At 40.8% G+C, this 252043-nt stretch overlaps 12 protein-coding genes across 48 annotated transcripts; 7 read left to right on the plus strand and 5 right to left on the minus strand.

Moving 5' to 3' along the window:
- Positions 1–415: 415 nt before the first annotated feature.
- On the plus strand, positions 416–24033 carry entpd1 (ectonucleoside triphosphate diphosphohydrolase 1). Of its 5 annotated transcripts, none has more exons than XM_035997441.1 (11): positions 416–427; positions 3498–3641; positions 11932–12059; positions 12748–12865; positions 14553–14703; positions 16445–16604; positions 16730–16933; positions 17082–17339; positions 19136–19249; positions 19388–19525; positions 23338–24033. In XM_035997441.1, the coding sequence occupies exons 2-11, from the start codon at positions 3626–3628 to the stop codon at positions 23542–23544; spliced, it is 1494 nt and encodes a 497-aa protein (XP_035853334.1). In that variant the 5' UTR covers positions 416–427; positions 3498–3625; the 3' UTR covers positions 23545–24033. The 5 variants fall into 5 exon arrangements, with proteins under 5 accessions (XP_035853334.1, XP_031170850.1, XP_031170852.1 ...); XM_031314992.2 differs by lacking the exon at positions 416–427 and adding an exon at positions 3717–3758 and having other exon boundaries at positions 3522–3641; XM_031314991.2 differs by lacking the exon at positions 416–427 and adding an exon at positions 3808–3832 and having other exon boundaries at positions 3557–3641.
- A 32-nt stretch (positions 24034–24065) lies between these two features.
- On the minus strand, positions 24066–28085 carry LOC116061095 (potassium channel subfamily K member 1-like). Its single transcript, XM_031314994.2, has 3 exons — positions 27573–28085; positions 26156–26560; positions 24066–25541 (listed from the first exon to the last, which is right to left on the minus strand). Exons 1-3 carry the CDS (start codon positions 27922–27924, stop codon positions 25237–25239), a joined length of 1062 nt encoding a protein of 353 aa, XP_031170854.1. The 5' UTR covers positions 27925–28085; the 3' UTR covers positions 24066–25236.
- A 1214-nt stretch (positions 28086–29299) lies between these two features.
- Positions 29300–37856, minus strand: LOC116061093 (thrombospondin-2-like). The gene is made up of 16 exons (XM_031314989.2): positions 37670–37856; positions 37187–37363; positions 36943–37116; positions 36499–36629; positions 36025–36159; positions 35721–35939; positions 35526–35633; positions 35230–35389; positions 33944–34062; positions 33398–33632; positions 32685–32912; positions 32481–32611; positions 32013–32153; positions 31676–31773; positions 30095–30234; positions 29300–29371 (listed from the first exon to the last, which is right to left on the minus strand). Exons 1-16 carry the CDS (start codon positions 37854–37856, stop codon positions 29364–29366), a joined length of 2391 nt encoding a protein of 796 aa, XP_031170849.1. The 3' UTR covers positions 29300–29363.
- A 5259-nt stretch (positions 37857–43115) lies between these two features.
- On the plus strand, positions 43116–79224 carry LOC116061389 (proteasome activator complex subunit 4B-like). Its single transcript, XM_031315569.2, has 47 exons — positions 43116–43470; positions 44076–44216; positions 47538–47654; positions 49073–49117; positions 49704–49853; positions 50575–50638; positions 51110–51184; positions 51437–51559; positions 51661–51753; positions 52005–52183; positions 53979–54065; positions 54144–54330; positions 54710–54799; positions 55477–55541; positions 55770–55920; positions 57885–57983; positions 58357–58426; positions 59409–59476; positions 60106–60309; positions 62024–62181; positions 62498–62593; positions 62685–62740; positions 62839–62895; positions 62998–63053; positions 63145–63243; positions 63338–63400; positions 63519–63614; positions 63910–64041; positions 65047–65256; positions 65345–65481; positions 65650–65703; positions 65944–66073; positions 67573–67654; positions 68052–68205; positions 68639–68705; positions 68794–68919; positions 69181–69333; positions 69479–69583; positions 70417–70508; positions 70762–70893; positions 71107–71309; positions 72242–72327; positions 72513–72641; positions 74929–75084; positions 76128–76266; positions 76515–76648; positions 78887–79224. Exons 1-47 carry the CDS (start codon positions 43277–43279, stop codon positions 79019–79021), a joined length of 5439 nt encoding a protein of 1812 aa, XP_031171429.1. The 5' UTR covers positions 43116–43276; the 3' UTR covers positions 79022–79224.
- Positions 79225–81421: 2197 nt separating this feature from the next.
- Positions 81422–86590, minus strand: chac2 (ChaC, cation transport regulator homolog 2 (E. coli)). Its single transcript, XM_031315690.2, has 3 exons — positions 86259–86590; positions 83719–83754; positions 81422–82152 (listed from the first exon to the last, which is right to left on the minus strand). The coding sequence occupies exons 1-3, from the start codon at positions 86391–86393 to the stop codon at positions 81763–81765; spliced, it is 561 nt and encodes a 186-aa protein (XP_031171550.1). The 5' UTR covers positions 86394–86590; the 3' UTR covers positions 81422–81762.
- A 16905-nt stretch (positions 86591–103495) lies between these two features.
- Positions 103496–163556, plus strand: nrxn1a (neurexin 1a). 27 transcript variants are annotated; one of them, XM_035997502.1, is made up of 27 exons: positions 103496–103761; positions 104923–106362; positions 112197–112214; positions 112994–113023; positions 114030–114041; positions 126299–126600; positions 127779–127802; positions 129766–129927; positions 131873–131944; positions 132272–132496; positions 133193–133340; positions 134090–134220; positions 135497–135749; positions 141694–141897; positions 143115–143141; positions 146135–146257; positions 146681–147092; positions 147472–147662; positions 148416–148589; positions 148887–148913; positions 149852–149971; positions 151321–151502; positions 152276–152447; positions 153418–153507; positions 154616–154923; positions 160009–160087; positions 160822–163556. In XM_035997502.1, exons 2-27 carry the CDS (start codon positions 105630–105632, stop codon positions 161121–161123), a joined length of 4521 nt encoding a protein of 1506 aa, XP_035853395.1. In that variant the 5' UTR covers positions 103496–103761; positions 104923–105629; the 3' UTR covers positions 161124–163556. The 27 variants fall into 27 exon arrangements, with proteins under 27 accessions (XP_035853395.1, XP_035853402.1, XP_035853407.1 ...); XM_035997509.1 differs by having other exon boundaries at positions 146711–147092; XM_035997503.1 differs by having other exon boundaries at positions 103502–103752.
- Positions 163557–168617: 5061 nt separating this feature from the next.
- Positions 168618–180772, plus strand: fshr (follicle stimulating hormone receptor). Its single transcript, XM_031315194.2, has 14 exons — positions 168618–168814; positions 171342–171413; positions 173260–173334; positions 173568–173642; positions 173734–173808; positions 175391–175465; positions 175848–175925; positions 176839–176907; positions 177005–177079; positions 177576–177761; positions 178104–178324; positions 178690–178871; positions 178964–179155; positions 180078–180772. Exons 1-14 carry the CDS (start codon positions 168618–168620, stop codon positions 180582–180584), a joined length of 2079 nt encoding a protein of 692 aa, XP_031171054.1. The 3' UTR covers positions 180585–180772.
- msh2 (mutS homolog 2 (E. coli)) lies at positions 172056–209856 on the minus strand. Of its 2 annotated transcripts, XM_035997515.1 has the most exons (18): positions 209584–209856; positions 209195–209343; positions 208413–208697; positions 206929–207075; positions 205987–206136; positions 205281–205414; positions 203934–204133; positions 202138–202247; positions 201906–202029; positions 200801–200951; positions 200598–200695; positions 200052–200297; positions 198870–199074; positions 198541–198788; positions 198229–198395; positions 197917–198096; positions 181072–181079; positions 172056–172069 (listed from the first exon to the last, which is right to left on the minus strand). In XM_035997515.1, exons 1-16 carry the CDS (start codon positions 209789–209791, stop codon positions 197920–197922), a joined length of 2799 nt encoding a protein of 932 aa, XP_035853408.1. In that variant the 5' UTR covers positions 209792–209856; the 3' UTR covers positions 172056–172069; positions 181072–181079; positions 197917–197919. The 2 variants fall into 2 exon arrangements, with proteins under 2 accessions (XP_035853408.1, XP_031171049.1); XM_031315189.2 differs by lacking the exons at positions 172056–172069; positions 181072–181079 and having other exon boundaries at positions 197834–198096.
- Positions 183508–224481, plus strand: fbxo11b (F-box protein 11b). 6 transcript variants are annotated; one of them, XR_004896358.1, is made up of 23 exons: positions 183508–183844; positions 185084–185247; positions 185444–185525; positions 185746–185890; positions 185978–186107; positions 187611–187694; positions 187866–187998; positions 188155–188261; positions 189142–189253; positions 190418–190524; positions 190640–190777; positions 190859–191076; positions 191319–191499; positions 191643–191765; positions 193002–193087; positions 193257–193333; positions 193417–193560; positions 193750–193860; positions 193968–194075; positions 194171–194279; positions 195862–195960; positions 196136–196342; positions 224464–224481. XR_004896358.1 is itself a non-coding variant. In XM_031315190.2 (22 exons), exons 1-22 carry the CDS (start codon positions 183757–183759, stop codon positions 196263–196265), a joined length of 2676 nt encoding a protein of 891 aa, XP_031171050.2. In that variant the 5' UTR covers positions 183508–183756; the 3' UTR covers positions 196266–197569. The 6 variants fall into 6 exon arrangements, 4 of the variants coding, with proteins under 4 accessions (XP_031171050.2, XP_031171051.2, XP_031171052.2 ...); XR_004107669.2 differs by lacking the exon at positions 224464–224481 and adding an exon at positions 218691–218749; XM_031315190.2 differs by lacking the exon at positions 224464–224481 and having other exon boundaries at positions 196136–197569.
- Positions 222271–226265, plus strand: gch2 (GTP cyclohydrolase 2). The gene is made up of 6 exons (XM_031315464.2): positions 222271–222713; positions 223338–223447; positions 223578–223633; positions 224196–224227; positions 224367–224451; positions 224734–226265. The coding sequence occupies exons 1-6, from the start codon at positions 222428–222430 to the stop codon at positions 224861–224863; spliced, it is 699 nt and encodes a 232-aa protein (XP_031171324.1). The 5' UTR covers positions 222271–222427; the 3' UTR covers positions 224864–226265.
- A 1234-nt stretch (positions 226266–227499) lies between these two features.
- Positions 227500–232519, minus strand: cript (cysteine-rich PDZ-binding protein). Its single transcript, XM_031315465.2, has 5 exons — positions 232305–232519; positions 232015–232080; positions 228639–228693; positions 228342–228445; positions 227500–227989 (listed from the first exon to the last, which is right to left on the minus strand). The coding sequence occupies exons 1-5, from the start codon at positions 232318–232320 to the stop codon at positions 227925–227927; spliced, it is 306 nt and encodes a 101-aa protein (XP_031171325.1). The 5' UTR covers positions 232321–232519; the 3' UTR covers positions 227500–227924.
- A 748-nt stretch (positions 232520–233267) lies between these two features.
- pigf (phosphatidylinositol glycan anchor biosynthesis, class F) lies at positions 233268–237132 on the plus strand. The gene is made up of 5 exons (XM_031315781.2): positions 233268–233662; positions 234471–234562; positions 234871–234987; positions 235116–235224; positions 236775–237132. The coding sequence occupies exons 1-5, from the start codon at positions 233435–233437 to the stop codon at positions 236886–236888; spliced, it is 660 nt and encodes a 219-aa protein (XP_031171641.1). The 5' UTR covers positions 233268–233434; the 3' UTR covers positions 236889–237132.
- Positions 237133–252043: the final 14911 nt, after the last annotated feature.

Raw genomic sequence — 252043 nt, forward strand, 5'->3', positions numbered from 1 at the left:
AATGGAAATAGAGAACTGAACTTTACTGCACCATATTTGGCAAACAAGCTGAAACATAAATCTAGCCTTTTTATTGTCATAAAAACTCAACTAAAACTAGAAAATGCATTTACTGCAGAAAATGCTTGTGAATGCTGAGTAGCTAAATTGCTAAAGCTAAACAGGATTAATAGCTTAAATCCGTAAGAAGACAAAGAAGTGAGAATAGTTGGAAAAGTAGGAATAGTTTTTAATTAATTATGACTTTCATTGAAAGGTTGACTAACACCACTAATGTAAAAAAGATGAGGAATAAAACTTTTTTTAAAAGCTAACGCTTAACTGAATTATTGGCTTCAAAAGTTTAATACAACAGTGCACACCGAACATTGTACGGTTTGAATTTATTTTCTAGTTGAAAGTATGAATAAGTAGAGAAGAGAGAGCTGTGAGAAAATCCCAAATGCATTGCACTGCACTGTTGAAAAAAATGGACGTTGAAATGTAAACCTGCCAGAGTTGAAACCTGAACTGCATTAGGCCTACCTAAATAAGCTAAGAGCTGAAATACATTGCTAGAAAAGCTGGAAGCTAAACTGTAATACTGTCAAAAGTAGAAGTTCAAATTAATTGACTGAAAAGGCTGCAAAAAAGAAATACTCTGTATTATCAGATATATCTATTGCATAGAACAAAAAAAGCATCACCTTAGAGCTGACAGGTGAATATATTGCCTGTAAAGAAGGGGGCTGAACAACATTGCATTGAAAAGGCTGCAAGACAAGATGCATCAATCACAAGTATGTTCAAAAAAGATAGAATAAGATAAGGCATGGAAAATGCAGATGGATTGTGAGTTTATATATGAAGTTTACTGAAATGTACTTTCAATGAAAGTAAGAAGTAACTTTTTTTAATAGCTTAGTATTCTATGCACTAAAAAGGTATGTATAAAGGCTTTAGGCCGCCCACACGTTATTGTAGGCCCAGTTTAATATGCAACTTAATTTTATACAATATATGTAGTAGACGGTCCCTGCTCTGTCTCTCTCTCTCTCTCTCTCTCAGTTAAGGGGTTCTTGGCTTAAAAAACATTGAAGACCCCTGTACTACCTGATCTCTAATACACAGTGGGAATCGATCATCTTTTAGTTTATGAAAATCTACTACCATTTTGATGTTTTTAAATGAAATACAAATAGCTTGATGTGAACCATTTGACCAAGGCCACCAACGTTGACTGATAGCACTTGTGTTGCTGCTACATTTCCAGACAGCTTTGTAATATATGCATTCTATTTAGCTTAAGACATCAACAAAACATCAGTGAAGGGGAAATAGAACATTTCCTGACTATGTGGCTTGTTGACATCCATTATTCGAGTGACTATGTATAAAACTGAATAATGTACAGGGTTCATTTTTAAGAGATTTGCATAGATGAACAAAATACATTAAACATGAAATGTTGAATTAAAACTTTTGTTTATTGATTGTCCCGTTTTAATGATTGCGGACTGAATATGTGGTCCAACAAACATGAGCCTTGCCTGGAGACCCTCTTAGTTTCCTCGTCCTCTTATGTCTGTCTGTCTCTTTCCCTTCTTATCGTGCTAAGGATGTTGCATCAATAAGCGATTTGTAAAATGGGGAAATAAGCTGTGAAAGGCCTCAACATTCACACTTCTTACATATTCTGCTTGCAACAGCTTCAGCAAGTTTTATTTCAGATAACTGGGCCTGGGATGAGCTGTAACATACATAACCTTAGAAGTACTCCCTTTTTTGAGTACCTTTAAAGGCCTTTTACAAACAGCCCCAAGGAATCATGTTGCCATTTTACATAACCCTAGACTTATTGTATGTGTTTTAACATGTGAAATAGTTTTAATGAAACTGCTTGTGCTGCCAACTTGACCAGGACACACTAGAAATAAAAAAAATTAACCAGCAATAAAATGCAACTTGACGTTTTCACACTTATAGGTTAGGGGCTTTTTGAATTGATCTACTTATCCAAGTCTCAGTAAGAAAGTGATAAAGCGTATTTCCGAAAATGTCGAACTATTTCTTTCAGCGACCAGATAGGCCCTTTAGAAACTACTTAAAGCAATTAAATGCACTTGTTACGGACTAAAGGAGCAATTGTGCAGATCAGAAGGACTCTTTGGCTCATCAGAGAGGCATTTAAACTAATCAGATCGGAACATAGAAGAAACTTGGACTAACTAAAGATGTACTTGGACCGAGCAGAGAGACAAATTCTACCAATAGAAGTGTACATGGGGGTACTCAGACCATAAGTAGCAGAGGCAGTAACCCCCCCCCCCCCCCTAGCTGTGCTCACCACTGGATAGATATTTACAATCACTGATGATGATTTTCATATTTAGTGACAGATTGATGGAGCGTTTACAGATTCAAGCTGAACGATAGGAGCCAGTGCCATTTTGAAGGAAATATTTAGCATGTCATTTAGAAAATGATATTAAATATGGTTTACTGTTGTCAAAATAAGTTGTTTTTCTTCCGTCACTGCACAAAATACTAGGAGAGCACCAAGCTAAATAATACCTCTGTCTGCAGTTCCACCATAAAAACAAAGCATTACCCCAATACCACTTGTACTGATTGTGCTATACACATTAGCATGCATACTGATCACACCCATATATCAACGTTTTCTGCTGATGGTGGCACTTGTTTTTTTTTTTGTTTTTTTTAATACTATCAGTGCTGAGGAGTGATGGTTTATAGTTGGTTAAAGTGTAGTCTCCCTGTGATCGTGGCTCAACAACAAACAGAGCTTTGTTTTTCAAGCCTTGGTAAAAAAGTGACACACACACACAGACACACAGACACATACAAAACAGGTAGCAGTGTCAATGCCATGGCCCTGGACTCAAGGTTTCTTTATCATCTTGAACTGAAGGAAAATCTTGCATAATTCCTCTTAGAGTTATCTTTATAGGCTCTGTATTAGAGGTTAAATACTTCAGTAGAGTCATTAAGAGAGACATTTCTTTCAACAGTTAGAATTACATCTATAAAAATGAGTGTGCCGGGTATCAAGGATTTAAGCAGCCTTTTCTACAATATGCCTCCAGCTTGAGTTCCAGCTCCCATCCAGATCTAACACTGCTTTCATGTTTGACCCACTTTTCCAAGACAGAGACAATGGCAAAGAGAAAGAGAGGCAGAAGGAAAATGATGAAAAAGACACCAGTGGAAGCGTGAGAGTTAAGGCAGTATGACAGATTAAGAGGGACATGCAGAAAGTGGGGAAGGGAGAAAACGCAGAAAGACTTGGTGAAAGAGTGACAGTGGCAAAAAGAATGACAAAGGTGTAGAGAGAGAGAGAAAAAAGAAAGAAAACAGAAGCCAAAGCTAAAAGGCATCTGAGAAGGGGAGTGGGCTTAGCAGGAGGGAGGAGGGAAGCTCTGCTTCCAATAAAGAGTGTATGTGAAAGGAGGTGCTGAAAAGCGTGACTGAGACTGAGCAGAGAGCTGTTACGAGAGAGAGGAAGAGAGAGCGAGAGGAAGAGAGAGGTTAGAGAGAAAGAGTGAGAGAGAGGGGGAGACAGAGAGGAGAGAGAGAGGGGGGCAAAGAATAGAAAGAGCATTGTGTTGCTGCTGAGAAAGAACCCATGTCTGCACAAAGAGGTAGGTGTACTGCTATGACTGGCACACATACACACACAAGAGCAGGAAATCCTTATCACCCAGTGTATCCAACAGCAGGATGTACCAGAAGTCGGTAGAGTAAATGTTAAGTATCAGGTGAGTGTGTGTTCTCTTCCAACTGTGTGAATTGCTTTATTGCATGTAGCGGCGGTGGTAGCAGTGTGGGGCAGGTATGTGACTTTTCCTTAGTATGTGCCTGAGTGGACGACACAAGTTTAGGGTCTGTGCCATTTTATTGCTGAGGATAAACAGTGGCACACGTATAGAGGCACTCCCACGATCATGTGAGGTTTATGGTAGTTTATCAGGCAGAGTGCATGTGACCGAGGGTAATTGTACAATGCTATCTGATTAATTGAATGCATTCGATGGGGGTTGGTTAAAGTTTGATGATAACGTGTGATCCAGTTACCATTTGTTACTGAGTTTTCAACTGATATTATTTGCACCTATACCACCATCTCAAAAATGGTCTACAAAAGTCACATTTGTATATGTTTGTTGACTGATACCTAAAGCTTCACAATTAGACACCTGTCTCCTAGATTAAATGTTCAATTCTCTTAAATAACAAAAAAAAAAAAAAACATGCCATGCAGATAGTTTGGATTTAATGTGTTGAGCTTTTTGGTCTCTGCCTCCACCTTTTTACATTGCAGGTGGATGGAATTTCATGTGTGGTACTCACTTTAAACTATATTTAAAAGAAGTAAAAACGTTTATTTTCAACTGAACCCAATATCCTTTGCACCCAAACGTTTGTTTAAGTCCGTGAATTTAAGAATGTTTGGAAAATCCAAAAAATGTTTACAAAAGTCACATTTGCTTATCTTAAGTGGCTGATACATTATCTAAACTGTCAAGATAAAGCACCTGGTTCTCCATGTAGATTAAAAAAGGGTCAGCTCACCCCATTTACAATGCAGGGGAATAACATTTCATTTGTGGTTCTCGCTTAAAACTATATTTAAAAAAGTCAACAACAATATGTCTTTCCAGAAACAATGTCCAGATACTGTGATTTAACATTTACTACTCAATATATTAAAAGTTATTTTCAATGCTATGAGCACCACTCATGAAATTCCGTTAACCGACACTAATTGGTGTGGAAGCAGAAATTTTAGAGAAACCTGGAGATTAGTTTGTTGTTTTCTTTTGTTTTGTTTGTGGTCTTTTATATCATGCCCTTTAGTATTACCGGAGCTCTGCAGTACATACCTACTGTATATGGTTTGTTTTAGGCTATTTAGGTATCGGTGAATTCAAAAATGTTTAAAGACGATCTCAAAAATCAGATTTGGTTACGTTTGGTGAATAATGCCTTATCTCAAGATTCAAAATAACATGCCTGCCTAAGCATGTAGATTAAAGGGTCAGTTTAACCAAATTACAAAGACGATATATGCCAAGTACATATTTATTTAAAGCTATAGTGCGCAACTATTTTATATTAATGGATGTCCGTTACATTCAAACCATTGCCAAATGAGTTGATACAACACTAATTAAGCCTATCAGCTCCACAAAACTCTCTCTGTATTGCTCAGTATGGCTAGGTTTACAAAATGACAAAATGGTGTAGTCCGGTGACTTTCTCGCGCAGAAGCTCGAGTGATGCGTTTTATGTCACTGCTGAGAAAGGACAACAGCAGCGTTGGAGACGAAGAGGACATAAAAATTACAAGATAATTACCTCTTCTGAAGAGTCCATCATGTTTTTTAATCCTCCGTGTTTAAAACTGCGTAGAGGAGGGGTGGGGGTGTGATCACCAAAGGCTTGCGTCATGTTTTCATTACTTAGAATTCCTCATGAGGGCGACAGAAACTACGCACTATAGCTTTAATGTGCTGAGGTTTACCATTTACTCTGGAATTGTGAAGGCCGAGATATCTCAAAACTTTGACAAATTAAACCAAAACTATTTGCATGGCTAGACACCACCAGAGTAAGTGAGAAAATGTGTTTGTTTTTTGTAATTTGGGTGACTTGCTGACTTGTGAATGTATTAAATACAGTCTGCACTTCGTATCCATTAAGTGCTTTCGATTCAAATTATTGCCATGTCTTCTTCCGTATATTGGGAAAAAAATAGATTGTGACTGCAGGTTTAAGCATTATAAGCAACTCAACAGGCATTAAAATGGCCATATTATGAAAAAAAAAAAATCACTTTTTCTGGGATTTGGGGTGTTATTTTGTGTCTCTGGTACTTCCACACACATACAAACTTTGAAAAAAAAAAAACATCCATGCTGTTTTGAGTGAGATACGGGTTTCTGAATGTGTCCTGCCTTCAGTCTCCGGGCGAGCTGTTCAACATCGGCCCGGCTTTCTACGTCACTAGCCGAAACGAGCTGGCTAACCGCAACCGTTAGCATGCTAGCGCTAGCATGCTACCTCGTTCTCAATGGCAAAGCACTGCTACAACACACACGTTCACCATAATCTACAAAAGAACTACTTCCATGTGCGCCCTCATTTAGAAGTCTCCCGGCTAATCCTGCCTTGTAACTGACCAAAGTTGGAGAAACGGCCTCTCTTTTACTGTCTATGGAAACAGCAAGCTAACATGATCCTTTCCTAGCTACTGCGCATGTGCGACTACAAACAAAGATAGTACAGAATAAGAGATGTCTCACACAGAGTGAAAAGACGATCTGCAGCAGTGAGAGAGAGCTGTGCAGTACAACAAAAATGTTGTTTTTTTGAAAATTAAACCATGTAAACCTATTATGGTACAACCTTAAAATACAATTATGAACCTGAAAATTAGCATAATATGGGAGCTTTAAGTACAATTTTGAGGCACTGGTTCTTTAATAAAGTATTTCTGAATTGAAACTTTCAACTCTCCTCCACAACGTTTTAGAGTAGCGTATTTTAGTTTTTGCTCCTCTACGTTATCCTCCGTTATCCAACATCCCATCCTTCCATCTTTGCTTCTGTCTTTTCATTTTTCATTATTTCTTTCCCTTTAAAAACGGTGCTTAAAGTATAAAAATCCTGATATGGAACAAATACTAAAAATGTAATGCTTAAAAGGATTTAAATCACTGGTGTTAGGCGAGTTGTGGTGACTGTGCTTATGTAACATGTATGACCTCTACAATGTTCATGTCCACAAACAGGCTTATGACTTGTTAGGGCCTAACCATTAGAGCAGCACAACAAATGTAAGACCTGCTTCGCAAGGACGTTGTCGTCTTGTCTTCCTGCCATTATGAAACCACAGTTGATGACACAGTCGAATCCCCGACGGTGTCACCATCTGACTCATCGCTGAGTGTCAAGTAAAAACCCTCTCAGTATCTGCGGATCCAAAAACACTCTCCGATCTCTTCCTTTTCCTCTGTTACTTCTGCATTACTTTATCACAGGAGGTTTATGAGCCTGTAGTTCCAGATCAACATGGGCGGAGGCCTGACTGGGCTCCAACAACATTACAGCATAAAGTCCATTGTTGTGTGCTACTTTGTGTGAGGGTGACCCATTACAGGCATTTTCCACTGGGCGCGTCGCTGCAGCGTTCCGGCTGTGTTCCGGTTTTGTTCCGTCCTCCGCCACATGCCATTCCACACCGAGAGCGTCTCAGAAGCGGAGCATCTTGCTGCCCGACCTGCAGATTTAATTGTCTCTACAAGTACTTTACAGAACAATTATGGGTTTATTAGCTAATATCTCCCTTCCACTCCAACAACTCCTGTAATTAAACTTCATGCCTTCTCTTTTCTGGCGTTGTCCTGATAAAAAGGATCTTTGATGTCATATCATGTTTTACCACCTCCAAGATGAATCTCTCGTTGTTCGTGGTGTTGTAGAGGAGACGTACACGATACTGTTTTGGTAAACTGACTGGATAGTCTCGCCGATTCACTTCCTGCCAGGCCGACACACGGCCTGCGTGAAAATAGACCTGGCACGTATCTTTAGCGGAGCGGAGAGCCGCTTCACGCACGCTTCTGGGACGCGCCGTTGCACGGCTAGTAGAATATCAAGCATTGACTTGAATGCCCGCAATTGCTCGCGGGTCCCGCAGCGCCTCCGTAATACAGCAGAGACGCGCCCAGTGGAAAATGCCTGTTAGGCAAGCCTATGAACTGTGTATCTTGGCATTTATGTCTGTGAGGGCCTGTGTTTGTATGAGAACTTATACGTGCTGAACCTTAGAACTCGTTTGAACTCCTTTGAACTTTGGACTTCTTTTTGCTAGGTGACGTCATTTGGTGTGGTCTCATGTCAGTTTAGGGATTAGGGAATAAATGGAGTCAATGGTCATCTTGAGGCAAGAATGTGTGTTGTTGTGCTGTGAATGTTATTTTATGTGCAACATTTGTTGAACATTGTGGGTGCATGATTGGTTCGCCTACAACAACCCTAATTTTTACTGCAGGCAACAGAAGTTAATGTTAAATCTCAAGTCTCCCTACACACTGATTTTTTTTACTTTCTGCTTTCCCACAAGTTAAAAGTTAGTTCAAACGTTTTGTTTTTTTTTGTTTTTTTTAAACTTAGCTTGTTAAAAAAATCTCTTAAAATACTCAAAGAGATACACTGAGTGATAGCAGATGTTTTCCACCTTTATTTCTCCGTGATCTCCTCGTCCCACCACTCAGTCTTTCATCATGTCATAGACTGACCCATCCTAGCCTCACCTTCACACTACATTTGTGTTTGTGGAAGGGTCGGACATGGAAAAACTCTGGTGCAAGATTGCATGCGTGTGCATGCAATACAGTACGTGTGTTGGAAAGTGAGTCTGCACGTGAGTGGCCCACTTTGTCCAAGTCTGTGTTGATGTTCTAAGAGTGTTGATGATGATCTCACGCACATAATTTGCTTCTCAGGTAAGCCCTGGGTTCTGCCTCAACATGTGTTTGTGACTACAGTATGTCTGTATCTGTTTTTCTGCCAACAGCGGCATCATCTAATATAACAGTCTTTGCCTACTTTAATCTGTAAGGACTTTAACTGGAAACTAAATGTTCTAAACACTGTTCAAACTTGACTGTAAATGGATGGAAGGGGGATGTTCAGGCACCTTTACAGCTCGAAAGTAACAACTTTCCTCAAAGACTTTGATGTGCTCTATAATTAAAACTAGGAAGGGGTTTGTAATTGGTGCCAGCTGCCATTAACGGATTTGTTCATTGATGCCAAGGCTGGTTGTTGACTTTACCGGCAGACACTTCACAGCTGTTCTTATACATTACAGAGCTGCTTGACAAACAGCTATAGTAATGACAAAATAAACCAAGGCATGTGAAGATATTGTAAAACAGAAAAACATATGTGGAAATCACATATGGTTTCATTCTTGCTTCATTGCGGCCGCATGCCTTCGCGGAAGGGTTTGTTCAATCCCATTATCCCTCTGAAGCAACAGGCTGGTGTTGCAGCAATCGTCATGCAGTCAGAGTTAATGGTTGGACCTCCACCAAGATTGGCACCATATGAGCTTTTGATGGTTGACACCAATGTGGTCTTTGTCTTGTATTTTGTGTTATTGTTATTAATATTTTAGGATGGTTTAATTGTCATACCAATGACTTTCAAATGTTTTCCTTTAAACTGTTAAAAAAAAAAAAAAAAAAAAAAAAAAAGGTTATGACAACTGAAAGCAATTTTCCTCAATGATTTAGACATAGACTGCATGTATAGATCGCAACGCATCTCCACTGCCTCCCATTGTACAAAAGTGAAGCCAAAACATCCCGGATACAAAGCTCAAGACAAGCTGTCAACCAAAATCCATTTAAAAGTGCATTTAAGTGATGGCATTTGTCTAGATCTATGGCTCTTATCCAAGGTGTCAGACAGTCAGTCCCGTGTGTTTCTAAAGCAATCAGACGTTTCACATGCTTTTGGACATGTCTCGCTCTCTCCTTCGTTCATACTTCTAGTTTTTAACTTGTAATTTATTATCTCTGGTGCTTTATACATTTTATTGTAACATTTTGTTTCATTTAGTTAAAATAATTATTGCAATAAATCAGCACAGAGATCACTGACTGTAATTTCCATTAACTTTTACAAAAAGAAGATTTCAACTGGGTGACAAAATGATGGTCATTTAAAGAATAGAGAGTGAATATGATAACTACTGTAAATGGACTACTGCCAGACTGTATCTGGTTTAGACAGTCCCTGTTCCTGAAGTAAAATAGCTGCAAACTTTGGTTGTTTGCTTAGTGTGTGTGTGTGTGTGTGTGCTTCCTCAATGTGGGAGGTTGAGTCATTTAGCTCTCTCAAAAAGAAATAAAAATGTGAGAGTATTTCTCGTGTTTAAATATGTGTGTTCGTGTATCTGCATGTGTGCAGCAAGAGAGGGAAAAACAGAATGGATCAACAAATTTGCAGTCAACTCATGTTTTGGGTCTGCTGCACACACCCTATTCTTCACACACACAGAGAGAGAGAGAGAGAGAGAGAGAGAGAGAGAGAGAGAGAGAGAGAGAGAGAGAGAGAGAGAGAGAGAGAGAGAGAGAGAGAGAGAGAATAGCAGGGGATTCCAATCCGTCACAGAGATGACATCACAGCCTGCCAGCAATAAAAAGTGGCTAAACAAGGGAGTCCCCATTTTCCCTCCCTCCTACCCACCCCACAGAATGAACAGAGAGAGAGAGTAGTGCTGGGGCAAGTGACTCATTAGTTCACATAAAGAAAGAGTGAGAGAGGGAGAGAGATACCCTTTTAATGGGCTTCACATGCACACACGCACAGACACACACTATAGCTGTCTCCATAGTGACCAGCTTTGCGGCCCCAGCTTGGGGAGGAAATGCCAAACTCAGTGCTTCAGAGCCACTCCGCCAGGAAGATACAAGCACACAGCTCTATTCTAATCCTCTGTCCGGCCACGGCGGAAAAAGCCTCGCTTTATCATATCACTCTGCTACCTCCCCCTGTCCATTCTCTCCTCCCCATATTTTCCTCTCCCTTCCACTGACTCTTTTTCACTTAGCCCTCTCTCTCTCTCGGCCTCTCTCCCTCCCCTCTCAGTTGTACAGTAAGTTCATTGAAGTAGACAGAGGTAAGTACTCTTTTTCGCTGTGTGTTTGCCATTGGCTCACTGCTTTAATGTGCTTCAAGTTTCAGCCTTTGTGTGTTTTCCCACAGTAGACAAAGGTCAGGTTTACTATCACTGCTCCGGGTCCTGATGATACAGAGCAACAGAAAAGATGTGTGTGTGTGTGTGTGTGTGTGTGTGTGTGTGTGTGTGTCTTTCTATGTTCTGATGAAATGTGTATGTGTGTGTGTGTGTGTGTGTGTGTGTGTGTGTGTGTGTGTGTGTGTGTCTTTCTATGTTCTGATGAAATGTGTATTGTACTCTACAGTCGGGTCACTTTCCACATTTGCCAGCTGTCATGCGCACCTGGATAATGTCTGCCAGTTTACTTTCCCTGGTGATAATCAAACAACCGTCTGTGTGTGTCTGTGTGTGTGTGTGTGTGTGTGTGTGTGTGTGTGTGTGTGTGTGTGTGTGTGTGTGTGTGTGTGTGTGTGTGTGTGTGTGTCTCTTTACAATTCAGGCTGGTATCTTGTTCACTCACTCACTTCCATCACAATAGCCTTATGAATACAGACAGCCTGTTACACCCTTTTTTGTCTCTTGATGAACTGTGAATATACTGTAGAAGCGCATACAATCTACACTACTGTGTGTATGTGTGTGTTTAAAATCCTATTTGTAAACAGTGGAAACTCAATGAGTACTTAGGAAGGAATGGCAACTGAACAAAGTATTAGCAGACACAGCGATCAAATATATTCAGGATTAAAAGAATACCTAAAACGGGATGTAGAAATTATTAATTATTGTTGACTAGCAGTGACTCCATTTTTTATTGTATAGCCAAATGTTCTCTTGTTTGTATAAACACTTCAGCTATTTCCACAATAATAAGCTTGAAACCGGTAAGCTAAGTACTTTGGTGGAATTCCCTTTTAAATGTTCTGCAGCTGAATCAACAACCCCCCTAGAATCAAGGAACAGTTTGGCATGAGTTCAGACCAAATCAGTAATCCATCTGTAGTCCTTGGTTACAAAACAACACAGTTAAAAGCTTTTGCAAACCCCCAGACAGACTATCTATCGTACAAACACACACATGCTGCAACATCACTCACATCTGGATGCAAGATTGGCTAACCCTCTATTCCTCTTTCCAATGTTTCCCCATCTTCCCCTTTCTACCCCGGCAACTCTCTCACTTCCCCTTCCTGTCTGTCTGTCTTGTCTGTCTGGGTTTCCGCCCCCGCTCTCAGAGATGAAAGAGAAGAACCCCTGGCACACGCCTGTGACCATCATCATCACTGTGATTGGTGTCATAGCGATTGTTGCCTTGGTGACGGTAGCAGTTTTGCAGAACAGGTCCCTCCCCCAAAAGTACAAGGTACAGTAAAGTAAAATACTGAAATGCTGTAGCCTTGTTGCAATGTATGTCCATGGAGAGACTGACATAAATATTGAGAGGCAAATTTGGGGTGTATGAGAAAATCTGAAAAAAAAAAAAAAAAAAAATCATTTGACCGGTTTGTAAAAGAAGAAGACATAGGGGAGCTGCCACTGTCATGAAATATAATTTCTTGATTGTTGTAGTACGGCAGAGGTTGAGAGAGAAATAAATAAAAACATTGTTAAAAAAAATAAATGCTGTAGCCTGTTCCCTCCACTGCATTACAGTGGGATGTCTGTTCAAAGTCCCCAAGCCAAATATGGTCTCTTCTGTCAATATGACCTCAACCTGTACCACTAGTTCTAGAAATCCCCTACCAAATAAGGGAAGAGAATGTTGATATGAATTTTTCAATCACCACTCCATTGTGTCACAAATGCAGACCCAGTAAAAGACTTCTATTTTTGATTACAGTGCCACGGGCCTTACTACATAGTTTCAGCCCTAAACTAATATTTTTCTATTTGCACCGATAAACGTATTGCTGATAAAGTTTTGCGCGGTTTGTCTTTGGACTATACAATCATCACACTGAATGTTTGAACTTTGCTTTGGGATGGAAGTCATCCACCGTTAACTGTCACTGAGCACTGAACTGGAATTCCTCCTTCTGTCTCCACTCTAGTATGGGATTGTGCTGGACGCCGGCTCCTCCCACACAGCTCTTTACATCTATGAGTGGCCAGCTGAGAAGGATAACAACACTGGAAGAGTTGAACAGACTCATTCCTGCAAAGTCAGAGGTATGTGCTGCACAATGTCGTCACATACACACACTTTGCACACACATTCTAATGATCATGCATTATGTTAAAAGAAGTGCAATAATAAGCTTATATGAACATGCACGTTTATATACTTAACTTAAGAGTGTTTACTGTTATTAAATATGCCAATTATTAGGGGTGTGCAAAAAAATCCATTCACATTCGTATCGCGATTCAAGCTCTACCGATTCAAAATCGATTCATAGAATTACAAAAATCGATTCATATTTTGTTTTTTGTTTTGTTTTTTCATTTTGTAAATGGCATGTATACTATTGTCCTGAAATGAGTTTAGCTCGCTATTCCCATAGATGGCGCTGCGTCGAATTCACACTGAGGCCTGGGCACTTGTTATAATCAAAAGAAGAACGAGTGCAGCGGAGGTAGTTTAGTCAGCGCAAACAATGGCAAACCTCACAGAAAGAATTATTCAACCTGCTCCATCCTCAGTGAAGGCGAGAGTTTGGGCACATTTCGGCGTTTATAACCTCAAGGGGAAGACGGAACTTGATAGGAATCATGCTATATACAGGCTTTGCAACGCGAAAAGTTAAGTATTTTGGAAACACCACAAACTTGAGAACTCACATGGTACGCCATCACCCAGAGATTAACATTAAAGACGTGGACGAACAACAACCTAAAGTACCTAACATGCCAGTCAACCAACACACTCTTTCAATGCTCTAAACTCCCACCGAACTCTGAACGAAAAGCTCTTTTAATTTAACAATTTTATTTTATACTTGAATTAAATGTATTTGAAAGCTGGCCAAAGTTTGGTACTTTGCAGTTGCAAAAGTTTTTATTTTTGTATGAAGACATATAAAGTAATATCAAACTACATTTAATTTCTTAACTTGTTTCTTTTCTTTTAAATTGTATGTTTACAGCAATCACATGGGAAAAGTATACATTTACATACTGTGAATCTTTTTTTTGAATCGAAAATCGATTTTGAATCGAATCTTGAGCATAAAAGTCGATATTGAATCGTGACATTTTCTGAATTGTGCACCCCTACCAATTATGCAGCACTAGAACAAAAAAACTTGGCTTAAAAAAAAGGTATAATATGCAGGATTTTCCTAAAAAAATATGTATAGAATAATAAAAAAGTAAGCCATCTCAATCATCACTTATGAGCCACTAAAAGTGTTTGGTGGTGTCTGTATCTGCAGAGACTCTGTCCCCCGCATGTATTTTCTCTCATTATTTTGCTGTGTGCGGGACATTATGGGCATCAGCAAAGAACCTTTGGGCCCCACGTAGGTGTGTTACCCCCACCCAATACCAGCGTGCAGGATGTGGAGCCCGTTCTCATTTCCAATACCACTGCTTTGTCATGAACCTGTGCATCTCATACTTCATTCACATTAAAATGTGGCTTAAAACTGAATAAAATACATTTTTGAAAGATTCTGGCAGACAAACAATGCTGACTCATGCGCAAATGGGATATGACGCCACTGACAGGCAAACAAGTGTCACCAAGCTTTCTTCTCTATAGCAAATTCCTTGCCAGTTCATGGATTTGTACAGATGACCTTCCATTCCCAAGCAGGCTAGCATCTTTGAACTCAAGGCTCTTATGATGTTTTATGGTCGCTAAATTTAAGCTAAATGACTTCACTCTCATCTTGATATTTTGCTCAACCTGCAGGTCCAGGTATTTCCAGCTACGCGTCCGCTCCATTGAAGGCAGGGGAGTCTCTGAGAGAATGCATGCAGGAGGCCGAGCAGCGGGTGCCCGGAAAAAGACACCACGAGACCCCTCTTTATCTGGGGGCTACTGCTGGAATGAGACTGCTGAAGTACGGCACACGTGTAACCAAATCCCCATAATCAGACATAAAACATGCATCCACAAAAAAAAAAAAAAGAAAAAGAAACACACAGCAAGCCTTTTCATGCTGACACTGGTGCAGTGGCGGTAAAGGTGTGAATCTTCACTGATCTCCCGATTCGATATCTCGATGCATCACGATGCGTCAAATAAATGTTTCTATTAAAGCCATATAGGATATTTAAGTCATAGCTTTTCAAGCTTCAAAAACAAAACATTCTGCAGTGCTCTAATACTAAATAAATTGGATACATAAAACTACAGCACTGAGCACATGGCACTTCCTGAATGTGCAAAACATAACAGAATATGTAAACAGAAATGTTGTTAGGCCTACATTAAATTGTAAACAGAAATAATCAATTATGGCCCGTTCGATTATCGACAGCATTGCAGCATCGTCCATGTCCACGATTCGATGCATCGATTTGATTAATTTCAACATCTCTAAATGGCGAGTTGTGTATTTTACACCTGGGCCTTCAGTACTATCCTTCAGCAACTATTGTTATTAATTATCACTATTGCAGAGACATGAATACATGGTGACTGAAGCCATAACTTTCATGCAGCATGGCAGGATGCTGCATCACATATAACACTAGTCCATGTAATTACTAAAGAAACAAAAACAAACCCACAACAACCGGTCACATTTCCTCATACGACGACCACAAACGCACAAAAAAAAAAAAAACACAAAACAACCCAATTACAAATCAACAGTTTTCCCCACAAATTCCAGTCAAGCTGCTGGGGCTCAACAACACACATGCCACCACGCACACACAAAAGCACAGCAGCCACTGACACTGCTCAAACCATTAACACCAGCAGCAACAATCAGCAAGCAAAATCAAGCAGTAATAGCTTGTAAAATCATTTGACTAAAACGCAGAAAAATCCATTAAACTTACCAAAGCCTTCATTAACTTTACATCTAAAACTCTAAACAAACTTGAACCAACGTTACTGCTACGGTATTGTGATGCTAGCTAGTTTTACTCCAGTTGGCTAACTGGTCGGAAAAGTGCTGACGTAGGTGGCAAGGCCAGCTAGAGGGCTCCGGCCCGTCAAAGAATACGCCCAACAGGGCGAACTCAAAATTTGATTGGCTAAAGAATATGACAATCGACAACATCGTCCCTATTTGCTTGAACAGCAGAGGGATTCACTCGGAATTCTGAAGGCCTCAGAGTAGATTTTTCACCCGGAGACAGCACAGGGGGGAAATATGATTGGATAAAAACTCTAATTTATGAGATGCACTGGAAGAAGCACAACCGAGGGAGAAATTACAGTAATAGGCTCATGGGAATGGACTTTGTAAAATCAATGTGACATTAATAAATAAATATATATACTGTACATATTTTAGAAATTAATTTATATATAATTTTTCCGATTCTGACAATCTCTTGGCCAGCAGAGAAGGCCTTGCTGGCCCTGATGGCCCACCTCTGCACTGGTGTATCCCAAGCCTCTACTCTGTAATTGTGTTTGCGCTGGCAGTCAATTAAAGTGCTACTATCTGTAGCCTTTTCCATATGCCTGTTTTGTGATTTATCTCTACATGAAATTTACAGCCAGAGCGGCAAATATGTTACTGTCAAATTTATTATATACGATACAGTCTATTATTCATGGGTTTGCTATACTGATTTGAATTATGGACGTGAATCAGTCTAATGACTGTGTTGTGTGTGCAGTATGGAGAACAGCGCAGCGTCAGACAATGTATTTCAGGCTGTGGAGGAAGCCCTGCAAAAGTTCCCCTTTTCCTATCAGGGAGCGAGAATACTCAGCGGCCCAGAGGAGGGTGCCTTTGGCTGGGTCACAGTCAACTACTTGGACGACCGCCTCAGACAGGTCTGTATGTGCGTATGTCTGCACATTGCATACGTGCACGTTTGTCCACTTTTAAATGTGCTTTGTGTGCATCAGTCAGGGTGTTCTGCTGTGCACAGACTTCAATGCCTTTTTGTCTGCTACAGGGCTTGGAAACCACAGGGGCCCTTGACCTTGGTGGGGCCTCCACTCAGATTAGCTTTGTATCTGATAATTACAATGGCTCAGAGTCACCCAGCAACTCTGTGACGTTCCGACTCTACGGAAATGACTATAATCTGTACACTCACAGCTTCCTGTGTTACGGGAAAGACCAAGCACTACGAATGACGCTAGCACACCAGTCTCAAGTAAATTTCTTCTTTTTTCTCATTTGATTTAGATCTAATCTGAGATCGTTTGAAATGTAATTATCTTTAACAGAGACAGGATATGCTGAAAAATGCTGACTTTCAATTTAATTAGCCTTTTCTCTGTGTCTCTTGCATCCTCCCCTAGGCAGGTCCAGGAACAGTTTTAGATCCTTGTTTCCACCCTGGCTACACTGAGACAAAGAACTACTCAGTCCTCTATGACAGCCCCTGCGTGTCAGACAGGAAACCCCAAGGAGCTCCTGCAACCTTCAATCACAGAGGGAACGGAAACTTCCTAGAATGCCAGAAAACCATCAAAAGTATCTTCAATTTTACGTACTGCAAATACAACCGATGCTCTTTCAATGGGGTCTTCCAGCCACTTTTGCAAGGGCCATTTGGGGTAATGTAACACAGTTATCAGGTTTTATTTATCAGCATATGGCATGTTTTTTGAAGGGTTACACAATCAATGTAGCTACAAGAGTTACACAACATATGGCTTTATCAAATGTAATAATCACTGAGCACTGAACTGTTCCTGATCTGCCTCAGAATATGAAGTAATTTGCTTATAAAAAGTGTCAGTTCACTCAAATTATGGATAAAATTAATTTTTTTATTGTAGTATCTAGCCATGCAGATATTTTTGGGTTTTATTCAATCTATGTCCGCAAAAATCACGGTTCGGTACGTACCTCGGTTTTAAAGTCACGGTTCGGTTCATTTTCGGTACAGTAAGGGAAACAAATGCAAACATTAAACTGCAGGTTGTTTATTATTATAAACTTTTTTTAACAATTTGTTTACACTTTTTAAAACACTTTTTAATAAAATATAATAAATAAAATATATATAAAATAAAAAAAGAATAAGAAAAATACTGCTGCAAAGTTCTCCACTAAATGAAATACTCTGTCTCAAACCAATATCACATAATAAAATATAATGAAAAATATAAATAAATAACTATGGATTACAGTGCAGCATTACCAATCCCAGCTTGTCAACAACCGAGTATGGTCGTAGATCAGCTGCTATAAAAACACCAATTGCTTTCGTTATTGCGTTGGCCCGATCGGAATTACCAGCAAAGGTCTGTTTAAATGCCAACGGGAGCTGCGTTTGAATTACGGTCGTTTTTTTTCCTTGTAATAGTGATGTTCACACTTGCGTGATGCCTTTTCAAGTGCGTTAACAAGTTTGAAGTGTTGCCAGAAACATACCCGATCATTCCTGAGCAACGTCGGCACACTGCTTTCGTCTTATCGACTAGTCTTTGTCCGTTGACGTATTTCACTGGGAAACCAAAGTGTTCCCAAACAGGAGACCTTAATGATATGGGTGGCTCTTCAAGCTCCGGCTTGTCCGTACTGTCTATGGGCTTGTCTGCATTGGCCATGACGCTAGCTAGCGAGAGGCTGGACTAAAGCGTGCCGTGTAGGTTGTTGTACAGCACGCGGTGTGTGATTTTTATTTTTTTCGCCAAACCACTTCAGCGGAAATCCCGCCCTGCAGTCGATTTCATTGGTTTAGGTTACAGTGACGGCGGGTAAGTTTAGAGATCAGTGTTTGGTGTCTGTACAGTGATTGACATATTGACATGACCAATGAAAACTTTAGAATCAGCTGCAGGGTGGGATTTGTGCTGAATGCGGAGACTTCCGTCACTTAATATGTTTGTGTGGAAACACGAAAATTTACCTATGTTCCGCACACAAAAGACTGCGTTCAGCCGTTCGGTGCACACGTGCACCGTACCGAAAGCCCTGTACCGAAACAGTCCGGTACGAATACACGTACCGTTACACCTCTAGTGAATAGCATTTTCTTTGGCGTGCTTTTTGAACTTTTCCAAAAACAGTAAACAATCCAGACCTCACTGTAAGGACAATTTTCTCCCAAAGAAATATTTCTGATAAAGAACTGTTGCCAGAGAATAATCCAGAGTAACAGGGATACCGTTTCTGAAAAGACACATTGCTGTTGAATATGGCATATATCCTAGCCTCACAGCTCCTTGCAAACCAAAGACAAGTAAACTCTGAGTCAGTGGGGCCAGTAAAAAACCTCATGAGAATAAAGTATTTATAAGCGGATTACATAATTTGCTAAAGATGCCAGGCATGTTAATTGTTTTTTCCTCTCTCTCTGTGTGTGTGTGTGTGTGTGTGTGTGTGTGTGTGTGTGTGTGTGTAGGCATTCTCTGCTTACTACTTTGTAATGAACTTCCTCAATCTGACTGATACATCTATCCCACTTGACGCTGTCAAGGAGAAGCTTAAACACTACTGCGCTACACCTTGGAATCAGGTCGGGCATATTTATGCATCAGTTAGACACAAAATAAATATCCTGCCATATTTTCCTGCTTTCCTGTCTTACATATCCATGTCCTGCACTATGTGTACTGTACATTAATCATATCACTGCATTTGAATTGCTGAACAGATAAGGCAGCAGCACCCGAACATAAAATTAAAGTACCTGGCTGAGTACTGTTTCGCTGGCACGTACATCCTCACCCTGCTGACAGAAGGATACAACTTTACCTCAAAGAGCTACTCCGACATAAAATTCATCGAAAAGGTCGGTAGATCACAGTCCACTCCCTTCCTATCTCACACACCTCAGAGCACGCGTGTGTGTGTGTGTGTGCGTGTGTGTGTGTGTGTGTCCCAGATCCTAAGCCTTGATATTTCTTTGTCCAACCACCTTACTCCTGAGTGACCACTCAGCACTTCATATCCCACTTTAAAACATTGATATTAATAGCATTACTTGTAGCTTACAAGTCTTAATACTTGATTGCTCAATTGAGAAGAACTACAGTCTAAAAAAACCCACAGCAACCTTACTAGACAACGCCAATCAATAACAAGACACCTTACGCATTTCCTCAGTTCAGTCGAGATGCTTGTGTCAAGGAATTGATCGTTACAGTAAATGGTTATAGTTACATTTGGGTAAAAGGTCTCTGCTGTTTTAGGAGGCTCTTTAGAATCCAAACAGCTATACGGATTCTGCTGAGAAAACTGATCCCCCAATACAAATGATGGTTCCCTTCTTAAAGATTATCAGTAGATCCATGCGATTAATTGTCAACTAGTTCTACCTGCAAAGCCACAGCCACCACCTACCAATAACATCTTGATAATAGTGAAATATTCGTAGATGCTCTTTTCAAAAGCCAGACCATTTCTCCTATCTTGAAGCTAACGACCAGGAAACATTAGGCTTAATGATGGTATAAAGAAAATTAAAGCTTTTACATAGTCAACTGTGTTTAAATGTTTTGAGGAAAATATTCTACGGTGGCCGACAGGGGCAAACGCCCTGCAACTTAAGAAAACACACGCAATAGACAAAACACAAGCAAATTAAGAAAACAACTTCATTAATTTAACACATGCGCAGCATTCAGCAAACGCGCTGCAAATACCACAACACAACCTAATAGATAAACGCACTGCAAATAAAAAACGATGCAAAAAGAAAAGCACGCAAACCCCGAAAAAAGAAGCGATGCAAAAAGAAAAACAACTTCATTAATTTGACAACACATGCGCAGCATTCAGCAAACGCGCTGCAAATATCACAACACAACCAAATACATAAACGCACTGCAAATACACACAACACAACCAAATAGATAAATGCGCTGCAAATATGAAACGATGCAAAAAGAAAAGCACACAAACCCCGAAAACAAATGCAACAAAAAAACGCTGCATCCAGATTACACAACGGAAGTTCTCCAGGCCTCTAGAGGGAGCAGCTAGTGGAACAGCTGGATTTTCGACCGTTATTAAATTCATATTATTATTAATAACATAATATTTTATTAATATACAGTCTATGCTCCGTCTCATGCCCTCCCGGCTGGTGCTGTCCCCGAGCTTCGGCTTTTCAAAATAAAAGCTTACAACTTACTTACAACACGTTGGAGTTAGCAAAGCAGTTTTGTGTTTATATGTGTGAGCAGGATTTATTCACTTTGATAAATCCCACGGTAAATTGGCTGGTTTACTAACAGGGAGGGACTAGAAATCCTGTCTGTTTTTTGTATTTCAAGAGCGAATTGCTCCACAATATGAATACAGATTGATCACTTATTTTGTTGGTAACCGTTGTTGTATAATCACAATATTACACTTGAGGAGGCCTACACCTCCCTCTCTCTCTCTCTCTCTCTCTCTCTCTCTCTCTCTCTCTCTCTCTCTCTCTCTCTCTCTCTCTCTCTCTCTCTCTCTCTCTCTCTCTCTCTCTCTCTCTCTCAGCCCAAAACAGGAGTAGTATGGTCAACAAAACAAGACATCACAATGTAGGCTACATGCCAAAGTAGCAACACGCAAATAATTCAAGCTAAATTCAATCTAAAGTAGCAACAGCAGTACGTCCTCCCTGAAACACAACAGAAAAACAGCCCGCTAGCCTACTTACCGTAGACCCGAAGCATAATGGCGAGTGGAGATTTGTAGCCCCTCATCAGTGGTAGCAGACCGCAAACACGCTGAAACTGACGGTTGTTACGAGTCTTGTAACGCAGTGGACTGTTGCAGGTCATATACGTATATAAATATATGGTGGTAGGTCAGCTGCGTTAGAAAACGACGTTGACATGAGTGTAGACAAGCATAGTGGCAGGTGTCTGGTTGTAATGGCCGCGCTGCACACCTGCGTGAATATAATTGGACGTAACTAGTCAGCTGGTAGCTAAGCAGCCTGTGATGGTGATTCTATGGAGGATCACGTGTCAGGTGAATACAGTAGTTGGAAAGCGCGGGCGTCCGGGAAGTTCAGTTGGTAGAGCGCGCGCCCATATAAAGAGGTTTATTCCTCGACGCATTGGCCCAGGGTTTGAATCCGACCTGCGGCAGGGTTCCTGCACGTCTTCCCCTTTCTCTCCCCTTTCATGTTGTCCTGGTGATTAAAGGCAGAAATGCCCCCCAAAATAAAATAAAAAGTTAGAAAGCATAAAAACAGGAATTATTAAAATATGTTACTAATAAAATCTTAATTCATTGATAAATAATTAATAAGGCATTTTAATAATTGAAATATAAATTGTCAAATTCAAATTATTAAACTAATTTACATATTAACATGAATTCATCAATGATTAGGGCAAATTAAAAAGAAAGTTGGAAAGAGTTTTGAAAGAGAGATACATACAACATTTCCCACTGTTCCAAGAACCCAAATCACCAGCAGATCCATTTCACAATATGTCATAGGACATATTGGACTCCTCAGAAGAGATACGTCTCTAAAGTCATTCCTACTCCCTATTGCACGTTCTGTCAACCTGAACAAACTGGCACTTTCCTGCACATGGTCTGGGAGTGTGAACAGGTGCATGAGTTCTGGAATAAAACATCAATAATATCTGATGTGATAGGATGTCGAATTCTTACTGATCCGATTGTTTTGTTACTTAATGACAACTCTAAATTACACCTGCTTGGGAGACAGAAGAAAATTTGGCTAGCCGGCTCAACCGCAACCAAGAAAATGATAGCTCAACGCTGGCTCCCCCCCACTCGCTTTGTATAAAACAGTGGTTGGCGTACTTCCTAGACATAGTTATGCTTGAGCTCTCTACAGCAAGGATTAACAAAGCCAAATCATCGACTATAGATCTATCAGTCCTAATGACCTCAATACCACAAGAATGAGAGGAGAGCAACTAGGCAAGGTGTGATTTTTGTTTTCTTGTATATTGGTTTGTTTTGTTTTCCTCGAGGCCGCAGAGGGTGGGGAGTGGGAGAGGGTTTTGGTTCTTGTTCGACTGTATTTGTTTGTTCAAAAATATAAAAAGAGAGATACATAAGCCATCTAAATTCACTTGTTTTTCATCAGGCAATTAATCAGGCAAATGTTTTGTTTTGTATATGTTATTGTGTTGTAACGTTACTACATTTGTTTTCTGTATTGTTTTGATACTGTGCAGGTCTTTTACACAGCAGATCTTGTGATTTGTCAAAGTAGGAACAGCACAGCCAGCATGCACAATACCAGGACCCTGAAACTGAAGCATCTTAATCTTACATTAAAAAAGAAGTATTATCTGCACTGGTTTCAAGTTATTGTTAGGTTAGGCTTATAGGTTTAGGGTAAGAGTTGGGTTTAAACATGTAGGTTCAGCATTCTGGTTTCAGGTTTCTTTTACCATCTCTCTAAAGAGAAAATTGTCTTGGATTAAAGGAATTGCTGCATAAAATAATGGCAAGCTCTCTTCCATGTCCCCAGCAGACATGTAGTTGTGATAGTTGGGGAATTCTCCATTTAAAATTCCACTTAAGCAAAAGTATCAATATTTATGTAAGCAGAAGTGTGAGACATGTACTGGCATGCCATACATCAGTGATAGTCTTCCCTTTTCCTGTGTTTGTCTCCAGATAAAAGGCAGTGATGCAGGCTGGACGCTGGGCTACATGTTGAATCTGACCAATATGATTCCAGCTGAGGCTCCTGACTCTCCCCCCCTGCCCCACGCCGGCTATGTCTCCATAGTGACCATTATTGTAGTACTGATCTTCATCCTCTTCATCCTCAGCCTGCGCCCTCTCTGGCCTCGCTGCTCCAAACAGCCACAGATCGTATAAACATATACACACAAAGATGCATGTATATGTGACTGTGAGGAAGGGAATGTATGTAAGGGCTTCTGAGTCTGTTGGTGTGGGCTATTCTATCATTTTGTGAATATAATAGTCAACTTTACATTTTGCTGCTTTTGTGGGGAAGTCAAAGTTTCAACATCTGCAGCACATCAACAGCCCTGCAGCTCATGCAGATAAAAGGACATTTCAGAAGGACAAATACTTTCTCTACTCTTTCTAAAGAGGGAATTTGCTTCTTTGGTTAAAGGACAGTTTCTGTGTGTGTGTGTGTGTGTATGTTTGAATTTGAATGTGCGCTTGAATGTGTGTGCCCACATCAGTCTGCATGTATGTGTCTTGACATTTGATGTGAATATGATACTGTATAAATAAAATAACCCAGGTTTATATAAAATGTTTGAATCGCTTGTAATTTGTAAATAAATATTCAATAAAAACAAGTTAAAGGTTACATGATTTATTTACACTTTATCCAGAAAGCTATTTGGATTTTTATTTATTTATTTAAATACCATTATAATGTTCTTCTATTGATTAAAACCCATAATCCTGAAAAATGACAATGAAAACAGGCAGCAAAATAATCTTTGGAAGCCAGGTTATATTTTGATTCTTGTGATTTTTACCCCCCTTTTTTTTGCAGTTTCGCGAGTGTGAATAAAATGGATAATAAAAACACGCTCCCTCACCCTCAGTTGTAACAATGACACATTATTGCACAGTTGTGTTTTTAAGGATCTCCCCTGAGCAGCATGGAAGATACATTCCTGTAACAAAAAAACTCAAGTAAATCTCTTTTGTAAAGAAAATGAAAGTGCTGCCCTCTAGTGGTGAGAAGCCATGCATTGTAGAATGATTACCCAATTGAAATACAGTACATTCAGCTGCCAGTTTATTAGGTACATCTAACTGGAACTAATGCACTCTAATACAATGGTGCTGCATTAAATCCTACCTTCATGAAAGTTACAGTGTTCAGTTTTTGTTGAAACTCTTTTAGAGAGGTGTTGATTCAATGGTATGGTCATTATGGGGATACTGCAGTTTGTGGTGCTGTTGAACTGTATTGCGTTATAATTGACAGGTTTCTATTACTTTGTTATTCAAATAAATTATCTTGTTCTTAGAATCATTTTCACATAATGTGCAGTAGGCCAACTGATAGTATGCCTAATTCCCCTGGTACTGCTATACTACTTCCAAGAAGGCAAATTTCCTATGCAAATACCACCATTGGTTATATAAAGTGCTAAGAGCGGATGTGAAATCCTCTAGAGCAAACTGTTCCACTTTGGAATTACGGCATCAAGACATTGGCAGGAAGTTGAACCATGTAGGGCTTCCCTCTGTTTGGGGGCCCAGCCCTTCCTCTGTGTTACAGATCTCGCTCTTATCTGCAGGGAATGGAGCTACAGGGGAGAACAAGAAAACAATGCCATCCTGATAGTCTGTGGGTGGTTCCTGCTATTACGCCACAAATGTCAGTTGGTGTTGGCAATGGCAGAAAGCCATTTTAAGTGATTAAGTAACCCAGCTTACATGTAGATACTATATACACAAGCTCCTTATATACATACACATTTAGAGGTCAAAGCCAGTATGTCCTGAGCAGTCACAAATGGAGCACAAATGTATAGATCAGTCCCTCAAAGACAATGTTTTCCAGACAATCTGTTATCTCAGTTTGCTGTCAACAGCAGATTCTGATACTGGGGTGTAAGGCATTGACTTCCCATCCTGCTGTAAAGACGCAGCCTGTTCTGACACAGAAGGGATGACTGGTAGGTGATCTGTCACGTGATACGAGGGGTTGCTCTGCTGGTCGCTCATGTGATCCCGCTCGATGATGTTGGTGGTCTCGGAGTCCAGCTCCCGAACCCTTTCTTGGTAGAACCTCTGTCTGAGGCGTCTCATCTGGGGAAGCTCGCAACACGTCTCCAGCACCACCAGGACAAACACCAAGCCCAGCACCAAGTAGACTGGGAGAGCAAACACACACACACACACACAATTAAATACAATGTGACTAATAAGATCAAATCAAGGTTTGGAGTATAAATAAAGGGTGTAGTCGCTAATAGTCACTGCTTTGTTTAACCTTGTCAAACAGAAAAGGAAATGGTAAACGGTGTATAAACATGACGATCCTGTTATGCACATATTGTGAATGTGCAATGAAAAAAACTGTATTCTGATTGCTGTTGTTTAGATCTCAGTTAAGTGATCACATGCAGGTCCTCTGCAGCAGTGGTTCCCAGCGTGGAAGTCTGTTATTTCATAATCTCGTGAAATTTTGGTGATCCCCTGACTTTTCATCTAGCGCCATAATCCAGTCAACATTTCAATCAGTCCATTACTTTGGTTTATGCCCAAATTCCTGCAAAACTAATGACATTCCCATTAGCCTTAGCTGTACTGTGTGTTTGGCTTGGTTAAACAGGTTATAGCTCATGGACTTATTCTAATTGGGACAATGATACACAAATAAGTAATGCTTTGTTTGTTTTTTTGATGAGTTAATGGATTAAGTGTTTTTTGGAGATAAAAGGCTTCCACCTAGCAGCAATGGAAGTATATTCAGCCACCATCTCACCTGTAATAGAAAACCTGTAGAGCTGTGGGTGTGGGTTGTCCTCTTTATTCCTGGCCTCTCCAGGGATATAATCCCCGAGGCCAATGGTCGTCAGAGAGATGAAACAGAAATACAGAGACTCCAGAAAGTTCCAGTCTTTCTCTATGCTGAACAAGATCCATGCAGGGATGATGAGGAAGATCAGGGCCATGATGATGGCTAGGCAGGTAGCATGTATGGCGCCTAACTTCGATTTGGACATGGCCCATCGACGGTGGAAATAGGACACTGGACGTCGAGTCACCAGGACCATAATTCTCTCCACCACAACAGTGAGGAAGAAGAGGGTAACAGGGATGCCAAAGAGGGCATAGAAAATACAGAAGGCCTTCCCTTCATCTGAGAGAGGAACAGTATGGCCATAACCTAAAAAAACACAACCACACATGCAGCACAGCCTTAATTACAAGGGTGTAATTAGAGGTGAGATTCTTCTCCAGGAGCAGCTTAGACCCTGGGAAGCTCTACACACATAACAATAATTAGATAGAAGGAAAGACAGACGAAGGCTCCTTCAACAGCAATATAAGTATCTTCCTTTGAAAGAGACGTTTGATCCTAGACTAAATCTAACTTTATTTATAAATAATTTACTAATTCTGTGAAAAGCTACTACGAGCCACTAATAAGTATAACTTTGATTAATAAATAATGAAAAATAATCTAGCAAGTTTTTGGCCTCCACTAGCACACTGATTCACAAGACAGTCTGAAACATAAACATATTTATTAATGGGTTACCAACATCTAGAACTGCAATATTACCAAATAAAGATAAACCAGCCAGCCAGAGGGATTTTTCACAAAACTGGCAAACCAAAGGTTGTTGTAATGTATGGCTTTTCTGTAACTGATATATAAAATAGGACATTTGGTTTATTAAAGTCACCCTTCACTCAAAAATGTGTTTTGCTTGGCTGTTTGACCTTCACTGTGCAGAATGATATGTGCAGAGTTTGACACTAAAAGCCTGCTTTCACATTCATCTGTTGAAAGGGGAAAGTATCCTTATTTTCTAATATTGCAGTTCTACAGTAGATGTTGGTGACCCCATTAATAAATACGTATGGGTTTCACACTGTCTTGTATACCATCAAGTCGGGAGTTACAACCTCCTTTAAGTACAGGGGGAGAGAAAGGGGGGGGGGAATGCATGTTAGTAGATTCTGGAGAGGGAGTAGCTGTAATTTTAGAGATTTAAAAGAAGCTTATTGAATTAAAAAAAAAAAAAACATACAGGCAAATTATTATTCAAAGCAGAGTATTTTCATATACCTTACAACAAGAAAAGCCTTTATAAAGCTTGAATTTTGAAAAAAAAAAAAAAAGTGCTACCAAATGACAAGAATGACCACAGCTTAGTGTCCCCGGGCCTCACCTGTGGTGGTCAGCACGGTGCTGGTGAAGAACAGGGAGGACACAAAGTCCCAGTTTCGCTCGGTGTCGTTATCCAGCACGGACACTCCATACTTAGTGGCCTCTAGCGCGCGGGCCAGAAGCTCGTTCAGGCGCTCTTGGGACACACAGGGGTTGTTGCTCAGGAAGTCCTGCTGGGCCGCTTTCAGCTCCTGACGGAGCTCCTGCTCGTAGCGCAGCTCGATGGCGGAAAAGATCCCGGCGCCGATCAGGAGGTAAAGGATGTAACCAACAACCAGCAGCGCAAAATTCAGCGCTGACTGGTGTCGCTCCACAAACCGAGCGCACCAGCCGGAGGTACAGCTGCGGACCATTCCTCCACTCACCTTATAGTTAACGGCACTTAGTTTATCAACAAATTACGCTTCAATAACTACACAGAAAGCCTCTTTATTTTGGTTATGACTTCTGTCCTCTATACCCGGTGGATGGACTCGTCTTCCTTGTTCTTCACCTCAGTGGTGACGTCACTCATTCACCGCACCAGGTGTGTTTGGGCGTGCGTCTTTCTACACCGTCCTCTCCAACCGGTTTGACAGGTTCAGTGTTTTGAGTCATTACAATTGATTTCTTCCTTCAGACTAAACATTTGCTCTCTTTGGAGACACCGATTTATTAATGTAAAAACACAGTTACACAAAACAGACAAATAAAAAGGATGTAAGAGACTGAAGAAATAGAGCTGACGAGACAAGATCACTAAAACAAAACAAGAAAATGAATGAATACATTTTTTAAGGGATGTTGGCTACATATTTCCCTGACATATAGCCTCCTTTCTATTTCTTTCATTAATCCAGTGTTATTAATTAAGAAACAATCCATTACATTGCTATACTTTACCTGATGGTGGAAAGTACAGTAACTACTAAAGTACTGCACTAAAAGTTTAGATACTTGGTCGTTACTTGAGTATTTCCATGTTCTTCCACTCATTGCATTACAGAGGGAATTACTGTAGTTTTTCCTCCACTACATTTATCTAAGAGCGGAGGTTACAAGTTAGCCTTTAATATTTTACAAACAAAACACTGGCAGGGGCCTTTCTGTGCTTTATAATGATATATATTGCTGGTATATGATATTTGTTGATACTACTTACTGACTTAAGTTTGAATGCATGGCTTTTAAATGTAATGGAGTATTTTTAAAGGCTATTAATACTACTTAAATAAATTACTTTACCAACCTCAAGTAGGCCTAAACTTTGTCAGGTTTTGTTCCTTTCTCTCCCACTCATTATTTGTAATTATTACTTTCACCACTAAAGGGCGCTGGAGACCACGTTTCCACAATTGTATGCATAATAGCTACAGCCATCATCAGAAAAGAAAAACAATATGAAAAAAAAAAGAAGAAAAAAAGTTACCAGACATTTGCATTGTGTTTCTTTACTTACTCTATCATCAATTTATTCTACATTCTCTCCCTTTCATATCTGGCAATAAATAATTATTTACAACCATTAGCAAAAAGCAAATGAAAGCAACAAGAAATTGCAGTCATTAGAGATGCTGAGTCAGTAATATACAGCGAATTGAGACAGCCTGAAATCAATACCGTCGCATAAAAAGCTGATAGATAGATCATAGTCACTAGTTGATAGTCTTGGCTGGATAAAGCAGCCTAGACTATTAATTAGTGACCTGATGCTCTCCCTCTCTCAGTTGTATTAAGAATTTTTTTTAGCAGGAATTGATGTGGATCTCTGGTGGGAGGTTGAAGATATTCCTTAATATCCCAGCAGAATAGTTCAGTTATCTGAGGAGGAAATAAAGAAGAACACAGGTCACAGATATTACACACACACACACTTTTATGAGAGGAACAGATTTTTAAACGTTGAGGAGGACAGAGGCACAGTGATCAGTAGCAGTGGTGGAAAGTACATTTACTTAAGTACTGTCCTTGAGTATTTTCATTGTATGATCTTTTATACTTCTACTTCACTACAATTCAAAGAGTAATTTTGCACTTTTTACTCCATTACGTTTAGGTATAGTTAGAGATTAATATCTGACATAAGACAGACACAACGAGCTTATAAAATACAACACAGTGTTAAAGATCAAACCAGTGGTTCCCAACCTTTTTGTCTTGTGACCTCTTACAAGAAAGTGTCTATTTATTTCACATTTCAGATATGAGTTATTATCAGTGCTATCGAAAAGAGATTTCCCTTATGAACTTATCAGATGGTTTCATTTAAATAACTGTTCAAAGGCCCAAAGAGGTGAAATTATCCAATATTTCATAAAAAAAGCAAATATTAGAGAAAAGTCTAAAAATTTCATATACATTTGAGAAGTATATTTTGCTGCTAATACAAACTTTTACTTGAGTAGGATATTGATGCAGGACCTTTACTTGTAATGGAGTCCTTTTACATTGTTGTATTGGTACTTTTACTTAAGTAATGGATTGGAGTACTTCTTCCACCACTGATCACTAGTCAGGACACAGGTTTTAATGGAGATATCTTACCTCTGCACTCATATTTGAGGTCTGAGAAGAGGACATGTTCTTGAGAGAAGACAAACAGCCCCAGTCTGCCTCCAGCCAGGGTGTGTTCATACACCGCCCCAGAGTCAGATAAAATCTCCCTGCCCTCGTACACCACCACCCTGCAGCACAACAAAGCAAACCTAATCATACACAGCATTTATCATGTTTTACTACAGATGCAGACCACCTATAACTGTGGGTACCTGAGAGTTAAAAACCCTTTACTAAGTACATTTTGTTATATTTTTCCATGTTTGTATTTTACCATTTATTCCTGAACAAAACTGGGGACATGACGTCAAATAGAGCTATATTTAAAGCAGTTTCAACAGAGCGTCGTAGCAACTATTAAAATACCAATGTGTGTTTGTCCTTCACAATCAAAGGGCAGGAGCCTCTTTTCAGTCTCACATACAATAAGCGTACAGTTCTCTTACAATCAGTCAGTAAACAGAATGCAACACAGCCATTGCTTGTATTTTCTAAGACAGCCTTAGTATTTTTATCATTTGAACAAATGGGCTGTGCACATCACCATTTTGTTCTCTTTCCCCTCAGTTTGTTCAGCTCGAAAACCTCGCTATAGCACTGATGTTGTTCTCTCTATCTGCACAAACAGCACCAACCACAGTAACACTGGTATTTCTATTTTTCTGAAAGTCCATTAGTGTGAAGCACAACTAACTAGAAGTAGATGTGGCAGGTTCACGAGTGTAAGCATATCTGTGGGTGATTTTCTTCTTCAAAAATGTGCCACAGATTGTTGCTCCACTAAAACCTACATTTTTTTAACTTGTACTGACTGAGCCTCAATGTCTGATTTAAAAAGGTCCACACCAGTGCTTTTGGCATGTTTTCTTCCATAAGAGTTGAGACTCTTAAAGGAAAACCTGCTTTTAATTGGTGATCCGAGAGAATCATGTCTGTTTTTACTGTTGTCGAGGTTATACCGCTTCACATACACACACGTAAAAGCAGACTGATTTGAAAAGTCTGCACTGAATTTGTGCAAACCAGTGATGTTAGTTTCACAAAACTTAACACAGACGATGTTCGCAAATCTTAAAACAATACAGACAAATTATGTATTTGTGATGAATGGGCTGAAACACTGGTATGGTCATTTAAAGCCCAAGCCAATAATATCACATGTTTTGAATGTAAACGTTACTGCTAATGCAGAGGGTTTGGAAGTCCACAGATCTTTAAAAAGTTGGGTGATTTCCATGATCATAATTCAGCTGTGGTTTATGACAGCTCAATGTAAAAATATCCAGGCTCCGAAGAAGGCATGCAATGCAGCAAAGCAAGCAAATGCTTAAACTCAGTACATCTACAGGTTTATATCCTGTTTGTGACTATCATTGCCTACAGAAATAGATATAACTACTGTATCACCAGAGCAATGTTTTCCAGATAATAATAAGAAAACACAAGGGAAAAGAGTCACTTCCTCACAAATGATTATTTTCTTATTCTGGGGTTATTCTCATTCAAGAGTCTTGCTTGAATACAGTGATAAAAAATGACACTTTATATGATGACTTGAAGTCTTTGTACCTGATGAACCCAGTCTTGGGTCTGTGGATAAGGTGTATGCGGTAGGCTGTGTAGGCCTTCCAGCCAATTTTATTGGGGTCATGCCACAATGTTTTGACCTAAACACACACACACACACACACACACACACACACACACACACACACAAATGAAAGTTTTTTATTAATATTGACTTTTCTGACTTTTCACTTTTGTCAAGGTGGAGACATTTTCTTTGGGGAATATCTGATCTTTACTGTGCCGGTGGTCTAAGGTTGTTTATTTATCTGTTCGAATAAGAAAGGTAGTCTGATTTATGACAAGCAGAATATAAAGAGACAAAATCACTGATTCATGCCTGGTGTCTGTTGTTTCCAGTGTGCCACAGGGCATTGCGTAGATACTCTCCCGGTCCCGTGGTGGAGTTGACCAGTTTGATCGAGACTCCGGCTGTGGCAAAAGCTTTAAATGGCTTTTTCTCCCAGTAGGCCTGAGACACCTACTCTCATAGAAAGAAGGACAAAAGTGAGTAAAGGTTAAGTAGACGTTGGTACATGGCTGAGAACCGTCACCACTCACAAAAAGTCAGGCCTTTTTATTTTATGCAGTTTTTTTGCTAGCGAGAACTGTCATATACATTTTGTTAGAACATAGAAGATACATAAAGGACATTATGGTTAAGGAGATGTATATGATGTATAAAGTTGGATATAACTTTTGATTCAAACCACAAATTACAGGTTTTAAATGGCAATTTAGGTTAGATTGCTACTACCATTAGTGAAGCCAGAAAGGAGTTCTCATCAAGTCTGTGTTTAAACCTCACCTGTTTCCACATGACAACATAGAAGCGTCGACTGGACTGGTAGGCGAAAACAATGCCTGCGTAGTCGTCATCTCGGTTGGTATTCACATAAAATGTCACGCTGAAGTCCACCGCGCTGAACTTGTCATATCCTGTTTAAAGAAAGTTACATGATTTATGTATACTTTCTGGATTTACTGATTCACTTTTTATAGTTAATCTCACCTAAAGCGATGCCAGGGTCTGAGTTGGCCGTCTGCATCAGCTCCGTGCCTTGGCTGCGGATCACCCAGAGAGGGTCCGACTGCGTGGTGCCTTTAGGGTCCAACAAAACAACTTGAAACTTCCTGAAGTCTGTAGACCCGATATCCTGGTTCAGCGGACATGGATCCAGCGCATCTGGAATACTGTCATTGTCAAAGTCATCAAAGCATGCATCTCCGCTCCCATCACCTGCAAGAGGGAGGAATAAGGAGGGAAAATGCAATGATGTGATTTCCTGGATTCATTTTTGCCAAGAATAAAACATAAAAGAGAGAATAATAAGAGATATTGTGCACATGTATTGAGAAAGTCCTGTATGATTGTGGATAGATTAAAGAATCTTTTATTTATGATTAATCATAGGACCAAGAGCCATAAACAGTTGATGTCCAACATGACCTGGATCACTGGAAACATACTTGACTGATTTTACTGGATGACTGCAAAATCTATTTATCGTAAATTGTCCAAAATATCTTTTACGCTTGACAGCAAATTAATCAACATTTGACACAACCTTTCACATTTGTATTGTGATGTTAGAGATAGTCTCAATTCAACAGATGGATTTTCAGCAGATTAGGTTTAAATCGCTATAGCTGACACCTTTTTTTGTTTGTTTTGAGAAGAACTATGTGCCGCCTAAAAGTTTGAAAAAACATAGCAACACCCACCATCAGAGTCCAGCTGGTCCCTGTTGGGCACTAGTCTGCAGTTGTCCCGGTCGTCAGGGATACCGTCGTTGTCATCATCATGGTCACAGACGTCACCCTTCCCGTCCTTGTCATGGTCGGCCTGGTTGCTATTGGCAATGTAGGGACAGTTGTCAAGAGAGTTTTGGTGGCCGTCCTCATCGATGTCGTCGTTGTTGTCGCACATGTCCCCGACCAGGTCACTGTCAGAGTCAAGCTGCACGCACACACACACACACACACACACACACACACACACAATATGTTTAAATAGTTTTAAATAAAAAGTATCTATGCTTAGTTTTACCTCCACCACTAAAACCCTGCACAGACTTCCAAGATTTCCTTTTCATGTATTCAAAAAAAGTTTGGCATCCTCCTGATTGATTGCCACTAATAAATTGTTAGAACAGCTTTCTTTGATCCCTGTGTTAGATTGTGCAACCCATACCAGATGTTCTGTGAGGCAACGCCGCTGCCACCATCAATATACATGTCTGCTTTTAAGCATTTGTGTTTTTCAGGAACCTGCAGTGGGTTGTGTAGAAGGGGACAGTTGTCACACTGGTCTCCAACACCATCCAGGTCTGTGTCCCTCTGATCAGTGTTGTAGACTAAGGGACAGTTGTCACGATCATTCAAAACCTCTGGAGGAAGAGACACACACACAAACACACAGCAGATGAATTGCATATCATGTGGCTTCTACTCTTTTATTACACGGCAACCGATATAAATCCGGACCATGTTTGGGTAAATGTAATTTGATCCATATGTAAAGAGTAACTCAACACTGAATCCACTTTGAATTGATCCTGCTCCCAGTCTGTAGTGCTCATTACCACAGAATGTATTTTCCTTTTTCCAGAGATTAATGGGTCCTAGTCTAAACCCCAACAAAATCTGTGAAAAATCTTTGACGTACCCCAGGACACTTCGCCCTGAAATACGAAGCAACGTCATGTTCATCCTTCACCAATTTCGGCCACTAAGAAATACGCTATGGGTCGCGTTTGTTTCCCCCTTCTTTGTGTTAAGTTTTAGTTATTGTCTATGTTCCTGTTCCTGTATGTCCTCCCCTGTGTGTGTTTATTGGTTTTAACAGCCAGTATTAATGTCTCATTCTGGGAGGTCTGCTAGTTGAGTTAACATCTCATTTTGTTAGCCTTAATTTTCAGTAGAGTTATGTTTTGTTGACCTCTTTTATTAAGGACACTATAACTTAAAGATGAAGTAGGTAAGACTTATAAAACTAACTTTCTGTCATATTTGCTGAAACTGACCCTATGTTCCAGTAGAACCACATGAAGCAGGTAATTAAAAAAAAAAATCTGTAGTGCGATTTGCAAAAATCCACCGCTCCCTGTTCAGATCCACCAATCAGGGCCAGGGGGGGTGTCTAACTGTGTGTCAATCACTGATCAGGCACACACATTTCATAGCGTCCTCCCCTCCCCCTTCTCCGCGCACGAGCTACAGATAGGTTTCCTCCCCTTCCCCCCTCTTCACACGCGTTCTATCGTGCACAGCTCTCCCTTATGGGGGGAGGGGCTTAGGAGACTGTTTGGGCTTTAGCAGAAAGGGGGGAGGGACTGAGAAGTTGTCGATGTTAAAATTTTTGGGCTAAGTCCTAGATCTTCACAATCCTACCTACAGCACCTTTAATTCAGTTGCCTTCAGTTATTTGTTGAATCTTTTTTGGGAAAATAAACCCAACTTCTGAACTTAACATACATAGGGAGTTCTCTAATAAAACTGAAAAACTAGGATAAGTAACAGCAAGTTCCAGGCCTGGTGTAGTGAGTAGCTCCTACCATCTCCATCAATGTCAATGCTGCAGGCGTCTCCCTCTCCATCGTCATCAGTGTCAGTCTGCAGCGGGTTGCTATCAAACGGACAGTTGTCACAGCGGTCCCCGACCCCGTCTCTGTCAGAGTCAAACTGCCGAGGGTTGTACACCAGCGGGCAGTTGTCCTATACCAAACACACACACACACACACACACACACACACATTAGTTCATACATACACACACAGGGGATGTGAATATTGGCCTGATTTCTGCCATGGTATCCTTAAAGTTAATCTATGTCTGAGGCCACAGTCTCACCCTCTCATCCATGATGTCATCATTGTCGTCATCAGGATCACAGGCATCTCCCTGTCCGTCCTTGTCCAGGTCTTCCTGTCCAGAGTTTGGTAGCATGGGGCAGTTATCCTGCAGCCAATTACAGCTCTGTTTAGTGAAATCCCGTCCAATTAGAACACTGCCAGCCAATCAAGATTACACTTTTTATTATTTTACCTTTTGACAGCGATAGGTTGCATTCTGCTTGCAGGTTAATTTGCTGTTGGGCCAGCCATCCAGATCAGAGTCTTCACCACACAGGAAGCCGTCACCCGCGAACCCGACAGCACACACACACTTGTACAAAACCTCAGACGCCAGGCCCAGGTACTTACACTCAGCATACTTGTGGCAGGTGTGTGTGTTGTCTTTGCAAGGATTGTATGGATCACACACCTAACAACAAAATTTGGTTATGGTTATGATTGAGGTTTAAAGTGAGGAAAGTAGAAAATGTTTATTTAAAGAGGAAAACACATGCCTGCCTGGTTTTCTGGGCCATCTCCAGTCCAAGGCCATACGGCTGGGTGCCTTTATGGCGAGGAGGACAGGGCAGACAGTAGAAGCCAGGGTCTGTGTTTACACACTCTGTGACACACACATTCTCCACTTCACACTGCAGAGATAGAGGGATTAACCATGTTCCGCATATCAAACACAAACAGTAAATATAAAGGTTTGACAGGTGATGTGTACAGGAACACATTTATTTATTTAGAGGTACGCATGATGTCAGATGACGGTGCCTTCAATTACAAGCTGCAGGTTAAACCTATAGCTTCTGCAACCTGCATGAAGTGCAAAGGTGATCATGCAGGACCAGAGAGAAACTTTCAGGATCTGGTCAAGTGTACAACCCTTCTTAAGTGTCACAGTGCATATGGCAGATTTGGTCAAACTAGGCCAGAGAGGTTAGGAGTTTAAATGAGCATGAGCACTGATGTGTGGGTATTACCTCGTTCTCATCTTCACAGTGAGTGCCATTGCCATTTAAACCCAACGGACAACGTCCACACTCCCATGATCCATCGCTATATGATGTGCACACCACTCCAGGAAAACATGGATTTGAAAACAAACATGTATCTGAAAACACAAACGTGCATATAAAGGCAATGAGTCTTTCACACAGAGTCACGAAACAAATAGTCCAAGATCAAGAGTCAATGGACATTTATATTTGAGTAATTTGTCTGATCCGTCTCAGCCTCAATAATTGAATAAAGGCTGTAGGAAATTGTCTTTTAATCCTCTATTGTTTAAAAATATGTTTCATCAAATAAAAAAGGAATAAGGTTTACACATGGATGTGAGGCGTAGCCTACTTATAGGATAATATCTGCTTACACAGTTAAGATAAACCTATAGCTTGAGGTTTGTGGGCAGGGTTCAGGTTTACCTATAGGACATGGTTGTTTGTTACATGATTCATAGTCCACAGCGTCTCCAGCACAAGGCTTCCCACCGTGCTGAGGGGCGGGGTTCAAACACTCCCGCTGGCGACTCTTAAGACCTCCACCACACGACTCTGAGCACAGAGACCATTCCGTCCAGCTTGTCCAGCCTCCAGCAACTACACACAAACACATAATTTACCTGTAAGCCATCTACAGTGCAGTCTGTATGTGCACTAATATACTTACTGGGGCAGAGTGTATTGTTGCAAGATTGTGTCTCCCTGGCGCTGCCCGTGCACCCTCTGCCTCCCTTCTGTGCTGGAGGTTTTTTGCAGAGACGAACCCGTGTGATGTTGCCTTCTCCACATGTGGTTGTACACCCAGACCAAGGAGACCAAAGGCCCCAGTTCCCATTAGGATGCGCTAGACATGAAACAAGCACATAAAGATTGTATAAAGTCATTTTTTTTTGGTACAGTAGCCTGGAACAGTCTCTGAGTAGAATTCAACACAGACCACCACCACAGCTCCACGCTGTGTACACATTTACAGAACTACTAAAACATGTTTCCAATTATGATTACAATCTCTAAAATCCATTTATCTGAAGTTCCATACTTTTCGCTCTTTGGTGGAATGACTCTTTGGTTAATTTGTTCCCTTGGACCGGCCAATCAATCCCAAAAAATTAATTAACGGCCGGATCAGACATGCAGTGTGATGTCCTACCCTTGTGGTCACACTTCATCAGCATGCAGCTGCGGGTTTGGACTGACGGGCCGGCACAGGACGGCATGATGCCATTGCAGGAGCGACCCCTTTGCTGCCCTCCACGTCCACAGGAGACCGAACAGTGCGTCCACTCAGACCACGGGGACCAGCCATCTTCATTATCTTTATATACATACACACACATACACTGTTGGTATACCTTTATCAAATGATGTGATCACAACACACATTCTCAACCCTAAATCATAGTTGCACACAAACCAAACTCACTGAGACAGACAGGACAGCATGTTCCATCGATAAAGGAAGGATGGATGCAGGACACGGGAGGACAAGACACCTGCTGACACACCACCTTTCCATCCTACACAAGGTGAGGAAGATAAGCACACAGCATTTTCAACAATATTGTTAGTCAAACCATGTTAGTTTGTGCTGGGTGTTTTGCTAAATGCAGAGGAATGGCATGCTGCCATGACTCATAATAAGTTTGGCTACTACCCCAATCCATCCTTGACAAAACTAATGATACTGAATAAAGAGAAACAGACTCAGAGAGGAGGATGACGCACGCATGAAATATAGGAGACTAACAAAGGCAGTTTGGAAATAAATGAAACCACATTGGTTACAAGTGAAACTCACAGTAAGTAACTCCCCAACTGGTTAGTACATTTCAAAGGAATTTTGGAAAATATGCGTATTTGCTGTCTTGCTGAGAGTTAGATGAGAAGAGCGATGCCACTCTCCTATCTGAAAGTGGTATCAATCTTCCACATCTACATTAGAATTTTGGTTCCAGGTTTTTACATGTCAAAGTTAAAACTCAAAGTCCAGAGACATTATACATTTAAGTAAATGAAACAAAATAACAAACAGAGACTTGGACTTGAGTCAGACTTAATGAGGACTTGAGACTAATTGGACTTAAAAATTGCTCTTGGCTACATACATAAAAGAATTACTGAAGTGATTGCAGTGTAAAAAGATTTACCTTACCCTAATCTAACTTCAGTGTGCTGTCTATCAATGGCACTTGCATGGTACTCTCCCAGGAAACACCTCACTGCTAATATTTTGGATTACATTATACTTGTTCAACACTAACCTGGCAACCACAGGACGTGCAGCTGTCAACCTCCCAATCCTCCCCCTGCTCGAACACTCGTCCATCCTGCATACACCAGACCTCTCCGTCTCTGTCAAGATCATTGACATCACCGCTGCCACGGCTGCTGCTGTTGCCATTGCTGCTACCGCTGAGGCTGCCGTTGTGGCTGCTGCTGCGGCTGCCGCTGCTGCCATTGCTGCTGCTGTTGCCATTGTTGCTACCGTTAAGGCTACCGCTGCCGCTACCGCTGCCGCTGCCGCTGCTGCCATTGCTACTGCTGCTGCGGCCATTGCTACTGCTGCTGCGGCCATTGCTGCTACCGTTGAGGTTGCCGTTGTCGTTGCCGTTGCCGCTGCCGTTGCCGCTGCCGCTGCTGCCATTGCTGCTGCTGCTGGGGCCATTGCTACTGCTGCTGCCATTGCTGCTGCTGTGGCTGCTGTTTCTGTTGTTGCTGTTGCTGCTACCCCTGCGGTTGCTGCTGCCGCTGCCGCTGCCGCTGCTGCCATTGCTACTGCTGCTGCGGCCATTGCTACTGCTGCTGCGGCCATTGCTGCTACCGTTGCCGTTGCCGCTGCCGTTGCCGCTGCCGCTGCCGCTGCCATTGCTATTGCTGCTGCTGCTGGGGCCATTGCTACTGCTGCTGCCATTGCTGCTGCTGTGGCTGCTGTTTCTGTTGTTGCTGTTGCTGCTACCCCTGCGGTTGCTGCTGCCGTTTCTGTTGCTGCTGCTGCTGCTGCTGCTGTTGCTCAGCTCAGTCAAAGATATTCGCATCTCTTCATTTTCTTTTGACTGAGAATACAAATACATACATGTAGCATTTTCAAAACATTAAAATGATTATCAGAACTACATTTATATATATATATATATAATATTGAATTAGGCTAGAATGGTGGTTGAGTTGATTAGTAGTCAACATTTTAACACTGATGGTATTCTTTTTGCATGTTTTTTCCCCCCCACAAAATTACCAAGACATTTACCACAAACCACAGTGCTTCCTGCCAGTAAAAAGTATGTTGCCGCTTGTTCCATTTGCACTGGAAGAAGATCTACTCTCGGTTGATTTTGTCACACAAATTTCCCATAAAACTCAGCCCCATCAAATACAATTTAAAGAACATTGTATACACTGGTAGATTTAGCCAGTGTTTTTGGTAAATGTCTCCATTTGATTATTCTAATCACTACAAAATGAGTAAAACATAATTTTACAATGGTTTACTGATGGACAATTTCATGTGTTTAAAATGCTTTTTAAAGAAAAGAAAAATAATTTTAGTAGTAATAGTTTCTAAAAAATATATATTTTTCATCTAAAATCCAATTTCTTGCACATGCCAAATCAAAATAACCGTAGCATCAGAGAGTTAAGCACAACAAACAAATGCCACTATGCAGATGATACATGTGCATGTACAATAAGTATCTGTGTGTCTTACTACTCTCTCCAGGTCTTCAAGCAGGTTGCTGGTCACAATACGCAGGCCTTGGATCTCAGTGAGCAAGCCCACCAGATCCTCACATGGATAGCGACAGACTTCTGATGACACATTGTCGACCTTTGCCCCACCCACACCTGTACAGGAGGCACAAGTGTATGTGTGTGTTCTGTGCTACATTTTATACTTGAGGTAATGGAGAAAAAGAAGTGAAGAAACTGTAGTTGTGCATGTATTTGAATCCAGGTAATACTATGTGTGTCAGTGAGCAAATACACGTGTGGTACCTGCACACACAGCTGCTGCATAGAGGAATATCCAAAGCCAGGGGAAACCTCCCAGCGGGCTCATTCCTGTTCACACATAAATTACATATGCAGTCACTGTGAAATATAGCACCTATACTGCTACAATACAAGCAGGACTGCTGCCGAGGAGATATAAGAAGAAGAAGAGGAAGATAAAGAGGGAATTAACCTTGCATACCTGCGTACTCCTTGCTGTTCAGCCTTTCTCCACGATTAGAAATCACGGCTGGTAGGCTCATCCCTGCTGCAGCTCCACAGGGACCGTAATGGAATGTCTGTCTCCTCGTCTTATTCCTTACTTCCTTGTCTCCTTGTTTCCTTTCTTCCTAACGGACCGAGGCTTATCAGCACAGCTTCGTCAGTAATGTGTTGCCCAAAAGAAATAGGGAAGAGGTTGCTGAGCGTGAAATCTGAGTGAACAACATGCAGACAGCTCTGTTTAGTTCTGTAGAAAGTTCTAATGTGGTTAGGTATTTGTTTGAGAGTTTGTGTGCGTGTGTGTGTCTGTGTATGTGTCTGTGTGTGTGTCTGTGTGTGAGGCAGGAGCGGGAGCCATATATTACCCGTCTGTCTGGCGATGAAGCTGCATATCTCCCAGCGAGAAACCCAGCTGGATGGAAGGAACTTGCGTGTGTGTGTGTGTGTGTGTGTGTGTGTGTGTGTGTGTGTGTGTGTGTGTGTTGACGTCCCGATGCAGGTTTCCCAGGCACATCATTTACACTCTTCACTCGCCAAACTGAGACACACACAAAAACACACACACACACACACACACACACACACACACACACACACACACACACACACTTATTGGCTGCCCGAGTTTTTCCAATATTTTAGGAGCGAGAAAACTGGCTTCACCATAATTCTTGGTGAAAATGAGAAGCTTGGTGTGTGTGTGTGTGTGTGTGTGTGTGTGTGTGTGTGTGTATATTTCTTGATGACTGCAAAAGATTGTGAGGTAAAGATGAGCAAGCTGATGGCATTCAAAAACATCTACAGTCCTCACACTGGGACCATCATCTCTTTCTCTTTTTCCTCCATTGCTTTCCTCCCCCCCACTTCTCTCTCTCACTCTCTCTCGTTGGTCTTCTCCCTGCTGAGTCAAAGAGGCATCATCATCCTGAATCATATTTTCCATCTGTAGACTCCACTTGTGGAATAATGAATCTCACAGACGTGTGCACACATGCATGCGCACACATGCAAGTGCCTGTGCCCATTCAAACACCAACTCTATATCCAAATACCTAGAACCATCACGACAAAAAAACAAATAGGAACAGACACCGTGTTTCCTCCTGGAAGTGGTTCAATGCTGGAAACAGTGAAAGCAGGTGCTGTCACTGCTCTGAGAAGCAGAAAAAGCCCAAAGGTATTACGATCTGAGGGATATAAAAAGTTAAAGACTTGGGTGAGATTGCTTGACTAAGTCCAGCGTGAAATTCTTGGATTGATATGCCATGTGGAAGGCACATTCTGTTCTGGGATCTCTCTCAAAGTTTGTGACTCTGTCAGTCTTCAACTGTGTTAATAGAGAGAAACCAGTTTCAAAGAGGGCACCTCGCTCACTGCCTCAGAAAGATGAAAGTGACTGAAGGTTGCAGGGCTATCAAGGGCTGTAGACAGACCTGCAGAAGCCACGAGAAGACCGCTGGTGAGATTGAGGATGGGTTGCAAACGCTTTATGCATTCAGGCAGCTTCAGAAAGGCTGAGGTGGAGTTCCAGCAATTGCCCCATTTCTCATTTCTCTGAAAGTAACCAGACCATAGGGCTTTTCATTAAGCTCTCCACTGTGAGCAGCAACCTTACTGCTATAAGCAGGCCAGACAATATCCTGAATTGCAGCACCACTCTTAAGCATGTGGTGGTCAGAGAATTAAAGGGGCTTAAAGTAAAAGGATTTACATGGAAGGCTGCACAGTAGGCTAACTCAAGAATGGAGGCCTAGAATGGAGAAGCTCGGGGACAAAGGTGCCAAAGGCCAAAAGGGTTGGCATTAAATTGTGAACGGGACTTGTCAGGAATTTATTTATCTTCACATTTATAACTAAATGCTTCTGTGGCATGCAACCAAATCACACAGGCATATTTGCTTGATTATAGCTGCACGATGAAGCAAAAAGTAAACTATTTTCTTTTCCAGAGAGACACAAAGTGTCATTGTGGGTCAGTAGAACAGGAGAGGGCATGAATCCAGTTATCAGATCATTCTATTATTCTGCAGATTAGCTTGCAGCACACACAATCATTTAGTGCCTCTGGGATTTGTAGTCCAGAATCATGCTTTCCAGATTTCCTCCAAGCCCACTTCCCAGAGCCCACACATAAAAGCCTTCGCATATCAAAGTCTTCTCTTATTACCTTCAGTGGTGCTGAAATCAAAGCCTTGCCACACAACCTGTGGGCTAGTCATTTTGTTCGACCTCCTGTCGTGCACGGGCAATGCGACCCTCCCTCCCCTGTGCGTGGGCAGCAGGTGGATACCTGTGAGGTGACGCAGCATAACTATGCAGGTCAGTGTGGAACCGGCCCCCCGCGCCCTCAGGGCTTTACACAGCTCAATTAGCGTGACACACTTGTCTCTGTGATCGCCTGCCTACCGCCTGCTTGATAGACACAGCGGATTATGTCCTCTAACGACACGCTTCTCCTAAGGCACAACATTCATTAGATAGAAGAACAGGTTTTCTTTACCTGTTTACGCATACAACAGAAAGGTGACCTGACTGCCAGTGGGATATGACTGTGGATGGGGATATGGCAGGGTTTATCCCTCAGAAGGAGATCGTGTATAACGGCCTGCTGCCGTACTCCGACCGGTTGGACCGGGAGGCCACGGAGCTGTTGGCGGAAATCAAAGCGAACTTGTCTAGAGCTGTCCTACTCCGAGAGCTGTGGCCCGGGGTCGCTTTCTGGTCCAATAAACTCTTCTCGTAAGTGTTGCAGGTAGCCAGGTTGTCGTCCGGATACAAGCAAACGAATTAGGCTACTCACTTATGATTCATAATAATGGTCTATATAGCAGTTTATTTAGACTCTAAGGCTAAGGTCATTTTGAGGCTATTTTAGTAGAGTCACGTAAATACTTCTCTGAAACAGGTAAAACAAAAACTATACAAGTACTTTTTATAAATGTGCAATAATATCTGTTACATGTCAGTTATTTTTGATTTACATTGTGCAGTGTGTCAGCATTTCCTTACATGTCGCCACAGCAATTATAAACCCAAATGTTCATTATTTTCATTATTAGGTCTTCAAGAGTCTATTCACTTTAGGAAAAGGGGAATAAAGTGCCAAAATATCAGCATCATAGGAGTATTTAAAGAGGATCAGGTCATCATGTAACTTTAAATAACGACTGGACTTTTAATTCACTCAGTCCACTTGGCATCAACTCAGGTTCAATGAGGGTAGTCAAGGTTTCATGTTGGGATATCGTGCCACTAAAGCTGTTAACTAACTGCACTGAGGATATGGGTCAGCTGCAGGAAGCAGGAAGTGATCAGCTGCTTATGCTCCTAACCTCCACCCTCAGGTTTCTGAAGCTGTACGGCCGCAGGTTCAGTAAAGAGGACCACATTCTCTTCATCAAACTGCTCTATGAGTTGGTCACGCTGCCGAACCTGGAGCCTCATATGATGCAGAGCTACGCCAAGCTGCTCATTCAGCTTCTCAAGTGGGTGTGACACAAACACACAGACATACACAAATGCATAAGGGATATCTGAGCTCCTCGCCCTCGGGGGGACGAGGAGAGGAACTCAGACATCTGGATGGAGCTTGGAGTACTGCAACTCCTTGGCATTAATGAAAGAAGCCAGTTGAGGGGGTTCAAACATCTGATCTGGACGCCTCCCTGCGGACCTCGGGGCAAACCCACATCATGAGGGATTACATATCCCATCTGGCCTGGGAATGCCTCGGGATCCCCCAGGAGGAGCTGGAGTTCGTGGCTGGGGAGAAGCATGTTTGGTAGCCTGCTGCTGCCGGATGGATGGATGGATAGATAGATGGATGGGTTATACTATGTAGTACAGCAAAGTAAACATAACTATGACTAATAAGACATGATAAAAACACTGAAAGTCCGTATGACAGACAGCGAGAGTCGGACATCTTTTTATAGCAACGAGAGCGTTTGACCTTCAAAAGCTGCCGCCTCTCTTGCCCCTTGGCATCCTGTAGTGTAATGAGATCAGAGTGGTAAACATCACTGTGCTACAAATGGTATACTGATGTCGAATCCCATGACATGTTCAAGTGGATTTTTTACTTAACACTCTGCCATTTGGACTGCTGCCATTTGGAGCTTTTAACAACCTGCAGACTTGAAAAACAAAAACGTAATTTAGTAAGCATTCAGTGAACAGATACCTCCATGAAGGCTGCACAATCCTCTGAATGTGTTATGTTTTACTAAGAAAAAAGTACAAAATGGTTTTTTTCCTTCCACTTTCTTTGTGTTGGAATTCTAAACTCCGGTAGATATATGAGGACTATGGTTGGCTCCTCAGATCTATGCAGGGTAATTGAGACAGCTAGCTAGACTATCTGTCTAATCTGAGTTTTCTGTTGCATGACTAAAACAACTTTTGAACGTACACATGTTCCACCAAAACAAGTTTCTTCCCGAGGCTATTTTGCAGTGGCTCCGGGTGGAGCTTTGCGTCGCCCATGACGATTGTGATTGGTTTAAGGAAATACCAATAAATCAGAGCACGTTTTTCTCCCATCCCGGAATCGAAATTACGAATCCCACTATGGCCACGCCAACACCCGCCCTATGAAGCAGCTCCATTGGTTGGGGTTAGGCATATAACCTCGAGTGGTTAAGGTTAGGATAGCTGATTGGTCAAGGGATAGGACCTGTACAAATGGGGTTACGTTACCTTGCGTAAGCATGGACGCCTGGCCAATAAATACTATTGAAGGGCGGGTCTTGGCGTGGCCATAGTGGGATTCGTAATATCGCATCCTGGAATGCTGTGTGGAATAGACAGACCCTCCTCCGCAGCGCTGTGGAGGAAGGTCTGGCAATGCGAGACTAGTTTGTGGGGATTGGACACAAACCAAAGGCAGAAGAAGTACTCAGACCCTTTGCTAAAAATAGCAGTACAACAAAAATACTTAATTACAGGTAATCAAAATCCTGCTAAAGTAAAAGTAAAAAAGTATTATCAGCAAAATATACTTAAAAGTACTGTATCAAAAGTAGAAGTAGTCATTCTGCAAAAAGAATGTAGTGTAAGCAGCTCCCAACCTACAGTTCAGTCCTTCTTAAAAGGTCACAAAATAAATCTGTTTGGTCATTAGATGTTTAATGTGGTATAGAAAAAAAGAAAAAAAGTCAAGTTCTTCTGTATTTGTTATGTCCTTTTCTCTAACCTTTTCTTCTTTTTTGAGAAATATTGAATAATATAATTTCTTAAGGCATTGCACTGCATTGTTATTTAAATGAAACTACCTTGGATATTTTGGAAAATTGCTCTTTTTGGTAGAACTATTAACTCATAAACATCTGAAATGTGACATAGGCCCAACTAGATGTCTTTAATAAGGAGCAACAAGCCAAAAAGATTATAATATATATATAATACATATGTTTTTTTATGTACAATCTCAATCTGAAAAGAAATTAGTAACCTTAACTGTCAAATAATTGTAGTGAAGTAAAAAGTACAATATTTCTGACTAAAATATATTTAGTGCAGTAAAAGTTTAAGGTAGCAGAAAATGGAAATACCTTAGCAAAATACAAGTACCTCTAAATAGGACAGTAATGTAAGAGTTCTTTAGTAAATGTACTTAGTTATACACCCACACAAAGTAAGTAAAAATGACAGTAAAGTATGTTGGCCCTAATAGTACATGTACTGTATTACGCTTTAAGCCCTGACCTACATGGTAACTCCCTGCTTTTGTCCCTCAAATCAGATCAGTCACTACTCCAGCGACTGCAGGATATTCTCCAAGATGCTCACATTCATTCCCATATGTCTCCACTTGTTTCCACGGTTTTCACATCCATCACAAAACAGCTTAATGTAGATGTCATTCAACTGAGTGTTTTCCATTAGATGAAAAGAGAAAGATCTGGACTAACCACATATTAAGTGACAGGTCTCGCAGCTGAGAGATGAATTTGATACTCAACATCACGTACCAGGTCTCAATTGGATTCTTCTTTTTTTCACCCCTCTCGCATTTCACTGCAATTTCACAGATTGTCTCTTTGTTCCTTCGCTTTTTAAATCTCCCCAATGCGAGTATGTTCCATAGCTGTTGAGATAAATGAGAGAGGAGACAAGAAGAATGTGTGGCTTTGGAAACTGAGCATATTATTCAGTGCAGGTACTCTCAGGAGGCTTTCTGTAGGGTTTATTCCTATACGTGTTATGATTTTTACAAAGAACTAAGTAATAGAGTACATAGAAAGCAACATGGAAGTTTCTCAGGAGGATTAAACAAAAACTGCTCTGCTTTAAAGCTTATAATAAAGTACTCATCAGTTAGTGTGCAAATAAAAAGCTTAACGGGGTGTTTGAAAAATCAAGAATCAGTAAAAGGTGACTTTGCTGCATCTACTTTCAGATCTTAAACCACTTAATTTCTCTGTATGAAGCCCCTTATAGGAGGGTTAAATTGTATTTTCTACCAGCCGAGTCTACACCTGCAAATTATTAATGTCTGCAGCTGTCAGTCTAGTTATGCTTAATTGAATACAAAGAATCACAGAGCTGTGTTTGCAGACATGTCTGGAAGTTGGCAGTCATGTTGAGTGCAGCCTGTGAGGCAGTGACTCAATTCTCCCACGATTACAGACTCTTTCAGACACCCTGTAGTTTCTCACTTCCATATAACAGTATTACCATCATTTTGTCTTGACGACTGTTTCTTTCTTTCAAAAGGTGTAAATATCAAATAATCTGACTGAAGCCTTGCACAATTGTCATAAACAGACCAGGCAGTAACTAATTGGCTTCTTTTTCTCAAACAGGAAGAAGGAACTGCTGTCAAGGGATGACCTACAGTTGCCGTGGCGACCCCTTTATGATCTGTATGACAGGGTCGTCTACTCCAAAAATGAGCACCTTGGACTCATCTGGTTCCCCAAGTATGACGTTGTACCTTTACATTGACCTGTTGTGAGAAGTTGAAAACACTGTTGTTACTGTACTTCCTATCAATTTACCTGTTTCATATGGTTACTGCCAATATAAACCTTATCGTAAGATTTTTTGGAATGCCACTCACGTATGTATGGTAAAGCTCAAGCTGCCCCCAGCAGGTAGCTAACTTAGCTTAGCATAAAGACTGACATTTAGCCTGGCTCTGTCCAAAGAGTTAAAAAACAAAAATCCACTTTATACAGCTGGTCGTAGCCTCATATTTAATATTTATCTTAAAGACAGCGGTATCAATATTCACATTTAACTCTTGGCAAGAAAGCAACTAGGTCTTTTATTCACATTAGTATACCTCTATTGCAATTCTTGTCCAAACCCAAAAGTTAATCTCTTCCCTGTCACAGGGGTGAGTGTGAGGCAGCAAGGGAAGGACCCAAACACAGACAGTCATGGAAAATTCAATGATTTATTGACACAAGTGAAGATTCTTAAGCTCAAGGGCATGGGTAGTAAATCCAAACAGATGCAACTGATAATCCACAGCTAGCCAGAAAGGATCAGCCAGGCAGAGACAGGTTGCAGGGTTCAGATAAGGATTCCAGGTTGGAGATTCCAGAGGCAGGACCGCACATACTGTAGCATGTTGACAAACTCGCTGACTGGGAAAACGGGCCCGGTATATGTCCTCTTGAGGACTAATGAGGGAAATTGGAAACGGGTGAACATGTGAATGAGAGTAAGGTAAAGGACTGAGGGCATCTGGTGGACAGGTAGTGATAGCAGGTCTGGGGAGATGGAGGCCTGGGGGAAGTGAGCAGGGGCTGGAGAAAGGGACAGAGAGCCAGGCCAGGCAAAACAAACACACAGCTTGACAGTTCTCATGACACTTTTCTAAAGAATTTAGAGAGTGAATATGTCAAATAGTACTCAAATGATTAGTCATTTAATGGATTAGTAGATTGACAGAAAATAAACTCTGATAATCTTGATTTGTTGTGGGCTTTCAACCAAGTCTCTTAACCCCCAACTGTTCCAGTGGAGCAGCTCAGTGGCCAGCTCCATTAAATAAATAATGGTTAAGAATAGTCAATTATCAAGCGAAGAATATAAATTGCTCTAAACTTGTTGTGTTTTGGACTGTTGGTCAGACAAAACAAGCAAATTTAGATGTTACCTTTGCCTTTTATAGACACAATTTTCATATATTTTATTGACTGAAAGATTAGTTGAATAAATAACCAACAGATTGATTAATGATAACAAATAACTGTTAGTTGTAGCCTGAATGTTGAAGTTTTGTTTTTTTTAATTCTTTGTGAGGACATGGGGATCTCATAAGATAGTAAAAGCAGAATTCCTTCATAAAACACACACTCACACACCTCCTCTCTCTGCTTGTTTGCAGCTCAGTGGACCACATTTTGAAGGCTTTGATCAAAAGCTGCAGACTGTAAGTCTCATTCTCTGTGATCATGTAATATGTGCACTGGATAATGCGTTGCTTTGATCGCCAGTTGAGCTGTGTGCTGTAGATCAATGTGTGTATTTGTATCTCCAGTCTGTCTTTGCTTGTCTGCATCTATTTGTGCTCATGTCTGTCCTTGCTGTCCTGTGTGTGTGTGTGTGTGTGTGTGTGTGTGTGTGGGGGGGGGGCTTGTTTAACTATATTTGTGGGGTCCAAAAACCGGGAGTCCAGTATACTTGTGGGGGCCCGACAGCTTTGTGGGGCCAAAATGCTGGACCCCACAAGTTTAAAGGGCTGTTTGAGGGTTAAGACTTGGTTGTAGGATTAGGGATAGAATTAGGTTATGGTTAGGGTGAGGGTAAGGGTTAAGGTTAGGCATTTAGTTGTGATGGTTAAGGTTAGGGTAAGGGGCTGGGGAATGCATTATGTCAATGATGGGTCCCCACAAAGATAGTGCCACAAACCTGTGTGTGTGTGTGTGTGTGTGTGTGTGTGTGTGTGTGTGTGTGTGTGTGTGTGTGTGTGTGTGTGTGTGTGTGTGTGTGTGTGTGTGTGTGTGTGAATTCTCCAGGTATTTCCCCGTGTCATCAACCAAGGAGATGCTGGATGAGTGGCGCCCCCTGTTGTGTGTGTTTGACAATATCATGCAGAAAGCCATCAGCAACATGGAGCTGTTCCTGCCCACTATCATGCCCCCGGAGGAACACAGCCAGAGCTTCCAGTAAGTGGGCCAACTTTAATGGCTCTGTTTAGAAACAGGATTATACGCCAAGTGCAGTTTGTCTTGGCCAGAACTAACACAAAGGGTTCATAAAGTTTCAAAAGCACACTTTGTTTATTTATAGAACAATCTCTGCCAGCAGAAAAAAACGTAGTATATGTTGCATTTTTTGTGTGCCATTTTTGGTCCTGAGATGGAAACTTAACTTGTTGTTACATCTTAATTCTTTTTAAGTATTTTGGTTGGGTCTTGTGACTATGCATGTCACGTATAACCACATTTTAAGGCATTGTAAGCGTTTACACCTTTTCACCTGGGAGTTTCAATAAATAATGTTCTTTTTGCGTTAGTAGTGCGTTCCACTATGCTTGTTTTTGCTAATATTTTGCTGCCTTGGACAAACTTTGCCCCTCTCTCTCCACACCCTTCATGGTGGTGTTCCAGCTTCAATACCTCTTCACAGCGTTCACCACATTCTTCAGTGTATTTGCTCTTTCGCAAGCTATTTGTCTGGATTTATTCTTGGATTCATAAACAGTTTCCGCACAGTTTCCACAATACATCATCTTTAATGGTCTATTTTTCCATTTCTAGTCCAGAATCGACAAGGGACGGTGTGAGTTCATATTTTGGTGAATTGGAGATAGATGACGGGAATTTAGCTTCAGGTGTGTGTGTCCGTGTGTGTTAATAAAATGGTGTTTTTTATGTCCGTTTTCAGGTTGTGGTTTAATGAATTAATGAATCTTTGGATGTCAGTGCAAAATCAGCCAAGCTGGGAAGGGGTGAGACATGCACACACACAGAAATGCATAATATTTATTGTATTTTCTGAGCAATTTTGAAATTATTGACACCTAGTTGAAGTTAGTCTGTATACCACAGCAAAGTTAAATGAAGTTGAAATGATGAAAATCCCACCTCTCAAAACACAAAGTGGTGGATTTTAAAAAACATTTTTAAATGATTGAGCAATGAATCACGTAGCTTTCCAATTTCCTAAATATGGATAGAGTAATTTGGAATGACACATTTCCTTACGGCGATGATTGAAATGTTGAAATGCTGTTGAAGTATTGGCGGTTTCCACTAGGCATGCAGATAAGATTTTCCAAGTGGCCTGGCTGTACATACTTCCCATCTTGAACATCTCTTTTTTTTCAAAGTAGCTATATTTAATTCTTGGAATGACGGCCTTCACTTCTGGGAATGTTCTCTGTACTCACAGTGACTGTTTGTCTAATGTTTTTTTGCAGCACCTAGTGAATCTGTTTGCTCGCCTAGCCAACGACGACATCGGCTATGTGGATTGGACCCCGTATATTCCCACTGTGAGTCATTTTAGTTTAGTTAAGTTTAGTTTATTTGTTTCACAGAACATAAAAACAAATTACACTGAAGAAATACAAAAATACATGTGAGGGTGTGGTAGAAACCTGTAACGGCTTATATAAAAACCACAACCAAAGGACATACACTAATGTAGAAGTACAAAATCAAAAATACTGTACAAATACTGTTAATGTATTTTATTTGGGACTGCTGGGCCTTGTGAGTTGAAACTCTACACTGTCTGTGTGTAGATCTTCACCAGGATCCTGCGCAGTCTGAACCTTCCAGTTGGGGTCAGTCATATGGTGGCACCGCGGTATCTCACCAACTCCTATGATATCGGACACTTGGTGTTGTGGATCACAGCACTTCTGGTACACACTCTGCAGACATTTTCTCTTAAAAATACATTTAAAAAAAACATATATTTAATTGCTGCTTAATTACGGTTATTACCTGATTTGAATCCATGCAGGGAGGACCAGGAAACCCTGCACAGAAGGAGCTGACCTGCCTCTTCAACAGCATTGCCTCCTTCTACCATCCCTCCAATCATGGTCGCTGGCAGGTAAGTCTCTCTCTCACTCACGCACACATGCACACACTCAGTTGGGAGCACATTTTCAGCTGTGTGCTGTCACACTCCTTTGATTTATTACCTGTCATTCAGGATTTAGCCGGCTCTCTTCCCACTAACAACACAATAATGAAATGCACAACTGCCGGAGAAAGGAGCGATATCACATATCTGTTTGTAGCAGACTGTGCAAATGTGTCTCTAGATGATAACGCTAATGTTGAATGTGTGTGCCCCGGCAGGCTCGACTGATGCGGCTGCTTCAGCGTCTCCCGGCGTGTGTTGTCCGCCGTGTGCACCGGGAACGTCACGCAGTCCCGAGCTGGATCACGCTGGTTCCTGAGTGTCAGAGGCTGACTGATGAAGACTTGCAGGAGTTCACCCGCAGCCTCACCGGAGCCACCCTGCAGGCCATGTTCAGGTATTGCACTTTGGTAGATGTTAGCCATAGAAATAACTATAACCTGCCTTTCTGTATGTAAACTTGCATAGTTGCATCTGTGTTTGTCGAAAATTTTGAACACCTAGGAAACCTTTTACTATAAGGATTATAACATATATACATGCATACATCCACACATATAAATACATATATGGTATACACTATACATGTCAATACAAATATCTGTTATAAGCATAAGATAAGATAACCAGTGACCCCAAACTTTGATTTAAGCTCTGTATGTACAGGTACTACAAATAGAATAGTCAGCATAGTACTTTCAGAGTAAGATTTACAAAGTGGTAAGAAGATAAAAAGCTAATAAGAGGACACATGAGGCCTTAAAACAAGAACAAATAACAAATTAAGCAACAAATATTAATTCAACATAGTGGAAAAGTAAAATCACAATAATTGAATCAAACAAAAGAGAGAGATTAAGAGAAACCCAAAAATAAATAGAAGCTAGTCTGTGAAAATAGGTTGTAGATGACATTTAAAAACAAAGACAAGCCGTCCTTGTGCTAAGTGGGAAGGCCGACAGAAAGTATTTCTACTCTTGCAGGAATAGACACTATAGGTGTAATTGTGGAGGGAGGTGTGAGCATGCACAGTCACAGCCGGTGGTCTTGTTAATGCACGTTTACTGACCAAGATTTCTCCAGGCCTCTATCTTTTGAGCCAAACTTTTGCTTCCCAAATAGATTTTGACTGCATATATTTCATTTTTTTATACCTCCGAGTTATTGGTTTTATCTCAACAATAATGTCCTTTTTCCACCAAATATCACAGCTACCAAAATCCTCCCGTTAATTTGGTGATCAGCCGGACTACATTTGGTTGACAACTGAAATCCAGTGGTGGAATGTAATGAAGTACAAATACTTTGTTACTGTACTTAAGTACATTTTCACCTATCTGTACTTTACTTAAGTATAATCAATAGTGCATACTTTTGACTTTTACTATGTTACATTTTGCAGCAATTATGATACTTTCTACTCCACTACATTTCTACAACGTTCCGTTACATTTTCGTTACATTTTCTGATCACTTTTTCCCCCTGCCAAAATGTCTTCCTGACCGTCACGTACGGCACGAGCCGGCCCGAAGTGGGAGTGGGTGAGCAGGTAAGGGATGGCAAGTGACGGCGATCCCCGTAGCTTTCCGTGAGGTAGTGGAGCTGCCGAACCCGCTGGCGGCGCCCTGACTGCTGCTGCTATGGGCGGAGATGAGAGCTCAGCTGCTCTGAGGCTTTACGGATGGTTTCCAGCCTGGTTGTCATTTCCTGAATGTTCATCTCGAAAAGCGACTCCATAAAGAGAGGGTGGTTCATTACATGGAGGACAGACCAGAGTTTAGTTTTTAGTTTATTTTTCAGATATATATATATATATATATATATATATATAGACATTAAGAGATTACATCGTTGCAAGTACTTTTACTTTTAATACTTAAAGTACATTTAAAATCAGGTACTTTTTACTTTCTACTTAAGTAGGGTTGTCATTGTGGTACTTCTACTTTTACTAAAGTAAATATGTCTCTGGTTATTTGTACTTTTACTTAAGTACTAAGATTCAGTACTTCTTCCACCACTGTCCAAATCCTGCTGTGTCTCAGTAGCGATTGCCGCCACTGGCCTCAGCAACAACAAGCCTAATCTGGACAAAGACAAGTCATTTGTGTGTGTGTGTGTGTGTGTGTGTGTGTGTGTTGTTGACGCTGTACTTTATGTTGTTCATCTGCCCCCTTGTGGTGATGTGCAGTAAAACCGGCAGTACGGATGCCGCCTTCGCTCTTCAGAACCTGGCTCTCCTCACACCAGAACTCACCATACCACCTGTGCTTGAGAAGTAAGTGTTTGTGTGAGATATCTGCCATTAACCATGTCAAAAAGAAATATTTACCTCCTTGTATGTTGGGTATAACAGAACGTATGCAGCTATGGAGACCCTGACGGAGCCCCACACCCTCACCGCCACTCTCAGCTGCATGATAGGCATGGCTCGCAGCCTGGTTTCCCCAAACAGCCATTACCCAGAGGGCCGTGGGCACGTGCTCCCACTGCTCATGGGCTCTCTGCCTGGGGTGGACCCTAACGACTTCAGCAAGTGCATGGTGAGTAATGGATGTGTTGATTAGTAATGAAGAAGAATTGTTAGACAAGTAGACAATACAGCTCTTGCTGATTAAACTCCCCTCTCGTGTACCACCGTCTATCCTATTAATTATTCCTGAAAGTGGAATGAATATCTCAGTTTGAAGAACTCGCAATTACCGAGGCTCAGTCCTCAGTTTCTGCTTGGATTGTAAAATGGATTGCTTTTCTTTCTTTGTGTGCTCATTGTCTCTAGACTACATTAATCCATCACGCCAGAATGAATTGATACATTTGAAAAAAGTTATTCCGCTGACATCTGGTAGGTTATTTAACTTGGGCCTTGATCACGTCAGATGATGTAAAATGATCTATTTCCCGTTGTGTGGCTCCATCCAGATAACGTTCCAGTTCATCGCTACCTTCACCACTCTGGTGCCTTTAGTGGATTGCTCGTCTGCTCCTTCTCAACACAGCGATCTCACAGAGGTACACACGCAACTTACATTAACAATAACAACAGTCACAAAAAGAGATTAAATAAACATAATATCTACATAACATGTGGAGCAAAAGTCTTGTAGCGTTTGGCATCAATCATTTAAAAGACCTTTTCCTTTTCTCTTTAAGGAATAGTTTCACATTTTGGGAGAGTTAAAAGATTGACACCACTGTCATGAATATGCAGCTGCTCAGCTTAGCTTAGCACAAAGACTGAAAATAGGGGGAAACAGCTAGCCTGGCTGTGTCCAAAGTTAACAATATCCACCAACAGCACCTCTAAAACTTACTAATTAACATATTTTAACTTACTGAAGTCTAAAAATGACATGTTGTGGTTTTACAGGGGGAGCAGTCACTTCCTGGAGTCTTGTCGTCACTGTGGTTGCCAGGCTAGCTGTATCCCCTTTACGGCGTTATTCTTAGCTAAGTTAACCGTCTCCTGGCTCCTGCTTCATATTTAGCGTACAAACATGAGAGTGGTATCAATATTCTCATCTAATTCTTGGGAAGAGTGCAAATTAGTGTTTTTACCTAAATAATTAACTAAAAACCCCACACCAAACACTAAACAAAATGTCTTTACCATTTGAATAAAAACAGCTCACATACTGCGTCATATTATACGAATGCACTAAACAATCGTTTCTATTTCTCCCTGTCAGATTGAGAAAAACCTGTGTTTTGCTTCAGCTGAGTTTGAAGACTTCATTCTCCAGTTTCTGGACAGGTAGAGACAAATTAACAAGTCAAACTGTCACTTAGTAAAGCCTCGTTGTCAACGTCTTGAGTATAAATGTATCTCTTTCTGTTTGAAATGCACTGTTCTACATTGCTGGCTTTGCTGGCCGCGTATACCAGCCTTTTTGGTTTCAAAAATACAAAAAAAAATGCTGTTGACATTTTCATCGCTGACAAGTGTTTAAGTGTTTGCTTGTGTATGTGTGTGTATCTGCAGGTGTTTTGCTCTGATAGACAGCAGCACCCTGGAACAGACGAGAGACGAGATGGAGACGGATACTCAGACTCAACTGGAGAGCCTGGTGGAGCTGGGCCTGTCCTCCACTGTTAGCACCGTACTAACACAATGCTCGACCGAAATTTACAAGGTTGTACACACACACACACACACACACACACACACACACACACACACACACACACACACACACATACACACACACACACACACACAAAATACTCTCTCTTTTAAATTCATTAATTCACTAATCACAAACTCTGTACTCTGGCGCCAATTAAACATTTCTAATACAGATCGCTAACCTTAAAGGTCCCAAAAACTAATTTCGTAGAGCTTCTCACTATAAGCAACACATAAATACAACAATTTCTGCCAAAGTTGGAACAGTTTGGGTTATTTTACTTGAGAGATTTCTGTATTTGTGTTTTTGTCTGTGCCTTTCTCACCCATTTGGTAAGCGGGCCTCAGTTAGAAAAAGATGATGTCACTTGCACTGTGCACCAATCAGGATTTAGCAATTGTCATCACATTTTGATTGGGATGAAACTTGTTGGGTTATTTTTTTATGTTGCCAATGAAGTCTGATCAAACCAATAATCAATGTTAATAGAATAGAAAAATAATTTAGTTTTGATACCACGTTTCAGGAGTTTTAAAGGTACATATCCACTCATAATACAAATGTAAACAAAAGGATTAGCATTACATTACACTACATTCATTTGGCTGATGCATTTGTCAACACAACTCTTCACAGATCACAATCCTACCTACAGCACCTTTAAAACTAGAAAATAAATAGAGCTAAGCTATTAAGGATTTATGATGCAGTTATCTTGATAAACTATTGTGTTATGTACTGTACGTAGAGAATTAAAACACATTTGAACACATTACAGTTTTTTTTCGATTGCTAAATGACAGTGGGCACAACTGGAGCTACAACTCTAACTACAGTCTGCACAGCAGCAGTTCATGTGGACCAAACTCTAGTTCGTTTTTTAACGAGTTTTCAAAACTCTACAGACTTATCCCATGGCTTTAACCACAACCTGCACAACACTGTGGATTTACAGCACTTTGTTCAAATGCTAACACACTGCTGTCAAAACTGTTAACCACACATTCAAAACAGTACGGATTTCAGCCTGGTGCATTTCAAACACTGCTGATTGCAATGGTTTCCTGCTTTAGACTTGTTAGTGAACACATACTGTATATACAGTAAATAGGGAACGCTCATAATGCCTTTTTTGGAAATAAAGAAACACCAAATAAGAATGAAACAGTTATATATTGTACCGTTTGAGAGAAACAGTGAACAGGTAAAAGAGCAAAGATACCAAAATGTCCAGGTAAGATGTCTGATGTTACATACACAGTTGTGAAAACGTGAAAAACACTACCTTTACTATAGTGAAACTGCGCGCTTACTGTTTTTCATAAAGTAATGGAGGTGTAAGCAATGGGAACACCACAGTCATTTGTATTTAGAGATGATGCAGGTGCATGGCAAGCCAGGACATCCAGTGTTCTTTGTTTTTACGGTCCTTTAGTTTTTAACTTTTTTTCCCCGGTCATTACATAAACTACTACAGGCAAAATAAAACTATATATCTATTGGAGCAAACTGCTGATTTTTATTCCTTTTTGTTTCCTAAAAAAACTGGTATGTTATAAAATAAAAATGTTCATGTGAAAGAATTTCACTCTTTTCTTTAAAGAAACTATTGATTAGTGTGAAGTCACTTAAATTATTCAAACTGTAAAGATGAAAAGTGTTTTCATTTCTGTATTTGTGTTTGACGCTAGTGTTTTTACTCTCAGTGTGTTCTGAATGACGGTGTGTGTTGTCTCTGTGAGGATTGTTCATAGTGTTTGGCTGCACTGAGCCTGTTTTGAGACGTGTGAAGAGTTATGTTGCTTGGAATGAGTTTTGCAGGTGATGTGAACTGTTTAGCTCAGGTGACTGTTGGTAATGCAGACTGTAGTTGGAGTTTTGCACATGTGGTTTCAGTTTAGCAATCGAAAAAAAACTGTAAGTAGGTCATATGCATCATCTGATCTTCCCAAACTTTGCGTTTGTGTTAGATGGCGTTGCAGAAGGTTTTTAACTTTGCCACCGCCAACATCTTTGAGACGTGTGTGTCAGGCAGGATGGTGGCTGACATGTGCAGAGCTGCTGCAAAGGTATGGGATAATCAGCTTTTTATCTATGTTTCTTTGGCTCACATACAGTATTTAAGAATACTGTAGGTTTGTGCATTTCACTCAATAGAACACAGAAGAGAGATTTGTGGACTGCCGTGTCAAATGTTGTTGATGTGTTAAAGGTTTTGATATAGTTGCAGGAAAATACAACCGTATAAGGTCACGTATGATGCAAAATATATTGTTTTAACTCCACGTACATGTTATACTGTAGTTACAGGGTTACTTCATTTTCAGTGGTTATGTTATTTTATTTTGGATACTTTTTGGAGAAATCATTTGTTACCGCTGTCATTTTCTGCATGCTTGTGCTTCTGCTTGGACATCTAAATGTGTGCGTGTCTGTTTGCAGTGTCATCCCGCTGAGTCTCTCCGTCTGTTCGTCCCTCACTGCTGCAGCATCATTTTCCACATTACTGACAGTCAGTACCACACTGTGTGTGTGTGTGTGTGTGTGTGTGTGTGTGTGTTTGTGTGTGTGTGTGTGTGTGTGTGTGTGTGTGTGTGTGTGTGTGTGTAGAACAGTCTAGTGTGTGTGTGTGTGTGTGTGTGTGTGTGTGTAGAACAGTCTAGTGTGTGTGTGTGTGTGTGTGTGTGTGTGTGTGTGTGTGTGTGTTTGTTTAGAGTAGTGTGTTTAGCATGATGACTGTACAAGGCCTCCCAAATCTAATGAGTTCATTCACACTTTTGTTCACTGCTAAACATAACCTGCAGCTTGTACAGTGAAGAGGTTATTAACACATATTCAGATCTCAGAAGAGATTTTATTAGGCACAATGGGAAGTCATTAGAAAATTCAACAACAACAAAATCAAGTGTTTGTTGATCAGTGATAATTATTTGTTAATTAAACATTTTTCTGCCCAGCGAAAGTAGCCTTTTTAAAGCAGTGGGTTGAAATTTAAGAACAGTCACATTTGAGTTAACAATTATAAGTTGACTTCGCCATCAAGAAATATCATTTATGTAGCCAAATATTCTGTTTTTTTTAACAATAAATGTTGTGGAATTATCAAAGATAGATTACCAACACTATGAGCACAGTGTCAATGCTAACATGTGTTTTATAATGTTTATTATGGTCACCATCTTAGTTTAGTGTGTAAGCATGCTAACATTTTCACAAAACACAAAGTTAAGGAGGAAATTACTGTAATGTCTGTACAGAATTTTTATTGCAATCCATGTAATAGTTGTATTTCAGTTTGGACCAAAGTGGTTACTGACCGACAGACTGACATTGCCGCCGCCCATACAGCCATGCAGCTAGCCTGACTAAAACCTGATATGACCCCAAAATTCAGCAAAAGGAGCTCAGTTTGTCAGAGGAGCAATACAGTACATTAGTCATCTTATTTATGTGTGTGTGTGTGTGTGTGTGTGTGTGTGTGTGTGTGTGTGTAGATGAGGAGCTGCAGAGTGAAGACGAGCTGGATAAGGAGCTGTTGTGGAATCTGCAGCTGCTCTCCGAGGTGAGACGAGGATATATCACTTCCCAAGGGCTTCAACACTCTAAAAAATATATAAATCCTGCAAATTTATTTTATCTAGTGTGTGTCTTAAAATCTTATTTAATTTAAAAATGATTGAAATGTCTGCCAGAGAGGTCGGCATATATACTTGAATCCATTACAGATCAATGTGTTTTTAGTTTTTTTTTGTAACGGATCAATTTGTTTCAAGAATATTTTCAAGTCAAGTGTCCTGTCCTCATTGTTACTGAAATGATTTGTCTATTTTAAAAATCTAAACTTCAGAATCAAATATAACACTTAAATGAGTGCAACAGAGAGACATTTTCACTTGTTTAAAAAATATAAGAATATGATTGTGACATTGTATGAGAAGAAATGATGAATAATGACATTTTTTGCAGCGTGCACCCTGCACGGTCATAAATATCAAGGAGCTTTGTCGTTAACCAGAACATATTGATACCCTTTCTGTTTTGTTTTATTACTCCTGGGAGCTTAATGCGAGTGGAAACGAGCCAGATGCTGTAATTTACTAGAGAACCTCAATATTTAAGACACAACTCTCCACTGACATGTCTGAGTTTGTGTGTGTGCATGTACTCCTGTGTGTATGTGTGTTTTTTTAGGTAACCCGTGTGGATGGTGAACAGCTGTTAAAATACCAGGGGGACCTGGAGCGGATCCTGTGTGTGTGTGTGCGTCTGCGCTGCAAACGGGCATACACACTCGCCTGCAGTCTGCTGGAGCACACACTGCGATCGCTGTCCCTCATCTATCCCACAGAGTACCGCAGCACCTCTGGAGGCTTTGATACTGACCTCCCTATACGGGTAAACACACACACACACACACACACACAAAACATCTGCAATGCTATACAGCAAGGAGGAAGACAAAACAATGACCATTATTATTTCATCTTACCAAAATTAAATCCAGTCCCTCGACTCTTAACTGCGTACTTTGGCTTATTTGCTATCCTCCTCGAGTGCAAATTGGCTCTTATCGCAGCTATTACAGTATTTAGTCTGGGACAGGAAACAATGAGTTTTTTTGGGGGAAACACAAAATGCCACAAATACAACCTTAAAACTGCTCTTGCTTGCAGTTTAATTAGATGGGATGCTACAGGTTCGGTAATTGCATTACAATTTCCATCTCCAGGAAGCGAATTAGAAAGCATTTATGAAATTGAAATTAAACAGCTACACCACTGGACCATATACTAATGCAAATACTGCTACTTTATTTTTTTTGTATGATAACTAAACTAATGTAAATAAATAATGTAAATACATTTCTGTTGCTAAAGTGTACAGAGAAGAAAACATAGATAAGGGAAAAGTAAGAAAATGGTGATAACAACAAAATGTGCTTACTCTTTGCACAGACTGTGAACATAAACTGTAAACACGCCTTCATCCATCTCAGACAGTGGTTCCCAACCTGGGGACAGGACCCCAAAAGGGCCACAAGATAAATCTGAGAGGGTCACAGGGTGATTAAAGAAGAAAATCGTGTCTCTTTTTCTTTTTTACTTGTAAAATACTGAATACTTACTTATGGTGTTTCAATACAAGCAGACTGAGAAGTAAACACATTTATCACAGAGACATGTTGATTTAAGAATTGTTATTTCTGTGCGTTGACTTGTGCCATTTTTCTTTCGCTATTTTTTCTTGAATGTAGCAGGTGCGAATGTAAGGAAGGTAGCTAGCTAGCTAGTAGAAAAAATTACACCCTTATTCTTAATCCCACCTACTAATCTCTGATTGGTTGACAAGATCATGATGAATGCTAAAACATAGTGTTAAAGTAGTACAAATAGAGAAAACTCACAAAGTCTGCAAAGTGACGTTGTAATGTCTGTTACACCGTTTGCTAACATTAGCCACCATAAGTTATTGGTTATACCAGACCAAGTGAGAGTATTTCATTGAGAAACGGTGCATTTTTGAACCTTTAATTTTTTCATAACATGAATGTGCTATGTTCTTCTTTGTAAAAGTTGCATAATCACGCTTTAAGACTGCTAAATGCAAGTTCAAAGATGATTTCTCTCATTTCTGCAGCAGGAGAGAAGCTGAACCGCTTGCCCTGCAGTATTTCTGAGAAAAGCTTTTTCAGTAATATTTTGTCATGTGTTTGTACATGAGTGCAGGAGAATTGCATTTCTGATATGATGTCAAGGTGGCGGTAACTACAGCTAGCTTTCAAGTACTGACCTCCTTTTATCTGCAGTTCACGGTCACTGATTGTGAATGTTGTTTTTGTTGTGAATTTTTCATTTTGAGGTTTTTTGCAAGTTGGATTTATCTGCTGCTTGTCTGTCATCTGAAATCAAATCAGTTGGTTGTGGAATATGTTTTTCTTCGTTCCATTATTTAGTGTCCTTACCCTGAAACATGTGTTTCAAATACCAGTAGATGACACAGATCTATGGTTTAAAGGCAGTTGTTCCAGTGGAAACTCTCTTTTCTACAACTTTCTGAGACAACCTCTCTCTCTCTCTCTCTCTCTCTCTCTCTCTCTCTCTGTCTCCAGGACTGGGGCAGAGCTGGAGATGTGGCAGACTTGGGTGTGTGTTGGCACGTGCCTGACCAGGAGGAAGAGAACTTTGTTTTCCAGCTGTTGTCCCGCCTCCTGCACCCTGAGCTGCAGCGAATTAAGGGCCATGTCTCTGGAGATCAGCCAATGAGCAGGTGTGCTGTCGTTTTTCTTAGTTTTTTCATTTTTAGACGTAATCAGGCACACGCACAAACAAAACAAAGAAAAATGTAGTCTTTCATTACTGATAAATGAGATTCATCGGCGTCCAAAAAAAGGAAGCCTAAAGATTAGCATCTGTTTTTAATATCTGTCTTAACGCTGTTGCTGAAGAGCACAGAGAGTTGCAAAAGTTGAACGTTTAGCTGCTCAAAAGTCTTGAAACACCATTATAGACTTGCCAAGTGAAATTACAACAAACACACACAAATACTGCTAAGAATGGACTGTACCGTGTGGTCTGATTCACAGGGAGGAGCTGTTGCAGAGTCTTGCTATTGTGCAGCACTGCCTTCTTGGAGCTGGAAGCCTGCTGCCCCCTCTGGATGGACCACACGTATCTGACCTGTGAGTCCTGCAGCTCCTCACACACATAGAAAAGCCCACATTTTCCTGCAGGCTTGTCACGTTTTGCTCCTTACATTTTGTTTCTCCTCAGCGTGCCCTCCATGGTAAATCTGGGGGAGATCAAGCTGCATATAGGTGTTGACTACGGTAAGAAACCACAAGCAAGCAGCCACACAACACTCATGCGCAAGTAGTCGTTTCAGTTGGTGATAATGCTGCTATACCTGTGTGTCTCCTCCCCCCAGATGATTCACGGGAGAACTACAGAGTGTCCATCTGCCAAACCATGAGACTGCTGCTACGTGAGTGAAGACCTTAACGGCACTACACTCCAGCTCTAAGCCCCTCACTTTGTTTGGAGTGTGAATGTGATGCACAATTAATGTATATCCACTTTTATCCAGATCACATCTTGGAGCACTCTGAGGATGACACAAAGTCACTCTTTGTCATCATTAAGGTGATTTTTCTTTTATTCATGTGTGAAATGTTATTATTCTTTCCAGCGGTAATGGTCTCACAGCACCCTCTTTCTGTCCGTCTGACTACAGATCATCAGTGACCTCATGTTTTTCCGAGGCACTCACAAGAAGGACTTTGACTCACGTTGGAAAAGCTTCACTCTTGTCAAGAAGTCCATGGAAAACAGGGTGAGTTGGCAAAGCGCAACAAGGCTGCTGATTGTTGTCAGTTTCAATAAGTCGCTTGCAGGGTGATTTAAGTATGTCGCCTTTCCTTCTGCAGCTTCATGGGAAAAAGCAGCACATTAGAGCGCTACTCATCGACCGGGTTCTACTCCAGCATGAGGTTAGTTAACAACACACACACTTTGTGCAGGGTCACAGATGGAACCACATGCATATGAAATAAAATGTTGGTGTTTTTTTTTTAATAATATTTGAATGTTGTATTACTGTGTGAATAGATGAGGAAGCTGGTGGTTGATGGCAGTGTATATAAAGTGGTTCATCAGGAGCTGCTATGTGATCTGCTGCTGCTTTCTACCAGCACTTACAGCCAGGTAAAACTGACACGAAAAATTAACAAGAAAAATTCAATCAGAACATCTGGTGGTTCCCATTTTCCTGATGGTATTAACATAAATATCTCTGGTGAAATAGTAATTAATTGAGGATGTATGCATGTACATCTGTGTGGTTGTGTGTGTGTGTGTGTGTGTGTGTGTGTGTGTGTGTGTGTGTGTGTGTGTGTGTGTGTGTGTGTGTGTGTGTGTGTGTGTGTGTGTGCGTGCGTGCGTGCGTGTGTGCATGCGTGCATGCGTGTGTCTGCGTGTGCGTGCATATGCGTCCCTACAGGTACGTAGCAGGGCTCAGCATGTGCTGACGGCCACACTGGGAACCTTTAGCTTCTCCTACAGAGACCTGATTCCCCGAACCCTGCAACTGCTCTCACCACAACACACCACTGGCACACAACAGCAGTTTAAGGTACCACAAACACACACATACACACACACACACACACACACACACACACACATATACAGCACATGGTGACAGACACAGTTGTCAATCTTGCTCATAATGGTCACTGTCCGTGGTGCTGAAACTGTAAGGTAGTCCAAAACTGTGTTTTATGGCTACTGTACATTGGACTCCCTGCACTGGTTATCTTTAACCTGCATTGTTCCCCCTTTCACTCCTTACACTTCTAAACTTAGACCAGTTTGTTGACTATCCGCAGGGCTAGACTGGAGACAGAAGGTGATAGCATAGGCAGATTTACTGTTAGGGCACCAAAACTCTGGAAAAGGTCTTCTATTGGAAATCAAGCGAGCAACATCAGTATCCTCTTTAACACTCTTCTAAAGACTTATTTTCTACATATTGGCTTTTAACTAGTTTGACGCTTATTTAAATTCATTTAATTTTACCTTTCCAAATTGTATATTTTGTTCTTGTAAACTGAATATTTATTGTGTATATTTAATGTGATCTTGTGAATATGTTCATCAACTTATCTGTACTTGTGTCTATAAGGCACTTTGTTTTGAAAATGTGTAATATAAATAAAGGTTCCTCTCATTGATATAAAATATGACATACATGCTAACTCCATAACATATTAATGCAAAAATGCTAACGCTAAAGCTTATAGATCCCAGGCAAAAAGTTAGTATGGAAGGAGCATCATTGTTACAGTATTTCGGGGTTGTTCTTTTTAGCATTTTGTAATTAGATTAACTTGATTTAACAAATGGACATCAAGAACAATGAAGTGTATGTCTGGTTTCTAGGTTTCTATTATTAACATCCTGCTGACATAAATAATAGAAACCAACAGGATGTGTCAAAAAGCCACATTTCTCTGACCCAGACTGTGAGGGATCCAGCATCTAATTCAGCCACAGCTGAATTTGCCTGTGCTGTAGATGATTATACCACCATATACATTATAATCTGTCATGTGTCTTTACCCTTTGTGTGTTTTAGGGTGCTCTGTACTGTCTGCTGGGTCTGCACAGTAGTCTTGGTCTGGCCGGTGCGAGGGACTGGGACTGTGTCGGGGAGGTGTGGCCCGCTCTGGTCCGCTGTGGCCTGTCGCCCTCCATGACCCTGGAGAAGCAGTCCATTTGTGGACTGCTCGATGAGATCACTGACAGGATCCATCGCCAGCATGACACCATAGGGATCTATTTTACTGTGAGCAACATGTTCATTAACAGCCAATTCACTACCCTAATCTGATCCCTTTTTTTAATTGCTCCCCTTTGTTCTCTTCCACTTCTAGGTGTCTGAAACATGTGTGGAGACAGCTACTCATATCACACAGTCTAAAAATCCCATGCCTTTTTTGGAAGCGCCGTCAATAGAGGAGCTGAAAGAGGGGCTTCAACGTCAGCGAATCAGAAACGTGGTTGCTGCGAGGTAGGAAAACTGGAGTTGGTACCTATTGCACTTTCCTTCAGTTTTAATAGCCTCTTAGCTTTTTTTTCTCAAGGTTACAGAAGAGTATTATTATTTTTGCTATTCATGTAATTTGTAGAAGTAGGAGAAGCACTACTGACTAATGCTTCTTCTTTTTCTTTTGTACAGGAAATATGAGAAGCTGGTCAATGATCTCTTGGACTGCCTTGAAGACAGTAACCTGTAGGATTTCTCTCCACCTGTATATGTGTTATATGTACTATATATGCACTTGCTCTATTAATGTTTAGGAATCAAATGTCAGAATACACTACTGTATGTGAGTTATGTTGTATGTCCTGTATTTAAAAGGTAAAGTAACGACAATCAGTAGTTTTTCTAGCAGAGACTAACCGCAACATTTTAGTGAAAGATGACATTGCAATACAGAATTAGTTGCATGCGTGTCTGCTTGTGTTTTAGGCCCTGGAAGTTTGAGCACATGGCAGCAGACTTGTTGTCTCTCCAGCTGAGAGAAGATCATCCACTGCCCCCCGACGCTGTCCTCTACTTCACACAGAGCCTCATACATGACTCCATCAGCATACGCAAGGTGTGTGTGTACCGTACTTCTATCTTAGTTGGTGTGGTTTAATTAAAACATTTAATTGTAAAGTATCTGATGGCAATGTGGAGGCTTTTTCTGTGGTTTATCAACATCACCAAAGCAGAAATCTTTAAATTATGTTCAAACATTGAGATTATGTGATGATTCTGACATTGATTAATGTCTATATGTCTTAAACACAGATGCTGTGTCCTTATTTCATACCACAAGATAACTGTATACAGTATGTAAATATAGTAACATTTTTAGTATTCTCTTTTTGCAGTTTGCAAATCAACATAGTTTACTGTTTTAAACTTTTAAACAGGTGTGCCCTTGAATGTCAGTCAAACTGTGACTTTGGATTGTCACCTCCAATTCAATCAGGAGAGCCATCATTTAAGAGTGAAATACATGTAATGAACATGGTGCGTAATAGGTTGATATGTTTAGAGTCTTTAGCGATTAGACTCCATCGCAATGTTAATTTATAAGGGATACAGAGGCCGTGAATATATAGGAATATCCCCCCTATTGGAGTCTAGACACTGGTGGAGGTGATGAAGGGATAAAGGAAGCCTGAAGATCTGGATGGATGTGTTGTGAAGCGAGGCTTCTGATGGAGGAACCCTGGGTTCTGGGAATGATGAGAACTGGAGGTGAATGGGGTGGAGGAGGGTCGCATTTATTTTGCCTGAAATGACAACTGACAGCAGCAAAGAGTAGACAGATTTAAAGTTTGAATGCAACAACGCGATAGCTCATGGAGATTGTGGCAAATCTGGTTGGTCTAACTGAAAGAGTAAACGCCCACATTCAGCTGATGACAATGCAGCTGATTAGGTTGGGAGAGAGAGAAATGTGAAGCATAGTTAGTCTTCCTGAAATAACTTATGATGAGCTTTATTTAAACTTCACAAAAAGAAAGCCAAATGTCTTTCTAAAGATTTTATTTTTTATTCATTTTCCAAGCTCTTTCTTGAGCCACCACCTCCATTTACATTTTTTACCAGCTGTGAGTAGAGCCTCCATGTTCTTTGTGCATTGCATTGTGGGACAATAGCATCCATCAACAGCTCACTCAACAATCAAGAGTTTTTTTAGTATGCACTTAAATGTTAAAAGTTAAATGTTAAATGTCTTATGGCTTTTTAGGTAACTACATTCTCGAAACCTGCTTAGAATTAGTGCGCTGTAGTGATTTGGGACACAGCTAGCGTTTTATTTGTTTAGTATACAGTAAAAAATAGCAAGTCTCAAAGAGGCCTGTGTAAAAAGTGTGTGTAGCAAAAACACTAAGAACATTACAATTAAAAGTAGCAGCGATATATTAAAAAATAAGCAGCAGTGACTTAGAATAATTGTAAAACTGAGACTGACCAGTGCCTATTCCAGCTCACTATCACTAGCAGGACAAATAGCAGTGCAGACAGCACTTTTCTAACCAGGAGCTGCTGTGTTTGTGTGTGGTTCTACTTCACCACTCTATAATCTTTCTCTCTTAGGTGGCAATCTCAGCAGTGGCCGGCATCCTGAAACAGCTAAAACGACCAAGAAAGAAAGTCGCTGTGAAGCCATCCGATATAAGTGAGTATAAGCACACAAACAACACAATAGCAATCATATACATTATACAACATTGACATAGTTCTTGTAGGAAAATCCAGCACTTTAAGTTGTCAAGGCCTTCTCTCAATCCAGCAATTTCAGCATTAGCAGTCCTTATTTAAATTAAATAGTACATCATGATGTACAGACTAATTGTGAGGCCATTTCCCATTGAGTAAACGAGAAGAACATTATACAAATCTACATTTGCTTTCTAGTAAAAGATAAATTGCCTTTTTTTTCCTATCTAGAAACTGGGCAACTTTCCAAGAGTTGGCAGTCACCACAAACACACACTCCCCTACAAATTAGACTCAAGACATGCTTACTGTATATGTGTGTTTATGACTTTTCTTGTGTTTGCATGTATGTTTAGGTGGTATCGAAGATCCAGAGGGTGTGTGTGTGGGGGATCGTGAAGGGAATCGCTGGCTGCAGTACGACAGCAACAACCTGCCTCTCAGTGAGGAACAGTGGGATTCTCAGCCGTATGTGGAGAAAACACACTGGGGCTACTATTCATGGCCAAGGTAATGAGAATGAGTGTTTAGGTGGTGGATTAAGAACCTGGAAGGCTGATTAACTGCTTGGTTGGATGGAGCTAAATAGCTGATTGACTTATCTGCCTGGTTGATTTGATGCTCGGCTTTGTGGCTAACTTTATGCTTGACTAACTGCTAAATGACCGATCTGGGCGACTGGATAACTAGCAGGAGTGTTGAACTGACTTCCTGTCACAGCCTGGCCCAGATAAGGCTTACTGAACGACTTACTGTCTGGCCTAGATAGAAGAATTGATGTATAGATGGAGGGCATGCTGGCTTGCTGACTAACTGACTTTATAATCATTCATTTATCCTTGCTGCTTATTTGAAGACAGTAGATGTGTCTATCCATATTTTTGTCAGTTTGTTGTTATCTATAAATCACAGCAGCCTCTTCTTTGTCTCCCGCTCCTTTCAGAGAAATGATGATCCATGCAGCTTCTGAAAAGCCAAAAGATGACCTGACGTACGAGGAGATGAGTGAGGTGCTCATACCGTACCACACACAAAATCTCCCACTGATGCCTCAGTATTACTATTATTACATTTGGTGTTTGTTTGTGTGCCACTCAGGGTGAGAAGATCATCTTTGAATATTTCTCGGACCCAGAATTTATTGACCAGCTTATAGAGTTTCTCTCTCTGGAGGATCGGAAAGGAAAAGACAGCTTTAATCCCCGACGCTTCTGTCTCTTCAAGGTGCAATTTAAACTCTCAGCCTCAATCGATCTGCCAAACCTTTTACAAAGAAGTGACACAGCATACCACCGCTGGCCAAGGCTGAATTGAACTCAGCAGAGCCAGAATTTGTGTCATCATCTGCTGTGATTCATTGTTCTCCATCAGACAGCTGACAGTTTACTTGCGTCAAACGAATGACTGTAACCTGTCCTTCTTTGATTTAAAAAAAAAAGATCTTCTCCACATATAACAACCCTCATGCTCACGTTTGATTGACAGGGGCTGTTTTGTAACTATGGAGACATGTTCCTGCCCTTACTATGGCCTCACCTAGAGCAGCTTGCCAGCGACCCCCATGAGAGCTCCCAGCGCTGTGTGTGTGAGATTACTGCAGGACTAATCAGAGGCAGCAAACTCTGGAGTTTCAGCAAGGTACCGGAGACACACACACACACACACAGCAACAAATACACACACTGCATTACTTTTTGATAAGAAAAGTCAATATTAATAAAAAACTTTTGTGTGTGTGTGTGTGTGTGTGTGTGTGTGTGTGTGTGTGTGTGTGTGTGCTCAGGTGGACAGGTTATGGCAGCTTTTGTGCCCTTTGATCAGGACAGCATTAACCAACATCACAGTGGAAAGCTACACAGACTGGGGCACCTGCATCGCTACTGCCTGTGTGAGTAGCTCACATGCATACAAATGCACCATAGAGACCATGCTGTAGTTTAGGGCTTGGGAAACAGAACTGGGGATTTATATGTATGTTTTCAATATATAAGATAACTTTTTTCAATCAATAAAACACACGAAGTGAAAATTGGATTTTTAAAACACAGTTTGCAGCACAAACACACCTGCTTTAGCCTTTTTAGTTTTTTGGTTATTTTTATGTTGCTAGCATTGCTCTATGGATGGCAATGTCGGTCTGTCCACCACTTTGGTCCGGACTGACATATCTCATCAACTACTGAACTGATTGAAATGAAATGTTACCGATATTCATGTTTCCCCCTGACATTTCCTCTAGTGCCACCATGCGGCGGACATTTATAATTTTGAGTGAAATTTCATTGACAACTAACGGATGGACTTCCATAAATGTGTACAGACATTCATGTTCCCTTCAAAATAAAGTTTAATAACTTTCACGTTTCATCTAGCGCCATCATCAGGACAACATTTTAAATTCTCCAGTTTTTTGTTTTATGACCAAATACCTGCAAAACTAATTTCATTCTTACCTCGTCTACCATAACTAGATAATGTTAGCTTGCTTACAAGCTAAACTAAGATGGTAACAATGGTAAAGATTACACCTGCTAAACCTCAGCATGTTACTGTATGTAATACAAAGACCACCTACAATTTTGAACCAGAGACTACTTTCTCTGTTACCATTGGAAGTAAAAGTATAGGAATATGTGCATACAGTACCTCAGTAGATCTGTTGCCCACCTAAAATAATAGTTCCAAAAATAAGCCTATTTTGTATTGCCTGCCATCTAACAGGAGGGCCGGGACCCCAGGAAACTCCACTGGCTGTTTGAGTTGCTGATGGAGAGCCCACTGAGTGGAGAGGGCGGCTCATTCAGGGACGCCAGGTGTGTGTGTGTGTGTGTGTGTGTGTGTGTGTGTGTGTGTGTGCGTGCCTGCGTGCCTGTGTGCCTGCGTGTGCCCATGTGCATGAATAGCTATACACACATAGTATATATTTATGTCATCTACAGTATTTCTGAGGTTTCTAATTTCAGGCTGCAGTAGTAACCTGAGCTGACGTATGCTGAGCTGTCTAGCCGCAATAACACAACAACCCTCCATCCCTCCATCCCCCCCCCTCTCTCTTTGTCTCGTCAGTTTGCTGTATGTGCTTCAGGGAGGTCTGGCCCAGCAGCAGTGGAGAGTTTCTGAACTGCTGCACAGGCTGCTGGCTTACCTGGAGCCCAAACTCACCCAGGTGTATAAGAATGTCAGGGAGCGCATTGGAAGGTACCAAATTAACTTGTTGTTATCTCTTCTGGGTTACATAATTGTCATTTAATAGGTTCATTTAATTAGTTTGTGTGCACTGTTTGGGCTGTTAAATTCTAAGCCTCTATCTAATCTAACCTCCATGTTTCTCTTTAACTGCTTCCATTCTGTATTTGTGACTCTTTTCTTTCTTCTCCTCCCTTACCCTCCTCTATCCTCCTTTCTCTCCAGTGTCCTGACCTATATCTTCATGATAGACGTGGCCCTGCCCCACACCGGGCCAACCTCCTCCCCCCACGTGGCAGAGTTTGTCACTCGGGTCCTAGAGCAGCTCAAGCCCCTCACATCGGAGCTGGAGATCCACAACCATGTCCACGAGGAGAACACCCAGGAGACAGACGAGTGCACCCAGGCTGTCAAACTGCTGAAGACGGGTCAGAATATGGATGCACTGTAAACTGTGTGGTGGATGGACATGGTGTAGACAGTGACTGTGGGAAAATATATATATACTAGGACAACTTGTTCTCTTGATGAAATAGACTGACACGCTGAAGCTAGATGAAACAACCTAAGAGCTGTGATCCCTTATTGATTTCACCTTTTAAATCTACTTTAAAGGGTAGTGAAGTGTAGATTAAGGGGAATTTAAGCCTTTCAAAAAAAAGTTATGGAAAGGAGTCTAACTCAATATTTCGTGGGTGTCTCTAATATTAACATTTTGTACAGGCCACATAGTTAGTAACTTGTACTAAATTGTATTATTGATTTTGTTTTCCTCTCAGTTACAGTCTCCAAAAGCTGTTAGATAAATTAGGTCCACTTTGGTTTTTAGCAATCTTTCTTTTTTATTATATCCCAGTAAAGTGTTAGTTCCCCCATATAATAAAAACATATTTTTATAAAGCAGTAGGTGTCTTTCAAAAAGATATTTAAAAAATAAAACTTCATAGATTTGGAGCAGATATTTCAATTTAGGTCAAGTTTTCTTATTTTTTGTTTCTTAGCACCTACTTCAGTTTTAAATGGTGGTATACTGGTTTACCAATGACTGAATTAAGATCTCATTTCTTGTCTTGCATTTTTGCTCTTTCAGTTTCTGGTACTACCCTGATCTCCATTATACAGATACATATCTGGTTATAAAATTATCCAAATCATTAGATACTAAATCATGATAGATTGTATTTTATTACCAGAACAAAGCAGTAAGGTCACAGCCCCAAGTCTGCTGTTTTTATTATTTGGCAGCAAACCAAAATCTCCTCCCTGTGTGTGTGTGTGTGTGTGTGTGTGTGTGTGTGTGTGTGTGTGTGTGTGTGTGTGTGTGTGTGCGCGCGCGTGCGCACGGATGTGCCATATGCAGTGCTGAAATGGTTGATGGCGAGTGCAGGGCGAACCTTTACCACTCCTGTTCAGCAGCAACTTCAGCTCCTGCCTCTACTCTTCAAGGTAAGAATACACACACACGCACACATGCACGCACGCACGCACACAGGTCCCTGCGCAGCATTATTACCCACTCAATCTTACTTGCCCATTAAACTCAATTTCTCTCTTCATTTACTCAAAATGGTGCGTAGCTCTGTGTCTTCCTACCTCTCTCCATCTCTCTCTCTGTTTCTCTCTCCCTGCAGATTGCCCCAGTGGAGATTGATGAGAGCTATGATGAGATGAAGCAGGATGCACGCATGTGTCTCTCTCTCATGTCCCAGGGCCTGCTGTATCCTGAGCACATCCCTCTAGTTCTGGCAGCGCTGGAAGAGGTAATATGCACACACTCAAACACACACACACACACACACTGCCACACCTGCCTGCTGTTAGTGTTTAGAGCCTATGCTGCCCAAGGTGTTGTTAGACTAAAAACAACCTGTGCTATTTTAATTTGCTTACTTTGTGATTTAGTTACAGCATTTCTGCTGTGAGTTTTGTATGTGAGTGGCACCCCTGTTGAGAAATTCTCGATACTCCAAGAACCATTGCGTCTGCAGTTTCATATTTAATAGTAACGTTAAAAGGATGAGAAAGCATTGCAAAAAAAAATGTTGTTTCACCTTGACTCCCAAACTTATTTTTATTTTATCTTGGAAACATGATCTCATGCGCACATGATCTCATGCGCACATGATCTCATGCGCACATGATCTTGCAATTTAGAGGAGTAGGTTGACATTTCGGAAAATACTTGCTTTCTCACCGAGAGTTAGATGAGAGAATTAATACCACTTGCATATCTGTATGCTAAATATAGAGCTAGTAGGTGGTTAGCTTAGCTTAGCATAAAGACTGGAAGCAGAGGCAAACAGCTATGGGGTGTCGTTTGTAAAGCGGCTCACGCTGAAAATAACAGCAAGATTTTGTCACATTTAGCTTCAAACAATGTTTAAAAAACTGGTATGAATTTTTGAGGGTCACTTTTTTGCACATTTAAAACAATATTTGTCAACTTAGAGATATTTTAAATAGTTAAAACCAAATATTAAATGTTACACCTAAATGTTAAATGTTAAATCTAAATCTAAATGTTAAATTTAAATCTAAATCTAAATGTTAAATCTAAATGCTAAATCTAAAGGTTAAATATAAATGTTAAATCTAAATCTAAATTGAAATGTTAAATCTAAATGTTAAATCTAAATCTAAATTTAAATGTTAAATCTAAATGTTAAATCTAAATGTTGAATCTAAATGTTAAATCTAAATGTTTCGAGATGCATTTTGAATGTGCATATTAGTTAAATATTTAGTTTCACCCGAAACATTTAGATTTAACATTTAACATTTACATTCAACATTTAGATTTAGATTTAGATTTAACATTTAGATTTAGATTCAACATTTATATTTAACATTTAGATTTAACAATTAGATTTAGTATTAGCATTTAGATTTAGATTTAACATTTAGATTTAACATTTAGATTTAGATTTAATATTTAGATTTAACATTTAGATTTAGATTTAAATTTAACATTTAGATTTAGATTTAACATTTAACATTTAGGTGTAACATTTAATATTTGGTTTTAACTATTTAAAATATCTCTAAGTTGACAAATATTGTTTTAAATGTGCAAAAAAGTGACCCTCAAAAATTCATACCAGTTTTTTAAACATTGTTTGAAGCTAAATGTGACAAAATCTTGCTGTTATTTTCAGCGTGAGCCGCTTTACAAACGACACCCCATAGCTGTTTGCCTCTGCTTCCAGTCTTTATGCTAAGCTAAGCTAACCACCTACTAGCTCTATATTTAGCATACAGATATGCAAGTGGTATTAATTCTCTCATCTAACTCTCGGTGAGAAAGCAAGTATTTTCCGAAATGTCAACCTACTCCTCTAAATTGCCATAAACAGCTAGCCGGGTTGTGAGGATAAAAAAATTATATATATTTTTTATTTGTCTAATATTTTGCTTTATAAATAAATACCTGCAACACTAATGTTCCCATCAGCCTCAATTGTACTTTGTGTTTAGTGATAACAATGTTTCATGCTAACAAGCTACACCAAGATGGTGAACAAGGTAAACATTATACCTGTTTACCATGACAATGTCACTGTAAGTATGTTAGCATGCTGACATTAACATTTAGCTCAAAGCACCACTGTTCCTATACAGCCTCACAGAGCTGCTATTTGATGGTAATGTTAGACGGGATGAGAAAGCATGTTGGCATAGTCATTGTTAGCATGTTAGCATTCTGACGTTCGCATTTAGCTGAAAGCACTGCAGCATTTATGTACAGCCTCACAGAACCCCCAGCATGGCTGTAGACTTTTAGTCTTATGCTAGAACTGAAAGATTTTCGTTGTATGACAGGTGACAATAAACCTTGATTAACTGGTAGAGAAGCGTATGATCTGATGCAAAATTATCATCTTGTTCTCACAAGATAATAACTTGTGCACACATCGTGTGAATCATGTGTCAGCAACGTAATATTTTGTTTGCACAAGTTACATAAAACTTAAAGGACTTGTGGCTATACAAACCCCAACCCATCTTTCTCTTTATCTTACTCCCTTTCCTTCCGATTTTTTTCTCTAGATGGCAGGCAGCAGATCGTGGCATGCACGCTTCTCAGTACTGACCTACCTCCAGATCATGGTTTTCTACAACTTGTTTACCCTGCTCAGTGTGCCTGCTGAGGTGCTCCGCATACGAAAGCTGGTGATGCAGCTGCTGCTTGATGAACAGCTTGAGGTAATGTATGCAGCAAAAGGCAGCCAACACTGGTTTAATACAGCCATTGCCCCTCTGCAAGTTATAATTGTCACAGGATTATAAATGGCCACTTATTGTCCCCTAGTTTCTCCTCACTAAATCTTAATCCCTCTTTTCTATTCACAGTTATTGCTTAAAAATAACCCTCTACATCTCTGCTCAGCTCTTAAGTTATTGTCCTGTTTTGATGCTTTCTCTTCTTTGGTTACAGGGATGTTGGTAGAGCACTATGGCCATTTTGCACTCCTTGTAGCTGGTTGTAATTTAAGTGATCTAAAAATAACATAAATCAATCTAATGCACGAAATAAAATGTAGCAAAGCATATTTGTTTTGACTGTTAATCTTGACCAACGGCTAATTATTTAATGTCAATTTATTGAATGCAATACAATCTACTTTACTACTCATGCACAGACTATACTGTAGAAGTATCTTCTAATATTGAGTTACGTCATCTTTTGTACAATCCATGTCTTACTTGTCCATAGGCTTTTAAAAACCCTCTTTAACCCTCTCTTTCCATTGATCTGGATGTACAGGTGAAAATCAATAAGCACTGAGCTTCACTCTGGTTGTCTAACTTACAAAAACAGTTGCTTCTATTAATATTTTGTAAACTGTAAGTGTACCGTACAGCTGGTGAATGTGTTGTTTATGTATCATTGTCTATTTCAATGCATCACCCGTCACTCAAGGCTTATTCATAATTTATGCAAAGTGATGCAGGAAGGCAGTGATGCTGCAAGTGAATTTTACCTCAGCTCAACTCAGCATCTATCCCTTCTTCTCCTATTTTTGCTCCTCCTCCTCTGTTCATCTCTGTCCCGTGTACCTCGCTTTCCCTCGATCTCCGTGCACTCTTTTAATAAATTGTGTATGCGTTTCTTGCCCTAAAACTACCTTGTGCTTTTCTCCGCTTCTCTTTGTCGGTTCTTCACAGGTCTCGTTTTTTCTTTCTCTCTCCTTGCTGTCCCTCCCTCTATTCCCCCCACCCCACACCCTTCCTCCTTCTCCCTGTAGGTGAGGGACATGGCAGGCACCACCCTCAGTGGTTTACTGCAGTGTCAGTTCTTCCCTCTGGACCCCAGTCTGCAGACACAGCTCCAGACGCTGAGTCAGACTTACCTCCCCAAGGCCAGAGGAGAGCTGGCCTCCACAGGTACACACACACACACACACACACACACACACACACACACACACACACACACTTACGTGCATGTCACAATCACACAGTGAGGCAATCACAGTAATACTTGCCCTATTACCCTTTCTTATCCCAGGGGAATTGTGAACCTTGAAATTCTAAGAGGCTCATTTTAACTCCCTATTTGTGTGTCTGTGTGTCTGTGTGTGTGTGTGTGTGTCTGTGTCTGTGTATGTCTGTGTATGTCTGTGTGTTCACAGACTTAGTGCGGCGACATGCTGGAGTGCTCGGCTTCAGTGCGTGCATCCTGTCGAGCCCCTACGATGTCCCAGACTGGATGCCTCAGATACTGATGGATCTGAGCGACCATCTCAACGACCCACAGCCTATAGAGGTACACACACACCCACACAGTCACATACAAACATCTAGCTCAACACAGTGTGAGCTGAAAGAATACAATTTCATTGTCCAATTGAGGAGAAAATTGTGTCTTTGGCCTTACTTCAGGCATGAAGAAGACATACAATGTAATCCGTAGCACAGTTTGAATAATACATTACAGTGATAGGGAGCCAATGATGATGATAATTTACTGCTTTTCCTGTTGCAAAGTGAAAGAGACAAAGAAAAGACAATGGAATACAGTTAAAGAATATATTTGCGAGTAGATGAATTACCTAGTCTGTTACAAAAGTGTCTGAAAAGAATAGTTGTACATGTTATATATAAAAATGGTAGAAGTAGCAGATTGTGTGCAGAATAATAAGGATATAATATCTTCATTAATTCAGGCTGACTGACTAATCTGTAGTCAAAATCAGTTTTGGTTGTCAAGCCACAGGCACCTCTTTCCTTCCTTGCTTCCTTAAAATATAATCTAATCATTTTTGTTTGAAGGCCATGATGTGAAATGAATGTACTTGATGTTTAAGTCATGAATACACCCTTGGTTGTACTGATCATCAGTTTAATTCCCTGTTTTTGTGTCCTTGTTTAACCACGCTAACTTTTCACCCCAAACTTGTTTCACTTTAAATAATTTCTATGTGGTGTCATGTCATTTCAACATCAATGTTATTATTACCTCATTAGTTTTTAATTAATGTAAACTAATGCTGAATTGTCAGCTGCTGTTGGATTCTACACTGCATTTTACATTGTGTGTCTCCAGATCAGCGATTGTTCTAGTTCTGCTGTTAAACGTGACGGTAGCTCTCATTGTAAGAACTGATAGTGGCTGTTATCAAAGGCTGTTATCAGCTACTTTTTCCGCCCCTGAATAACAAATGAAGCAACAGAAAGAACTCTTTACATCCTCCATTTAATGTAAAATGTCCTCATTTGGAGAAGCAAACACACCACTTTAAAATGTACATTTTTACTCCAGTGATGGAATATTGTGGTTCCATGGGCTACTCAATCTTTGAGGAGTCTGATATACTGTGGGTATATACAGGAATAATTTGGGTTATAATGTTAACAGTCTTCAAAGTAAGCTTTTATTTAAGTTTAGTATAAAAATGAATTGAAAATATCTTGTCAAATCCAAAATTAAGTAAGTTACTAAATAGAAGTATGGCCGCAAATCCTATGTTACATCTCACTTATCTAGAAGCCAATGATCTGTAGTTGAACAATTGGGAACTGGTATTCTTCTGCCGGCTATTGATGTCGGCAGATTCAAAAGTATTTAGGAGGGAAACAGACTATGTGATTTCCTTTTTTTTATTCTGCACTGTACACATAATTTAATAACTCAACGTTGATTTATGAGTTAACGATGAAATATTCAAACCATCACAAATTGGATTCGCTGTTTAAATTTGCTAACTTTGTCTCAAAAGCCTAAAAAAGAAGGCAAGATGGGACTATTTAATTAGTATTTACTCTGATTTCTCCAGGATCATCCTGTTTATTAAAGGTTTTTGTTTTTGATTTAGGAATTTGGTAAAAGAAATAATGTGTAACTACAGTAAAGGTAGTATTACCACAATGTAAAAATACTGTGTTACGAGTAAAAGTCCTACTTTCATAACTGTACTAAAGTACAGAAGTATTACAAACAAAATGTAGTTAAAGTATCAAGTACCCATTATACAGAAAATGCCCCTCTGTGTTTTATTATCATATATAATAGTATTAGATCATTATTTCTTATGCTTTAATGTGTAAATGGCATTTAACCGTTGAGGTGGGGCTGATTTTAACTACTTTAAAAACGGTTTAGTACTTTCATCAATAACAATGCAACAAATGTTGATCTTAATATACAAGGTAATTACTGTTGGCAAACAAGTGTAGTGGAATAAAAAGTGCAATGTTTACCTCTGAAATGTAGTTAAGTATAAAGTAGCGTATAATGGTAATACTTAAGTAAAGTACAAGTACTAAGTAAAGTAAAAGAATATTCTTAAGTACAGTGCTTGAGTAAATGTATTTATTACATTACACCACTGTTTTTTTCAGTATTGTTTAAAAATGTGTGCTTTTGCATTCTGGATCTGGCTTACATCAATTTGTGGTGTCTTCTAAGCCTATGCGAGCTGGGCATAGATGTACATATGTATTTTATTCACAATTCTATCTATCCCGTGGTGTCAGTAATGATGATCATGCTTGTTGTTCCAAGATGACGGTGAAGAAGACCCTGTCGGAGTTCAGACGTACTCACCACGATAACTGGCAGGAGCATCGGCAGTGCTTCACTGACGACCAGCTGCTCGTGCTCACAGACCTGCTGGTGTCGCCCTGTTACTACGCCTAGACAGCCAGCTGCCTTGCCAGGTCCTCTACAGACTGACTAACTACACCTTTTAACCGTGTTGGGATTGTCTGTTAAAATAATGTCCGATATTGTTTCAGTGGCTGAGAGCCCTGCCTCTGGTACCTCACGTGCCAATGTTGGCCTTCAGTAGCCCCAGTAAACCCAGCAGAAAAGCAGTCCTGGGCAAAACGGTTTCAAATATTTAACTTACTTGGCATGTTTATTTTGTCTCGCCAAGCAGCTCAGCAGCCCCAAAGGTGGCCACTTTATTTTAGAGATAATCCTTAGGGGTATCTTTATTTTATTGTTTAATATATTCAACCACTGATTTGCCCACATCTACCAGAAACCTCTGTATATTTTCAGATCACTATTTCTTATTACAGTGTTTCACTTTTAACTTACTAAAAAGATTTTAAAATACATAAAAAGTGTCCGTTCATTTACTAAATACAAGAAAAACGTGATGATATAAATATGTAGAATTAATGTAAATGTGTGTGTGTGTGTGTGTGTGTGTGTGTGTGTGTGTGTATATATATATATATATATATAATCAAATACTTCAAACTCTATGGTATCTACACTATCTAATGGTTTCTACAGTTGTAATGTGACCCAACACTAATCATGCAATGTCATGCTTCTAATACTGTATATGTATTACTTAAAGTGCTCATATTATGCTTTTTGGCTTTTTCCCTTTCCTTTATTGTGTTATATATCTTTTTTGTGCATGTTATAGGTTTACAAAGTGAAAAAGCCCAAAGTCCACCCCAAAGAGACTTACCATCTCCAACAGAAAACACTGTTCACAAACTGCTTGAAACAGCTCTATTGTAGTCCAGCCTTTACTTCCGTGACAAATGTGCGTCATTTTGCATCACTTTGTAACGCGTTATAATGCTCGCCTAGCTGCTAGTGTGGCACGCCCTCAAACCGCCATGTCCAGGAGACAGTGCAGAATTAAAACGTTACGTATGAAAGATTAATTTGTTAACATTTAAATAACTTACCACTCTAAAATGTCTTGCTCCAGTCTAGGTTGTGAAGCTGGTTTGGGTTGTTCTGCCTGTGTTTTGGGATCAGACTCATGGGTTGTTTTTTTTATCACACTAGCTTCCTTGCCTACTCTGCTTCTGACTGGCTAGTAGTCCTTACCTAGGTACTGCGCATGTGTGACTCCCAACAACAATGGGATAGAAGTGAGATGGCTCACTCAGTGCATATTAAACCATGTAAACCTCATCTGGTACAACCTCTAAATACAATTATGAACCTCAAAATGAGCATAATATGAGGTCTTTAATATTGATAGAAATTATGTAAATGATATAAATGTGTATAACACAAACATATATTGATGTATAACATGTTGTAATATAATTTTATCATATTCCTGAACAGCCCAATGAGTTGTATTATACAATAGCTCAACACTGAGAATTTACTGTTTTCTGTTAAATAAATGCATTGCATCGTTTATAAACAGATGTATTTTATTTTAGAGAGGAAGAATGAGTGTGGCATGCTGTCTTTTTCTGTGTACATCCATATCACATAGATGCCCACAGCAGATTATGTTCTGAACAGAGACAGAGATCAAACATAGATGTTTCTTTCTGCACGGATAGTTTTTAGTTCGGTTATACAGATGCTGCTACAAACCACAGCCAATTTACACTGGTAACGGGTTTCAACTGTGTGTGTGTGTGTGTCTTTAAGAAAGACAGGATCACAGATAGAGTTGTCACTATTTGTATTCTGCACGTTGATTTTTTCTGATGCAGTGCTTTTGACTTTGATGTGTTCACTGTACTGAGACGTTTGCTGGCAGAATGAGTATAGCTTTTGTACAATCTGAAAGTGTGATTACAGTAGTATGGTGATGATACCTGCCCTGAAACTTGGTTACCATATCAAAAGAAGAAATCAAGGACATTTACCAAGGAAGGATTACCTGGTTAGAGAATAACTTTAGAAAGAGTCCTGTTAACGTATTTGTGCATGACTGATGATTTTCCCAAACCTAATATTCAGTTTTTGTTTTGGAGATTAGAAACAGTATCACAGGTTGTCTGGCTGACCTGGTTTTCTTTTTTAAATATTATTTAAATAATTTAAATTTGAAGGTGAGGTAATCAAATGATGGTTCCATCAGTTTTGTTTATTTCTCTCGAGAGATTTTGGTCTGTGTTGTTTTTCTCTGCTCTTTTCATGGGCTTTGAGTGCACCAAAAAACCATGTACTTAAATGTAATGTACTGAAATAATACTGCTCTGGTTTCCACTTTTTTAACAAAATAAACCTACTGGAAATGTTACGTCAGCACTATGTTGCAGCCAGCAGTACACGCATACATCACATGATATGTAAACATTAATAGAAACAGACCAAATGTATATGTGAATGTAGATTTATTCACTCAGAATATATTTATTAATTCAAAACATTCATCGCTTGCGCTGTTTTATATTGTACAAGGTGTGAATTGAAAAGTTTATCCAAAGCGTATTTTGTGATCACCCTTATTTTTAGGCAGCTTTCAAGTGTTGTTTTGCATGAGACAAAATGGTGACATTTACAGTATTGTAGTGTCACACTAAAATTGGACTTTGTCAACATATTTTCTGTACCTTACAACTATCCTTATTGGCCCCATGTATATCTTAAACCTGATATTATTTAACAAATCCAGCCTGGTATACATTATTTAAGTCTTATTTATTATCTAAACACAATCAACTTGTTTGTAAGTGTTTCTGCCCATTGTGTAGTCTCTCTCTCACTAAAGTTTCTAGAGAAAACAGGTGTGTGTCTGAGTCCTCAGGCAAAATTGTTCTCACAGCGTCAGCCAGCTGAAACAGGTACTCAGTGTTTTTCCCGCTTGGACCGGTAGAGTTGATGATCTGGTTGGCTATCTCCTCCAGTGAGGCGGGGCCGAGGTAGTCTGGATTGTCCTGAGAGCCGATGTAGAGCAGCATCTCGCTGGGCGGGGGAGAGAGTGGTGGACGGGGGTGAAAGGTCACAGTGATGACCTCATAACCACCTTTTTCTCTGTAGTCCAGGTAACTCTTCACTTCCTTCTCTCGGCCTGTCGGCAGCTTGTAGGCAACACCCCAAACGCATCCCTGGAGTGAAAGAAGAAAAAGAGGTAGAGCTGGGCAATATATCGATATTATGTCGATATCGTGATATGAGACTAGATATCGTCTTAGATTTTGGATAACGTAATATGGCATAAGTGTTGTGTTTTCCTGGTTTTAAAGGCTGCATTACAGTAAAGTTATGTCATTTTCTGAACTTACCAGACTGTTGTAACTGTTCTATTATTTGCCTTTACCCACTTAGTCATTATATCCACATTACTAGTGCTGCACCTAAACCTTCCAATGGCAGGTGAAAGTGTCTTTGTCTCACATCATGCATGTATGCCAATAAATAAAATATCTGTGACGATCCACAAGCTTTAGTCAAGCAGTATAACTTTCCATACAGTTGCATGTATTGAATTGTTAGTTGCAGCTTTATTACAAATTAATGAGTGCAGGCCAGGGTTTTCCCTGCCAGTATAAGGTTTAGGTGCAGCACCCGAGTTGTTTTGGGCAGCACCCACCCCCCCAATACAATGATCTTGAATGACCTGTAACAGCAAATGAGACTAACAGTGAAAAGAACGTAATTTTTGTATTGTTTTTAGTCTGCCTGGGTTCGATTTTTCCCGCGCAGTCACAGAACGATTTGCGGCAGGTAGACGGCGCTACAGTAACACATTCTGATGGGCCAAACACCGAAAAGCCTGTGTTAGCGTATCCAGCCTTTTGAGCCAGGTAAAAGGAGGCCTACTTGTATTTTAATGTTATTTTACAAGTTATCTGCTGTAGTTATAGCTGATAGTGGGGCAGGACCATCACAGAAAAGAAGGAAATTAAACGAAGAACTAAAAGCTAAAAGGGAAAGTGAAAGACGACTGGCGAAATCTGAGCCAATCTCGGTCGTGCTTTCAACAGATGGAGACAATTATGGGATTGTAGCTAAGCATGGATGTATTAAGAGAACTGTTTGTAAGTGATTCAAAAACGTCCCCGAATTGGCCCTCAGGTATGTAATATGTCTATTTCATTCATAAAATAACTTTACAATGCGCGATGTGATTGTACGTCAGTAGCCGACACTAAATTATGTCCCCCTTAGTGCGGACGTTTTATTTCTTTTACTCCGTGTTTGTGTTGGCTTACTATTTTCTTTTCCATGGCCCCCCTGTAACGTTACTTGTGTAAAGAGTCTGTGGGTTTCATGAAATGCGCTATATAAATCTAAGATATTATTACGTTGGTTGCTACAACAATCTTTTAATGCTTTGGCTCGTGACACAGTGACAGTGATACCCGGTTTAGCTCACGAGACATCCAAAGTAGGCTAAGTTACCGTATACAACACTTGAAATGCAACGATGCATCTGTAACTTATTCTTTTATTGTAATGAATGATTTTCTGTCTGAGCAAAACATTTATCGCAACTGTATGTCCTCCTCTGTAATACAGTGGGCAATACAGCACCATAAAGAAAAGACCTTTACGACAGCAGGTGTGGTAAAAACACTACCGCTTTTTGTCCAAAGCGGCCACTAGAATCAACACAAACTGAAAGTTACATACTGTATAGCCACTTTAAATTAAGGAGGGGCATGTCTTACCTCAGGATCCTCCACCAGTGTCACCACCCGGCCAGGCTGTAAAGGACACAGAGGCACAAGCATGTTAAAGGGGATAGAATGCAAAACCGATTTTAGTTTGGTGGGTAAATAGGACATACATAGAACCTCAAAATCCCATTGACATCCCTTTCCTCTGCAAATCTCACAATTTGAAACTGCCTCTGAAAACGGGCAAATCTCAACGAAGCTAATAGTTGACGTCAACTCGGTGGCTCCTCCTTACTTGGCTCTAGTCTCTACCTTTGTCACGCCCCAACATTTATATAGGCTACACCACTGATCTGAGATCAGGTAGTCTTCTGAATAGGTCGCGCATATCTCAGAAATTGTATATATTGTTCATCTGCTATTTTATCACTAAATTCACTTCTGATACCTTTTTATGCGAGAAATCAACCATGTAGAGGTCAAATATGGGCCGTTTTACGAAAATTGATGGCTAATTGCAAATTTTGTCCGACTGTGTGTCGGAGTTCAGCGGCCGGTGCTGCCTGGGTTGCTGCCTCACCGCCGGGCCTGTCCTCCTTCACAGACCCCGGCCAGCTGTGAGCTAGATGGAGCTCAGTCACGGCCAGCAGCCCGCGGTGCTCGATACCCGCGCAAAGTCACCGTTTCTGGACTACAAAACGCCTCTGCCCTGACAGAGCTCCAGGGCCTGCAGCTCGCTGTTCTCCCTCCCCTCTTCCTGCTAAATGGCCGGTGTGTGTAAGTGAGAGTGCGGTCAGTGAGCTTGTTACGCCCGCAATCTCTTACCACAGGTTTCAGTTAATCTTATAATGGATATGTGTGTTGAGTTATTTAAACAAACAATCAGGGAAATAAACACCTCTTGTCCGCAAGTGAGCTGGGGAGCTCTATCAATGAGAGCTAGCTTGCCTCCTCCTAACAAGACCTCTGAAATTCACAAAAATGCATTAAATTGAAATCGGACAAAAGTGTTAGCTAAGCTTTGTAAGACCTTAGGGTAACTGTGATATACATGCCGTGACGAAATTCAAAGTGTAAATATACTATAGTTATGCCGAAAGTGTAGCTGCGATCTTTTCCCATAGGAATGAATGGGACACATAGCCTAGCTAGCAGCTCCTCCTAACGAGACCCCTCAAATTCACAAAAATGCCTTAAATTGAAATCGGACAAAAGTGTTAGCTTTGTAAGACCTTAGGGTAGCTGTGATATACATGCCGTGACGAAATTCAAACTGTAAATATACAATAGTTATGCCGGCAGCTGAAGCCCCTGTAGTCCAGTAACCCAGAAACGGTGTCTTTGTCCTGGGTATGGAGCCCAGCAGGCTGCCGCTTTCTCGTCAGACTGTGTGGAGCTCCTGAAGTCCGACACGTCTTACCAAATTTGCAATTAGCCATACATTTTCGTAAAACGGCCCATATTTGAGCTTTATATAGTTGATTTCTCGCATAAAAAAGTCTCAGAAGTGAATTTAATAACGAAATAGCAGACAAACAATGTATAACGTTGCAGTGTCTGAAATATGAGACCTGCTGTCTCGTCTCCAATGTATGTGTATGTGGTTCGCTCAACCAATCAGTGCGCAGCTCATCTAAATATTCATGAAAATACCATATTTGGAAGAAAAGCTCTTGTTCCAAATAGAGCCATATTCACAGGGTAGTTAAGGGCCCATAGAATAGCACTCGGGCAATTTTCAGCCAAACCAATGTTGCATACCCTATTAGGAGACCTTAAGGAACAGTGTGAAATACCCTATATAATCATTCTATCACCCCTTTAAGGAAATAAGCAGGATTATGTAGAAGTCATATTATAAAAATTATATTTACTACATACTATACAAATGTCAACAAAACAAAATATGGTTGTTTTATGGAAATGTAATGGGAGTAATACAAGCTACGGTAGCATATACACTGTAATGAATAACCTGTAACGTTAATGTTTAAATCCCCCTAATAATAATGAAAAATAAAAATAAAGTAAAGGGATACCTGATACATAACACCACAATGAGCTGCTGTATGAGATCTAACCATAGACTGTATGGGTCTAGACACTGACTAGACTATCTCTTTTTAAGAGATAGGCCTAAATAATGACTTGTGGATCTAATCTAAATGGCAACATCCTAAAATTTCTCTCCGTCCTACTCTTTAATACAGTAACTTAGTAGTTAAGGTAGTAGCATTAGCTACTGTATAACGATACAGTTTTTTTGATGGCCAGCTAGCTAGCTAACGTTAAGGTTACAGACCAAATGTGTTGTGTTTTAAAGTAAATTAACAATGTCAACAGACTGTCAAATTTGTACTTATCTTTCTGTGTTTGCACAATAATTTAAAACTAAAAACTAGAATTTTTTAAAAGTTTTTGTTACTTATCCCATTATATGTTTTTGTTTACATTTCATATCCTGCTTTCCCCGGATTTTGCCCTAACGACATCTGACAAATCAACACTGAGCACACACACATGGCAACCTTGCATCAGTTATTGCGACTGTTAACGTTATATATATCCCAAAGAGAACAGCGTATGCTCACCTTACCCGGTACTCCTCGGTGGTCGGTACTGCCCTGCCAAAACCGACGGCTGAAGCCTTTTATGTAGCCTACTCTTGTTTCCTCATAAGGAAAATCCACTTTCCATATAAGGGACCCGTAACCGAAAACCCACATACCGTAATAAGACACGCTAAGCTAACCGTTACCGTGGCGACAACGAGGACGGTTCAATCAGAACTAACGTTAACGGTCAACGTGTTAGGACTGTTACACCTGCAACAGCGATGTTTTAACAGTAATAACACGCGCTCATTTTTAGCTCTGTCCCAGGACTAGATGTTCAAATCATCTGTATTACGTAAGCACGCGTACTTCCGCTAAACAACTTTCACTATAAAGCGCATTTTCCGATCATAGTGCACATTTTTTGATAACATTAAGCATTTAGTGGGGTTCTTTGCAGCTAATCACACTACAGTGTTGTTTTTTCATAGCGTTTTGTTTTTTCACCCTATGTCGTATCACTATGGCATGTATTTAAGATCTGTTCGCTTTTATTTCGAAGGTAAATCGCCATTCTGCCATTACATTCTGTTTTTTTATGTGTAATTTGAGGCAAATGGGCCGGACAAAGAGAACCACTGTCAAACCTTTCAACTACAATACGTTTTTTTAATGTCTTTTTTTTTTTAAGTTAGCAAATTGCCATGACAGAGAGCTCCATATAAAGAATGTATTTTTTTTTAAATGTTATCTATTTATTTTATGTTTGTCAGTAAACTATAATTGTTTTTAGTTATTATTGTTTTAAAACTTTAAGTTTCTGTTAAAACCAGGCAAACCAGAAATGTTCTTGCCAGCCAATAAAAGTTGTTTTCCACATATAGGCTAAAGAAATGGTAACATATTGATAAAAAAAACAAAAAAACAATAGAGACAGCAATTTCTGAAGAATGTTATTCTTTTTTATGATCTGAATGACCTATTGATTAATGTGTCCAAGTTCCTAGTTCTTCATAGGCTACCTTTCATATGCACCCATCCATTTATTTTCAATACATGTCCACTTGTGCTTATGCATGTGTTAAAACATAAACTGGGACAAATAACCCAGGGAATATGGGCTTCAGTCCTGACACCAGGGGGTGCTGAGTTTCTATTACCCACAGTGTAATACTATACAGTATTCATAGTGTGTTCTCCCAAATAACATGCTACCCATGTATGCCATGTGAGCATTGATTCAGAACCAAAACCAAGTGGACAGCCACAGTCTAGCCTGTAATGTCAGCTCAATGAACATGAGCCGTGCTCATTCTTCTGCCTCTGAGAGAATCTGGTCAGCAAACCTTTTACGTAAATTACCAGCCTTGAGTTTGGAGAGGCAGATCTGTAGTTAAAATCCACAGCTGGGCTGGAAAATGCTGCTGAGGAAAAGATACCCTTGTTCCAAACACCATTACCAAACCCGGTGCAGTGGAGCTGGTTACTGAAGGTCAGCTATCAGGTGGGAATGGGTGTAAATGTGTGTGAAGTATACAGAAAAATGTCATAGCACTTCTTGAAATTTAAAGCATGTAAATACAGCTGTTTCAAATGCTGTGAGCATGATAGTTATATTAACTATAAACCTTTACAGAGCTACACAGAAGTGTACTTACATCCTGCTCCAAATATCTTAAACCACATGTACACATAATCGTTATCTCATTTATTTGTGGTTTAACAAAAGCTTACAAAATGTACAATTGGTACTGTGGTGGGCTCACCCTTTTGTGCAGCATTTGTCTTTGACAGGGACACATTTGTAGGGAAAATTATTATGATGACAAACAACAGAGAAATGTAGGGAAATATATACAGTCCCCTTTACAGTACAGTTTGTTTATCTAGGAAAAGAAGCAGTTTTCATGATGAGAAATATGTTTTATTTGTTGAAGAAACATGCAGTATGTACCTTTACTAGATGAATTGGACAAATTTGTTATCGCTTGTTTGGAAGATGGAAAACAAAGATGTTGCAGTAAATATGAATATAACTCAAGAGGAATGGATGTGAAGAGAATTTACTGGAAAAACATTGAGTCATTTAAACACTATAGTCTGAAGCTTTCAGTACTAATATCGACCATGCAATTAAATGACTTCAAAACACCAAATTAAATCTAATGTAATCCACTCTTTATTCCTGATGTAACCAAATGAGACACTGTATCAGCACTATAATCAAAGTATATCAAATAAGTAATTATTGCAAAAACAATTTAATCAGTTCTGGTATGTGGCCTTGCCCTCATGTCTTCCTCCATCAGCATTTTTCTCCCATTTTCCATACGTGTTACATTACCTTTGTTTTATTCTCACAGGCATTCTTTCTCTCTGACAAGCACATCTCAGTTTTCAGTCTCTTTCCACTGTGCTCCACTTCTCTTAGTGTTCTTTCTTCATCTCCAGAGTTGTTGCTAAACGTTCTTGTTTTCTTCCATCTTCTGTTAATTCATTGGGGAGGTGACAAAGAAAGAGACTTACTCCACCCTTTTCTTTTTTTACTTTAGTCTTTATAGCTTCTTTTCATTTAGGAAAGTCTGCATTTTACCCCAAACATCTCATCTGATATTTCTTGCACGTAAAGGGGCACTCCACCATTTTTACACTTACAAGTCAGTTTATTTGACATGATCAGAACTGCACAGTATTTGGAAACAGTTTTCTAAAAGGTCTACATGGTCTTTAGCTCCGTAACCTGCTCATTCCTCTCTGGTTGAGCTCTGATAAGAGATTTCTTCAGTTAGAAGAATTTCTTTTTTCCACCAACCACCTAGAAGATTGTCTAACTAACCTCCAATATTAAGTTGTTCTCCTGCAGCGATTGAGGTCTACAAAACCCATCCAAAGGTCTCCTACATACTGACTCACTCTAGCAGCAGTGGTTGCGCACAAAAAACCTCTTGAACCTCTGACTCCATCTCAGCCGCCATAGTGAGGAATTGGTCAGCCATAAAAGTCCACTATATGTAGAGAGCCGAGTTGAGTGGGCCATTTTGAGGATCTGAGGCCTCAGACTGTTTGATCCTGAACTGCTCATATGACTCCTGAGATTTCTCTCACAGGCTCACATACAGGCGCAGTGAATGCAGCCACATCTATCAACACTGTTGCACTTGCCTGAGAATGTGATTCTATTCTGGGTATAACAACTAATAATGATGATGTTAAGGACTGCAAGATAAGACAGTCATTAGCAAGCCAATATTATCTATTTTGACTCTGTTTTTACAATGAGATGGCAAAAACCTAATTTGTAAAAATGTTGGACCAGCAGCATTTACTAATTAGAATAATAGAATGTGAATCATGTTCACATTGGCATGACTGATTTTCTCCCTCAGTCTTCAAACAAGATGTAACAAAAGAAATGATGATAAAATTGAAGGTTTCATTGATGATAAATGCTGTGCTCTCCTTTGTCTTAGCAGCAACAAAAGCCAAACGTTTGGAGTCCATGTAATGATAGAGGCTTCTGTTAATACATATTTTCAGAATTTGATTATAAAGTTGAAGTTTCTGACGAAAAAACCCTCTCAAGACAAAAGCCATCACTTGTCTTGGGAAATGTCTTTTGAATCAGATGGTGAAAATAAAATGAAAGACCTAAACGCCATGTGGACTCTTCTATATTATTTTTTGCACCACTAAGATGAGAGCAATCTCCCTGTTATTCATTCTCTTAAAAAAGGAGGCATTTTTCACCTAAATTAGATTATTGCTGATCTTAACTTGTTTAATAATAATGAACCACAGGCTACTTTTCCTCATTGACTGATATCGAATAGTAAAACCTCTTACAGCAATGCCGTTGCTTTTTTCCTCATTTCATTTTTAAGTTAGATAAATTAAATTGGGGTCATTGTAACCTTTGAACTTTTTTCCCCCAATCATCCAATTTATATTTTTATTCTTCCTGCATGTGGTGAGTAACTACAAAGATACAGTATGTTCCTCACTTTGAACTGACATCACTGAAGGGATTTGAGATATTTCCCCCCAAAATTGGTATAAATAAGGCTTAAGTCCAGTAGCTGCAATGAAAACTAATACTCTAAAGCTTCCTCAGGCTTATCCAAAGTCTATAACTTTATCAGCATGATTGAGTGAGAAACATGAAGTGTAATAGAAGACTGATCAGAAGGAACTTGGTTTTCTTGGCTGCAGGACTGTCCATTTTAATTGATCTATTGCAGAATAGGTGGTAGACTCCAGGATGTGTGGGATGTAAACATGTCAATCTTTAATCTTAAAAAGTAACATGACTGCAGAGAAGAAGAAAAAGCAGAAGTTATGATACAGATCTGGGTTGGTACAACTTTGCCATTGGTAAAACCAGTGAGTAAAAAACCCTGCATACTTTTTTATGGAATTTCTTTAAGAATATCTATTTGCCCATTTCAAATTATGTCTGGCTTAGAAAATATGCAACCATTTGAAATGAATTTCTGCTATGCTCAGAACATAGAGTGGGTAAATTACCTTTGCGCCCTTCTTTGTCTAAATCCTTGACATTCAGTTGCCATAACGTCAGATGAAGTCAATGCTTTAGAATTTAATTGATGACAATCCTCAAGCAGCAATGAAAAGTATTCCACATCTTAGTAGTATTCTATGAGGGCTTGGTGAAGACACTGACATATTTAGCATTGCTGTTGACTTTGGGAAGAACAGGGTCACCATGCTAACATAACCACAATGACAATGCTAAAATGCTGATGTAAAGCATGTATAATGTTAACCATGTGCATGTTAGCCAGCTGACATAATGGTAATAAACACTAAACACAAAGCACAGCTGAGGCTAGTGGGAATGTTGTTAGTTTTGCAGGTATTTAGTCAGAAATCAAAGTATTAGACAAATTGATATTTTGATGATGCTGGCGCTAGATGAAAAGTCAGGGGTCACCGTTTTTATAATTCATCCACTAGGGAATGTGAATGTCTGCACCAAGTTTCATGGCAATCCAGTTGGATGAGACAGTTCACTCTAAACCACAAATTTGAACCTCATGGTGGTGTTTGAGGAAACGCCAAGGGATCACCGATCACACCAATCAAATCATTAGGACTCATCCTCTGGGCACCATGGGTATTTTTACCAAATTTCATGCTAATCCATCCAATAGTTGTCAAAACTTTTCAGGGAGGCTCAAAATGTCTCGTTGTGGCACTACAGAAAAGGTCAGGTGGGTCACCAAAGTCATTAGGATACATTGTCTGGAACCCATTAATGGTAAAATCTTCATCCATTTGATAGTTGTTGAGATATTTTAGTCCATACCAAAGTGGTGCGCCTACCAACTACCAGGCTGACATTGCCATACATAGAGCCACGCTACTAGCATGGCTTAAAAGTGACCCTGGAATAGGCTGCATTAATGTTGAATATTCAGGCAGAACTTTGGGTAGAAAATAAAGTCTGGCTACTGTGCTGGCATAGTTTTTGGATTGCAAATAGAACCGGCTTGAGATGAAGGTTCAAGAGCAGAGATGAGTCAAAGCCATAAATGGTGGACAGCTGGCTGTCAGGGCCAAAGTGAACCCATAGCCATATTAGGGCAGAGCCGGTGTTGGCACCGATCTGGCTGAAGAGCCACGGAAGAGATGGAGCCGACATTGAGCCAGTGCCAGAGAAAAATTTTGAGCAAAGCTGGAGCTGATTCCCATCCTGGAGATGAGTAGGAGTTGATGTCAGAGAGGGAGTTTCACTTTTACAGAAGAAGCAGGAGCTGATGACGAAGAAGACGATGAGTGGAGTCTGAGTTGCGTCAGAGTGGAACCAACCAGATAATTGCTGGAGAAGAGCCAGCATAAAGCTGCTGGAGTCTGTACTGAGAACTGAAGTGGGGGAGGAGAACTGAGATGAAGAGGTGTAAGAGACTGGGGATTTATATAAGTTTTCTTTCTTTCTTCCATTTTATTATTTTTCTGATCTTAACGATGTGTTGAACTTAGAAGCACAGAACAGTGTGAAGCTGACGAAGAAAAATTGTGCTGTCAGAGAATATGTTGAGTTTGGCAGGTGAAGAGGACTGATTTGATGTGATGAAAGGGAGTCTGTCACTCTGGCTGGAGACTGGACATTTGGCTCTGGACACTTTTTGCAATATATTCCCTGAAAGTTCTTTCTTTTTCTTTCCAATGTTTGGTGAATGCTTGAAATGCTATGAAAATGTGTGCATTATATTTATAGTTCCTAGAGGATAAATTCTCATGACTTTGATTATAATCATCTGACATTTCTTCTATGGTCACCACTGGATGTATTGGCACAACATTAGTTATAGTATAGACATCCATGCCCCCCTTAAGTTGAATTAAAATCACTTTGATACACCAACTTCTATTTAGAACCAAAATATAATTTGTCCATGAAGTATTTTTCACCCTTACATCCTGCTTTTAGACTTTTTACAGATGCAACTCAAGGTCTTTATCTCAATGAGCCGTTCTTCTCTCTCTGCCTCAGCCTTGCCATTTTATTTTCTACTTTTTCTAAACTATAGGTCTAAGAGAATATATTGTGATTATGTTTATGTATCAGTGTATTACTGATAACACTATAAAGCAGAGCATCCATTATCCAGCTCACTTATTAACATATTATATGTCGTTTGTCACTTCAGATAATGCCTTTATCAGTGACAGAGGTGGGCCGTCAGGGCCAGCAAGGACTTCTCTGCTGGCCAATTGTCAGAATCAGACAATTATATTTTTATAATTATATATAGCCTAAATATATTCATTTCTAAAATATATATATTTATTCATTTCAAATGTATTTTACAAAGTCCGTTCCCACAAGTCTATTACCGTAATTTTATTGCTTCTATTGCATTTTTCGGACCAGTTAGTATACGTTGGCCGAGAAGCAAAACTAGCTAGCATCACATAACCATAGCAGTAACGTTAGTTCATTATTATTATTACATTACATTACATGTCATTTAGCTGACGCTTTTATCCAAAGCGACTTACAATTAAGTGCTTTCAACTGTGAAGGTTCAAACTCCAGACAACAAGTAGTAAGTGCAAATACATTAGCCTTAAATAGGCAAAGCTACAAAGAGACATATGAAAGTGCAGGTTCAAGAATTGTTTTTTTTTTTTATCCAAGGTGTAGTCGGAAGAGATGTGTTTTTAGCCTTCGGCGGAAGATGTGTAGGCTTTCGGCCATCCTGATATCGATGGGGAGCTCGTTCCACCATTTGGGAGCCAGGACAGTTTTTTTTTTTTTTTAACGGGATTTCGTTGAGTGATTAGTTCTCCCTCGTTGTGAGGGGGCAGCAAGCAGTTTGACTGATGCAGAACGAAGTGGGCGGGTTGGGGTATATGGTTTGACCATGTCTTGGATGTAAGCTGGGGCTGATCCGTTCGTGGCCCTGTACGTCAGTACTAGTGTCTTGAAGCGGATGCGGGCCGCAATTGGTAACCAGTGAAGAGAGCGGAGGAGCGGTGTAGTGTGAGAGAACTTGGGGAGGTTGAAGACAAGCCGAGCTGCTGCGTTCTGAATGAGCTGCAGGGGTCGGATGGCACATGCAGGCAGGCCAATCAGGAGGGAGTTACAGTAGTCTAGACGTGAGATGACTAGAGCCTGAACCAGAACCTGAGCCGCCTTCTGCGTTAGAAGGGGACGTGTCCTTCTGATGTTATGCAGAAAGTATCTACACGATCGGGTGGTTGCAGCAATGTTAGCAGTGAAGGAGAGTTGGTCGTCAAGTGTTACACCAAGGTTTCTAGCAGTCTTGGTGGGAGACTACCACAGAGTTGTCAATTGTTATAGTCAGGTCTTGGGTAGGAGAGCCCTTCCCTGGAAGGAAAAGGAGCTCAGTCTTGTCGAGGTTGAGTTTCAGATGGTGTGTAGACATCCAAGAAGAGATGTCAGTCAGACAGGCCGAGATACGTGCTGCTACTTGAGTTTCAGACTCAGGAAAGGAGATAATTAATTGGGTGTCATCTGCGTAGCTGTGATAAGAAAAGCCATGCGACTGAATGACAGACCGGAGAGAGTTGGTGTACAGAGAAAAGAGGAGGGGACCCAGGACTGATCCCTGAGGAACGCCAGTTTTGAGTGGGCAAGGTTCTGAGCTAGATCCTCTCCAGGTTACCCGGTAGGTTCGGTCTGTCAGGTAAGATGTGAGTAATGAGAGCGCAGAAAGAGACACCCAGATTTCGGAGTGTCGAAATGAGGATCTGGTGGTTCACTGTGTCAAAGGTAGCAGAAAGATCCAGAAGGATGATGATGGAAGAGAGAGAGGTTGTTCTAGCGATGTGAAGCTGCTCAGTGACAGCAAGGAGGGCAGTTTCTGTAGAATGACCAGCCTTGAAGCCAGACTGGTGGGGATCAAGAAGATTGTTGTGGTGGAGATAGGTAGAGAGTTGATTATAAATGGCACGCTCAAGAGTTTTAGATAGAAATGGAAGAAGGGTCTATAGTTATTTACATCAGAGGAGTCGAGTGTTGGTTTTTTGAGCAGTGGGGTCACTCTTTCCTCTTTGAGGGTATCGGGGAAACAGCCAGTTGACAAGGAGATGTTAATGAGATGGGTGAGGAAAGGAAGGAGGTCAGGAGCAATGGACTGGAGAAGATGAGAAGGGATAGGATCCAGGGGGCAGGTGGTTGGGCGGGCAGAGGTAATCAAAATAAGAATTTGGTTTGGAGATAAAGGGGTGAAAGAGGAAAGAGTACTGGATGTGATGGATGGTAAGGTGATTTTAGAAGGTGTGTTGGAGAATGAAGAGCGTATGTCATCTATCTTTTTTTCAAAATAGTTGACAAAGTTCAAAATTGGTTTCCAAGTTTTAGATGTAAAGTTAATGAAAGAAAGGTGGATGTACTTTTTCTTCAAATGATGAACAGCTTTTGGGAAGTTTAATGGATTTTTCTGCATTTTAGTAAAATGATTTTACTAGCTATTAGGCTACTGCATGCTTTAGATTGTTGCTACTGGTGTTAATGGTTTGAGCAGTGTGAGTGGCCGCAGTGCCTTTGTGTGTGTGTGGTGGCATGTGTGTTGTTGAGCCCCAGCAGCTTGACTGGAATTTATGGGGAAGCCTTGATCACTGATGGTGTTATTTGTATTTTTGATTGCATTGTGGTCGTCATATGAGTGAATGTGACCGGTTGTTGTAGGGTTTTTTTTTTTTCTTTGGTACATGTTCTAGTCTCATGGTGAGGTTATTCAAAGGTGGTTTAATTGCTGGAGGATAGTAGCCTACTGAAGGCCACGGTGTAAAATACACAGCCCACCACTGATCAGTGTGCTGTAGAGGTGCTGGGAAGTGGATTTGTAATGGCTTATTTTGGACCGGAGTCCGGCTGTTTATCCCTGTTTCCAGTCTTAATGCTATGCTAAGCTAACTATCTCCTGGCTGTATCTCCTGCATACTTTAAATGATGCACAAACGCATCACCAAACCTGACATCTATGTCATTTTTTTACTCGTTTAGACACGTATTGACATTTTCATTATCTGTAAATGAAAATCCATCCATTATACACCACTGCCTTGAACCTATTACCACTTGCAGATTCCCATTCTTTCACCCACCATCTCCTCTTTTGTTTTATTTTATTGTGAGCGCTGATAGCACTGATTTATATAAGCGCTGAAGTGGAGGCACAAATGGAAGGGAACCCGTTTGTAGCTTACAGTGATGAGGTGGCCATGACTGTGTGATGGGTCAGATTGGCAATTTAGCCAGGCCACCAAGGAAGGTAATTGTTTTCCAGGGATGGCAAGGGTTACATTGGAAAGCTAAAGGAAGAAAAGGGAATGAGTATGGAGACTGGAGAGGAAGTGTATGTGTAGGTAAGCAACATAAAGACACATCCTCTCCTCCTCCTCCTCCTCCTCCTCTTCTGTCATTTGTATCACTTTGTCCCTCCTCCTTCTCTCCTCCCGTTCCTTGTCCTTATCAGATAAGCGAGGACGCCTTCTTTCTAAAGGTGCCACTAGACATCTCCAATAACTGTGTGTATGTATGTGTGTTTGTGTGTGTGTGTGTGTGTGTGTGTGTTTTCATGACAGTTATGGGAGCTTGTCATCGTGCTCCTCTAGATCAATGGAGCGCAGTTGCCTAGCAACCTGCTGATCGGGAGGAAGGAGGCGGGGGAGAGAGAGAGTGGCATAAGATTAGAAGAGAGAGAGATGGAGAGGTCTGGAGAGGGAAGGGAAGAAGGAATAGAAGTGGGTGAGATCAACAGTAAAGAATGCTGTGGTCGGCTGACAGGAAATAAGACAGTAGAGCTTAGCGTGTCAAATCTGTCTTTGTGTGTACTGTAAGGGGAGGGTGAAGTGGAGGGAGGTGGTAGGTGGTGTGAATGCATGAAGTTTGTGTGTATGTGTGTGTGTGTGTGTGTGTGTGTGTGTGTGTGTGTGCGCGCGCGCACAACAGTAGTTTGAGACTGATAAGTTGATGTTGATATTATCTGAAATAGAACATCAAAGCACTACCATGGTGACGCCAGCAGCACACACTCTCTCTCTCTCTCTCTCTCTCTCTCTCTCTCTCTCTCTCTCTCTCAATTAGCTGCTGATTTAATTATCTTTATCTTAAAGGGGAACAAAGTGGTTAAATGCACTGCATTGGGAGGGAGCGGTGGTTGAGATAAACACTGGGGAATGAGCGAGAGGAAGGGGGGAACAATGGAGGGGGAATTTGGAGGGAGATGAATTTGGACGGGAGGAAATTAGTAGACGGGTGCAAAGAAGAAGAAGGGAGGTGAACAAGGATGAAGCGAATGAAACGAGAGCAAAAGAGAGATGGATGGAAAGACAGTCTGATGATCAGGTGTTGGTTGGCCTCATGAGAGATGTGCACATATGCTCCAGATTGCCTATGATATTTACACAGTCTCCCTCTCTCTGCGAGGAGGAAGGAGGAGGAGATGGAGGGTGTGAAGGGAGGATGGGGTGTCATTATAAACGAAAAAAGAAGGAGGGAGGGATGGAGAGACAGAGGAATAGCTGTACATCCCAGAGGTATACTCTGTGACTGAGTTAGAATAACATGTGGAGGCAGAGTGGCTGTTAAACTTTATGGAGGATTGAAAATGGACAATTAGCATCTCAACGATATCACTGTCACCTGGAACATTCTCCCCCGTTGTCATAGTAACCCTTCTCTCCCTGCTCACACTTCCTAATTCATGCTACCCCTCTCCGCCATGGCCTTTGAGCACATACCTGCACCTTTATGCTCCTGCACACATACAGACACACAAATGGGCCACTTTGTGTGTATAATCAATACAAACCATATTTGCTGTGTTTCTGGTCCCGGGCTGTTTTTCATTAAGGTGAATTGTAATGCTATAGCATGCGATGATGATCCAGACAATAGAGTGTGTCCCACTTTGTGGGAGCAGTTTGGGGAAGGCCATTTCCAGTTTCAACATGACAAAGTCATCATGCACAGAGCAGGGTCCATAAAGAAATGGTTTCCCAAGAACTTGACTGGCCTGCACAGATCCCTGACCTCGACCCCCATCCAACACCTTTGGGATGAACTGGAACGCTGACTGCTAGCCAGGCCTTATCACCCAACATCCCTACTCAACCTCACTAATGCTCTTGTGACTGAATGGAAGCAAATCTCTGCAGCCAGGTTTTAAAATATTGTGAAAAGCCTCCACAGTGTCTGTGAAAGCAGCAGATTAACGTCAACTTACCAGGCGTAAGCGTTACCGGTGACGACAAAACTATGTGTTTTAATGTAATATTTAATATCTCCAGATCAATACAGTGTAGAGACTTTTTTATTTGTTTAGAAGCAGAGAAATGTGCCAGTTCAACAAGGTTCTCTAACAATTGTAGGCCATCCAGATGCTCTTTAATCCATCATGGAATTACAGTGTCTTTGTAAAATTAATACAATTATGAAAATATGAATCCAAAAATCAACTCACGTAATCTCTCCTTACTTTAAACAAATGGCTTAGACCTCAGAGGGTTAATATCTTCTAAACCTGCAAAGATGAATTGATTAATAAATTTGTTGTCAACTATTAAATTAATATAATAAAAATAAATAATTAAACTATTTCGGTTTGAGTCATTTTCTAGGAAAAGAATTAAAACGTTTCTGATTCCAGCTTCTTAAATGTGAATATTTTCTAGTTTCTTTACTTCTCTTTGACAGCACACTGAATTTCTTTGAGTTGTGGACAAAACAAGACATTTGAGGACGTTATTTTGGGCTTTGGAAAACACTGATCGACATTTTTCACAATTTTCTGACATTTTATAGACCAAACCAATTAATCGATGAAATAATCAACAGATTAATCGATTATGAAAATAAGCATTTTGCAGCCCTAATGTCTTCCATAAAAAAGGCCTTTTATATACAGTATGGTTATAATGTTTGGGTGTCTGCATACTTTCGGCCATATAGCGTATGAAATCCCATTGTGGTTTACTCATTATGCATGTGTGTAGTATTCAGTATGTGTGGCCAGGTACTGTAAGTAGGTGTATCCACTTTATTTGATCTCTTTCTTGGCTCTGTGAGGTCCGTGTAGCTTCAGGCATTAGGGCACTGGAGTGTTCTCCATATGTGCTGTGCAGTTATCATGACATTTTCAAAGCCACGTGGTCAAAGGTGAAAGGCGACGATGTGTTCCTTGTTACTCGTTTCCTTGTTCATTATCCGCTCTTAAAGTCGGTTCCACTGCACAAAACTGCTCTGACCCATGACCCCTTGCCGCGGGCTGAGAGTGGCTGCATCGCCATGACAACCATAGCCGCTCGTAGGTCAAGATTTATGGTCATTCTGATGCGCACAGACACACACAAAGCTCTGCACATGCACACACACTTAAACGTAAATCTGTGGTGCGAGGGATAATATACTATGGATCTTGAGTTTTTTTTTCCATTTGGCCACACATTTAAGCAAGCCCACCCCTCACACACACCTTCTCTCTTCTCATTCAACCTCTTCACCCAGTTCTGCACACACACACACACACACACACACACACACACACACACACACACACACACACACATAGACACACACACACACACACACACACACACACACACACACACAATCTGACAGGCTTTGTTTGGCTCTTGTCGGTCACTCTCCATCTGCTGGTCAGATGATCAATGCTAATGCCTGTTGAGAGTTCTAATGACACACAGATCTATACACAGATGGACTGCGCGTTTGCTCTTGTGCTTGCGTGCGTGTCTGCCTATGCACATGTGTGGGCATTCATGTGTGCATGTTTGTGCGCATGAGCTAATGTTATTTGTGTTTTAGAAATTGCAATCCTTTGATGAGGACAGGTCAGCGCTATTGTTATAAATGAGAGTAAGATTGCAGGGAGGTGACCTCTCCAACCTCACACACAGAGACAAACACACTTACACACACATATACACACATGCGCACGTGGCTGTTTGCACTATTGGCAAGTGGAATTAGTAAATGTATGAGCTACACAGAAACTCATTACAACACGATTAGAGACAAACCTCCCATTTAATCTCATTTAGAAAAGGGTGGTTGCCTGTCAAACACACTCTCACACACACACACACACTAACTCACTTATGCGCATGCACAGATGCACACACTTTGTACTTACACAAATATCTCCCTCTCTGTATGAATGACAGCAGAGGTGTCTGTCTGACTCATAAAATGATACCCTTATGATTATATGTTCACAGTGCTGTGTAAGTACAGTGTTTTAAATTACACAGTAAGTCTTCTACATGCATATAATCCCACGTGCCCATGTTTATATCATACCACCATTAAAAAACAGAGATTTCTCTACACGTGGCACTTTGAGTCCACCCTTTCTCATCCCCGTTTGTGCTGTTTGTCACTATTCACTGTACAAACTAGGTAAACCTCACAGTCTCAAGCTCAGCTCCAAACACTGAAGCACAAACTGACATAAATGCAAGCACAAAATATGGGCGCACAAACACAGACACACACACATACCCACTGGATGCTGACAGATGAGTTTTTATTTTTGGCTGTATATTCTCTCTGCTGGCAGTTCACACACACACACACACACACACACACACACACACACACACACACACGCACACATATATAAAGAAAATATGTATACACACCCAGAGACACACATATACAGTGACCTTCTCTCTGCTGAGTAGGCAAAGAGTCAGGGGTCACTGCCTGCTGTCAGCCTGTCAGAGAGAAGAAGGGAGAGGGGAAGTGGGAAGAGGCAGAGGAAGAGCAAACGTGGTTGAAGGAATGTACGGAATGGAGCTCCACCGCCTCATCATTCAATAAAGACTAATGCAATCAGAGGCGGCCCATATCTGTCACGGTTAATGTTGGCTGATAGAGTCGCAGCAATTTAAAATGCTCATGGTATAATGCATTTCCCTGGGCCTCTTACAGACTGATGATGCATCACATCACGCCTTGATGGCTCTTGTAGAAACAGATAACCTGCTCTGCAGCATGCTGAATGAGGCCGCCATTATGCCTGACCATTTTGCTTGTTTTTATCTTAATCAGCTACAAAGAAGTTTCATTCCAAAATCCATTTAAAAAACAAAAGTTACCTGAAGTTCACTGCTCAATCTTTCAGAATTATTGCACATAATTATATCCTGTTATGATTTTGTCAAGCAAAAGCAATGCTCCCACAAAGGCCACAAAGGATATCTGTCACTTCAGCAATCACTTTCTTAAAATGGATTTTTAAATGTGAATATATTCTCAGAATGTCTTTGTTGCAAAAATCTCCACATGATCAAGCCTTATAATGAAAGTCATGAAAATGTAATTTTGTCAAAACAAGACTAAAACTGCCTATGTGATGCGATTTTTTCAACCTATTTCCAAAATAAATAAATTTGTTCCAAGAATTTTCTAGAATTTAAATGTCATTTTATTTTATTCTAATGCAGCGATGTGCCTCAATCTGTCTTCTTTTGAGATACTGACATGTATTTGTTGAAAATCCTAATAAGTTGATTTGTTTTGGGAAGAGGTTGAGATAATTTGACTGCACTGGCAGATTTGTTGTACTTATTTCAAGAGAACAACACATTAATGGCTCAATAGACAAGATATCTAGAGATCTTGCTATATTTTTTAATATAGAATGACCATCTTACTGTATTCAATGGGGATCATTTGATCAATAGTTTGTTTCACATTGACTTTATTAACTGTTTTTTGTCAGAGCAGTAATTCATCTTAGATTTTTTACCGTTTCTTTGTGCATATTTCTCCACACTGAAACGTGTTTCTACCATAATTTCCTGTGGTGTTTTTCATTGCACAGGGAAGAGATGGAAGAACGTTATTATTTGATAATGCCATTTGGTCCAAAAGGTCAGCCTGGCCCGGGGATTGTGTGTGTGTGTGTGTATGTGTGTGTGTGTTGGGGGGAGGGAGTAGCGTTTAAGTGGGTTTGAGCAGTTGTGGTAGTGGCAGTCAGTCCAATTGGAAACCAGGTGCTGATGTTGAGATCGTTTCCATAGTAACTTCTCCTCCTCCTCCCAGTCTCATTCTCCCCACTACCCAGCACTCCCCTCACACATAAGAGCATACATGAAAATATGTGCACAAATGCATGCTTATTATCCCAGCGCTGGTCTCTCTGGTCAACCCATTTCGCTATAATATCTGCTGCTTACATCAATTTGAGCCTTCATGTTCCAGCTGTGTGGTGATATACCTCAACCATTAAAGCTGCCTCTCTGCCAGTCGCCTGCCTTGCTGGAGCAAATATATACATAAGCAAATATCTCATAGCACCAAACAGCCGGCGCTGCAAACAGACACGGATAAAGATGACAACTACTGTACAAAACCAGGAGTGATGTTTGTGTGTGTAGTTGACGGCTGCACACCGTTATGTACTGAATGCTGTTCCATTCATCGTTTCTGTAGAGTGTATCTTGAATCAGCATCTCCGATCAGGTCAGGGCTGTTCTTTTTCAGCTCTACTCCTGCTTCTTCAGCTCCAGCACTTGATGAAGGTGAGTTTTAAGGCAGATTAAAAGGAGTAAAGCAGATGTGCTGGATAGTCAGAGACAGACATATACAGATTGAGCGACAGAGAGGAAGAAGAGCAGCAGCAGCAGCTGGCCCAGGGAGCCCAGGGAGAGCACCTCTGAGCTGGGCTAAACACAGCTGGAGTCCCTCCCTGGGAAAGGCTGGAAAAAAATAAGGTGTGTGTATCTGCATTCGTTGATTGTCATGCATGGGGGTTTTTTTGCATTTGAGAATATGTGTACATGTAGCATGAATATAAAAAGGCCTACATTACATACCCAAAAGTATGTGAGCACCTGAACGTTACACCAATGTGTCATTGTTCTATGCCTAAAGCAACATGCACCTCCCAATAATACAGTGGATACAGATGCTGTAAAGCACACACACAAACCATGAGTAAGCCTCAGTGGGATCTCATATGCTATATGTCCAAAAGTATGAACAACTCGTTCCAAAACCATGGGCATTAATATGATGTTAAGCCTCCACTCTTCATCATCCCAAAGGTGTTGGATAAGGTTCTCCATTATGGACCAGATTTTTTGCATTTGGGCATAGTCATGTTGAACAGGAAAGGGCCATCCCAAAACAGCTGGAACTAAAAGTAGCTACACAAGTACAACGTCCATATACTTTTGGCCATAAAGTGTATCCAGAACCGTGTTTATTCAGATGAATTAAGTGTGTGTTCTGTGTGTGGGTGTAACTGTGTGAGAATGTAGGCTACATTTAGAAGGTCTTTCTCTGTTTCCTTTTCATTTCGTCCTCTTCCCCCCCCCCCACACACTTCACTGAATCGCTGACTTTCTTACAGTCGCTCCGGAAGCACGGGAGAGGTAAAGGCCATCGTCACTGTCACTCACGGATTAAATCATTCGGATCTACCCCGGTTCTCGCCTTATTTTCTTCCTCCGGTAATTGCGTTTCTGTTTCGTGCGGGCGGTGAGTGCGCGCTGTCCAAGGTGCTGCAGCAGCGCGCGGCCCCGCCCATCCCCTCTACCTCACTCTCTCACATACACACTCTTTTTCTCTCTCGCACGACCACGTGACTTCCCCTCTGCCGAGTCTCGCGGAGAGCATCAGACTGCACCTTTTCCTCCTCAAGAGGACGGAGAGAGAGAGAGAGAGAGAGAGAGACAGAGAGAGACAGAGAGAGAGAGAGACAGAGAGAGAGAGAGAGAGAGAGAGAGAGAGAGAGAGAAAAGAGAGAGACATTAAGTCAGACAAAGAGCGAGAGAGAGAGAGAGAGAGAGAGAGAGAGAGAGAGGGAGAGAGGGGGGGAAGAGCAATAGCACCTTGTCGCCTGGAGGCGAGCCTGTGATAATTTTGTCCCTGCCCGGTAGACCGGCTATATCTACCACCAGGCGCGCGGGTGCTCTCCCCTCTCTCGCGGCTTTGAGATTCTCCTCAAATAGGAAGGGAAATCGATGAGTCGCGCGCCGCATTGTTGCCACGGAACCACAAGATGTGCGTGAGGTAGGTCGATCTTCTAGCCTATATGTGCCTGGATTGAGTAAAACCTGCGGTTGGGCTGTTTATTATTAACCGGGGCGAGGCTGTAAAATGACAGTTACAGGTTGTGATTTCAATAAAAACAGTAAGCGTGTAAAAAAAAGTAATTACCGTGTTAACGGTTAGCTAAGCTGTAGTAGCCTAAAGTGCCGAGACTAAACACCCGGTGTAGTCAAGTAGCGGGCGCGTTGGAGAAAAATGGAGAGGAGGTAGGCTATATGGCCGCAAATCGAGAATCGATATTTCAACCGCATTCATTCACCCCGTCTATCAATAACTGTGATGTCGCCGCTTTTCACCTTTCTAAGATTCACGGAGCCGAAACTGTAAAGCCTACTGTGTGTGTGCATTTACAGCCAATGTTTGTTACGCTGTGTGTGAATGTGTTCAGTTGTTAGAAATGAGCTCCGAAGCCGTTAATTCGATAAAGCGAGGCAGTTTGAGTCATCATCCGCCGCAGCGCGCGGTGCTGCTCCCGCTCTTTGTGATGGAGCTAACAGAATCCTTGTTATTCCCCGTTATTAATGCCTTTACAATAAAAAGAAAAACTAAAAAACAAATGTCTTTAGCTAATGTGTCTGGTTCTCAGAAGTGCTTAAAATAAGATGCTTTATGACGTTAAGGCAGTCTCAGGTTTGCCACCTTATAAAAATCTCCTGCGGCATGATGGGAGCTTTACTGAGGAGGTGCTGTTTGTGTATGTCTCTATGTGTGCGAGCGTTCCTACACTGTAGGCCTATGTGTTTAGCTTAAACAATTCATGTAGGGTATGGGCTGCGTGGAAATAAAAATCCAGGTTGTATTGTGTATGTTCTGTATGTTCGATAACATTCTTGATTTGGGCCTGTTAAAGGTGTAATGTGAAAATGTGTGTGTGTGTGTGTGTGAGCACAAAAATGCATGAGAGTGAGTAATTTGAGAATAATAGCGGGCTTGGCTTGTGTGTGCTCTGTGTGTGTGTGTGTGTGTGTGTGTGTGTGTGTGTGTGTGTGTGTGTGTTAGAGAGAGTTTGTGCATGCGTGTTTACGTGTGTGTGTATGTGTGTGTGTGTGTGTGTGTGTGTATGTGTGTGTGTGTGTGTGTGTGTGACCCTGGTTGATTGTGCCGTCTCTGTTCTCTCTGTAGGTTGCTGGAGAGAGTGATGACGTGGCAGTGAAAGACACAGACCTCACTCGCACACACACATACTCACATATATACACACGCACACACACACACACACACACACACACACACACACATATTTGCCCACACACACTCAAGTCTTGCCCTACTAAGACAAGGAGGAGGGGGAGAATATTCTGCCATGATGGTGTCATTTCTCTCCATTACCAATGTGTGAGCCACACACTCTCACACACACACACACACACACTCATACTCCGTTGGGAGTTGCCTTCATGGGGGATAAGGCCCTATCTAGGGCACAGAGATGGAGTTCACATCCTATTTGTCACTTGTCTAGCACTCACGCAGATGTACACACAAATACACACACCTGGAATCTCATATGTCAGAATTGAAGACTGAAAGACTAAATGGAGTGAAGACATTAAACATATCAGAGAAGACACCAACACTAGGCCAAGGCAAAAGAAGATTCCTCAAGTGTGCTGTAAGGACGGAGGGAGCTGCTTTTTGACCCCCTCCCTCACTGGAGCTGTATCGTAGGAACCTCGACTACCAAGAAAGCAGGGTGCACCTGAGACACATAGCAAGTGTTTTACAAAGTGCCCTACAGTTGTCACCATGAGCTGTAGGCTAGAGGGAACACCCCAGCTCTAGCCTCTATCTCCTCCAGTGTGTGTGTGAGTGTGAGAGCGAGTGTGTGTATGAGTGTAATGGCTGTGTGTGTTTGGGCAGCAGCCCCCCTGGTCTTCCTGGGGCTGTGCCTGTGCAGCGTGGGGGGCCAGGCCCAAGGGGAGGTCCTGGAGTTTGGAGGCGTGTCCAGCCAGTGGGGGCGATTCCCAGTGTGGAACGCCTGCTGCGAGAGTGTGCTGAGCTTCAGCCTGCGGACTCACAGCCAGGAGGGCCTTCTGCTCTACCTGGATGATGAGGGCTTCTGCGACTTCCTGGAGCTGCTGCTTCTCCATGGCCACCTCCGCCTGCGCTTCTCCATCTTCTGTGCTGAGCCAGCAGAGCTGCAATCAGGTGTGGCGGTGAGTGATGGGCACTGGCACGCAGTGCGTGTCAAGCGGGACTGGAGGAACACTTCGTTGGAGGTGGATGGGCGACTGGAGGGATGGGCGGAAGTGAAGAGCAAGAGAAGAGACATGACAGTATTCAGCCACACCTACATGGGCGGGGTGACGCCAGAGCTCCACTCCTCGCCACTGCGTCTCACATCCCCTTCGGTACGGGAACACCCTGCCTTTCGTGGGTGGATCACGGCGGTGAGCGTCAATGGCTCACTGGCGACGTTGGAAAGCTCAGAGGGCGTCACAGTAACAGCTGGCTGTGAGCCGGATCACCAGTGCCAAAACGGAGGGGTGTGCAGCGTGGTCAACGACCAGGCCGTCTGTGACTGCTCCAACACCGGTTACCAAGGCAACGACTGCAGCGAAGGTAAGGCCCAGAACCATGCTGACCCATAATATACATCTCATCCTTTACATACACACACATACACTTGAATACACACATGCACAGTTACTTTTGTGGATCCATATCTCCAAATTACCTCCAACTCCAGACACCAGGTCCTTCTGTGTAGACATCTATTTTTCATTCACACTTTCACAGCTGCCTTCTATTGGTGCATATGGACCAGCAGCCTTCACAAACAGTGCAAGACATGCATACTGATTATGTTAGATATTGATTTTTTATTGCTGCCAATGACTCTCAATTTAGTATGTACCTCCAGAACTCAGTGTTAAGCCTCCTCACAAGAAGTGGAGTCAGTTTAGTGAAGCTGGAACTGAGATTTGAGAAGAGCTGTTCTGAGCTGCAGTCAGACCGTCGAGCTTGAGAGTCTGGAGATCTGAGACAAATTCCTAAAATTCACTGGAAAGTTAACTGGCTAAGCCTTGATGGGCTTAGTTGGTGTGTTTGGCAAAACACAATAACCACATAGATACAGTATGGATGTGGTTGTTGGCTCGTGTTGAGAGACTTTAATTGGAACTAGGCTAAGAGGCTGGAAATCAGTGGTTGTTATGTACATGGCTGACACCTGGCTGCCTGTGTTAATGGACTTGCATTGATTCTAGATGGCCTTCACAGGTGCAAAACATAGGTTGTTGAAATGAAGTGTGTACAATCTATCGCCTGCCATTAATTAACAAAAAAACAGCTTGCAGCCTGTTAAGATGCTCTGTTTGTGTTTGTGTGAGCCTAGTGTGTGTTGTTATGCATTATAAAAGAGGAAATAGTGTCCTGTCAGTTGTACTTTATGAATATGTAGAACTGTAACAATAAACAGCCTGATATAAGAATAAAACCTTTATGTGGAAGAGGCAAAAGAAAAATGCTGCTCACAAATGATTTAATATCTCAACCCTTCAAGAACACCCTCCCTTAATAATGTCAAACAAGCCCTTGGTCAATACAAGTTCCAATATACAGGGCACTCTAAGGATGGCCATTACAAAAATGAAACAGCTGCTTAATGAACTCAGCTACCTTGTTATGGCCAGTACTGCAAATGCTTTCATTTCCCACTGCTTAGTTGTGTGTGTCATCAGATTTGCTTCAGTTCATACAAGAGCAAATCTGCATCCTTAATCAATAGCGCTCTCTACTCCTGTATGGGTTTTCTTCTTTTCGACGCCAAAGATACCTTTCAGCTTTGCCTCAGCAATTGATAGTTTAATGACACCAATGCATCTGCCAAAAAAAATGGCAGAGTGGCCTTGCCACCGAGCTGACCTCACACTTCACCCAGCACCGCTGTCAGCATCACACCTCCTTTCAGCCACCCACCAAATCACACCCTAGCATTTAGTGGGCAGTGGGATGGCCTAGGTTACCATGGAGACAGGACTAATAGGGAGACCTCATGCCAGGAGTGTATCTCCGTCCTTGCTCTTCCGTCCTTCCTCTTCCGTCCTTCCTTTTCCGTCCTTCTTCCCTACCCCCATTCCTCAGGTCCTTGCTGCCCACAGCTGCCTCAGCTCGTAGTGACTTCAGGCATCATGTCTGCCACACAAATCTACTGTATTTACATGTTTGTGATGAGTGTGTGTGTTTGTATGTTTATGTATGACAGGCATCCTTAAGGTGTAATTGACCACTGGTCTTAATTTTTCAAGCAGGTGGGGAAGGTAGCTGGTGCGTTATGCTTACTAATACCAAAATGAGTTGTCGATTGACAGATAAATAATTAACTATTTAAGTAGAGTTGCAATGATTAGTCAATTAATCGATAAGATAGAAAATTAGAATTGATATTTTTTCAAGCAAAAATACCAAACATTTAGTGGTGTGAATTTGGTGCTTTTCTTTGTCATATATGATAGTAAACTAAATATCTTTGAGTTTTGGACTGATGGTTGAATAAATCAAACTATCTGAAGCAGTGATTCCTCTCAAATTTTTTTTCAGTAGTTTAATCATTTGCATTACCAGTGCTCGCTTCTGAATGAGGGGTGGAGTCTATATATTCACAGAGTGACAGGTGAAGCTATGATCTGCTCTCTGCAGAAACTTGGTGTGGTGCTGAAAATTACGTGTCATCCAAGCCTGTCTAATCCAGTCTGCTGTTTTTTGCTGCTGGTTAGGGCAAATTGTGAGACACAAACAGCACTGACACACATATATTACCTGCACAAACACATGTAACACAAACATGGACAACCACATTCACACAGTGTGCAGGCTCCAGCACCACCATTAGTCACAACAGGTACTGAAGAGATATTTCTATTATTTAAGACACATTATTTTACTAGATGAGTCATATAGTATGTTAAAGTGTATCATGATGCTGTGTGTGTTCGTGGGAGAGATTTTGCTGCAACATTAAGGCCAGGAAAAGCCGGTAGGAATGTGTGTGTTTAGGTCAAAGGTCATGTCTTATCTCTAACTGGAGTCAAACAGACGTCCGGCCTGACTGGTGTTCATGAAGACAGAAACCCCCTCACATCCTGCTGGACGGAGGAAGGGGGACAGCCCGTAGAGAATAAATAGACTTGTGACTTTTGAATATTCGCTCATTACTTGGGAGACATGGGGAGGTCTCGGTGGTGGGCCCGCATGTGAAGGCTAGCGTGTGTAATTGTAATTCTTAAAATGCTGTTACTAAAGAAGTGTTAACGTTATTCTATCGTCTCAGTGATTTATTTCAGTCCACTGGTTAAGTGATCATGAAAAGAACATGCTCAAGAGGGATAGTTTAGAGTGTAAGGAAATTGGAATCAGAATCTGGGGTCTGAGTGCCTGAGGTTTTCATATCTTTCATTTATCCTTCTTCAGTACCTAACAGCAGTGTAGCTCTACTGGCTAAATGGGAGGTGCAGACATTTTACATAAAGGCTCTCACTAGATACAATACCTACTTATACCTTTTAAGGGGCTGTTTTATATTTCTAGAGATGGACTCACATTTTAAATGTGAGAGATGCCAAGTGTTGCTGTGTAGAACAAGTGCTAAAAAAAATTTTTTTCACTTGGTAATAGTGGCTGGTGTTAGTAATAGTAGTCTCATTAAATGGTTCCAGTTAGGAGCTCTGCTTAGATGGATGTACATGGGGTGAGCAGTACTGTATTTGGTTGTAGTAATTTGCTATCATGTGAAATCATATAGCATTACCAGAATACTTTTTGCTTATATTCTGCATTGGCTTCTGAGATTCACATTTCAAAGTTTGCTGTATGTGGAAATTGCTAACCATCATAGAGTATGATGGTTAGATGATGGTGGAAATTGAGAGTAGCTTAATGGCTGGTTTTAAAAGGTTACTTCATGTCTTGTTTCTGTTACTAACTGGTGGTGATATTACGGTAATTCATGGACATTAGTTCAGGAAAGTGTTTCAAGGAGTGGAGCTATTCCAGTAAACTAGCAGCTTTTCAAACAGAAAGAAACAGCAGCAAATGGGGCTAGTTAACAAAATCATAAACCATGCACAACAGAGTGCAGCAACATCTTAAGAGTAGTCCCTATGCCTTATCTCATACTAACTTATAGTATGTCAAAAGAAATCTTTCTTAAGGTGCACTAAGGCACTCTAGAGAAATTCAAAGGTTGTATCTTAGAGAAAGTGGATTGGATATGGAGTAGGAAATAAAAGCTCAGGTCAAAATCCCTCATTGAATGAAGAACAAAATATAATGTTTTCAGCATCTACAGACTGATCTCATGAAGTGGTGTATGTATGACACACCAATTGGAATGCCGTTTCTGACGTGTTATGAAGACGCACAGCACAGAAGACTTTTCAGCGTGTTTATCAACGCCTTTTGTCCTCCATTGACTTACATTACCTTGCGTTTGCATGTGAATTGACGCCGTAGCGAGTAGTATGAAAGGGCAAAATCCACGTAGAGAGGTTGGTCGGGGTGGTGTATGGGTAAAACACAGGACTTTCACCCAAGAGAGCGTGTGTTGTTTCCTTACCACGTTTTTCTTTTCCTAAACCCAACCCAGTTCTTCTTTTCCTAATCCCAACCGTTTTTTCTTTTCCCCCGCGTGTGACGTTAAAACCAACCGTAGCCTCGCGATAACATGCCACGTGGCTTTAGAAAGTGGCGGGTGGCGTGTATGTTTACGCTGTGAAACAGCAGACTGCTGTCTGCTATATACAACGTAGATATACACGCGGATAGCTCAAAATGCGTACAGATAACACGCCACTTGGCTTCAGGACAGTGATATCACGTTGGCATCTAAGGTTCTGTGATTTAATTGATTGTATATGGTGGAACCGTAGCTGTCTCTTTAGAAATCGGGATAATGTATGAGTCTATGAGTCACGCAGAGTCGGTATGAAGGTTTATCTCTTATATAGTACCTTAAAATTATTGTTTTATTTTTAACCTAGCAACCTCGCTGAAGCTGCACGATAAAGCTGAGATGAAATTATAACCCTCTGAAAATTAGAAAATAAGTCTGTTATGAATTTCTAATAGAAAATGAGTATGCTTTGCGACAGGAAAAAATGGATCCGTAGGACCCCGTTTGAAGCCAGATATAAGTAATTTGACTGTGGCAGTGCTAGTTTCCGTACAGTTTACAATTACACAATATCTACAAGGCTCCCTAATGATCCACTTTTATCCACACTCATATTTTTGCAGATTTCCGACAAGCTTGGGAACATTTGGAAAGTAATATAATATTATTATATACTGTGAGCTTTTTTTCTCCCCTGAAAGATACTGTATTCCATCTTTCAAATCAGGAGGAAAAGGTTGTTCCAAAGCACAACAATATGTCAGTTTTGGAGAAAAAAATAAGAATTTGAGATATAGTGAATAGAGTTTGGGCATGGCTTTGCATAAATGTAATTACTGTCTAAGCCATTCTGCCCTCCAGTGAAGGCAGAGTGAACCTGGCTTGTTAGGCCTGGCCTGGCTTGCATTGTCCTTGAGGGCAAATTGCTGTTAGCATGCTAATGGCTCCACCTGTTTCTGTCATGCTACTAGCACAAGGGCAGAGGCAAGGAAACAGAATACACACACTTATACACATACGCGCACACACTTTCACATGCACACAAACACACACACACACACACACACACACACACACACACACAGTCCCAGTATTGAATCATGCATGCTCCTCGCCTTCTTGCACTGCTAATCCATCCCTACATATTTTGTATTTTCCTGCTATTTCACATCATTATTACTGGCATATTCAATGTTAGTGTATACATGTCTGTATGCGTGAAAGACAGAGAGAGTAAGAGAGAGGTTGTGAGAGTGTGTGTGTGTGTGTGTGTGTGTGTGTGTGTGTGTGTGTGTGTGTGTGTGTGTGTGTGTGTGTGTGTGTGTGTGTGTGTATTGCATGCTATCTGTCGGGGGGCTCTGGAGAGAGGAAGCACCTGCAAGGTAAGTTCTGGGGTAAACGGCTCCTGAATCCAAACATACAGGTAGGAAAGTATATTTTCGCCAACACCCCCTCCACCCTCTGTATCTACAAGTGTGGGTGGGTATGAGTGTGTGCTCTTATGTAAGTGTATATGTACACGTGGAGTCATACAGAGAGATTGTGCATTTTTTAAATGCAATAGTGTATATATATATATATACATAAACAAACCTCAGTTTTGGCTACCAGGGCAGCATGGTATCCATTGTGACGTTTGCGTGGACTTTGCATGTATATTACCACGGTAACCCTGGACAGGTGTGCATGTACAGTAAGTAGCCATGGTAACCCAAGGGCTTAGCATGCATGTTAATGAATGTCTGTCTCTCTCTCTCCTCGCCTGGCCTTGACACCTTTCCAGAGCACAGCTACACTCCAGGTAGGTTGCACTTCTATCTATATGTCTTTCTCTCACTTCCTTCTATGTCTGTCTATATTTAAGTTTCTCTTCCTGCTCTTTATTCAAACATCTCTTTCTTTGCTTCTCTATCTGACTCCCTCTTTTCCATGTTCTTAAATGTATTCTTAAATACACATTTATTTAGCTCATCTTATGTTCACCATTCCACTCTCTCTCCCATTTATATATTTTTCATGTTAGTCCTTTAAATTCTTCTTTCTGGCCTTCTTGTTCTCATTACATCTAATATTGTGGAAATACAGGGCAAGGTAGCCAGTGTAAATATATGTTGGTCTGTGTGGGTGTGTAGGGGTTGGATGCTGACATCTGGTAAGTTCCACATCCCATGTGCAATCATCTGAAGTGGCTCTTGCCTCAATGTTACAGAGACATAATGTAGGCACACACTAGTACTGTACTGTATACAACCGGCTGTGTGCATACGTCGTCTATGTGCGTACCTGTTTGTGCGTAGGAATGCAGCCTAGGATGAGTAAGTGTCTTTAAAGCAAGTTAGAGGACTTGTACACACACATGCACACACACTTTTACACAGAGAACGTTAGCCTTCACCATCATGTCAAACTCCTGTATCACAAAAACATATATTTACACACACACACACACACACACACACACACACGTACACACACACACACACACACACACACACACACACACACACACACACACACACACACACACTTCAAGCCCCATGATCCTTTGCTGTGCTGACTGTGCTCTTGTCTTCCTTTAAGGTCTGGCACACCTGATGATTGGCGACCAAGGTATGGCCTCCTCTTACCTCACTTCCTGTTGTCCTCTGCTATACCATCACCCCCTACCTCCTCACCTCCCACACTCACAACTCCCTGTATCCCTCCCTCACTTCATCACCACCTGGCGCAGGAGGCAGTTGTCTCTCTAGGCACTGAACTAAGGTCAGTTTTTGTTCTATAATTGAGATTTCTTTGTTTTAAAATGGTTCCATTTGGTCTTATCAAGAATTTCCGTTTTAATTTAAACCAAAATGATGCCTTGGGCATTTACAGTGGAGCAATTACATAATAATAACTGAAATACGGCCTTTTTGGAAATATGGCCAACATTATTTGGTTTGATTTATGAAGAGAGTGATGAGCCTGAGAGCAACTTCTGCTGGGACATATACTATAATCATGGCTGCTGATGTGGGAGGGCGTAATGGGAGAGTTTAGACGGCTGCGGCTTGACCGTGCTTGGCTTGGTTAGACTTGGCAGGGCACCAGGTCATGGAAATGGAGCTAAGGGCTGGCTGATCGACTGACTCCATGGATGGTTTGAATTGGTCTTTACTCTTCCACCTCATTTCATTTTCTCTCATCTGTATGTAAGAGTTTGATTGAGGGGATGGGAGCATTTAGTGTGTGTGCATGCATGATGTATGCATATGTGTGCATGAGTGCTTTTATGGTTTGAATCAATAACTGCGGAAGTTTTCATAGGAACACTCCACATTCATCCATGGCTTTTTATCGTCTTACATGCTCTGCCGTCGCCGGTCCTCACATGGGCCCCTGCTCATACATTGGCGAGCACATGTGATTCTGCAAAGCTTTTTATACCTCAACCCCTAAGTTGTCCAGTGTTTTTTATCACAGCCCCCCAAAAAGTGCCACTATTCTGCCTTTTGAAAATTGTTCACTGATGAACAAAACTCACAATGCCACCTCTCTCTTCTTGCCCTCTTTCTCCCATTTCCTTCCTCTGTTTCTTCTTTCTATATGTTTGGGACACCACCCTCTGTGAATTTAGGAAAACTCAGAGGTACCCCCCCCCCTCCCCCCCTCACCCCATCTGATTTTTTTATGTGTATGGCTAATGGGCTGTTCTGGGTGGTGTTGTAGTTGAATGTATTAACAGGCTTTTGTATGTATGGTAATGCAGACCTTTAGAGCCGTTTGGTTTCAAGTTCTCATTTTCGGTTGCCATTATATTGGAATGTTTCATTTTTGGTAAGGTAAGCTGTTGATGCATGTGTGTGTGAGCGTGCTCATATTAAGCGTGCATGCATGCGTGCAAATGATTTGTAGCTCCGGCATACGGTGCTTTGGAAAATCTGAAGGTAGGTGCTGCTGGATCGGTCAGCTCTGCATGGCGCTGATGAATACACTGATTGACCCACATAAAGACAGGCCTGACCGTGACAGGCTGATCTGTCTCTATTGTACTCTGTGATTGGATGAGAGAGGACATGATGATGGCCGTTTCCCTTTGTGACAGGCCGCCATGTATTCGCTGAAGTGTGCTATTTGATAAAATCTTCATCCAAGCTGGTGGATAAAAAATATCTTGAAAAGAGCACAAATTACTTCTTCACCATCTATCACAGTGAGGCATCTCTATTCTCACAAGCATATTTCTATGATTCTATCTGAGCATTTTTGTTATGTTTTGATTGCTAAGTAAGCTTCTTGTGCTGGAGTTTCTGCCTTAAAATGTCTGGCATGAATCATCCAGGTGGCAGTGAAAATTGAATTGCTTCATCTGGCTTATGCTCAGCATTTAAAATCACCTACTTAAAGACCGAGATGTATTAACATATGTTTCCAACATTATTACACAATGTATTCAGTGTATTTGTGTATAGTGGATGCCCTCACTATTACGGATGTTTGGATTGTGATAGGCTGAATGTAGAGCTGTGGCTGATTTATTTTCTTTTATTTATTTTTTTAAACCTTTGAAGTCTCTTTCAGAAACTGTACACATGAAAAAGCTGTGTGTGCATGTGTGTTTGTGCAAGTGTGTTTTTGCTCTGCATACTGAGGAGTAAAGGCTGTCAAATGGTGCAGACGAAGCCTAGCTTAGGTTAGCTCAGCGTAAAGAGGCTTTTTGAGGAGCCTGCAAAGCTGAAATGAGTTTCTTTGTGTGTGTGTGTGTGTGTGTGTGTGTGTGTGTGTGTGTGTGTGTGTGTGTGTGTGCGTGCGTGTGTGTGTGTGTGTGTGTGTGTGTGTGTGTGTGTGTGTGTGCGCGCATGCTGGAAAAATTGAGAAAAAGCGACTGTGCCTGTGAGAGAAGAGCTAAAGGAATAAATGATAGAGGAAGTAGAGAGGGAACGAGGAAGCGAGCGAGAGATAAAGTGAGTTGTATTCTCTCCTGTGATGTAGAGCAACTGCCTGTATCTGCAAAGGGACAGCGGTGCTCCCGTCTGCCCTTCCAGCCCAGTCATTCTGCAAGGGACATCAGCCCTGGACCTTTCCCCTCCTCCATAAAACATAGCTATCATGCTCCCTGGAAACGATACCCACAGATCACTAATCACTTTGAGTGGGTGAAAATGCACGAATTGTGGAGGGAAGAAAGAAAAGAGGGAGCCAAATTGGATTTTCATAAGTATTGAGCAGCCAAAGGAAGAGGGGGAAATGGATTTTTTTTCCCTTTTTTGAAAAGTATTGAGCAGCAATAATCTGGATAGAAAATGTGCTAAAGCCAAGTAGCAGATTTTGCCTTTTCTCTTCTCTCTGTCTGGCCAAGAATAGACCGTGAAGGGTCCTGGGTGTATGAGTGATTGTAGGTTCTGAATAGGATTGAGAAGTGGCTCTTGGACGTAATTGGCAGCAATGCTCGTTATGATTAATTTATATATTTATAGCTTAAGGCGGTTTGTCCGGTTAATAACAGTTGTTTGTCTGCATATCCAAGTGTTCTCAATATCAATCAAACAATCTGTGCACGGCACAGACAAGTGGTCAGCCTCGCTTGAAGTGACCTTTACACACGCGCTTACTGTACGTGAACGGACAGGCAAACAGACACTCACACATACTCACACACAATAACCTTTAGAGAGTGCCCGCTGAGTAGGTGAGTGAGTGTGTGTTCAGTGTAAATATGCATGAGTAAGGCTGCCTGCACATATTCTTCACGGTCAGTGGATGAAGGCAGGACAGAGAATAAGGTGTGTGTGTCTGTATGTTTGTGTGTGTGCATGTGTGTCTTGTGTGAGGGCATGAGTGTTCAGGGGAGGTGGATTTTGAGTCATAACTTGTGACTCATAAAGCGTCGGCAATCAAAGCGCCTCATTTTAACACATTGTCTTATGGCAAAAACACACAGATGGACGCACAGTCCGCTACACACACACACACACACACACACACACACATACGCACACACTCTCCCTCTCTCACACACACACACACACACACACACACACACACGCACACACACACACACACACACACACGTGTTCAGTGTCACACTCTTTGGATTTCTCTTGAAATTGCCTCTTTTGTTTTTGTCCCTACACCTCACTCTCATTTTCTCCCCGACATACACATGTGCGTGCTTTTCCTCACAAAAACAAACATTTGCGTACACGCAGAGGACGGGCTCCGTGTTGACTTCACCATATGTGGTGTTGGGAGTGGTAGCAGAAGCCAAGACAAGAGGAACCAGTCAGTACCAGCAAAGTACAGCATGTCTCCTACCTCTTACTCATCATCATCTAACAGTCATAAAAAATCACACTAGGAAGGATTATTCTTTAATAAATACAGGCACTGAAACTAAATTAGAATTTGTTTTGTTATTTCAATTATTAATAATAATGATTAATTAATATTTTTTCAACATTTCTCAACTTATCTTTCTCAGGTGTTGTTTTTTTCGATAAATGATACATTACAGAAGTTTATAGTTTATATATATATACGTTTATACCTCTTAAAATTGCCAAACATTCACTGATGCCAGCTTCTCAAATGTGAATGTTAAATTTGAAATCATTTAGGGCCGCAGATATTGATTATTTTTTATAATCGATTAATATGCCGATAATTTTCTCGCTCAATCAATACATATTTTTGTTTTGTTCAAATGTCAGAAATGTGGGGAAAATGCCCGTTATCATTTCCCACAGCCCCAGTTGATGTTTCAAATGTCTTGTCTGTCCAACAAGCAGTCAAAATCCCCAAATATTCTACTATCATGAATGACAAAGAAAAGCATCAAATCCTAGCATATACTGTATATTGTTTATTCGATCATTCATTGCAGCTCTAATATCACTGTAACCAATACCAGGTCTGGCCCTGTTGGTTCATTGTTGGTCATTTAAATACGTCACCTTGGGCTCAGGCAACTTGTGATGGGTATTTTTGTTACTATATTCTGACATTTTATAGACTAAACGATTAATCAGTTAATTGGGGAAAAAAATAATCAACTGATTAATCAACATCTAACTACCTGTAACTGATCCTGCAGAGCAATGAAGGAAGTTGCCTTATGTTTGGGCCATAAGGTGAAGTGAATCAATTGTCCATGTGGCTTATATAGTATATATAGTATTTTTTCATTGTATCCAGTAAATGTTACTCTTTTAAAATAACAAATAATTTTGTTTGCATTTGCCAGAATTCTACACCTGCTAGTGAAGTATGCAAAATGATCTAAGCCTTAAAGAAAATACTGTAATATAAAGTATATTTGTCAATAAAAGATATTTCTCAGACACACATTAGCCACTGTAGCTGTAATGTTTACATAATTTAGCAAGACGGGCAAGTGAGCAGCACTCAACCCGAGGTGAGAGAGAGCCGCTTGGTGTTAAGAGGCAAGTGTCTGGTGATTGGCTGCCTGCCCGACTGACTGGCATGAATTTGGCTCCTGATGGCCACATCTGGAGCTGTGAATAAAGAAAAATTGTTAAAAAACAAAGTTGTGCCCCCTCTGGCCACCAGCAGTGACAATGCAATTGAACCAAAATTTGACTGTAAAACGCACCATTTTTCTAGATGTACCCTTTCCACTAATGGGACTAATTCTGCCTCTACTCTCCGCTACTAACACCCATTACAGTTCTGTACTACAACTCTCATTAATGCTTAACACCCATGCAGCACATGTATGAAAGTCACAGCACAGCATACAGAGCTCTACCCCCACTTTATCAGGGAGATGCACAGTTACAGAACTCACCATGGGAAATGTGAAGCAATCCCACTAGTATTTACTAGTGGGATTGCTTCACATTTCCCATAGTAAATGTATACATTTACTAGTAATTGTATGCAATTACCATCCTGTTAGCAAGTACACATTAACATATTCGCACATTCAACACAACGCTAATAGGAAACACGCAAAGGCCATGCACCCTGTAATCGCCTAAAAATAAAGACTTCAAACGGACTCCCCATTTACAGAGGATGAAGGGAAAAGATAGAGCGGAGGCTGGCTGCAAGTGCGTAAGGGAGGGCGGGAGGAGGGGTGGGCAGGAAAGGGTAAAGGAGTGTAGAAAAGTGATGGTGAGGAAAGATAGGAGCGCATTCAGAAAGTGGGAAAAGAGAGGTGGAAAGAGAAGGTCGGAGACAGGAAGGGAGATAAGACTGCAGCGATTCTCAGCAGGGACGCTGCATCTCTCCTTGAGCTCCCCGACTTGACACAGTCTCGCATCAGCCAGGATGGTATTCATCAGTGATGCAGATACCTCATACACACACTTACACTCCCTTTTTAGAAAGAAAGAGAAAGAAACAGGCAAGTCGGTGCTCCAATTGTCTCCTACCTGTTCTAGCTATTTCCATTGTGTCTGCGTGGGTGTGTGGGCGTAGTGGCCCAATTGGCGATTCACTCCAGTACCCCATCTGGCATTTGAAGTTCATTTCTTTGCTGTTTGCCAAAACAAGAACAAACACATGAACAAGAATACACACACTTGCACTCACAGGCATTGCACGCATACACACACAGACACAAACACTCATTTACTCGTGGTGCTTGTCTGGAATAATTACGACAACTGAAATAGCCACAGCATTCATTAAAAAACCCATTACATTACCTTTATGAAAAGAGGTCTTTATGCTCTTGTTATTTGTTAACAACCTGCTGTAACGGGTTTCATTAGGTATGTGTTTGTTAGTGGGACACGGCAATATGTGTGTGTATGTGTGTGTGTGTGTGTGTGTGTGTGCGTCTAACACGGATGAAACAGACTCTGATCTTATCCATCTTAAATACACTGTTCTGCCTGCATACATTGTCATGGAAACAAACCGGTTTCCCTGGGTACCAGAGAGAAGGCCAAATTCAAGCTACAGACAGAGAGAGAGAAAGAAAGATGAGCATAGATAAAAGAAACAAAAAGGGACAAGAAATAAAAGATTGAACATAATGGCAGGAAGTGTGCTGTTCATTGTTTTTTCTTAAAAACGAAATTCGAAGGAATTAACAATATAAGGTATTATTAGGTTATGATCTGTTTGTGCCTCAAGGAAATTCACTTGAAAAAGACCATGTCTGCTCAAAAACGATTTTAACTTTAATTTATGTTGTATGTACCAAGCAAAAATACTCTTTCTGACTATTTTTCATCACTGTAAATTTAATATATTTGGGTTTTGAAGACATCACATTGGACTCTTGAAAATTGCTATTGACATTTTTCCCTATTTTATGTTGATTATACTTTATTTTAGTTGAAACATAAAATGAGCTACTACCTTGATAATCCATTAATTGTTTTTCATTTTTAGTAAGTAAGTAAAATATGCCCAAAATGTGATGTTTCCAGCTTCACTTGAATATATCTTCTGAGTGTTTTGTCAGACAAAACAAAAGATTTGGTGAAATCACCTTAGGTTTTGAGAAATTGTGATCAGCATTTTGACACTGGTTACTGTTTAAAAGAAAAAACAATGAATCAATTAACCAAGAACAAAATCCTGCAGATTAATAGATTATGAAAATATTTGTCAACGCTGTGTTTTTTAAACTGTATATCTCATGTTGGAAATGAATGCCTTCAATTTAACAACAAAACAAGGAATAAGAGTTTAACGTTGCAGACAGCCAATCTGTCACTTGTGTCCTGACAGTAATATCCTCCTCTACAGTATTGCTCCCTTGGCTGTGATGTGATAGCCCAATCGGTTTCAAAGCCAGATGCTGTATATCACTGCATAGAGATGGAAACGGCAGTCGTAGCCTTTAGTGAACTTGGCTGTATAGATTTTTTTTACACTTTAACTTAATATAGAGACTATGCATATGTTAGCATACATTTACATACATTTCCTACACTGGTCATCTATCTGTATACTGTATGAGTGCATAGTTAATCCACCTGTCTGTTATTAAGGAGGGATGCTTTTATGCAGGATGTTTGAGTTTATGCTGTGTGTGTGTGTGTGTGTGTGTGTGTGTGTGTGTGTGCATTTGCGTGTGTGGACAGTCTGAGAGGAGCTGATAGCAGAACTGCATGGTGGGCTAAAAACGAGGTGTGCAGGGGAATTGCAGTGTGCTATCTCCAGAATGACAGGGCTGCCATGATTGAGGCTTGCTACACTAGGATTTAGATACACCAGCATTTTTTCTGTTTCGTTCTCTCTAGCCATCCATCCCTCACTCTCTGCCACTCCCTTTCCTTGTCTCTCTTTCTACCCCTCTACCTCTTTCTCTTCCATTTTGTGTTGCACATCTCAATAAGTTTCTCCGTCTCCCCTTTTTTATTCCTTCTTTCAAATTCCCCCTATGCATCTTTCCCTTTTTCCTATACCCAGCATCTTTTCTACCATGCTCCCTCTATCAGGTGCTTTATAATGTAGGCTCCCCTGATGTGCTCCCAGCCTCCATCCGCCATTTTGATTCAGTACAGCTGTCCATGATAATGTACTGTTCACTCAATCACTCTTTCTCTCTCTCACTCTCGTCCTCCTTCTACATCTCTCTCTCTCTCACACACACACACACACACACACACACACACACACACACACACACACACACACACACACACACACACACACACACACACACACACACACACACACACACACACAAACACACATGACATGCACAAACACATTCATATTTGCTGTAACACAGGGTTGCCATGGAAATGACAACTTAGTGTGTGAAATGTTTAGAAGGAAACCCATGAGAAGAGACAAAGCCAGATGAGACACACACACACACACACACACACACATACACACACACACACACACACACACACACACACACACACACACACACACACTTGCCATATGCACACAAAAACACAGAAATCAAAGTGATGTGTGTTTGATCGTCGGAGGGGCAGTACAGTTGCAGCTGGTCCCAGTATCAGCAACCATCAGATCAGTTATTCACTCTCTCTCTCTCTCTCTCTCTCTCTCTCTCTCTCTCTGTCTCTCCCTCCTGTCTCCCCACAGGCTGCTTTATATATTAGAGTTGTAGTTTGTAGTGATAGCCTTCAAAGTCTAATGCCGATCATCCTCCATCTTTACATTATGCCTTTTTCCACTGTAGCCTCCATAATTAATAATTTCTTCACTAATTCCTTGCACATTTTCCTGGTGATTTCTTACATCATTTTCTCTCTCCCTCCTTTTCCTTCTTCTGTCTCTCCTCTCCCTCGTTCCTTTCCTGTCCTTTAGTAACTTAATTTGATTAGATCAAGATCTGTTTTTCAAGGGAGTGCTGAGAAAAAGAGAAACATTTTCAGCTAGATAGACAACTAAAGGTTATTATCAGTATTCCTTTAACTGTTTATCATTTTTTCAATTGCTCGATTAATTGTTGAGTCTATAACATGTCAGAAAAAAGTGAAGAAGCTGACCATCAGATTTTCCCAGAACCCCTAAATTACATATTCAATTGTCGTGTTTTGTCCAACAATGGTCCAAAATCCTTAGATATTCAATTTACAATTGTGTAGAACAGATAAAGGAAGCACATCCTCATATTTTAGTAGCTTGAGCCAACAAATATTTGACTTTTTTGCTTTAGAAGTTACTTAAACAATCAATTGATTTGTAAGTGTGTTGTAAATTAGGCTACTGCCACACAACCACAAATATTTTAGAGGTTGTTTGAGGTTTTTCTTTCCTTCACTTATTCAGGTAATCTCATTGACATACTACATAGACTTGAGAACAAAGAAAAACAATTACAGTCAGACCTCACATTCAACCACAACAATGGTCACAGCTAAAGAAGTACAAAGTCAGACAACCAAAGATCATAAATAATCAGGAAACAACAACAAGGACTAATCTGCTAAACAGCTGATAATAAAGCTTTAAAATCTCTCCAGGAAATGAAATAACCTAGCTTGAGAGATTCCTTTTTTTCTCTTTTTTACTTACAAGCTTTATTTATCCACATAGTGTCATAAGATCAGGTTCTCTTTTAAATTAAAAACAATTAGTCAGACTTTACATACAACCACACATCCAACCCACAAGAAATTAATTAAACAACTAATAGATAGAAAATGACAAGAGTCAATAGTGCTCAAAAATCTCCAGAGGAAATGAAATATTTCAGCTTGAGAGATTTCCATTCTTTTCCTCTGCTTTCCTTTTATTTTCTCTTTCCTTTCTCTGCATATCTTCATCCTGTTCGTCTGCTTTGATCGACAGTGCTCTCCACAGGATGAAGTGTGACATGTGGTGTGTATGTCAGTGTCTGTCTCACTGTTTACTCTGAGCTAATACTGACTCACTCCATTAATCTGAGCTACAGATCCACTCCAACCTGCCCACTTGAGAGCGTGCGCGTTCCTGCGTGCGTGTGTGTGTGTGTGTGTTTGTGGTCACTGATTGCATGCACGACACATGTTCTTCATTGTGATTGTGTCATCCAATATGCATTTTCCTGCCTGATTTGTGTGCGCATACGGCCGTTGTTGTTGCGAGCCAGAGCTTCCAGATCGATGCAGATGCTTTATGTGCTCCTGTCTGGTCTAATGACATGTCTGTAAATTAGCAACAGAATGGCGGAGCACAACGGTGAAACCTAATGGCACCTCTGTAAATTACCGCTAGAATGCTGCTGGACGGCTGCGTGTGTTCTCATTGTGAACAACTTGGCTGCCCCCCTTACTCCGCCACCTCATCTACATTTGTCTACGTGCCTGCTTGTGTGTGATTGTGTTAGCATTTGTGGCTGTTCTTTCTCTGTGTGTGTATGTGTTTGTGTTTCTTGTGTGTGTCTCCCTCCTCCTCCTCGCTCCCGCTCCTCTCAGTAAAGACTAGCCCGAGGCCCTGAGTTGGTAATAGCTTTTCTGACAGCAATACACCAATATTTACAGAGACCGGCACCCACCCACACCCCTGCACATTTCATGCACACATAAAAAACCTATACTTGTCCGCACACATTCACATGCTTGAACACAAGTTGCACACACTTCTTACTCTTTTTGAATCATGCACACACACAAACACACTCCTAATTAACATGCTGGGAGGGAAGGAATCGCACACTAGGGGGAACTCACACGCATGCTGGCATACAACTTGTTGTTTCTTAAGACCCTGACACACCAGGGAAGGGCTGATGGTGAGCAACCGTCGCTCTAGTTTTCGCGGTTTGTCCCGCACTGTCATCACGCGTCGGCTTTCGTCTGCCTTTTTTTTGGCACATTCGACATGTTCAGCGTCCGTCAGCGTCTGCGTGAGGAATACATCTGATTGGCTATTCGGCAGAAGCGAATTAGTACCCGAAAAGAAAAACGGTAGTGTGAGGAAAGCAAACAAAACGACCGTAAGCGTGCACAAACTCTTCACATTTTTCATCCTCATCTCATTTGATCAATCTAATACACACAGAGCTGTCAAAATGGGCAAAAAATGACATTCAATGTCCTACACTGTAAAACTTAATATAAAGAGCGTAGACCGCTCTTCCTCTCTGCTTCATGGTTGGTGCTTGACTGTCAACCAAGCCCCCTAGCAAGCAAGCTAGTTAACTAGCCAGCCAACTGGCCAGCCAGCCACTTTTAAGTTTAACAACTTAACTTAATGTTTCATTGTCACATTGTTGGAAAGCAGATTGCTATCGCCAGATGAGTGACAACTTTGTTCGGCTCATTTTCTGTAACCATTGTAGCTGAAGGCATGTTGGGTGAAATTAGCAAGTTAACGTTAGGTAACTAGCCAGCTGCCAACAGCGGGCCGTTCAGTCAATCCGCTGTGCTCCCACGGCAGGGAGACATGCCGAGAGAAAGGATGACAGCCCTGGAGATGGACAGTCTGGTTAGCCATCTCCCGGTGTCTGCTCGCTGTTTTCCAGCGGGAAGCGAAGCAGAGGGACCTTCGCTCTTTGCTGCTGATTCAGGCAAAGGCTGTTTTGTTTTAGGTGTCATAGCAACGTTTGTATCCGGTTTTCCTTTTTGAATGTTGGCATCATGGATGTATTAAGAGAATGGTTGGCATGGATAGTTATTTTCTCTCACGCAGGCGCAGAACTTTACATTACATTACATGTCATTTAGCTGACGCTTTTATCCAAAGCAACTTACAGTTGCTACATATGTCAGAGGCCACACGCATCTGGAGCAACTATGGGTTAAGTGTCTTGCTCAGGGACACATTGGTTGATGTATCGCAGTGGGAATTGAACCCAGATCTCCCACACCAAACGCATGTGTCATATCCACTGCGCCATCACCACCACATATAACTTACATGGTAGTTGGCCAGAGGCTGTAGTCTTTGTGTGTTCCAGTGCATTTGTTGGCCAAGACAAAGGCGACAAGGGTGGGGCAACGTGAGGCGACGCCACAGCTGGCCTTCATCGCAACTAGTTCTTGGCCGTCTGCTTGGTGTGTCAGGGCCTTTACTCATATGTTGGCTTTCACACTTTGTTTTTTTTTCATGCAAGAGAATGCAACAATTTGCCACAATTGCTCTTTGAATTGTGATAGATTGTCACCTTTTCCTTCTCATTCTCTTCGTATTATATTCACTCGAGTGCGGCCAATTCCATTTCAACAGTCTTCTCTCTGCCTCTCACTACCTTAATAACCTATTACACTTCAGTCTATTCATTACGTGGCAATCCCCCCTCCTCTCCAGCGGTTCCTCACCAAGTGTCTTGAACCAGCCTGACCTAGTGTGTGCTTTAAATTCTCCTCTGTTCTCCTCATTATCGTGAACTACAAGTTGGTGGTTATGCCAGAGGCAGAGAAAAGAGAAAAAGAGGCCAATGAGATGTATGGAATGGTGGCATGAAGCGTATAGGGAAGTGTGAGCAACATAGGGACGGTGGTAAGGAGAACGCTAGAGCGGATGCGGAGGAAGGGTGATGCTTTGGGGGGAGGGGTGTGAAGGAGAAAGATAATGACGCCCCTGCTTGTGACACAATAGTATGATAATTTTTTTCGCAGATGTGTGTGTAGGTGTGCATATTTGTTCCTCTGCTGGCTTGCGTTTATGGCTGTGCTGTGTGTGTGAGTAGGTGTGAGAGAGTAGATAAGAGAGTGTGAGCTTAAGGATGATGGATTGCAAAACCTTGTTCTCGTGTCCTTGGGGGTCACGAAGGCTGTGCAAGGTAAGTTGCCATTGGATGTCTGCTTGTTATTCTGAATTCTAATTGGCCAATTCTGCCTGCTTTGGCTGCCATGATGCTTACAGGTCGCCGTTCTCCATTCTTTTCAAAACCTTTCTAAGCTCTACTGCTACTGCACATACATATGCAGACACACACATTCTGGCTTTTGACGAACATCACAAAATGAGCCATGTTGTCAAACAAGACCACATCACTTCAGACTGCCAGCACAGCTGTTCTCTCAAATGGGAGGATGGCAGGTTTCATAACGAGTTTGGAATGCTACAGACTCACGACTGTCTCTCTTACATCCACACTGTTTAATCTCCAACCCACATGAGCGATCAAAGCTTGTTTACACGCCACTCCATGTACGATTAGAGGTATGGAAGGAAGTGTTTCTTCCAAGTGCTGGCATCAGTGAGGCTTTGCTTGACAATAACAACATTTTCAGCATCTTGAACAATATGTTTTGTACTCCACATCCGAATCAAATTTAACCAGGCCCAGCAGAGCTTTGTTTTACACAGCTGGCTCTGATGAACACCCACCATTTTATCATCTTTGAGCATATTGTGAAGAACATTGTGGGAAGAAGCCATGTAGCTTGTAGTGGATGTTGTAGTAATCATTATGAAAATGTTCAACAAGAGTGTAATGGCTCCACACGTCTTTGTTCTTCATCCCTGTTTGACCCTCCTCCTTCCTCTTCCAACTCTCCCTTTCTATCTCAGCTCGCGAGGAGTATGTTGCCACCTTCAAGGGCTCTGAGTACTTCTGCTACGACTTGTCGCCCAACCCCATCCAGTCTAGCAGCGATGAAATCACGCTCTCCTTCAAGACGCTGCAGCGCAACGGCCTGATGCTGCACACCGGCAAGTCAGCCGACTACGTCAACCTAGCACTGAAGAACGGAGCCGTGTCACTTGTCATCAACCTCGGCTCCGGGGCCTTCGAGGCCTTGGTGGAGCCTGTCAATGGCAAGTTCAACGACAACGCCTGGCACGACGTCAAGGTCACCCGCAACCTGAGACAGGTAACCAGACAATAGGAGGTGGAGGAGTGAGCGGCCGAGCAAACAGGAGAGGAGATGTAAAATTAGTTATGAGTTTGATAAGCCTTGAGGAAGAAAGACTTGAAAGTTTGGATATGATAGGGTATGATATGATATCATAAGATGGCAAGTGGTAGATAAATGAATGGATAGAAGCAATCAATGGAAAATTAATTTACAACAATTTTGATCATTTTGATGATTTTTATCAAGCAAAAATGCCAGAAATTTGCTTGTTTCAACTCGTCAATTTTGAGGATTTACTGTTTTCCGTGTTTTATATCATTGTAACTGGAATATCTTTGGGTTTCGGGCTGTTTGTTGGACCAAATAAGACTTTTGAATGCATCACATTAAGCTCTGGCAAACTTTTGGACTATTTTCTGACATTTTATAGACTAAAAGATTAGTTTATTTGAGAAGTAATTGACAGATCAATCAAAAGTTAAAATGATTGTTAGTTACAACGTTAATTGTAATTCCTTGGTAAATAGTTTCAGCGTGTAATTGACTTGGTGAATCACAGCGACTGCTGCAGACGTTTCAGGAGCGGTGGGCAGCTGAAAAGACTTTAGTCCGCAGCAAGAAACTAATCAATGTAGAAGCTACGGTCAGTGGTGTGTTGTCCATCTGCAGTGATGCTGTGGTAGGAAGAAAATACCTGAGGTTTTGGTCTTAGTTTACAGTGGGTTAACCACCAGACCAGCACTGCTTTCAGCTCTAGGTGAGTCATTTTTCAATTGTGTGTGTGAGTGAGTGAGTGAATGAGTGAGTGAGTGAGTGAGTGAGTGAGTGAGTGAGTGAGTGAGTGAGTGAGTGAGTGAGTGAGTGATGAGAGTGAGTGAGTAAATGAAAGAGAGTGTGAACTAGAGAACATTGAGGGTCACTAGCACTCAGGTGCTTTTAACCCACCTGTGCCCTGCCTCTACCGTTTGCCTGTTTGTACTACTTGACTACTAACTTTACTAACCTGCTAGTGAAACTAACCACCATCCATGGAATGATTCATTCTACTAACCTAACCTGTGCCCTTCTCCTAGCGAAACCACTCCAACCAACCTACTTACCTCACCAGAGGCCTTCTAGCTTTCCTTTTTTTGTTCCCGAAGTTGTTCTGTTCACAGTTTTTTGCTTTCCTTTCTCCCCCTTCTCTTACAAAGCACTCAGGCATTGGACACGCTATGGTAAACAAACTCCATTGTTCGGTAGATATCATTCTAATTGTTTCTTAGTTTGGGTTTGCCCCGTGTCTATTTCCTTTTGAACCATAGACTTCAAAACTAAACCAATAAAAGGATAAATGCGGTTGGTAATCTTTTACGCTTAAAAAGCCCCCGTACCCCCTCCTTGCCAACCATTTTTTTTTCTTTAAATCCCCCCCCCCCTTTCTCTACCGTTTTTGTCACCCCATCACTTTGTGACTGACATGTAGGCGTGTACTGATTGGCTCATCCCTCACCTGCACGCAAATGGCGACCCCCCCCCCCCCACCCCCACCCACCCACCCTTCCTGCATGTCGTGACTCAGAAACCCTTCCCCTCTCTGATTGGTCTGTAAAATGGATAGAGAGGTCCCTAATCCCCCCCCCCCCTTTTTTTCTTTTTCTTCTTTCGATTTCTCGTCCTCCACACTGCCACTGCATGTTCTCCATGGTGCCTCTGATTCATCCTGTCCTCAGTTTTTTTTTTTTTTTAACTGTGTCCTCTTTGCCAGTGGTTGCATGCAGAGAGAGGAACAGGCTGCATGTTTATATATTTATGTGCATATGTGTACATGTGGAATGAGCTGTAACCCATCTAACACCTGTGCGTGTGTATACATCAATATGTGTATGTTCGTCCATGTGTCATATCTCGCTGATCTAACTAAACCCCCCCAGACCACAAACTAACTAACTAACTAACACCATCATCACAACTCACCCTAAAAACACAACAACATAACATCATCACAACTACTAACAGCATTGAAATCATTACCCTAACTTCAGTAACCCAACACAGCTTGGCCTGACACAAGTAGCACTACTGTGGCTGCCAGCAGTGCAACAACTAACAACTACTAACAAGTAAATAGTACTAACACCTATTGCAAAGCACGAAGAAGCCTGTGGAGACTTTACTAACACCTGCCTGGCTGGGCAAGTTTGCCCGGCAATGATAAGCACCATCAGTGACAGGAAACTAACTGTAGTGAGAAAGTAAAGAGCTCACAACCTTTATGGGCAGCTGAACATGGTCAGTAATATACTGTAGAATATCAGGGTGATACCATACCACTAACTGTGACTTATGTGTGACAGGGTTAGGAACCAATGCAAGCTAAAAGCCCCATACAGGCTATTATACAGCAGAATAAGCTAGTTAAAGAATAAGAACACCAGTGTCAAGTGTCACTTTACTGTAGGTGGAGCACTCGGGAGAGTTGTTGTTAGTATATTAGGAAGTAAATCTGCATATTCTACTTAAAAGATAAAGCAGATTAGAGTCTGTGGCAGAGACATAAGAAGGAAAAAATGTAATGTAAAGGTTGAATTAGCGGACAAGACACAGCTAGCCTTTTATTGCAACGCTGCAAAACTCATGTTGGTTTAGTTTGTCTTGTAAAGTCACTACAAAGCACTGACAGAATAACAGACTGGTTTTGACGTTTGGGTATGGAGAGTTGCAATCCACTGTTGGTGGCACTGAAGCTTTGGATATCAGTGAACCTATCAGTTACACACAGGATCTAGTTGTCATTCTGTGCAATAGACGTAGACAGGCAGAAGCAGGCAGACCACATAGTCTGATTTTAGCTAGAGTGCAAGTGGTAAATGGGGCTGCAGATTGTATTACTAACTGTTGGCAGAGGGATTGACATTTAGCAGAGTATAGAAACATATTTCTAATGTCAGTAATACCAGCAAAGACGAGAGGCAGCACAACTCAATTACACCACACAGTTAGCACTGATCCACAGAAAAACAAAGTCCCAACAGCACAACTAGCCAATTCCCCAAACCAATTAGGCCTTCTCCCCACCACAATGCATACACGTTACCAGAGTAACGGGGGCTAATTTGGCTGGTCAGCGCCTAGCTAGCGCTTAGCGCTGCCTTTGGTGTGAGTATATAGCGTGTCCTTTCCCTGTGCTTTGTTATGTAGGTGACCATCTCTGTGGACGGCATCCTGACCACCACAGGCTACACCCAGGAGGACTATACCATGCTGGGCTCTGACGACTTCTTCTACGTGGGAGGGAGCCCCAGCACTGCTGACCTGCCCGGTTCTCCAGTCAGCAATAACTTCATGGGCTGTCTCAAAGAGGTGGGATATATGCAAGATTCACACATATGTGTATATAACATGTTTGACATACTCGTACTAGACCAAGGCAGTATGGTTTAAAAAAATAGCGTGATAACAATGTGATTATTTATCTAGTAGCCTATCTTAAATATTGCAATAAGGCAAATGTTTGCAAAATCACATACAGAATAATCAAACTGCTTTATATCAGACTATTAACTACAATTTATTATTAAATTAGACTGATTTCAGGCTGAATGAGCTACTAATATAATCTCCACGTGATCATTTCTTCACAATATGATTCCACTGAAAGACAATGAATAAAAATATTTAATTATTGCCAAGTTCATACACTCATACTGCACAGATTTCTCTATACTCCCAGCTTTTAAGAAACATCAATCTTCTTCTTTTTCTCTCACTTTCTCTCTTCCTCCCTACCCTTTCTGTCACACAAACATTTTACACACACACACACACAAATGCTTCAAGTTGTCAGACTCACACAAACAGTCCCAGACATACACACACCCTCCCCAGCATCAGAGAGAATCAGTGATGAGTGTCGTTGAGGGAGTAGATACAGCACTAAGCACTAACATGCTAATTAGCTACGCCACAGAGACGCTCCATCCATCCGCTGTGCTTGAAATGGGCCACAACACTGCAACAACAAAAACTCACATTCACAATCACAGCATGCATACATACACAGATATGTGCATGCGCATACATGAGCGGTAATGCACAAATATACCCACTAAAGCACACACACAGACAAAATTAATCAAGCAAGAATAAACATACATATGCATAAATGGCACCTGACACAACAAAACTCCCAAATACATCCTCACACTAATTTTATACCCACCCTGTCTGAGTCTCCCTTTCATTCACACAGGCTCACACAGAGGCATAAACAAACAACCAAACAAGCCGACAGATGATGTGCCAAACAGAGAGCTATCTGTATCAGTGGTGAATACGCTCTGTGTTGCTTCATTAAGACTGATGGCGTTTAAACGAGGCTGCCACTGTCAAAGTGAACCCTCCACTGGCACATTTACATATTTAATACGATGATATGATAATCCGTTTGAGCAAATTAAGATGTATGCAGTGAATCACGCGCATGAACGATCACGGCTGTAACAATTTTGTGCATTTGATGCAGTGCAAGCACACTCCTCCACACAGACACACACACACACACTACACGCTTACACCATTTTGCACATTTGCAGCACTTATATTCAAGAATCACTCTCATTGCCCTACACACAGACACAAAAGCACCGACATACAAAACAATTCAAAACAGAGGTGAAAAGCCAGTGCAGAGGGGAAATTTTGTGATGTTGCCGAGTTGCTCACAGGTCATAGAAAGAGGTCTGGATTAATAAAGCAGAGCCTGTGTGTGCCCGTCTCTCTGGACATCAAAATGCTCAGCACAAGCACACTCCTTACACTCATGCTGCTCAGTCAGAGAGCGTACTGTGTCAGGGAAAGGAAAGAGAGAAACAAAAGGGAAGAAGAGAGAAAGAGTAAAAGCAAACCTGCAAGTGGCAGGGACAAATAAGAGTTATCAAAAGATGAGGCTGGAGTGGCTCACTGCTCTTAAGGTTGTCATTTTTATATAAAAATACCAGAAACTTGAATAACAAAATGTGTTTCCTGAGTTGAAAGATTAATGGATGTCTGGTGTCTTGCTCCCTCTTTATCTTTTCAGCATTCTCTCCTTTTTTTGACTTCTGAAAAGGTTAATCAAAGTGTGTCTTATTCTTTTCGCTTACCTATTGTAAAATAAGGTTAAATAAAGAAAAATACAATTCTGTGCCACAATATTGATACAGGTTGCATCTATTGACAAAAAGAAGAAGAAGAAATAGCCTTATTTTTATTTATTCCAAAGGTGAATTAATGTGTCATTCTTTTCCCTTCAACCCGTCCCCTGAAGGTGGTGTACAAGAACAATGATGTACGGTTGGAGCTGTCTAGACTGGCTAAACAGGGAGACCCAAAGATGAAGGTATACTTTCAACATCATGCACAACTTGAACCAGACACATTATCCTCTTATACACAGAACACAGACATAATTTTGTATCACAACCTCCTGTCAGGCCCTGTGAAACATATACTGTAGGAATTATAAGTAAATGGGATTATACTTTTGAGAGGTAGCCACAAGCTTTTGTCTTGTAGTCAGTTCACAGCTGAAAGCAACTGGCTTTACTTCAATCCTAGACTACAGAGGGACTATTTTTGGTCTTGATGTTCACTGAAAATCAGCTTAACAACCCATTTTCTAAATGATGGAACCCCTAAACATTTATTTTTCTTCTACCTTCCCCAGGTAAGCGGGGTAGTGTCTTTTAAGTGCGAGAGTGTGGCCACGCTGGACCCCGTGACCTTTGACACCCCAGAGTCTTTCGTTGCACTAAGCAAATGGTCAGCGAAGAAGGCGGGATCAATCTCATTCGACTTCAGGACCACAGAGCCAAATGGGTTGATGCTTTTCAGCCATGGCAAACCCAGACAGCAGCAACGCAAGGACCCACGCACGCCTCCTACACTCAAGGTGACATTTTTTTTTAAACACACAGGGAAGCTTAAAATTAAAAGAAGCAAGACTAACAGTCTACCAGCAGGACTTAGACACAGCAGTGCTTTGAGCTAAATGCTGATGTTTAGCAGGTACAGTATGTTTAGCATGTTAATCATCTTACATTCTCTAATTACAAAGCACAGCTGAAGTTAGTGGGAATGCTATTAGTTTTATAGGTATTTGGTCATTAACAGTGTATTAAACAAATACAAGTTTTGATTTTGGTGGTGATAGATGAAAAGTTAAGGGGTCATAAAAGTCATTAGGAGACATTGTCTGGGAACCAAAAATATCTGTCCAAGATGTAATAGCAATTTTTATTACTATTGTCAAATGTATCTATTGAAAGCAGAACTAAATTAGATTTAACTTTAAATCCAAAATGGCTGCCTTTAATTATCCTCTCCTATAAACCACTGAATTCCTGATTGTCTCTGAAATTTGAATTTGGGTTGGCTCTCCAGAATCATGACTCTAAACAATCTCAAATAGAAATCCACATTCCCCACAAGTGTTGGAAAATGTATACTAGTCTCCACTAAAATTGAATGACATTAGACAGAGCCTAATTAACCTCATTGTAACTCACAGCTATAATTTGCATTTGTATTGCTAGCCATCAACGTCCCTTTTTACAGAACACTAATACTGCGTCTTTTTGATGTTCAGGTGGATTTCTTTGCCATTGAGATGCTGGATGGGCACCTTTACTTGCTGCTGGACATGGGCTCAGGAACCACCAAGACCAAGGCTATCGACAGAAAGGTCAACGACGGAGAATGGTATCACGTGGACTTCCAGAGGGACGGACGCTCAGGTACACTCACTGCTCTCTCAACTCTGATGCTAACCATGACCACAGAGGTGATAAATGCCAGATATTGTAATGTGTTGGTATAATTACCATAACACGGAGACTGTAATTAAAACAATTGGTAGCCCCTTTCTCATGCTACTGGTAGTGCTGTTCAAGTTTTTTAAAGTTATGGCCACATTTGCAATTAAGCCCGTGCTTCCTGTGGGTAGATGCATAAAACATACTCACCCAATGTTTTTTGTTGTCTCTTCTTATGTATTTTATCCCGGTCCTTTGAACACATCAGCCAAATTACTGAAACCGTATATACAGTACCAGTATTTGAAATGTTTTTCATCCTAATATAATTATCGTTTTCATAACTGTATTAATTACAGTCTAGAGACCCACAGTAGAGGCTGCCAATCTTCTTGTTGTGGATCTTGTTTGGTTACTGTAACTAAAAATAAATGTATTAATTATTTATTGGTGGCAAAATGTTGGACATAGCACTTTTCAACCAGCATGGACTGCTAACCGATGACTATGGCCTGTGTAGTTTGTATTTCCATTGCTTCTGATTATAGAAGTAATGAGTGGTAGTGATGATGATGAAGGAGGAGTACAAAGCCGGGGGGAATGATGACGATAATAAAGATTATGATGGTAGTCATAATGGTCGTGGTGGGGGTGATGATTGGGATGAGGATGTTCACATTGAAGGTCATGATAATTACTGAAGTTGTTTTGATGTCTCACTGTGAATCCAGGAACCATCTCGGTGAACAGTGTGAGAACAGCGTACACAGCTCCAGGAGACAGTGAGATCCTGGACCTGGATGAGACTTTGTACCTCGGAGGACTACCCGAAGACCGCGCTGGACTCATCTTCCCTACAGAGGTGTGTGTGTGCTGACGTTGTGTGTCTACAGAATGACATACTAAAGTTGATAATACAACATTTGATTAATCAATCAACCCAAAACAAATTGTTTGGGTCATTTTTCAAGCTTGTGGTTCCAGCTTCTTTTTTTGATTTATAGCATGACGTCACTTTGAGCTCTAGAAAATTGGGACTTGCACTTTTCACTGTCTTCAATGTTTTTATAGACCTAACTAACTAACTAGGACATATTCTCTAGATTATTCAATAATGAAAAAAATCCTTAGTTGCAGCTAGATATACTGTCAGTAGTGAGTAACTCTAACACTCCAAAATAAATTTGTTTTATTTATGTAACCATCATATCAGACATTTTAAAATTTTCAGATTAGATTGAATTAGATAATCTTGATTAGAGTAGAGATTTTTTCAACCATGTTGTCCTCTGCTGTCATTTAGATGTCCAATTTGTCTTTGCTATTTTTCTTATTTTTGTTAGTTGGTTGTTATTTTTTATGACATGGTTTTACATGCTCTCTTATTGTTATTGACGACTAACGTAAATAGCACTGTTCAATTGTAGAGCTGCAATGATTAATCGATTAATCAACGATCGATCAAATGAATGATTTGGCAACTATTTTAACAATTTAGCAAAAATGTCATTTGGTGATGTCACCTTGTGCTCGAGGTTATTGACATTTTTACTTACTCTCTGATGTTTACAGACAGAACGATTAAGTGATTAATCGATAATACAAAAATAATCATTAGTTGCTGCCCTATTTGGGGGCTATATATATTTTGTTAACTTTTGTTACTAACAATAGTTACACTGAAATAAAAATATATGAAAGAGATGAAATGTAAGTAATATAACATTTTCTTCCTTGGCATTTAACTGTTTGAGGAAGATCATGATATGCGAACAAAAGCTTGAAAAGCCAGTAAGGTATTCTAGAGTCTTTCTAGAATGCAGTCTGGACCTGAATTTGGATGAAACATTAAGAAACTAAAACTTAAACAAACTTTAACTTAATAGTAAGTAATCTTAAAAATGAATTTGAGCACCTGACTTAAGCAAATTGTGTAAGGAATAAATAAACAAAAATGTATCAAGGTGAAAGTGTGACAAAATATCCTTACTTTCAAAGTCAGTCTAGCTTTAACTGTGCCTTGAACAAGTTACTTGAAACACGATTTATTTTGACCTAAGTTTACCTACAAACGCAGCAAAATGTGGTCAAATTCCTTCATGTAAAACTACTCTCAACAATGATGACTTCTTCCTCAGGTGTGGACGGCTCTGTTGAACTATGGTTATGTGGGCTGCATCAGAGACCTGTTTGTGGACGGGCAGAGCAAAGACATCCGGCGGCTGGCGGAGGCCCAGAGGGCGGTGGGGGTGAAGCCCTCCTGCTCGAGAGAGCCGCCCAAACAGTGCCTGTCCAACCCCTGCCAGCACAACGGCATTTGCAGGGAGGGCTGGAATCGCTACGTCTGCGACTGCTCTGGGACGGGATACCTGGGACGCTCCTGTGAGAGAGGTGAGAATGAGCTGGTGGGAGGGTGGAGAAGAAGAGGAAGAGGAAGAGAATAAGACTTTGGCAGCATGTGTAGTAATTTGACATAAATGTCACATTTTCAAAATAGTGATGAGGGAGCTGGCTAATTACAGTCACCAAACAGCAACATTTTGTGAAACATTTATAATATGTCATGATGCAAAATACAGTCATAAAGACAGCTTTGTCATTTGCTTTTTGGCTTGAGAACAGTGAGTAATGCCAAAAGGAGTGAGCGACAGGAGACAGATGGTATGGTGTGGAAAGTATAAAAGTCAGAAATAATTCCCATCAATCATTTATATTGGGTGGTAAAACTTTTAGTTATTATACCTTTAGGTTGTGCCTTTTTTTCCTTTAAAAGGTCCATCCTATGAGAGTACATCACTTTGATAGTACTTACTCCGATGTGCGCTAAAAACGTACCATCATAAAGATTTATGACAGATAAAAATGTGGCTAAACTGTTCAAATTAAAAGGCTTGCAGATTGAGTTTAGGTAAATGTACGCTGGATTGCAGGTAATTAGGTTCTATAGAGATAACTGAAGATACAAAATAAGGGCAAGGAGAAAATGAGCATGTTGCTGAATAGTGCAGCTTTTCTGTCATTGGCTGTATCTTTTATTTAAAAGCACAAATTTTCTGAGTGAAAGTGAGAGTAATAAGATGGTGGCAGGGAAAGGAGAAGATTAAAAGTGGATGAAAGAGAAGAGGTGGGAGGAAGCAGAGCTGCAGACAGGACTATCGGACTGCTATGTATGTAGAGACTGGGAATCGATGGGAGGAAATGTGCAGAAAGCAGGGAGCAGGAGCTGTGACAGAGGGGGGTAGAACCACTGGGCTAGAACCGCCATATGACAGCAGGTGAGGAGGAATGGGAGATGGGAGTAGAATATTCTTACAGAGAGTGAGTTATGAGAAAAGGTATGAATTCAGGCCGAGAGAGAGAAATGGAAAGTAGGAAAGATTGGCAGAGGGACTGATACAGGCCTGTTGAAAGAAGCGAGATGGAGTCAGACAAGGAGAAGAGAAGAAATGTTGTTTGTGCCACAACTACTGACACGTCTCAAGTGATGATTGTACTCTAATCTAACAGGAGATATAGACACACACATACACACACTTTCTGAAAGGTGTGATGTGAAAATGTTTTATTTCGGAGGACAAACATCCGCAGTGTATGTTTATCGCAGCAATGCACCCTCTCCTCTCTCTCTCGCTCTCTCTCTCGTTCTCTTAGCTCTGTCTTCCTTTCCTCTATGTCTTTCTTCATCCCTCTCTGTGTGCATTGAGGGGTCACTAACTGGTGGTTCAGTGGATTAAAGGAAGCACAGATGGAGAAGCAGATGGAGAGAGTGATTGGCCGTGTTCATGCCTTCTACCTGCGGTTTCTCCCTCCCTTTTTTCCCTCCCTCGTTCTCTCACTCTCGCCTTTGTTCCCCCTCTCTCTTCATTAATGAACAAAGATAGTCGCCATGCTCTGCCTCCAAGATTAATTTTTATTTTGTAAATAGCAGGCACACACATTTCTAGCAACACATTTGCACATCTCTTAACACATTTTCATCTTATTCCTCCTGCTCACTTGCTGTTTATACTGCTGGTGGCTTAAATTTTTTCTTGCTGTCCTGCTTAGAGTTGGGTATCGTTTTTTTTTTTGTTTTTTTTTTCGATAACGGAGCTAAAGCGATACTTTTAAAACGGTGCCGGTGCCTGAACTGTGCCTGAACAGATACTTTTTTTTTCATACATATCTTTATTGGGTTATCAAGACACAATACATGTTCAATCAGTATGGATTCATTTCATCCATTTTTCCCCCTTTTAGAACACCAACAACCCCTCCCCCCACCCCCAGAACAAAAACAGGAGGGGTGAACAGTAACTAAACCAACAGAGAAAAAAAAAAGTAAAAAGGGACATTTAGAGGAGGGATTCAGAGTGCTTGGGAAAAAATAATTTTAAAAAATTAACTAGAGTTGAACTGGAGTTCGACCACCATATAATCGCACCAAAGACAATTACTGGCTCTTACCTCTTTCATAATCCTGACTGGAAACAAATAAAAATAAAAAGTTACATCAGTTTATCTTAATTAGAACCATCTATCTTAATCATCTAGGGAGGGAATGGAATTGATGGACAGAATGGGATTCCAAGTTTTATAAAATTTGTCGGAGCACCCCCTAATACTGTACTTGATTTTTTCTAAGTTTAGAAATGACATTAGATCCTTTAGCCACGAGTTAGGGGAGGGAGGATTCTTATCCTTCCAATGAAGTAAAATACGTCTGCGGGCCTGAACAAAAAAAAAGAGCACAAAATGTCGCCGACATTTAACAACAGCTTGTTTATTGCTAAGGCTATATGGTAAAAATTAAATGATGTATTAATAATGTAATAACAATAACTTATAACAATAACTTATTTCACCAGTAAATTGCTGTTAAACGACAAAAACAACCACCAGATGGGAAAAGGGTATTTTACAATAACTTTGAATGCACCATGAGGCTTCCGCCACCAGTTTCAAGTGAACGCACCGTCTGTGTTGTTATTCCGACAACGGCAGCTGCAGTCAGACTTTTACGTCCCGGTGTTGGAATCCTCTACGGTGAAATACAGCTTTACACCGTTTAACGTTATCTGTCAGCATTTTAACCGTGTTTAATCCAGTAGTGTTAACTAGCGCCACGTGCGGCGATGCTTCCGTTGCCTGTAACGTCCGTTTCGGAGCATCAGAAGTGCAGGCATTTTAGTGGCACAGAAATGAGGCACCGGAATCTGCGTTGCTGTTTGGTCTGGTAGATACCGGTCGTTTAGGCACCTTTGCCATATTAGCACCTTAGTCCTGCTTTCCTATGGAAGCCCACTCCTGCCAGTAAAAGAAAACTAGAAAAAAGAAAAATAGATGAAATGTCAGGAATTACCTAAATGTTATCTTCAACCCTTTTCAGTCTTTGAAATGTTGAGTCTTTTAATACCAAAGACCTAATATTTCTGTACTCTTCCAACCAACTTTTTCAGAGTTTATTCAAATCTCCATTTCTAAATACTTATGGATAACCCTAAATCAATCTACAGTTGACCTTCACACATCCCTTTTTTAACTAAAGTTTATATTAATCTCAAACAATTCACGTTTAAGGATTGGACAAAAATAAAAATGCTCATGATGAGTCAAAATGATTTGAGTCAAATTTACAAAATACTAGGTCAGCAGTGTTGGGGAGTAACGGAATACATGTACCGGCGTTATGTATTCAGAATACAAATTATGAGTAACTGTATTCCGTTACAGTTACAATATAAATAGTTGGTATTTAGAATACAGTTACATTGTTGAAATCAATGGATTACATGACGATATTTCTCTGTTTCACGAGTTTATTCACTCTCGCAACTCCATGCATTTCCCAGAAGCCTGTATAAGAAAACGAAAAATGAGCTATTTGCGTGATCACTGACAGAGGTAGAGATGGAGCCACACAACAGAGCCAGGGCAGGAATGCGTTTCTATCTTTGAAATTCAAACAGCATTTCACATTAAAGAAAGAGAAGGGAGAAGAAATATAACTGTGCAGTGCAACCTCTGCTTGCCAGCAACCAACCTCCTTTCAGCGTCCAAATTACTCCACCTCCAACCTGAAGAAGCATCTTAAAGTAAGTTTTTTTTTTAATTAGCCAAGCGTAGTCGTCTGCTGTAGTTTTACTGGTCACCTTGCTATTTTATAGTTGACGTGCGACTTTACATTCTTCTACATGCTGATTTACTATCCCCAGAGCGGTTGAACTGACCAGCCCTGTTTGACATGTTAGCTAACATTAGCTTAAATTAGCTAGTGGTAGCTTAGACTGTAGTCAAATTTTTGTAGTATGCAGTTCGGGACTACAAATACAAAAATCTATCTGCTTGTTTAGGTACACATTCAGTCAGTTGGAACAGAAGAACACACCAGAATAGGTCTGTTTAATAAGCTGTATGTGATGGCCGCATTCCTAACGCTACACTTATAAAATGCAATTTAATGTGGGAGTAATCCAAGTATTCAGAATACTTTACTCAGATTGAGTAACGTAACGGAATACGTTACAAATTACATTTTTGGGCATGTATTCTGTATTCTGTAACGGAATACGTTTTGAAAGTATCCTTCCCAACACTGTAGGTCAGTGATAATGACAAGTCACTTAAAATGATGAGCTAATACATTTGAATGATCAAATAAGAAATCAGAAATGTGTCTTGAAGTAACAACTATGGGGCTGAGTGCCACATACAGGGTAGTAAAGTTAATAAGGTATTGTTAGTTTCTGTCTTTTCATGGGATCATTAACAAATATAAGACACATGAAAGAATATAATTTGAAGAATGTAAAATATTATCTTGCATTTTTGTTTGCTAATAAGATTAGTCAGCGCGCTTCCACAGACATATAAATGACGCCATAGCCGCAACTTTATTAATTAGGAAAGAACAGAGACAGATGTCTACGGAGCAGCATAGTTTTTTTTTGACCCAATTTAAACATGTGTTTTGTACTGTTGCTTTCACTTTAGTAAACAGTTAAACTTACCTTGGAGATGTGGTTTGGACATATGTAGTCAAGCTCATTGTTTCTTGTGGACATCCTGGGTGTTTATTTTGAAACAGACGACACTACAACAACAAAAACATAGATAACATATGATCCTTTAACTATTTATTCTGTTTGTATGGCCAACTGGTATGTGCTACAGGTGAAGATGATGCAACGGTATGCATATATCTTATCCAAAGTAAAGTGGGCATAAATGGGCTTCCATACTTACCAACCCTACCTCCTCTATTTGCCTGGTAGTGAGTCAGGTATGGTGAGGAAAATGGTCTGTCTCCCTTATCAGAAATGTGTGTGTGTGTGTGTGTGTGTGTGTGTGTGTGTGTGTGTGTGTGTGTGTGTGTGTCAAGTTAATGAGGGTTCATTTGCATTTTAGCCAAGAGCTTCCCCCCCCCCCGTCTTGCTCTGTCCTTATTTTCTCTCCCCCTGCTCTCACTTTTCTAAACCCTCCTCTGTTCACACTTAAATTCACTCACTTATTCTGACATGCACGCACATACGCACACTATCTGTCTCTTTCCCTCCTTCTCAGCTCATCAGTATTCATGAGGCCTCCCTCTCTTCCTGTTCTCTTGTTTTTGCCTTGGCTCCAACCGTCTCCCACGGAAAAAGGGAGAGCGAAAGGGAGAGAAAGCGAAAGAGGAATGGAATAGAGAGATATAAGAAGGGAAGACGCAAGAGAGATAAAGGCATAGAGACATGGAGAGTGTATTTAGCTGCATATGTAATTGGCCAATAAAAAACAGGGTTCTCGGAGGTAAACAGTTTAGCGGTTGGGGATTGGCCCCAGCAGGTAGCAGGGAGAGAAGATTATGAATATGTAAATGAGTATGCAAAAGACATTAAAGCGGGATCACCTGAGCTTGTTACATTATGACTCCAGGGTCTGGAGATGTCAGCGACGGTGGCTAACACACTCACTGCCATGCATTCTGATTCAACCAGATAATAGGGCCGGCCAACCAGCTGCGGCTATTTTTATATCCTTTTCAGTGAGGGATTGATGATGAATTAAGGGTGGAAAGTGATGGGGTAATTTTGTAGGAAGTAGGTTTTTCGAGTTTCGACATGACGTGGCCGGGGGAATAAGGGAGTGTAGCCACGCTGCAACATACTTGTAAACTGTCATGTTTAAATCTGATTCACTCAACGTCGAATTGCCTTTATCTCTTCCCACATCATGTGTTTTCTCCTTGTCAATCTTTTCTGTCTCTTTTTTATGCGTCCACCCACCTCACTCTCCTCCATCATCATCTCTGCCTTCCTCCGTCTTTCACTTCTTCTCATACGTTCCTTGCCTGTCTCTCTCTTTGTGTCTTGTACAGATGCGACTATCCTGTCGTACGACGGCAGTAAGTTTATGAAGGTGCAGTTGCCTATGGCGATGCACACCGCGGCGGAGGACGTCTCGCTACGCTTTCGCTCCCAGCGGGCCTATGGCGTTCTCATGGCAACCACATCCCGTAACTCCGCAGACACTCTTCGTCTGGAGCTGGATGGGGGCCGTGTCAGACTCACCGTCAACCTAGGTACACACATACACACAAACAGAGATTCTCCAACATTGTTTTAATTACCTGCCAGGGGAATGCAGCTGATACTGGCCTCTTGGCTATTTCTTGCATAGGAATGTCATTAAATGTTGATTAATAATATATTGTCCCTGGAAAGTAAACTCTTCCTGATAATTCTGCTGTACCATTTATGCTCAATATATTCAAGGGTTTCACAGGTTTTGGCAGATACCTTTTAGCATTTTGATTGACTTTGCTGTGCATATACAACTTACCTTTGAATACACACATGCAAAAATACCCAGTTAAATGTTAGTGGCATTGTTTCTGCGTTGAACAGAGGGTCAAGCCTCAAGCTGCATTCTCTGCTCACTCCCAGTGGACCTGTGCATCCCTAACACCTTCAACAATCAATACAAATACTCAAACTGTACAAAACGGTCCAAATAGTACACGCCAAACATAACTGCAACTGCTAAAAATAGCCTCACTCGTTCACAGTCACACACTTTCAAGGTTAAGTTCAAGACCTTTATTTGACATTCACATTCACATGCTAACACGCACACGCACACACACACACACACACACACACACACACACACACACACACACATAGACTGAACAGAGGGGTGCATGTGTTGGTCTCTGGTTGTCTGCAGCCACGTCTTTTCTGTGGTTGACGCCACACGACACACCAAGGCATCATGGCTAAAAAACAACAACAACAACAATGTATAATAATGGGGCTAAATCTTCCGACCATTTACGGAGATTTGTGCTCTGGATGGGCGACAAAAATTATGGGATGTGTTCGATGTCATCAGGCAAACTGACACACATGACCCATCTCAGTCTCCTGGTGCTTTTGATTGGTGACTGAAACTGTCGCTCAGGCCAGAGCAGCCAATAAGCACACTGCTCATGCTGGGACACACCACTCTCCTTAACATGTAATTGTTCAATGTAAAAATCCACCAATCTTGATCCAGATTTGACTCTGTATTGGCTAAAAATCTAAGTCTCAGAAATTGCATTTGCAACACACTGTTGTAAAAAAATACACGGTCCAGCTTGAGGTCCAGGGACAAAGGAGAGTGTGTGTTTTCTCAGCAGTGTATGTGTGTGTGTGTTTGTATATGCGTGCAGGGTGTGTCGATGTGTGCGTCCCCGGGGCGTGGAGAGTATGTGTATGTGTGCAGCATTAACCCTCTGCTCTGCTCTCCCTCCAGACTGTATCAGGATAAACTGTACAGCCAGTAAGTGATCCTCCATCTCACCTAACCCCTCCTCCTTCCTCTTCCTCCTTAGTGTGTGTGTGTGTGTGTGTGTGTGTGTGTGTGTGTGTGTGTGTGTGCGCGGCCGTGTGTGTTTTTGTTATATGTAATGTGTCTGTCTGACTATTTTTCACTCACTCTGTCTTGTCAGTCCATCTGATCGTAATCCCTCATTCAGCATATATTTGTACCATGTGTCTGTGTGCATATATGTGTGTATGAGTGTGTGTTGGACAGGGGAGGTGCACATATGCGTGTTTGTGTCTACATGTTCAGCTACACCACAGGAGTGGTGCAATTTTTGCTGAGGGCCAGGGTTTTCCAGGTCGGCCATTTTAGCAAAGAAGGATAGACGGAAGAGAGGACGGCGGGGGTTGAAGGGGGGTGAAAAAGTAGTGTAGCTGGTGGATGAATGCAACTTAGAGCTGCTGCAGGGTAATTACTTCTCCTTCAAGCCGGAGACAAAAGACATTTTATCCTTCTGTTTCTCACTGTTGCACCTTCATCCCAAGGTCTGTCTGGTTGCTTTCTTTGTTTGATTGTTGTATCTCTCTAATATTGTACATGAGGGATTTTTGGGTAGTGTTTCAATCAGCGTGTTTAGTGTGAGTGCCTTTACATTCTGTATTCTCTTCATTGCCCATCTGTGTGTGTGTGTGTGTGTGTGTGTGTGTGTGTGTGTGTGTGTGTGTGTGTGTGTGTGTGTGTGTGTGTGTGTGTGTTTCTGTTTCTGTTCATACTGCTGTGAGTGGAGCTGAATCCCTGATGAAGTTTAATTCCCTCACGTGGAGTTTCTCTCTGTCACGACCACAGAGAAAGCGGGAGTGAGAGAGAGAGAGACGATTGCTCTGTGACGACAAAGAGGTGGTGAAATGGACGACTGCAGTTGCCATAGAAACCCTACTAGCCACACAGTGCTGTTGCTATCAAGTGTGTCTGTCGGCCAGTTTTAGACCGGTTGTCTCAATGAACATTTCAGTAGTCAGCCACTTTTCTGGCACACGGTGTGCATACAATAAATTATACATCTGATATTCAAGGGGGGGAAAAAATGTATTTAACAGCCAAGCGCCACTGAAATAGTCCACTCAGCAGTCAAATAAAAGCCTCGGCATGGGAGAGATTTGAGGCTTATCCGGCAGAAAAGCCATTTGTTATTTGGAGCTAATGAAATATGAAACGCTTTTCGTCATTTTGTTTTCATTATCCTGCTCTTATAATCTCCACTAGCTTGTGCCATTTGATTTGAACTGTATTTCCATTGCAACAAACAGTCCATTTTGTCTTTCTGTATGATTTGTGTCGCCTTGTTGTCTTTTGGTTTAACAGCACAGAGCGCAGACTGTCTGCCGACCACCACAGCAATCGCTAGTAGCTCAACTTTAAACCAAGCTCACCATGCTGCTGAATGCACTGTTAGCACTGACCCAAAATAGCTGCTTGTGTGTGTATGACTTTGTCTGTGTGGTTTTGGAGTGTATTTGTGCCTCTCTCTGTTCCCAAGCTGACACAGATCACTGCCTCACTTTCACCACAGTCTGCTCATTTTTTTAGTATTTGGTTATATATGCAAAAACACACACACTCCTAAACTCACACATACATGCACATATTCTCTCCTTCACTCAGTGTTAGGCAGTGATCCATGGTAACAGGATGAGATGCTCATGCCCAGAGCACAGCTGAGTCTCCTCAGGGGAACCCTGTGTCCTCTCTGAATGCATAACACACTCTTTTAGCTTTGCAAACACACACACACACACACACACACACACATGCATTTCACACTGCCATATCCATTTTGATCCATTTTTTGTATTATGTTTGCTTGTCCGCATGCCTCTTTCTCTACCTCTCTACCTGTGTGGGTGTGGGTGTGGGTGCATGCGTGTGTGGGTGTGGGTGAGCCATGCGTGCCTCAATGAGTGATGTAGGTATGCTTGACATTTTCTGCAGCAGAATTCGTTCGGGTCAGTTTACTTCTCACCTCCCCCATCATTAGCTCCTATAGGTCACTGTAAGCAGACTCACTCAAACCAACAGGGCTTGGAGGGGGAAAGGGAGTGAGTGTGTGTGTGTGTGTGTGTGTGTGTGTGTGTGTGTGTGTGTGTGTGTGTGTGTGTGTGTGTGTGTGTGTGTGTGTGTGTGTGTGTGTGTGTATGTGTGTGTTGGGGGATGGTAGGTGTTGTGTTCAAGGATGGTGGGGTGCTTGTAGTGAGTAGGAGTAAGGGGACACTGAGGTTTTGGGAACAGTCAGTCTGTCAAATGTGTGCAGTCAACTATGTGAAGATATGAGCTGGTAGATGGGCAGAGAGCGAGAGAGACATCATGAGAGGACAGCTCAGCTTCTTTCATTCTGCTGCACATCAGCACCTTGGAGAGCTCTCTGATGTTCCACTGTGTCTAGTGCCACCATGAGGCTTGTAGCAGTATTGCGCTCTTGTGCAAAATAAAGAAAAGCTCCTGCATGTAGACACAGACTAATATATGTTATATGTGCGGGGTGGTTTAGGAGTCAAGGGGGTGCGAATGTGCTGTCAGTGCATGTGTGGGAAGTAGGTGGTCATCATGGCTGTGTGATCTGTCCACAGATGGATTGTCTCAGCGTGGGCCTGTTGTGACTCACAGTCTCCATCTTAGGAACCCATGGCATCCATTTATGCTAATCTTTCTGTCTGTGTCACATCATCCGTCTCACTGGCGCATCTGCAAAGTGACCTGTCTGTCTATCTATGGGGAGTGTGTGTGTGTTAACACAGAGGTGTTTGTCTCCCCAGGATATATATGGTTCCCCCTTCCCTCTGCTATTTCCCTCCATTCCCTCATTTTCTGTCCTTAAATTTGAATTCAATCTGCCTGGCTTCTTTTTCTTATCTCTTTTGCTGTCTCTGGATTTCCTTCTTCTCTGTCTCTCTCTATCTGTCTCTCTCCACATCTGTGTGCATTATGTTAATGGTGCTCTGGGCTATGTGTAGGTAAAGGCCCAGAGACCATCTTTGCGGGGTCGGGCCTCAATGATAATGAGTGGCACACAGTGAGGGTAGTCCGGCGTGGCAAGGGCCTCAAACTCACCGTAGACGACCTGCAGCCTGTTGAAGGTAACCACAGCAGCATTACCTTTACCCCTTTTAGTTTGTTTATTACCATAAAATGACTAAATGTCTTTACTTTGCTTTATCTGGAGTCTGTGTGCAGACCTCTGCTTGTATTCTGTGTGAAAATGTTTCATATGATAAATTGCTGGTTGATTCTTTTTTGTTAATGCTATAAGACCAACATTAAGGGTTTTATTTCTTTTTTAGAGAACATCTGTACCTGTGTAAGTGAAAATAATCATTTTGAATTATGACTGTGAGCATAACTGTACACCACTACACTAGTATAGTATTAGTTATAGTATTAGGGCCTGTTACATCTATTACTAGCAGTCTGTCACTGTTAGTTCAAGTGTTGAAATGTGCAATAGGATTAGTATTTGTTTTAGTATTGAACAGTTCCACTTGAAACCCAACTTTCCGTAGCCCTCACCTCTGAGCTTACCCCGCCACCAGGTCAGATGGCGGGCGACCACACCCAGTTGGAGTTCCACAATGTGGAGACGGGTATTGTGACGGAGAAACGCTTCATGCCTGCCGTGCCCTCCAATTTCATCGGCCATCTTCAGGGCCTGACGCTGAACGGCATGCCCTACATCGACCTGTGCAAGAACGGTGACATCGACTACTGCGAGCTCAACGCTGTTATTGGCTATAAGAGCATTGTGGCTGACCCCGTCACCTTCCGCTCGCGCTCCAGTTTCGTCACACTGCCCACACTGCAGGCCTATTACTCCATGCATCTCTTCATGCAGTTCAAGACGACATCGCCCGACGGCCTTGTTCTCTTCAACAGGGGGGACGGCAATGACTTCATAGTGGTAGAGCTGGTTAAAGGGTGAGCTGGGCAAAGCAGTGTGTGGTATTTACATTACATGAGTCAATGCAATGTCTTGCAAGGGGAAATTATTGACTGTGCAGTTCAAATATGTGTTTATGGTAATATCTGTCTTGCAGAAATGCATGTGCATGTTCAATTTTGTCTGGGATTTACAGTTAACAATTGTCCTTTATGAATGAAAAAAATATTATTGAGGCTGAAATATCAAATATGAAAAGTGCACAAGTCAAGCATTTCTTTTTCTACTCTTGTAATTACTTTTCTACAAGACAGATTATAATGTCCTGAAGTGTATGACCCTGTGTTGTTTTTCATCATGAATACGATTAATTTTGCCCAATTTTTTGAACCCCTCCTTTCCTTGTTGCCTTTACAGCTACCTACACTACATCTCTGACCTGGGCAATGGAGCACACCTGATCAAGGGCAACTCTAACAGTCCCCTAAACGACAACCACTGGCACAACGTGCACATATCCAGAGACACTAACAATCTCCACACGGTCAAGATTGACACCAAAGTCACTACGCAGACCACCATGGGCGCCAAGAACCTCGACCTAAAGGGTATGCACAAAAATACAAGCAGTGATAAGTGCTAAAGTTCACTAATTTAACAGGTTATATCTAGTTTGTTTAATCCATACAAAATCTGAAGTGTAAAACTGGGAGGTTATGTGCCAGAGTTTTTCTTGGCAAGTGAACTTAAGAGGTGCTGGTAGCCAGATTTGGTTCAGACAGAGCCAGGCCAGCTGTTTCCCCGTTTTTAGTCTTTGTGCTAAGCTAAGTTAACCGCCTCTTGGTTGTACAGACATAAGAGTGGTCAATTTTCTAATCTATCTATCTATCTATATATATCTATACTGGTTCCTGCTTTAAAAATTAGAACCTTTGGGCGCCTGGGTAGCTCACCTGGTAGCACGCGCGCCCATATATAGAGGCTCAGTCATCGACGCAGCAGCTGCGGGTTTTCATTCCCCCTCTCTCTCCTGTTTCATGTCTAAGCTGTACTGTCACAAATAAAGGCCTAAAATGTCAAAAAATAATAATAAAATAAAAAAATAAATGAGAACCTTTGCAGCTTTTCTCTGTTATACAGGTACAGTATGTCGCTGTACATTTCATTTGTTGATTTTTTTGGCTGTTGGTCGGACGAAACAATCAATTCAAAGACCCTTTTCACTATTTTGTAACCTTTTGTAAACACACAAAAATAATGGCTATATCAATCAATAATGAAAATCATTACTTGCAGGCTTGACACTGATACAGTCTTGTGATTGCTTCATGAAGCTGCCATTCATTATGTTGCTCCTCCAGGTGACCTGTACATTGGGGGCGTCTCCAAAGAGATGTACCGAGACCTGCCTAAGTTGGTCCACTCCCGCGAGGGATTCCAGGGTTGCCTAGCAACAGTTGATCTAAATGGCCGGCTCCCTGACCTTTTGGCTGATGCACTGGCAACCATGGGACAAGTAGAGAGAGGCTGTGAAGGTGAGGTGCAAACACACAAATCAAACCAGTAGATCTGTCCTGGTTCCATGTCCCTTCTGTTTTTTCTTTCAGTTTTCATTTAACTCATGCTTTCTTTTATTAGGATAACCCACTAACCCAGCTTTGGTCTATTAGATATAAATGTTGCTCTCTTTCTTGTCATCTCCTCTTCGATCTTTCTGCACATTGTGTTTTCTCTCTCTGTTCCACTCTTTCAGCAGTTCACAGGCATCTATGTGCATTGACTAACCATCTAACTTAATTTGCTTGTTTGCTTTTTTGTTTGGCTGACAAAAGTTACATTGATGAAAGCTGACTTGCAAGGTATATCGCTTTGTGTGAGCATGTGAGACATGTGTACGAGGGTGGGAAAATGTGTGTGTGTATGTGTGTGTGTGTGTGTGTGTGTGTGTGTGTGTGTGTGTGCGTGTGTGCGTGCGTGCGTGCGTGCGTGCGTGCGTGCGTGTACTGAAACTACCCAGTGGTGTCTAGTGTCGTGTGGATCCCAGTGATCCAGAGTCAAAGGTCAGAGGTGACCTGTCTTCTCCTAGCCACCATAGTGATTTCATCACAGTAGTGACATCACCACCGCTTGACTTGAGTTGACCACAGCTCCACCACCCGTGTTGCCTAGCAGCATGCTCTCCAACTCCTCTTACTGACTCCCAACCTAAACTTCAATACTCCATTTGTGAGTCATTTCACACGCTTTCCTCCACGCCTCGTGTTAGAATTTCAACAAATGAGAACTAAGTTTAGAGCATTGACATTCTCCAGTGTGGTTTTAGCACGAGGCAGGGAGTGAATGGTGACAGACTGCTGAAGAAAGAGTATTGGGATGAAGGCCTTTAAACATAACTATGCCCTCTTATGTTTAACACCTCCTCCTGTCCTTGCCCCATTCATCTAGCCTCACCACCTGCATGCTCTCCACATTTGGCTCTTTTCACCGAGTATCAGATTCCAGTTTAGTTTCAGTTCAGTTTATATTTATAATCTAGCATCTATGGGAGCCTATCCATACAATCTTAGGCTCAATTATTTTCTACTAATACTACTAATCATAACATCATTGCAGCACAACAGTCTACCCGGCCATTTCAAAATGCAAAATGTTTCAAGGAAATGTGGACTAAAAATAACCATACAGTACTGGCATACTGTTGTTTAAACACTGGGCTTCAGACAACATCAAAAAAGTATGTCTGCTTATCTTCTCCTAACCTTTGCACCCTCCCACCCCACCACCTCTCTCATTGCAGGCCCCAGCACTACATGTCAAGAAGACTCTTGCTCAAATCAGGGAGTTTGTTTGCAGCAGTGGGAAGGCTTCACCTGTGACTGCAGCATGACGTCATATGCTGGGCCACTATGCAATGATGGTGAGTCTTTGCTTTTTTCTCTCTCAGACCTACTACTATTGTAGGTGTAGACTTCGATATTTAAATTAAAAAAAAGTAAAATCTATTGTAATAGTATGTGTGACCCCTGAATACTCATTAGATATCAGTTTGGGTATGTAGATCACAGAGCTTCAGGTTTAATTGTGCAGTTGTTTATGCCCTTTGTCCTGCACTCTCTGTCAAACCTTAATCCTCACCCTAATTGTCTCTAAAATGTAGAAAGCACACCCTGGTGTATAACTGCAGGTTTAAAAGTGATGCTTTGATGATTCGTTGCAGTGGCGCCGGCAGAATTCTATTTTATAGTGCCCACAAGAACTGCCACAGTGCTCATACAGTAGCTCATATTTGCAGAAGAGTCATACAGAAGGCCAAATACACAGTCAGCCACACAAAGACACATACACACACACACACATTTTCACACAATATTCATAGTTTCACACATGGTCAAAATAATGTAGTCATATCTGTTGTGACTTTCAACAAAACTAATATAGGCCTATCTAAATATGCCACTGTTTCGGATGTGTTTTCTGGGTTAAAAATAAGCCAATGTCCAGTGCGCTGTGTAAATTTGGATTTGGCAATCCATTTATTCACAGTTCACATGTTCATTGTAAGGTTCCACTACGAGTCAGAGACAAGAGTGAAGTTCTCGCAATAACCGGTTTATTAAACCACTTAAAACAGTGCAGAGGAAACTGACAGATGTGTCACAATGTTTCAACCTCGGTAACAACAACAACAACAACAGAGATACATAAACAAAAAATAGAATTACGGCTGCCACTGATTTGGTTTCAAACACTGAATCAAAGCATTTTTGTTTGCATTTTATCAGAACCACCAGGTGAGGGCGCTGTCAACTGTTGATTCTGAAGTGGCACAAAAATACCACCAGCTCAATGTCTAGTGTGATTATTCTGACTCTCTTTAATAATGTCCTCTTTAAATGTTCAACAAATTATCCTCAGCAGCCTTACAAGTTAGATACTTGATGATTATTTAGGCATCCTGCAGCTAGTCCAACAATAGTTCTCAGTTATTTGTCAGTTATTGCAGTCAGACTCCTGCAATAATGTTGAGAAGTAGTTTGGGAAATACAGATTTTTTTTTCAGCATGAGAAACAAACAAATGTGGAAGGCCAGTCAACTGTGACATTTTAGAGCTTTTATTATTATTTTCCAATATGCCCCTTGTGTATTAAACATTTAGCAGAAATAGGCCAAGGCGCCCTCTGCAGTACGCAACCTCTGATAATAGATAACACTGTTTATGTCATATAGACATGCTTGCAATTAATTTTTTTATCTGTGTGGGCCAGCTGGGACCACTTATATATTTGGCCGTGATGGAGGTTTGGTGGTTTACACGTGGCCCCCTAATGAACGTCCCAGCACCAGGGCAGACCGGCTTGCCCTCGGGTTCAGCACCCAACAGAAACACGCCATTCTGCTCCGGGTGGACAGCGCGTCTGGCCTGGGAGATTACCTTCAGCTTCAGATCGTAAGTACAGTTATTTTACATATTGTTCTTCCTTGAAGTATTAATTTAACCAAAGCATATACCAACTAGACATGCTTTGTTTCTTTAACCACAGAGTTTCATGAGACCTATTGGGACTGTCCCAGTAGCCACACTTGCATTTAGGGGGTTGTGCCCATTCACGTGCCATCAGGTAGTTGACAAGTGTGTCCCACGTCTGCAAAATGCCAACAGCCAGAACCCTCATCAGTCATCCTAATACTGCATCGAGTGAGCGGTATCCCACAATTCACCACAGTCTCCCGTGTAACACCAGTCCAGTGGTTGGTGGCTGTAATGCATGCAAACATGAAGCAGACATAAGTTTATGACATGTTGAATTCAATCTGAATATTATTATTCACGTCCAAACACCACACAATCATGGCAGAACCTGCACAGACCGCAAGTGTGGATGTTTGGACAGACCTATTATCTTCTTTTTGAGATTGTTTTCCTTTTCAAACTTGTAGTCTTCAGCCCCGATCAACGCTGACTCATTTGACATCACTTGGGGCAATTTATCAGATTTCTTGAAGCTCCATCTGGGGCTTTATATAACTTTTTTTCCCATATGCAGTAGCACTCCGCAACACCTGTGAACAGATTTTGATGTTGAAAATTTTGATGTTGAAAATAGTGGAGTTCCCCTATAACACAAAAACACAAACATAAATTGAATTGAAACAACTCAAAAAATTTTTTAAAACAATAACATTCCTCATGAAGCATTTTCGTCTCATCCACCTCCTCAGGACAAAGGCAACATTAGAGTAGTGTTTAATGTTGGCACTGATGACATCAACATTGAGGAGAGCTCCAAGTTTGTCAACGATGGAAAGTACCACATAATTCGGTTCACCCGCAGCGGAGGCAATGCAACCCTCCAACTGGACGACCTGCCAGTCATAGAGCGCTATCCCTCAGGTAGGCCCTGCCCCGCCCACATAAGCCCAACCCTCCGACCCACCACAGCACTGCCTGTCCTGGGACAGAGCTAACTACACCTTAGTCCAAATCAACCCAGCTCCTGATTGGTGAATCAGTGTTCCTATCAATGTTTATATATTTAAACAATGAGGTTACTGAGAAAAATAATTGCAACTTTGTTTTATGTTATTGTGTTTGAAATGAAATATGTGTGATCTGATATGAAACATGACTTTTTAAACCATAAAAAGAGATAGTTATTACAATAGCTTGTATATTAGCCAGCTATGTCATGTTAGGCCTGTTAAATAGTGTTAAAGGTAATTTATGAAAATATTCAATTCAGGTGTCGGTTGTTTTTCTCACCATAAAAGAAAATAATAACAGTTGGTGCATTTTTGGACAAACAATAATTTAAAAACATGTCATATTTTGAGTTAAATGTTTAACTAGAAAGTTAAAAAAATAAGAAAAAGAAAAAAGTGTATTTTGTTGAACATAGTTTTTGTTTTTATATTTGTTGGTTTTTATATTTAAAGTGGTAATCTTAGGTAGAAGTCTTTAACACAATGAGGTCCAGGCTATAGGTAGCTGATAGTTAAAATGCTAAATGCTAGTTGTTGTGAGGGTGTGTGTGAGGGTTCTTCCTGTATGTAACTCTAAACTCAGGCAGTCATATAGACAGTATGTGGCAGCTGTAACATTATTTCCCTGTGCTCTTGCAGATGTTAACCCCTGAAATGTCTCTTTAAATTAAACCCAATGAACAGAGAGTAAGAGTCCGCTCACTGGAACATAGTGAATTCAGCTCCTCTTCTCTTAGCACATCAAGCTTACCTTAACGCAGTGACATGCTAACAATGAGCAGACCATTACTTTCTTTTCATTGCTGTTCTTTTTGTATCCAGCTCCTGTACCACGTTTGGATGTGCGTAATTACTACTGTGTTTTCATCTTTAAATTAAAGGCAACATTGATAACGAGCGCCTGGCCATCGCCAGACAGCGAATCCCCTATCGGCTCGGTCGAGTAGTTGACGATTGGCTACTCGACAAAGGTAAAAACCCTGATTAAAATTCCTTAAAACTTTGAGCTTAAAAAATACAATTTGAAGACAGTTGAATATACTATATTGTGCACCATCAACTAACATCTAAAAATAAATCCATAACTAAGTATTTAAAAGTTGGGCAGCTGTAGTGTGTAATACTGTGTAAACTGTAGTGCCTGTGAACATATCTTGTTAGTGTGTATCTGATAATATCAGGTTAAAGGGACGATGGAGAGATTTAAATGTGAATAAATCAGAAAATATAGATAATGAGTACTGATAAAAGATGCTTTATTAAGACTGGTAAATAATTGTGTTTATTATCAAATTGTAAACAATAAAGCATTTATTAAAGATTATATGTTGAAAAACAATTTTGTAATCAAATTAAAGTACATGCAAAGTATTGTGACATGGAAGAATTATGTAAATTTGAGATGACTAATAGAGCAATGCTTTTTTTTGAAAGAAATGTAAAAGTTTTCCTCCTAAACTTCAGCAGAGCTCCTTAAATTAGACTCTAGTCCCTTTAACAGTGAGCAGTGCTAGAGCTTATAACCTGTGCATGCTTCATGGGGCTGTTACAACAGTTCTCCAGATCTCTGTCTCTCTGTCTGCCTGTCTGTTGCTCCTTCAAAAACAATGCCGTGCCGCACAGTCATCACCATAGCAACCATCTGTCAGCCCCGTCTTCTCAGGACCCTCTGACTTCTCTCATCTGCTGCCTCTTCCTCCTCCTTCTGTTCTTTGTCTCTTCATCCTCCTCCTCCTCCTCGACTTCTCCGTCTCTTTCCTCCCCCTTCTCTCCTCTTCTTCTTCTCTGTTTTCTGTTCCCACTCTTATCTCTCACAGTCTGAGCCCTCTCTACGGTTCTCCACGGCTTCGATTTGTTCTGCCATGCTTAATCTATCCCATCTTCTCACCATGGCTTGGGGGTGGTGGATTGTGTAACACTCAAACACTCTTGTGTGTGTATGTATGCACGTATGTGACCACTGGTATGTATGTGTGTGTGACTGTATTCGCGTGTGTCTGTCCACCTTCCTTCCTGGTGTGCCTCTGTGTGTTTGTTGTGCGTGTGTGTGCATGCATGTGTGCGTCTGTGTCCGTGTAGGTCGCCAACTGACCATCTTCAACAGCCAGACGACAGTGCGTGTTGGTGGAGGTGAGCGTGAAGGTATGTTCCAGGGCCAGCTTTCTGGACTCTACTACAATGGCCTCCGCATCCTCAACATGGCCGCTGAGGGGCACCCCCACATAAGAGTGGAAGGAAGCGCACGACTGGTCGGCGACATGCCGTCCTCCTCCATCACCCCGCAGTCCAGTGCTGCAGCGGGAGGCAACCGCTCTGACTCCGCCCCCTCCACAAGTGACATCACAACCACCACGGCCACCAACAGGAAACAGGGGGCCACACAGCAGGTCAGAGCACAATCACATTTTTCACAACTTGTGTATGAAACTCACTAAACCCTGCTGTATGTGGTTAGACAAAGATGTACTGTTATGTAATTCCTCAGATATCTTGTACATATTTGTCCTATCACCCCACTGCTATCATCCTTTGGTGTGACAATCTGTAATTAAAAAGTGTTAATTTGCTTTGATAAGTTTCTTTTCAAACTCAGTAAGGGGATTAGCAAACCCACTGATCAAGGACTAGAGGATAGGAAGATATGTCAGGAGGAGTGGGATGGTTTTAAACTCCACTCAAGGCAAGGTGAGTTTATTTATATAGCACATTTTGTACATAAAGTTCAAAGTGTTTTACATAACGTTAAGAAGACATTAAAAACACAAATCGGATTTATGGAAAGAAAGAAATCAAAAAGAGAAGTAGCTCAGGATCTAAGCACAAGGTGGATAATTATGAATGCTCAAGATTTAGATATCATATAGGCCGATCAAAATCAGATTAACCAAATGAATTACTAATCTACTTATTAATGTAGTGAGATGCAAGACACAACCAAACAATCAAACATAATAAGAAAACACTGCTGTAAAATGAATTCAACCTTTCTCTGTTGCAGTTCCTTTTTTTCATTAGGGTGAATGATTAATAGTATTTTATTTGCTCTGTAACATTATCTTTATCAAAAGTTACATGCAAAACAGAAGGGAGCCAAAAACATTTAATCAATTAAAGGCTCACGTACACATTTAATTTTTCTGCTGCAGCACATTCACATGAGTGGATTAGATGGCAAGTTCTCAACTAAGTGGTCCCTACCCTCTACATTACAGGGGGGGAATGTTTGTGTTAATGGAGGCTGTAATAGCTTTTCCATAATATGCGTCTAGTAAACTAATGCAAATGGGACTCTACAACAGAACACACATAACTGTTGTTTGAGGCATATTTATAGTGGATGTAACTGCGGAGTCAATGCTAATGACAGAGGATACATTATCAGCGGGTACACCACAGACTATTCTGCTCTATTGTTCAGATCACTAGTGTGATGTAGTCAGGCTCTTTGTGGGCATATGTGTGTACTGCAGTTCTTCTTCTGTGTTATAAAACTGAGCCTGCCGCACTGAAAAAGATTTTTTTTTCCTTCCGAATGATACAAGTTGCCATGGAGATAGTGAGCCCCACTACCCGCTGCTTGCTTTCTCTCTCCTATCCAGACTCCCATAGAGAATAGCTCCTCTGTGTATAAACTGCCAGCTGTTTCAGACATAAATAATAGAACACAGAGAGCTGGGAGCTAAGCCTCAGGCATCAATAATGGATATGAGAGCTGGATGGATAGTGCTGCAGAGTGACAGCGTTGTCACAAGGGCTTGTTTTCACATTTCACCTCTCGATCTCTTCCTGTGTATGTGTTTTAAACGAACTATTCCTGCTCTTGTGATATGCTGATGTCAGTGCTAAATCTGGGATGCAGAGTTGTGCACTGGCCTCAATATCACTGTATGAGAACTAGGTCAGACCCCCTATATGCTCAATATGATGTAGTGTGTGTGTTTGCTTGTTTGTATAAAGTCAAATCACTCCTGCTGGCCCCCAAACTCTGTGTTTTTGTGTGTTGGTCTTCTTTAAAAAGAATCTACAGCTTCTACATTGAGGCTGCCTAGTGTTGCCTGGCAACAAACCTGGCCTTAACCAGAGTGAACAGAGAATGCACACACACACGCACACACACACACACACACACACACACACACACACACACACACACAGACACACAACACTCAGGTGGATTGAGAACAATAGGCTTGAATTGCAGCACATTGCATCAGAGAGGGGACAGTAAGAGATGTCTTCCAAAGGTGCTTCGGGTCACAGCAATTTATCGATTTGACACACACAGTTTGAGTGTGTTTTGAAGTGGATCTGCCTAAGTCGCCCCATGGGTTCACTCTTGTCATTCACTCTTGCCAGTACTTTGTGCAGTAAGAATGTGTTATGGGCCTCCTTTTGAAGTCCACAGTTTGTTGTTTTTTTTTCTTTTTTTTATGTTGAAAAGTAAAAGGATTAATAATGCATGACAGCTGAGAACCAGCGAGGAGAAGAGAGGGAGAGATTGTGTGAGAGTGTGTGAGTGTTTATGCTCGAGGCTGCTCTGAGTCACAGAGCTTGAGTTTTGGTTTGGATGTTTGGTGTCTATCTGTCTGTGTGCGTTTGTGTGTGTTCATGTGTATGTGTGTACCTGTGTTTGATGGGAAGACCGATAGAAGAAACCTGAGGCTCAGAGCGGCGCCCGATTGGCTACCAAGAATCAGCTGACCCAGACACTTCCACAAGCCCTCTGAACATCTATCTCTCATTCGCTCACATCCTCCCTCCCTGTCTTTTCTTCTTTGCTCTCTCTCCATCTTTTTCTTCCTCTTTGCTTTTCTTCTGCTCGCTATCCATCTTCTGGAGATACTTTCTCCCTCCCTCACTCACTTTTCTTTTACTCTCCTTTGCTCTCTCTCCCTCCATAGCTTTTCATATTTACCCGTCACTCCCCCTCCCCCCCTTCTCTCCTCTCTCCCTCCCTCCCTTCCTCCATCTCTCGCTCCAGTGATAGGCTGTTAATGCAGGCGGTGTATGAGTCTATCTCACCATCTGCAGTAGTGGAGCTAGCTTCTCTCCTCTCTCGCCAGGATATCTCCATCAGTCTGCCAACTTCAGCCTGATTTGTTGTACGCCTGTGTAGATGTGTCTAAATAGAAATAGAGCAATGGAGCGTGTTTGGTTATTATAGAGCTTGTGTATGTACATGTGTGTTTGATTTCCAGTTGTGAAAGTAGCAGCCAAGCTGTTGAATCTTCTGCAAGAGTGTGTGAGGACAGAGTGCAGCTACAATGTGTGAACTAGGCAGTCAGGGAGGCATGGACGGTCGCTGGCACTGTTCGGCTGCTCAGGTAGAGATTTTGCTCTTTCAGCATGCAGGTATCCTTCTCTTCATGCTCTCTCACTTCCTATCTCTTCCCTCCTGTGTCTCTTTTTTTCCCCATCTATTGTTGTGCATCTGTGTCCATCATTATGTCAGCATGCGCTAATGCTAGATGATGAAAAGATGGGGACAAAGAGGGAGGGACAGAAGGAGGGTGAAATTGAGGGGCGGAGGTTTCTTGGACATATCCCTTTAGCACATCTTCTAGAAACTTCTGTGGTTTATTGATGTGATAAGTTGTGTTTGGCATGTCTCTAGTTTTCCTCGTGTTCATTGTCTCCCATGTGATAGGTGGATCAATAGTCCAATCGACACCTTGCCGGTTGAATGGGGTGGTCAGCTTATGGGGGAATGTCACTGATCAGAGGAGGGGCCTTTGTTAAATTTACTTGTCTGCTTTTGTTTTTAGCTGAAATCAGGATTCAAAACAGGTTTCTCTGGAGGGCACATAGGTGTCTTTGGATCAATAATCAAGCATGGTGGCTTGACATTGATTAGTGACAGACAGGGGTGATGTGTTTCCTACTGGCTGATTGGTTCTTGTGCTATTTGGATCCTGGCAAAGGCACAGAGGTTTATTGACTGGCTGGATTCCAGAGGCTAAGCTCACCCTAGCAGCATTTGACAGCCCAGTGGGCAGAACTGATTGGAAAGGCAGTGGAGGAAAGAGACAGAGTCAAGCATCAATAACCTAATATATGTTTCAGGCCAAACTAAACCACAGTAGACTTGTCAGGACCAAGACCACACCATACAAAGCCAGTACGTGCTTTTTCAGATGAATAAACTCAGTGGTTGCTTCTCTAACCTTATGCAATATATGTTCTTACAAAGACAATGAGGCAAGGAAATAGAGAACCCAAAGACAGAGAAAAAGCTTAATGAATTTTGGTTTGAAATACTGCCTGTATGTTTTAGGTAAGAGATAATCGACCACTTACTACTTTGGTTGAGATTCTGTTCTGGTGTCTAGCTGTAATCTGCCTCAAGAGCTCTGCCACTCTCTCCTTTAGTCTGTGGGTTACTAAGTTCTACTGCAATGCATCACAATCCAATTTTAATTTAATGCTGGCACTGAGCACCCAGTGTGGTTAAAACACACACACACACACACACACACACACACACATTCACATTTCTCATACCGAAGTGTCAAGGCAGGCGATGTATAACAGTAATTCATGAATATGCGAAGCACATTAGCACGGTGCTAAGTAAAGACCACAGTACTTTGAAGTCTTTCTGCTCTTATATACATCTTCTTTTCTCTTTCTTTCTTCCCAATTCCCCTAAAATTCCTTTTATTCATCCATATATATTTAACTCTTCCTCCCTCTCCTCATACTCTGGCTGGAATGGCAAATCAATGCACAGGTCCCCACTGAGGGTGCACACTCCTTTTTTTCATTTTTAACAGCCTGAACTTAGAGTTGCCATGGCAACAGCAGGAGCAAGGATGGAGAGGAAAAAGGGCGCCTTTTCAATAGAGAGGGAGCGAGGCACGGAGAATGAGCGGTTGTTGAGATATTAGTTGGTTGATATAGGTTAGAGGTTCGGTGTAAGTGGGTTATTGACATGGTGCTTATGGAGAGGTGTTAAATAGAGGAGATTTAAATGAACCTGGAATATTGAATAATGAAAACTGGCCGGGAAATGTGGTTGTATTCCTCTCTTTGGCTTCACACTGTGCATTCTCCAACACTTATTAACACAAGCCAAATCAGATGGAGAAAGCAGAACAAAGGGAAGCAGGGAGGTGTGGAAAATAGAAAGGCCATAGGAGAGAAAAGAGAGGGAGGGTCAAGAGAGTAGGAGATGATAACTGACTGTCCCCTTGTGGTTTTAAACAGAATTCTATGTTTCTCTCCTCCCTCCTCCTTTCTTCTTCCCTCCTTGGTACTCAAGTTTTGGCCACCTGCCATTGCTGGGGGCCGTGACAGGCAAAAGTGTTTGTGGCAAACTGGATAACGGGTGGGCGATGGATTGGTGCTGTGTGCTCACACATGTAGAAAATAAACCGAAGGGGTGTGGAGCACAGGCTGTAAGTGGATAAAGGGTTTGTGTATATATACGTGTGTTTATATTCTTACTTTTTTTCTGGATCCTCTCTCCATAGTCGGCAGACGACCTGCTGGTGGCGTCAGCTGAGTGTCCCAGCGATGATGAAGACATTGACCCCTGTGACCCCAGTTCAGGTGAGACTATCCCTCCCCACACAAATACACAGATCACACTGCCTCTTTGAGTTTGTTTTTTTTCCTCCACAGTCACTGTCGCTCAGCTTTTTCCTGCCGCTTGGTCGCTCGCCGCGATGAATTTTTCATTTCCACTTAGGTTTTGCCTCCAGGCATTACCTAACACTCTCCATCCACTCCCCCTATATTAATCTCCATCCCTTACTTTGCTTTCACCCTCTACCCTCACCTTTCCTTATCTCATTTTATCCATCCTTTCTTTTTTTAGCAGTTTCTTTTCTTTTTTCCCTTTATCTTTCCTTTCCTTCTTTTCCCCTCCATCCATCAGCCCAAAGATTTCACATGCTAATTCTTTTGCCAGAGTCATACTGTATTATCACGGCACTGCAGCCCTCACTGCCTGTGTGTGTCATAAAGTGTCAAATGTATGTAATAAAACTGATATAATGTGCACCTGTGCTCTGGTCCTCCTCTCAACACAGTGTAATGCAATCTGTTTACACATTATGTGATAATATGCAAACAGCTTTGGCTCTAAGCTGCAGCTTTCCCTTGCCATCATGTAGCATTATGCAAAATGCATGTCAAATAATTCATCATGATGATGCATTGTATCTTCTTACTCCAGCCCTCCACTCAACACCTTGACATGTAATACAAATTAATAGTGTGTGCAGTTAACTGTAATGTAACATCACATACCTCCCCTCCTCCCCTCTTCCCCTCTTATACAGCCCGCCCTCCCCTGCCAGAGGTTAAGGTGTTCCCAGGTCCATCTGAGGTGGTTCGGGAGAGCAGCAGCACTACAGGTATGGTGGTGGGCATCGTGGCGGCTGCAGCCCTCTGCATTCTCATCCTCCTCTATGCCATGTACAAGTACCGCAACCGCGACGAGGGCTCCTACCACGTGGATGAGAGCCGCAACTACATCAGCAACTCAGCCACACAGCCCAACGGCAGCGCCAAGGACAAGCCGCTGGGGATCGCCAAGATCTCCAAGAACAAGAAGAACAAAGACAAGGAGTACTACGTCTGAGGCGGAAGACGTCAGGCACACAGACATATACGCATACACCTTTATATATAACGGTATATGTACATAAAGATATATTCTCAACAAAAAAAAAAAACACACATACACACCGACATAGACATGCTGATGTTAATGTTTACTCTCCAATAATCACATCTGCACACATGCTGGCAGGTACAAACATATACACATTCAAGCACACATACATTTAAGCACAAACATACACACACAAACACACACACACACACACACACACAGACTGGCCCAAGGGCATGGACCCTTATTGTACAGTATTTACCAATGAGAAAAGCCTCTGAGAGAGGCTTGTTTTAAGAACATAAAAAACATTCCAAATGATTTAAAAAAGCACCAGTTCAACTCCCAGTTAAGAACCATTTTGGGGCCAGCCAGATAAAAAGACCAGTCACTCCCCTGCCACAGTAGGACCTCTCCTGTTGGACTTGGAGAGGTCAAGGAAGACTTTTAAGTGAAGCACATGGCAGACTGAGTGTGTTGAGTGAGAGGGCAGAACACCAGAACAAAGATGATGTAAAAGCACCAAGACAAGCACTAAGTGTCTCTTCCAAGCTTCTTGGCCTTCCTCCCTGTTAGCAGACGGGACTTGATGAAGCACTGAGGATGCTGAAGAAACAAGCACACTGACAGTCCAAGTCTAACCCCAAGCAACAAGACAGGAAATCAGGGTGTAGCAATAGAGACAGTAAATTACGAGATAATAGGCAGAGGCAGGGCTGGTGCCGTGAATATAATGGATGGGCTGTGGTGCTGCTGTTTTATGGCACCCTCTAAATCACAAAGGTGGAATCAGCGGAAAACTGAGAGATTTTTCCTGGACAGGATACTTGAGACTTCAGATGCTACCTACGGATACCAGTCATGCATGACTGAGGTGTCCCACACACACATACATACAGCACACATGCACGCACAGAAAATATAAACATTCTATACCTGCAGACATACACATACCTGCAATGCTAAAGACCGACCATATCTTCATAACTGACACTGAAGACTATAAAAGACGACAATGGTGAAAATGACAATGACCATTATGACAATTGGTATGGCAATGATAATGATGAACATGAAGAACATTTGGGCAGTATAGACTTTTTGGGGAAGGGAGGGGGGGGTCTTATTGCACGTGAATTATCTTACTCCGTGTGATTTATACGGTGTTGAAACTCAACAGAGGTTACACCGTGATGCACCACCATCATAAACTTACCACCTTGGCTTGAAGTATTTCTAAATACGCACTTCAAATGGTTTTCAGTCTGTGGGATTCAACCATGATTTAATCTCTGAATCGACTCTCAGTTCAAATCCTTATTGACAAAGTGTGACCATCTCGAGTGTGCTGCATGCCTGAGTCTCTGAGCTGTGCTGTGAAGTGGTTGCGTGTCCCACTAAATCCAGAGGTGGTAGGTTTGTTTGTGGGAGGAGGGAGGGGGTTGTTGCAGGTTGCAATGTAACTCCAGTGCAACGCCTGGATGTGTGCGGCCACCACAGGCCACGTCCTGTTTTTTAGCCTGTCTTATAGGCCACTCCCACTATACCTGCTCTAACCAACCACCTTTTTTTAGCAAAAAAACAGCCGAGGAAAAAAATCAAAAACAGAACAGTAAGTAAATGTTACCATGTGTTGCTAATAGATAGAAAAGTCCAGTTCATGATGCCATTGACTCTATGAAAACCTGAGTTGCTTTGATTTCATTGCTCTCCCTTTCTCTCTTTCTCTTTGCGTCCTTTTGTCTTCATGCTATTGGTTGACTGTTTATTAAAATTCATGACATGAACAACACAGGGCAGATAGATGGGTTTCCGATGTGCTACCGTATAATTATGTTTATGGACTTTTGCAGTGTCTGAGCTCTCAACAGCTCAAGAATTTTAGTTCCATAATATATCAATACAAACAGTGCCATGACATGAACAAGCCCCTCCAGATCTTCCAAGCAACGTAACAAACCAGTCTGATGCATGCAAAATGACCAGGGCAAGAACAGACATGAAAACGACTGTGTGAGATTGGAAAGTATAATGTCAAAATTAACTTAACATATTCCCTTATTCTTTCCATCCTCAACTGGCCTTGACCTCCTTTTCCTCCCTTCTCGTTTTCCCCTTGTTTAGTAAGTTTCTCACTCTGCCCTCCCAGTTCCTCCGTGTCTGTCGCTTTCTTTCTCCTCTATCTCTGTTGTGTTGCCATCTGAAACAAAGGAGGTGTCTCAACCAATGGGATTCTACATCTAGGTGTTCATTAACCATGTTTATTTTCTATATGTACAATTTTTCTACAGTATTTACTTTTATTTTTATTGTTACGGTTCTTTGATGAACATAAAGTGGAAATTTATTATGAAAAATAGTTTTGAAGATTAATGAGTAAATAAAATATTACCCAAGTGAGCCTGGAGTGCGTTTGTGTGTTGCTCCCATCTGCCTGCAGACAGAAATACTTTGTCTGTCTCACACTGGCCATGAGAGGATAATTGATTAATTTTACGTACGGCAGTGCGGGTACCTATGTCATGGTAACTTAGTTGTTATGCTTATTATTATAAACAGAGACCAATTTATCTAATATAGTATTAGTCCCTGTTTAGATAAGCATGCGAAAACCAATGTCTTTATAAAATATAAAAACTAAATAAATTTGAGGAAACAAAAATCCCATTTGTTGCATGTTTGCTATTATGCACATTAGCGTACAATAAAGTACAAATAAATAAAAAACTAACTTCGTAGCACAAATATAATTCCAAATTTTGTGCTTTCTTGGGTTCCATTAGAGTTTCAAATAATTGCTAGATTAATCAATGATGAAAATAATCATTAGTTGTAGCCATACTTTGGAAAGAGCTAAGCTAGCTGGCTGTAGATGTATATTTAACGGCCATACATGAGAGTGGTGCTGATCTTCACATCTAACTCCGCCGGAAATAGTGCCACATTTTACCAAAATGTGGCACTATGTGCTTCTAACAAATTATCTACATGTTGCAGATTCCCACATTCATCTTCCCTTTCACCTCTTGCTTTATTAAAGTAAGGAAAGTAGCACCTTTTCTTCCAAGTCCCACTGTGTCTAACTGGGACAACAGACACACATAAATGCCCCCTTGCACACACCACACAAGGCTTTGAAGTATGACTCAGTGCAGTGAGCGGTATAAGTCTCTGCAGAGTTGCTGTTTGCCGGATGAAAGATCTCTGAGACTGCAGGGTTGAGCTTGCGTCCTCAGGTGAGAGAAGTTACAAGGACCTGCTTTTTCAATAAACACTCAAGTCTGGCTGTCTTGTTCTCTCACTGTTTGTCTTTTCCTTTTTTTCGTCTTTTGCTTAAGAGTCTGTGCTCAACAAAAGGCTTGTTGGCCGAAGCCATCTGCCTCTGTGTTGTCCTTGACCGCAGACAGCTAAGATAAAGACAGTCCTGCTTATAGGGTGAACAAGAAACAACTCCAGTGCCAATCAGTTACCTTGTGCCAACACACCTGCTCTAATATTCAGCCGACATTTACAGATGGAACAAACTCATACCAGCAGCCCTGTAAGGCTGTAATGTCCATTACACACCAGAAAATAAAACTTGGAGAGGAAAGGCCATATTGTTATGGTTTATCAACTATAATGGCAATTTTAGGACATCTCATACATTGTCAGACTTGGCTGATCTTTTAGTGGGCTAGCGCTATGGCTTACACACAATCATAGCTGAATTAATTTTAACCATTGTTTAGCTACTTAGACTATAAACTCAGCAGGGCTTTGAATTCTAATGTCAAAATCACAACACTTCACATGTTCATCTTTAACAACTATAGGAACTTAACATGCAACTTCAAGCATTTTATTTTGCTAATATTATGTTATGGTACATAGCCTAGTATATCCTTGACTCCACTTCCGGGATTGCTCTGGTACCGCAGGAAATTCCGCCAGATGCATGTATTTTCGCTGATGTCCGTTTCCTTCCGCTTTCTTTGTTTTGGAATTTTAAACTTTATGATTTATGAGGACTGTGGTTAACTGCTCCTCAGATCTCTGCATGGTAAATTGAGACAGCTAGCTCGACGTTTTCTCCGCACCACTATTTTACAGCGGCTCCTGGGAGCTTAGCGCCGCCCATGACAATTGTGATTGGTTTAAAGAAATGCCAATAAACCAGAGCACGTTTTTCTCCCATCCCGGAATTCTATGTGGACTAAGATACATACTGTTACCATGCTAACATGAATAAAGCATGTTAGCATTCATTTTAAAGGAGAAATGTGCCGGCTGTATACAAAGTGTGTTTACAGGTGTTTACTGTATATGTGAAACAAAGGCTTTTGTGGCTCTAGAAGGAATGATATCACTTGAGTCAGTGTCGGTCGGGGCTGAAGACAAGTTTGAAAATGCAAAAAATCTGGAGTGTATACTGTATCCTACTGTCTGTGATTCTTTCAGGAAAATATCTTAAAATACAGGTAAAGCAAGAATTTGGTCATTAGTTTTTGAGGTACTGTCGTGAACTCAAATGTTGGACAATAGGAAATATTTTTTTTAAAAAGGCTTGTACATCATCAATGCACCTTTTTAACATCAGACATTTGAATTGTCATAGCAGGAAAACCACAGGTGGATCTAATAACATCAACAATGGCTGTGGTCCATGAAAGAGCCCCACTAAAGCCATCTCAGTGAAGTCTATCGACTTTTTGATTTTATGCATCTACTGTATTTGGTTTGTTGAGCAATTCAATTTTATTGTCATTGACACAATGTGCAGGCGCATGTAGTCTCCATACTCCAACAAACAGCGCACATACAAGGAGGGAGACTGTCACATTCTGCAGAGTTCAAAACTAGGCTACTCAATATTTTCATCCACACCTCCCCTGCACAGGTGCAGAACAGTCAGCAAAAGATGAATCAAAAAATGCATATCATGTATCGGCATACACCTCTTCCTCAGTCCAGCTGCATTTGTCAGACTATGTCTATCTCCCTGTCTTTCTCTCTCACTCTCTTTCTCTTTCTTTCTTTCTTGCCTTGTGTAACCACAACTGTGGGAGAGTGTATGAGTGTGTGGTCATGTCAGGAGCTCAAGGTTGTGTTTTTCCCTTCTGCTTTGGAATAAATTATAAAAGAGCTGTGTTCATCCACATAGTTCCCACAGCAAAACACACACAACTATGTATCAGTAGAAGACAATTTTGTGAAGAGTAGAAGCTGAAGATGCATAAAGGAGAAAATGCCACACACAAAATAAGATGTTTGTTTCTCTGTGTGTGTGTGTGTGTGTGTGTGTGTGTGTGTGTGTGTGTGTGTGTGTGTGTGTGTGTGTGTGTGTGTGTGTGTGTGTGTGGAGAGGCAGACTGTCCTGCTGACATGTAGGGAGTGCAGTGGAAAGGACTATTATGTCCATTGCTATCAAAATGTGCTCATCTTTCAAAACAAATATGAGACATGCAGGAGACAAAACAAATTCACGCCTGTTTCCCATATTTATTCTTTTTTTGTTAGTTTGTTAACTTTGAGGCTAAAAAGGAAGACAAGAGGCTAGAAATAACATACTCCTTACTGTCTGTATTATTTACTTCAAAACTGTAAATAATCCAGATTTACTTGTCATTATGCACCGGAAATAAATATATAAATATAAAAAATAGTGTGAAATACAGTTTAACTGCTCAGCAGAGAGACGGAGTTGGCCGCCGCCTCTGCAGCTTATTCAGATAAATCATTCGAAACTGTGGACTTTAATGCGTAGCTGGGTCTACTCCCGTACGGCTCGCATCGAGTTATGCTAGTGTAGCATAATAAACTCTTGTAACATTTTGCCGGGCAAGCTGGTGGACCACATGGTCGTTCACAGACACCACAATTTAGACAAGTAATGCATTTTAATGTGTTATCCTTAATATTTTATATTTATAGATGTATGTAATTCGAAGTCTCTTTCTTACAATGTCAAACAAACTAAACTAAAAAGCTTCTTGTTAGCTAGCCACCTCTTTGTTAGCGTTAGCTTGTCAGCATTAACCTTTTACTGCATTTTGTCAGTTTCAGGGCTGCACAAAAAAACAAAAAAAACAAACAAACTCCCTTTGCTCAGCAGTGAGGTAAGTGATTTCACTTCTCTGATTTTTAAGTTGATTTACTATTCAGTTTTTCATCTTTTTTAGAATCAGAATCAGAAAAAGGTTTATTGCCAAGTAAGATAAAATAATTTACAAGGAATTTGCATTAATATTTGATTATTTTTGTTACTTAGCTAAAAGAATCAACTTTTAGGTGACGAATGAGGTTAGTCTTGTTGTGAAGGATTGTTAGAGTGTTTGAAAAAGAAATGTTGTGATCACAGGAAAAAGTCGGGTTTTAACAATGGGAATATGTAGGTGGTCTGACTGTCTAATCTGGTAAGAATTAAAATCTGGATCTAACTGAAAATATTTCCAATATATTCCAATCTTATGGATTGCTTTATACACAAATTCTGGATCCTATTGATGTCAAATAGAAATCATTTTCAATTTAAAAAACAATGAGGCAGATGGCTGCCTGAAACTAGAAGAAATAGTAGCTTGATAGTTGTGATAAATGTATTGGCCCACACAATGTTACCATAAGAAAGATATGGATAAGAAACTATAATAAAGGGTAAGGTGACTCTTAGGGCTAACTATGGTACCCACTCTGCTTATTTCTTTGAGATGTAGTCAATATGTTTCTTTCAGCTAAGCTTGTAGTCTACAAGAACACCTAAAAAACTAGAGAGACTTGAGTGATGGGTACACCATCCATGTTTATCTTTGCCTTATCCCTGCAATCATTCTTGTTCTTAATCACAAAATTATAAAGTTAGTTTTCTTGATATTAAGAAACAGCTTATTTACCTTAAACCAATTTGCCACATTGATACCAATCCGGCACATCTGTGTTAATTAATTTCACCAGAATTTAAAAATCTCTTTTAAAAACACTGTCATCCGTAAATGAAATAGCAACCCAATAACGTGGACATTTTCGGACAGACTAAAGCATGTAATTTGTTTAAAAGCTTAAAAGAATTGTCTTCATCACAACATCCTATCAAGATCTGTGAATTGCAGTGGTGCTTTTTGCACAAGCACACACAACCCAGCAGGGACCTCCTACATCCTCATACACCCATAAAGCTTTTCACACGCCCCCATTATTCACGACTGCATGGCAGAAAGCATAAAAACGCCTCACACTTCTTCTCTCTTCAACGTGGCGGTGAACCAAGAGTGGATAGACGAACAAACGGGCAAAACCATTTATGTCAAATCTGGAGTGTGGGCTCTGGAAGGCCTGCATGCATACAAAACACCACGTGGAACAGAGAGAGACCGGAAAATAGAGACAAAAAACATAGTGGAAAGAAACAAAGTAATAATAACAAGGAGATTTGAAAAGTGAAAACCTAAAATACAACAACCTGGACTGTGGACATAGACTGCAATGATGATGGTGATGATTCTGATCATGTTAATGATTGTGATGATGAAGACGGCAGCAGCATCGGCGCCTGGCCTTGAGATGGATATTAAACCTGGAGTTGAGACTGGCGTGGCCAAACGAACCCTGCACTTCTGCCACCAGCTTGGCTTCAGGGTCACAGAGATTCCCCCCAACATCTCCAGCAACACCCAATGCCTGTGAGTACAGATAAACACGTATACAAATGGATGCACACTAATATCTGCAGCAATGTTGGGACGCAGATACTGCAGCCATTGTAGGTGTTTTTATTTTACTTGCTTGCTGCACAGTTGTTTCACATCCCAGATAAATTCTTTGGAAAGTCCTGCAATGCTAATGTAACACCAATGCTGCTTACAGTGCTCTTCTTGTTGGCAACTCTACAGAAAACCACAGGATAAGCTTTTATGGAGCATTATGTCAAAATGTTCTTCTTCTTTTGACTCATTCTTTTATTTAGATGGGTTTTTTTGTTGGCTTTCTTTTTTAATATTAATTGTTGTAGTTGTGGGACTTGCACAAGATAGATTTTATAAAGAACGTACAAAATTGAATCAGCAAAGGCCATGATAAAGTAATGCGGTTTTCTTTTTTTTAAGGATTATTTTTTTGGGGCATTTTCAGCCTTTGTTTTGATAGGACAGCTGAAGACATGAAAGGGGAGAATGACATGCAGCAAAGGGCTGCAGGTCAGAGTCGAACCCAGGCCCGCTGCGTTGAGGAGTAAACCTCTATACTGTATATGGGTGCCGCTCTACCAACTGAGCTATCCGGGCGCCTAGTAATGTGTTTGTGTCTGAACTACCGGCTTACACCTCACCAATCAACGTCAGGTGAAGAACTGACTGTTCGTTTAAAACAACAATGGCAGACATGATAAACAGATGTTTCATCCAACCACAGGCCAGGTTTATTTTTAAAATTGAATCAGCAAAGGCCATGATAACACTGGATCCTATATTTCCCATAATGCAACTCAATAGCAATCTTTTGTTGGTGCCTGCATTCCTTATGAATAAATGTTGTATGCATTTTCTTACTCTGAAAACCTTTTAACATTTAAAATTGTACATTGTTTACATCCATGTTTACTGGCTTGCAGTCTTCGTCTTCACAGCATTGGTGAGGGCATTGTTACTTTGTCCGTTATCGCTACCAACTGTCGGTCAGCAGAATAGCATGAAACTGGTGGCAGGGCTGTTTATTGCTTTGTCTGCATGCTCAAACCACTGTCAACAACAGCAACTATGGGATCAGTGCTAAATGTTAGAATAACAGTAGCACAACTATGTTATTAGCTAACATTAGCCAGTAGACACACTAATTTACTGGTCGTATAGCCCAGGTGTTACCTTGCACGGCAGCTGGATTCTCACGATATCACGCGAGAATCGCGGGATCACATATTACACGAAAATCATGACGAAAATCCATCTCGTCATGCTTCAAGTAATGCGTTTGTGTCTGAACTACCAGCTTACACCTCACCAATCAGTGTCAGGTGAGGAACTGACTGTTCGTTCAAAACAACAATGGCAGACATGATAGACAGATGGTTTATCCAACCACGGGCCAGGCAACAGATGCCTTTTTCCAAAGTACTTTTTTCCAAGTTTTCTATGACAGCTTATGGTTCTGTGTAACAAACTATTTGGCTCGTCAGGTTAGCCCAGGTGAGGATGTAGCACCAAAACCATTGAGTGTATTGAATTTAGAAAGGGTGCATTTTATTGCTTATGAATTCATCTTTTCATGTCTAAAGTAAAAGTTCAACATTTTGGCTTATTTGCTTTCTTGCTGAGAGTTAGATGAGAAGTATGATACCACTCTTGTGTCCGGACAGAATAACGTTGATAGCTGTTTCCAGTATTTATTTTGAGTTTGACATGGACAGCATCTAATGGTTACAACCTAATACTATATTACAAATTACATGTGAGCAAAAAATTGATAATATGTGAATGAATTGGGCTGATAAAAGGTTTCTTACTATCAACCCAACATTAACTTTCGTCCGGCATGTTTCTGCGCAGAACTGGATGAGGCACGAAGTAAACACTGACCTGTTGTGGAGTAAACACTGACCTGCTGTTTGGGCCGTTGAAATGTTTTGAAGGAATCTCAAGGCCAAAGTGAGGAGGGGATGGAACGGTAGGGGTGGGGGTCAGCATAAAGATTAGGATCTCCTGAAGCAGAAACATGCACTTAGACATACTGTAGAACAAAGTACAGACGTAATCTGACTCACAGATACAGCCGACACAAACGGACAGACGAGGACGTACTTTGTGGCAGAAGTAGTGTCCATTCCCAAGAGACACTGTTCTGTTCTGCTCGAAGGTCAAGGCTCAGGAACAGTGGGGATATTTGCAAGTATGCAGCAATGGAGAGACATTTCACATGTGAGCTACAACCACCAGATGCAAAATAAGATTGGGGTATTTCTATAGTACACAAACAGTTTGCTTCTTGCATGAAAAGAAAATTCCCACACATGAGTGAGTAACTGGTCATAGCCTCGCTGACCTGCCTCATTATTCAATGCAAATACAAAGTTGAAAATGTAGAAATGACCCCCCACCCCTGCCACAGAACAAAAAATGGCCACTAATGGCTTTTTAAAGGATTTCTCTGCAGTGATGAAGTTCCTGCGATAAGAGTAACGCTGAGAGCTGATGTGAGTGGCTGTTTTTGTATCAACAGGGAAGTTAAGCAGACACAGATCAGAGTGATTCCCCAGGGCGCCCTCACCAGCCTGCAGCATCTCAGGAAACTGTAAGTGTCTGTCGTTCATGTTTATTCTTTGATGTGGAACATAATGAACGGAGGAGGTCAAAACACTCAATATGTGGATCATCCAAACGGGAAAAGTGATCAAGCCTCATCGACAAATTTCTCTGTACATATTTGGTGTTATTCCTCTAAATAAAAAAGTAAAAAGAAGGTATTTAATACACTTCTGTGTTTAGCTGAATTTTATATACAGTGCATAAAGCTGAGTATTTAAAGTATCCCCTACATTCACAGTGCATGAATGCCTGAAACTAATGGAAATCAAAAATATGGAATTATATTTGTGCTAAAAAACTTCAGTTTTTAATTCATCTTTAATGTGTGCATATGGATAATAGCAAACATGATATGTATAGATAACGCTAAATTATTAAAATTATCCACCATATTTATAGTATTTCTACATGAGTTTGAATTCATTCTGAAATCCCTAAAACCAATGGGAAACAAAAAAAAACAAAAGTATGGAATTTGTGCTACAAACTTTATTTGTCTTTTATATTGTGTGCCTGTGTGTATAATAGCAAACATGCAACAGATGGGGTGTTTGTTTACTTGAGTTAAATTAGTCTTTATAATAATGTCTCTACAGAATATAATCTATTTGCATGCAAAAGATCTTTGTCTGAGCTCAAAATGTGCCACTGCACACTCACAATTGAGACATAAATTATACTCATTATTAGGGCTGAACGATTAATTGCATTTGCGATAATATCGCGATATGTTAAAACGCGATTTCCTAATCGCAAAGGCTGCGATTTGGTCACATGACTCGCGAGAGCAAATCAGTCTGCACTCCGCAGAGAAAGCATCAACTTAGCACGCTAACGCTACACTGTACCTTGAGTTGTAGTTTAAAACTTTTACAGCCATTTTAATAAAATGAAGGGTTTTATTCTGGTTCGAGTCCATACGTGCAGTTAATGGATACAGACACGCAGAACTGAAGGCTCGGTTGGCAACTAGCTCTGATTAGCGGTTAGCTCCGGTTAGCGGTTAGCTCCGTTATAAAGATATGGAGTGGAGGAGCTGCCACTGAGAGGGGTAACAACCAGACTCTGATAAATGACGTTCGGGGAGCTTTCACAGCAGCGTGGCCGCGGTGTTTCAACGGTTTTATTAGTACAGTTAATCCCACGGCAATAACACCAGCAACTAGCTAACGTAACGATAGCCTCTCTGAGCAAGTGCACACGGCAGCACGCAACTTCACGAGGGGGAGGGGCTGGAGGCAGCTCCTCTCTGTGCACTGTAAAAAATTACACTGTTGTGTGTGTGTGTGTGTATATACAATATTTTTACTTGTTTAACTGTCTAGTGTGTAATTGTGTGTTCATACTATAAAATGATTTATTGTTTGTCTTTGTTGAATAATACAGAAGACAAAGAGCTTAAAAAAATAATCGAATCGAAATCGCAATATTTGGGAAAAAAATCGCAATTACATTATTTTCAAAAATCGTTCAGCCCTACTCATTATGTATCCCTGGTTTTTGTGACATGTTGTGGTGCTTCCAATAAATTTGGACCTTGGGAAATATAATTGTTTGCCCTATTTGACGTTGTCAAAAGCTGTGAGATGCCATTTTGTTTAATAATGAAAAGCTTGAAAAGCCTTAGCATTGTTTTTTAGAGTGTGGTGATCCTCCCAAAAGTACTATAATAAGTGTGATATGACAAATGTCTCCTGTTCTTTTATTTTATTTGGGTAACATGCCATAATTGTTTGTAAATAAGGCTTCAATAAAGTAGAAAAAAAATTGTACAACAATTTATATCCCTTGATTCACCTTCTTCCTCTTTTCCCAACTTCCTCCAACCTCAGCACCATATTGGAGAACGATATGCTGAAGACCATCAGCGCGTTTGCCTTTGCCAGCCTCCCTCGGCTCATTGCAATGTGAGTACACACATTACAGTTTTCTAAAAGCCACCGCCCGTGACGTAGTTAATCCAAATTGTTTAAGTGTTTAGTCTTTGTTGAGGAACAAGAAGAACTGCAAACTCTGAGAAAGCTGATCACCTCGACAGCTGAGGAGTATGCTTGGCAGGGTGGTGGAGAGTGAACGAAGACCTAACAGCTGATATATACAGTATGCTGTATCCTTCTTTACACATTTGTGTTTCCTTTAGCTCCATTGATGGGAATGTTGCATTGGAGAGTATAGGAGCTTTTGCTTTCTCTGATCTCCCTGAACTCCGTGAGATGTAAGTATAACTGTCCGGATAATGGCAGTGGTGTCTCTGTCATCTGTTGAGCCAGACTACATGAGTACATGACTATTTGTGTTTCTTTCAGAACCATAAGAAGGTCAAAACACCTGAGACACATCCATCCAGATGCTTTCAAGAACATCGTGAAACTACAGTATCTGTGAGTACTCAGTGAGAGTGCAGCGGGGAGGATGATTTTCTTCTTTAGTTTGTGTTTTTTAAGTTGAGTTTCAGTCCAAAATGGGTCATGGGTGACAGGCCAACTTCTGACAGGCCCGCACACGACCAGAGCCCTCATTTTTTAATTAGCTTGGATTCCCTGGAAGAGAAATCAAGTGTCACACTTTACTAGGGCTGAAACAATTCCTCGAGTAACTCGAATAATTTGATTACTAAAAATCCTCGATGCAAAATGATTTGCCTCAAAGCTTTGTTTAATCAATGTTACCAACGTTGTATCACTCACGGTGTTTCCTCACGGATGATTATTGCTGTCACACACCGGGCTGACGCTGCTGGCAACCCCTGCCATGAAACTGAAGGCAACGTAAATAGTGAGGGGCTAAGAGAAGAGACAGGCTGGAGAAAACGACAGAAAGTGTCCAAAGTTTGGAATCAGTTCCAAACGTAATTAAAACGAGAACTGTGTGTGTCTACTGCAAACTGGAACTAGCTTACCTCAATAATAGCACGACGTCAGTGTTTCAGCATCTCAACAGAAAACAGAGTCTAACTTAATCATCCATTCCACGAAGTGGACCCGACAAAAGTAAATCAGAGTCTAATGGACGATGAAACTACACCAAACACAACAACTACCAAAATCAAAGACAAGAAAATACGTAGTGGTGACCACAATTTGATCTAAAGAGCCGACTTGTTGACTATCCCTTCGGAAAAACAGCTGATTGTTGCGCACCATTTTCTCTCACTCTCTCTCTTCACGGAGAAACCGCTGATCAACGATCTACTAGCATAACAGAGCTGTGTGACATTGTTGAGTATAACTAATATTTACATATAGGCCTATATACAGATCAGTCTCAGGTTGAAACTTGTAGTTCTGATTGTTAAGTTGCACAACTTAAGGTGATGTTTAATGTATGTTTAATGTATGCCTTAGTTTGAGGTTGTTATTGCAATTCAGAAAATGTTTTCTTTAAAAACAATGTAATATGGCACTTAAATGCACTTAATATGTTTAGTTTTTTTGAGAGATTATATTGTAAGCAATGTAGGCAATAACAATGTTGCTTTTTCCGAAAATTAAACCAAACTATTGTATATTATTGCTCTTCAATAAAACAAAAGTATTTCTTATCCGATTAATCGATGGAATAATCAGTAGAATACTCGATTACTAAAATAATCGATAGCTGCAGCCCTACACTTTACATCTCATCATTTTCCACAAAATTACTTATCCATCATTTCAGCCATTAATATATGTGTTACAAAAACATCAAATACTAAATTGTTGCCAACAAAAAGAAAGGACTGTTATTCAGAACAAGAAGCTCTTTAAATGTTTGTTTGTTTGGTTTATCTCTCTGTCGCCTGAGCTTCTCTCTGAATTGTCTTGGAATCTCTTCACTTGCTAATTTTTATCTACAGTTTGTTATTACATTGAATGCAACATTGTCTGATTGTATCACTATGACTCACTGTATAGAGTATCTGTTGTTCAGAGGCAGACACAGTGTGACTGTCATAACATTTGGTGGTTAATCTGCACATCACAGGCTCATCTCCTACTCCGGACTAAGAATGTTTCCAAACTTCACCAAGATCCACTCCAAGGCGCGCGGCTTTCTGGTGTACGTCTCAACACAATATACAAATGAACTACAAATGCCCACACACCATTATTCCCACATGCACTTGAACATATAGGCATGTACACAGAATTGAAAAAGCCCAAAAGAAATCCAACACATACACTGCAGTTAAAACCTACGCACTGAGTAGTCCTTACAGAACAGAATATCAGAAATACAAACCATCTGTCCCTCATCTCCACCCTTTCAAAATCCATTTTTAAACTGTCTCCCATCTGACGTCTACCAGCTTCAAAAAGGAAGTGGATTTAAAGGGACTGTAGCATGTTTTTTCTGATATTTATTTGCTGTTTTTCTAACTATTTATGTACTTTTCAGTATTTGTTGTTAATCATGGGTTTTTGATCTATGTTCTGCTTAGTGACCTGCAAGATAACAACCACATAGAGAGAGTCCCCGCCAATGCCTTCAGAGGCCTCTGCACTCAAACTATCATCATGTAAGGGATTCATCACTTTTTTTAGAAACACGTGCACCACTCTCACTGCTCCGAGTGGGCATTACATGCGCAATGACGAATGTTCCCTGAAATGCTCTCTGCCCTCTTTACTGAGCCCTGTCTTCTTCTACTTGTCTCCTTTTTCTGCATTTATCACACTCTTACTGCTATATATATAGATTGCCTTTTTTTTTTTTAAATCTGTTTTCTACAAAATATATCTTTTTTTTTTTCCATGCTACTTTACTTTACTATTCTCTATTTCTACTCCACTATGTTTGAAAGGGAAATATTGTACTTTTTTCTCCACTACATTTTTCTGACAAGTTACTGGATACTTTACAAGTGAATATTTTACATACAAGCCATGTCATCCGTTAATAAAATATGATGCAATTGTGTAGATTAAACTACCTGACAGAATGTAAAATAGCTCAAAGTAGCTCCCTTTCAACCAGTTGCTAGATTAAAATGCATCTTAAATTGTGATGCATCAGTAATAATAATCAAATATTACAATATATAATTACTTTTACTGCTAATACTTTAAGTGTATTTTGATGATAATACTATTTTTACTTTGACTTAATAGACAACTTTTACTTTGTAGTATTACTTTTACTTAAACGATAGACATATTGGGAAATACATTTCTCTGTGAGAAAAATGGAAAATTCTGCCAAATCTCTCCAACTAATGTAGTCTGCCGACAACTTCGGTCTCTAAGGAAGTCTTACATAATAATAAATACAGTTTATTTAGTGTTTTCTGTGTACTCATACAGCTTTCGTCACTGAGAACAAAAGAAATGCACACACTAACATTAGCTTTGAAATTTCAGAGAAGTTCATTGTTGAGAATTGTTTGTGTTGGAGCCGCATGACTGTAATTTGGCTTCTCTTTCTAATGACAGACGGCTCAACAGAAATGGCATCAAGGAGGTGGCAAGTGACGCCTTCAACGGCACAAAGATGCACAGATTGTGAGTCACAGGCAGAGACACGATAACAAACAGAAGATTTACAAAAAAAAAAAAAAAGTCAGCTCACATATTTAATTTGTCTCTTCCTCTCTCTTAGGTATCTGAGAGGAAACACACAGCTTACTCACATCAATCCCAACGCCTTTGTGGGTTCCAGTGAGTTGGTGGTACTGTAAGCATGACATCCAACAGTAACTGCCTACATGATTCACCCTCCTTATCGTCACTTAGGAGAAAACAAGAAACAATGTGGCATTTGTGGGGAGGCTCAGAATACTTAGAAACATGCCAGATTTAAGGTAAAAATAAACTGAGAGCAGGTTTATTCCCCAATCAACATTTCTATTGAAGTAGCAATCATAAAAGATTGTTTTCTTTCGCGCTGTCCTTGCTGTAGTGTCTGTTGACTCCACATCTCAGCACTCACTTCAATCAATCACGCTTCCCGTAAGCTTTCTTATCAGGAAACTTGAGTTTCAGTGTTTTATTCAAAGCAAAACTCAAGTTTTTTTTTTTTGTCCTAAGAAAAATTAATAACAACTTTTATGAACTGATTATTGGTCAAATGCCTATTACATATAGCAAACAGAGAAGACATCTGTTAAACATGATGTTAATGACAGTAACGTATCTGTTAGGTACCAACTTGTTTGTATTTGTTTTTGCAGGGACATTTCTCACACAGCCCTCAGCTCCCTGCCAGACTACATCCTCGGTGGACTCCAGGAGCTGATCGCAGAGGCCGCCCACAATCTGAAAAAACTTCCTCCTCTAGAGCTTTTCACCAAACTCCGCCAGGCCAACCTGACGTATCCGTCACACTGTTGCCTTCTCCAAAACATAAGCAGGAACAGGTACACATGCATTATCGTCAAAAGGTTTCTGAACACCTTATTATTAAAGAAATAGATCAAAATATGCTTATTTCTTTCCGAGAGTTGGATGAGAATGTATGAAGGGTATGGACTTATCTAACTCTGGGGGATACGGTGAATAAGACAAAGTCCCAATAAGTCGGTGTGTTCCTTTAACTAATACTGTAATATTGGCCACATAGCCTTGATCTTAAGGTTTTGTTGTCATAAACTCATAGAAAAACATTGTGTCAATAAAGTGAATGCTGTATTAGTGGGAACCGTATTGAAAACTATGAAAACACCTCATAGATTTTGTTTACATGCACTTTTTGTATGTAGATCGAGTTGGCACACCCTGTGCTCTCATCCCGAGGCTCAGTATAACCGTCAGTTCCATAGAGACTACTGCTCCAACTCCACCTCCATCACCTGCAGCCCAGCCCAAGATGCCTTTAACCCCTGTGAGGACATCATGCCCTCCGTCCCCTTACGGGTCCTCATCTGGATCATCTCTATCCTCGCGCTGCTGGGGAACACAGCGGTACTTCTTGTCTTGTTAGGTATGAAATGGGACAATCTCAAACTTTCATCCTGTCCTATTTTCCCTCATTTGTTACCTCCTTACCTCTTTTTTACAGTCTGCTTTCCTTCATTATGTTCTTTCTTCCATTCTACCTTCTTTTCTAATTTTCTTCCTTTTTACAGTCTCTTGCTTTTGTCTTTGCTTATAGGCTTATTTCTATACTTCCATTTTTTCTTCCCAAAACGTTTTTTCACATAACAGCTAAACTAAGCTTTATTCTCTTTCGCGATAGAATATCCACTAGAGGACTGTTAATACTTGTTTACTTTTACTTGTTTACTTTTACTTTTGGGTACCAAGATTTTGTTTTGTCTTTTTTTTTTTCTACCGTTGCATTGTCAGGCAGCCGCTGCAAACTGACTGTTCCTCGTTTCCTGATGTGCCACTTGGCCTTTTCTGACCTCTGCATGGGCATCTACCTGGTAATCATAGCATCTGTGGACATGCGCACTCGTAGCCAGTACTGCAGCTACGCCATATACTGGCAGACGGGTCTGGGCTGCAGTGCTGCAGGCTTCTTCACGGTGTGTATGCATGCGTTGAGTCCATTGCATACACGTGATAGTTCTACCTAAATAACAAAACTCAAAAATGTCCATGTTTGTTTAAATTACAGGTGTTTGCCAGCGAGCTGTCAGTGTTCACATTAACAGCGATCACACTGGAGCGCTGGCACACAATCACAAATGCCCTGCGGCTCGACCGTAAACTTCGCCTGAGACATGCATGTATTGTCATGACAGCAGGCTGGATCTTCTCCTCTCTTGCCGCTTTGCTGCCCACAGTCGGGGTCAGCAGCTATGAAAAGGTGAGTGCTTTGTATAGGACCGCACACTCTCCATTCAACTCGTTGTGACAACAATTCACTGCATGGTTCTTTTTAGAATTTGCTCAGGTCGATGTAATTGTGGATGCAAAATGGTGCATGAACTCATTCATTCAATCAATCAATCAATCAATCAATTTATTATTTGTCACGTAATGTCATATAAAAATACACTTTTCAGTGAAATGTTAATATTTTATGTATACATATAAAATATATTTCATATTCTACAAACTGACAGATGCTTTATATACATATGCATGCTCTAAAATATGCAAAACTACAAATGTAATGTAATGTTTTGTATGTCTAAGATAGCATTCAGTGCATATAGGAGTTATTTTCATTAGTGATTAATCTGCCAATTGTTTTCTCAATTAATCGATTAATCGTTTAGTCCATAAAAGACCAGAAGAAAGTGAAAAATGGTCATAACTAATTTCTAGATCCCCAAGGTGACGTCATCAAATGTCAATATCAAATCTTTGTTTTTATTGAAAGTTACTTAACTATAAAACTAAAAAAAATTGAAAAATACTTTTTTTTCTTCATAGAAAAGCATTTTGTACAACAACTTATTTAATGGCTTCACAATTGCTTCTTTTTTTCTTTTTTTTTCGTTGCTCTTTTGTTTTCTGTATATTACCTTCATTTGCTGACCTTAAGGTGGCTTAGTATCTTCGTTCATATGGATATAATAATATATCCCGATAGAGTAAGAGTCTGTTTGTGTAGCCTACTGGTCCACAATATTTTGAGAAGCTTTTAGCTGAGGTTTAACTGGTCCAGAACCTCTGCAGTCTAGCTTTTTGTATCCCAGGTTATGTCATGGAAATTAAGTACATTCAAGGCCCTTGTACACTGCGTGATTTTGAATGTGTGTCTGTAATTCTTTGTGGTGCAGGTGAGTATCTGCCTTCCTATGGACGTGGATCATCTGGTGTCTCAGGTCTATGTGGTGTCTCTCCTCCTCCTCAACATCCTGGCCTTTTTCTGTGTGTGCGGCTGTTATCTCAGCATCTACCTGACCGTCCGCAACCCCTCATCAGCGCCGGCACACGCCGAAACCTGCGTTGCCCAACGCATGGCCATCCTCATCTTCACTGACTTTGTCTGCATGGCTCCCATCTCCTTCTTTGCTGTGTCAGCCGCCCTCAAGCTCCCTCTCATCACCATCTCAGACGCTAAAATACTGCTGGTCCTCTTTTACCCGATCAACTCCTGCTCCAACCCCTTCCTGTACGCCTTCTTCACCCGCACTTTCAGGCGGGATTTCTTTCTCTTCACAGCTCGCTTCGGCCTGTTTAAAACCCGGGCACAGATTTACCGGACAGAGAGTTCCTTCCGGAGTCATGTGACGCTGTACTCCTTGGCCAATACATTAAGTCTAGATGGGAAACAAGAGTGCTGACTGTCATTCAAAAATCCACAGATACAGACTTTTTGCTGGATGTTAATATATTTCTCTCCCCACAGATGTCCTTTTTGACTGCTAAATCCTCAATATGATGCCCCAACTCATTATTCTTATTCTTTGGACTTTGGATATGATTTTTGTTAGTTTTCATGTACCTCCAATATGTCCAGTATCTTTGGCTAGCACATCAGCCATTGACTCTTCGGGCCTGACCTCTGACCTGCAACAACACAGGCCACAAGTGTCCTTCTTAAACCACGTGTGACCCATGGTTAAACACTACTGTATGTACAGTGCATACATAATTCTAAGTAAAGATAGCTACAGAATAACTGCAGATGCTTTGACCAAATCTAGGTCAAAAAGCTGTCCTAGATAATTCCTTGCGTTTTGTTTTAACTTGATTGGAACGCCAGATGGGTGGAGTTTACTGCATCATAGCAATTGAGATCACAAGTAAAAGTAGAAAGAGTAGAGGAAGGTGAGTAAACTGATTTTACTTTCATGCATTGTCTTGTGTAACAAATGCCATCCATCTCGTGTCTCAGGATAATTAAATAAACTGAAGTACTTTGAAACAGTTTAACAAAGGTTTGACAGTCAGGATGTTGGCATATAATATGCACATCAAGAAATTAACATTCATTTAGCATTCAATGTTATGATTGAATTATATTCATTAAGAAGCACACCGCTGGGACCTACTGATTAATAATCTCCACATACACTCTGTCTGCTGTTGCTCTCCATGCCTCCACATCCCTCCTACCCTTCAGTTCATCCTAAAATGAAGGACGTGTAATTATCTTCGTAATGTAATTACGTTTATCGTTTGTAAATGGAAGTATTAAGTGCCACTTTTTTTTTTAAATCTGTTTTCTACAAAATATATCTTTTTGATGTTTTTTCCATGTCATTTATAAATTTGTTTATATCCTCTGTGTAGTAGTAGACTGCGTCGGAGTAGATTTTGTATGGTGAATGTGAGTTTATAAGGAGTAGTAACAAAAGGAAAACACACACACACACACACACTAAATTGAGTTGTCTTTATCTAGAAATGCTGTCCTTCAGAGCATCTGAAGCTTTCAAGGACAAAGTGACCCTACCAACCTCTGCTCTGTGTGTGCCAGGGTGGGTTGTGGAAGGGGAGGGGAGACTCCACAGCTGCTCTTTCTGCTTATTACAGGAGGATGGACATGGCAGCTAGATAAAGCGCACACACACACACACACACACACACACATACACACCTAACCCAGGGTTTCAAGGCTGCAGCTGCAAGAAGGAATCCGAGTCCATCTCATTGATATGGATACACTGCCTCCTACATACCAACATTGAACGTGTGGGTGCATTTATAAACTTAAACCACCAGGTGATGCTACTGATGCAGGATTTATTGGGATCTCTGTTGTGGTCTACTCAGCTGTGAACAACATATTTAAAGTCACCCTCTCAACAGTCAACAATTTATAGTGACAGCAAAGCACACCTTTACAGCAGTTCAGCGTGAGGTCAAATGAATGTAGATACAAAAATATACATCAGTGTGAAAGTTGAGTTTTAACAGAACAATAATGTACTATTCTCTCATAACATGTCTTCATAAAAAATTGTAACAAAAAAGAAACAAAAAGTTGCAAACAAGATTACATCACTGTTGCTGTCTGCAACAATAAATAATGTTATGAAAAGACTAATACAGTCTCAGTAAGATGTTGTTTTGCAGCTCTGGACTGGAAACAACATCTAAAAAACTCCCTTTTCCTTGTTCCTTTCCTTGCCATGCAGTGCTGAAAAGCACTTAAGATGATTAAATGGATAACATCCCTTTATATAGAAACGTAATCATCCTCAAACTTCTATTCAGTGATTATTATAAATGATTAATCACTGCTTTTGTTTAATGTTTAAAGGTGTGGTAAGAGCTACATAAAGATCTTCTCCAGGCAGAAAAACTGCAACAGAAAAAAGAGAAAAATATGACTCCAGATAAAACCTTGTAACAATGCAACGAAACGGTCTCAGTAATGCTGTGTCCTAAGTACTTTGAAATCATAGCCTTATTGTTTGCAGCCAAACAATGCCATCTGGTGGTCCAATTATGTGAAAGTATACTAATTGACCAAATGTGTTTATTAAAGTGATATTCCACACAAAATCTATGATTTGAGGCTCAAATACTCCTGCAGGCTTGAAAAGTTTCTGTAAAAAGATTATAGTTTGCATTCATGGTTTCCAATTGTATCCATAAGTCCTTACATTTGTATTTAAGTGATTCATCAAAAGACTCAAAATAAAAAAATAATTAAAAAAAGATCATTCAATTTCCGTGTAATTATAACTTTTAAAAGGCTTTTCATTTTTACTTTAAAATTTTAATTTTACTCTGCCTGCTGTGGTCCATCTCACAATCCATGTATCCTGCTTTATCATTCACATTTTCACTTCACTTTAAGATTTTAAAGTATGTCCTGCAACATAACCCCAGTATCTGCCCTTCATAGGCTCAGTATGTTCCAAACACTCATATTTTCATTGATACATGGGAAATTATAAATCAATTACATAGGAAGACAGTTACACAAATTCAAGGTGATGCCAATGTTAATAAATCATTTGAGAGTGGTTGTTTGTCAATGTGGCACACAAAACATACTAACATATAGCTCTAGCCTGTATGTGCGTGTGACAATAGGGACTAGGGCTGCAAAATGTACATTATTTTAATCATTGTTATTACCCGAGCATTGATCAAATCGCCGCTTGACCGATCCCGAACCCCAACAGAAAGGTTTGTCAAGTTGTCTGATACGAAGCTCCTGATTGGCCACTGCAGGAAGAGATCATGAAAAGCCAAATATGATTGGTCGAACGGACACTCTGCTCTTTTTTCTCGCGATTGTTTCCCGTGTGGGTAAATGGCTCCTCCTGCTACAGACTGAGACGGAGCTGGCACCGAGCACCGATACGGGGGGAGTTGTAACACCACGGAGGAGGAAAAGAAAAAGCGATTACACCCCAAATACCAGCGGGTTTTTGATCGCAATTGTTTGGCTGTATCTGGGAAAAGGGCTGTGCGGGTGGTAGTTTGGGCCGAGGGCTAAATTTAGAAACGGGCGGTCGAGGATAGCAGCCTATTTTTCAACAACCAACTCCCCAGATGAACTCCGTCAGAGCCACCAACAGGAGACCCAGGCGAGTGTCGAGGCCGCGCCCGGTGCAGCCCGAACGGAACAACGGGGATAGAGGTAAGCTAGGCCTCAGTCAGCTAATGAGTTAGTACGAAGCCATGTCAGGTGATAACAGTCTTCACATAAACCTCGTTTTTTTGCTTCTGGCTTGTACTCCACTCTTAGAGACGGCGGGTTCAGCAGGAAAACCCGAGGCTTCTTGCTCTGTGGCTTAGGCCAGGCCGCGCTTTGTTTGGCTTGAGTGATTGGGGCTAGCTAACACCGCTAGCTCGTTTACCAGGTTATGTGGAGGTTGGGGGGGGGTTGTCTTCGCCTAACGTAATGCATAACGTTGTGTAGCTCAACGGTAAACATTAACAGCGCGTATGCAGGTAACCTCAACTGGAGGCAAAAGGGGTCGACTTCACACGCTGGAGCCACAATATGCGTGTCTTCTCGGCCGTCGCATTCCCAGCTGTCACTAACGAGTCTGAGGGTGCAAATCTTCGGCGTTTATGGACTGCCATTTTTGGGGTGTAACGTTAACAAAAACATAAGCAGCGAATGAGGGCAATGCTAGCTAGCTGCCCCAGCTTCAAGAGGCCACAAACGATCAGCTGTGATAGATGATACGGTGTGGTTTGGATGCATTCACTGAGTTCCATTCACTGAGTTCATTTTCTTTGCTTGGGGCTGTCGTTCAAAGCTAGCGTAGCCAGCAGACTGAACCAACATCCCCTTCCTTGTTCTCAGAGCCTGCTAGCCGTAGCTCGATTTGTTTACACCGCGGATTTGCCAGCTACGCAGTTCAGTTTTTAGCCATTAGCAGCACGTCTGATCGACTTCATCTACGGCCCTTAATTTGACAGCATTATGAAATATGAGTCTGATTCTGCACATATAGGATACAGAGACAAATGCACACTGCCTGATATCAGTTGTGAATGACTAGACATGAAAGACTGGTAATGTGGCTGCAGGGGGTGCATCTGCCATTATCAATCACTAACCTTTGTCTGCCTTACCAACTATTACCCTTTATGTTAGCCTGCGCAGTGTGCATACAGCATGTGACCTGAATGCACACCGCTGTGCCATCAATAGTAAGGAGAATAAAAGTGTCAGAGGTTTAATTGTTGCAATTATAGGATATATTTTAGTTGTATATTTGAGCAAAAGAGAGATGAATGGACTTATCAGATAAATACCCATTGTTTTTTATTGCATTGAATGGTTTAAACTGCAGCTTTGTGCATTAAAGTGCCTCTTGAGAAAGTGGTCTCTATGTATAGGAAATCTGTTTTCCTTTTTGTCCAGATGAGGAGGCTCCTGCAGCAGCTGCAGCAGAGATGGCTATTGAGGAGTCCGGTCCAGGAGCTCAGAACAGTCCCTACCAGCTTCGACGCAAGACCCTGCTTCCCAAGAGAACCGCTACTGCCTCTGCCACCGCCTCTGCCTGCCCCAGCAAGGGCCCAATGGAGGTTAGACTGAAACATTAAAGTGCATTTTTTGTGCATGTCTACAGACTTCAGTGTGTGAATCAGAGGGATTTGCTGATTGATTGTGTCCTCTTTTGAAAGAACAATGATTTTGTAGCAGAGCCGTACATTTTCCAGTCGATTACTTAGTGCATAAGTCCTGGCATGAAGTTGATATCCTATTTCCCCTCTTTTACAGGGAGCTTCCACTTCATCAACAGAGGCCTTTGGCCATCGAGCCAAGCGGGCACGAGTGTCCGGTAAGAGCCACGACCTGCCAGGTGTGTGTTTAATCTCCGCAGCTGGGGCAAGGAGAGCGTTAGCTTTTTTTCTCCTTTTTTATTTTTTTATTTAATCGTTATTGATTTTTCTGTATGTGCTGGTAAATCTTGTTACTGTGCAATCCATTAAATAGCATGACTCCATAGTTCAATGTGCTTGGAGTGAAACATTTATTTTCCTAAAGCTTACATTGTGTGTGTGTGTGTGTGTGTGTTTTAGCAGCCCCAGCAGAGCAATATCTGCAGCAGAAGCTTCCAGATGAGGTTGTTTTGAAGATTTTCTCCTACTTACTGGAACAGGACCTCTGTCAGGCAGCTTGTGTCTGCAAGAGATTCAGCCAGTTAGCCAACGACCCAATCCTATGGTCAGTGCTGCTGAAGGCATTAAAACTTGTCTTTTCATTAAAATGCAGCCAACTGAAATTTGTTTTATCTGGTATTTAATATTCTAGGAAGCGTCTATACATGGAGGTGTTTGAGTACACACGTCCCATGATGCATCCTGAGCCAGGCAGATTCTTTCAAGTCAGCCCCGAGGAGCATGAACACCCAAACCCCTGGAAGGAGAGCTTCCAACAGCTGGTAAGTTTACCCTCATAGTTGTCTGTGTGTTGTTATACAGTGAAGAAGAAAGAGCTCTATGAAGAGCATCAATATCTTTGCACAGACTTGATTTATTTTATTGTCTCCTTACAATCTCTCTATTAATTAAAAATAAACTATTTGCAGTTCTGAGAAGTCCTACATGGCCTTGTAATAAAATCCATGCCACTTACTAAGGTAATAATATCTGACCTGGAGAAAAGGAGTGCCTGTAAAGTCATAACGCTTGGCGCAGACATAAATGAAAAATAAATTAAATACGTCAATATGTACAGGGATAAATGGAAGCATAGCTATCACTATAAAACATGGATAAGAACTAAGGAAAATGCGCTTGATTAGATAACTTTAAGCAATTAAATTAAAAATTACCTGTCGGAAGAACTTGACTTTTTTTAAAAGTACTTTTAGTATTTTTAGTGCTTGTGTTTAATCTCATGTCATTATTTTCTGGAAACAACAAGCTACTCAGAATGTTTCGAGCTGTTCCTTAGTGTCTTTTGTCTGAGGGAAATTTTATTTTTTATGACCAGTAGCTGTCAAAACTCTTCTGCTTCTTTTTTTAACTGCACATACAGTATTTCTCAGAAGTTCAGTCTCACAATGAATGCTTTCAGTTCATTCACAGACAGATCAGTGTGACGTGTACATGTGACAACAGTGTTGTTCTTCGGCTATGTCAACAATAGTATGTGTATCTCATCTAATTAAGTCAATCTTAGCTTTTCTCAGACTAAACTTCATCTAAGACGCTCTAGACTAATGGGAGAGGATTAATGAGGTTTAGTGAAAATGAAACATTGATGATTGCAGTCATACAAATTGCAGTTTGTTTTTCATAATGATCACTTGACCCTTTAGCTTTTGCAGGAGTCCTACCTCTTATTGTTAGTGGCTTATAATTGTGATGTCTAGAAATGAAAGTGGCAGTGTTTTTGCTGTTGCATGTATTGTAATCATACTCATACATTCATACATACATAGACTCTGAAATCTACCTTTGCATACATTGTTATTCTGTAGACCCAGGTGGTTCCTAAGTTGGAGTTTGCAGGATGGTTAACAGTACAGGAACCAGAAAAAAAGTATTCATGATGTACAAAACTTTTGTCCTTTTTTCAGTAACAGTTGTTGGACAATTTTACTTTTTTTAGGAAAAAAACCCTCTGTGGTTGAAGTGTTCACAACCAGGGGTCATAAGCAAACATTGCTTTGTTTTAAATGGTTGCAATCCAAAAACGGCTGGAAACACTGATATGACTGTGTTGGTTTTTGTGCTACCGTCTTGTGTAGCACATTCAATTTGCTTTTTTTGCCGATTTGTTTTCTATTTAGAAACCTTCCTGCACCTAAATATACAATCTTTTTGAGTCAAACTTTTTTGCTATACTAGCAAAAGATTAGTGTGATACCTTGTATGAGGACCGTATCCTGTTTAATTTGATCACCAGAAACTTGACTTTGGTGTTTTCTGTGTTGCAGTACAAAGGTGCTCATGTAAAACCAGGCTTTGCTGAACATTTCTACAGTAACCCCGGCAGATACAAAGGCAGAGAGAATATGCTGGTAAGTCATAGCTAAAAGAGAAATCCTTCAGGATATATTTCATTGGCCATGGCATGCATGTTTATGTAAAGCATAGCTAATGTAAACCTGCTTGCTTTTCCAAACTGCTTTGTGATGAATTGTAGGTATGTATATACTTTGCCTGAAAGTGTTTGCACCTTTCTGCTGCAGTATTATGACACCATTGAGGATGCGCTGGGTGGAGTACAAGAGGCCCACTTTGATGGTCTAATCTTTGTCCACTCTGGCATCTATACAGATGAGTGGATTTATATAGAGTCCCCCATCACCATGATTGGTGCAGGTAAGCATGTTTCCTTCACTGGAAAGTACTTAAGACATTACCTTGATGCTTGTGCCGCATACAATCGATATCTCTCTTAAGATGGGATACACTCTCAGCTGTGTTTGTGTCCATACGTATGAGGGTGTTAATGAGTGTTCTCTGTTTTCCCCTCAGCTCCCGGTAAAGTAGCAGACAAAGTGGTGATAGAGAATACTAGAGACTCAACGTTTGTCTTCATGGAGGGCTCAGAGGATGCCTATGTGGGGTACATGACGATCAAGGTAAACAAAGATCTCACCTTTCCCTTGATTTTACCTCTTTTGAAACACTTGAAGAATGGCTGTATATTAAAGACCTTGTTTTATAGTCTCAACACAGGGCTCCACTGTTAAGCTATGTAGTCACAGTGGCAAAGTCCAGCTTAGTCTCTAATTTATTATTTATTCATAGTTGAGGATATAATTATTTCCCAAATGGAGGTTTCTGTAAGTAAGAACCACAAACGAGGCGTACAACAAACATGGGCCTTGTAACGATGCTCATGGGCTCCTAATAACAAAACAAATTGTGTGGTCAACTAGAAACTTTGTCTTTGCTGTTTTGGGTATTGGGAAAGGACTTTGTGACCAACCTATAAAAGATGTTTTGCTTTGTAGAACTTGCAAAAAAATGATGGCCTGATATTGGTACAGCTCTATGCTGCTTCATCCTCATGTTTTCAATTTCCGCTTGAAAAGTCTATAATATGAACCATGTACCATACTACAGAGCTCAGGAAGTGGACTTAATTTAACTAATTTAGTTTAACTCAATGTCATACAATGCCAATTACAGAAAGGTGTAATTTTTTTCACATCTATGTTGGTTATCTGGGTAGTTTTGTATGTAGAGTTAAACCAGCTATAACAATTTGTAATCTCTGAGAAATTTATTTAAGAATGGAAAGGTTATCTGTCTGCAACTTCTTCAGTTACAAAAAAAAAAAGTTCACTCTTTACATGACACTGTTTCCTAGTTATATCCTGTTATCAGCTACAAGTATTCGTCACTCTAATGCTCCACTAGGGAGAGTCCAGTGTGGATGTGGTGGGTGGAAAAAAGCTTGATGTGTTGTCAGTAACGAAAGCCACTGTCTGACCTCTGCTGCTCTTCTCTCCTCAGTTTAATCCTGATGACAAGTCGGCGCAGCACCATAACGCCCACCACTGTCTGGAGATCACAGTCAACTGCAGCCCCAACATTGACCACTGCATCATCCGCTCCACATGCACAGGTAATGCACACACTGACCACTTGTTACTTTGGCAGGACACCATGACATTAACACTTGAAAAAGAGTTGACAGAGGCAACATTTCCTGCAGGGGTCTTGCATTGTTTTGCATAGTCTTGTACAAGTGTTTGCGTGTACCCCTGTATGATAACAGTTTAGAGCCACGGTTTTCAGTGTCCGTAATTGTTGTGTTTCACTAAATAATTAGTGTGTTCGTTATGTCCCAGGATGAGAGACTAAATTTGTCATGTGGGTCTTGGACTGAAAACCAAAACCCCCTGGAGCAGTAGTTTTATTTTTTTTTTTTTTTTGGCAACTACTTTTATGACAGTTTGTTCGTGTCAATGAAACCCCATTTGTTCTTGGGTTCCTGCAATGTGAAATCTTGAAAAATCTGTGCCAGTATTGCACGGAATAACACAAGCCCTTGTGTATTGATGCTTATTTTCCATCAGCCTGGGTCGTGTCTTATATTATCGTCTTCATGGAGCCTAAATGTCATGGCACATTTAGCATCAATAAATTGTATGTCTTGGGAGTGATTCATAGTGTATGGCATCTACAGCTACCTGAAAAATATAATAACCTTTTGATTTTTTTTTTTTTTTTTTTTTGATGAGTTAGTGGCCACTACTCTTGTTATGATTTGATACTATAAATAAAATTGAATTGAATTACTGAGATGACAGTATTACTTTTTATGTATATATATTCTATTTCCTAGCCGGTAAATCCATGGTCTTTGGTTATGTGTTTAATGTGCACTTCAATTAGCCCTAAACTGTTTTATCAAGGATTCTGGGGACTAGTACCGATAGTATCTACGTCATTATACATGTTTGGCGAGCAGTTACCCTCACGTCTGATATACTGTATAAACATGGGTGTATACTATATGGCACTAAAAAGATTTAAATTTAAATCTAAGATTTAGACAATTAGCAGAAAATGTACCAATAAATGGTCAAAGTCTTTATAAAAATCAAACCAGCAAACTTATGCTGGTTTCTGCTTCTTATGTTGCTTTTGTTGCTTTTGTCTGTTAATGTAATTTTAGATTTAATATCTTTTGGGTTTTTTGACTGTTGGTCAATGGATAATGGAGGTGATCATTACTTTGCAGCGCTGCTGTAGTGTGACGCTTCTTTTTTTCTTCTGTGTTTAGTGGGTTCAGCTGTGTGTGTGAGTGGCCAGGGAGCATGTCCAACCATCAAACACTGCAACATCAGTGACTGCGAGAACGTAGGACTGTACATTACAGATCACGCACAGGTAAGAATGACTTTTCCTCCTGTAATGCTAACACTAATCGTTTGCCATAGATGCACACGCATAACCACACAAATGTTCACACAGGCTTCTGACTCTGTCTTCTCCTCTGTCCCAGGGCATTTATGAAGACAATGAAATCAGCAACAATGCGCTAGCAGGAATTTGGGTGAAAAACCACGGTAATCCCATCATAAGACGTAACCACATCCACCACGGACGAGACGTTGGAGTGTTCACCTTCGATCACGGCATGGTAAATACTCAGCAACTATGCGTACATTTTACTTGAAGAACATCACTGCCCATCTAATTTGTTGTCTTTTCTGTGTTTCAGGGTTACTTTGAGAACTGCAACATCCACAGAAACCGCATAGCGGGCTTTGAGGTGAAGGCCTACGCAAACCCCACAGTGGTGCGTTGTGAGATCCATCATGGCCAAACGGGAGGCATCTACGTCCACGAAAAGGGGCGGGGACAATTTATAGAGAACAAAATCTATGCCAATAACTTTGCTGGTGTGTGGATCACGTCCAACAGCGACCCAACGATACGGTGAGCGAACACACTTCCCTTCGGGACAGCAAATTATGTGAAGGTCAACATGGCTGATATTGATACGGAAAAATACATGGTTGTGTAGGAAATTTGATGTCTCTGTCTCTTCCATGTGCATGTTTATTCTTTTTTATATATATATATATATATATATATATATATATATATATATATATATATATATATATATATATATATATCATCCATCCATCCATCCATCCATCCATCCATCCATCCAGGGGAAATGCTATATTCAACGGTAACCAAGGAGGGGTGTACATATTTGGAGATGGACGGGGTTTGATAGAGAGCAACGATATCTATGGTAACGCCCTGGCGGGAATCCAGATCCGAACCAACAGCTGCCCCATTGTACGACACAACAAGATCCACGATGGACAGCATGGGGGCATCTATGTGGTAAATACACTCCTAAATTTGTTTCAAATGAAAGCCTTTTTCCACGAAGAACAGATCATTTTTCTGTTTTTAATAAAAGCTTCAACACTCCCCCTGTCAGATGTTTTTTTTTTTTTTACAGCTGATCCTGCTTTGTGTTTCAGCACGAGAAAGGCCAGGGGGTGATCGAGGAGAATGAGGTTTACAGCAACACATTGGCTGGAGTCTGGGTGACCACAGGCAGCACTCCAGTTCTCCGCAAGAACCGCATCCACAGTGGCAAACAGGTAAAATGAACATGGTCAAACATTGCACATATAAAGCCGTGAGAAATCAGATTACATTTTCTCAGCTAATGAAATCTCATGCTTTTTGACATCTTGTGTAAGAAGCAGCTGCAGTAAAGTGATAAACTGCATTTATGAGCTGCTATTACTTGACAATTTGATTTGAGTGACAGCAACACTGTAAATGTAGTTAGAAGTATCCCACTAATTAAAGCCATTCAAACAAAAACAAAAAGTATACATAGTTAATTGGTTTCTTAAGGAATCTGGTATGAACCAGATATTCTGTATGTGCGCTTTTATTCAAGTGTTTTGTGTGAATGGGAATATTCTGTTTATTAGGTTAGTCACACGTTTTTCCAAAAATGTTTTCTCTGCAGTAATGCAATGAGAGAACTTGAAACGATCATTGGAATAAGGTCTTTAGTTCGCTCATCCTTAATTAACTTGCTCTGTCCACCTTCCTGTTCTGGGAAGAAAAAAATTTGAATCTACAGTTTATATCTACAACCATCTTACTGTGCTGTTTTAACTCTTTTAAAGTGCTCATATTATGCTTTTCCCCTTTCCTTTATTGTGTTATATATCTCTTGTGTGCATGTTATAGGTTTACAAAGTGAAAAAGCCCAAAGTCCACCCCAAAGGGACTTAACATCTTCCAGAGAAAACACTGTTCACAAACTGCTCCAAACAGCTCTATTGTAGTCCAGCCTTTACTTCCGTGACGAACGTGCGTCACTTTGTAACACACGTTATAATAATAATAATACATTTTATTTAAAGGCGCCTTTCTCGGCACTCAAGGACACTGTACAGGGATACATAAGACATTTAAAAGCAGCAAAAAATAAAAATAATATTTGTTATAATGCTCGCCTAGCTGCTAGCGTGGCACACCCTCATACTCTGCTTCTGACTGGCTAGTAGTCCTTACCTAGCTACTGCGCATGTGCGACTCCCAACAAAGATGGAACAGAAGTGAGATGCTTCACTCTGTAGCTAAAACAGAGAGCTCAACACACAGGGTGAAAAGAGGAGCTGCAGCAATGTGCAGTACAACAAAAATAGGGTGTTTTATGAAAATTAAACCATGTAAACCTATTCTGATATAACCTCTAAATACAATATGAACCTGAAAATGAGCATAATATGAGCACTTTAACATATTTGTATTATATTTTTGTTGTGCAACATTGTGTTTATTCAATGTTGTGATCATCTGTCTTATTTTTTTAGGTTGGTGTGTATTTCTACGACAATGGGCATGGTGTGTTGGAAGACAATGACATCTACAATCACATGTACTCTGGTGTACAAATAAGGTAATGATTTACCACCTTTCAGCATTGTATTCACTGAAGCACTTACTGATGTAAGATGTTAGATGAGATGATTCTACGTTAAAGCTTGGGCACATTACTGATTTTTCTAGCTTTCTTTTTCCACGCAGTTGTGAATAATTCAATAAATTTTTTTGTTGAATCTTGACAGGACCGGAAGCAACCCAAAGATCAGGCGCAACAAGATATGGGGAGGCCAGAATGGGGGGATTTTAGTCTACAACTCAGGTCTGTATTTCTCACTCACTATACAGCTCTGTTTGTCTCGTATTGTGTGTTTGCATGTCTAATCCTGTTGTTTAATACAACAGGTCTGGGCTTCATCGAGGACAATGAGATCTTTGACAATGCCATGGCCGGGGTGTGGATCAAGACGGACAGCAACCCCACACTTAGACGAAATAAGATTCATGATGGCAGAGATGGAGGCATCTGCATCTTCAATGGAGGCAGAGGTACTTTGACACAATCTTCGACAAGACAAACAGCCAGACAGCCATCACATAGCTTCTGAAGTGTTCTTCATTTTTGGTAGATATGTCTGAAACTTAATAGTACAATTGAACTTCAGTGTTTAGATTGACATACTACAATTTGCTCCTGTATATCTAAAGTTTAAACAATGAAATATTTTTCCCTGTAAGGTTTGCTGGAAGAGAACGACATCTTCAGGAACGCTCAGGCCGGTGTGCTGATCAGCACCAACAGCCACCCAATACTCCGCAAGAACCGCATTTTTGACGGCTTTGCAGCAGGTTAGCCTTTTTTTTTTTTTTTTTTAAGCTCCATATAAGCACAAATAACATCTCCAGTTTATGTCACCTTTTGGTGCTGATGACAGACTTCTCTTATCCTGCCATAGGTATAGAAATCACTAACCACGCCACAGCAACGCTGGAGGGCAACCAGATCTTCAACAATCGCTTTGGAGGCTTGTTTCTGGCCTCAGGAGTCAACGTCACCATGAAAGGTAACTAGCTACTTTGTGGGCATTAGAGCTTTGTCATGTCTGGCTACAAGCTGGTTGTGTCTGCTTTCTAATCACATTTTCTGTTCCTCTGTCAGATAATAAGATTCTGAATAACCAGGATGCCATTGAAAAGGCAGTGAGCAGAGGACAGTGCCTCTACAAGATCTCCAGCTACACCAGTTACCCCATGCACGACTTCTACAGGTACACCAGATCAGATAAAAAGTTCAAAGTGATATTGGCAAGTAGAGCTTAAACGAAAAGTCAATGGACACCAAATTCTTTGTACCATTTGTACAAACTATTTTGATAGTCGATTGACTGTCACCACCACCTTGATCCAGCTCCAGTTTGTAAATATTTGTTCTTGTTTTTTGTCTTATGTGTTATTTAAATATCTTTCATTTTGTTTGGGTTTTAAGACTGTTGGTTGGACAAAACAGAAAGATGTCACCTTGGGCTTTAAGATATCATGATCATTTTTCAAACAGATTTTGTAGACCAAATAATCTCCAATAAAATACCTTATTTTACCATTTCTTAAATCAACTCTGTCTGACGCCCCACCGCTAGCCTAGTGATCTATTACTCCAACTCTGAGCGAACTCTCTGCTCCTCACCATGGGGCTTCTCAGGTGCTGCGAGCAAATCACTCCGCCCAAGTAGCAGAAGTAGCACTGCTTCACCTTCTGTGGAGAATAGTTCCTAGTATGTATACAGTTAGAAGATGGCTGTGTCTCATGTGACCTTGTTATTTGTACACGCTGTGACTATACAAATCACAACATGTAAATAGGAAAATGTTGGCGTTATTTTGTCACTTATTGGGAGCAGCAGGCCAGGATCTGTGCTAAACTAGGCTAGTGGTGGGGCCGTCAGACAGTTACAACACGCACCGACGGAGATGAGAAGGGTATGTATGGACTTATCTAACTCTGGGGGGTATGGTGAATAAGACAAAGTCCTAATAAGTCTGCGTGTTCCTTTAATGGAAATTGTTAGTTGCAGCCCTACATTTAACAGTTGATTTAAGAAATGGTAAAATTAGGTGTTTTATTTTATTGGAGGAGAAATTGTCAAAATACACAAGTATGGAATTGTCTCCCATTTAGGGTTGGGTACCGAAACGCAGTGCCAATAGGGCACCGGTTCTGACATAAACGGTAGTAACAAGACCGAATAAGAACGAAAATTTCGGTGCCTTATTTTGATGACTGACTTTTTTTTTTCTTTTTTTTTTTAACTTCAGAAGCGTCGCTGCACGAACGCTACGTTACCGTTAGCTAGTAGCTGAATTAAACACAATGGTTAAAATGCTGACAGCTTACGTTAAGCGGTGTAAAGTGTGACTGTATTTCCCTGTAGAGGATTCCAACCCCGGGATGTAACAGTCTGACTGCAGCTGCCGTTGTCGTTAAAACAACACAGACGGTGCGTTTACTTGAAACTCGCCAGCCTTGTGGTGCATTTTAAGTTATTGTAAAATGCTCTTTTCCCATCTGGTGCTTGTTTTTGTCGTTTACCAGCAATTTACTGGTGAAATAAGTTATTGTTACTACATTATTAATCAATCATTTGTAATTTCGCCAACTGTCGTTTGTGCTCCTTTTTTTTTTTAATATTATATACATTATAAATATATTTTGGTTCAGGCACCGTTTCAAAAGTATCGATTTAGCACCGGTATCGGGGAAAAAAAACCAAATGATCCCAACCATACTCCCAATGAATCATTTGTCTTTATTTTTGTAAATGAAAGAATCTGTTTTGTCTTTTGTCTCTCCAGATGTCACACCTGTAATACAACAGATAGGAACGCCATCTGTGTAAACTGCATCAAAAAATGCCACCAAGGGCACGATGTAGAGTTTATACGGCACGATCGGTGAGACATTTTTTAGTTCCTGATTTTTTTTCATGTTGGGAAGGAAAGAAAACATGTTTCAATCTGAAAACTGTACTTTAACTACGTTATGTACCTTAAGGGTAGTTTTAACAATTGAATTTGCTTATTTGAAGGGACACTGGTTCATAATCCTCGATATCTGTTCCCTTTTTAGGTTTTTCTGTGACTGCGGAGCGGGAACGTTGTCCAACCCATGCACTCTGGCCGGAGAGCCCACACACGACACAGACACTCTGTATGACTCAGCGCCGCCCATTGAGTCCAACACGCTGCAGCATAACTGAAGGAATCCAGTCCAGTTACACTCTTTCACATAAGCATATAAACACATTACATTGCACACAGCCATACACACACACACATACACACTCACACACAGTTACATGCATACATCCACTTGCAGCCATAAGGACCCAGAGAGACTCTGTGATTGCAGCGCTCTCAGATGGGATCGAGGTGTAAGAGGCAGCAGAGGAAGCAGCTTCCTGCCTGCTGCAGTCAGACACGCTGCAGCGGAGACTGACTCCACTAGAGGGAGAAGTGGAGCTGAGGGTTGACTGACAGAACAGCCACAAGAGATTCCTCAAGTATTTCTTATTGCAGTCTGTAGATAAAGAAGAGGAGAAGGGCTATACAGAGAGGGGCTGTTGATGGCGGCCGGTCATGGCAGCATGTGAAGATTCCCCCCTCCCCTGGTGTTAATCCTTAGCTCCCAGCCCACTTCTTCTTCTTCTTCCTCCTCACAAGAACTGCTGTCAAAGAGACTTCCTGCTTCCTCGCAGCTGCCATCCCCATTGGCTGCCCAGGCAGTTATAACTAGGCAACGGATGGCCGGATGTTGCTCTGTTGTGTGTGGATAAAAAGCAAGATTGTGTGTGTGATGGAGCACTTGGGCTTTTTTTTTTTTTTAAATGTTCTGATCAATGGATTTTATTTCAATGCTTTCTCATGTAGTTTTGTATTTTCAAGCAAAAAGCTGACTGTATTTGAATGTCTTTTATTTTATTATATATTATAATTATTATTTTTCTTTGGTTAGCATCCCTCCTCCCAACCTGACTCCCAACGCAAACTGCAGAAACTCAAAAGTCCCAGTGGTGAAGTTCTTTCTGTGAAAGAGAATCTCGTTTAAACACTAAAAACCCTCTCCAGTATATTAGCTTAAATGACAGGTGGAGGAGCTCCACACTTGTATAAAGGTGTGTATGCGAGTGTGTAAATGTGTGTTGTGTATAAAGTTGGTTGTGTGTGTGTGTATATATGTTTAAGTTGATGCAGTCAGTGTTTTGTGGAGAGGGTTTCAATAGGAGGCGTCAAAGCTCCTTTGACCTGGAACTGAAGAGTCATCTGTAGTCCTTCCTGCCCGTCCTCCCCCCCCCTCCCCACCCCCCGTGTATCGTGGTGACTGTGGCTCCTCATGCAGCCTGAATTGTATGCATGTACCATAACATCTAGACTTAATATATTGTGAAGTATTCAATAACCATTATGTAGATGCTAGTTGGAATTCAAAAAGGGGTATACTTTCTTAGAAAGACAAAACAGGAAACTGGCCATTTCTAAGAAAATAAAACTTTATTAGATCACAGGTGTCTGTCTTTAAATTCACATCCTGCAGTATTACCAACAAATGTCTAGTTTTATGAAACCAAATGTTGCTGAAGAACCCCCAGGAGGCGTTTGGTTCATTTTGGGCTAACTAAACATGTTAAATGGTTACGTGCAGCATCATGTTTTTTAGTATTTGTCAGTTTCCCAAGAAATCTGATGTTCTAGAAAAAATTAAGTTCATGGTACACCACGCACGTTGTGTATGCAACGTCAGTAATTGACTCAAAACAAACCAAGCATATCCAGGAATAATCCTTTATTGGAAAAACTATACCATTTAAGTACACTAGTGTGGTAACCTACAGTACATGAACTTGGACCTTGATATCAAGCTGTTTTTGCAGGAACACAGCGTGAAAGGAGCTCTGTGATATACGTGTTGTTTTTGGCAACAAGCTCCTGCTTCATTCTCATGAGTGCTGCTTTCACCTCTTCTTCACTCATAGTGGCAGCAGGAAGTGACTTTGTCTTCTCCAGGAAGTCCTGGATCAGGTTTTCCCCCACCTGAAGGAGAGGGAGCACATCAGTTATACTATAACTATTGCAGTTGAGTAAAAATGAATGTAATCCTTCAACTGAAGCTGGGGTCAGTTCTAGTTTGTGATGAGAGCAGGATATTGTAAAACTGAGCCGTACTTGTTTGTCTGTCCGTCGTCTCTTGGACTCGGGCTCTTCCTCCGACTCCCCCGCAGGTTCCTGGAACTCCTCCAGCTCCTCCGCCTTCTCCTTGGCCATGGCAACCACCGATGGCGGGAAGCACGCCAACTCGGCAACGTGGATTCCAAAACTCTGGTCACACACACCTGAACACACAGGGCTGGGTGAGTTCACATGCCTCTCCTCCGTACTTTACACTCGCTGTCTTACATTCAAAAATAGTCCAGAAAAACAAAATGGATCAGGTTACATCCATATTAAGAAACTGCATGTATAAAACTGTGTGCTGACCTGATTTGACCCTGTACAGCATGGTGAGTGTGTTGTGAGAGGTGAGGGCTGTGACGTGCAGGTTGTGGACGGTGGGCTGCTGCGCTGCCAGTGCCGTCAGCTCATGGAAGTGCGTGGCAAACAGACAGAAGCAACTGATTTTGGAGGCGATGTGTTCGCTGATGCCCCAGGCCAGACCGAAGCCATCGTATGTGGACGTGCCTCTGCCGAGCTCGTCGATTATGATGAGCGAGTTCTCCGTGGCCGAGCTGGAGGGACAGCACGGACGATGAGACCAGGCTTGTGTATCATCTTTGAAGCTGTTACAGAGCTTGTGCGTCTGTTCTTACCGCAGAATGGCAGCCGTCTCCAGCATCTCGGACATAAAGGTGGACACTCCTTTGACCTGGCTGTCTCCCGCTCCCACCCTGGCCAGGATGCTGTCAATCACGCTAAGCTCCGCCTTCTCACATGGCACAAAGCAGCCGATCTGAGCCATCAGAGCGATCACACCCACCTGACGGATAAACGTTGACTTGCCGCCCATATTTGGTCCTGTGGGCAAGAAGAGAAAAGTAAGTATAATTGAGTTTTGTCGTGTCCACATTCACAGATATCACAGTTCCAGAAAAGGAACTAAACTCAAGAATTAGGAACGCAATGTTTGAGTATTCCTGTTTGTGTTTCCACCGAAAGTGAAGATTAGGCGAATCAAAATGTTTACGGATTAAAAACTGACACCTGCGATTGAAACAGTTACTGCACACGAGAAAATAACATTCATTCTTCTTCCGATTCCTGAATCGATAGAACGGGTGAAAAGGAGACTGAAAACTGGGGGTGAGGGTGGGAGGGACTGGTCTTGTTATCTTAGATTCTCTAATTCTGTGTCGTCTCCTGTAGACCGCTCTGTGATGGAGAAAGATTAATTAATTTAAAAAAAATTGTGATAAACCTACAAGAATAATCAGCAACATTTGGAGCTCTGCTCAGCTTTATGGAGCTTTCTAGCAAATTTCAACTCGTTGTTTGGCCCACAACTTTACGGTTGTGGTTCACTCGCACAGCATTGTTTTCAGCCACAGTAAAAAAGCTCTAAAAACCCACTGTACACTGCCTGCTAAGCACCAGACAGACAGTTAAATGGTGAACATAGTGGAGCATTTAGCAGCTAAAGAGACAGACATTTCCCTGAGTTTGAAAGACCAAAAACAGCTAAAATAGAGTAAATATTGGGCTTACATTCACTAGGTGGAAACAAACACGACTCCAAATAAATTAATTTTCTCTTTAACTTCTGAATGAGTTAATAAGCAAATGTTTCTAACAAGATGGCCATATTTACTTAAAAAAACTGAAAAGCTCCAACGTGTCCAAACTGTTGCTGAATTAACACTTCAACAGACGCATTGAGTTTCTGAACAAGTCCCATATTCACTCTCCTTTTAGCTTTGATATTTGTCTCATAATTGCTATGGAAGTGTTTTAAAACCTTTGATATTTCATTTTGGAAGTGTGCCATCTCTTCACACCTGTTATAATATAGAAGTTCTTCTCTCCCTGGACGAAAGAGATGTCATTGGGTATGAAGGCGGTGTCCGCGTCCGTCTCCATGCAGGGATGTCTGGCCTGCTGCAGCTCCATGCGCCTGCATCCATCCGTCAACAGCCGGGGCCTGACATACGGCACAGGAGCAGAGACGGACGCCACAGCAAAACTCGCCACTGCGTCCAGCTGCGCTATCACGTCGCTCAGCGCCTGGAGGGGATCCACGTAACCTGGTGGTTTAAAACAATCGGCATTTCAAACAAATTATCACGGAGACAGGAGAATGCAGCATGTGCAGGCTCCAATATGATTTATACCAGAATTAAGAATGCCATCTGACCACAATCTCACAGATTCTTCAACTGTCAATTTAAAAGTACTGAGCAGTTTACTGGCCTTTGTAGTTCATGTAAAATAAATCAATTACTTAAGGGCACCTACTGCAAAGAGATCATTTCCATGTAAACCAGACTATTCACGTTTATTTCTTCTGTCGATCAAATCAATGCTATGCTGATGACATTCCTCACCTGAGGCAATGTTGATGATTTCTTTGACAATGGCATTCTGGGCCTCCTCATACTCCTCTTTGTTCTTGGTGTACTCCTCGTTTAGAGAGCTCAGCTTACTGTGGACATGTGAAAGAGCACGTGCAACACAGCAGACCATCAGCTGACAAGAAGAGCACGGTTATCCGAGGCGAACATCAAGTGTGTGACACAGTGAGACTAACCCGTTTGTGAAGCGCACTCCGTTCTTCTGAACATCCAGCGTGGTGAATTTCTTGTTGTTCCTCAGACTCTTCTCCTCTTTGCATGTGACTCTCAAGTAAAAACCCAGCATGGCATTTGACTCCAGCTTCACCGTCTTTCCAGCGTCCAGACCTGGAAGGCATAGTAGCTGAAACTCAAACAACTCCCAAATAAAAAAATTCAAAAAACATTTGTCAACTGCCATTTTCTGCTGTTTATCCGGGCTCAGGTCGCTGTAGCAGCAGGCTACATAAGGGAACCCAGGAGTTTCTTTCCCAAACCACGACCTCCAGCTCTTTCTGGGGGATCCAGAGGCAATCCCAGGCCAGATGTTCCAGCGTGTTCGGAGTTGCATGGAAAACCTCCACAGCAAAGCATCGATCAGGCATCTAATCAGACTATTGATGGTGGTTACAGGGCAGAAGGCAAGTTCCAACCCTCACCTGTAGTCATAAGCAAACTTTGTAAACTGAAATAAAATAGTGAAGTGATATTGTCACCTGGCTCTAAAACTAACCACCTTTGTTTTCATTTAGATCAAATATTAGTATGGAAAGAAAAATAATTTCTGGTATGATGGCAATTAATGCTTGACATTTAGTCCGTTAAGGTGCATCAATGAAGCCATACAGTAGCTTACACGCTCCTTCACATCACAGCTTAGTTGACCACGTGGAGACCACAATGTATGATTGGTCAGCTATAACAGCTTGTGTTTTTCCCCAAAGTAACGTTTTCTTCCTTTTATTAATAAACTATTAACAGTACATTCAAACAAAATTTGATTATTTTTCACATTTTTACATTCAGTCTGATTTTTTAATCTTAGTCTTTCAGTTGGAGGGATCTGAAGAATTTACTTAAACTTACACTCAAAAAACGTTTTTTGAAGCACATGATGACCGCATGGTGCAAATGACTTTCTTGGGTGTTATTGTCACACTTCATCTTAAAAACTCATTACCATATGCATGCGTGCATTCATTCCCTTAAAACACAGCATCAAACTAATTTGCACAGATATCTGCTCCATCAATAAATAACCTTGGTGCCTGACTGTTGTGTATGCGTTGTTTGTGTAATCACCCAGTTCTCTGGCTGCACTGTTCAGCACCCCCTGCATGCTCTTTTCCAGCGCGTCCATCTTTTCTCTCAGCTCACTCAACACTGGATCAAACGACGCCTTCACCAAGAACTCATGGTGGTCAATCTACACGTAACATGCAACAACAACAAAAAAGGTACATGTAAATGTGTAGAAATTATCATATGCAAATATAATGCAGAGACCGTGTACATAAAATACTAAAGCAAAGACCTGGTTCATGTCCAGTGTGGTTTCAATCATCTCCTGGTACTTAACAAAGTCAGTCTGCAGGTCTCTGAGAGGAGAGAGGAATACTGCCTCCAACAGAACCTGGTAGCTACCTACAAAACACACACATCAGAAATCAAAATAGGTAGTATGCATGGATTATGAACAAACGTACTGTACTGTGTGTATGCAGGCTACTAATTAGGGGTGTACGATTCAGAAAATGTCACAATTTGATTCCGATTTTTAGGCTCACGATTCGATCCAATATCAATTTGATTCAAAAACAATTCTCCATTCAAAAAAACGATTCACGGTATGTAAATGTAGTTACTTTTCCCATGTGATTGCAGTAAACATACAATTTAAAAGAAATCTAGTTTGATATTACTTTATATGTCTTCATACAAAAATAAAAACTTTTGCAACTAAAAACTGCAAAAGTGCCAAGCTTTGGCCAGCTTTCAAATACATTTAATTCAAGTATAAAACTGTTAAATAAAAAAAGAGCTTTTACATTAGCTTTAAAGTGCTGTACTCAGATCAAACAAAAAATACTGCTAAATGTGGTTTAAGGAGTACTTCAGCTACCAGGTTGACTGTTGAAATGTGAACTCGACTGGGCACATTGAACTTCCTAAAATTAGGCCCTTTCTTTTTAGAACTGTGGCAACTACAGTCCATTCAACAGAACTTTTGTGATGTGTCAGAATCACATAATGGATACACATTTTGTGTGTGTGTGTGTGTGTGTGTGTGTGTGTGTGTGTGTGTGTGTGTGTGTGTGTGTGTGTGTGTGTGTGTGTGTGTGTGTAACCAGTTCATAGTCCACCACTGGCTGGAATCTGTACATTCTTTTGCATAAACAGAAGCTGGTCTACGTGTTTTGGAGTGAGCATGCTCCGCTGTACAATTACGATGTCTCCGGAAGTTGAGAACACTCTCTCTGACGCAACGGTGGGAGTTTAGAGCATTGAAAGAGTGTGTTGGTTGACTGGCATGTTAGGTACTTTAGGTTGTTGTTCGTCCACGTCTTTAATGTTAATCTCTGGGTGATGGCGTACCATGTGAGTTCTCAAGTTTGTGGTGTTTCCAAAATACTTAACTTTTCGCTTTGCAAAGCCTGTATATAGCATGATTCCTATCAAGTTCCGTCTTCCCCTTGAGGTTATAAAAGCTGAAATGTGCCCAAACTCTCGCCTTCACTGAGGATGGAGCAGGTTGAATAATTCTTTCTGTGAGGTTTGCCATTGTTTGCGCTGACTAAACTACCTCCGCTGCACTCGTTCTTCTGATTATGATAAGAGTGCCCAGGCGTCAGTGTGAATTTGACGCAGCGCCATCTATGGGAATTGCGAGGTAATGTCATTTCAGGACAATAGTGTCAAAACGAAGAAAAAAAAAAAATATGAATCGATTTTTGGAATTCTATTAATCGATTTTGAATCTGTAGAGCTTGAATCTCGATTCGATTTTTTTGCACACCCCTACTACTAATGCATATAAATTGCCAGTTTATCACATCCAACATCAGCCTTCACTAAAATTCAAGCTCCATAATTAGCATACAGATGTGAGAGTGTATGAATCTTCTCTCATCAAACGCTCTGCAGTAAAGCGAATAAGTGTATTTCCCAAAATATCGAACCGTTCCTTTAACGGTCAGCTGGTGACGATGTTTTTAGTAAAGCACAAGAAAGTGTGTCTCTAGTGGACTCAGGAACATCAAACTTGTATTATTCCACAACAAATCCAGGATTCTTTTGCATCATGTTGACAGAAGGATATCTTCTGTGTACCTGAGTATCTCTCCAGGGCCATGACGAGGGCCGGGACATGGCTCACAGCCTGGTACACGCGGTAGCAGTCCTGCAGCGTTGCAGAGTGACGGTGGAACTTCTTGGCCAGACGGTGAAGATCAGGAAACCGCCGCAGCAAGTCCTCCTGACAGCTCTGCCTGAGCTCAGAGTCGCACACGAAGCTCTCCACCAGGTCCAGCCTACACACACGCACACACGTAAGTTAAGTTTATTTATATAGCAATTTTAACAGATAAAAATCATAAAGTGAAATACAATAAATAAAAGACATAGAAATACAAAGGAAAACATAGGTACAAAAGCCTGTTTGAATAGCAAAGTCTTCAACTGCTTTTTTTTTTTTTTAAATCAACAGAATTTGAACAACGTAAAGAGAGGGGCAGTGCATTCCACAGCCTGGGTGCCACTGCCTAAAATGATCGATCCCCTCTGGTTTTAAAATGAGTCCGGGGGACCACTAACAACATCTGACCTGATGACCTCAGACTCCGGGAAGAAGTGTGACGCTGCATCAGGTCAGATATATAAGAAGGAGCTTGTCCGTGCAAGGCTCTAAAAGTAAGGACCAGAATTTTTAAATAAACTGGTAACCAGTGAAGTGATGCTAAAACAGGTGTGATGTGCGCTCGTTTGCTTGTGTGAGTTAAAAGCCTCGCAGCAGAGTTCTGAACAGCCTGGAGACAGTAAATCTCTTTCTTGTTCAAACAGGTAAAAAGACTTACAGTAATGTCAACGAGACGAGATAAAAGCATGAATGATCATTTTCAATTCAACCTCTGACATCTAAGTTTGTATATATTCCTCAGTTGGAAGAAGCAGTTTCTAATTAACTGTTTGGAGTGATACTCCAAGGACATCGCAGAATCAAAAACACCTAGATTCCTTAGCCTCGGCTGGACAACACGAGCACCAATATGCCGCTTGATCAAAGGGACACTACTTTCAGGGGCAATAATTAATTGTCACTTAACCACTGTTTGATGCTAGTCAAGCAGTTAATCAAGGAAGACAGTGTATATAACTCAGTAGCCTTAAAGGAGCAGTACAGCTGGATATCATCAGCATAACATAAAGGCATTAAGAGTATCCTCATATTTTCCCATAAAGTGTAATGAATTTCCATAGCAGATTTAATGGCAATCTATGCAATAGTTGTCATGGTATTTCACTCTGGGCTGCTTCTACTATGACTTAAAGAAAACAACAAAAATATGACTAAGGACATCTCTAGTACAAATATTTAAGCTGTAGAGTAAACAGAATTGTATGGGACTTACTTCACTGACACTAATACAAATATTTGATATTTGTGTTATTTAAATTTACCTTTCCTCTATTTTGGTTATATCTATAAGAGGTTGTTTGATCCACTGGTTGACAAGCCGCTGGCCCTGCGGTGTACGGCACTTGTTCAACAGACCGGCCAATGAATGAGCTCCACTGGTGTCATCAGGAGATCCCTGGAGGATACAAGTCAAATAGCTTATTTTGTGATAGATATATTTCCCAAGGCTTCTGTAACACATACCACTGCTGATCCCTAGGAACTAAAAACAAAAACATGAAATACATTTTTGATCATCACCATTAGCATACACAATACAGTACATCTACATGTGTACAAAAGAGATCCCATGACACCAACACCCAAATAAAACATGCCAGCAGCTACAAAACAAGAGGCTCAGTAAACACTGTCCCGCATAGTGTTTATATCCTGACCACCCGTTTTAATTATTTCTTTGTTTCGGAGAAATCATGTTCATTTTGGCATGGGGGGGGGGGGGGGGGCTTACAACAATACCCATGACCTTGGTCTGTTGCTATGGAAAAAGTACTTTCACCTCCATTTTATTGGCAGAAATGTCCAGTTGGTAGATATCTAAAAATCTGGACAAACCAAACTACATGCATGACTGGTAAGTTATAAATCTTTTGTGATTTGGGTGAACTGACCCTTTACTTTTTTCAAACTACTATGGTTTATTCGGGGGGAAATGGGAACTCCTTTGACCTGGTCTCCGTCACTGACCTGGAAGAGGTTAAGAGCTCTCACGGCAGCGTTGTCCAGCCTCATGTACTGACCCAGGTCCAGTGTGGTCAAGCTGAAGGAGTTGAAGTTGGACTCGTCAGAGAGCAGTTCAAGGAAACGCACCACTGCAGCCAAGCACGACATAGCCACCTGTGAATGAAACCACACAGACTACCACTTAAACATCATTCTGATGGTGTATGTGCAGACAGCAGGAGGGCATAATAAAGCTAGCTTCCAATCAGGGCTACGTACTTTATTTTTCAGGATGAAGTTAAATATACATTTTTTGGACCATTTCATCATGTGTTTAATATACAACAATAATTCTAACTGGCTACCAAGCAGCTTGTTATTTTGTCATAAAAATCAAACTTAGAAGACAACGAATAAGCCAATAAAGGTTCTGAGAAAGATCGTATGAATTTGCCCGATTGTTGTGCATTAAAAAGATAATTAAATCGGGCAAAGTTCAGAGGACGAGAGCCGTTTTGCCTGTACGATGGCACATGAACGTAACAGACTAGCAGACGTTTCCCATCAACCCACATCTCCAACTGCATTTACATACAATGATGACATAAATAAACAAAAACTAAAAGACAACTTATGACAGTAAAATGGAGGATTGGAAGTGTCAAGTCGTGCATTAGTATTATCTTCTCTTCTTAAATATTCTGTATTGGATATTTATGGTTATATTATACATTTAAGTTCAATGATCTCAAGTAATATGTAAGAAAAGAAAAAAAAAAAAAAAATCAGATTGTCCTGTGTCCACAGAAGAACATGTACAAGAGCTAAGAGTTCATTTCTAACCTTTTAAGATTGGATGTCCCATTTTGTTACGCCAAACAGTGAATTGGTAAGATTAAATTGGAAAAGAGCCCAACATCATTATTGTGCTGTCCTTGATGTATGATGTGTGACAGAATCATTCACCTGTTTGTCCAGCTCAGGCAGTGTGTTGCTCGCCACAGTCTCTCCTCTCTTGGCCCTCAGCAGCCTGTTGAGATCCTGGACCATGTCCTTGCTACTAAACTCTGATCTCTTCTTGTCAGAGACCAGCATGCCGCCACGCTGTACCACCTACACAAACACAAAACAACAACGTCTTCACAACAAAATCGCAAGATGTATTCACCCCATACATCTGCCTATATTTGGCGTTTATAAAAATGCATACATTTTTGGGGGCATGTTGTTTCAGTTTGCAGTGAGACATTAAATACAATCCATGAAGCTGCGTTTGACGGACAGATCCATGAGACTGAAGGCTTCTCAGATGCCAAAAACTCAGCACAGCAGTTTATAACATCGCAGAACAGGATTTTACAACTCTGGAAACTCTTATCTCTCTTCACAGTGATCGGCAGGTAAACCCTGCACCTTTTTCACACATCTGTCTAAATGCAGCCCTATACCCCAGATCCCTGCAAGTTTCATGAAATGATGTACATCCTTTTAAAGTAAGGTTGTTGACCTACTAGGCAACTATCAGCATGAATGATTCGTCATGAGAGAACATTACAACAAGAAAAATTTACATGTTAAGACTTCTAAACTTCATTTGAGAAGTAATAGTCTATATTTAGTAGTCCAAACTATAAATCTTTTAATGGATTACACGAAAGAAAACTAATGGCAACTATTTTAATAGTTGATCAATCGCTTGAGTCACTTTTTTTAAATTACAAATTAGGGCTGGGCAATATGGAAAAAAATCAAATATCACGATATTTTTGACCAAATACCTCAATATCGATAGCGCAACCATATTGTAGTGTTGACTATTGGTGCTTTCACAAAATATTTACACAATGAGATTTTTGGGTACAGGCAAATAATAGAACAGTTACAACAGTCTGGTAAGTTCAGAAAATGACATCACTTTACTGTAATGCAGCCTTTAAAACCAGGAAAACACAACACTTATGCCATATTACGATATCCAAAATCTAAGACGATATCTTGTCTCATATCACGATATCGATATAATATTGATATATTGCCCAGCTCTAGTACAAATCCCACACATTAGCTTGTTCCAGCTTCTCAAATGTGATTATTTGCTGCCTTTCTTTGTCGTATGTGATATAAAACTAAATCTCTGTGTTTTGAACTTTTGGTCGACAAAACAAGACATACAAACATTTGGTCTGGGAAATTATGTCACTTATCAAAAACAGTAAACAACAATGAAAACATTTTTGATATATAAATATCATTAGTTGTAGCCCTGTTAAACTGTATTTAAGACCATATAATGTCTTTAATTTAAACAGTTTCAGGAAGACACAGAGTGATTTAGTGTTTGCTTGTTTGTGATGTTTTGGCGATTTATTGAATATACAGTGCCACACTTGGAAATTTTCTTTCAGATAGAGCACAGATGTTTTGCTGTTGTAACCTCGACCACCACATACCTCCCGTAGTTTATTGCCGTCGTTGTTGGATTCACCCTGGGACAAGAGACATTCTTTGGGGCTGATTTGGACAAGAAGGGACTCCAGGTTGGAAAAGATCTCGTTATCTGGAAATTCACACACTCCCATCGTCCTCTGGGCTGCGTCCACATAGCCGACCCCAACCACACGCTGTCCATCAGCTCCTGTAGTAAACCGCACGGCTACAACTCCTGCACAACCCACTGCTCCGGTTCCACTACCAAACAGAATCTCCTCAAACTGAGTCAAGTTTCCTGGAGAGGCCTGAGAGCGGAGAAAAATGGGCGAGATGGATGACAGACAACAGAAACTCACTATGATGCTCTGTAAAGCTGAAAGGGGCCGTGCAGACTCAGGTGACAACTCTCTGTAGATTCATCACTGCAAGCGACCCCTTACACATTCCTAAACATCATCCGTGTTTTAAGGATGGCCTTTTTTGAGGGAACTTAATTCAGTGCTTTATAAGATTTTTTAAAGACCTGCAGATACCTAGATGATTTATGTCTGTCATGATGGACTTTTAACATGCTATGCCCATTTTATTAATGTGTTTTTGTAGATCCATACATAAATCCATTCACAATCTGATGGGTTTTGCATATATTTGACCATACTGTTATACTTCCAATCATATCACCTAGCCCTATGACAGTGTGGGAGGACCTATTCATAATGCAGTGCTGGCACAATGAAAGCAGTACAACGACATAGCTTATTTACATTTAGAAAGGTATATGGGTCTTTAAACAAATAGTTACCTTGTACTCGATCTTCCAGTCGTGCTCCTTGCTGCTCTTGCTGTGGTTCTTGTACACTTCTACTCTGTACTGCTTCACCAGCAGCAAGTCTTTCACAAAGGCCTCAAAGTTCAGCTTGCTCAGGACCACACTCGCCAACTTGCGACTCCCTGTTGACCAACAAGCCCATATTAATATTAAAAACGACCTGTTCGCATTGATTTCCTGCAAAGCTCCCTATGCAGCAACTTACAGTAACCAAGCAGGACTGCGGTTTTGATGTGTGCATTTGCAGCTAGCTTAGCTTGCAGGTACATGTAAGCCTATATAAGCATCAGCAACACGCAGCTGAATTGGCTTGCAGCCTACCACTAGTTTGCAACCTTCAGATACGCGGTTAGCTAACTTACCTGAGCCCAAATATTTGATGACCCCGTTCGTCTTGAACACCTCCTTCGCCGCAAATATGGCGTCTTTTCCGTGAACAGTGTAGTAATCGTTACGGTCGAATATTCTGAAAGTGGTGTCCGGTTTCTCCGGCATAGAGAAAATGAAGTTTAGAAAGCCATGCTCGCCAGCGCTGTCCATAGACAGGTTTTGTTTCGGCTGCACCGCCATGCTGGAATCTCCCGCCACCGCTGTGGCCAAACAGGAAACTACGTTCTTCTTTGTGTTCCTTGTGTACCGCCCACCACCGTTACTTCGATACATCCACATCCATGCTCACCACCATAGACAGTATATAAGAGTGGACCAACAGATCCCGTTGCTCTGGGCGGAGACCAGTGAAGGCCAATAGAAGCACTTTTCTGGTGATGGCTAGTGTTACTGCGCAGCCTCCAACTGAGCTCGAAGACGTAAATGTGACGTGAGCAACGTGTCTGAAAGTTGTAAGTCTTCTGGTAGCTGTGCCAAGAGAAATCTCAATCATTCGCAATCTTGCAGAGACGGAGAGCGTAGGTATATGGATATATATGGGTATAAGGAGATAACATAGGCACAGGCTAATTATTGCTAACTAAAATGCTAGTTAACATTAGTAATTGCACTTAAACAGCTAATGTAAGACGAAACTGCCTGCGAGCTTCTCCTGTACTATACGGTAATTTCTCTACTGTGCAACAGTAAGTCGCGTGGTTATGATACAATCGTTAGCCTATTTTTACAAAAACATCTGCTACGGAGCCATAACGTGAGGTACAAGGTAATGGAGCCTTTTATACATTGTCGTGTTTCTTTAGAAATAAACAATGGACGAATAGAGTCTTTAAACGCTTCAGATGTAAAGTTATTCTCTGTCAAAGTGGCGCCAAAATGAATGGAAGTCAATGGAATGCTAACGGGAGGTGATGGCTTGGTAGCATTAAAATGGCGCCATAGGAGGTTCGCTTCGCGGTTCGCGTGCCCACCACCCACTGTATCTTCTTATTCTGCCTTTCCGGCAAACTAGAAGGCTTGCGGCAAATTGCTGCCTCTCACAGGACAGTTGAAGTAACATTCGAAAGTATTGTCAAATTCAGTCGAGTAGGCTAGTCCTGAGGTATAGCCTAATCCATGACGGGTTCCACTATTTTAGTAAGTAGGATTTAGTAAGTCTCTCAATGTCACGTTCTGTATTCCATGTGACATAGCACAGTGAACACTGCTCTCTTTCATTTTTGTATTGAAGACAATCCAACAGTAGCCTACATGTTGAACAGTTTGTTGCTGTTTGCAGGTTCCACAAAGTCCATCCTCATGCTTGACCATCTTTGCTAAGTCCCATGCAAGTCCACAATGCCCGAATCTCAGCCTTGTCATTATTACAGTGTCTTCTTTCAAATAGCACTGCTCTGCCTGTACCCTATTTTGAAATGAAAAATAATGACGACCCCTCTTTTCCTTTTCCTCGTTCCTTTGCCACACTGCTGTAGCCTACCATTTTTCTTAATGACAGACCAGCATTCAGATATCCCAACATACCCTTAAATCAATGTCTCTTTTCAGTGCCATTTCAGCTGCCTTATCTGCTCATTCCCATCTAACACAACATGGGCAGGCACCCAAAGAAAGCCCACCAATCCTCCAGCCTTCTCAATCTTATACCACAGAGCCATGATGATGATAAGGTCTGACCGGGCTCCCCAGTTGCTTCCTATGAGAGCTTTTAAAACTGAGGCCGAATCTAAACATATGACCGCTCTCCTCGGCAGCACTTCCTCCACCCGCTGTAGTGCCCAAATTATAGCTATTAGCTCTGTTGTATAAACCGATACCCCCTCAGTCATTTGAGCTGTACAATTTCAAGTTGAGGAATATAAAAAGCAAAACCTGACTTCCCAGTTTGTGGATCTTGAGATCCATCTGTGTAAATCTGAAGATATGTCTCCCAATGATTTCGCCAGCCTTTGTTTCACCAACCCCGGATATACACTACTTTCAAGATGTTTTATATTTTCCAATATACTGAGATCTATTTCTGGAGTGGGCAGCATCCATGGAGGTATAACTGCCCAGTACACTTGTGGGTAGGGGTGCACAATATATCAACTCAATATCGTTATCGCGATATCACGTTGTGCGATATTATACCAAAAGTCTCGCGATAATTAAGCGATATTTTGTTTGCGTTGCATCCCGCCCGACATGTACCTAAAGAGTATAGAATCAACAAGAGGAGAAATTCAATAGAACGTTGTGTTACATTCAGTCCAAGATGGCGGAGCTGCAGTTCCATTGAGTTTCTCCTCGTTACTCTATACTCTTTGATGCACCTCTCGAAAAATACACATCATTTGGTAGCGTTGTATTTCCCCCGACTCATTTCCTGGTTCTCCTTCTCCATAAACAACATGAAATCAAGGAGAGGGTTAACTTTTCCTGCTAGTGATGGGACGTTTGACACCGAGGCACCGAAGCTTGTATCACTCCCGCAAAGCACAGTGGTTCGAAGCAGTGTTGGAGCTTGTATCGAATTGAAATAACCACGTGACTGATGACGTCCGAAGCTTCGAACGTCACTGAAACTCCGGAAGGGTTGGCTGGATTCATGGATTCATGTCGCTGCGTGCTTACCAACGGCCCGTTAGAATTCACTGGAACATCGCGGGGTTTATGAGTGTGGCTTGCAATTTATTTGATTAGCCTTTTAATGGAAATTAGCCTACTTACATACACCTGTACATAATTCTACGTAGCGGTAGAAGATGGAATTGTTGCTGCAGTTTATTGAATCCATATTTAGCCTAATTAAACATACTTACATTCAAATCCTGATCACAGTAATGTATATTATTATATTGTTATATTCAAACATAGGCTTTATATTTTTAATTCAGTCATGTCCTGTTCATGTCATTTAATTCAAGTTCAGTCATGTCATGCCATATGCATGTGTCCATTCTGTCTCTCCTATGTTCATGTTGTAGCTTGGTTTGGCTGTGTCGAGTTCATAGCCGCTGTCATTTCTGCTGACTGACCACCAGATGTCACTGTGTTGTTTTTGATGCTTTGGAACATTTTGCAATACAATCAGGAAGAAGCTTCAGAGGCTTCACAAGGCTTCATTCCATGGATGTATTAAGAAAACTGGATACAGTGTTCGGCGGGAAGCCCCGTACGTTCCAATGAGAGTGCTCAAAAGCGCATAAAGCAAACATGGAGCTCGGCTCTTCCGCATTGTTGGCCCTGTCGGTACACGATCCGTTCTGCCTGCACGATTGTACGAGAATTTACGACACTGCACGATCTGTTCCACGCTTTCGGTCGACAGCCAAGCTAACGTTAGTTTAGCTAACAGCTAATTCGGCTAACTGCTAGCTGAGACAGCATGTAATAACTTTAAAAGACCCTCAAAATAAAACTTGAAAATAAACGTTGACATATATAACAAACACCTAACATATATAACAGCTGTTACGTCAGTTCTACTTTACTTGTGCTCATTTAAAATACAATCACTCAATACTTGTCTTTATTGTTATTACTGTGAAGTCTTAATTTAGCTGTAGCCTGCTTTTCCCATTACGTTTGAGTTAACGTTATTTTAGACTGAATCTAGCTGTCAGCTAGCGGTTAGCCGAATTAGCTGTTAGCTAAACTAACGTTAGCTTCCCGGTGGAGGCTAGCCATAGGCTAGCGTGGAACAGATCGTGCAGGTCGTATGGATACGTAAAACAGTATTATCTTGCGCATGTGCAGAACGGATCGTGCAGGCAGAACGGATCGTGTACCGACAGGCCCATAACGCTGGTTGGCTCACGATGGGCATGCGCACTAGCAACAATTTGTTTGCGTTGTCGTAGCAACCGGTAGCAACATGCGTGTTCATGAGCTTCTCTGTCGTGTCTCTTACTGGCGAACTCATGAACTTGCCGTTTTCATTGTCTAAAATATTCACTAACGTTAAACATTGTTTTCGTTGTTACCTATCGTTTACATGCTTAGCTAAATAAACGATAGATGTATTTAGCCAAGGAGATTTAATAATTATGTTGTGCTACTAGCTAGCTACCTACTAACTAGCGCTAGCTAGCTGTTAGCCTGCAGTTTCGTGAACAGAGCTCATCCATGGCTTCAGCTCTCATCCACGTTACAAGCTTTACAGCATACAGCCCTCGGATGTATTATAAGAGAACCAAGGCGATGTAATCACTATGTCTGTAGTAACGTTATGTAGGCATATAGCTAGCTATGTATAGATCTTAATACAGCCATGCTAGCTACCCCTGATGTTAGCAACTAGCTAGCTAGCCGATAGCCCGCCAGTTTGGGAAACGCTAATGAGGTTACATCCACGTAGCTAACAGGCTTTACAGCAGCTACATACATCCCTGGAATGTATCATGACTTCATAAGATAATACCATGGACGTATTAATAGAACACATGGTGAATTACAACCATTAGCTATATCCATTATTACAGTTAGCTACATGAGCTCGGGAGAACCATAGATATATATAAAGGCCTTTATATATATCTATGGGGAGAACAGTCATGTGAGCGGGCGGGCGCAGTCCCGCGGCTCTGCTCGCGTCCACTCTGCGCGTTCATCATGTCAAATTTAATAATTCTGGATTCGCTTCTAGTGAATGTTAAAAACGTAACGTTTTAAACAAGGACCCTTTCAGTGTTCGGGCTGGTAAGTTGATATACCCAGAAACAAATTATCCGCTGAAATATAGACGTTTCTTTCGCCATGCAAAGTCTATGTGAAAAGGCTTTCTGGGCCATGGGGTGCAGTACCACCGTTATCCGCTAAGCCCATGGTGGCTTTTAGACTCGGCGCTCTTCCTGGGGACTTGCTTCATTCGCCCATCACTATTTCCTGCTACAGATTTCCCACCGTGGTCAGAAAGAACAGAGGAGACACTTAAGTTTATCTCAGTAACACTCTACGGTCACTACTCGCTCCGAAGAAAATCGCCGTCACTCTCTCACCTTTTCTTCGCTCTACCACACACACCCACACACACCCACATGCTCGACGCACACACCGTGGAGCCTCCGCAGAATCATAAAACGAAGCAAAAGAAAAGAAAGGAGCTAAAGAGAGAGCAAAGAGTGGAGCAAAAAGAACACAAAAGTAAGAAAATGAGTGTTGCTCTGGGAGACGACGAAATAACAGACTGAAAAGAAACTTTAGAGGCCAAAAGTATTAGCTACAAAAGAGAGCGACATGCACTCGCTTGTGGGTGCTCCTGGGCGTGCCTAGCCTACCCCTGGTTGCTTGGCAACAGTAAACAGAAATTCTCCGGTGCTACCTTAAACCACGTCTTAAAAGTTACTTCAGAGGTATTGTTAAGTCACAAGAACGATGTTTTTGGATTTAAAAGTATTTATTTATCGATAAAAGTAACACAATATATGAGATTAAATGCCAAACATATCAGATATATACATAAATACGATGTCCTGAACATGGATGTATTAAGAAGTCCTGAAGCCTTGTCCGCCATCTTGAATTATTTTCTTCGACTTGAGCCACTGACATACGTCACGCTGCCTTCACGCTGCCTTCACTCTGATTGGCAGTCGCTCGTGACCAAACGGCCACTCCCATTGAAAATGAATGGTAGCTGTCTCTTGTGGCTAATGTGACTGTAGGGTAATGCCTCCTCCTCGGTAGCTTGGAAATACTTTGGTTTTAAGCCAACAGATGTGCATTGCATTGTTTTTTATACTGTAGTCATGTATATACAACCAGTACAACATGTCCTGTTCTATAGACATGCTCTTTATTTATTTTATACTGTCCAAGCAGTACAACATGTCCTGTTCTGTAGACACATGTTGGACCAGTCCAATATGACTGTCAGTTGAAATAAACCTTGTGTTGTAAGAAAACTTGTTTTATTTGTTATAAATCTATTTTGATGCATTTTCGCATAACTTTGGTAATTTTACATATGTTTAAAAATATCGATATCGCAATATTCATTATCAATATCGCAATATCACATTTTTTCAATATCGTGCAACCCTACTTGTTGGGCCACACCTACCTCTCCTAGTCCCAGCTTCTCCACCTTTTTGCTGATGTTAAATACTGGAGTTGTACGAAGGGCCCCATAACATAATCTCAGAGCCTTGGCCTGTATTCCATCCAGTTTTTTTTAAATGTGATTCAGCTGCTGTTCCGTAACATATACAGCCATAGTCTATTTGTGACCTTATCATTGCTCTGTAAATCATTAGTAGTGAATCCCTATCAGCACCCTATGTACTACCTGAGAGGGAACGCATTACATGTATCACTTTCTCACACTTATTAACAACATTATTATATAGAATTTGAAATCCTTAACCCTTTCAATTGCATGTCCATACATTTATAAACCATCACATTCACTTTTCTTGTTACCAAATATTACATATTTTGATTTATCCACTGAGACTTTAAATCCCCACTTTTCACCTAAGCTAGTTACTTTGTTTAGGGCTACCTGCATTCGCTCAGTTGTTTGTTTGATATTTCTGCCCCTTTTCCAGATGGTCCCGTCATCTGCAAACAGGGAAAGTCCAAAACTGGTCTCAATATCCTGAAAAATATCATTTATCATAACGTTGAATAGAACTGGACTAATCACACTGGGGCGTTCCATTATCCACCATTGTACCATCAGAAAAAGAATTTGCAACCCTGACTTAAATAATCCTGTTCTTCAAAAATTCTTGTATCCAATTGAGCGTCCACCCTGTGATTCCAGCCTCATAGAGCTTTATAACTAGCCTCTCTTTCCATAACATGTCATAGGCCTTTTCGATATCAAGAAACACCGCCACTAGGGCTTCTTTATTTACAATGGCTTTCTTAATATCGCTGTCAAGGGAAAGTCCAGCATCCATGGTACTTTTCCCTCTACGGAAGCCACTTTGTACAAGTGTAAACCATCTATCCTTCTCTAATTTATACATTAATCTGTGACCATTCTTTTCATTATTTTACATAGCACTGATGTTAGTTCAATAGGCCTATAAGATCCTGCCTTTGATGCATCTTTCCCTGGTTTTAATATTGGGACCACCACTGCTTGCCTCCAGGAGCTACACTGAAAAAATGGGAAATAGCAGGTCTTTGAATTTACAAAAATTAATTTAGAATATGATACGCAATTAATTTATATTCCTTTCCTTATTCCTTATATACTGGCCTTTTTTTTAACAGGGCATGGATGAAGACGCCATCAAATGAGGCCATTGAAGACACCACTGTTGGGATTTATGTTCTTAAAGAACATGCTTCAAGTGAGGAACTAGAGGACATCGGAAATGTCCTTGAAGGCATCAAGGTATTGCAAGATCTTGATAATGTAGCATTAGCTGTTGCTATGCTATTTGTACTAATGTATGCCCTGAACTTCAGTTACCCTGCTGCCCTGCGTTATACTTTTGAGGTAATCCAAAAGATTTTCATGGAACTTGATGGAGGGAAACTTTCCAACAAAGCACTTGCTCCAAAAAACAGGCTCTTCCAGTGAAAGGGTCAGAGAGACTGCGCCGTCAGCCAAACGCCGTAGTTGTCCCTAAAGGCATCGTTGGTATGGCTATACCGTTTGGACTAGTTTTGTTTGTTTGAATTAACTGGACAGGATTTGCATGGAACTGCATGGAAATAACCTTTTGCAAACAAATCAGAAGTTAAAACAGGCTCTTTTAGTAAATACTGAGCTGTCAGCGATAAATCAAAAGGCCTCTTTGGTACTGCTATACCAGATGGACTGCTTTTTCCCTTGTGAAGCCATTATGAAAACAATTTTAAGAGTTTTCGAAAACATTTTTCTCTTTGTGTTTATTCCTCAGGATTTTTTTTTACACAAGGTTGATATTTTTCGTCATTTGTAAAACTATTTTGAAACAGAGTGCACAATTTAAAGGGTAACTTCGGGTTCTTGTTACTGATGGGAACAACAATCTTCAACATTGGTCCAGTATAAAGCGAGATCGCTGCAGTGGGCAACTGCCAAACAAGCTTCAATGTAAATTATAGGACAATTGCGCACCTTCAATCCAAGTGCTGTTTTTGTAGCTGACAGTCTCAGATTAATATTCTAATTGTCGTACAACATTACAGAGATAGATCTTTTTGTTAAAGAGTAAGATCCTTTTTGTTTAACATGAAACAGCCCTGAAATCACCATCACCAAACCCACCAGACTAAAAGTACTGTTTAGGATCTTACTCTTTAACTAAAAGGTCTATCTCTGTAGGGATCCTTTCCATAATATTGTCAGACACTTAATATAATAACACTTAAGAATAATAATCTGAGTCTGTCAGCAGCAAAAACAGAACTTTTAGTGGACACTAACTGACCATGCACACTTGCCCTATATAACTGTGCAGCCTGGTTCACAGCGATCTTGCTCAATGCTGCACCAATTTTCAAAGATTCACACAAAAAATAGGGTCCAGGTTGAAAAAAAACTGAAGTTACCCTTTAAGTTTAGGAGTAAACTTAGTAACAAAGCACTAGCTCTTATTTTGCCTTATTTACTTTGTGCCATGTTTGATTTAGATTATTTCAGGGAAATGGTGTTATTCTTTTTGTATTTGATCTTGGGAGAGCACTGTTTGTGATAACAGTTGACAGTATTTTGTATTTGCACTTTTAAATCTAATGTGAAAAGAGTACTTTAATTGTCTTTGCCATGTCCACTGAAGATATGTTTGAAGTATTAGAAATGTCTTTGCTGTTCGACGTCCACTATGAAGATGCACAGTATATGCTCCTCTTGTTACACTGTAAAGATGGTTAGTGCAAGGTTACTTTATATTTAAAACCATGCCGAATTTACAACAATTTGAAAACATTGTGGTTTGCATTGTTGTGTGGTTGAATCCGCTGCTGTTGATGCAGAGGTTAAGATTTTTGATCCCTCTGTGAAATCTGTTTATGGCAACTGCACGGAGTCATTCGTTTTGGGTAAAATTGGTACGTTCTAAGTTTTAATACTCAATATAGACAATTTGAGTACAGAACTCTTACTGTGCCTTTTTTGTCAGTGCAAATTATTTCAACATACAACTGTATTTACACACACACACACACACACACACACACACACACACACACACCCACACAAACAACAAGAAACCAATGGCTACAATACATTTGGATAGAATTAACTAAATCAACAAAATTATCACTCAACAAATCATGTTAGAGACCCCACTCGGGTACCAGGGACATGATGAAATTGTCTTAAAGTTACATATAGCCTACCTTTACATAATACTAGCTTTAAGAAATGAAGTTGCAGTTACAGTCTAAAATCAGGTATCCTGAACATGATGAAATTACTTAACATTACACAATAAATTCATATTACTGTAACGGAAAAATAAAATTAACACAATTTTAATAGACAGTCTAATGTGAATAAAATATGTTGGTTTGACAAGAAATAGGTAATAGAGAGAGAGAGAGAAAAAGTATTGTCAGTTAGCCACATTCTGATCATGTGGGACCAATGTACACATTAAAATCAAGTAAATTCAAAAGACTTTTTTTTTCAGTGTGGGAAGAGTTCCCTCTTGCCATATGTCATTTATCAAAGACAGAATTTCCTTCAACACTAGATCACTCAAATTATTACCAAACGCATAGCTAATACCATCCTTTCTTATTGCTCTGTGCAATTCTTCTAGTGAGAAAAATACATTACAAACATCAGAATTATCTTCATTTACCTCCAGTTTATATATGTTTAGCTCTAATGTCTCATTTATTTTCCTTATACCTTCCTCACCAATGTTAGCTCCACTGTGAACCGCTTTAACGCCCTCCTCTAAAATTGGCATTTTCTTTTTCCTAATAATTCCTGACATGATGCACTGCCTGCCATATTTCCATTACTGACGTCTCAACCCATAGTTTCCCACTATTTCCTGCAGCACTCTTTTTTTGCAATCTTGATCACTCTTCTTGCCTTAGCCCTGAACCTTTTGTATTCTATTGCATTATTCACTATTGGGCACCTTCTTAATTCTCTGTAAGCACAGCTGCTATCCCTCACTACTTTATCACATGCCCTATTCCACCACGGGACACTCACTTTCCCTTTATGGTTTTTCTTTAAAGGTATGTATTCATATGCTCTACTTAATATCATTGAACATAAACTGTTGTTCCACTCATCTATATTTCCCTCCCCATTTACACTATCAAGGCCACTATAACATCTGCTAGAGAATTTCCCCCAGTCTGCCTTGTTATAATTAAAATAGTCTGGTCTTGCTTGCTCTTCAGTTAACAAAGTTTTCCCAAACCTCAACAGTATTGGAAAGTGATCACTACCCATTGTGTATAGAATCCATTATCCTACCCTTGCCAATTCACTAGATACTAGTGCTAAATCATAAAACTGCCCCTGTCTTAATTTCAAACCAAGTTGGTCTGCCATCATTCAAACAAACTAACCCATGCCTGTCCGTAAAATCCTCCACTGATCTCCCATTATTATCGTTCGTTCTGCTACCCCAAAGAGGATTATGTACATTAAAGTCAACCAGTGCCCCTATTTTTTCCATAACCTCATCCAGATCTACCATGCTGATTAGCAAGCAAGGATTATAAAAGTTAACTATATTTACCTTATATTTATGTTACTGCACAGGAATCACGGGCTCCACGTGAAGTCATGAGCCTGTGAGAGAGTTCTGTCTACTTTGTAGTAAAGAAGACATAACCAGAGATGTTCACAAGTCATTTTTTGGAAGTCCAAGTCGAGTCTCAAGTCTTTGAGCTCGAGTCCAAGTCAAGTCTCAAGTCTTTGAGGGGCAAGTTCAAGTCAAGTCTCAAGTCTCTGGCCATCTGATCTGTCCATAACACTGTATTGTTAAATCTTATGAATTCAAAGCATGTCCTGTAGCTATCATCCGTACAGTATCAAAATCAGTTGTAGGATAACTTTATGGGGTCTACTTAACACATCCCTCTGGCCCTTGGACCTGGTGCAATATTAACCTAAGTCTGTCACATCATATGGATACAACTATACTGCCCGACAAAGCAAAAAAGCAGTAACTACGCAGAGTGCAGAACTGAGAAAAATTACTTTAAAGTTATCCTGTTATATTAGCTTATTCTTTGTATCAATCCTCATATTTAATTTGATATTTTACTCCTATTTTGCAGTTACTGTACTCATGCTTTGTTTCACTAGGGCTTTTTGCAGTTACTGTACAAACGACTACCATTTTTCTCCAAAACGACACACATTTCAGATAAGATGTTTTGTCACATAACAAAGGATGCCTTGAATGTCATGAAAATGATAATAACTCATTTTTGACAAAAAATGCAGTTACTGCCTTTTTGTTTTGTAGGGCAGAATAAAGATACAATTTGCCTGTTCTCAGCATTAGCACAACACTTTGCGATGGTTAGCTTGTTACCTGTGACGATATATGTGACGCTAAATGTAACGTCTCTTTCACTCAAAAAAAAATGTCAAAGTGGAAATCAAGAGAATAGTGGCAGCGCCACACCAGTTACAGAACAACATGCATCTCAGTCTCAGTCCAAACTACTCACAATGAGCAGTTTGAACTCACTGATGTAATGCCATTTATTTTCTAAGTGTTAGTACGCTCAGTGAAACTGAGTCCAGTGCGAGTGAGATCCGACTCAGAGGAGGAGAGGTTAGTGAGGCCAGCGTCTCCACGGCCGGTGACAGTGCGCACGGATCCGCTGCGCCACGCATGGATGAAATAATGAAATAGTAAATAGGACTACAGTAACAGAAATATGTGCAGAATTAAGACAGTCAAGACGGCCCAGTGTTTGGTGGACCGGGTACACCTTGTTCACTAAATAGCCTACAAATCACCCACAGGATCAATTACACATCACATGCCCACCCGACACAGCGTTTGTTCCTGGGGAGATGGATCCGTGCCATGGATGTCTGAGCCTAACTATAAAGACTACTAACTATAAAGCAACTACTAACTATAAAGATACAATTTGCCTGTTCCCAGCATTAGCACAACACTTTGCGATGGTTTGCTTGTTACCTGTAACGATATATGCTAAATTTAACGTCTCTTTCACATTAGCAAGTGACTGACCTATCTGGGTGCGTTTTGAGATGCCTGATGAAGTTCGACGTTGTTCATCCGGCATCATTTATCTTGGTGCCACACACCTTGCATGTAGCTGTTCGCTTACTGCCACTGTTTACGAAGTTCTTGAAAGCAAAACTAATGACAAAAGGCACAACTCCGGGAGGAGCCGCCATCGTCAATGCATGTTTTATATGTGAGTGCACGCACATAAGGCATAGCGCGCAATGCAGCTCGTCATACGTTTCCCCAACATATATGCGCCAATAAAAGAAAATAGAAATACATGAATACATTTAGATTTAAAAAGCAATAATTGCATGAAAACAGGTTGTTGACGAAGCTCGAGTCGCAAGTCAAGTCTGAAGTCAGCTGTTTGTGCGACTTGATAAGTGCGACTCAAGTCAGAGTCTCAGACTCCAGTCCCCATCTCTGGACATAACCAGAACGAAAGAATGGAGAGATGGATGCGCAACTGATTAACAAAACTCAGTTGCATGCTCGGCTTACTTGGGTTGGGAGGGGCTTCTCTGATGAAACAAAAAATGTTGGGTGACACCTTGACGAATGATGCGCACGCGGCACGGGGGGCTTTATAAACGCAGTGAGCATCGGGGATAGGAGAAGCCTACAGCCCTGCATTGTATCTCAACTCCAGGACTCATCACTTTACTTCTCTTCTTCCAGAGCTAAAAAGCGCTTCAGCATGAACGACCACTACAACATTAACGTCAACGACACCGTGGAGAAGTTCCACTGCAACAACGGATTCAGCGACCTCAGCATAGACACCAAGAAGTCCGAGCGCGATACGTCCCGCAAAGAGGATGAGGACAAGTCATATTTAGGCCTACATGTGCTCGAGGCTGCCTACACCAGCATCCTCCGGGAGCTCGGGGAGGACACGGACCGGCAGGGGCTGCTGCGCACGCCGCTGCGCGCCGCCAAGGCAATGCAGTTCCTCACCAAGGGCTACCAAGAGACCATCAGCGGTGAGTCAACAGGTTCATCTCTTTGGGCTTTCTTATCTTTTTGACCCTCGCCGCCCCCCCCCTCCCTAAATCAAACACAGCCACACAGCCAAGGAAGGGACGCAGCACTCCACAAAATATTGCATACTTATTGCGATACTTTCGATATATTGCGATAACGATATTAAGTCGATATATCTTGCACCCCTAGATATAATATTGCGCAACGTGATATTGCGATAATGATATTGAGTCGATATATCTTGCACCCCTAGTTGATACAGCTTTAGCTGTAGTTTGTTTAAGTGCAATTTGCATTGGATTAAACTGTGGAGTTTCTAGTATTTTAGCTCCTCCAGGTAGTAGCTATATGAACACCTTTATATGATCTAGTGACTGAGTTCAGAAGGTTTGCGCAGAATTGCCAAGTGAAGTATTTCCAGCTTCTCAAATGTGAAGATTTGATGTACCTTTAGTCTTCTACTGTATACTGAATATATTTTGACCTTTGGTGGGACAAAACAAGACATTTGACAAAGTCTTCTTGTTGGACATTTTTCACCTATTTATAACATTTATCAAATGAATTACATCATACTATAAGATGATATTTTTTTAAGTGTGCATACATGTTTGTGCTCCCAGACATCTTAAACGACGCAATATTTGACGAAGACCACAACGAGATGGTAATTGTGAAGAACATAGACATGTTTTCACTTTGTGAACATCACCTAGTGCCCTTTTTTGGCAAGGTAAGTCTGTGTGCGTGTGCGTGTGCGTGTGCGTGTGCGTGTGTGTGTGTGTGTGTGTGTGTGTGTGCGTGCGTGCGTGCGTGCGTGCGTGCGTGCTCTTATTATCTCATTGGCTGTCTTCTTTCTGCAGGTTCACATTGGGTATCTTCCCAACAAAAACGTGGTGGGACTGAGCAAGCTGGCAAGGTAACGCACTGACACTCACATCATACCCTCCTGCTGCCACTGTGGCTGTATGCTTCTGGTGTAAGTGCCGGTAGGCTGCGTTCTTCTGTTATTTCAGCGCATTGACCTGGAGGATTAAGTCTAAGCCCAGTGGCCATCATCTAGTCCCTTCATCAAGCACACTCACAGACACAAGTCTGAACTCTATCCGCTTTCGAGCCATGAGAAAATCCCTTCGGACCTGTGGGAATCACCAGTTATTATCACAGCCTCTCTGTCTGTCTCCTTCTTTCTCCCTTTCCTAAAATATCACACCATCTCTGAACATACAAAGCCAAAATAACAGTAACAGAGTCACTGGGTTTTTTAGAAAAAGCCTGCTGGTGTTGAATCTTGCACGACAGATTGAGAGAGTTCTGTTAGGTCAATCATTCACAGATGAAGGGTCTGTACAGTTGGATGTCCAGAGTAGAGGCTGGGGGTCAGGGACTGATGCCGCTCTGTGTTTATCAAAAGATTAATCATTATTACAACTGATCTGTAATCAGTCCTCTTCGCTTTGCTTGTGCTGTGGTTTCTGCAGGATTGTGGAGGTCTTCAGTCGGAGACTCCAAGGTAAGCAGCCAAAGAGATTATGCAATTTGAATAAGATTTGCATATAATCACAGTCCTTTTATTCTAATTTACCCAGTAACTTTAATGCAGCCTGGTATCATCATGTTTACATATGTGGCATTCTTTTGTTTTATTTCAGTTCAAGAGCGTCTGACCAAGCAGATTGCCATGGGACTATCAGAGGCTTTGCAGCCAAAAGGTGTAGCTGTGGTTATTGAAGCAACGTAAGTACATACACACACACACACACACACACACACACACACACACACACACACACACCACATTTATTATCACCATCTGTATGATTTAAAGCTGCCATAGTACCTCATGGGCAAAATGTAAAAAGGTCATGTTTCAGTGTAGACTATGGGTACATGACAATGACCCGGAAATCAGAAATGGCTGTGTGCTGTGTAAAATTGGTGAAATTCCCATTTAAACATGTTCTTTAACAGGTCAAATGCTGCAGCTGCAAATCTGATGTGCCATGTGTGTATTTGCAGGCACATGTGTATGGTCATGCGCGGTGTCCAGAAGATAAACAGTCGCACTGTGACAAGCACCATGTTGGGCGTTTACCTGGAGGACCCCAAAACCAGGGAGGAGTTCCTGACTCTTTCACAGAACCCCTAACAAATGTCCAGGGCCTCTGTATAAAGTAGCACACATAAAGCTTTAGAGTAACAGTAGATCTGACTTCTAGGAAATCAGACAAACCAGAAAACACAAAGCTGCTTTGATGCAAGATCCAATTACTGTGAACATAATAGGAAATAGAAGATGACATTCTCGGTGCCTTTGGTATATACTTTACATCTTACGTCTCAAATGGCAATATTGATGTTATAAAGTATGATACCTGATTTTGTAACATGTAAGATTATACTTTTTTTTAATGGGAATTTAATTGCTGCTTTTGCAAAATGGTACTCCTACAACTTTCCTTGCTTTATTATCATAAGAAGTCACTGATCGGAATAATTTAATGAACTAGGTGTCATTTATAAATACATTTATAAAGTCTTTGTAATATTTGACATTTCTAAGATACAAATTAAATATGTAGCCCAAAGAGTATAATAAATGATGTACTGAAAAGATTTGGTTTCATCAATGACCACTGTAGCAATGTATTTTAAAGATTCTTTGCCTAAATAAAATGATACAAACATGAAATGTTCTCCATCTTAGTTAAGCGTTTTAGTATGTCAGTATTGGCTGATTATTATATTGGCACAAAACTGCAGAAACATAATGTACTATACTGTATATACAGTATAGTACATTATGTATACTATTAATATGTATGGACTTGGGACACGGCTATTGAGTTGATACTCGACATTAGCTTTGCATCAGTATTGGACATCAGAAGTGTTGGTCAAACTAAATACATTTTTATTAATTGATTTTATATATTTATTATTTTTATTCCATGACTAAAATGTGCGGTCAATGAGTAGCTTGCAATGCATTTTCTGCAATTAATTAACTAAAAGCATCAAAATGCAAGGCAAATACATGTTCACACACTCATTAATAGGTTGCACATGCAGCTTGCTCAGTCAATAGGATGGATAGATAGGATTCGGGCTAGACTATTAGGCTAGAGTGAAGACCCCTAAAAGTGCTTTAGTTTCTAAGATACCCCTACTAGGTAGAACAAAGCATAACAATGTATTCATATTCTCGATTCAAACTGACACAGCCCCATAAAAAAAGCATACAAAGGCCAGGCCGTATGGGAGATGATACATGTGGACTAAAGTAATTTCTTAATGCAAGTCTGATTGATCCTAAATGTGGTGTGACAGTGGGCCGGGGGTTCATCTACATGTGTGAAAAAAACAGAGCGTGTTGGGTGTCTGGGTAGCTCAACTGGTAGAGCGAGCGCCAATATACAGAGGTTTACTCCTAGACGCACCGGCCGCAGTTTCGACTCCAACCTGTGGCCCTTTGCTGCATGTCTCTCTCTCTCCCCTTTCATGTCTTCAGCTGTCCTGTAAATGAGGGCATAAAATGCCCAAGAAATAATCTTTAAAAAAACAGAATGTGAATATCTTGATGCTTGTAGGAAATACGGTACTACAAGCACATAAGTACATTCTGAAATGGGACAGTCTGCAAAATGAGTACTACATACACATTTTTGAAAGCATGACTTTTACTTGTAACAGAGTACTTCCACACTGTGGTATTGGTAGCCTACTAATTTCGTAAAAGATAATCCTGTATTTCCATCATAAGTATGTAGTACATTTTGAGTTCATGTTGAGCCTCCTCTGCCTGCAGAGGAACTAATTAGTTTTTAGATGAAGACACAAAAATATGATGCATTGTTAAACCAACTACATTAAAATTATTCTTGAATGCATCAATATTACCGATCCAATAATATAAAACAGGTGTCTGTGTATGTTTACTGTGTATTGCATTTAACACTTGCATTCAAACTTTTACTTAAAAGTACAAAAGTATTAAATATAGAAGTTTGAAATTATCCTACTTTTTGTTTTTCACATGTGGATGAACCCCCTGGCTCACTGTCACAAATTTAGAATCAATCAGAGCTTGTATTATGAAATTACTTGAGTTCCGGTGTATCAGCTTTATTTTGCACTTCTTTTATTTATGGGGTGTATTTATACATTGTTCTTTGTTCTACCTCCGATAGGGGTATCTCAAAATTTATAAATGCCTTCTAACTAGTCTATCGCAGATCCTCTCCTCCCAAAATTTCCAAACCACAACATGGAGCCCTGGTTCCTGACTGTCAAATCTCTCAAACAGATAAAATGCTGATGTCCCTAAATACACTGGCACACAGAACAGGAGCAAAAGGGCAGTGATATATTAAGCAAACAGGGCAGGTTAATGACTCATTTGCTACATCCCAACATGACCTACAGTATATTATGTGCGTTAACTGGATACTGATGCTGTTTTTGTGCTGTAGTACAACTGCATAAATCAATAATGAGAAATAAAAACAAGAGTGCGCACATAGTTGAAGGCCTGAGGGAGAGCAAGGCGTTTAAATATCAAAGGAGCAGCCTGTCGTTAGAAAAAAACCTATGAACTATAACCTTTATCTCCAACAGCAATGGAGGAGAGAAAGGGGGGGGGGGGGTCCACACCTGACAGCGCAGCATACAGTTTCCAAATATGATTATGTAAGAGTAAACCAATTATTACATAGGACAAATGTGAGTATGTTGTGCGTAAGAGGCTAAAAGTGTACCCTTTATGGCTTAGGGCTGAGAATCCTGTCAAATGTCCTTCATATTTAATTGTTTATTCAATCAAACACTTGATATATTACATACAGAAATCAACTTAAAAAAAAGCAAAGAATCAAAGCCTAAGTACTGAATTTAAAATATACAAAAAAATCTAGAAGCCTCAACAGGTAATGACCGGTGATGTATTTGGATACAACAGTGCTTCCCTGTTTACGGCCACTGTAATAGTTCCAGTGGCATTATATGATATTCTGTAATAAGAGGGCAAAGCCAGCTCCAAATCTCTCTCTTTCACAAAGGTGGGGAAAAATAAGACAAAAGCGTTATAGCTGTATGGTGAGAAGGACATTTTGGAAACCTACTGAAAATGTGACAAGATGACTAACATGAACATCAGTCACATCCCCACATCTGTTATTCACTCATAGAATAGTTCTCTGATCAGCCCACTGTCACACAGATGTCTGTTTGTAGTTCTTAGTGTCCAAAACTTTCCGTCCACACATTGCACAGATTCCTGGAGACAAAAAAGGGAAAGAAAGAGAAAAACAGTTAAAAAAATATCAGTATAGAGAGAAAAGCAATATGAGGAGCAGGTCCTGAACTTCTTGCATTTTGTAGCATGTACTAGTCATCCCACCAGTGCATTTACTGGTTTATGCATCTTAACTTCATATCAAAAACATGTTATCAGATCTATTTGATCCAGAAAGCATCTTGTTATTTAACTAAGATTCCATGAGTCTTAGCCACAGCACGGTACAGGAACACCAAAGGACATTTTGATGGGAAAACACACAAGCTGAACATATAATAAAACTCATCAGGCTCTCGGCTCAGTATGGAGTCCAGTATGAGTGAGTTTATACCTTTCTTGTAGGCACAGCCCTGACAGTAGTGTGATCCAGACTGATGAACTGAGCTCTTGCAGATTCTGCAGGTAGCAAAGCCCGTCTTGCTGTATGGGTCAAACCTGAGGTGGAGATAAACAGATACATAACTAGAGATGCACTAATATATGTTTTTTGCAATGCTAGCAGCACAGGTTTGGGGAACAAATTAACATGCTAAATGTTTTAGTGCAACAATCCGAGTGAGTTGATAAAAAAAACTACTTTAGTGTGACTTCATGTAGATAAAAACTGAGAAAATAGTAAACTACTGACCTGGCTTTCTTAGAAGTCAGCATCTTGTTTTCATTTAGCTTACGCCCACCACCCTCTGAGTAAAAGAAGCAGAAAGAACTCAATTAAACATCATCATCTAAGCAACATTACATTGTGGTATGTGAAAATTCATCAGAAGTTTGAAAGCAAAAATGTATGTTGAACATTGATAACATTAGGTATCACAAAACAAAACAGAGAAGGCAAAATGTGTATACAATATTAAATGTCATGAAGCAACATAAAGATTCAAATAACTATTGTTTCACTCAAATGAAATAAAATGACCATTTGCAGCTGAACGCAACAAAGACCAAGGAGTTGGTGGTGGATTTCAGGAGATCTAAGCCACACATGCTACCAGTCTCCATTGAAGGGGTCAATGTGGAGGTGGTCAGCACATATAAGTACTTGGGGGTACACATGGACAATAAACTGGACTGGTGAGCAAACGCGGATGGGCTGTATCGGAAAGGGCAGAGTCGGCTCTACTTCCTGAGGAGGCTGCGGTCATTCAATGTCTGCAGTAAGCTCCTCTGGATGTTTTACCAGTCAGTCGTTGCCAGCGTCCTATTTTATGCTGTGGTGTGCTGGGGAGGCAGCATTAAGAAGAGAGACGCTGGGCGACTGAACAGGCTGGTAAAGAAAGCTGGCTCTGTTGTCGCCATTGAGGTGGGAGTCGCTCACAGCAACTGCAGAGAAACGGACCATGAGTAGGATGCTGGCGATCATGGACAATGACCGCCACCCACTACACAGCACGTTCATCCAACAGAGGAGCATGTTCATTGGCAGACTTCTGTCACTGTCATGCTCTGCAGACAGGTTGAGGAGGTCCTTTGTCCCCAGGGCCATCCAACTCTTCAATACCACACAAAGGGGGAGGGGAGAAATTGACTTTTCAGCATGAGTCTGTCTCTCTCAGCCCCTACCATTATATCACTTTGTCTGCTGTACAACTGTCTTATAGGCTATATTAGCCCTCCTACACAATCTGGACTGTGGTCATAACATCTACATCTTATAATTTATTCCCTGTTATATATTGTTCTTATTCATAGCCAGTTAATATTTCATAGTCAGTTAATATTTAATAATAATAATAATAATAATAATAATAATAATCTATTGCACTGTTCAATCCCTGCACTGTTCACTTTTGCACTACCACCATTGCACACACTCTACCATAGCACCTTATCATGGTCATTGCATTTCTGTGAGTGATTTTTATTTTTACTCTTATGTATGTGTGATATATGTGTATATGTGTTTGTTGTGTTATGGTTGTCTAAGCTACTGGATGCCTAAAATTTCCTTCGGGATGAATAAAGTATCTATCTATCTATCTATCTATCTATCTCTCTCTCTCTATCTATCTATCTATCTAAATGTGCAAAGGCAAGCAATAGAAAAAAAGTAAGGCCAGCTTTTATCTCAAGGCAGTAGGACTTACCAACAGTCTGTAGGACGCATGATGCGTCACTGACCTACACTGTACTTCTCTATACTGTATGCACTCAGTGTATGATAGTGGGACTGTACACTTTGTACATGTTGACTGAAGAGCAGCCAGGGCTATTATTATTGAATCATCCCATGTCCAGCATATTATCTGACAATTTATAGAGTAAACAATTAATTAATTGAACAAACTAATCAACATATTAATAATATTAGTGGCAGCTCAAGTACTGTTGACATGAACCCAAATTCAGGCTGTTGTCCTGTTTAACTACCTTAGTAAATGTATACAAATTTATGAGATAAACAACTTAATATCATGTCACTTACTCATTTTTTTTTTTTTTTTTTTTTTTTACAATTTGTGTACTGCCTGTCACAAAGTTAGTGTATGTAATTGGGTGTGTTAACACTTGTGCCTATGGAAATCTAAACTCTTGATCAAAAAATAAGCAGTATATTTGAGGAATTACTTTTCACCGATTAAAGTACACACCTGTTGTATGAGACAACGTTTTTATAGTATCTTTGAATTTTGTGGAAACACTCCTTTGTTAGGCACCTGCATAATGGAATAATCTCTCTTCAATCCTAAAGCTGATCACATTAGAGAGCATATTGAAAGTGACTTTGAAAAGTTGGTTTGTCTGTACTTTGCAGCCTGATTTATATTAATGATGGGAGCTTGGAATATGTATTGTACGTTTGTTTGGGTTGACTGGTGATGTGGTAGAATTTCCAGCTTACACACTCATGCTGTAAGATTGAGACTAGTAGTAACCTAGGTCACATTCAAGTCACAAGTTAAAGCCTAACATGTTCAATTTAAACACTTGTAGGTCAACTCTCGGTCTCCAGGATTGAGGGAGACTGATCAGCTGTATGATAACAAAAGGCTTGGGCCTGTGTGTCTCTCTCTCTCCCAAGGCCCCCTAAATTAGATATCGCCCCCCACACACAGGGAAGACTCAGATGAATAAACACACACGTACCTAAGGATAGGTTCTATTGCAGTAGGGTCAGGCTCACATTGTATTCAGTCTGTTTAGGTTCATGATTTAGGTAAGCATACGTTGTTTACAGCGCCAGTAATATTGTAATGGACTGTGTACCCTCAGGAGATTATACACCTCTAGTTGGCTAAGAGCTAAGGGGAGGAGGCGGCTGTTGTTATGTCCTGCAGGAAAAAAGGACTTAAGTTGAGAGTACGGGAAGCTAGCGAGCGGCTAGTAATGTCAGAGAGTTGACAGAGTTTGTTTTTTGTTTTGGCATTGGCTACGACCCACAGTATCCTGTGTTCAGATCAGTCTCACCGACTGCTTATTGAGAGACATAACAACAATATCTTTATTTGCATTGAGTGATAGAGAAAACCTGTATTTGGTAAACAGCTAAACTTAACAGCTCCAGCAGGAGTTAAATTCTCCTTGGAAAGGAAAAAATCCTTAGAGTTGGGATGGCACTACATCAGAATCAGAAAGGAATTTATTGCCACAGTAGTTACCCTACTTGGAATTTGCCATGGCGATTGGTGCATACATACACAAACAAACATATTAATAATAATAATAACAATAATTACTTTATTCAGGACACAAATGGGAGGTCTATAGTATATTAAACATATATGTGTTTATATATATATATATATATATATATATATATATATATATATATATATATATATATATATATATATATATATAAGGTTGATTTTGGTCATTTGCAGCCTGATTTACATTATGATGGGACCTTGGAATATATATTGTGTGTTTGTTTGGCTCGACTAGTGATATATGTGTACATTCTATAACCTGACCATAATGTAGATATATATATGAACTATGCACAGTAGTAATAGTTACCGACAAAAAGAAAACAAATTGTCACTGAATGTGTGTCCTCAGTTTACCTGTTGTATTCCGTGCTCCATCTTTCCAGGTGTCAGGTGTGATGACTTTACCAAGCTTCTTCTCGCCTGAAATAATAACACACAATTTGTAGAGAAACAAACTTCTCTATTAAAGAAAATAAAGTCTAACGTGCAGGGTCGGTGTCTATAAACCAATACAACGAAGAGAACAGTAATGAGCACAGTTAGCTAGCTAGCATACACATAACGTTAGCTAGCTTAGACGAATATCCAGCACAAATATAGGTTAGATTTAAAGATAGAAAGCATCTGAACAGGGTGATACGTACACTTTTCACAAACCATATTTCCTCCTCTATGTTTGTTTTAAACCGATACTTTTCCAAGGTTGGTTAAAATAAAATAAAAATGTTAGCTAAATCTTAGCTTGCTCGGTTACTGTTTGTAAACTTCCGGTTATTTCTTCCACTTTCTCGTATTTGCAACAGATTGATTGGGCAAAGCTGTGACAATCTTAAATTCCATTGGCTGATACTACCGTCCGTCACAGAATATCCCAGTTAATCTTCACTGACCTTCTGTGATTGGTTATAGGGTGGGCTTTAAAGTTTTTTTTTTTTACAAAATAATACTTCCTGTTTGCGCATCATTTTCCTTAAAATTAAAAGTCAGCTAAAGGCGGCAGTTGTCCTTTTACGGGTCACTGTCATAGACTGTATATAAAGAGGCTACATGGTATTTAAGAGTATTTGAAAGGCAAATCAGATATGTCAATCAACGGTAAAACCCAACTAACACTGTGAAACAATCTCTTATAAAGTCTACAAGTAATTGGTTTACCTATATTCTGATTCTCATTAAGGGAAACGGAATAAAAAATAAATATACCAGAAATATCATAAGTGGAGCATTGAACAGGCAAAACGAATGGCAAAGTGTTGAAAATAAATGTGTAATAAATTAAGGGAGGTTTTATTTTACAGTTTTGTACCGGATGCCATTAATGATGCCATTGCAATTAGGTCAGATCTTTAAAATTAGATTTCTTTTTGTTCCATATAGCAATATGCTACATTATAACTTCCTAAAAAGAATAGACACTGCACATTGGCTATTATGAATACCCATGGACTGCACAAACAATAAAGCGTATGTGCATACCTTATACATTGAGATGGTGTAAGATATTATAACTGAAACAAAATAAAATATTATTCTATTGTTCTGTTTTATTTAATGAGCTGTTTGCATTTTGCAAAGGATACCTTTGGACTTTTATTGTGAAGTCCAAGCGGAAGTCTTTGTCACTGCATGTTTACGGAAGGCAGGTCCAGAGCAAAATTCACCCATGGGTTTAACCTACTCTGTACATCCGTTGCTAAATTAACATTTGAAATTATTTTATTTCAATTGTGTCTGTTGTTTTATTCTCCTATTGCAGATAGTTACATTCTTCGTAATGTGGGACCATGAAATCAGAGCCATGGCGTCCACTCACGCCATCATCGCCGCCTCGGTGTTCATGGCGACCGTCATACCTGCGGCACTCGTGCCGGGCTTCTCGGTGTACGGCACTCACCTGCTGTGGCTCTACTCAGTGTCCGGTGCGGTCACCGCGGTCAGTGTCGCCGTCTTCTGGCTGCTCGGCATCACACCCCCTACCAAGAAGCACACAGTGGGATTCAAGGTGCTGACTTACTTTATATCTTTATGTTAAATGCTGTAAGTAATAGTCCTGCATCCTACGCAAGTTAAAGTACAGAAGTAACGTTACAGCAAAATCTAGCCTACTTAAAGTATGAAAAGAAAAAGTACTGACTGCAGTAGTCCTAACTGCTAGGCTATTAACATATATTACATTACTAGAATAATACTGTGATGCATTAATGTGTAGGCTACGTATCATTTTAAGGTTGTTGCTGGTTGAGGTTTAGCTATTTTTTTAATGATTTTATACGGTTGGGTTGTTTAGTTTAGTTCAGTGGTTCCATTCCAACCTATAGGGGTCAGGCCCTCTCTATACAAGGTCACAAGCATAGACTGTATAAAACACAAGGCAAGAGCAAGGCAAGTTTATTTGCACCAACGCAATTCAGAGTGCTTTACATAGAACATAAGAATTATAAGGCAATATAAAAAGACACATTTAAACAGAATTTAAAAGGTTATAATACAAGATAAAATAAGCTAAAATTGAAAAACAATAATTGCAGTGGAGTGTATCATATGAATATTAAACCCAATTTTAATTAAATAAAAGTTAGCAAACAGAAAAGTCTAAAGCCCTGGTTTAAAATAACTTGGACTGCTGAAGCTTAATGAACCTGCATGTACAGCTACAAAGTTCCTAGGAACTTTTCAAGCCCAAGAAACATTCATACCCGGGTATCAAAGGCTCTACCTTGCACCCTTTAACTTTAAGTTTTTTGAACTTTTTTTTTTTTTTTTTGCATGATTTACTTACCTTAACTTTCTCCACCCATTTCTTTCTGCAGCTGTCTAGGTTGTTTCGTTCATGTCTGTACTTCTTCCTGTCGTGCCTGTTCTTCCACACTGTGGTCGTCCTCTATGGAGCTCCGCTGATTGAGTGAGTTGCTGCTTATGTTCACTAAAGTGATGTAAAACACATTTGAAAAAAAAAAAAAGAGGCGGACTAGTTACTTGCTTTTGATTGCAGAGAGTAAGTTAATTACCAGGATAGGAATTCGTGCAACTTGAAATATATCACCCATTACGTACTGGTTAAAAAACAAGTGAATAAATACAGCTTTTACAAAGTATCTGCACATGGTGATATTATTTTTCTGACATTCTACATATTTACATATTTTCATTTTGTTGCTGTATGTTTTATTGATTGCATTAAGTTTTATACCCTGTAATTAATTATTCCAGATCCGCCTTAGAGACATTCTCCCTCGCTGTGCTGCTGACCTCTCTAACCACACTGAGGTGTCTCTGTGTCCTCGGCCCCAATGTCCAGGCCTGGATACGAGTGTTCAGCCGGCATGGGTGAGCCTACAATCTGCCTTTCCTTTTTCACTGCTCCCTGTCCTTCTGTCATGTGTTTCATATGCTTACTTTGTGTCTCTAAATTGAATATACTAACCGATGTTGCTTTGCTCTGTCTCCGTCTCCAGAGCTATGTCTGTGTGGGACACCTGTCTACAGATTACAGTGGCCTGCACAGTGGTAGGAGCCTGGGTTGGAGCCTTTCCTATACCACTGGACTGGGACAGGCCTTGGCAGGTCAGCACACTGTTAAAATCCTCTCATAAACAAAATGTATACTGTGGAAACTTTATCCTAATATAAACCTCTTTTACCTTTTTTCTGTGATGAATGCCACCTGTTCATGAGGAGGTGCACGTTTGTGAGATTTTATCATTACCATAATTGATGCCCCTAAAACTGTCAAATAAGGCTGCCTGCTCCGCTCCGTTTTTGGGAAAGTTTCATTCACAAAAATGCTACCAGAAATAAATAGAAGACTTTCACAGACAAAACTAGTCTTTTAGACTTTCACTAAAAAACGTTAGTGGTATTAGAGGACCCGAAGCAACTAGAAAATATAAATAGTACAGCTGTAAATGCTATACTGTGACATAAATAAACAGGGAATGATTTAAAAACTTTCTTAAGCACACAAGAATATTCTAGTCTATAGTAGACAACGTTACACTGTGCCCATTAAAATCATAAAATCTAAAGAACTTTTCAGTAAATTGGCAAGCCATTATGATGATGAGCAGAGTATTATTTTTTGCATTCAGTTTGTGTTATATTTTATTTTAGTTGATTTCGATATTTAAACTCCAATTTCATTCAGATTAAGGCATTAGGGTTTCAGTCGGCACACCTGCAAGGAGTCAGAAGAGAAATCTGAAGGGTCACAAGATACTTTTTCCATTACATGGTACCTGCTCGACTCACCTCGACTCTACTCATCTTTTTTGATTTTCCATTATGAAAAAAAGTCCCTGGTACCTGCCAACAGGTACTATTTTTAGTATCCCCTCCGTCGAGGTTCTAAGCGAGCTGAGGCGATACCAAAAGATGACGTGAAAACCTGCAGACTACTGACTGGTCAGAGAGAATCGTCACTAATCACTGTGTCATCATTGCTTGCGACAGACGGGGGTGTGGACATAAAGCTTAGACAGTGCAAACTGTGCAAGTAGACAAAGCTTGTAAGGGTTCACAAGTCATATATGTTGAGAACTACTGATTTATAAAACGACAAAACAAAAAATTTAAGCTAGTCTCTAATATTGAATTTCTACAATGATAGAAGTATATTTCTGTCATTTCGTTGCCAATCGTCTTGTTTGACCTCCTCTGGCATACAGCACAGTTCCTTCACAGTTTCCTCTGTTAACAGGAAGCCAGTTGTTTTCATTCATCACTGAACAGTATTTAATACAACCTCCATAAGTCTGAAATTATTTTTTCTAAACAGTAACCATTAAAGCCTTCTCTTTATTTAATTAATTAGATTTTTTTTAAATGACAAAAAGATTAAAACTATAAAGGGCGTTCTCTGCTTAATGACGGGAGGAAAATGCAAACTAGAAGTAGACAGTGGTAATTGAAGCATAACTCTAAATGACAATACTGTAGTGCTGTTCTCCCTTCCTTTCCTTCCTCTCTCTTTTTTTTTGTACTTTTAGAAGTTCCTTTTTATTAACAGAACATTACAAGTGTAGACAGTGTAGGGTAAAAAGGATTAACTTATCTAATAGTTCAGCTCCTTGATCTATCAGTCCAACGATCAGACTCACTTGTCTTGCTTCTTGTAGGTTTGGCCTGTTTCCTGCAGTCTGGGTGCTATGATTGGCTTCCTGACTGGGCTTGTTGCAGCTCCTGCATGGATCCACTATCATCGCAAACACCTCACATACAAGTGCAAGTGATGGACAGACATACATTTCTGTGTTTTTGTGTTTGTGGCCACGAGGGTATTTCTAGTATTCCTGCTGTATTCCTTTAACTTTGTACTGAATATTTATTGGGAACATTCACTCAGTTTGCTGCCTGTAGGAAAGATGATTTTCTAATAACACAAGATTGTATGAGCAACATTAGTTTGTATGCATGAAGGCTGAATGTTCCTGAGCATTTTGACACGAATAAAGCAATACTTCTTTTTGATTAAAAGTTGGAAGTTTATTACAGAAATATACAGTACTGTGCAAAAGTCTTAGGCAGGTGTGAAAAAAGGCTGTAAACTAAGAATGCTTTCAAAAATATAAATAATGATTGTTTATTTTTATCAATTTACAAAATGCAAAGTGAGCGAACAAAAGAAAAATCTAAATCACATAAATATTTGGTTTTACTACCCTTTGCCTTCAAACCAGCATAAATTCTTATAGGTACTTGCAAAAAGTCAGGGATTTTGTAGGATTGTAGTCAGGTGTATGATCAACCAATTATAGTATATAGGTAGTTATACTGCATCAGCAAGGTCTCTCCCAGACAAATATTTCAAAGCAGACTGGTGTTTCAAGATGTGCTGTTCAAGCTCTTTTGAAAAAGCACAAAGAAACGGGCAACGTTGAGGATCGTAGACGCAGTGGTCGGCCAAGGAAACTTAGTGCAGCAGATGAAAAACACATCAAGCTTATTTCCCTTCGAAATCGGAAGATGTCCAGCAGTGCCATCAGCTCAGAACTGGCAGAAACCAGTGGGACCCAGGTACACCCATCTACTGTCCGGAGAAGTCTGGCCAGAAGTGGTCTTCATGTTCATAGTTGCAGCCAAAAAGCCATACCTCCGACATAGAATCAAGGCCAAGCGACTCAACTATGCACGAAAACATAGGAACTGGGGTGCAGAAAAAAGGCAGCAGGTGCTCTGGACTGATGAGTCAAAATCTGAAATATTTTGCTGTAACATAAGGCAGGTTGTTCGCCAAAGGGCTGGAGAGCGGTACAATAATGAGTGTCTGCAGGCAACAGTGAAGCATGGTGGAGGTTTCTTGCAAGTTTGGGGCTGCATTTCTGCAAATGGAGTTGGAGATTTGGTCAGGATTAATGGTGTCCTCAATGCTGAGAAATACAGGCAGATACTTATCCATCATGCAATACCATCAGGGAGGTATATGATTGGCCCCAAATTTATTCTGCAGCAGGACAACGACCCTAAACATACAGCTAAGGTCATTAAGAACTATCTCCAGCGTAAAGAAGAACAAGAAGTCCTGGAAGTGATGGCATGGCCCCCACAGAGCCCTGATCTCAGCATCATCGAATCTGTCTGGGATAACATGAAGAGACAGAAGGATTTGAGGAAGCCTACATCCATAGAAGATCTGTGGTTAGTTCTACAATATGTTTGGAACAACCTACCAGCCGAGTTCCTTCAAAAACTTTGTGCAAGTGTACCTAGAAGAATTGATACTGTCTTGAAGGCAAAGGGTGATCACACCAAATATTGATTTGATTCAGATTTCTCTTCTGTTCATTCACTGCATTTTGTTAATTGATGAAAATAAACTATTAACACTTCCATTTTTGAAAGCATTCTTAGTTTACAGCATTTTTTCATACCTGCCTAAAACTTTTGCACAGTACTGTAGCTGCAGTACCAGAGGCTGCACTTTCAGGACCACATTTTCAGGATCGCAATTCTAGGAGCCTAACTAGAGGGCGGATCTTACCAAGAAAGCGAGTGGGATTCATAATAACTAACGCGACAGGACCGCATTTCCACCAAAAATGGAAGAAGAGCACGTCAAGCCATGTGTGAGTAACATTACTGATTGTAAATAAGGTTATTTTTTATTTGTTTAACGCCAGCTGTGGAAACAGGTGTCCTGAATTGGACAGAAAGGTAACGTTAGCTGTCTAGCCAAAGTGTGAGTAAGTTAACTAACGTTAACGTTAATAGTCTTAAAGTTACAAATGTTACAGTCATTGTTAGCTTATGATAGCTTGCTAACTGTTAGCCTAAAGTATTTGTTTAATGAAACCGTAACGTTTGAGCTATTTTGGTGAGCCCAACTAGGTGTATTATATTACTTAATGATTATAATAATTAACTATGTGAAGTGACCAACATGTACCTCCAGACAAAAACCTATATTTAGTATATTATATTTAACATATAAAATAATTTGAGCTAAGTTATATTTTGGGGGTTCAGGATGCAAATGAGCGTTTGTCCCCTGATTTATACATCAAACTATATTACACATGACTGTAGTGCAACTTAACATTTAAACAACAATAGACTAGCTCAACTTAACCAAATTGCCTCGACAGCAACTAACTAGGATTAATTAAAGAAAACCACAAACAAGGTCCTGGTTTTATACTCACGGCAAACGAGCCCCCAACTTGTTACGACCGGCTCACAGGCCACAACAAAACAGGGAGATGCACAGCAACGTAACAATAATAAAGTGACATTTATTAAATAATGATGCAAACAAGAGAACGATGAGGTGTGATTGTCAGTATCAGCGATGAATGAAGGTGTATGGATGTAATGGAGAATGTGAGGTGCATGTTGTCAGTAGTTAACAAAGGGAAAACTCAAACAGAGAGAAAACATGTTGGTGTGCAGTCGGGAGAATGCGGCCGCCTGGTCTCGGGGCAGGCGGGGTTAAATAGTCTGGGAGGACCGGCCAGGTGATCACAGTCATCTCATTATCTCCTCCGCTACACCTGCAAGTTAACAAGACAAACCACAGTACACATGTACGACAGGCCCAGGGCCGTCACACCAACAAACATCATTTTTATGCATTTATTTTAAAAGATTATTTGTGTAGCTAGTGTTTGTGTGTATGCAGTAGTTATTATATAGTTGTGAGGACTAGTTTCAGTTTTCTCACATCGCCACAGGACGTTTTTCGGGGGTGGCGGCAAGAAGCTTGCGCATAGGTGAGGATTAAGGTGAGGGTGTGGGTGCGCAGACCTCACTCCCACCATCTTCACTCCTACCACATGGACACCACCTGTGCCTGTCCCCAGGTGCAGGTTTGTCTTTGGGGTTTGGTCCCCTAGCCACTGTACCCTCCCGAGGTAACCCACGTGGCTGTGGGGTTGCCTTCTTCCACCTTCCCAGCCGTTGTGGTGGTTCTCACACCAACATCTTCCGCCTGCGCTGCTGTTGGGGTCTTCACTATTTACCCATAGCTGGGGCTATTTACCCATAACTGGGACAGTGGTTGACGGGCATCAGGGCGTTTCCACTCACCGATGGGCCTGCATGCCACGTCTCTGGGGCCCACTGCTGCTCCGAGATCCTGTACAACTTAGCCTGGAACCACAAGGGACCAGTTACCATGTGTGCCACGGGGAGGCGTGTACGAGATCTTGGCAGTGGAGAGGCTATGTACCGGCTGAGGAGCCTTACACACTCGGCTCCTCTTTTCGCCCCTGAAAACAAAGGGCTATCCGGTGGCAGTAGCTGAAAGCAGAGAGTGGCAAGCAGAAGCAGCATACACTAACTACAAGCACTGCTACTGCAACACTACTGCACTGACGCATCACACGCCCTGCATGCAAACGCACACACACACACACACACACACACACACACACACACACATATACATATACACACACACACACACACACACACACAGAGACAGACAGACAGACAGACACACACACACACACACACACAGACAGACAGACAGACAGACAGACCCACACACACACACAGACAGACCCACAGACAGACAGACCCACACACAGACAGACAGACAGACCCACACACACACAGACAGACAGACCCACCCACACACAGACCCACACACAGACAGACCCACACGCAGACAGACAGACAGACAGACCCACAAACACACAGACAGACCCACAAACAGACAGACAGACCCACAGACAGACAGACCCACACACAGACAGACAGACAGACCCACACACAGACAGACCCACACACAGACAGACAGACAGACCCAGACAGACAGACAGACCCACAAATACACAGACAGACCCACACACAGACAGACAGACCCACAGGCAGACAGACCCACACACAGACAGACAGACAGACCCACACACACAGACAGACAGACAGACCCACACAGACAGACAGACAGACAGACCCACACAGACAGACCCACACAGACAGACAGACAGACAGACAGACACTATACAAGCACAAATACTATACAATTCCTCAGCCAGGCAGAAGCCTTTTGTACCACTTCTTCTTTGGCTTTGTCATCATCTGGCTCTGAAGATCTACCAGCTGAGACCTCATGGTGCTCTCGGTCCTCTCCCAGTCCTGCTCTTTTTCCTGCTGAGTCAGCTTCAGGCTTTCTGTGGCCTGTAGGAGGGATGCCTTGTCCTCCTTCCACTGGTTGAGATTACTCTCCAGCTGCTGCTCAGCCTTCTTCAGAGCAGCCATGAGGTTCTTGTTGCTTTTGTCCTGCATCTCCAGCTGGGCTCTATGGGAAGCCTGGGATCTTTCCAGTATCTCCTTTGCCTCTTCGTCCTGTTTTTGGAGAGCTTCCTCCATCTTGCTCAATTTATCCTTCAGCTCTTGAGCTTGAGCCCTCTCAATCTCTAGATAGCTCTCCAACATCACGTTGGTGGTCTTACCTACCGCGAGCATCTGTCTCTCTTTACCAAGCTCCATCTTCTGAGTCTCCACATTATTTTTAAAGGGCCTCCTTCTCTCCCTTCATCTGCTCCAATTCGACCTTCAGGTCTTCAGTAATGAAGTACTGCAGCTCGAGATCTTTTTGGGTTTTTCGCAGTCTGTTGCTGATTTTTCCCAGTTGGGATTTCAGATACTCTGCTTCCCTGGGTGGGGAGGGGACACGTTTAGCCAGAGCCTCATCCAGCTGGGCTCTATGGGAAGCCTGGGATCTTTCCAGTATCTCCTTTGCCTCCTCTGCCTGTTTTCGGAGAGCTTCCTCCATCTTGCTCAATTTATCCTTCAGCTCTTGAGCTTGAACCCTCTCAATCTCTAGATAGCTCTCCAACATCACGTTGGTGGTCTTACCTACCGCGAGCATCTGTCTCTCTTTACCAAGCTCCATCTTCTGAGTCTCCACATTATTTTTAAAGGCCTCCTTCTCTCTCTTCATCTGCTCCAATTCGACCTTCAGGTCTTCAGTAATGAAGTACTGCAGGTCGAGCTCTTTTTGGGTTTTTCGCAGTCTGTTGCTGATTTTTCCCAGCTGGGATTTCAGATACTCTGTTTCCCTGGGTGGGGAGGGGACACGTTCAGCAAGCTGAACTTTTAAGTCACACATCTCCCTCTGCATCAGCTTTTTGTCATGGCTCAAAGTGCTGCCCTCTCTCTGTTGTTGGAGCTGATCGAGGACATTGGCCAGCAAGTCCTCTCGGATGATCAGGTGAACTCTTCCCTCAGATTCACATTGGGTGAGCCTTGCCTCGCTGTCCTTCAGTTCACACCGTACTTGTTCTTCAAGTGAACTGAGATAGAAATTCATTTGCGGTTCAATCTCTCTGGAGTGGAATTCCATGTTTTCCAACTTCGTATTCTGCTGACCAGTGTCTTTTCTCTCGTTGCGATGTGCACCTTTGGATTGTCACAGTCAAATGACTCTCTGATACCAACTGCTGTCTGAGTGAATTTGTGTCAGAACTAAAGTTGGGTCCCAGTATTCATAGTGTGTCGTTATGACAACAACAACAACATGTATTCTTATGTTTTCAATCCAAATGGTTATTGATTCTATTCCATTCTATCTTTGATTCTATTGTTGCTATCGTATACCAGTTTGTTTATGTTTGAATATACAGTATGAATGTTATGATTTCTGATGATTCCTAAAATATGGCAAAGAAAGAACACTTTACGAAATATGGAAAGGAAAAAGATGGATGTCTTTACACAAGAGCATAGTAGTATGCGCCAGTTGGGACGCCATTTTCTGTAACTCCAATAACCATGTGTGCTCAGCAACTACCTAATATTTAAGATGTGCATTTACCACAATAACATTTTTTTTTTTTTACTTTTATTCAAACTGTCCAATACTTTTCATGTTGGATTTGAAAAGCCGTTTAGCCCCTGCTCATGTTTATCTTGTACATGTTAAAAGTTGTCGTAAAGGAAGTGAAATATGAAGCTATCTCTTTCCCTCGATGCTGCAACAGTGAGAATGTCCCCATTGTGGGAATAAAGGGCTTTTCACACGGGGAGCCACACTTCACCTGCGTAGTCGCGTGGATCCGCGGGATCTCGCTCCTCATGTGAAGGACAATTCTCAAACATGATATGTCACTGAGTGGCATGTTTTCAGTTTTTAGCTATTTCTATTTCTATTCTGTTGTATATGTTATAGGGTTAGATATGTAAATATGTACATACAGTATATAAATACATTATCTAATGATGTTTTACAGTTTCTTTTATTTGATCATAATTACTGATAAAAATAAGACACATTCTATTCTATAGAAAATGCATTTCCTGCGGAAAATGCGTGGGAATGCTGAATAGCTGAATTGCTAAAGCTAAACTGGTTGAATAGCTTAAATCAGTAAGAAGAAGTTGAAGTAGTGAGAATAGTTGAAAAAGTGGAAATCGTTTTAATACGTATGAATTTCATTAAAAAGTTAAAAGCTTATGCTAAACTGAACTGTTGGCTTCAAAAGTTGAATAATGACAAAAGACGTAGAACATTGTGAGGTCTGAGTATATTTTCTAACCGATAATCACTCACAAATGCAGAAATATGAAACAAATAGTACGAAAAATCTTAAAGCTCAAATGCACTACACTGCTAAAAAATCAGGAAAATTGTTAGAGTTGGAAGCTAAACTGCATTACCCAAGTGAAGAGCTAAAATACATTGTTAGAAAAGCTTGAAGCTGAACTGTAATACTGTCAAAGATGAAAGTTGAAATGAATTACCTAAAACGGCTGAAAGAAGAAATACTTTGTATTATTATCAGACACTGCAAAGTCATAAAAAGCTTGATATTTAAAAAAGTATAAATAGTAGAAAAAAAGTTGAAGAAGTCCCATCATTAGCTGAAAGAGCTGAACATTTTAAAAGTTGAATGGTTTTAATAGCTGAACGTATGCAGAAGTTACAGAGAGCCAAAAAACGTACGGAAGAGGGAATAAGAAAAAGAAAAATAAACAAAATGGCCGACAGGAACAACAATAGTTGGAATGCTGCTGAACAGCATTCCCACTAATAAGAAAAATAAAGAACAGGATAACAATAGTTGGAATGCTGCTGAACAGCATTCCCACTAATTATAGCCAGCACATTAAACTTCAAAAGATGATAAAAGCCTGTCCTTGGGGTTTGTCTTCACTGTTTACAATGTGAGTGAATTGTTTAGGGTTCATTGTTATGCCTGCATGGGACTCTTTATCATCACAGGTATTTCACAGGTTTTTTTACACAGTGCCTTGAAATCTCAAACAACTGTTTACTAATATTAGTTATAATACCTTAATTTAGAAGTAGTAATGAATGCATCTTTTTTAAAGTGACTATATGTAACTTTTGAATGTTTCTGAAACTGTGTAATTTTTCATCTGATGATCATAAATGTAGCCTCGTGAGACCGTCCTGATCTCGCGAGCTCCAGTTTTCCACTCGCAGATCAGTCTGGCATCTTGAGACAGAGAAAATTTGGAGCCGTTCGCCAATCAGCGTTGGTTTTGAGGCGGGTTTAGGTGTGACGCAACGAGAAGCAACTGTTCAGTCTTAACAACATGGCGGCTTCCACGGATGAGATGAGCGTAGCTATCGCGCAAGTTTTATCCGAATTAGAAAGTATTCCTTCATTGAAAGAAGAGCAAAAAACGGCACTGGAGGCTTTTCTCGGAGGAAAAGATGTCTTTGCTCTTCTCCCGACTGGTTTCGGCAGGAGTTTGAACTGGCTCCGCTAGTCGTGAAGAAGGTGGTGATAGACATATGGTTTATCCAATCAGCTAACCAGTATTTTCGCCCCTTCCCAAAAGTTCTCCAACGGAAAGTTCCCAGATGGATGTCCCAAGCAAATGCGAAGCAATCCATCTGGCTAGGTTATCATAAATGACCTGTAACAGCAAACCAGACTAACAGTGAAAAGAACGCTATTTTTATATAGTTTTTATCAATGCCTTTGCCCCGATTTTTCCTGCGAAGTCAGAATGATTTACGGCAGGTAGACACCACTACAGAGCACGCATTCTGAAGGGTCACAGATTTCGGTTTAACACCGGAAAAGCCTGTGTTATTGTATCCAGCCAGGTAAAAGGTAGCAGGAGATTTATTTATATAAGTGTAATTGTATTTTTTATTTTATTTTAGAAGTTATCTGCTGTAGTTATGGCTGATACTGGAGCAGGGCCATCCCAGAAAAGAAGGAAATTAAAGGAAGAACAACTAAAAGCTAAAAGGGAAAGTGAAGATAATGGCCGAAGCATCCAAAGTAGGCTAAGTTACCGTATGCAACACTTAAAATGCAACAATGCATCTGTAACTTATTCTCTTATTGTAAATGAATGATTTTCTGTCCGAGCAAATTATTTATTGTGACTATAGGACCTTCCTGTAATGTTAACTCAGTAATTTACAGTGGGCAATACAGCACCGTAAAGAAAAGACCTTTACGACAGCAGGTGTGGTTAAAAAGACTACCGCTTTTGTCCAAAGCGGCCGCTAGAATCAACACAAACTGAAATATAGCCACTTTACTGTTTACACAATGACGCTCGCAGGTGAAAACAACGAAAAATGTAATCAGATGTGCCTTTCGTTTATACGGCGACAGCATTTTTGGGGATTAAAAACGCAAAAAAGTGAAACCACCCTCCAGAGTGGAAATCTTAAAAACGCTCCACCGTCGCGTTCCCGTCTAAGGCCGACTACACACTGGATGCGTGGCCTGAGCGTGTCAGCTGCGTGGCGTGTCTGTTTTTATTTCGGCTCCCATGTTAACAGGTTAGAGCTTGCACACTGCCTGCGTGACACGCATGTCTCAAGCCGCGCCGAAAACGCGTGCATGCTAGAAATAGAACCGACGCCTATTTTTCACGCAACACGCAAACATGTTGGAAGAGTTTCCAGGTAAAATTGAATAGGAAAAGATGTTTATATGTCATTTTGACACGAATACATTTCATAAATGACATGTTGATGTTTGAAAGTCTCTAGGTTTTGACATAACTGCAGATATAAATGTAATTTAAAAAAATCATAAATAATTATCGATTTTCAAATATTGCACCTGTCAATACAGAACAAAATATTCTATAGCCTATTTTGCCGTCAATACTGCCGATGTTGTCTTTGCTGTAATCAAATCAGTATATAGTTATGTTTAACGTGAAGTATACTACTGCTTGAGTGCAGTTTATCAATGGGAAACATATATGTGTACAGACAAGGCTAGCAGCAGCAGCGCCGGCGCGGAGGGTGAAGCAGACCCTCCTCTGCCCGCTGCCTCTCGCTCTCAAGCATCGGCTGAAGGGCTGCGAGGCTCAGGTAGTGCTCCCGTGGGTGCTGTGCTGTGGCTTATCACGGTCGACTGTGTCGGTCATCGTCAGACAAACATGCAACTCCACCTCGTCGTCTGTCCAGACAAAATTGTCCGCTTTTGTTGTTCGCTTCGCTATGTTTTGGTTTCGCGCTACTCAGGAGAGAAGTAGAAGGAAAGCTCTACGCAGGCGCGCAGAGTTGGTGGTGTTGTGTGGCAGTGCTTCACACTACCACCAAGCCGCATGGTGTGCATACTACATTGAATTTCACACATTTTTGCGTCACCATGTGCACGCAGATTTTCACCCCTAAAACTCTCGTCTAAACGCGGAATCAAAAGTGAGAACGCAACGCCACTTTTGCGTTTTCTCTTCAGATCGTTTCCGTCTAAACATAGCCGGTCCCTTTATTTTTATAAACCAAGCAGTGATTATGTAGGAATTCTGCAGACGATTGGAAAAACAAATGAGAAAAGAAGGAAGACCACTCAATTAAAAGGTAGTGCTGTTACCAACTTCACAATGTGGGTTTCAATATTGAAGGGTCAGGAAAAGTCAAATGTTAATACAATGTAATTTCTATTGTTTTCTTGCATCTCTCACAGGAATCATTGAGACTGTTGAAAGTGTTTGATTATGTGAAGAACAGAAACGGCAGACACAAATTATTTGATTTGATTTGATTGTGTTATGAAAACTGTCATTCTCCTGTTTGTCTGTATATCATGTGGAAATGCCAAAATTAAAAACTTTTTGACTTATTTGTCGGTTGGTTTGTGAAATTAGTTTAATATGTTGTTTTCAATTAAAATTGATTTTTAAAAGTACATCTTTATTTTACCTGTTAATGAGCTAAGTATGTTAATTACACACATTGCCCAACATGCAACTCTAAACAACCAAGTTGAATTGCAAGACAAGTAGTATCTGGGTGGGAAAATCTTTTTAAACTTAATATTTGGACAGAAAGTAGCTTTTGGGTGGAATGAACCTTTTAAACGTTTGTGGTCATCCAATTCGGTAGATGGTGTATTGAAAAACTAGGGTCCTAGAAATGCGGTCCTGAAAAAGCAGCCTCCGGTACTAAAGGAACATAGTATTGGGCTTAACATCAGTGATTTGAATAATTGAATCTAAAAATGCTCGAACCTGTAGGTGGTGCTGTTGCATCACTGTGTGTGTGTGTGTGTGTGTGTGTGTGTGTGTGTGTGTGTGTGTGTGTGTGTGTGTGTGTGTGTGTGTGTGTGTGAGAGTGTGTGTGTGTGTGTGTGAGAGAGTGCGTGCGCGCCTGTTTTATGTGAAGGCGCAGAGAGTTTAAATGAAAAGAAGAAATCAAGTCTCACGCTCATTTGCAAAGTAATCAGTATAATGTTTGAGTGGTCATTTAATGAAAGTCGTGAGGGAAAGTTAGAAAGTTAAAGACAAAGTAGAAACTCACTGCAATACTTCCATCCTGGCACACACACACGCACACACACACACACACACACACACAGCCTTTCTGCACCTGCAAGCTGACTACTGATGAATATTGTTTCTTTTAAACAACCATTAATCTTGCTCCAACTCTATTTCAACACTCTCCTCCCTCTCCACTCTCAATCTCATTCCCCCTTTTTACATCCTCAGGCAAGCATATTGATTCACTTTCATTTTAGGGACACTCATTTTCCTCCTTTCATACCGCCCACATCTCTTGTTCTCCATCACAGCCTAGTAACCGCAATGAATTTTCTGCATTGCGGTGTCAAATTGTAAAGTAAAAGGGGGATGTTGTTTGCAGACAGTCTAGACATTTGTGATACGTCTTTGCAGTGGGGAGTGGGATTAGTGGACACATTCAGCACAGAGCCAGGGGCACAGCTGTCCGTTTGCCCTGTGTTTGAACTCTTACATAAGGTAGTTGCCAGGGAAAGACTGCGAAAAATAGCCTAAAGGAAAAAAGCGGAAAGAGAGAAAAATGCATTTTCAAAAACCATACATGAAGAGAGAATTTCAAAGCCTTTTAAGTAGCCTAGATGCACTTATGTCACCAATCAGCACACCTTTTTCATGGCTCAATCTCTATCCATCTCTGATGAAATTCAATCTGACCTCATGCCGTTACCTCCATTACCCTTGTTCTCTGTGCTTTTTTTCTATTCTCCACCTCCTGATATGTTATTACCTGTGCCGAGCAAATGAAGTGGCGGGTAAGGCCCTTGGAGAACAAAGGGTGTGATAAATCAATTCCACCTCCAACCTCCTTGTAGTGTGGAAAGCCGAGATAATTCATACTGTATGTGTCACCAAACTGGAGTTTCTCGTTTTTGTCCCTTTTTCATTAATCTTTTATTGGGAATAAAAAAAAAAGAAAGAAATGAATATACCCAGGCGGGGTCTCAAAGAGGGACCCCATCCACCCGACAACAAAAACAACTAAACAGTGTCTCCGTATAGAAAATAGCAATGCTACTAGTAATTGTAGTGTGTATGAATATGTAAAATATAAACATACAAATAATTATGAATAAATAGATAAAAAATGAGAAATTAAATTCAGGAAATAAGAAAACTTAATACAATTAAAAATAAATGTAAAAAAATGGGAAATTAGTCAGGTTAAAGGAATCTATAAAATAATTCCATTCATGAAAAACATGATCAGAGATGCCTTTCACTGAGAATTGATCTTTTCTAACTTAACAAAAGACATAAATCTAAGCCACAGGGAAATAGGAGCTGGAGCCTTAGGAGATTTCTATGGAAGTAAAATACAAGGTCTTGCCAAAAGAGGTACAGGCTAATATGTCAGAGTGCCCAAATATTGCTATAAATCTGAAATTTTGTAAAGATCATAAAATAATCACACCGGAATGTCTGCAGTCTGGGCCCTACTTTGATCTGAACCTTCGTTCCTTATGGAGTATAAACTCCAAACTTAGAGGGGCATCAACAGTGGCAGTGACTGGGTCAACAGTAGGGGCCTTGAGATTCAGAAATAAGCATGCCAGTGGAATCTTTTTTTTGAGGAATCAATGGAGAGTTAGCCTGTCGTTTCAGTTGATGGGCTGTCCTTTGATGTTTTCTTATAAGTGTAATCGATGTACTTTAACAACAAAAATCTGGATGGAGTTGCTTTGTTCATGTGCTAGAGACAAAGAGATGGCCATTTTGCTCTCTCTCACACACACACACACACACACACACACACACACACACAACAGCTGCTGCTTCACAAAATACTTTCCTCATTCATTCTCAGATAACTTTATTTATTCAGTGTTTGTTCTCAGGCTGTGTTATTGTGGCAGGGCATTGTGAGGAGAGGTAATTTGTCACTCCCCGCCCCTCCTCTCTCCCCAGCGTTTCCTGCAAGGCGGCTGTTGCAGAGCTGTTATGTTTCAGCAGAGATGCATATTCTGAATTAAGATGCAACCTCTGCACTCTGTGGTCAAAATTAAACCTGGCTTGGTCACTATATTTTAAAGGGTAGCATTGAATCAAATGACAAAAAGATGCAAAAGATTGCTCATGCTGCTGAGAGCACCAGGAATTAACACCCAGCTCTGCATCATTTTTAGCTATCATCTTGGTTTTACAGCCTACATATTACATGTAAAGTCCAGTCTCACAGCTCTCATTAACTCAGTTTTCAGAGATGTTTTCAGAAATGATTAATTATGAAATTCAGAAATATAACATTACATCACCAATTCAGTAATCAAATGTCTATTTTCAAACACACATCTTCCAAAATTTTCCATTCTGACCCCACTCGAAGACAAGAATAGTAAACCAAAATACAAAGTGGCTTTCCTAGAAATAAAGAAAAAAAGAAATAATACCAAACTGAGAGAAAGGACAAAATGTAGAAATCAATTTATTTGGTGTGCCTCCATCTCGTCCTTACGCATTCATGCTCCTTTTAAGGGAACATTTTTTCCATCTTTTTGCGCCTTTTTTATGCCATTCTTTCATCTTGGCCTCTCTCATTTTGATGAAGATTGAGGCACTCCAGTCCCTGAGTCTCCTTTTATGTCCAATCATCACTGCTGTCTGGGCCCAGTAAAACCTTACAGACTCCTAAAGTTGTAATACAGTTGTGGACAGAATACAAAATGCAGAATTGTTCCCAGTACAACAGTGACTTTTCATCCAGAATTGCTGGATTATGTGGCATATCCACAGTGCATGCACCAGTGCACCCTGATCTCCCCCACACAATTTATTGTTTTCTATTTTAAATGTTTAGTTTGGGTTAGAAAATCCAACAATAATTATGCCTAAAGCCAGTGTGTACATAACTTAACCATAAGCTTCACCAATTTCCCCCAAGATTGTGTCATTTTTCGACAATGAAACATATGCCATCTGAATAATTTGAAAGCTGGAATAATTTTACATATACTGGCTTTACAGTGATATATTACAAGAAGGAATTAGAGTGGGGAGGTAAAATAAGATAGATGAGTGCCTCGTATCGTTTTTTTAGTGTACTACTCATCTCAAGAGATACTGCTGAGGAGAATGTGAGTAGGGATTACATTTTCAGTTTTCTCTTGATAAGTCACACCCATCCTCCACATAAGAACCTTCTCCTCACACTCTCATCCTCCCCCTCCTTACACCCCACTGGCTTCCTGTGTTTTGTCTCTCCTCTTGCCCCCAGTTACACTAGCTTCATTAACACAGAGTGTTGTGTTATTGAGTGGAAAACATGTATGCAGTGCTCTAAGGTTTCTCCTGAAGGTCTCAGAATCCATAGGAACATTCAAGTGGGGTGACATGACACAAGAGGAATGGGGAAGACAGAGGGGTGGAGTCAAGGGGATTCCTTGATGAAAAGCAGGTTTGTTACCCAAACAAGATATTAGTTGCAATGACTATGTGTGTCTAATGTAGGCTTCGGTGGGGGGGATAGTGACTGAATAAATAAGAAAATTGGAAGTAAAAGGAACAACTGAGCAGGGTATCCCTTGTTAAAACAAATTAACAGTACAAAGACTGCTTTTGTAAACATTTTGCACATTAAATTCAAGGTAATTTGACTTTCCAGTTACACCAGTGGTTCCCAATCTAAGGGTCATGATTCTCCAAGGGGTCACAAAATAAATCTTAAGAGTGATGAATCCTACTGACTTTGGTGATCCTCTCTCCAGCACGCTTTGGAGGAGGGTCTGGCAAAGCGAGACTAGTGATCCTCTGACTTTTCCTCTAGTGCCATCAGCAGATTGACATTTATGGCTTTGAGTGAAATGTCTCGACAACTATTAGATGGATTGCAAGAAGATGAGGTTTGGTACAGACAGTTGTGTTCCCCACAGTATGAATTATAAACATTTTGGTGATCCTCTAACTTTTTATCTAGCTCCGTAATCAGGCCAAAATGATAACTTGTGAAATACTACTGCTCTGTGTCCAACACCTACAAAACTAATGGCAGTCCCATCAACCTAAGCTTTATGTTAAGTGCTGATAAGCAAACGTTAGTATGCTAACACGCTAAACTAATATGATGGTGAACATTTTATTTTAATCACAGGAAATGTGAAATACCAGATACCTGCATCTCTTCTGGCCTCCAACAACTATAGAAATGAAACCATCTCAGAAGGGAATGTCATTCTTTTGTATGCTTTCAATTCATGGAGAC

The sequence above is a fragment of the Sander lucioperca genome, chromosome 22 (assembly GCF_008315115.2).
Source record: "Sander lucioperca isolate FBNREF2018 chromosome 22, SLUC_FBN_1.2, whole genome shotgun sequence".
NCBI lineage: Eukaryota > Metazoa > Chordata > Actinopteri > Perciformes > Percidae > Sander > Sander lucioperca.

Coding starts and splice junctions, on each gene's coding strand:
- entpd1 (XM_035997441.1), top strand. Junction 16,934..17,081: donor CGCTAGCACACCAGTCTCAA/GTAAATTTCTTC, acceptor ATCCTCCCCTAG/GCAGGTCCAGGAACAGTTTT. Junction 19,526..23,337: donor ACATAAAATTCATCGAAAAG/GTCGGTAGATCA, acceptor GTTTGTCTCCAG/ATAAAAGGCAGTGATGCAGG.
- LOC116061095 (XM_031314994.2), bottom strand. CDS start 27,924: ATGGTCCGCAGCTGTACCTCCGGCTGGTGCGCTCGGTTTGTGGAGCGA. Junction 26,561..27,572: donor CACCGTGCTGACCACCACAG/GTGAGGCCCGGG, acceptor GTGTTTTTTTAG/GTTATGGCCATACTGTTCCT. Junction 25,542..26,155: donor CTACAGGTTTTCTATTACAG/GTGAGATGGTGG, acceptor TTGCTCTCCCAG/TCTACTTGGTGCTGGGCTTG.
- LOC116061093 (XM_031314989.2), bottom strand. CDS start 37,856: ATGTGTGTGTATGTATATAAAGATAATGAAGATGGCTGGTCCCCGTGG. Junction 37,117..37,186: donor CAACAATACACTCTGCCCCA/GTAAGTATATTA, acceptor GTTTGTGTGTAG/TTGCTGGAGGCTGGACAAGC. Junction 32,154..32,480: donor ATGTTGTCATGTGGAAACAG/GTGAGGTTTAAA, acceptor CTATGAGAGTAG/GTGTCTCAGGCCTACTGGGA.
- LOC116061389 (XM_031315569.2), top strand. CDS start 43,277: ATGACTGTGGATGGGGATATGGCAGGGTTTATCCCTCAGAAGGAGATC. Junction 51,754..52,004: donor CCAATCATGGTCGCTGGCAG/GTAAGTCTCTCT, acceptor GTGCCCCGGCAG/GCTCGACTGATGCGGCTGCT. Junction 63,054..63,144: donor CACTCTTTGTCATCATTAAG/GTGATTTTTCTT, acceptor GTCTGACTACAG/ATCATCAGTGACCTCATGTT.
- chac2 (XM_031315690.2), bottom strand. CDS start 86,393: ATGTGGGTTTTCGGTTACGGGTCCCTTATATGGAAAGTGGATTTTCCT. Junction 83,755..86,258: donor ACCGAGGAGTACCGGGTAAG/GTGAGCATACGC, acceptor TGTCCTTTACAG/CCTGGCCGGGTGGTGACACT. Junction 82,153..83,718: donor CACTGGTGGAGGATCCTGAG/GTAAGACATGCC, acceptor CTTTCACTCCAG/GGATGCGTTTGGGGTGTTGC.
- nrxn1a (XM_035997502.1), top strand. CDS start 105,630: ATGAGTGTAATGGCTGTGTGTGTTTGGGCAGCAGCCCCCCTGGTCTTC. Junction 132,497..133,192: donor GCACGCCTCCTACACTCAAG/GTGACATTTTTT, acceptor TTTGATGTTCAG/GTGGATTTCTTTGCCATTGA. Junction 160,088..160,821: donor CCCCTGTGACCCCAGTTCAG/GTGAGACTATCC, acceptor CCTCTTATACAG/CCCGCCCTCCCCTGCCAGAG.
- fshr (XM_031315194.2), top strand. CDS start 168,618: ATGATGATGGTGATGATTCTGATCATGTTAATGATTGTGATGATGAAG. Junction 175,926..176,838: donor TGCACTCAAACTATCATCAT/GTAAGGGATTCA, acceptor TTCTAATGACAG/ACGGCTCAACAGAAATGGCA. Junction 178,325..178,689: donor GGTACTTCTTGTCTTGTTAG/GTATGAAATGGG, acceptor TTGCATTGTCAG/GCAGCCGCTGCAAACTGACT.
- fbxo11b (XM_031315190.2), top strand. CDS start 183,757: ATGAACTCCGTCAGAGCCACCAACAGGAGACCCAGGCGAGTGTCGAGG. Junction 185,891..185,977: donor GCCAACGACCCAATCCTATG/GTCAGTGCTGCT, acceptor TTAATATTCTAG/GAAGCGTCTATACATGGAGG. Junction 190,525..190,639: donor ACATTACAGATCACGCACAG/GTAAGAATGACT, acceptor CCTCTGTCCCAG/GGCATTTATGAAGACAATGA.
- msh2 (XM_035997515.1), bottom strand. CDS start 209,791: ATGGCGGTGCAGCCGAAACAAAACCTGTCTATGGACAGCGCTGGCGAG. Junction 207,076..208,412: donor ACGGCAATAAACTACGGGAG/GTATGTGGTGGT, acceptor GTGTTTGTGTAG/GTGGTACAGCGTGGCGGCAT. Junction 198,789..198,869: donor GAGACGGCTGCCATTCTGCG/GTAAGAACAGAC, acceptor CTGTCCCTCCAG/CTCGGCCACGGAGAACTCGC.
- gch2 (XM_031315464.2), top strand. CDS start 222,428: ATGAACGACCACTACAACATTAACGTCAACGACACCGTGGAGAAGTTC. Junction 223,448..223,577: donor TAGTGCCCTTTTTTGGCAAG/GTAAGTCTGTGT, acceptor TTCTTTCTGCAG/GTTCACATTGGGTATCTTCC. Junction 223,634..224,195: donor GGACTGAGCAAGCTGGCAAG/GTAACGCACTGA, acceptor TGGTTTCTGCAG/GATTGTGGAGGTCTTCAGTC.
- cript (XM_031315465.2), bottom strand. Junction 228,694..232,014: donor TGGAGCACGGAATACAACAG/GTAAACTGAGGA, acceptor TCTTTTACTCAG/AGGGTGGTGGGCGTAAGCTA. Junction 228,446..228,638: donor CTGACTTCTAAGAAAGCCAG/GTCAGTAGTTTA, acceptor TCTCCACCTCAG/GTTTGACCCATACAGCAAGA.
- pigf (XM_031315781.2), top strand. CDS start 233,435: ATGTGGGACCATGAAATCAGAGCCATGGCGTCCACTCACGCCATCATC. Junction 234,563..234,870: donor TATGGAGCTCCGCTGATTGA/GTGAGTTGCTGC, acceptor TAATTATTCCAG/ATCCGCCTTAGAGACATTCT. Junction 235,225..236,774: donor ACTGGGACAGGCCTTGGCAG/GTCAGCACACTG, acceptor TGCTTCTTGTAG/GTTTGGCCTGTTTCCTGCAG.